The sequence below is a fragment of the Macaca nemestrina genome, chromosome 5 (genome assembly GCF_043159975.1).
Source record: "Macaca nemestrina isolate mMacNem1 chromosome 5, mMacNem.hap1, whole genome shotgun sequence".
NCBI lineage: Eukaryota > Metazoa > Chordata > Mammalia > Primates > Cercopithecidae > Macaca > Macaca nemestrina.
The window spans coordinates 72301213-72589570 of NC_092129.1; the positions used below are offsets into that span (position 1 = coordinate 72301213).

A 288358-nucleotide genomic window follows, 5' to 3' on the forward strand; every position below is an offset into this window, starting at 1 on the left:
TCGGGACCAGCCTGACCAACATGGAGAAACCCCGTCTCTACTAAAAATACAAAATTAGCCAGGTATGGTGGTGCATGCCTGTAATCCCAGCTACTCGGGAGGCTGAGGCAGGAGAATCGCTTGAGCCTGGGAGGGGGAGCGAGATCGCGCCACTGCACTCCTGTCTGGGTGATAGAGTGAAAACCTGTCTCAAAAAAAAAAAAAAAAAAAAAAAAAAAATTGAGTAGGAACTAGGTACTTGAAGCTTTTCACCATGTCGTCCTTACTTCTCTTTTTCGGACTTTTTTCTTGACTAAAAATTTACTCTCTGGCAACACCAAAATGTTTGTATACCAGCCCTCCCCCATCCTGCTGACATCACAATGCTTCTTTCTCTTGCTTTGTTTCTTTGCTTATGTTGTTCTCACTGCCTGAAATGTTCCCTTCCACTCCATCACCAATACCACAATTCCCCCATCACTAGCATCCCTTTCTCTCTGCTGTTACTCACACTTTAGCCCAAGACTCACCAACTCCACGAGTCTTTCCAAGTTCCATTACTCCCAGCCAGTCATTAAACTTCACATTCAATAAGAGCTCACATGTGTCAAGCCTCCTGGTGAGTACTTTGTATCCATAATCGATGTAATCCTCACAACAATCCCATAAAAAGGTACTATTATTATCATTTTTCAAGTTGCAAACTTAAAAACTTACTTTAAGAAATTATTCTACATTTTATACATGAGTAAACTGAAGTGTAGATAAGTTATCTACGGTGAAAAAGTGGCTAAACTATAGCCCTTGGTACAGGAGCTACAATCCCCTTTGAGTTTTAGCATTACATTCTGCTGCTTAGATGAGATCATGTGACCCTGCCCTGTGACCCCCATAAACATCTATGTAACATTGTTTTTAGCAGTCTCGGTTGGGTAGAATATTAAGTTGACAGTCTTCATTTTTCCAAATACAGTTTTAAACTTTTCTGTGTGAAATTCCTTTTCCCATTCCTTTATGATATCTTGGGCAGATTTCATAATTATCTGGTCACTTTCCATTATTAAACTAACTCCAGTACAGTTTAAAATTTTAATTTATCTGTTCTACAACTTTTTTTTCTTATTACAGGACAGGCTTTTGGCTGAAGGGACTTGGAATGCAGACCGGGTACAGTCTACTCCGTCATTCCCTTCCCCACCTCCTAGTGCTAGGGTCCAGTTCCACAGGGTGGGAGGGATCAGGGAGGAAAGATGTAGAGAAAAGGGCAAGCATGTCTTTACTTAACTGGTCTTGGCCACAATTCTCTCCTTGTTGGCTGTTTGTGCTTTGGAGACACACACTAATAGGCTGGCATATTCATGGGTGTGGTGAGGACCAGACACTGGGAATATCAGGGACTACAGGTGCGCCACTGGGTTCTTTGGAGGGCAGTGCATGGACTCCTCCTGAACAGTTCGCTGATATTTCAGATTCAGCTGCTGCTCCAGTACTTCTACAAGCCCCTTTCACACCAGTTTATGCCATGGGGGGTCTCCCAACAGACTTTTATTGCTGAGGCCTCCTCAATGAGTAGATGGCCTTCGTGACTGGGGCTCCAGTAAGTTGACTCACAGGTAAGTTTCCTGATGTTTTCACAATCATGAGACCTTCACATAGCCTTGCTATCCCAAAGGGTAGAGAATACAGGAAGCTCTCTTGCCATCTCCACTCTCTGCCCTGTTATCCATCTAGTCATGGGGTATTGAGATAATTCCCACTTAGGAGATGTCCATTCAGTGTACTCAAGGTGATGCCTCTGTAGCAGACACTCTAGCCTATAGCTTTTGTCTTTAAACATAGTTTTTTAAAATATGAAATATATCATTTAGATTGGGCATGAGGGCTCATGCCTGTAATCCCAGAGCTTTGGGACACCAGGGTAGGAGAAGCACTTGAGATCAGGGGTTTCAGGCCAACCTGGGCAACATAGCAAGATCGCATCTCTAAAAAAAAAAAATTACCTGGGCATGGTTGTGTGCACCTGTAGTCCCAGCTAGTTGGGAGGCTTATATACACTTTATTATAAAATATATCTCATAATATATAAATTTTATAACAAATATCTATAGATATTTCATAAGTATATATTTCATTATTGAGGTACTATTCTATTTATTGTGTTGCTGCCTGAACACTTTGGTTTTTTTTTTTTTCATTGTGTTATTGTTATTTAGGTCCTGTGAGAGTTATGCTATAAAGAGATTCCATTTTGGTGTATTTCAAGGATTTGTTTCAAAATTTAGAGATCCTTTTAGCAATTCTTGTGGTTCTGGCTTGCTAGTGACAAATTCTCTCAGCATTTGTTTGTCTGGAAAAGACTGTATATTTCCTTCATTTATGAAGCTTAGTTTCACTGGATACAAAATTATTGGCTGATAATTGTTTGGTTGAAGGAGACTAAAAATAGGACTCCAATCTCATCTAGCTTTTAAGGTTTCTGCTGAGAAATCTGCTGTTAATCTGATAGGTTTTCTTTATAGGTTACCTGACGCGTTTGACTCACAGCTTTTAAGATTCTTTCATTCGTCTTTACTTTAGATAACCTGATGACTATGTGCCCAGTTGATGATCTTTTTGCAATGAATTTCCCAGGTGTTCTTTTAGCTTCTTGTGTTTGGACGTCTGGATCTCTAGCAGGCCAGGGAAGCTTTCCTCGATTATTCCCTCAAATATGTTTTCCAAACCTTTAGATTTCTCTTCTTCCTTAGGAACACTAATTATTCTTAGGTTTGGATGTTTAACATAGTCCCAAACTTCTTGGAGGCTTTGTTCATTTTTTAAAATTCCTTTTTCTTTGTCTTTGATGGATTGTGTTAATTTGAAAGCCTTGTTCCGAAGTTCTTTCTTCTGTTTGTTCGGTTGTGTTGCTGAGAATTTCCAGTGCATTTTGCATTTCTCTAAGTGTGTCCTTGATTTCCAGAAATTGTGATTGTTTTTTATTTATGCTGTCTATTTCACTGAGCAATTTTCCTTTCATGTCCTGTATCATGTCTTTTATTTCTTTAAGTTGGACTTTACCTTTCTCTGGTGCCTTCTTGATTAGCTTTAATAATCGACCTTCTGAATTCCTTTTCTGACAATTCAGAGATTTCATCTTGATTTGGATCCACTGCTGGTGAGCTAGTATGATCTTTCAGGGGTGTGAAAGAACCCTATTTTGTCGTATTACCATGATTGTTTTTCTGGTTCCTTCTTATTTGGGTAGACTGTGTGAAAGGGAAGATCTGAGATTCAAGGGCTGCTGTTCAGATTTTTTTCGTCCCATGGTGTGCTCCCTTGAAGTGGCGTTCTTCCCTTCCGCTAGGAATGGGGCTTCCTGAGAGCCAAACTTTAGTAATTGGTTTTGCTCTTCTGGGTCTAGTCACCCAGCAGAGCTACTGGGCTCTGGGCTGGTACTGAGGAGTGTCTGCAAAGAGTCCTGTGATGTGATCCATCATCAGGCCTTGCAGTCGTGGATACCAGCACCTGCTCTGGCAGAGGTAGCAGGGGTGTCAAGTGAACTCTCTGAGGGTCCTTGGTTGTGTTTTTGTTTAGTGCACTGGTTTTGTGTTAGTTGGCCTCTAGCCAGGAGGTGATGCTTTCAAGAGCGCATCAGCTGTGGTCCTGTAGGGAGCATGCAAACTTGCCTTAGGGACACCTGGCTACGTATTCAAGTTTCTCAGGCAGTGGGTAGGGCCATAGAGCTTCCAAGAAATTATGACCTTTGTCTTTGATCACCAGGGTGGATAGAGAAAGACCACCAGGTGGGTCAGGGATAGATGCGTCTGAGCTCAGATTCTCCTTGGAGGGGGCTTGCTGCAGCTGCTGAAAGGGATGGGGATATGGTTCCTAGTCCAGTGGAGTTATATTCCCAGAGGGATTATGGCTGCCTCTGCTGAGTCATACAGGTTGCCAGGGAAGTCCGGGGAAAGCCAGCAGTCACTGGCCTCACCCTGCTGCCACGCAGCCGACAGTCCTAAAGGCCAGTCTCACTCCCACTGTGCCCCCCTAATGGCACAAAGTCTATTTCCAGGCAGCTGGTGACCAGGGCTGAGAACTTTCCCCAGATAATGAACTTCCCCTTTGAGAAAGCAAGCCCATTAACAGTTTTTTCAGCAACTCAGGGAGCCTGCAACAGTAATTCAGTTCCTTCAAAGTGTCTGCGGAGTCTCTTGGCTTTCCTGGTAATTTCCTGTGGTAGTTCTTAGAGCAAAAGTTCACAATGTGAGTCTCCACATGCTGCTCTGTGCATCCAAACAGGAGCTGCAAGCTAGTCCTGCTTCCTGTCTGCCATCTTAATCCCCAATTCCTCCAAAATATTTTTTGAAAATATATACATGTGGTAGGTAGAACAATGCATCCCCCCACCAGATATCTACACCTATTCCCTGGAATCTGTGAATATGGTTTTACCTTACACAGCAAAAAGTACCTTACATAGCAAAAAATACCTTGTAGTTATGATGACATCAAAGACCTGAGATGAGGAGATTGTCCAGGTGAACCCAATCTAATGACATGGAACTTTAAAGGCATAAAATCTTTTCCATCTGTGGTTAGAGGGAACCATGACTAAGAAAGAGGAGTCAGAGAAAGACAATGTTGCTGGTTTCAAAGGTGGAAAATGACCATGAACCAAGGAATGTGGGTGGCCTCTGGAAACTGGAAAAGGCAAGGAAATAGATTCTCCCTGAGAGCCTCTAGAAGGGAATGCAGCCCTATGAACACCTTGATTTTAGCCCAGCAAGACCCACATTAGACTCCAAACCTATAGAACTATAAGATCATGTATTTGTATTGCTTTAGGCCACCAAGTTTGTGGTAATTTATTACAAAAGCAGTAGAAAACAAATACAATATATGTGTAGCAAAGTTATTTTTTAAGATACAAGAGTGAATCAACACAGAATCCAGAATTAGAGAGTGTGCTCAGGGACTTCTGAGGTATTGGCAAATGTTTTAATTCTCCAAAGTGTAAATACATGTTATTTTGTATTAATATGTTTTAAACTGCTTATATACTCTTTATTATGAAATATATATGCACCTGTAGTACCAATACTACATTGGGACTACATCCCAATGCTAACATGGACTATAAATGGCCTAAATGCTCCACTTAAAAGATACATAATAGCAGAATGGATAAGAATTCACAAACCAAATTTCTGCTGTTTTCAGGAGACTCACCTAAAACATAAGGACTCACAAAAACTTAAAGGGTAGAAAAAGATATTCAATGCAAACGGACACCAAAAGCAAGCAAGAGTAGCTATTATTATATGAAACAACCTTTAAAGCAATAGCTGTTAAAAAACACAAAGAGGGACATTATATAATGATAAAAGGACTAGTCCAACAGGAAAATGTCACAATTCTACATAAATATGCACCTAACATTGGAGCTCCCAGATTTATAAAACAACAACTACTTGACCTAAGAAATGAGACAGATGGCAACACAATAATAGTGGGAGACTTTAATAGACCACTGACAGCACTAGACATTTCATTAAGACAGAAAGTCAACAAAGAAACAATGGACTTAAACTATACCTTTGAAAAAATGGATTTAACAGATATTTACAGAATATTCTACCCAATAACTTAGAATACATTCTATTGATCAACACATGGAATATTCTCCAAGATAGACCATGTGATAGGCCACAACACAAGCCTCAGTAAATTTAAGAAAATTGACATTATATCACGTACTCTCTCAGATCACAGTGGAATAAAATTGGAAATCAATTCCAAAAGCAACTCTCAAAACCATGGAAATACATGGAAATTAAATAACCAGCTCCTGAACGATCATTGGGTCAACAAAGAAATCAAGATGGAAATTAAAAAATTCTTTGAACTGAATGATAATAGCTCACAACATATCAAAACCTCTGGGATAGAGCAAAACCAGGGCTAAGATGAAAGTTCATAGCATTAAATGCCTACATCAAAAAGTTTGAAAGAGCACAAATAGGCAATCTAAGGTCACACCTCATGGAACTGGAGAAACAAGAACAATCTAAACCCAAACCCAGCAGAAAGAAAATAAATAACAAATATCAGAGCAGAACTAAATGAAATTGAAACAACAACATTGAAAACAATACAAAAGATAAATGAAGGAGGCCGGGCGCGGTGGCTCAAGCCTGTAATCCCAGCACTTTGGGAAGCCGAGACAGGCGGATCACGAAGTCAGGAGATCGAGACCATCCTGGCTAACACGGTGAAACCCCATCTCTACTAAAAAATACAAAAAAAACTAGCCGGGCGAGGTGGCGGGCGCCTGTAGTCCCAGCTACTCGGGAGGCTGAGGCAGGAGAATGGCGTAAACCCGGGAGGCGGAGCTTGCAGTGAGCTGAGATTCGGCCACTGCACTCCAGCCTGGGCGACAGAGCGAGACTCCGTCTCAAAAAAAAAAAAAAAAAAAAAAAAAAAAAAAAAAAAAAGATAAATGAAGGAAAAATCTGGTTCTTTGAAAAGATGATAGACTATTAGTGAGATTAACCAAGAAAAGAAGAGAGAAGACCCCCAAATAAAGTCGATTAGAAATGAAACGGGAGATATTACAACAGATGCCACAGAAAAACAAAAGATTATTCAAGGCTACTATGAATACCTTTATGTGCAAAACTTAGAAAACCTAGAGGAGATGGATAAATTCCTGGAAATATACAACCCTCCTAGATTAAACCAGTAAGATATAGAATCTCTGAACAGACCAATAACAAGCAGCAAGATTGAAATGGTAATAAAAAAGATTGCCAACAAAAAAAAAAGTCCAGGACTAGATGGATTCACAGCAGAATTCGATCAGACATCAAAGAAGAATTGGTACTAATCCTATTAATACTATTCCAAAAGATAGAGAAAGAGGGAATGCTCCCTAAAGTATTCTCTGAAGCCAGTATCACCCTAATACTATAACCAGTGAAGGGCATAACAGAAAAAAAAAAAAAAAAAGAAAGGAAACTATGGACCAATATCCCTGATAAACATAATGCAAAAGTCCTCAACAAAACTGAATCCAACTAGCATATCAAAAAGATAATACACCATGATCAAGTGGGTTTCATACCAGGGATGCAGGGATGGTTTAGCATAAGTGATACACCACATAAACAGAATTAAAAACAAAAATAACAGGATCATCTCAATAGATGCAAGAAAAGCATTTGACAAAATACAGCATCCCTTTATGATTAAAACCCTCAGCAAAATCAGCATAGAAGGGACATACATTAAGGTAATAAAAGCCATCTATGACAAACCCACGATCAACATTATACTGAATGGGGGAGCATTGAAAGCACTCCCCCTGAGAACTGGAACAAGACAAGGACGCCCACTTTCACCACTTCTATTCAACATAGTACTGGAGTCCTAGCCATAGCAATCAGACAAGAGAAGGAAATAAACGGCATCCAAATCGGTGAAGAGGAAGTCAAACTGTTGCTATTTGCTGATGATATGATTGTACACCTAGAAAATCCTAAAGACTCACTCAAAAAGCTCCTATAACTGGTAAATGAATTCAGCAAAGTTTCAGGATACAAAATTAATATACAAAAATTAGTCCAAACTGAGAATCAAATCACAAACTAAACCCCTTTCAAATAGCTGAAAAAAAAAAATACTTAGGAATATATCTAACCAAGGACATGAAAGACTTCTGGAAGGAAGACTACAAAACACTACTGAAAGAAATCATAGATGACACAAACAAATGGAAACACATCCCATGCTCATGGATGGGTAGATTCAATATTGTAAAAATGACCATACTGCCAAAAGCAATCTACCAATTCAATGTAATTCCCATCAAAATACTACCATCAGCCAGATGCAGTGGCTCACACCTGTAATCCCAGCACTTTGGGAGGCCGAAGTGGGCAGATCACGTGAGGTCAGGAGTTCGAGACCAGTCTAGCCAACATGGGAGGTGTTTGGGTTATGGGGGTGGATCCTTCATAAATGACTTGGTGCCCTTCCTGCAATAATGAGTGAATTCTCACTCTGTTAGTTCACCCGAGAGCTGGTTGTTTAAAAAGAGCTTGACACCTCCTCCTCTCTGTCTTGCCATATAACACATCTGCCTCTCCTTTGCCTTCTGCCATGAGTAAAAGCTTCCTGAGGCCTCACCAGAAGACAAGCAGATGCTGGTGCCATGCTTGTGTCTCCTGCAGAACCAAATGAGCCAAATAAACCTCTCTTCTTTATAAATTACCCAGTCTCAGGTATTCCTTTATAGCAATGCAAAACAGAGTAGTATAGTATGCTCTGCATACAATTCCAGAACAATCTGTTTCATCAACATTAAATATTTACTCTGGCAAACATTTCTCAGCCACATTATCCTGTGCAGCTTTTCCCTAAAAGCTTCAGTACCTTGGGTATTGGCACTTGTTGCTTCACCACTGACCTTCACATTATAAAAGTCATGATGCCTTTGAAAGTGTTGGAACTACCCAGGATTTGCTATAAACATTTGCACATAACATAGAATAATACTCATGCTTAATGAGAGGGGTTTGGGTCATGGGGCAAATCCTTCATGAATAGATTTATACCTTCCCTTGTTGGGAGTGAGTGAATTTTCATGCTATTACTTTCCATGAGAGCTGATTGTTAAAAAGAGTTGGGCACCTCCCCACCTCCTGCTTCCTCTCTTGCCATATGATTTCTGCCCATGCCGGCTCCCCTTCTCCTTCTGCCATGAGTGGAAGCAGCCTGAGGCCCTCACCAGAGGCAGATACTGGTGCCATGCTTTTTGTACAGTCTGCAGAACTGTGAGCCAAACAAATCTCTCTTCTTTATAAGTTCCCCAACCTCAGGTGTTCCTTTATAGCAACACTAAACACAGTAAGACAGATGGGCATTTTGTAGACACAATGGGTTGCAAAAACGCAAAACACAATATCAAAAATATGCTGGCAACACAGTGCATTGTAGAGTATCAGTTGTTTACCCTGGTGATGGAGTGGCTGACTGGGAACCACGGCTTGCTGCTGCTGCTCACTATTGCAAGAGAGTATCATGCCACATACTGCAGGTCTTGGAAAATATCAGAATTCAAATTTTGACATGTCGAAATTGTGATGATTTCACACCACCATAAAATAAAAAAGTTGTTAATTTGAACCATCTTAAGTCTGTATATATTATGTGCTTTGATGATGTAGAAATAATTGAGCTAACAGAAATTTAGGGGAAAATGAGAGAGGGTAGAAAAATGGAATAAGCTCACAAATGTCTTCCTATACAATAGCAGAAAGTCAAAAGATATTATTTAAAGTGGGAAATCGAGACATTATTAACTAGTAAATACTTAACAATATTTTAGTACGAAGGTAGACACTAAGAAGGCTAGTAATATTGAAGGGATTTAGGTGTTGAAGGACAAGAGGAAGGGAAAAAACTAGAAACAAATTTGTATTATTTCTAATTTTATTAAAGCTCACAAATTTAATTAGTAAACAATATAAATTATATGACAGAATTGAGACTTAAACAGGGCTCATATACTAATATGTAGGGCTATCACTCTTATCATAAAATAAATAGGCTTATTACTCTTATCACAAAAAGAGATTTTTCTGTTAGATTACAGTAAAACCAGTCCATATAATATACCAGAGACATGCTTGAAACAAATGATACAGAAAAGTTAAAAAGAAGAAGTTGAGAAATGTATAACAGGAAATTCATTAAAAAGAAAGGAGAGCCCTCAAACTTGGCATTACTTCAAACTAAAATGCATTTATTAAAACAAAAAAATGCATTTATAAAAACCTATAAAGAAGGTTACTTTATAAGGAACAAAATTCAAAATAATAAGTTTAAATAACACAGTGTAAATTTTAATATAGCAGAAATTACCAAAAAAATGCAGGAGAAATAGAAATACATTAACAATGGAAAATTTTAATAAATCTCTCTTAGCCCAGGATACATCAATCAAAAAGTAAAAAATAATAGCGAGGACGTGAACAATATAATTTTTCATGTTGAATGTTATAAATATTTGAGTTTATAAATTTTATACTGAGGATTGTTCAAATGCTTTCTCAAGGATTAAAGTACGTAGTATTTTTCCAGCAATTACAATTTTAATATATCTTTCCCTTGGAAAAAAGAATTTCTAGCTCGAAGAGACTTCTTTGTTTTTTAATTTGTTATTAATTATAAGTCTCACTGCTTTTTGGTAAAATAATGTTTTCTATATGATTTTTTTGGATATATTTTTTCAGTTCCATTACCAACACCTAAAAATACCATCTGTCAATCCCAGTACTTTGGGAGGCCAACGCAGGCGGATCATGAGGTTAAGAGATCGAGACCATCCTGGCCAACATGGTGAAACCCCATCTCTACTAAAAATACAAAAATTAGCTGCAGGTGGTGGCAAGAGCCTGTAGTCCCAGTTACTCGGGAGGCTGAGGCAGGAGAATTGCATTAACCCGGGAGGCGGAGGTTACAGTGAGCACAGAACATGCCACTGCACTCCGGCCTGGCAACAGATCGAGACTCCCTCTCTCAAAAAAAAAAAAAAAATCATCTATCTAACTTTTATTATCCAAGATACTGAATAACACATTTATCCACACAATTGGATTTATTGATTATAGCATTATGCAATTTTCCTTTATCTCTAGTGACATTTTTTGTATTAAAGTCTACTTTTCTAATATTACAACACCCAAGCAAAAAAAATTTTTAACTCTATTTGGAATAATTTATGTCATTCAACCTGTCTTTAAGTTTACTGCTATTTTTCCCTACAGTGTTCTTTAGTGTGTTAAACTTAATGTATGTTTTTATTTTAGATATTATATTTTTTAGTGATTTTGTAAGAGTCCAGAGTCAGTTGGGCTGCACTTTCGCCTTTGCTGCAGTGCCTGACATTTTAAACACTGTGAAAATGTCCAAAGTTGCAAGTTATTTCTGCTTTTCAGTCCTAACTTCTCTTCCCTTTTTCCAACAAAAGCAGGAAAAATTATCAGGCCAAGAAAATGATTAGAAATTAAAAATAATACAAAATAAATGAAATAAGCTTATACCTCAAAACACTAGAAAAAGAAGAGCAAAACAAACCAGAAGTAAGAAGGAAAGAAATAATAAAGTTTAGAAAGGGAACCTAGGAAAGAGAAAAAAACAATAGAGAAGACCAACAAAACCAAAAACAAGTTTTTAAAACTCATGAATAATATTGATAAACCTCTATCAAGACTTAATTTAAAAATGAGAGGAAACACAATTGCTGAAATTAAGAGGAAAATTAGGGATAGCATCTCAGATCTACAGCAATTAAAAGAATAATTAAGGAGTATAATAAATGTCTTTTTTTCAATAAATTTGACAGCTTATAAAATTGACAAAATGAAAGATACAAACTTAACTGATATGTTAGGAAAAGTAATAAACACCTGAATCTCCTGATATTTTATAAAAAATTTTATTTGTAATTAAAAATTTTTCACCAAGAAAACTCTGCTCAGATAGCATTACGATGAATTTTATAGACACTTAAGAAAGACATAATTCCAAACTTGTATGAGTGGTATCAGAAAATAAAAGGCAGAACACCTCCCAGCTCATGAGTCTAGAATACCCTGCTTTTTTTTTTTTTTTTTTTTTTTGAGATGGAGCCTTGCTCTGTTGCCCAGGCTGGAGTACAATGGCATGATCTAGGCTCACTGCAACCTCCCTCTTCCAGGTTCAAGCAATTCTCCTGCCTCAGTCTCCCAAGTAGCTGAGATTACAGGTGCATGCCACCACACCTGGCTAATTTTTGTATTTTTAGTAGAGACAGTTTCACCATGTTGACCAGGCTGGTCTCGAACTCCTGACCTCAAGTGATCCACCCGCCTTGGCCTCCCAAAGTGTTGTGATTACCAGGCATGACCCATCATGCCTGGCCTAGAATAACACTGCTTTCGACCCAAAGAGGACAATTACATTTTAAGAAAAGACAATTATAGGTCAATAGTACTCATTTAAATGTAGACAAAAAATTCTTAACCAAGTTATTAATATATATAATTTGTCAATAAATTAAAGGGATCATAAAAATCATAAAAGTTGGGTTTGTCTCAGGAATTCAAGGTTGAGTTAACATAAGGAAATCAATCAATGTCATTCTCCATATTATCAGAATGAAGAATAATAAAACAAATGATTGCCTAAATAAATTGGGGAAATGTGTTTGATGAAATTCAGCTCCTGTTCATGTTAAAAACTCTTAGCAAATAAGAACAAATAAAGAACTTCCTCAATTTGATTAGGAAACTTTACATCAAACTTACAGTAAATAGCATATTTAATGGTGAAGTAGTAAATGCTTTCCCTCTAAGATCAGGAAGGAGGCAAGGAAATGTACTCTTACCAGTTCTATTCACTATTGTACTAGATATCCTACTTAGTGCAATAAATGATGAAAAATTACAAGGCATAACAATTGGAAAGAAACAATGTGTTATTTGCAGATGATGTGATTATGAACATAGTACATTTTAAGAAAAAAACCCCAAACTACTAGAATCAGTAAGTTTCTTTGGTAAGGCCTAAGGATACAAAGTCAATTTTGGAAAAGAATCTGTATTTTATTTCTATTGCAATTTTTATAAACTTCAGTAAACATAAATACCTGTAGTAGACACATTCATCTTGGAAAAGAGGAAAAAGTTTGAAGACTTATATATAAAATCTGATTTAAAACTTCCTGATTTAAAAATTCCTGTAAAAGATATAATAATCAAGACATTATTATATTTGCTTAAGAATAATAAATAGTCAGTGACAGAGACTAGACAACCCAGAAGTAGATCCACACCTTACCAGTTAAATAAATTTCAACAGAGTGACCAATAGGAATCAATGGAGGAAAGGAATATCTTTTAAACATATGGCGCCAGACATTTATGTTGGTGAAAAAAACTCGCCTTGACTTCCATTTTAGTTCATATTTTAAAAAATAATATTTAAAGTAAATAATTATTCGTAATAAAATATGTACATGATTTTGAAACACACAACAATGTTGATAAATCTAGAAACATTATATTGAGAGAAAGAAATCAGACCCAAATGATTCTATTTATATGGATTTAAGAATAAGCAAATCAAATATATGATAATAAAAACTGGAAGAGAGGTTGCTTGTGGAGTGAATTAGGAGATTTGAACTGTTGTGTTTTTTGGCAGACATTATTATGTCACATGCTTTTTTGAAATATAGCTTGTAGCACTTTTAGTATGAAGAAAGAATTGTGTTTGGCTGTATTCGTAATCTGAATTTTTTAGTAGGTAATTTAAGCTAGGTTTTTGTTTGTTTTTTGAGACATGGTCTCACTCCGTTGTCCAGCCTGAAGGGCAGTGGCAAGATCAAGGCTCACTGCAGCCTCCATCTCCTAGGCTCAGGCGATCTTCCCACCTCAGCCTCCCAAGTAGCTAGGATCACAGGTGCATGCCACCACACTCAGCTAATATTTTTATATGTATAATATATATTTTATTGTATATTTTATATATAATATATATTTATATGTATAATATATATTTTATTATATTATATAAAATTATTATATATAATATATGTTTTATTTATTATATATAATATATATTTTATATATTATATTATATATTATATATATATATTTTTGTAGGATGGAGTTTCCCCATGTTGCTCTGGCTGGTCTCAAACCCTTGAGCTCAAGCAATCCACTTGCCTCAGCCTTCCCAAACTGCTGGGATTGCAGGTGTGAGCTACCAAGCCCAGCCAATTTTTAATCTAGTTTACATTTACTTAGTGATTTATATTTTTGGTCTCAGTTTGTTATTCTGTTTTACGATATATTTTCTATATGGCTCATTATTTCTACTTAAATTCTTTCAATTATGTGTTTGCCTTTGTTTCATCTTGCTATCAGTATTTCTTTTGGTGTTTAGGAAGTTTTGACTTTTAGATCTTGTAGTTTAATTTATACCGTTAAAAACGTTACTTAGCCGGGCGCGGTGGCTCACGCCTGTAATCCCAGCACTTTGGGAGGCCGAGGCGGGCGGATCACAAGGTCAGGAGATCGAGACCACAGTGAAACCCCGTCTCTACTAAAAATACAAAAAATTAGCCGGGCGCGGTGGCGGGCGCCTGTAGTCCCAGCTACTCAGGAGGCTGAGGCGGGAGAATGGCGTAAACCCAGGAGGCGGAGCTTGCAGTGAGCCGAGATCGCGCCACTGCACTCCAGCCTGGGCGACAGAGCGAGACTCCGTCTCAAAAAAAAAAAACAAAAACAAAAACAAAAACAAAAAAAAAACCAAAAACGTTACTTAATCACCTCTTTTTAACGTACTCTGTGTTGACTTTCTTATTACAAATAAGACTAAAGTTAGTCCCTCGCTTTTGCCCCTACCTTCCAAGTTTAATCACTAGCGTTATTTTAGTGTTCATCATTACATCACAAATTACTCATGCTTCTACCTCATTTATTAATTTGCTATATATTGTTAACTGTTAGATGTATTTTAAGTCTTAAATATGCTTAAGCATGTACTACTTCATTTGTTAGCTTCAAGTAATATTTACCTCCCGTTAATGCACATGAGAAAAGTTTATTTCACTATCCATTGTTCCTACCTTGTATTTTTGTTAGTGTTAATATTTGAACATATAAAAAGTACAGATTATTGTTTCACCAGTTTTCCATCTTATAACCTTAGTTCCACTAAGTTAAATGTTTCCTAAACCTTTAACAGACGTGTGTTTGGTAGATTTTGGTTTTTTGGTAGATTTGTCAGGAAGTAATTATGAGAATGACATCCCTTGACGTCTTGCATATTTATAGCTGTTTGTCTGTGGCTTTTATTTTGAAGAAGACTTTGGCTGGACATAAAATTCTCATCTCATATTTTCTTCCCATTAAATTATTTTTTAAAAGGCTACATTCTTTTTCTAACAAATGTCGCTATTGAGAATTCTTACATCAATCTGATAGTTGTTTCCTCGTAAGTGATTTTAACTTCTTGTCTGGATACCACAGGGATTTTCCAACTCATTTTAAGAATATAATAGTCATTGCTTAGAATATGACATGATGTTCATAATTTTGGTCAATTTTCTCAGATACACAGTGTAAGGTACATGGATGTGCTTTGGTCAAGGAATAGGCCGAGGCGGATATCCAGGCCTACATGACTCAGCGAGTTTGGCGCACAGGCGCACACCTCCACTTGTTATATAACCTGTTTGTGTAAGTTCATACTTGGCTCTGAGCCACTGTTATACCTTATAAAAGGTATAATTGCCCTGCTAATGCTGTACAGGGGCTCTTCGGGCTTGGCTCAGCTCAACATGGCTTAACATGATGGGTGTGCTGGCATCCAGAGAAAGGGAGAGAGAGAACCAGAGCTGTCTGTCTTAGGGACAGAGGTGAGCCACAGCATGGCTTGCGCTGGTGCCAAGAGAGAGAAAGAGTGAAGCTGCTGACCCTGAAGGCGAGGGAGAGCTGGTCATGCAGCTGCAGGCGTGGGGGCAGCAGGTGCCACAGAGCCCGAGCAAACAGCCGAGATAAAGGCGAATAGTGTTGAGAGCTAGTGTGAGAAAGCTGCTGATGAGAGCTGCTGCTGAATAAAATCATCTTTTACCTGCCTACGGCCCCCAGAGTGTTCTTTCTGCTCATCCACCCGCTCCCCTCGGACTTCAGCATGGGCTGGACCTCGACCCTAGGATCTGACAATTGGCCATGAGGATGGGATGAGGTGAGTGGGTCTTCAGCCCCTGAGAGCTCCCGGGTCGGCTATGTGGCTGCAGTAGCCGGTGGTAGCCGGTAGCAGCGGAGCTGCTTGGATGGGCCCCAGTGGAAACGTGGGAGGTGGTGGAGCGGTCTCTCGTGAGTGTGGAGAAGGAGCTGAAGCACCTGGAAGTGCCCAGCACCGAGAAGTATGCCTTTGCCGCAGAGTCAGATGGGCGTTTGTGACTGTGCTGCGGGAAGTGCATGCCCAGTCCCCGCGGGACCCAGCACAGGAGGAAGAACCTCCGTTGCAGGCTCGCCCAGTGACCCGTCAGAAAGTAGAGCATGAGCAGCTGTTGGGCCCCAAGGGTGGGCCCAGAGCCCGTCTACTGTGGTGGAGCACACTTCCTATGATCCCTGTGCCCCCACTGAGTTGTAGGAGTGAAGTAAGTAACATCTGTAGTCATGTACAAACTTAATGCAAGTCATTGGGGAGGACATTGCTGAGCAACCCGGTCCTGCCCAAGAGTTCCAGTTCAAAAAGTACCTGCTGCAGTTGGCGGAAGTGTAAAGCCTTTTCTGATTGATAAGAGAACTGGCCGAGATGCCCGGCTTGTGTGGGGAACCAGACAACCAGAGCCACATGCGGACTTGGCAATCTACTGGTCCCTGAATCTGGATAAGTTTTCAGGCGGAGCTGCGTTTATTAATGGCTATACAGGCTGGTCAGTGAAAGTGAAACCTACATCTCTGCATCTTGCCGTTGGCCGCTTGGCTCTCCGCTTACGCACTGTGTATGTCTCTCCCATAGCTGAGGACACTCTGGGGGCGGATGTTTTGCATGGCTTGGCAGCTGTGCTGTCTGTCAGGAACTTAATGGACCATTTGACAACTGAACTGAGACAATCCACCGAGTGCCTGAAACAGTTTGCCTTCATTTCAGGGCGTCTATGAACTTTTACAGTGTTGCTGCAGCAATGTGTAGCCCCATCATGTGTCATGATTTTGTTAATGACATTATGTTAACTTCTAATTCTCTTGCAGGTTGAGAAGTGGCAACACCTCTCTTGCCCGAGATTGGGATGATAAGGCTGAGACAGCCTTTCTAACCAAGGGTGCCCGTTTACACTAGAAGTACATGTAACCACAGATAGTTTGGGCTAGGGCCTACAGCAATGCATGGAACGCTTGGACGCTCCGGTGGGTTGTTAGTCCCCACTATGGAAGGGAGCTGAGCTCTGGTATTCCTTAAGAAAGAAACAGTTTAATAGCAGAATGGGTGTGTTCATGGATAACCATCCCCTGGGACTGGGAACACGGTTAGTAACTGTATATGGTGCCTGTCAGTCTCATAAGAGTGTGGCGGGATGGGCTACAGTCGTCGTGCAGATGACTTACCTGACAGCAAGGTGGTGTGTTCATGGGTTACAACCCCTCAAACTGGGACGGTACAGACATCCACTTTAGCGAAGTGGGGCGCCTACTTAGAGCGGTAATGTACACTGAGTACAACTCCCTTAGCAGCAGAGTTACAAGAGATTTTAGGGTCTATATCCTTAATGCAAGATAAGACCATGGGGCCTGAGGCACCCCTAGACCCTGAGCCTTTACTGTAAGGAAGGGCATACCCTCACTCCTGGTGGGGCATGGTATACAGATAGAACTAGCCAGAGTACTTACTGCTGCTGCTGCAGTATTGACAACAGCCTAGTACTGACACCATATGGTTTAAAACCAGGTGTCGGCAAAGTAGCTAATAAGCTAAACTCAGGGCAGTGTGAATGGTAATCACCAAGGAGGTGACACCTATGGTAATCTGCATCAATAGCCGGACAGTTTATCAAAGCCTATTTATATGTATTGGGCCTGTGTGCCCAAACCTGTATATCAGGCTTGCATGCCCAGAGCTTATATGTGAGGCTTATGTGTCAAGCCTATGTGTACGTATCAGGCCCAGAGTTTATATGTCAGGCCTTTGTGCCAAACCTGTGTATTAAACCTGTGTGTCCAAGGTCTATGTCTCCCTCGGCCTAGAGCGTGGAGTGTAAGGTACATGGATGTGCTTTGGTCAAGGAATAGGCCGAGGCGGATATCCAGGCTTGCCTGACTCAGTGAGTTTGGGGCACAGGTGCACACCTCCATTTGTTATATAACCTGTTTGTGTAAGTTCATACTTGGCTCTGAGCCACCATTGTCTGTAAAAGGTATAATTGCCTTGCTAACACCGTACAGGGGCTCTTGAGGCTCAGCTTGGCTCAACATGGCTTAACATGGCAGGCTCACTGGCACCCAGAGAAAGAGAGAAAGAGAACCAGAGTTGTCCTTCTTGCAGATGGACAGAGGTGAGCCACAGCATGGCTTGTGCTGGTGCCCAGAGAGAGAAAGAGTGAAGCTGCTGACTCTGAAGGCAAGGGAGAGCTGGCCATGCAGCTGCAGGTGTGGGGGTGGCAGAAGCCACAGAGCCCGAGCAAACAGCCAAGATAAAGGCAGTGTAGAGAGCTAGTGTGAGAAAGCTGCTGATGAGAGCTGCTGCTGAATAAAATCATCTTTTACCTGCCTACGGCCCCCTGAGTGTTCTTGCTGCTCATCCACCCACTCCCCTCGGACTTCAGCATAGGCTGGACCCAGACCCCAAAATCTGACACACAGTGTGCTGTGCTTTTTAATATTTTATTTCAGGAAATATTTTTCAATTATAATTTTAAATATTTCTTTTTCATTATTTTTATTTTCTTCTTTGAAGACATCAATTTTATGTATGTTGGCCCTTAGGTTTCCTATGTCCTATGTCTCTCACATTGTATTCATTTCCTATTGCTGATGTTCGTAATAAATTATCACAAGCTTAGTGGCTTAAAACAACGCAAATTTATTTTCTTACAGTTCTGGAAGTCAGAAATCTAAAATGGGTTGGCAGCGCTGTGTTCCTTCTGCAGGCTCCAGGGAGAAATCAGTTTCATGCCTTTTCCAGCCTCTAGAAGCTGTCTCTATGACCTGACTCAAGGGCCTGTATTCCTAGAACCTTTCCTTCCATCGTCACCTCTCCTCTGACTCTAAACCTGCTGCCTCTAAGTACCCTGGTAATGATATTGCACCCACCTGGATAATCAAGAATAATCACTTCATCGGGACATCCTCAGTTTAACCACATAAAGTCCTTTTGCCTTCCAAGCAACTCTCATAGGCCTCAGGATTTAGGATGTAGACATCTTTGTGGGGTCATTATTCTGCCTATCAGGCAAATAATTCTCAAAACCTTTGTTTGAATCATTAAAAAAATGCGTTTCATTTCCCCTCAATTTTCTTCCTTCTTTGTTCTTATTTCCTTTACTGTACCTTTTATGGTGTCATTTTGCTTTTGTGTTTTTCTAATTTAGTCCTCTTTTGTGAAATTATTTTATTTTTTTCTTAATTTTTTTTACTGATTATTCACTTGTTCTGAGCTTTTTCTATTGCTTGTTTGTGCTGTTTTTGTTAAAGCTCTCATTCTTCTCTAATACTTAAATGTTATATTACAGTTTTCATCTGTTTCATGACCTCATTTTACTGATGAATTCTTTCTTAATTTTATTAAGGCCTCATTTAACTTTTTATTGTAATAATTTGGTATGGTGCTAGAAAGTTTTTTTTTTTTTTTTTTTTTTTTTTTTTTTTTTTTTTTTTTTTTTTCCCACAATGTTTGAACGAGGAACAAAATAAGATGGAACTTTCTGGGTTAATAAGAGAAAGACAAGACAAGGTAGCTTTCTTTGTAGCACAGTTTAAGAATTTTTTTCTCTGTTTTTATCAGGGAAGGTTAAAAATATGTCCTCTCTCTACGAGTCGCTTTGTTTCTCTAAGCCGTATCTGGTTAAGAAAGGTTTCTCTGGCGGGGCGAGGTGGCTCATGCCTGTAATCCCAGCGCTTTGGGAGGCTGAGGTGGGCAAATCATGAGGTCAGGGGTTCGAGACCAGCCTGGCCAACATGGTGAAACCCTGTCTCTACTAAAAATACAAAAAATTAACTGGGCGTTGTGGCCGGAGACTGTAATCCCAGCTACTCAGGAGGCTGAGGCAGGAGAATTGCTTGAATCCGGGAGGCGGAGTTTGCAGTGAGCCGAGATCGCGCCATTGCTGCACTCTAGCCCAGGCGACAGAGTGAGGCTCTGTCTCAAAAAAAAAAAAAAGAAAAGAAAAAAAAGAAAAGAAGGAAAGAAAGGCTTCCCTGCCACTCATCTGTGAGGTCCACTGTCTTGTCATCCATGGCTGTGCTCTCAGCATCAGGTCTTGCATTTATTATTTTTGCTCTATTTTTATTTATCCATTAACAATGATAAATATTTTCCTATATGTTCTGAATTCTTTTTTAAAAAAATTGGATTGTGTATATTTGAAGATTACAGCATGATGTTATGTAGATAGTAAAATGGTTACTATAGTGAAGCAAATTAACATATCCATCATCTCACATAGCAACTTTTTTTTGTTGTTGTTGGCAAGAGCAGCTCAAAAGCATTTGCTCTTAAAGTACTTCCTGATACCTCCTTTCTCTGAGCTTCTCAAACATTCTCTCGTTCTGTCTCTCTCCTTTCATTGTCATGATTCTTTCCTTTTTCAGTTTTGCTATTTCCAGTGGAATGAGGCCTTGTCCTACTGGAGGGAAGTGTGTGAGATTTTATTGAAGGCCAGAACCACCATACCCATGTTAGTTTCCCCAACATCTGTGTCATTTTGGCGCTGATCTGCAATTCTGAGGCTGTGAGGACTTTTTCCAATATCATGAATTGTTTTTAGATATCTTTTTCTTCCCAGATTTCCTCTCAGGGCAAATTCTTTTTTTGTGTGTGTTTGGGGGGGGGCGGGGGAGGGGGTCACGTTTATTTCTTACCGACTTTTTGATTTTTATGACTTTTAAGCTATTTAGTGTCTTTCACTTCATGCTTTCTCACCACAACTGTTGATCGTGCATGTCCTGCGGCTGTAGCTACCTTGTCCCCAGGATATACCCACATTCTTGGGGCTGTTGTTCCCATCATCTCAGCTATACTAGCTTCTCTATTTGGTTTTCAAGACAAGTTTGGGACACTTAAAACAACTACACTGCTGACATAATCACGTTCCAGAAATTCCGCCATACATTACAAGAGAATCACTATGATTCCTGGGTTGAGATTAGACTATAGGAGAATGAGTAAGGAAGCAGGGAGAATAATTTTTAGACCATTGCAATAATCGAAGAGACAGATGATGACCACTTGGAAGATGTCTGTCAAAGTTAGATTCTGAATGTCTTCTGAAGGCAGAACCGTAAGATTCTCTGATGGATTGGATGTTGGATGTTAAAGAAAAAGAGGAGGTGGAAAGAGCATCAAGTGTTTTATTTTAATATTTCAAGCGATGGAGTTGTCATTAGCTGGGATGTGGCAAATGTGGCTAAACCAGGTTGAGTGTCGTATTAGGTTAGGGTTAGCCTATACTGAGGTAACAAACACTAAACAATTTCTTGCATAACAAGTAAGAAGCAGGTGGGGAAGGGGTGGCCATCCTTTATCATTTAGCTCTGCCATCATGAATACATTTTCTTCGCTTTTGTTTTAGCAGAGGGAAAGCTAGCGGGAGGATCAGAGAGCGGAGTTGACAGTTGCTTCTACTTCTCTTCCTTCTTTTCCTTTCTGTTTTCCTCCTTCTCTTTGTCTACCCTCTCTTCTTCCTCTTACATTTTTTCTTTCTCCTCCTCCATTTTATTTCCTTCTTTTCCCAGAACCGTAAGTGGCATTCATCACTTCTGCCCATATCCCATTTTCTAAAACTCATTTATATGCACCCAATCTAATGGCCAATGAGATGGAAAATTTATTTGCTGCCCATTTGAGTTTCATTTTCAGTGAATTGCTGTTCAAATGCTCTACTAATTTTTCAATTTTTCATGTATGGGAGTTTTTTATATACCCTGAAAAAATTACTTATTGCATGTTATATATGTTTCAAACATCTTTATTGCTTATTTCTTAGCCTTGTTTATAATTATGTCATCATGGGGAATATGTTAATTTTGTAGTGTTTTCTTTATGATTTGAGTTTCCTACATCTTCTTTAAGAAATTTCTCCCTGTCTTAATGTCACAAAATATTCTTCTATTTTTTTTCTGAGTTTTGAACTACTTGGCTTGTTTTATGTACTCGTTTATTTAATGCATGTAGGATTGTATTTTGTTTTATTTTTCCGTCTGACTTAATTCATGACGCTGTGCTTGTCATATATGGAGTTTTTGTTTATGTGCAAGTTTATTTTTGGTTCTTTGTTTCCATTGTTTCCAAAGTTGTCTCCATTGATATATTTGTTTCTCTCTGTGGAATAACAAAATGTTTTAGTTGCCATTATTATAAAATAAGTCCTGCTTCTTTATTTAGTATTTTGTCATTTAATTTATTGGTTATTTTTATACATGTACTTTTTCACATGCATTTTAGAATCAGCTTGTCAATGTTTAGCAAAAATGTTCTTGCTATGTTGATTTAGATTGCATTGAATTACATATATAAAGTTGGGGAGAAGTGAAATATGTATCATATTAAATTCTTTCTTCTAAGACATTGGCATATCTTGCCATTTGACCATTTATGTCTTTCAATGATATTTTCCAATTTTCTTCATATAGGCATTATCCATCATCTATTTGGTTATTCCTAGCTTTTTAATCCATTTATTTATTTTGGGAACTAGACTTTTTCTTTTAAAAAATATTTTATTATTTAAAGGAACATTATTTTATTGTGTATGTTATGCACACATCCAAATACTTGCCAGACTTTAAAAAATTTACAATATTTTATCTAAAGAATCTATCTTTTTGATAAAAATGTAGTTTATGTTAATTTATTTTCATTAAGTTATTTAATATAGATAAACAGCTTAGTAAAGTGTCTGACATAATAAGGGCCTAATAAATGTTAAATGGTATTATAATTGTTTTCATTACTATTATTTTCTTGGTATGCAAATGTGTCACTTGAAAATGATGACACATTTTTTATTTAAATATTTATATCTCATTTCTTTTTCTTGATTTATTGTGTTAGTTTGGAATAGCATATATGATAATAGGAATGCCTTTATATTTCAATGTGAGGTGTGATTTTTTGCTACTGTGGTTGGTTAATTCTTCTATTGGGTTAGGGAAGTTAAATTCTATTTCTTGTTGGCTAAGAGCTTTTGAACAATCATGAATACAAGTTGGTTTTCACACAATGATACTGTTTGCATTTATTAAAATAAGGTTTATGCTCCTTTGGTATGTTAGTGTGCAAATTCCATTTCCAGTCACTGCAATATAGGAAGGAAAGCCCAAGAAAGGGATAGAATTGGTGTTGGGTGAGTCAATGTATCATCTGTGCCCCACTACATCCTTTGGACTTTGCAACATTTCATCCCTCTCCATCTTCTGATATTTGAAGTTCCAAATAAACTCATCATAACTTCAAAGTGCTACTGCCTAACATAATGCATCTATTCCTTGTACAAACAAAAACAAACCATCTCTTTGAAAGTGATGACACAGTCTCATCAGTTCTTGCATTAATTTCTGCTTTATGTTTATCCTCTTTTTAGTTTATAACTCAGCAGTATTTTGGTATCCTGTAATCTGTGCACTGAGATATTACCTACACATCCTGTATAAAATCACAGGTAGAAGGGAGAGTGGAAAATAAAAGGAATTATATAAAAATGAGAACATAACAGGCCAACGAAAAAGATGGGGGTCCTCATGATAGTTTTCATTTTTACAGCTTTTCATGAGGTCATGTTTGATATACAATAATTTCTGTTTTAACTACTCATTTCATATTTCCTTTGTTTTCAGCCAACACCTTTATTGGAAAGTTTCTTGAGCTGATAGTTCATTTGAAATTTATCCCTGAGAAGTTTGCACTGTGGATCCTGCCTTTATAAGATGCTGACTTATTTCCTTCACTCCTTCAACTGCATGTGGGCGGACTAGGAAGGAACTAGCAGGATTTCCTGAATGATAGACATTCTCCTCCTTATCTCCAGTCATACGTCAGCAATCCTACCTCTCTCCTTGATAGTAAGAATCATTTACCCTAGATAACACAATAGATAAGGAATATGGTAATTGAAGTTCTTCCCACTTGAAGGTGTTTCCATTCCCACTGACCTTCCAGACCACTCAAAATGGTAAAAGCAGAGCCGTAACGATCCAGTTTTGTGTAGTGCCAGGATGCCATGAAGAACCATCTGTAAGCCAGACTTGAGGTTTGTTTTTCATTTTTTTTCCTCAACTAGTCAGAGGGAATTCTGAATGAGGCCCAGGTATGTCCTGAGGGCTAACTATTAACATGCAGCAGGATTAGGCATTGACATGGTTTGGTTGTGTCTCCCCCCAAATCTCATCTTGAATTGTAGCTTCCATAATTCCCAGATGTTGTGGGAGGGTCCCGGTGGGAGATAACTGAATCACAGGAGGAGGGAGGGTGATTACCCCCATACTGTTCTTGTGGTAGTGAATAAGTCTCATGAGAGCTGATGGTTTTATAAGGGGAAACCCTTTCGCTTGGTTCTCTCATTCTCTCTCTCGCCTGCTGCCATGTAAGACGTGCCTTTCACCTTCCACCATGATTGTGATGCCTTCCCAGCCATTTGGAACTGTGAGTCTATTAAACCTCTTTTTCTTTATATATAAATCACTCAGTCTCGGGTGTGTCTTTATTAGCAGCATGTAAATGGACTAATACAGACATTCTGGGAATGTGAAGATCCCACCCATGTTACTGTGAACACATTCAGGAGCTGCCAAAGCCTGATAAAGTACATATCTTTCCCACTTGGAAACAGAGGCTTATTTAGTCCTGCCTGTCTTCGGTAAGTCTATACTATATCAGATAACACCCACCTGATGTCATGCTCAGTTCACTTGATCACTTGGTGTCTGTATTCATGTGTTTCAACTGTATCGGGATTTTAACGACAAGCCAGGAGCTGTTTCTCCCATCCAAATACTAGCCAGGCCCCACCCTGCTTGGCTTCCAAGATCACATGAGTTCAGGTGTGTTCAGGGTGGTATGGCCATAGACAGGAACCATTTCTCAAAAAGAGAGCAGCTACTTGTTAAGGAGAGCCTGTAATCCCAGCACTTTGGGAGGCCAAGACCGGCTGATCATTTGAGCCCAGGAGTTCAAGACCAGCCTAGGCAACATGGTGGGACCCAATCTTCACAAAAAAATACAAAAATTAGCCGGGCCTGGTGACCCAGTACCTGTAGTCCCAGCTATTCCAGAAGCTGAGGTGGGAGGATGGTGTGAGCCTGGGAGTTAGAGGCTACAGTGAGCCGAGATTGTGCCACTGCACTCCTGGCTAGGCAACAGAGCAAGACCCTGTCTTAAAAAAAAAAAAAAAAAAAAAAAAAAAGGAGGCATGCCTTTGTCCACAGCTATGATTTTGAATTTAAGGCCTACCATAGGGTTGTTACAGAAACCTGTTCAGCCACAGCTAATTTGAGTGCTATTGGATCCATTGACTATCATAGATTAAAGATGGCTGCATAGTCTTTACAACACTCACTGAAAAGTTTCCTAATCCCTCTCTGCTTGAATCTGGTCTAGCTTATTAACTTGCTTAACCAATAAAGTATGGCAGAAGTGATGCATAGCCAGTTCTGAGGATAGCCTCTTAAAGGACCGGCAGATTCTACTTTTCCCGCTTAGAGCCCTGAGCATCCATATGGGAAATTCAAATATCCTAAAGGTGTCATGCTGTAGGGAAATGTAAGCAACATGGAAAGATCATAGGTAGAGACCACATGGAAAGATTCCAGTCCCCCAGTCATTTGAGTTAGCTCATCTGAGGCCCAGACATAGTAGAAGAGGAATGAGTCTTCTCCACAAAGCCCTGCCCAAATTTCAGATTTGTGAGTTAAAGACATGATTGTTGTGGTTTTAAATAATTATGATTTGGGGTTATTTGTTATGGCATAACAGATTACTGGACAATAGTTCATAGAGACTAGTTAACATGGCTTCTTACAATGGGGCCTGACCCAACTGAATCCAGTTTTAGTGTCTTTACTCGTACAGATTCCACTCAAAGCTGTCAGCCTCATGGGCTACCTGGTAAATAGAGCAGAATATCCAAATGCAGTATGGAGTGCCTCCAAAGTTCAAAGAGGCAACCAAGTGTTGTGACTTTCTCTTACAATGGGATGTACAAAATAAGGCAACATGCATTTCACTGTGGATCTGAGAGGAACAGTTCAAACATTAGATGCCTAAAATTTTGTTGTGGTTACAGCTCCCTGGATTTCCTGGTACTTTATCATCTGTACTCTGGAATGCACATTTCTTAACAAGGTATTGAGGATACATACATGCTACTTCCTACTCACTAGGTCCCATCAGTGAGATGTCATAAATATGGTGAGCCGTGGTGATTTTCATAGACACCACCCTGTTGTTCAGTGTTTAGTCAGCCTTCAACAAAGACAGAGGTCTAGGATAATTCCCTTTTCTGACCTAGACCCAGGGGGAAGACAATGTTTATTTTGGTTTTGGATGGTCGTTAGGCATTTGTTTTGTGTTCCCTGGGCCATTCTTTGGGTTTGGAGATCACTGATTTTGCTAGAAAATAAGAGTAATAAAATTTTTTTGTTGAACGCCGCAGCCTTATTTTAACCATGCACTGAAGAATTAATAGCGTTATTTATGCTCACTTGAGAAGTAAGAGTCTGGAAAAAGTTATTGTTAGACATTGGATGAAGACTTGAGAAAGGTGGAGCAGTGATTAAGTAGTCATTGTAGGTGAAAACTGGCTGCAAAGACAAATGTGAGATATCTCTTTTGAGTACCAGCAAGACTGTAGATTCCTAATGTGGAAAAAAATGGTCTTTGCATTTTTAATTTATATATTAAAAGGGAAGTTCTTTGCTCCTGAAACCTGGAGAAGATGGACTTAAGTAAATCCTTGAATATTAGGTCTAGGGGTATTTATATGACAATATGGTTTAGGTCTGTATGCACCCAAATCTCACGTTGAATTGTAATAATCCTCAGATGTCAAGGTTGGGGCCAGGTGGAGATAATTGAATCATGGGGGAAGTTTCCCCCATACTTTTCTTGTGGTATCGAGTAAGTCTCACAAGATCTGATGGTTTTATAAATGGAAGTTCCCCGGCACACGCTCTCTTGCCTGGCACCATGTAAGACGTCCTTTTGCTCCTCCTTCACCTTCCTTCATGATTGTGAGGCCTCCCCAGCCATGTGGAACTGTGAGTCTATTAAACCTCTTTCCTTTATAATTGCCCAGTCTCAGGTATGTCTTTATTGGCGGCATGAGAACAGACTAATACCTATGAAATATAAAATTACAAAACTAAGTGTGGTATAGTAAAAGATATAGCATAGCATGCTCATTATTACACATGTTGTACCTAAAACAACTGAAAATACATTCCTGTTTGAGATATCTATGCCAGTTTATCAAGAGAAGATGGAAGTATTTGTGTATGTTTGATGTTTAGAAGCACCATTATTTTCATTTTCCTAATTACTGCAAATGAGAACTCCAGGTGATGTACTATGACTGATGAAAATATCCAAGCATTTCTTTTGGTCAAGATATTTAGCAGAGAACTAGTTCCTTATCTCACTCTCAGATATGCCTTTGAATATAGAGAGATAGAGAGAGAGAACTCATATATTCCTTAGGATTTCTCAGGTGCTTAGCTAACAGCAGAACCCCTTTGATCACTTAAATGACCTCTTCTTTACGATTAAGAGAGAGTAAATTAGTGAAAAGCTCTTGCCTGAGAGTCTCCTGACTTCGCTCCTTAGGGCTTGTCCTGGAATTTGCAGTCATGTCTGAAAGAAAAACAAAGATGGAGCTCCCTCAGTGACACATCCTTTTTTAAGCATTAGGGGGAATTGGGTGTTACAGTTCTCTTGGGCAAGCTGAAGTGCACCTGGTCAGTACTTCGCTCACTATGACCTTACAGAAACTTTGGGGCATTGCTGCAAGATGATATTATGTTTTCTTATCCCACTTTGTAAGTTAAGTCCCTCAGAATCAGACATGATTTAGCAATTTCCTTTAGGAGCAAAGGCAAACATTCTAAGTTTATATTTTTGCCATTGGTTTTTTGTTTTATATATAATATATATTTATTTATTTTATTGTTGTTAAGATGACACATCCTAGCCAAGTGGTGAAGATGCTTACATACTGTCAAGATGTATTTTATCCTCTTTACTAGATGTAAGACTAGTTCAGACCAGTGTAAAACACTTGCCAGCTTTTTATTTTTAGGCCAGATCTTTCTATTTTCTGTCTTTTTGGTGAATATTCAGTCCATTGGTACACATTATTACTTAAAGAATTGCTAGTGAACGGCATTCATTAGGGGCTTCTGGACAATAGGTATTTTCAACTTACCAATAATCGTTTATGTTTTAAACTAGGATGATAGTAAGTAAAAGCCACCCTCCCCTTTTTAAAGTTAGGGCTGATAAAGGATCCTCCCCTGCTCACTACTACAATGATTTGTGTGTGAGCATATGTTTTGGGAAAGAAGCTTTTCTCTGTGTATTTTTCAGGATTAGTATCTGTTTAATCCTCCAGAAGGAGCGGGAAGTGAAGCAACCCACTCCTGTGTTCACATCATAGACCTACATCCTGCGCATTTGCAGCATGTCTATTTCAATGCTTTTGAGTGGGAGAGGTTTGTTGGTGAGTGTGGCTGTTGGAAACAGATAAAGAGGAAAACCTTAAAGATAAATTGGCAGTCCTTTTCCTAAGTGAGTTTCATTTTTAAAAAGAGAAGACAGAAAAGCTTCCATTACTCCTTGCTTTAAAACTTTTAATGGAATGCCATTAAGAAATGAGATGTGTGTATTTCATAGTCACTGGACTACTGAATATAATTTAATCATAGTATGTTCAATCATTACTCATTTCTTTCTCCACACTAGTACAAATTAGGAAATTAGGAAATATTAAATTAATATGTACTTTAATGGAGAATAAATTATGAAAACAAAAAGTTCTTTGGAGGGAGCTATATGTTAATATCAGGAACGGGTAATCTGCATGTCTCTACACAGAGTACATAGTTTAATGCATTTAAATTACTGGATATCTAAATTATAGGTTAATTATGAAGTTATCTACATATCATAATCGTTGACTCACTTTGCTTATTTTAAAGTATGATAATTAATTCCGGGTTGTCATGCACAACAGTGCCTAAAAAATAAATTCCAATTTTTACACTTCGAGAGAAATAAAATAATATGAACACAGGCATGAATTGGAAAGGGGATTAAGTTTAAAGACAGGCATTTTTTTTGTGTGTGTATTACAAAGTTTTAGGGACTAGATGACATTCTTAGGGTATTTTAAAATAAATTTACATTTTTAAATAATCAGGCATGTACTTTTAGTCAAGGAGGGAACAATAGAAGGAAAAAGTCCTTTATATAACCTTTGAAAGAGTCTCTCATAGAACTGTAACAGTGTTATATATTATTTAAATCAGGTGGATGAGAAGCTGTTATTAAAAAGTGTGACAGTATCTGGATTTGAAGGTGTTCTCTGCTGCTGTCAGTTTTGTTTGAAATGCCTCATGCGTATTTGTACTTTAAAAAGATTGCTTTTGCACCAACCTAATAAAACTATATTTTCATCACGATATTGCTGAATGTTGGCTCTAGAATATATTGCAAATTAAAAATGCCAATGAGTGTATTCTCTCTTATAAAACACATTTAAATATATTTATCTAAGGATATAAAGTTTTAAAGACAACTTAAGAAAATAAAATGTTAGTAATGAACATTTAGAAGCACAAAATATTAATTATTGTATTAAAGGTAGTTTTTGCAAATAAATTGGCATTAGTAATTATGGAAATGCAAATCAAAATCACAATGAACTATCACTTCACAGCTACTAGGATGGGTATAATTTAAAAAAAGCAAAATAAGAAGTGTTGGTAAGGATGTAGAGAGACTGAAACCTCCTTTACATTATGAACAGGAATATAAAATGGTGCAACCATTGCGAAAATGTTTGGTAGTTTCTGAAAAAGTTAAACACAGAATACGATCCAGCAACTCCCATCATAGGCTTATATTCAAAATAATTGGAAAAAAAGACTCAAACAGATAGTTGTATGACAATGTTCACTGCATCAATTTTCACAATAACCAAAAGGTAGAAACAAGTGAAGTGTCCATCAACAGGAGAATGGGTAAATAAAATGTGGTACACACATATAATGAACTATTATTCAGCCATAAAAAGTAATCAAATCTTGATGCGTGCTATGACATGGATGAACCTTGGAAACATTATGCTAAGTAAAACAAGCCAGATAAAAACTAATAAATATTGTATAACTTCCCTTTTATTAAATATCTAGATTAGACAACTAGACGCAGAAATTGGATTAGAGGTTACCAAGGGATAGGGAGAGGAGGGAATGGGGAGTTATTGTTTAATTGGTACTGTTATGGGTGCCAAGTTTTGAAAGAGATGGTGGTGATGATTGTGCAACATTGTAAATGTAATCAATGCAACTGAATGGTACACTTTAAAATGGCTAAAATGGCAAATACTATGATATATGTTTTGTCACAATAAAAATATTAAAAATAAATTGGCTACTTTTAAGATTAAATTATAATATTAAAACCTTTATATAAAAATCTGTATTTTATATTTATCTGTTTTTGTAATTTTTAGGGAAGGAAACAACATATGAGATGGTAGAAATAAAAAATAAGTGTTGATACCCGTTGAAGTTTAATTTCTGTAAAGCTCCTAGCCCCCTTTCTATGTGATAAGTGCTTTCCTTGACTATTCTATGTATGACACAAACTCCTTTGAAATGTTTAACTGGATTCTATCTAAATTTTAGTCTACACATGAAACTAAATGATGTACCTCTGAAGCTGTGCTCAAGACGTTCAAAATCCTTGCCATTTCCAAATTACTTTTAAAACAAAAAAGCAATCATAGTGAGAACTTGTATCAACTAAGTCTAGTTTTAGTAACTTTAAAAATAAACATTATGATATTTATTTGATAATGAAATCCTAAATATTTGATACATTGTGAGTACATGAAAGTCAATAAAATATGAAAATAGAAAAGAAATGAGAGAAAGGTTTAGTCTATTCCAAATTGTCTGCGCAATTGGAGTAGGTGATGAAACAATCCTAACTAGACAATAATACAGAAACCTATTATTTTGATATTAGTTGCATTTTTAAACTTCCCTGTGAATATGGTCTGGTGGTCTGGGATCATTCAACCTTTGGAGCCAAATAGAAGCATGGGAAAGGTGTCCAACTTCCCCCATTCCACACCTGCATGCAGAATCATTGTGGCACTGTGCTTTGTTCTCCAGTACATCAAGCACTCACATTTGTGGTTGCTTCTCCACCACATTTGTAATGGGTCTTTCAGCCCGCAAGAATGCTTGCCTGTACTATTGCTTTTCAAGTTGGCCTCATCTCTCCCTGAGAGCTTCTTTTCTACCAGCAGCTGACAGCAGGATCTCCCTACTGCCTCCATTAAAAAGTGTTCACTGCGAGAACACATGGACACAGGGAGGGGAACACCACATACCAATGCCTGTTGGGGAATGGGAGGGCAAGGGGAGAGATAGCATTAGGACAAATACCTAACGCATGTGGGGCTTAAAACCTAGATGACAGGTTGATGGGTGCAGCAAACCACCATGGCACATGTATACCTATGTAACAAACCTGCACGTTCTGCACATGTATCCCAGAACTTAGAGTAAAAATAACTGCTCATTGCTAAGTTCTGGCACTTCAGTCCTCTAACTCCTGCCTTTCTTTCCAAAATGTGATTTGGGGCTGGTCTTTTCTCTGCCCATCACCTTCCCTTGTTCCTGAGTTTTGACTCTAATTAGACACTTTGGATGACTACAATATTAGTCTGTTCTCATGATGCTAATAAAGACATACCCAAGTCTGGGTTATTTATAAAGGAAAGAAGTTTAATTGACTCACAGTTCCACATGGCTGGGGAGGCCTCACAATCATGGTTGAAGATGAATGAGCAGCAAAATTATATCTTACATAGCAGCAGGCAAGAGAGCATGCGCAAGGGGAACTCCCCGTTTTCAAACCATCAGGTCTCGTGAGACTTATTCCTTATCATGAGAACAGCATGGGAAAGACCCACCCTTATGATTCAATTACCTCCCACTAGCTCCCTCTCATGACATGTGGGAATTACGGGAGCTACAATTCAAGATGAGATTTGGGTGGGGACACAGTCAAACCATATCAGCTACCTTAGCTGCAATGAATATTTACTTGGCTTTCACTTCAACTTTTACCAACAGTGGTGGATGAGTAAGGGGTGGTGGTGGGCTGGGGCACAGATCAAACAGATAAGAGTCCAGTCTTAGGCTGTTGCTTTCCCGAGTCCATTGAAATAGACTTTTAATTGATTTTATGCTCTTCAAACTCTTCAAATTGCTTCAAAGCAATATAGATTGCCTTTCAAAAATATTTTTCAAAATGCAGATGTGATAATGTCCTCTGCTTAAAAATATTTTATGAATTTCTGTAACAACATATTTTCTTTACAAATTCTATTTCATATAATAATGGAAGGATAGGAATTATCTATCTATGACACATCTGCTTTTCTAAATAAAACCACTTTTCAAGTTAAGCTTCCTGGTTCTAAGTATTTATATTGAATAATCAAATAGATATACAGATTATTATAAACCCACTGCTAGTATTAACTATGCTGAGCATCTCATGATTTCTGTCTTGTACAACCTCTATTTATTGGGCAATCAATGTAAATAGAGCAGGACAAGAAAGAGGAAGGTCCTACAGTTTAGGAGGACTCCCTATTTTAACTCACTAAGACTTGGTTTTAACAAAAATCAAGTAAATTTGCACGTTCTAGCGTGACTTCTCTAGAAGAGGGTTTTTAATAGGGCCACTGAAGTTCATAGTAGTACTCCTGCCACATAGTACTTTCTGAAATATTCCAATTGTTTTTTCTATGTCTATTGTTGTTAATTTTCTCCTGTCAGAGTTTCAGCAGGTCTTGTCACTAAGTGTGAGATCTGCAGAGGGATTGGCTGGCTCTAGCACTTCCCCAGTGTGACTTTTCAGAAAAGTGGCAGCCATTTTTGGTTGTGACAGTTCTTCAATTATGTGACATGGCCTTGCCTAATATTTCAGATTCTCATACACAGACTGCACTGGCTATATTCTGTAATCTTAAGCATCAGTCCCCAAAAAGGACTCTATTGGCTCAGTTTATATTCCTTTGCACACCACCCTAATAAAGCAAGGTTGGTTTTTGTTCTCAAGCAATGTTTTAATTATATAGTTTGCATTTATAAGAGTAATTATGACTTAAGTTGATATGAATGATAATCATTGGTTTCATTTCCAAATTAATCTGTCATCTCTCAACTTCATTGATTAGAACATACTAACTTATGAAAAAGTCCCCATGATCATGACTTGATACTCAAACAAACTGCCTTGAAAAGACGACCATGCAGCCTAATGTGAATAGAATGATTTATCAGAATAGTCTATAATCTTGCTAAGCATGCAGCCAACTTGGAAAATCTTTTCTGCTTCCTATCTTGTGAAACAAAGGGTCAAAAATCTGTGTGGCCCTGAAGGATTTGGGAATCACAGTAAAATGACCCCAGTGGATGAATGGGATCATTTTACTGAATGAATAAAATGATGAGTAATACAAAATTGTCCTGTTAAGCTGCTGGTTACCTAGAGTCCCTGCTAAGCTGCTAGAAGTCAGCATGAGTCCTTAGCCACCAGTGCTAAAAAATACTGATGACCTAAATCATTTTGTGGAGTAAATCTATACATAATTATAGGAGATTATTTAGAAATTATAGTAATTTGATATCATGTTGATTTTCATAAACATTAAAAAATTAATATAAATATCTTGTGCTATATGTTTGTTTTCCTGGAATGTACTTGTTAAAAATTAAGCACTGACTCACAGAAACATCTGGGCAAGAGTGTGGATGACTCAAGACAAACTCATCACTGTTATTGAAACACAGAGAGCATGGCTTCCTGAAAATGAGTTGTGAACATTATATTCTCAAACAGTGGGCAGTGGTCTCAATTATTTCTCCACCCTCATGCATCTCAGCCCTCCCCACATGATTTGGATAGATGTTCAGCCTTCACTGGTGGAATATTGGCAATAGAATGAAAGCATGCTGCTTTTATCATAAGCTTTTTGCTTGCATTGTTTAATGACTTTACACAGTAGCAACCACAGAAACGTAATTTCTTTTTACAAATGATACTGATAAAGTTGTGAAATAGGAGAATCATGAATAACATGGAATACTAATTTTTTTGGTTATTGCTCACCATGGAAATTCAAGAAAAAAACACAGAGGCAGTTTGCCACTTTCATTTAAACTAATCCTAATGATTAACCTTGCTTTAGATTGAGTAAAGTACAGAACTGCATAAATATGTCTTTTAAAAATTCTTGCCTGAAGTGTGTTTCTAATTGTACGATACTCCTGTGCTTACGGTATTTAGACCACATGTTTAAATCAAAGAGTTTTTAGTAAGGGATTAGAGCACTTCTATTCCAAAGAGTGCTGGCTTTCTTCTTTCCTTTCTTTGTAAAGCTTGCCACTGCTTGACACAGGCTGAATCTTTGATGTACATATAAGGTTTGATTTTTACTTTAATGTTTTCGTTTATGATCTATTTTGTAGATTGAGGATGACATTCTGTGGTTGAAAAAAAGGGTGAAGTTATTTCCAGAAAGAAAAAAAACCTCTTTCACCCTGGAGCAGCCATTTGGAAATTATTTAATCACACTAAGAGGAACCTTGAACACATTAGGTTATTTTCAAACCTTCTTTCCAGAGGTAAGCAGCCAAATTCTCACTAAGAATAAGTCCATCTAGCATTGAGATTGCGTCAGTATCAGAAACACAAAATACTATTGAGCCATGACAGTCTCTCTTAACCAATGATTTTAGAGAAATCTGGGTGGTTTTCCATGTGCCGCCTGGTGCTGGGCAGGTTGGCTGTTGCATGTTTGTAAGGTTCAGCTGTGTCCAGAGAGAAATATAAAATAAATTAATTTAGCACTGTCTCTGAATTCTAATAACAGTGTACTATTTGTTCCTTGAAAATGTGAAAAAAAAGTTCCAGAAAGTTAGACCCTTGGACAAGTTTGCTATTAAGAGTATAAAAAAACAAATTAACTTGGTCAGAATTTTAAAAACAGTGATTTATTTAAAAATGAAACACAAAGAAAATTGCAGCTGAATTTTGCACATGGTCAGGATTTATTAGCAAATAAAACGTTATGCATATATACTAATTATGGGAATCCTCCTGCATTTGCTGGGGACTTACTATGTACCCACTGTTGCAGTACTTTGGCGGGTATACTTTCCTTTCCATTTTGTATTGGGAGCTTGGTCTTGTTAGTGGGTCTGTATTCTTCTACTCTTTACCTTTCATTCCCTAGTTGGTTTACCTAAATGCTTGCTGGGATCTAAGGATGTTGAAGGAGCAGCATCTCTGTGGCCTGGGGCACAGAGATTACAGGGTTAATACTTGATAACTTGTTTACATCTTGGATCTCAGGGTCAATTTTTCAAGTTTTTATGGACTATGACCAGCTGAACCAAAATACTGAGATCATTGGCATATTTAATAACAATAATTTTGTTTAAGAGAAAAGCTATGGATGGACTCTAGGGTTGTAACTTTAGTAGCAATTATTTTTATTTATCCTAATATATAAAGTTTGCAGTTCACTTATTCATTAAACATTGACTTATTATACCTATGTGCCAGATACTGTGTTGGACCATGGGGACACAAAAATGAGTCCTAATAGACGTCATTTTTGTCATCACAGAGCTCAATGTTGGGAGGTGGGAGAAGATAAACACACAGAGAAAGACATAACCAAATAACACACACACTAATACAAAATTGCATCTCTGATAAATACCTGAAGGAGTGATTCACGTGCTTTCAGAGTCCTAATTGCAGGATGTAGCAGACAGAGGAAAGGATGCTCTGAGGAAATGATTTCTGAGCTAAGATCCAAGGAATTATTCAGAGTTAAGTGTTAAAGATGTGGGATGAATCCAGGGAGAAGAACATGTGCAAAGGTCCCGTGGCATGAGAGACAGTGGCAAGAAGAAGGATTGAAAGAAGGCTGGAGTAAATAGCAAAGGCAGAGAGGTTGGAACAACATGACGCTGGGTTGTTAGGTGGAATCCAGATTGAGATCTTCATACTTTACATAAAAACATCTTTAAAATAATGGGTCTTAAAAATGGGAGGGCTTTAATTAGAGGTGGGAAGGTGACACAGTTAGATGTAATTTTTTTCATAATCACATTTGAGAGAGACCAGAGTGGATGCTGGTAGACCTGGAGCAATTTCACATAGTTGTCTGGTTGAAAGATATAGTAGGTTTTACATCTGGTTCCTTAAAAGGTCCACACTTCTTTAAGCACAAATGTGAAGTGAAATCGTTTTATTTTCTCCCCTTACTTCTTTCAAGTAAACCTTGTCAGATCTCATTTTCTCATCCCTTAGTGACATCTGAACAGATCCATACCGCTTGCACACGTTTAATCATTTAGTCCAGTTCACGTTGGGCCCATTCAAAACTTCAGTCTCATGTTCACATTGGAATACTTCTCTTTTCTCTCAACTGCATCCAGCTTTGCTAAAGAACTTCCAAAAATGACAAAGTGCTATGTGTGCTTCCGTACCTTCTCCCCATTCCACTAGCCATTTCTCCTTTCATATGTTGAGAACTTGGAGAAGAGATGAAGGGAGAAGGAGTCAGATGCTTTTTTCTCTTAGTGGTGATGATGATGCCATCCTCTCTTGACCATCATTGTTCTTCTGGTGAATTCCAATGGGCTTCAAGTGTCCCCTTTGGGACAGCTCCCCAGATGCCACCGTCTTCCATGGAGCACGTGTGGGTTCTTCCATAGCACATGGGGGGCTCCTTGCCGCCTTGTTGTGCCACTGCCCTTGCTCCCATCTCTCATGTCCTACTTGTGCCTTCTTACTGCTGGCTCTTCCTTGCCCAGCAGTCATCATCCTACATAAGTTGCTGGCAAGATGACTCCCACCCAAGGAACTTCCACAGTGTCTGCTGGACCCGTGGGACACTTACTCATCCTTGCCCAAGCAAAGGTAGGAAATCAGGCTGTTTCTGGGCTGCCTCTCTAAATTGACGTCTCTTTTTCAGTTCTTTCTTTTCTTCACTTAAATAGTCACAAGTGTATTGTGACTACTTAAGTATATGTAAACTATATAAACAGATGTACCAGAAAAAGAGAAGCCAATGAAAATCCATCTTCCAATCTCTATAAGAGATTTTCGTGGAGCCCACTTCACCTGAACTTATGGGAGTAGGGATGCTGTCAGTGGGGCTGATGGTGCATCACAAAGCTACAGACCGCTGCTGTAACCATAACTTCCACTATTGCCCTTGAGTCCCTTCCTTCCTCACAGTCATCTTCTTATGTAGGCTGGAGGAAGATGGTGGGATGATAGCTGCAGGTTGTAGCTGGTTTGGATATTTAATAAATCCCAAGGATGTATCTGGTCCCCAAATGCTTTCTGGGGTGTTTAGTATGTGAAGTAACTTTTACTTTATATTCTCAACTCTGGCTTCTGCTTTGATCTAGTGTGGCAAAAAGCAACTTCTTCAGAATCCTAAATGGTTTGGAACTGTAATGACATTAAAGGACATGGAAACGCTGGGCTAGGCCAGAAAAGTATCTGATAAAACACATATTACAGCTGGGTGTGGTGACTCATGCCTGTAATCCCAGCACTTTGGGAGGCCTAGGCCTGTGGATCTCCTGAGGTCGGGAGTTCGAGACCAGCCTGACCAATATGGTGAAACCCCGTCTCTACTAAAAATACGACAATTAGCTGGGCGTGGTGGCACACGCCTGTAGTCCCAGCTACTTGGGAGGCTGAGACAGGAGAATTGCTTGATCCTGGGAGATAGAGGTTGCAGTGAGCTGAGCTTGTGCCACTGCACTCCAGTCTGGGCAACAGAGTGAGACTCTGTCTCAAAACAAACAAACAAACAAACAAACAAAAAACCAAACCAAACCAAAACAAAACACATATTACATGGTGATCGATTGAATATCGAGGGTGAGGAAGAAGAAGGAAACAGGGTGACTCTTAAGTGTCTATGTTTTATACTCTACATAGCCAGTGGATGCTGGTACAATGAAAAACACTGAAAGAGGCCCAAGGTTTCCTGTAATCCCATCCTGCCCCATGGGAAGAGGGAGCAGCAGGATGGCATGATGTGTGTTCAGTGTGGACATTTTGAGAAGACATTGAATAGACAAGACTGGAGCTCAGAGGAATTATTTGGTCTGAAGATCTGTGAGTTCCTTTTTATTGGTGATAACTGAAGCTATGAGTATGGATGGCATTGCCAGAGATAGTTTTTAGTGAGAAGAGTACAGTGTATACACGCACATGAATGTGAATGTGTGTGTGGGTACACTGTGAATATAGACACTGTGTGTGCAGTGTCTGTGTGTGTGTACACTGTGAATATAGACACCTACAGACACGCACACAGAAATTAGATTAATTTTAAAGGTTTGTAGACTTACTGTCATTATGAGTAGTCACATACTCTAACTCTCTATTTCTATATGTCTATGAAATGTGATATGGTTTATCCTATAATCCTAAGAAACTAATTGGTGAGCCCACTTATTGCTTCTAGATCCAAAAAGTGTGTAACTTCCTTTGATAACAAACACAACTTAATTATTTTTGAATACAGCATTCAGACAGGAATGGAGGAGCAGGGAATAGAGACTAGTCCCTTACAATATATGGCTGGGTTATAAATCCATCTTTTCTGTGATTCTACACTCCGTATTTTGTGGGGAGGCATTCGCACCCACCTTAGGACGGAGGTCCCGATGGGAACAGCATTGTGCCAGGCTCTGGGTGTGGTTGCATCCAGGCACAATGATCCCTCTAGGAGGGAGGAGCCCCATGGCAGAGAGTGGCAAGCAGAGGCTGCAGCTGCAGCAGATAGGATTTTGAACAAGACTGTGGACTCTGTTGGTGAACTTGGAGTGGAAGATTCAGGGATTTTGATAGAAGTGTTTCAGAACTGAGAATGGTTTTGTTTTGTTTTGCCATTATTAGTACACTTTTTCCTCCTGAAATAATGATTTTAAAAATTAGGATGGGATCTCTAAAATCACCTATTAAAGCTGCAAGAAGAGATGTAACAATAAATAATAATGGCAGCAATGCACACGATTAACATTGTTCACATCTTCCCTCATACTAAGTGAAAGCTTCCCTTTTGGTGCTTGGAGAATTGAGGCTGAACCTGCCTCCCAGATGCCTCCCAGATGGCTGTGATTGTCACATGGCTCTGCACTGGTGAAATCTCCTGTGACAGCAGGTTAGAGACTCTGCCGTGCAGCTCCACCTGTGATCTATTCAGAGGCTGGAAGCTGTTCACACACTAAAATGTAAATCCAAAATGCTCCAAGCACAGTCAGGTAATGGGAACTTTACTTTGAAAACCTGGCCCATCCAGAGAATGTGTCCTGATGCATTATTAATAATCCTGTCTTACTTGGGGAAAGAAACATTTATGCTAATTTAATTGGTATTGTGCTATAGTCATTTGAGGCTGTAAGAAAGCAGTACGTTTTACTTAAGAGCACAGTTACATTTTAATTGGCATGTTTGGGGTGATTTTAGGACTTTTAGGACATGGCTAACTTTGCAATAAAAATAGCTATTTACTCTAGTGATTTTCACAGTTTTTCATGAAGAGAAGCTTTCGAAAGAGGTCAATTAAATATTTTACCTAAAATATCCCAACTTATGGAAGAGATTTATTGTTAAGCCTTTGAGCTTTTTAATTTAATTTGATTTTATTTTTTTTTTTTTGTCTTTTACATTGTTAATAAAATAATTTGATTTGGGCATGTAATAGTCTCATTAAGAGCAGTTTATGCTCTGAAAATTAGTTTTATTATGTGGCTTCATTTTCCTGGCTCCTAATTTATTCAGTCATGAGAAAGGCTCTGCTGTTACAAAGATCCTTAAATGTCCAGCGGGGAGATGTGGGGAAGACTGTGCCAGAGTCTCAGCGGGGTAGCTTCTCCTGTGTGACAGTTTTCCAGGTAGCTTTGGTTGCTTAGGTGGCCAAGAAAGTGTGAATTGCGAACGATCCTCCATTGTGTTTCAGGTTATGTTTCCTAGAATAGAAATGGGGTCCCTCTGGCTTTATGCATATGCAAAGGCCAGGGGTGAAGAAAGTAGGCTACCTTTGCAGAAATATAAATAGCTTTGTATAGAGGGGTGTAGAGATAGGGAGAGAAAGAGAAAAGATTATTTTATGTAAAGCAACATATTCCACACTGCATTCTGTGAACTATGGCATCCCTCCGCAAGCGTGAAGATGTCTCCCAGGAAGTAGAGGTAGACACTCAACAGAGAACAACAGCCCAGCACATCAACACTAATGAAGCAGTTTTTTTTTTTTAACCTCCATGTTTATATTTGAGAGCTATGACATAGCATCATTTAAAAATGCTGCTTGCATGAATTTGAAAATCTCTGCGTGTGAGACAAGTAGAAGGTTTGAGGATTTTGGTGAATCATCTTTCGGTGATTTTTTAAAAAGAAGAAATGGAATATTTTATTAAAGAAGAATCTAAAATATTAATTATTGATATTTGAGACGTTCTCTAAGGCAAATGGGTGCTGCATGTCACTCATACTGATTGGTCATGAACGAGTTGTAGGTGTCCAGAGACACTGATTCCTTCTCTTCTCACGAAAGGCCAGGTGGGGCCCACAGCAGCTCCAGCTGCCAATACTCTGGTTGGTTTCATTCTTATGCTGTATGAATATTGTCCTTTTCTCTGAATGTCATGATGGGAAATGGATGAGAAGCACTGTGCTGAGGTCCTTTTCTTGATTTTATCACCAGTGTGTTTCCCTACTGTCTGTGGAATTTTGATCTGCAGATGTCAATGTGTCTTCTACTAAAGAGAGATTGTACCCTCTCACACTACAAAAATTCAGTCAGCATTTTTGAAATATAAACACCATAGCAAACTGTTATGAAATATTTGATATTCAGTTATTTCTGTTTCATGAAGCCTTAGGGGAAAATAACATTATCATGTAATTACTGAGCAGACACGCTATGCCAGGCACCCTGATAATCTGTGAGACTGGTCTATTATTTGCCATTGGAAGACACATGAGTGTAATGAGCAGGTTAAAATTCTAGCACCACCATTCACCAGCTTCGGCAAGTGACTTAACATCTCTCTCCCTCAGTTTCCTAATCTATGTAACGAGGCTCATCATAGGATGTGCCTCATTAGTTAGTTGATCAAAATGAACAGCCCTATTAGTTACCTGATAAAAGTAAGTCATCCTTGTGTAATGTTGTGAGGATTATTATGTATGTGGGGTTTAGAATAGCGCCAGTCATGTGGCAATTGCTATAAAAATATTAACTATTGTATTTACTTTCAGAGATTCCCAAGGTAGGTGGCAGGTGTGGTCATCAAGGTGTCCCTGCCTGGGAAAGAATTCAAAGATTCAATGGGTATGTCTGAACTGATTCCCTGAATCTAAGATGCCTGTGGTGCAGGCTCCAGAGATGTTGTCTTAAGCAGACTGTTCCTGTGTGTTATCTCAATTCCCCTGATTTCTGAGCCTTTTATGATCCTATAATGGGGCTACTCTTCAGGTTTTGAGCAATCCAGTAGCCTTCCAATACATTGCTTTCTGTTTAATTTAGTCTGAGTTGGCCTCTGCTGTTTGTAAACAAAAACTCGGACTAGTACATCCCCATTTGGATATTTAAGAAGAAGAGGCTCAGAAGGATTACAAGTCTTACTCAAGTTCTTGAAGCTGGTGAAGAATAAAGAAGGAATTCAGCATGCATTATCCCTACTGCAATACCGTGAGCTCCTTTTACTAGAATAAATCCTTGGAAATGCTTCCTTTAAAGTAATGGCTGAGTTTTGTTAAGTTTTCTGTGAAAAGATCAATCAATATTTTAATTTAGTGAATAATTAAGTAGGGTTCTTTGATATTTGAAAGAAGGTTTTGTTTTGTTTTGAGCAATGTGAGGCAACTACCACTGGAATACTGAGACATTTACTGAAACTTCATTTTGTGACACTTTTGTTGGTAAATGCTCTGCCCAATATTATTATGATCTTGAAGTCTCTGTCTCTTGTTCTGGAGTACCCTCTGTTGTACAAAGCTTAGTGTAAAGTAAGTAAATTTTGAGATACATTATAATGTGTGCAATAAAGATTAAGTGATGAAGTGCGAATTACAGAATTTTACCATATTAATTTAGTTAATTGGTAAAAGCGAACTCTAACCTAAATAGTTAACATAGTTACTAGAGAAATTTTAGGATATAGTATGAATGGAAGTGAGCCCTAGAAAGACCCTTCAGAGAATGATGATGCTATGAATTTGAATTAACCAGGTTTCTGGCTGGGTGACATTTCCCTAATCTGAACTATCCTGTATATAACTACTAAGTTATGACATCAATTCATGAGCCTCAGGGGCTGTCACTGCAATCTCTTCAGAATTGTATGGTGTCTTGTAGAAATGATTTGGTCTATGGCAGTCTCATGCTGTGGTGTTTAGGTTTTGATGATTATGGGGTCACCAAAGTAGTTTAGGAAAAAAATGCTGAACCCGAACGATAAATCCGGGGTATAAGTAGGAATTGGAATTGGGTTATTAAACCAGAGATAGATCTTGAGACAAGTCCAGGTTGAATGTCGTTAAAATAAAGGAGGCCACAATCTATGTCAAGAAAGGATGACAAACATGGAGAATCAGAAACAGGAAGAATTGGGGAGATGAGTAGTGGACAGAGCCAAGAGAAGAGGCAGTGAGCCTTGTGTCTGGACTGTCTAAATGACTGCTGCCCAAGACAGTGATTCTCCACCTTGGGCCACACACAACTGCTCTGTGACGATACATGTGGATTTTGGCTGGGAGTTTCTGGGTAAATGGATCTGACCTTTTCATATCCTTAAGGACTGTGTGGTCAACCCAATGCTTGCACCAATGAAGAAACTAATTCAGTAAGTTATGGCTCATGACATCTAAACATTGGAAATCTAGCCACTAGTCAGAGAAAATAATTCTCTCTTCCACTAATCTCCTTTAATATTTTAATGTTACTATTTTCAATCAATTTGTTTACAAGATACAAATGAAATAAAACAGAAAGATTTTTCTTTTATTTATTTATTTTTTTTGAGACAGAGTCTCACTCTGTTGTCCAGGCTGGAGTGCAGTGGTGCCATCTTGGCTCACTGCAATTTCTACCTCCTGGGTTTGAGCGATTCTCCTGCCTTAGCCTCCCGAGTAGCTGGGATTGCAGGTGCATGCCATCAAGCCTGGCTAAGTTTTGTATTTTTAGTAGAGATGGGGTTTCACCATATTGGCCAGGTTAGTCTTGAACTCCTGACCTCAAGTGATCCACCCACCTCGGCCTCCCAAAGTGCTAGGATTACAGGTGTAAGCCACTGCACCCAGCCAGAAAGATTTATTAGAATAGAAAAACAATAGTCCCCTGTATAACTTCGACATTTCCAGTTCCATTTTCCAGAGAAAACTAATATGAATAATTCATGTATTTTTTTGTTCTGGTAATTTACTCTCTTCTATCATTTGATTTGCTGATTTGCCTATTTGCTTAGATTCAAAAGAATAGGATTTAGCTTACTGTATGCTCTCCCCTCCTCTTATTACACTTTTTGATAAGGCCCTTCTTTAGTTACTCTAAGTAACAGACTGTATTTCTTATTCCATCAGATTTAAGCAATATTTCTTATTCCATCAGATTTAAGCAATATCACTTGAGACCCTTGACCACCTTGAAGGATGATGCTACCAGTGACTCTACCATTGTCATTGCTTCTGCTTCTCCCACCTCTCCCACCTTATATCAACTCTGCCTTTACTTTCACATTCTCAGGATTACATTTGTACTAAATTCACAACCACAAGAAGTATTTCATCTGTGCTCATAGGCTGATTCCAAAAAAATTAAAACTATACTATTTAGTCTGTTCCATGTGTTCTCTTGGAGGTTTTTCTTTCTTTTATTTTTTAGGGCTATTGCTTTTCTTCATGTGCCTGGTGATCTTTAGTCGTTTGTTCATGTCTAAGATTCAGGACTTGGTTGAATTTGAAGGAAGCTAGTCTGGGTTGCTCTCCCAGTGTTGTGTGTGTAGGGTGTTTTCCCACTAGGTCTTAATGAATAGGAAATATGACTGTGATCTCTGTGTCTGGGAAAGGGCTTATCAATGGCAGGCTTCACTTGAGGATGAGCAGGAAAGGAGTTGGTTTTTGGACTGGGACCTCCAACCTACCAGAATGGGAAAGGTTTTCCTGGAGCTCCAGAAATCTTTCCATCAGCTCTTCATTTCCATAGTTATTTGGTAGATTTATTTGGAGTTCTCAGGAGTTTTCCAGGGTAAAACCTGGACTGCCTTGGGAGTGTGAAATGAAGGAGATTTCAAGCTTAAGTCACTAGTTCTGAAGGTTTCAATATCATGCTCCCTTTGTTCTCGTGTCGTCCTGTTTGCTTGCTACCTGTGTCTGGAGCCTCTCTGGACTCTGCCTTAAAGATAAAATCTCTCCATTGCTATCATATTCCTGTGCATATTTTTCAATGCTGTTTTAAATCTGTCAACAGGCTTTTACTCTGTTTCTGTCTTTCAGAAATGTGTTAAAAACCTCTTGTCTTAGGATGGACCATTCTCTCTGATGTAATAAGCTTGTCTATGTGTGATTATTTTATTGGGGTCATTGGAAGTAATGGAGACAAGCATCTACTCTAAAAGCATCTACTCTAAGTCTGCATTCTTGGTGAGACTTGCTCAAACTTCATCAGACTTGATCCGAAAACTAACAATGACTTTTTGACACCTCTTTGGAAGGATCTTACAAACTCTCCTGAAATTAAAAGAAATTAAGTTGCTATATTTATAATGCTTTGAAATATGCATGAAGCTACTTACATTTTTAATATTATTCATCAAGGACATAGAGCTAGATCCTAATCTGATAATAATTGAGGCATCAGTTTTCTCCGTCAAGTGAACCCCTGAAAGTTTCCTGGAAGATGACAGTAAGATAGACATCTAAATCTTATAGCAAATTCTGATATCTTCCATGGTGACCGAGGTTGTTTTTGTTTGCCTAATACCTGTTATCTAGAGTGACAAACGATAACTGAAAAAAACCTCAAGGCAACTTTTACTGGAAGTCTTTAAAACCCAGCTTCTTTTGTTTCATGTTTCTTTGCTGGTTGACTTTGAAATTTCAATATGCCTTAGAGAAGAGTCAGATGACCATGAATTGAGAATAGAGCTGAGGCATTTCAGTTTACATGGTGAGGATGAGAGACCCAGGCTTCATCAACAAAAGGATTAAAATAAGCATGAGATCAAAGATTTCTAACAAATGGAAATTAGGGAAGGACTCTTAGATGCAACACAAAATGGAAGCTTAGGAATGTAGCATTATTGAACAATCTAGCTGCAGATTTCATGTTTCCAGGCATGGGGTAGGTTTGGGTCAAAAACTAAAAATCATTCGTTAAGAGTTAGTTTGTTCATTTATGTATTTAATCATCCTTTTATTCATTCTACAAATATTTATTGAGCAGTTATTAAGCTCTTATAATGAGAATTCTGGGTATCCAGTGGGGAAAATGTAGACTTGGTTTCTATTCATTGAAAGATTAAGGTCTAATGTGGGCTGTAACAATTAAAGAGACAATAGTCTTTGCTAAAATCTAGCTGGAGCCAAAGCACATGAGGGTAAGTCAACAATTACTGCCATGACAGATGTGTTTTTGTATGCCGAGTATAGTTAAGTAATTTATTAGATGTTTTTTCAAATATAGATATTGGCATTAATAAAGTAAATACATTCGACAGTGTGGGCAGCCTTAACCATCAGCTGAAAATTACCTCGGTAACGTAGTATTCTCAGCAATATTCATTTACAAATGATGTGGGTTCCCAAAAGTTTGTAAAGAGAAGCTACAGGTATTTTCCGAAGCCTAATGGCACTGAGGGGTTTTGATGGACACTTGACCTTCCAGATGAGGAAATGAAAATGTAACCACTGGTTCACTCTGGCCAGATTCCAAAATCAATGTGTTGGGTTTTTTTTTTTTTTTCTTTTTTTTCTTTTTTAGATGGAGTTTCACTCTTGTTGCCCAGGCTGGAGTGCAATGGCGCAATTTTGGTTCACTGCAAGCTCCACCTCCCGGGTTCAAGCAATCCTCCTGCCTCAGCCTCCCGAGTAGCTGGGATTACAGGCATGTACTACCATGCCTGGCTAATTTTGTATTTTTAGTAGAGACGGGATTTCTCCATGTTGGTTAGGTGGTCTTGAACTCCCGACCTCAGGTGATCTACCCGCCTTGGCCTCCCAAAGTGCTGGGATGCCGGATGTGAGCCACCGTGCCCACCATGCATTGGGTTTTGATTGATGATTGCATTCCCCTTGTCCTTGCTGGTCCTTACCTGAATGTGTGCAATTCTGAGATTTGATAGGGCAAGTGGAAGAGTTAGAGTTGGATCTGGAAATGCTGTCTACCTTTAGGAATCAGGCTGAGAAAAAGTTCGATAGGAATGAACTGAGCATGCATTTAACAAGCTAAATCTACATCAAAGGGACAGAAAGGAGCCACTTGATAATAAAAATCTTGCTTTGATTGAAACTGGGCAAAAAGCCAAAGGTACCGGAAGGAGACTCTTAAACATACTGAATTGTTTTTGATCAAACACTCCATAAATCTATGGTAAAATGTGAAATTTTTCCAGTAAATTGTGAGGCTACATCAAAATGGTCCTCTTGCTGAGCTCCAGAGTTGAGCTCTTGTTCATAAAGTTCTTTTCTTTCTAATTAAATAACAGATATAGATACATGCATTAATTCAAAATAGATTTACTGAATATCAATCATGTACAAGAATTTCTTATCAGGAATTATGATGAGAAGTGACAGGTTTCTCCCTTCACACATTTCTTTGATTATAAAGAAGTAATTTAACAGATTTCACCAAAAATTCTTATTAAAACAATGAAGCATTCTTAAAGTATAACAGTACTCATTGGTAAAGCAACTTTATTTGGACATAATAAAATTAACAACCCACTATATTGTATTTCAGGCTATTTTATTCACCACTTTGTCAGTGTTTGGGAGTAACTGTTTAAGATTTGTTTCCTTTATTGTACTGTAAAATGCTGGAACAGGAACTATGATTATTTTTTTTTTCAGGACTAGCCCATAATAGGGAATCAATAAAATGTTACCAAATGAAGCTGTCATACATTGGGATATATTGAGAAAACTAATTTGTATGACTTGATGTCATCTTTATATATAATCATGGTTTGTGTCTAAGTGGGAGAGAATTGATAAGATTTAGAGAATTTTCATATGAATCTATCTAGCTCACGATCAGAGACATTAGAGATAAAATGATGAAAATCTAATAAGCCAAAATTAAGTGCAGATCCAGATAGTTAGTTGGTGTCCTAGAGGTATCACAGCCTATGAAGCAGAAAAAAACTTTCTCCTGGGGAGGCTGAGTGTCAGGTAGCCAGGCAATTCTCCACTGGAGACTGTGATAACCCTGATATCCATAGTCATCAAGCATTTAGGAGCTCCAAAGGCAGGCTTGGTGCAGGGCAGGGTTAGAGAAAAATTAGTTTTACCTAGAAATGTGTCTGCTTTCTGCAGCCCAAGTTACAATATCCAAGAAAACATACAAAATAAAGTTCTAGTGTAGCTGATGTCAATTTAAAGGGAACATGGTGAAACAAATTGCCCTTGCAAGGGTTTCTAAGAAAAAAAATAATCTTTTGTATTGGATGGATACCAGAGCCAGTTAGCAACAACAGGTAACATTTGTTGATACCTGGTAACAAATGTGTGATACAGGTAACATTATTTGAAAATGGTGCTTACTAATTGCAAACACACTATTAAATAGTGTACATGCATCATCTATTTCAATCCTCACAAACTCTGTACACTCTACATTCATTAGGTCCATTTTACGTCTAAGAAAACTGAAGATAAGACGAGTCAAATTGACCAGGAAGGGGCAGAGGGAGGACCCAGATTCAGGCTACTTGGCTCCAAATCTCACAACCTTGAGCTCTGTGTAACTTTGCCTCATCTTGTAGAAGAATGAGCATAAGGGCGAAAGAACAGAAACATACCCTGGGGAATGAGCCTGGCAGGTACTGTACAATGAGAATCAGAGTGGAACAGCTTTGAAGGAAGAGCCTGTAAACCAGTAAAGAAGGTTAAGAATAGTGGCTTAGTTAGGGAGACTGCCGCTTGATGTTCATGTGGATACCTCATAGGTTGTAGGTACAAGGTAGCAGAGAAGGCACTTCTGCTTAGTAAGGAAGGTGAGGTGGTTTCATTAGAATGCCAAATCCATTATTGTCCTAGGAAACTGATAATCCATTGCTGTGCCCAGAAAGGTGGTGTCCCTGTTGCTCTTCATTATATGATGCCAAATCAAATCTTTTTTTTCTTTCTATTTTATAAGTATGATACAAACAACACAGAGAGTTTGGGTTGAGGAAAGTTGGTATTGTTTGAAGATATTCAGTTTATTAATAGATTTAATAAATACCTATTTATTAAATAGATAGAGAGGTATGTAAACAAATATCTCTCATGTGCCAGACATTGATCTGGAGGCATAAAATATACTATCAAACAAATAGTCATATGTTTTTACATACTTGGACCAGACAATAAATAATGAATATAATACAGCCATAAACTGTATAGAATATTAGAAGGTATTGTGGAAAAATTAATCAGGGTACAGGTGGGCTTGGTATTGGAAGTGCATTGTTATTCTAACTAGTTTGGGCAGACTAGAACTCTCAGAGAAGGTGACACTTGAGCAATTATTTGAAGGAGGGGAATACATTGGTCTTGGGGATATCTCAAGGAAGAGTGCTTCAGCAATAGGAACAGCCAATGGAAAGGTTTCAGATGTCCTATATGTTCTATATTTGCTCCACATACATGCTGTATGTGTTCCTGGGTAGAAGTGGTGGTGGTGTCCATGGAGGTTCTTCTCTGATTGCTTTTATTTTCTCAGTGAAATAATAAGCAGGATTGTCAGCTGAGAGTGAGGATGGTGGAAGAGGGAAAGGGGGTTTGAAGGAAGATGAGAGTGGGTGATACGGTCCTCTATCAGTACGGGAGACAGAATGGATGTATTAGTCTACTAGGGCTGCCATAACAGAGTACCATACTGGTGCTTAAACAACAGAAATTTATTTTCTCACAGTCCGGGAGGCTGGAAGTGTGAGAGAGCTTAAGGCAAAGGTCTGTTCCAAGCCCCTCTCCTTCGTTTGTCAATGGCTGCCTTCTCCTTGAGTCTTCACGTTGTCTGTCCTCTGTACCCAACTGTGTTTACATTTCCTTTTATTCAAAGGACCTCAGTCATGTTTGATTAGGGCTCATTTTTATGATCTCATTTTAACTCAATTACCTCTTTAATAGACCTTGTCTCCAAAAACAGTGACATTTGAGGTACCAGGAGTTTGGACTCAATATATAAATTTTGGGAGGACACAATTCATTCCATAACAATGGACAATATACAGCTAGAAGAGTCAGGACTTAAGAATTAGTGAGAAAGAACTTCACTAGGGGTGAGAACTGAGGGTTTATGTTTAATTTTTAAATAACCTCCACTCAGAAGCTCTAGATGTAGCACTTTTAAATTTCTCACCAATATCTGAGAAGACACAGACAAATGTGAAAGCTCAAATGGCAACATAAAAATAAACAAAACGATAACTGACCTAACAATTAACAAGACATAGAGGACAAAAGAAAAAAAGACACACACACACACAAAAAAAACATGGAACAAGCCTGGCAAAAGTGGATTCTGTGTATAAGGTTTATTTATTTATTTTTAACTCAGAGAAATGAAATAATGAATAGAAGAAAAGAATCAACCCCAGTGAAGCAAAACTGCACCAGATAAATTATCATTGGAGACTAGATACTGACCTTGGGATCCTGCACAGTAACCTGTTCTCTAGCTGTAAACCCAAGAACACAACTGAACTGTCACTCACATAAGATTAGCAGTGTCATGGGCAAATCACATAACAGATCTGTTGGCAAACGCTTCATCTCTATACGTTCTGCTTTATTGGAAAAAGAGAAAAGTAATAAAATCCTGTGAAGAAACAGTGCAGGACCAGGTAAGAAACATCTTCATGAAGACGCAGAGGGAGAAGGTGAATTTAAAAATTATTAGTAAAGCATTGACTAGAACACATTAGGTAGATAACAAAAAATCCCAGTAGAATGCAGCAATACATCATTCCAGTGAAACAGAATCGAAAAACCCTAAAGGGAGATATAGGATGTGATGACCAAAAATATATCTGAGACAAAGAAGGACAGCAAGTAAAATAGAATAATAATCCACCCTGGATTGGGTAACTGTCAGAATTAAAAAGTGAGAAATGGGAAGAGTTGTTTGGAGGATAACATTTAGAAGTTTTTTGAGAATGCGGAGGTAAATGACAGCAATAAGAAAATAAAAAAACTGATCTTATTGCTGAAAAAATATTAAAAATGAATGAGAGAAATAATAGTTAAAGCTATAACCAATTAAAACTACCTTGCATGTGCAAATTGAAAGGCTCATTAATAATGAGAACAGATTCACACTATGACATAGCCTGAGTCTGTACAAAGAAAGCAAAATTAAAAAATCAAATGACCAACCCCTTTCAGTATAACAAGCTCCTTATAAACAACCATGGAGAAAAAAACATCATCTACTAAAATGTTTGATGCAATCTAAAATGCCAAAAATATAGAGCATATTTTGCAAAATTATAATTTGATCTAATAATTGTATAATTAGCCAACTTGTCTTTTGTTTGTTAAGGGAGATAAAAATATATTCAGATATAGAAATGGTACATAAAAGTGCCACCTCTATGATATTCTTTTAAAAAATCACTTAATAACACCAGTTCACAGAAGTGAAATGGAAATCAGAAGTTGAATGACAGGCTGAGGAGATAAAAAAAGGAATAACATTAACTGTAGTATATTGTGATTCAGTGGAATGATGAAGAATATTGAAATGCAATATTTTATTTTCTAAAATGTATAATTGACATATAATAATTCTGCACATTTACAGGAAACAAGATGATGTTTTCATACATGTATACATTATGTAATGACCAAGTCAGGATAATTAGCATATCCATCACTTTGAACATTTATCATTTCTTTGTGATGCAAATATTCAAAAATCTCTTTTCTAACTATTTTGAAATATACAGTATACATTATTGTTAACTCTAGCCATCCTACTATAGATGCAGTAGACCACCAGAACTTATTTCTCCTAACTGTAGCTTTGTACCCATTGACCAAACTCTCACAAAACCTCTTTTCCCCATTCTCTGGTTATCATTATTCTACTCTCTACCTCTATGAAAACAACTCTGTATATTTCACTTATGAGTGAGATCATGCAATATTTCTCTTTCTGGAGATTGAAGATAATCTCCAGATTCATCCAAAAAGATTGCATTCTGTTTTTGTGGCCAAATAATACTCCTTTGTATATATCTACCACTTTTTTTTCCATTCATCTGTTGATGGATGTTTAGGTTTATTCCATATCTTGGCTATTGGAATAATGCTGCAATAAACATAGAGTGCAGATAACTTCTTTGACATACTGATTTCATTTGTTTTGGATATATACCCAGTAGTGGCATTGCTGGATCACATAGTAGTTCTATTTTTAATATTTTGAGCAACATTTATAATGTTTTCCATAATAACTATATTAATTTGCATTCCCACAAGCAGTGTGTAAAGGGTATAAAGGCTCCAACACTTGTTATCTTTTGATTTTTTGATAGCCATTGTTCTAATTGGATAGTGCCTAATCTCCTTGTAGTTTTGATTTGCATGTCCTTGATAATTACAGTCACTGAGCATTTTTAAACTTATCTGTTGGCTATTTGTCTTCTTTTGATAAATATCTATTTAGGTCTTTTGCCCATTTTAAAATTGGGTTACTTGCTTTGTTGTTGTTGAGTTGTTTCAATTCCTTGTAATTTTGGATATTGGTTGCAAATAAATTCTTTCATTTTGTAGGTTGTTTCTTTGCTCTGTTGATTGTTTCCTTTGCTGTGCAGAAGCTTTTTAGCTTGACACAGTCCCATTTGCCTGTATTTGCTTTTGTTGCTCATGCTTTGAGGTTTTATCCAAAAAATCCTTGCTTAAACCAGTTTCAGGGAGCTTTTCTCCTATGTTTTCTTCTAGTAGCTTCACAGTTTCAGGTCTTATGTTTAAATTTTTAGTTGATATTGAGTAATTTTTTTATAGTGAGAGATAAGAGTCTAGTTTCATTCTTCTGTATGTGGATTTCTACTTTTCCCAGCACCATTTATTAAAGAGGCTGTTCTTTCTCCATGGTGTACTTAGCACCTTTGTTGAAAATCAATTGGCTGTAGTTGTGTGTGTTTATTTGTAGGCTTTCTGTTCAGTATCATTTTGCTATGTTGCTGTTTTTATGCCAGTTCCATGCTGTTTTGGTTACTATAGCTTTGTGGTATGTTTGGAAGTCAGGTGGAGTGATGCCATCCAAAAACAAACAAACCCAAAATAAGTGGAAGGGAAAAAAATAATAAATATTGAAGCAAAAATAAATAAAATACAGACAAAAAAACCCTAAAAAACAAAAAAGTTGGTTTTTGGGAAGATAAACAAAATTGGCAAACTTTTAGCTAGACTGAAAAAAAAAAGAGAAGACTCAAATAAATGAAGTCAGAGATGAAAAAGGAGTCTACTAATAACAATTAAATAAAAGTGCAATTGATATGTACCTATGCATAGAACTATTTGCTATAACTTGGGTACATTGTATGTTTCTAAAGAAACTAAAGAATCTACCAAACTCTAAAAAAAAAAAAAAAAAAAGAAAAAAGAAAAAGAAAAGAAAAGAAAATGGAGTCTGGCACCACAAGATACAAAAGATCATTAGATACTATTATGAACAATTGTATACCAACAAATGGGAAATCCTAGAAGAAATGGACAAACTCCTGGGCATATACAATTTATTCAGACTGAATAATGAAGTAATACAAAATCTTAGTATACCAATAAGTAACAAAATTAAATCAGTGATTAAAAAGTCTTTCATCAAAGAAAATCCCAGGATCAGGTGGCTTCACAGCTAAATTCTACAAAACACTTAAAGTGGAACTTAAACCAATTCTTCTTAAATTATTGCAAAAAAATCAAAGTGGAGTAAATTCTTCCAAATTCATTCTATGAGGCCAGCATCGGCCTGACACCAAAACCAGAAAATACAACACCATAACAGAAAAAGACAACTATAGGACAATATTTCCAGTGAAAATATATGCAAAAATTCTTAACAAAATACTAGCAAATCGAATCCAACAGTATATAAAAAAATTGTTCACCATGATCAAATGGATTTAATCCCAGGGATATGCGGATGGTTCAACATATGCAAATCAATAAACATGATACAATATATCAATACAATGAAGGACAAAAACCCTCTGATCATCTCAATGGAAGCAAAAACAACAAAAAAGGCATCTGATAACATTTAACATCACTTCCTGGTAAAAACTCTCGACAAAGTAAGTATAGAAGGAACATACCACAACATAATAAAGCACATACATAAACAATCCATAGCTATTTTCATACTACATGGGGGAAAGCTAAAAGCTTTCTTTCTAAGATCTGGAACAAGACAAGGATGCTCACTTTCACCACTTTCATTCAACATAGTACTGAAAGTTCTATCCAGAATAATCAGGCAAGAGAAAGAAAGGGCATCCAAATTAGTAAGGAGAAAGTCAAATTATCTCTGTTTGCAGACAACCCGATCTAATATACAGAAAACACCAAAGACTCTACCCCCACCCAAAATGAAACTAATAAATTTAATAAAGTTGTAGGATACAAAATCAACATACAAAAATTAGTAGCATTTCTATATGCCAATATAGAGTTACCTGAAAAAGAAATCACAAAGCAATCCCTTTTACAACAAGTACAAAAAAAACACTAGAAATAAATTTAACCAAAGAGGCAAAAGATCTTTACATCACGAACTATAAAACATTTATCAAATAAATTGAAGAAGACACACAAAAAATGGAAAGATATCCCCTGTTCATGGGATGAAATGGCCATTGTTAAAATATCCATACTAACCAAAGCAATCTATAAATTCAATGCATTCCCTATGAAAACACAAATGACATTTTTCACACCATTAGAAAAAAAAAGTTCCTAAAATCTGTGTGGAACCCCAAAAGACCCTGAACAGCTAAAGCAATCTTGAGCAAAAAGAACAAAATAAAAATATTTTCTAAATTAAAATTAAGATATTTAAAACATATAACATTAACAGCCATTGCTGTATAATTGCTGATGTAATATTACATTAACAAAGACCAGTATGGGAATTAGAAAAACTCAAAAAACTTAAAGGCTAACACAGTAGAATAGAATGTATGTCTTCTGAAACACTGTGGATCCTATAAGTAAAATAAAACTTCTAAAAATCCTATATAGCAAAGAAAACAAAAGAAGCAGCAAGACCCTGAAACAAGAAAACAGAAGCTAGAGCGGATATATGGGCTAAAACTGAGCTAAGAAAAAAAATATTTGTGTGTTCTGTTTGAGAGGAATGAGTTATTATAAGCAATAGCATTAAAAAGACACCCATTCTAAATATTTTGTGGCAATTTTTAAAATCACAAAGGTAAAGAAAAATATTCTAAAATCATATAAAATATTTCAGAAGGCTGTTTCAATTTAAAGATGGAGCTCTTTGGTAAGGTAAAAACAAAAATCTTATTTATTAAGAGTATCATAAAAAAGTACAAAATGATTTCCAAATAAAAGAATAGGCCAAGATTTATCAGGCAAATGAAAGGTTTACAATATTAGTGTTAGAGATTCAGAATTCCAGGTAAAAGTCATTTAATAGTTGGAAATCATTAAGTGGGGCAAAGAAAAATTAAAATAAATCAATGATAAAATTAAAAGGCAAAGGCAAATCTGGGAAATATTTGCAGTGTTTACTACAGTCAATAAGCTTTCAGCATTTTAAAAAAAGTCTTAAAGGCAACATAAATAGTTGAGGAAAAAAAATAAAAGAAGTGGAAGGAGTAAGTAAGTGTGAAAATGTTTAACCCAATTAGAGATCAAAGAAATGCAAAATGAAGTGACAATCTGTTTTTCACCTACTAATATGACAAGTGTGGGTTTTTTTGTTTTTTTGTTTTTTGTTTTTTTTTTGGTCATTTTGTTTTTAAAGTAATAATGGCAACTTTGAGTTTGTAGGTAATTGAAAATTCTAATACATTGTTGACAGACCCATAAATTACCAGTCTTTTTCAAAGGGAGTTTAGTTACTTGTATCAAAAGCCTTAAAATATTCATTTCCTTTGATTCAGTAATTTCACTTCTCAGCATTTATTTTAGGGGAAAAATGCATGTATTCACTCAATAATATGTTGTAAGAGAGTTCATCATAGTTGTGTTTGTGCTACTAAAAAACGAAAACAGGTTTTTCTTTCCTATTATATTTTACTAAAGACAAATTTTAAAGTAGATTATGTTGTAACCACTTAGAGTTGTGTTTCTGAAATATATGTGATGACAGAGACAATCCCCATAGTTAATAATGTTAAATAATAAAGAGCAGGTTAATAAATTTTCATTTCAAATTCTATTTTTAAAGTATCTTTATAGAAAAAAACCCAAAATATAAAAATAGAAGCAGATATTTAAGAATGCTAGAATTCTGAGTTATTTTTGTTTTACTTTTTATTTGGTGTATTTCCAAAATTAACTGTAATCATAAATCAATGTTATAATAAAATATGATTTAAAAATACTTGCCCAGTGCTGAAAATAAAATAATGTGAATTTTTTCCTTAGCTTGAATCATTTGACTATTTTTCAAACTCAAAAGTTATTTCTGATTCCTCAGGTGGAATTATCTTTTGTGTAAACTACAGTATCCTTTATGCATTTCTCTGAAGATACCTAAACTGTGGGGTTATTTGGACTCAGTTGATAATATATTTGTCTCTATCTTTAGGACTATGACTATATTAGTCTGTTCTCACACTGCTGTAAAGAACTACCTGAGACTGGGGGAATTTATAAAGAAAAGAGGTTTAATTGGGTCATGTTTCCACAGGCTGTACAGGAAGCATGGCAGCATCTGCTTCTGCGGGGGAAGAGGGGGGGCCTCAGGGAGCTTTTACTCCTGATGGAAGGCAAGGAGGGAGCAGGTGTCTTACGTGGCAGGAGCTGGAGGTGCCACAGGCTTTTAAACAACCAGATCTCACTCACTCACTATGATGAGAACAGCACCAGGAGATAGTACTAAACCATTCCTGAGAATTCTGCCCCCATCATCCAATCACCTCCCACCTAACTGCTTCTCCAACATTGAGGAGTACAGTGGGACATGAGATTTGGCTGGGGACACAGATCCAAACCATATCAGGGACTATAAGCCCCCTCAGTTTTAGGTATCCTATTCTATTAATATTTTAATACAAAATACCTCAACAATGGCCTGTTTCCCACATATGGATAATGCTTATTAAATATTGGCTGAATTGAATGAATTTATTCAACTTTGCTTATGGAGACAGAAACTTACAGGCAGAATAAACGGTTTATAAAATCAGTTAATAATACAAAGCACTTTGGATGTGGGTTTTCTAATGTTGTATTCTCCTAATTTACCAACTTAACCTATTTCCTGTTTACCCTGAGAAATGAGCTCTGGCAACAAGTTGCACTTTTCTGCCTTTCTTTCTTTCTTTCTTTTTTTTTCTAAATGGGAAACAGATGAAATATTTATGTGTTCAGGTAATTTGGTCCCATCAAATTTTCTTATTTATCTTCTCTATTTCATAGATACGATATAGTTCTAAGTAACCTACATAAAAATCCTTTTACTTACTTACACATTTTCAGTAAATACTGGGCTTGAAAAAATGTATAATTTAAAAATCTCATAGTTACATAATTAAAAAGCCATCATGCTTGAATTGAAGACTGTTCTACTAAAAAGTACAGTGATTTCCCACAAATTGAAATGCCTAGAGTCAGTACAATTTACTAATTTTCATATATATTACTTTTCTCCTTTACACAAAGAAGTAATATTTTTTCTTTCTTTGGAAATTTAAAAGAGGGAAAATAATCGGGTAGTGTGTATCAGGGAAACTAGCTGGATGACCTCACGGTATCATTGATGTGTAAGGGCACAAACGGCAAGTATGCCTCGGGAAGAGTGTAATAAATATGAACTGGAAAAAAGTTACCTGAAAGGATATCGCAGCTATAATTAGTGAATCCTCTGTATAAAGAGTCTTTTATATTTATCATTTTACTCCAGTCAATCAAGTGATATTTTTAAGGTCTCTTTGGTACTGGTTTGTGATACATGGAGACTTAGAATTTAATTGGGTAGAGTAAACAAACAGAAAAAAAAATGATAAAACTATCTGAATGTATGATTATGTGGTTCATGCCTATTTTCCCAGTGTAATTATTAATAGCATTTATTTTTACTCATATATGTGTCAAGGATAATTTTTATGGTCACCTTAGTTAGTGTGATGGTTAATATTAAGTGTCAACTTGATTGGACTGAAGAATGCAAAGTACTGTTCCTGGGTGTGTCTGTGAGAGTGTTGCTAAAGGAGATTAACATTTGAGTCAGTGGAGTGGGAGAAGCAGACACACCCTCAGTATGTGTGGGCACCACCCAATCAACTGCCAGCATGGCTAGGACAAAGCAGGCAGAAGAAGGTGGGGAAACAGACTTGCTGAGGCTTCTGACTTTCATCTGTCTCCTCTGCTGAATGCTTCCTGTCCTTGAACATCAGACGCCAAAGTTTTCGACTTTTGGACTCTCGGACTTACTCCAGTGGCTCTCGGGCCTTCTGAAGGCTACACGGTTGGCTTCCCTATTTTTGAGGTTTTGGGACTTGGACTAAGCCACTACTGGCTTCCTTGCTCCTCACCTCGCAGATGGCCTATTGTGGGACTTCGCCTTGTGAGCATATGAGTCAATTCTCCTTAATAAGCTCCCTTTCATATAGACATCTAGTCTATTGGTTCTGCCCCTCTAGAGAACCCTGACTGATAGGGTACATTTAAAAAAGACAAATGGTGGATAGATAAATGTAAAACTGAAGGACTTGAGACTGAGATTTTTCCACTATGGCCTTCACATGCCCGTCCCTGGCAGCTGTTCCAGCCTCTCTTGCATGTAACATAAACCCTAACTATTTCTCTTCACTCTTTTGATCAAATCCAGGCTACCCAAACAATGGCTGCTAATCCACATGAAAAATCCCTCTGGAAAGAAGAAGCATTTCCAGAAAGAGTTGAACTTTGACCAACCTCAAAACTTCCTAAAATATTCCACTCCCTTCCCCGATTTAGAGTGTTTCTACCCTCCTTCACAGTCTTGTCTTCTCCTGCCAGAGAGTTTTGAATAAAGTCCTGTGGGAATGGTGCTCTGGTGGATTTTCTTCTCCAAGCAGAAAATACTACAGGAACTCAGAGGTGAGGAGGGTGAGATTATTTTGAGCTTTTTTGATCAATGGAGATTGAGGGAGTGAGGAAATATTTGAATTTAGCTTAAATGAGTGAAGTATTTACAGATTAAACAATAGATTTTATATATTTAGAGTCTATTATTAGAGATAAGTTTTTACCCTGTGTTCCTACATATATCAAGGCTAAAAATATGTGTAAGACAAAATTAGAACCTGTAAAACTCCATGGGAAGGTAAGCATATGAAGATATGCACCAATTAAAATGTAAATAAAGCCAGGAACTGTCAGAGAGTACTTTAGTTTCTGCTATGTTTTTGAGTATTAATATGGATTTCTAAAACCCGCATACATTCTAATCCACAGAGTCTCAAAAATTTCACTGCAAAAGGAGCTTTTAAATGAAAAACCATTTACTTGGCATGGCAAAAGAGCCAGAGCTTTCAAAGAAATATTTTTTAAAACCCTTTGATTTATTATAATGTGACAAGAACATTATCACTAAAAACAAATATAAATGTGTTATTTAAGGTATGAATGCAGAAAAAATATAATCATCAAAATATTTATGTTAAGTTCTGAGCTACTCATAACAGCCAGGTTAAACATGTGTTCATTCCCACAAATTTCAATTGCCCCTAAATGTGTTCTTTTGTCCTAGTCATTATGCGTTTCAGTGCTGAGTACTGTTCTTTTCAGATATGGAAGAAATAAAGTGGGACCTTTTTCTCTGTCTTTCAAGTGGGATTTGAGTGGAGTTACTCTGTGTTTACCTCGTCTACCCTTTGGGTATCTATGGTCTGAATGTTCATGGTCCTCAATGCAATAGTATTAAAGTGTGGGGCCTTAGGAGATACTTAGGTCATGATGGCAGAACCCTCATGAATGGGATTAGCGACCTTAGAGAAAAGGCCCAGAGAGCTGCCTCTTCCTTCTACCAAGTGAGAAGGCACCATCTCTGAACTAGAGAGTGAGCCTTCAACAGACATCAAATCTGCTGGTGTTTTGACTATAGCTCCCCAGGCTTTAGAACTGCAAGGAATAAATTTGTTATTTATAAATTACCTACTTTATGGTATTTTTGTTATAGGAGTCAGAATGGACTAAGGTAATATTTTAGATTAAAGGACCGAGGCTCTGCTGATGGACCAGTGGTGTGCTGGCAAATGTTTTCACAACAGGCTGTTTGAAAAAAAAGTAGGGAACTGATTTGTAGTGTTTGCCAATTTTCGTGCTATAAATACTACCACTGTGGCCATTTCTGACTACCAATGCAATGTCACCGAAATACAGCTGGAAAGAGATGTACTGAGGGACACCATTACAAATATTTTCATCGCACAGGCATGATAGACGTGAATAACTTCAAGGGCATAGGTCAAAGTAAATGTAGGAAATTAATTAGGACATGATAAGTTTTGCATATTTATTTCCTTTGCTTTAGTATTATTTATTTAATTAGAAGTTCATATAATTTAACTTTAAATAACCACTATGTTTAACAACCAGCTTGCAAAATGCCTGAAAATTTAACAACAGGCTTCCATAAACTGATAAAAGCATGCTCCAGAAAAGCACATGTTTTGTGTGTTTACTCCTTTGTTTTCGAAATATGGTCCTACAGACTGGCATTTCATCATCAACACCACTTAGGAATTTGTTATAAATGCAGAATCTCAAGTTCCATGCCAGATATACCTAATCAGATTCTTCATTTTAATAATATGTTCAGATAATTTCTACTCAAATTACAGTTTTAGAAGTCCTGGAAATTTCACTCTAAGTCCATGCCAGGCTCAAGGATGGGACAGTTCTTGAGTAACTGAAAAGTGCACTGCTAACACAAGTTTTTAAATTTGGAGGGATATATTTTTAAAGGCTGTAACTGAAAAACTCAATCAGATTTTAAATCTTGAAAGCTAGGGGGAACATGGAATTGGGACACAGGTTAAAGTAGTGGTCTACATGTATAATCCACATGACTTTAGCTATAACCCGATTAAAAGTAAATACCCACTTAATTGTCACAGCCACAGGAAATGCCTAATGATATAGCAAAGAGTGTGTCACGGCACTATGTCTTCCATGATGAAAACATCTAATTTTAAGTTGGATGTCAACAATCACATTTTTCTTCCTAAAAATGAGTATTTAAAATTCTATTCATAATGAACAGAACTGCACATGAAAAAGAGAAACAATGGAAAAGACAAAAATGCAGAGATGGACTGAAAGTACTCCTGATTGTAGCATTCCAGAGACAGGCAAAATAGGAGTCCTGAATTTTGCAGAGGATTTTGGAGAAAGGTGTTCTTCTCTTTTCTCTCTCTCTCTCTTTTCTTTCTTTCTTTCTTTCTTTCTTTCTTTCTTTCTTTCTTTCTTTCTTTCTTTCTTTCTTTCTTTCTTTCCTTCCTTCCTTCTTTCTTTCTTTCCTTCCTTCCTTCTTTCTTTCTTTTCTTTCTTTCTCTTTCTTTCTCTTTCTTTCTTTTTCTTTCTTTCTTTCTTTCTCTTTCCTTCCTTCATTCCCTCCTTCCCTCCTTCCTTTCTTTTCTTTTTTCTTTCTTTCTTTCTTTCTTTCTTTCTTTCTTTCTTTCTTTCTTTCTTTCTTTCTTTCTTTCTTTCTTTCTTTCTTTCTTTCTTTCCTTCCTTCCTTCCTTCTTTCTTTCCTTCTTTCTTCCTTCCTTCCCTCCCTTCCTCCCTCCCTCCCTCCCTCCCTCCCTGCCTTCCTTCCTTCTCTCTTTCTTTTTCTTTCTTTCCTTCTCTTCTTCTCTTTTTTTTTTGTTTTTTTGAGATGGAATCTCGCTCTTATCACCCAGACTAGAGTGCAGTGACATGATGGCTCACTGCAACCTCTACCTCCCCCGGGTTCAAGCAATTCTCCTGCCTCAGCCTCCCAAGAAGCTGGGATTACAGGCACCTGCCACCACACCTGGCTAATTTTTTTGTATTTTTAGAAGAGACAGGGTTTCACCATGTTGGCCAGGTTGGTCTCAAACTCCTGACCTCAGGTGATCTGCCCACCTTGGCCTCTCAAAATGCTGGGATTACAGGTGTGAACCACCGCGCCCGGCCTGAAAGCTGTTCTTCTTAACAATCTCAATAATCAGATGGATAACTTTAGGTGGAGATCAATCTGCCTCTTCCTGCACCCCCTCAGTGCTTGATTTTCGATGACCTCAGAACAGAGAGACCGTGATGACAGAGATGAAGTGTCTCTATGAGCAGAACAACAGAGGCTTTCCCTTAAAATAGGCTGCTGTGGCTACTGATTATTGCTGAGTACTCAGCCTCCCCAAAAGAGAGAGTAAGGCTGGATCCTCAATGTAGCACTGAAGCCTGGGGGATCCAGTCCCAGGCATGGTGGCGAGAGGTTACACCAAACTGTTTCCATCACGGTGGGTGCACAGCCACCTTCACTGGATAAGGTGTGTATTCTGCATATAAATTTATCTTCCCTGACTGTGACATTTTCGCCAGTACCACTGTCCACAAACTCACAAAATACACTATCTACAGTCATGAGATCCTGCTCAGCATTGCTTCTCATTCTTCTTCTTTTATTTTGAGACAAAGTTTCACTCTTGTTGTCCAGGCTGGAGTGCAGTGGCACAATCTTGGCTCACTCCAGCCTCTGCCTCCTGGGTTCAAGCGATTCTCCTGCCTCAGCCTCCTGAGTAGCTGGGATTACAGGTGCCTGCCTCCACACCCGGCTAATTTTGTATTTTTAGTAGACACGGGATCTTACCATGTTGGCCAGGCTGGTCACCAGCTCCTGACCTCATGTGATCCGCCTCCTGCCTCGGCCTCCCAGAGTACTGGGATTACAGGCCTGAGCCACCACTCCTCTGATCAAGGAACTCATTCATAGTGAAGGAAGTGCAGCAGTGTCTCATGCCCAGGGAATTCCCTGGTCTTCAGACATCCACTATCAACTGGTCTACTGGAAAGGTGGAATGGCTTCCTGAGGTCTCAGTGACAATGCTACTTAGAAGACTACACCTTGAGAGGAGGGGCTTTTATCTTACAGGACACAGTATATTCTTTGAATCAGCACTACGGGATGTTTTCTCCCCCATAGTCATAAGACCTGGGTCTGGGAATCAAGAAGTAGAAGCGGGGGTGGCTGTAATATCATCGATGTCGATATAGATATGTAGATACGGCAGATATAAAGGAGGAGACTATGCCAGTTATTAATGTATTGCCTCTCAACTCCCAACTCACCCTTGTTTGCCTTGCTTTGTGATGTTGCAATTAGATCCTGAAGATTGCAGGTGCCTGCGCCAGCTGGCTTGAGGTTAGGCTCTCTTGAGAAGACATTGGAGTGCTGGAAGAGGAGGGAGAACATTTTGCCTTTTTAAAAATCCAATGTTTTAGACAACGTATTGGTGGCAATAAGTAGTGGTAGAATGGGAAAGGAAATTCTGGCTTGATTGCAGACTCAAGTATTCGAATCAGGCTCTGGGATAACTGATTGGGTTGTAGAGATGAACAATTGTCTAGAATTGTGGTAGGAGTTGGGGGAGTCAGGGCGAGATTTTTTCTTGTTCCACATGACTCAAAAATTAAGGACTGACACAAATACACAAATATGGGTGTGGCCAACTTGCTGTTGTCTGTGCTAAAATGGTCTCAGAGTGACCAAATTAAACCTAAAGGACTAGACACGAAGAAGTCTCTGCAATCTGTCTCTTGTAACTGATGTTAAACCATAAATAAAGTCTATGCACTTATGTCTCTCTCTTGCAGTATTTCCAGAAAAAAGTTATTTGAGGAGTTGTTCCAAAGTGATATGAGAGTCATGGCCAATGCAGGCATTTACTTTTTGATTTGTGGATTCTAAATCTCTGTGGCTTCTGATTTGAATTTCTATCCTTCTAAATGATTCCCTCTAAATAAAGGAAGGCTTAGTGAAGAGGTATTTTGGTTGTAAAGCAGGATAAAACACTACAACTCTCAGCATAAAAGTCAATGCAAATAATATTAATCCCCATATCTGGCATATTTGGCAAGAGTTCACTGGGAATTAACATAGGTAGTTTTCAGACATCAAAAAAAGGGCCCTTGGATAGTTTTTTAAAAATACTTCAGCATAAGGAAAGCATAGTTATGGAGTTTGGCTAAAGACTAAAATAAGTTGGGCAAGTAAATATCTGGGCTACTTCCCCAAATTTGCTTGGTGTGGTCCATATAGCGTCTGGATACTTTCTAGGGAAATTTCAGGGGACATTCCTTAACTGCTTTTGGTATTCCTTCATGAAGAGTTGAAGCTTAAGATGTCAGGAAATAAAGTAGTGAGTTAAAGTTGGTTTACCTAGATGGTATCTACCCAATTCATTTCTCTCTGGAGACTCAACTCTCTCACACACCACAGGTCACAGGTCAAGTCTTATCACTTAGTAGCCAGTTTAATGATATGTCACTTTGCTCCCTTGGCCAGAGACACTCGGACTAAGGTTAAATACTTGATCCAAATTGGGCATAGTCTCTTTGGCAGTCAATTTGGATTGCTCAGTAAGAGACTGTAGTCTTTGCTTTGCTGGTCTCTATCTACAAAACCTTGAGATCATTTCAGAAATGTTTGTCACTATGTAACAGTGTAAAAATGAGCAGAATTCCATGAAATTCATTCAAATACAATCAATTTATTTTAAATGGATTTCTTCAGGTAATTAATTAATTAAGTACAAAGAGGGTTACCAGAATTTTGTATACTTTCCTAGCGCCTTTATATTAAGTTGGTGCAAAAGTAACTGGTTTTGCCATTAAAAAGGGCAAAAAAATGCAGACTTTTATCATTCAGGGACTTCCAAAAACTTGTGCATTTCAGCTCCAGTCAAGTCGAAATGTCATCTCTTCTCTTCCCTGTGGTTGACCCAAACTTCATTGCAGGCCACATTGTTGTCTGCTATTCTCATCGTCCATCTGAGGTGTGCTTATTGAAACTTTCTCCATTGTCACCATCTCAGAATTGAATTTTTTTTTTTGCTGATGTTTTCCATTCTTCATTTAGCAAAAGTGTATTAAGTACCTGCTTTCTGCTGGAAGCTGGGTGTGGAACTGGCAAGTTGTAGTGACAAGAAAATCTTCTGTTCTCATTGAGCTCACATCATGGAGAATAGAAACATTAATAAAATATGTATTTATTTTTTCAAATTGAAAAACATAAACCCTATATATTTATAGTGGACAACAGGATGTTTTGAAGTAATTATACATTGGAGAATGGCTAAATTAAGCTAATTAACATATGCATTACTTCACGTATTTATTTTCGTGTGTATGGTGAGAACACTTAAAAGTCTACCCTCTTAGCAAATCTTGAAAATCAAGCATACAATACATTGTTATTAACTATGGCACCAAGAATCTAAATCAGTTTGTTTAACAAATTTAGTAAATACTTATTATTTCCTATGTATTCCTCACTGTTCTAGATGTTACTAATAAAGTGTGAAGAAAAATGATAAAATACCTGTTCTCAAGGAGGTTACCTTGTAGTTGATATAAAATTATAAACACTGATACAAATGTGAAGAAATATTACAGAGTTCAGTTATGAAATATGCCAGGGAGATATACATCTGAATGACAGTTTGAGAAACGATCTCCTGAGTTGTGATGTCTAAGCTGAGCCCTGAAAGCTAAAGAGTCAGCTAGGCAAAGAGGATGAGCAGTGGAAAATATTTCAAATAGGGAAAAAACATTAAGAATCTGAGCTAGTTACCAAAGAATCATGAGAAAAGTGCTGAAATATAGAAATTCAAAGGTAATTAAAAGTACTAGTAATTAGTCCTAAATCCCTGACCAATTAAAATTTATTAAGTGACCATGGAGCTAGTTTCTCTTGAGACTATTTCCAATATCCAGTTTATGTTAAAAAAAAACAAAACAAAACAATTGCTGTATTTGAAAATGAATATTCATTAGGGAATTCTTTTCAAGGATAGGAAATTATAGAAGATTAGATTTAGGATAAACTCAGTTATGTAGAAATATGTTAAAATTGGATTGCCAAGACACAAGCACAAATTCATCGACTAGTTTTGAACTTAGTGTACTTAAGATAGTTATTTGTGCACTATTGGCATATTTATTTATTTATTTTACAAAAGAAAATAGCAGCATTGAAAGATTTCTTTTTTCTATTGTTGGGCTTAAATGATTATTGCAGGTTAGGAAATCGGAAAGTTATATTCTAAGTCTGTAACTTTATTTTGTTGAATACATATTGATATGAATTTTCATGATGTAAACAATTATGAAGTGAAATAAATTTTCTAGTATTCTGATTATTCTTGAGGATAATACAAAATATAATAGTCTAATATAAAATATTCATAATGCTTTATAGGTATGGGATTTAATAGAATTAGCTAACGAGGATGGTAACAATTGTTAGATTAAAATGTGTTTGATTATCCTCTCTCTGTTTATGTATTCTAACTTCTTAGTTTTTCATATTACTTTTACTATAGTAATTTGTTCTTCCCTAATTACACAGGTTCATTTTTTTCTTCTAAAAAAATCCAATGGCCTAGGATAAAACAAGGAATATTTACAATACAGATATAATCATTGATAGGGTGGAAAGTAAAATTTTCACCAAGGACAGTGTAGAAGATGACTTATTAACAAGGTTTCACATGCACTAAATGTCCTATCCACAGGTGGGTTTGTGACTTGGGTGCATTCAATCCTATTTCTTCACCTCCTTTTCCAGGATGGCCCAGGTGATTGTTGTCATTCAAACAAGTTCAGCCAAGGTTATTACTACATGTATAGATGTGGAGTGGGAAAGGGTCATTTTTTTTTTTTTTTTTTCTCTGTAGGTATCAGAAGCCTGGAGCTTCTCTTGACCATGTTTTTTTCTACTATATGAAGTGCGTCTGCCTAAGAATAAGGTAATCGCAAAAGAATGCAGAGCTGAGTTAGTGAAGAATGGTATAGAGGCTGCAAGACTACATCTGAGCACTTGAAGCCAGAAGGGTTCAAAGTCAATTATGTCACTTTGGACTTGTCAATTCTGTAAGCCAACACAAATGTATGTATTATATGTTTGTGCTTTATCTAGTTTAGATTGGGCTTCTGATAATGAAAAGCAAGCTGAAGAGATGTGACAGGTGATATCCATCAAATTTTACAGAAACAGATAATTTATATATTATTTAAGATCCTTGGGGACATAGATGTCTTCCCAATCCAACTCGACAGCAAAACTGCTGTAGTTTTCTCCACACATACACCATATTACGGAGATATTTTGCTTATAAATATAGGCAAAAATATTAAAAATATTAAATATGAGTAAATAAAGCCAAATACCACAAAATAATTAAATAGTGCTAATGAATTTTTTCAGGAATTCATCAATAAGAATCTTATTAACATAGTTTTTCATATTCATATCCAAAGGAGACTTTTTGATCATCTTGATCAATATCAAGTTATATAAAATGCAACTTCATTCTAGATTATAAAATAGAATGAAAATATTTTCATTTTATAAGAAATATCTTTAATAGCTAACTTTATATTACATTTTAAAAAATTAGAAACATCTACAATCTATTTTGGAACAAGATATTATTATTATTTTTTTTTTTGAGACAGAGTCTCGCTATGTCGCCCAGGGTGGAGTGCAGTAAGATATTATTTTATAAGTTATAGCACACTGAATTAGACACAAAACCATAAGTAGTAGAAAACATGAGAATGGGTACTGTTATTTTCAGACCACATCATTACATAGATGAAAAGTATAAAATGGCCAAATCAAATAATATTTGTTTGATTGAAAAAGAAATACATAAATGAAAAGAGTCATCATTAAATAGTTGAAAAGTAGAATAAAAAAGATACAGCATTCACAATGAAATCTACTTCATGAATTTCTGAGGAATAAGATTTAAAAAAAATTTTCTGCTAGGTTGACTATTTCTACCTTACATTAAACTCCTTTATAGAACTTTCATCCCTGAACACAGATCATGGTAGACTAATTTTACTAATGACTTATGTTGATGGCCTCCCTCTATTCCATTGTATTTTGCACTATAACTTAGCAGTCACCTTCCATCCTGACTTGGCTCAGTCATGTGTCTTGCTTGGGCCAAGAAGAAGTGAGTCAGTATGATATAACGTAGACTTGAGGGATTCTTACACATTAGGACTTATCCTTTTGTATCCTTGCTCTCTTTCTTCTCTTTGGTTCCAACCAAAGCCATCCTAGGCAATTCTAGGGTCATCTGACCCCCGGTACATGAAAGAACTCACCCAAGATCCTAGAGTTTTCCACCCACTTTGAAGCTAGCTGTAGGTATGTGATTGAGCTCAGCAGTGAGCAGAAAGCACTCTGACTTTCAGGCTCCTAAGTATAAGACTGAATTCTCAGTGTTTGGGTCACTGGGCTTTGTGGTGTTTTCTTATGCAGCAAGGGTTAATTTAAACACAGATAAATAGATTAGAAAACACAAACCTTTGGGTCCTTAGAGGAAAAGAGTGATTCTTTAATACGTGATAACTGGGGAATGTTTTTGAAAATAAATTGGCATGCTAATCAATCAAGTTAGAAACACATCTCACATCTTAAGCCATACTGAACTTCAGAAGAATAAAAAACATTGTAAATAGAAAGAACATTCATTGTAAGCATGACCTTACATAGAAATTTTAATTAAAACTATTATATTTCATTAAGTAATGAAATAAAAAATCTTTTGCTTCATGAAATTCTCCTTAGGAAAAAACTTACCTGTGTTTTGGAGGATGCTCTGTGTAAAGCACTTTACCCACTAGACCTGAATATTCAGCCTGGCAAACACATTCCTAAGAATGAAGGAACTTGCCTTGCAGTAGTGTAGATAGCCTGAAAGATTACACAACACATGTTAATTGATTAGTTTTGGATGGTACAATTAAGATTTAATTTCTTTACATGGCTTTGTGCGTTTCTTGCTTTTTTTCTGTATTTTTTTCTTTCTATTTTTTGATAAATACCACTTTCATAATCATGCAGTTCTAAATATTTTGTACAGTACATTGTCATTTTCTCCTTAACCCACAGGTTATTTGTGAGTGAATTCTTTTTTTAGTTTCTTAACTTATGTTTTTTTGATAGGAAGAGCTTATTGACTTGTAAGTTTTTTAGAATGGGTTAGAGAACAATATGTATGATAATAACTTTGGGCCTCATTGAGACATGTAGTTGACTTAAAGCACATTATTACTATTTCTTTTTTTGGAAAGAGAGGTTATATAGGAGACTAGATCTCTATTAGCTCAAACTTATTAATCACACTCCTCAAAACTTCCTTACCTTCTCTATTTTTGTCTGCTTGGTCCAGGAGTTTCTGAGAGCCATGTGCCAATATATCCTGATAATGATTTTGGAGATGTCAAACTCCCATTAAAGTTTTATCTATTTTAGCTATGTTTTTAGGGACATATGGATAATTGTTATATAGTCAACTTTCTCAGAAACTATGCAACACGTCCTCCTCTTTCCTCAACTCTTCAATACCCACTTCCTTATTCTCAGCTAATAGCTTACTGAGAAAATAGAGACAACCAGAAGAGGCTTTCCACATTCTTTCTCCATCAAATCTGCCAAACTAGCTGCTACCTGATGTCCATATTGTCATGATGAGTGATTGCCCATCTCTTCAAGAGCATAGTCATCCTTCTAGAGAACACAAAGATTTGCCCCTGCAATTGTCTCTTTCTCTCATCATTAATTTCTTCTTATAGTTCTATTTTCTTTACAACCTTCCATCTCCTGTTATTCTTCACATAAATTGCCTTCATTCAAATGAAACCAGTATGGCAGCCCCTCCTTTCTTGACCACATTGTATGAGATATCATGGGATCTTCCTTGGATTAGCCTTTTGCTGATTCCAAGAGCTGGGGTAGTTTGGACAGGGGTGAAGAGTAAAAATGCATCTGGTTTTTCACTTTCAGTTATTCCATGGCAGCGATCTTTCCTAAAACACAAAAAGGTAAACATACTTTGTCAATACAGGAATTAATTTTGTTTCTGCTGAAGACTGCTGGTTTATGTGAGGGATGCACATTCTTTCTGCGAATATAACTTCCTTGCAAAAATGGTGTAGTTGACCCTGCTATGTAAATACACATTCTTTCTTGGCTTGATTTTTATTATAAAGGCTTATCATCTTAATTAACAAAGACACGACTGCCACGAAGGAAAGTTTTCTATTTCTATCTTAATAGAAGGATAGTCCCCATATGTATATGTGGGACTGGGAGCTGGGTGAAGAAAACGGGAGTTGAGGAATTTTCAGCTTACTTTGTCCTAACAGTAGGCTTATACATCTGTCTATTTCTAAAGGATTCAAGCTGCTTTTATAGTCTCATAGAAGCTGTTCTTCATCTCATCTGTTTTGAAGACCATGGTCACTGTTGATTTCTCCTCTCTGACTGATTATAAAGCAATGGGAGACTCATTAATCTGATGAGTTTTTGGGGTTCACCCAGTTCTCCTAGAAGTCCTGGTTGGATATAATGATGGAATTTCAGGTCATGCAGAATTGGGTACAAAATTTTATTTCCCCACTTACTGTCTGTGTGATTCGAGCAAAGTTATTTAGTCTCTGTCTCTGTTTATAAAAACAGGAAAATCTCATGGCTTGTAGGAGCATGATATTCCATAGGGTTTTTGTTAGGGATTACATGAAATAACAGACATAAAGTGCCTAGCACAGTGCTTGTCATGTACCCTATAGATGTTTCATTTTCTCCTGCTGAGTGTCTGTAGAGAGAAGAGCTGGAGCCCTCCCCCCACAGAATTATGTTAAGACCCCATTCGGGGGACTTGAAAAGCATCTTAGCTTTTTCTATTTTTATTGTCCCCACACCGCCCTTGATATTCATGTCCCCTTTCACAAGTGATACAGTCAAGCCACACTTTTGTACAGCATATATAAAGTCTGTAACTTTATCCCAGTCCTTAAGCTAGCGGGGTGGGAATTACACTGGACACCCCACTCAGCGCTTAGGGGATGTCTTTAAGACACTCACTTGAGTAGGACAACCTGCAAGACTGCACTAGGAGAGGAAGTTCTGTTTTGCATTTCCCTCACGCAGACTCTGCCACGGTCTCATTTGTACATGATCTATATCCAAATTGTAACAGAGTACCTTTCCAGAAAATCCTTTTTTTCCCCTTTCCTTTAGAAAGGCTCATTTATCCCAAATTCCATCCCACATGCTTAGGCAACACTTGACTTGACTCGCAAGCCTGAAGAGACACTTGCACATAGTCATTGCATGTTCTCAGTTGACAGCTGGAGAGCCTCTCCTGCACAGCTGTTCCTTCTGTCACAGCCAATCCAGCTGGCAGGGGACAGCATGGCCCTTTCCTCCATCAAGTGCAGCACAGGGGCTGTCTTTCCTAGTTGCTTGCCCTACATAGGACTGCTTGTCTGCTAACCAGAGACAAAGGATAAAGTGATTTCACTCCATCTTAGACACAGAAAGGATTTTACAGAGAAAATGAAGACAGCCAATATTCTTTCATGTCTGCTTTGGAAGTAGTCACTAATTTCAGCAGTTAATATTAACAGGAATATCTTAACAGCTAGTAACCATTATTGGTTACAGCACAGAATATTGTTAGGGTTATAATTGCTTTTTTAGAGCAGAGGTGTGGGTTGACTTCCAGTCTTAAGAATTAGCAATATACTTTTCTGACAATATCTGCGACTCCCAACCCAACAGAGATTCCAATTATTAATAGTTATGGTGTGCTCATTTTCACTAGACTTCTGGCATGTGATAACACTTATATTTTATGCCTGTTTGTGAAAGGATATTAACACTTTTTAATTATTTTTGTTGTATTAGTTTTCTGTGGCTATTATAACAAGTTATCACAGGCTTGGTGGGTTAAAATAACAAAAATTTATTCTCTCACAGTTTTGGAGGCCAGAAGTCTGAAGTGAAGGTGTTGGCAGGGCCATGCCCCTTCCAGAGGCTTTAGAGGAGGATCCTTCCTTGTCTCTTCCAGTTTCTGGGGGCTGCTGGCATTCCTTGGCTTCTGGCCACGTCACTGGAATCTGTGTTTCCATTTTCACAATGCTTGTGTGTGTGTGTGACAGAGATCCCCCTTTCTTTCCTATAAGAATGTGTGTAATAGCATTTAGGGATCTCCCAGGTAATCTAACACAGCATCTCAACATCTTTATGTTAACTGCATCTGCATAGTCCAAATTTCTAAATAAGGTGACATCATTTCCAGGTTTCAGGGATTAGGACTTAACATTTTGGAGACCACTGTTCAGTCAGTATACTTGGTAAGCAACACTGTCAATTGATGGTAAATATGATATGTATGATTTTAAATACGGTGGTATTTGAAGAAAAGGGATTTAAAAATTAATTTATTTACTTATTTTGGACACTTTTTAAATTTAATTTTTTCCTTGTCGCTGACACATAATAATTGTACATATTTATGGGGTACAAGGTAATGTTTCACTGCATATATACATAGGACAATTGTCAAATTATGATGGTTACCATACATAAATAAATTTAAAATATATCCTAAGGTAAATAGCAAAAATGTGTACAAGAGCAAGAGAAAAATAAATTTGTGAATGAGGTTGTGAGGAATGGCAAGGCGAACAGACAGAAGAGAAAGGAGAAGCCAAGAAACTGGCTTCTGAAAGCATTCGAATAATTCTCATTGCTAAGGAAACCACAATTTCCTGTCTCTATCTCAGCTCTGAACAGCTGCTTTACTTATAATTTGGCTCCACTGAAGGACTTTAATTGCTAGGTGAAGAAAAGCCAGAGTACCAAAGTTAGAATGGAAAGAAAAATTATGGTGATACAAAATGACATAAAAACAAATTATTTAAGATAATTCGTAAAGCTGGTGCTTTTAAAAAGGAGGTTATTGCTCCTCTCTTTCTTCCTACAAGTACCCTAAGGATGGTGACAAAGTTATTGAAAGTGATTGCTTAAAAGCAGTGCTTTTAACCTTTCTACAGATGAAAAAACATGAGGTGATAATGTTAACTCATTTTCATCAGCTGGAACTGTCTGTATCAAATGGATATTTTGCTTCTTCACCCTCTTTCCCTTCTGTTAAGTATTTTATTAAAGGAAGTCAAAATGAATGGATTGCTGAGGAACCTCAAAGTGCCTCCATGAATGAGAAGAAAGCCTCAAAGTTTGCTAGCGCTAGCTCTACGGGAATGTAGTTTTATCTTGGGCTTTTTCATGTAGAGTTCTATCAAGAGAATCTTCTCTTCCATTCTCCTTTTTCATTTTCCTCTTTGATTGCACAGAAGAGACCAACAGCTTTCCTCCTCCTCCGCTGCTCCAACACCAGTGGGAAGTTTGAGCCTCTCTTTTCCATTCTATTTTTCTGCCAAAAATTATTTTTTCTATTTAAATAATTGTTACAAAATAGAGGGTAGTTATGGAAATTAATAATTGCAAGTTATTTAAGTATGTTTTTGTGCATAGATAATACCAAACAAAAATTCAGAATTACTTTATCTTTTACTTAGTGAAAACGCAGGATGCTCTGGCAGAAATAATCATCAAGTAATACTTTCAGCATCAACTTAAAAATGTCTCTAGATCAATAGCATCCAATAGAATCTATAATAAGAGAAATGCTCACATTCTGTGTTGCCCTATATGGTAGCTACAAGCTGCCAGTTGCGATTAAGCACTTGAAATGTGGCTGATGTGACTGAGAAACGGAATTCTGAATTTCATTTAATTTTAGCACATTAAATTTAAATAGCCATGTGTAGCTAGTGGTTACTGTATTGGACTGTGAGGCTGTAGATGGCTTGCACTGGCATTATTTTCCTCATTCTTATTCCACAATATTTCTGGCTATGTTGCTGCTTTTCACCCAGTGAGGGTAAGCTACATCAAAAGATAGTTTTGCACTTAGAAAAAAAATGTTAAATCCTGAACAAACTCAAAATGCATTTGGAAAGAACACTAGGATAATTCTGTGCACATACTTGACTTGGTAGTAATTTAGGTGATACGTGTTGGGGAAAATGTTGTAACAATATTATAGACACAATGTTATCATTTTATTTCAGTTAATACCTGCCTACTCATATACAATTCATACATCCTGAAGATTAAAGTTGGCTTTTCAGTATCTCAAGTTTGTCCTTGACTGTGGGTTACCTAAATCGCAACCCTTAGGAAAAGGACAGATATAGGCTAAACACATAATCTTAAGTCATGCTCTTGCGTAAGAGGGTAGGATGGAAGTAAGTGCTAGAATATTTGGAAAATTACATGCCCTAGGAAAAACACGTCTCTATCTCATCATTTCAAGAGCTACTGAAATCTCATTCTGTTGCAAAATCTGCCCAGATCTGCTGGAAATCCAGACAAGAAGTGTGCCAATTTAACCTGTACTTGCCCTCAGCCCCCAGTCCCTATGTAGATATTCATCTGATTAGGAATCGTTCTCCTTCAAAGTTACTAAAAACTGCCTTTGATATTGAAATGTTATTGCCCTTCTGGTATTATGAAGAATAACAGTATAATACAAGAAGGGCAATAACATATGAATATATTCTTTATAAGTAAAACAAACTGATATATCATAGACTGCAAACTTCTAGGGGGCAGGGATTTTGTCTTCCTCATTATTGAAATTCATTATCAACTTTAGCATCACAAAGGTTTACACACTAAAAAAAAATCCTTTCTGCTCTTGCTGCCGTATGAATGAATAGAGCTCCAAGCTGCAGCAGAAGCATCATTTCTTCTTTTACAACTGATATCCATTCAATAATCGAGTCCAGCATGACTCGGAAAAATGTTAAATATTTTGGAAGTTGAGAGTGAGGAAAATAAAAGAAAGAATCTGGTGTATAGCAAGGAGCGCAGTTGCTTCTGGAAACTCGCAGAGCCTGGAAACGGGGTGTACTTTGCAGGGAGGTGAATGGGGAGAGGGGGACAACAGAGGAGAAAATGTGGCCCCTTCATGTTTTTCCTTTCAAATCATCTTGCTGTTAAGCAATAAAAAAAATCTAAATTTCCTAATCTGAGTTCAATGGCTTACCATGGTATATTCCTGCTTGGTTCATTTTCACTGTGTATTATAAAATGGACACTGCGTGTTGGTTATTTTAAATTGTGAATATGATGCTGGAGAGTGAAAAATAAGAACAACCGGCGTGCCTGGTTTTCCAAACCAAACAGAGCTCCTACCCCCTTTTTAATATCTGATAAGTCACTCCGGTGTCCCCTCGTCCCCATCCACTCTGTGATGGAATCCCTATGTCTGACTATGGAAATCCTAAGATTTGAGGTGCCATATATCAGGATGCTTGAGCTTTGGCAATTAGCTGTTGGTTCCCACGTGTTGATTATTAAAAGAAGTGAAAATGAGTGTTAATTGCCACTCCATTTAAGAGTTCTAAAAATAACTAATGAAAGTCTTTTCCATAAAGAATATAATGAGATTACCAATTAATTTTATGAAAGCCCTACAGAGGCTGCCATATGATTCCTTGAACTGTTTTGTCCTGGTAATGAGGGTGATTTCTCTTTAAAACTCAGCATTTGTGTCAGAAAAAAAAAAAAGACAATATCCTGAGTTTATTTAAAAAGTAAAGAATGCTAATATCCAAGTGAATTAATAGAAATCCTGAAGAAAAGGTTCATTTCCAATTAGTACAGCAGAGAAAAGCCACAAAGTCCAATTAAACTCAGCTTTCGATTTTTCATTACCGCATATATGTACGTTTATGTAAATATCTGTGTGTGTGTGTGTGTGTGTATGTGTGTGTGTAATACTAGTTTTCTAGGGCTGCCGTAACCAAATACCACAGAGTGAGTGACTCAAAAAACAGAAATTTGTTTTCTCACAATTCTGGCAGCTGAAAGTTCCAGATAAAAGTGTTGACTGGGTTGGTTTCTGAAGACTCTTGCCTTAGCTTGTAGATAGCTGTCTTCTCCCTTTGTTTCCAACATGGTCTTCTCTCTGTTCGCGTCTGTGTTCTAATCTCCTCCTGTTGTAATGACACCCAGTCACAATGGATTAGGATTCATCCTGAGGACCTCGTTTTAACTTAATCACCTTTATAAAGACCTTGTCTCCGAATATAGTCACACTCTGAGGTCCTGGGGATTAAGACTTCAAGGTATACATTTTAGGGAGATGCAGTGCAGCCCATAACATAAAGATCCTCAAAACTCACTTATCTTGAATTCTTTTTGCTTCCTTAAGAACTTGCTTATTATTTTGTAAGGTGCAATATAAGTAAATGGGACAAAATTGTAAAAGGCATAAAGTACCTGGAGTCTCTTTCAAAGACCACCAGCACCCATCCGCAGAAGCCGCCACTGTTATCAGTCACTTATTTAATATTCCAAGAGATGTCTGTGTGTGTCCATGTATTATTAGGTAGAAACAAGCAGGATGCAGAGGAGTGTGCACAGTGTTTCTGTTTGTATTTTAAAAATAAAACACCGACAAGTATATATGTATCTGTGTTTATGTATATGTTGAATTAAGTTGCCGTGGTTTTATAATTTAAAACAATTTAAATGTTCAGCGCATTTGGAATTTACTTATGTTTAGGCATAGTTTGGACCCCACTGACGTGTATATTTCCAAGTATTTATCTCACTGTCTCGAAACTGCTTGAGTAATCTATCTTTCCTCCATCATTTGGGATTCTACCTTTATCATGTACTGAGTCCCTGTATGTGTTTGGTTCTTTTTATGAACTTTTTCTTCCAATTTGTGGAGAGACATTTGTCCCCTGCTATCCCCGATAGCTCTCTCTGCATGGCCTGACGGCACAGTAGCGGAGACCTGTGGCTTCTCTTCCTCCTGATAAGAAGGGTTCACTTGGTTTCAACTTTCCACAAGGTCTTCGGGTGCTTCTAGCACAATTGTGCAGCTTCTTTGGCCAGGCAGCATCTACATTAACCTACAAGAATGAGAGCAGCAGGCTGGTAAGGTCTTACTGCCAGAGCACATTCCACGATAAAAGTGTGACTTGCCCAGCCCAAGTGTGTGTCTCCAGGGGATTGGGAGAGATGGGAAACATCTGTGTTCTCTTCCTGTGGTTCCCACTCACACTCTGTGACGTTTGTAGCAATAGCCCCAGACCTTCTCCCGACACCGTTGATTTCAAATAAGATTAGGAATTTTGTAGCTTTATATTTGAGTATGTTCTAAAGTTAGTCTTCCCCTTATTATTCTATTTTTCAGATTTTCCTATTTTCACTTATTTTCTTCTATAGTTCCAAGAATGTTAACTTCTAAAATAGTCTCTCTTTATAGAGTAGATGTTTATTCTCTCTGTTTATGAGACAGCTTAAGGGTTTGAGACTGACTCTCACTATGAGAAAAATAAAAACAAGAGGCTGGGACTACCTCTGCTTGATAATGGAGTAAAGACGCCTGCGTGGAGAGACATTGACTCTTCTGTAGATAACAGTGCAGTGATATGGATGTCTGGGGACCAGATGTGACTCCTGTGAAAGGGAGATAGCAGGAAGTTATCTTGAAAGGAATCTCACTGAACAGCACTGCTTGGAGGGAAGATGTGACCCTAAGATGGGGTGGGTCGCCAGGGCTCACCACCAGAGGAAGTGGTCATTAAGTTGACAGTCAGAGGCAAGGCACTGCCCTCACGAAGAGGATGTGCCTGCAATGAGGTTTTCTGTTTCCTCATTCCAAGTCCATTTGCAGCTCTTCACCCTCAGCGCCTATATGCTGTATTACTGTGCATTGCGAGAACCAGGGCAACAGTCTTAATTGCATTTGTAGAATTGCATTTAGGAGTTGGTGCCCTGTCAATTCGCTCTTACATGAGATATTCTCACACGTTCATAGATCATCCACTAGTGGAATCAGTTATCTGATGTTCCCTACTTTTACTCAAGATGCACACACCATCATTGACTGCCTTCTGTGAGTGTGGAGAGATACAGACAGAAGGATCAGGAAAGCGGACAAAGGTCCTTTAGCAAACAAATACTGTCGTAATCTAGGCATTTGTAGGCCTTAAGTTGTAAAATTTGAAACGGTGGTAATTATGTTGTTCAAATATTTTTTATTTTTAAAACTTGACTGACTTATCAATTACTAAGACCCATGTTAAAAACTACACTATGATAGTGAATTTGTCAATTTAGCTTTGCATTTTTGCAATACAAATGACCAAATTGCCCAAAGATATAGAAAGTATACAGAAACTGATATTTTAGAAAAATTATTTCTACAAAGGAACAATAGCCAATTATGGCAGTGTTTTAAAAATTATTCTGAGGCTGGGCACAGTGGCTCTTTCCTGTAATCCCAGCACTTTGGGAGGCTGAGCCAGGCGGATCACCTGAAGTCAGGAGTTTGAGACCAGCCTGGCTAACATGGTGAAACCCTGTTTCTACTAAAAATACAAAAAATTAGCCGGGTGTGGTGGTGGGCACCTGTAATCCCAGCTACTCGGGAGGCTGAGGCAGGACAATCGTTGGAACCTGGGAGGCGGAGGTTGCAGTGAGCTGAGATCGCACCATTGCACTCCAGTTTGGACAACAAGAGCGAAACTCTATCTCAAAAAAAAATTATTCTGGAAATGAAAAAAATAATGAACATTTAAAAATCTTTTTATGAAATTAGATAAGATTGATACCAAAGCATAAAGATAAGGTAATACAAACAAAAGAAAACACAGACAAAACTATAGTTCCATTTAATTATAAATATTAAGGTTAAAAAATTCTAAATTTAGCAAACAGTGCATCAACATATTAAAAGACGATTTCATCATAAATACATCCATTATAGAACTAATAAGATAGTTCAACATTAGGAAATAAATGAATAAAATTCATATTGACAGAAAAGATAGAAAAAACAGAGATAAGTTAACATTTACTAAAAAAGGAATGCATATGTACATGATACTTCACAGTTTAATATGTTAGTTGTATACCTGTCTATTCTCTATCTAAATTTATATTTGCTTTGCGTTTTACTGAATGGACTAAACTCAAAGAGATACGAGTAGCAGATGTGTTTGTCTTTTTGCCCTCAAACATTTTCTGCCTGTTTCTCCCTTCACCATTTCTTTAATAGTATTTGAGGCCAATCCATCCACTTAGAGGTATTAAGGTTTCCAATCAGGTTCAAGCCCACATCTGATGGAAACCTTCTCCTTCTCTCTAGCTCAAGCCCCCACTATCATTAGTGGGCCTGCAGCAGAGAAGGGTGGGAGAAAGTTGGTTTATTCTTCTATTCTTCCTTGCTTTTCACTTCCACTTTCTCATCATTTCGATGCTTCCAAGTTTCTCTTTCTTCCTTGGTTACCAAATCCAGGGCATCCAAGTTGAGCTCTCCCAGGAACTCTTTTACCAGTTGACTTCGGTGCACTGGTGTGGAAATATACTTCCCAGCAGCTCCGCTTCCCAGCAGCTCCGCTTCCCAGCAGTTCTGCAAACATCAAGCCAGGGAGGGAGGGGCCAACTTCTCCTTCTTACCGAAAACTGCCATCTCTTGAAGCAGATCTCTTGGAGAACCCTCTTTTGGTGCTCACCGTGAGCAGGGGGCAGCATCTCTCCTCTTTTCTTCATTCATAGGCCAAAAACCTACTTCCAGCACAGGTTCTTTCTTCTAGATATACTCCAATCTTCTGCTGATATGGGCTGGATGGTGTGACAACTGGTTGCCATTGCTGGACAATCCCTGGAAAGATAGGAGTGACAACTTCATGATCACTCCCTAAAATGCAGAATTCCTACCTACTCCTCTGCTTTGAGGTTTAGATAAAATTTTAAGAACAAGAAATTTATCATTATACAACTTATTAGGTATGTAGAGTCCTGGGTTTTCTAGAGTTTAAATCCTCATCTGTGGGCTGTTTTCTAGTTTCTGAACAAAATTTGGGGCATGCAACTTCATAATTTTTTTGTCATTTAAAGATGGTTTTGGCATAGTTTCATAATTACATAAATTTTATAGTATCACAATTTCAGCCTTGTCTCATTCAAAGCTTCCCTCAGGCCCAGCACAGTGGCTCATGCCTATAATCTCAGCACTTTGGGAAGCCAAGGTGAAAGGATCGCCTGAGACCAAGAGTTATAGACCAGTCTGGGCGACGTGGTGAAAACTTGTCTCTATAAAAATTTTAAAAATTAGCTGGACGTGGTGGTGCATACCTGTAATCTCAGCTACTTGGGAGGTTGAGGTGGGAGGATTACCTGAACCTGGAGTGGTCAAGGCTGCAGGAAGCCATAATTGAGTCACTGCACTCCAGCCTGGGAGACAGAGTAAGACCCTGTCTCGAAAAAATAAAAATCAAAAGATAAAATAAAGCTTCCCTCGTCTACAGTGTGAACACATTTAGAACTCATACTTCCATGCTATGCAAAATGGTGGGAAGTCAGTCTTCCCCAGTTGCTGACCTCTCTCCTCACTTTGCTAAAGCAGGCTGCTTTAATCAAGATGGTAAGTACATACCATAAAAGGTAACAATCTTTGAGTGGCCTCTCATAAGAGGCAGTCTCCTGAGACAAGAGGACTCCCAGTGCTAAGATCATGTGGGACGGACTCTAGAGCCTGGAGCCTGAGGGCAAGTCCCAAGAGGACAGCTGGAGCATGTCCTGCTCACATTATGGACAAATGCATAAAACAGAGAAATCTCTGGAGAGATCTACAAAGACTGAAATTTAGTTTGAAATAATTAACACAATATTACTTTTAACTGCTATGTGTTATGAAGTTGAAGAATTAAAACTAATCATAACTCAAAAATAGTTTTGAAATTTAGAAACTATTTTGAACTAAATGATAGCAAAAATATATATCAAATCGTATGGGCACAGCTAAAGTAGTACTTACAAAAAAATTGTGGAGCTTCCTTTCCCTCCCCTTCCCTCTCCTCCCCTTCCCTCCCTTCCCCTGACCTCCCCTCCTCTCCTGTCCCCTTCCCTTCCGTTCCCTTCCCTTCCCTTTCCTTTCCTTCCCTTCCCTTCCGTTCCCTTCCCTTCCCTTTCCTTTCCTTCCCTTCCCTTCCCTTCCCTTCCCTTCCCTTCCCTTCCCTTCCCTTCCCTTCCCTTCCCCTCCCCTCCCTCCCCCTTCCCTCCCCCTTCCCTCCCCTCCCCTCCCCTCCCCTCCCCTTTACTTCCCTTCCCTTCCCTTCCCTTTTTTGACAGGGTCTCACTCTGTCACCCAGGCTGGATTGGTGCAGTGGTGCGATCACAGCTCACTGCAGCCTCGACCTCCTGGGCTCAAGGGATCCTCTTGCCTCAGCCTCCTGAGCAGCTGGGACTACAGATGTGTGCCATCATACCCAGCAAAAACTTTTTAGTCTTAAATTCTTATTTTAGGAAAAGACTTCTTAAGGATAGAAGAATGCAAAAGAAATAATGATGATGAAGTCATAATTGAGAGGATCGAAAAGGCACAAGAATCTTTTAAAGAAAAATCTTTTCGACAAACTTTTGACAAAATTGATCAAGATAACAAGAAAACAGTCAGAAATACTTTGTTAAGAAATGATTAAGGGGGCACAATTTAGCTACAGTGCATATTAAAAAGAGAACGTAGAATATCATAATAATTTGGTTGGCTGAAATCTGAAAACTTAGGATAAGTGAACATATTTGTAGAAAAATTACTACCAAAACTGAATTTGGAGTAAATAGGAAGTTGAATCATCTTATATCATTAAAGAAGCTAAATTATTAGTAACAATCTTTGCATTTACATAAACACATATTCATATGAATAAGACGAAAACAACACATGGCAAGGACGATTTTATAGATAAGTTACTCCAAACTGTCAAAGAATAGGTAATTATGATTTTAAAATCCAAACATTGTATGTTCTCACTCATACGGAGGAGCTAAGTTAGGAGGATACAAAGGCATAAGAATGACACAATGGACTTTGGGAACTCAGGGGAAATGGTGAGGTGGGGTGAAGGATAAAAGACTCCACATTGAGTACAGTATACACTGCTTGGGTGATGGGTACACCAAAATCTCAGAAATCATCACTAAAGAACTTATTCATTTAATCAGACAATTCCTGTTCCCTAAAAACCTATTGAAATACAAAAAGAAAACTTGAAAAAAACAAAAACAAACCACCACGTTGTAAAAAAAAAAAAAAAAAAGTAGAAGTACAAATTGTGTGTCTCTCTTCCACATGCAAACAAAAGTGACATCACACTGGTACCCTTAAATCAGACATGATGGAATAATTATACCACAGAAATAGGCAAAGTTTATAAGTCAGAGTTTTGAAGACAGTCAGTTAATTATTTACCTGTATGCCATTGGGTGGGAGAACTTACCTTATTTTGGATTATATTCTAATCAAAACAATATGATGCTCACACAGAAATGAACAAGTATATAAATGGAACAGAATATAGGGACCAACAGTAGATATAAATATATATGAGAAATGAATGACAAGGTTGGTATTACAATTCAGTTGCAAAAGAATGGCTTATTAAGTAGATGATGTTAATGTAACTAGCAATTCTTCAACAAAATCAGAGATACATTCTCAGCTTACATTACATAGAAAATAAGTCCTAGTTAAACTAACCACTGATACAAAATGAAATGATAAATATTTTAAAAGAAAATTTGTGAGGTACTTGTTTATGATTTGATTGAAAGAGTAAAGAAATTAAGGAAGAAAAATTTTACCAACCCCTAATTTTAGAATGTGTATGGCAAAAGTCAGCTAAGAAATCTTAAAAAAAAGTAGAAAAAGTATTTGTAACAAACATTTATTATCCCTAGCATAAATTCTTCCTAGAAATGTATAATTAAAAAATGAAGGCCAGGGGCAGTGGCTCACCTTGTAATTCTATCACTTTGGGAGGTTGAGGCAGGAGGATCCCTTGAGGCCAGGGGTTCCAGACTAGCCTGGGCAACACAGCAAGATCCCATCTCTAAAAAATAAAACAAAACAGACAAACAAAAAACAATCCTAGAGTAAAAAGCAAACATAAATAGGCGTGACAAAAGAAAAACTACAAATACCTAATAAGATTATGAAGATGTACATAATTCTAATGTAGTCCGAGAAATGAAATGAAAGCAACTGTTCCATATTATTTTTACCATTCAACCAAAATAAAAGGAACACATAAGATCAAGGCCAGTGAGATGTAGGGAAACTAGCTTCTGCAAGTATTATAGCATTAAATTTCTCCAGCTTTTTTTAAAGAAAACATTTGGCAATAGTTACTAAAAGTAAGAAAACACAACAGCACACATGCATGTTTTTAGGAGGCAATTTTCTATGGGTCTCCCATATTTCTTTACTTCTTGAAAGCAGACACATTGATTGCCTTTGTTCTGAACTATATTTTCAAAAATACTCGTATCATGAAGAACCTTGGAAGACAGAGCTGGTATCTCCATCTGGAGCAAAAAGCAGGTGCGTTTACTGCTAATTATGAGAGACCCACGTTTCCTTTATTTTTTTTCTTTCTTATTTATTTATTTATTTATTTATTTAGACAGCGTCTAGCTGTTACCCAGGCTGGAATGCAATGACGCAATCTCTGCTCACTGCAACTACCACCACCCGGTTCAAGCGATTCTCCTCTCTCAGCCTCCTGAGTAGCTGGGATTACAGGTATGCGCCACCACGCCTGGCTAATCTTTGTATTTTTAGCACAGACGGGGTTTCACCATGTTGATCAGGCTGGTCTCAAACTTTTGACCTCATGATCCGCCCACCTTGGCCTCCCAAAGTGCTGGGATTACAGGCATGAGCCACTGTGCCTGGTCACAAGTTTCTTAAGTTTAGTTTCCTGTGTTGTAACCAAACCCACTGTGAGTGCCTGGCCCTTTCTGCAGCACACTATGGGAATTGCAACTTGAGGAACTGGTGGAAATGCGATTGCTACGAGTAATAAACCATTGTTTTTCTCTCACCCTTGAATCTCACGTCATCTGCCAACATTCATGAAATTGTCTCAGGCTACCTTGTTAGCTTGCAGGAAGGGAGAAAATCTGAATTTTCACAGTTCTTGACAGTTTTGGCCCAACAATCATGTTTTTGTAGAATCTATGCTATGGACATAAAAATAATAAGGCATACAAATATAATAAGAAGAAAAAGGGTCAAATCACTAGAAACAATCTGGACGTGCATCCATATTGAAATGAAACCATTTGTACTCTACTTATTAAATATTATGAAGCATAACAAATGAAGTTGAATTTATATCTTTTGAAATTTAGCGTAACTATTCACATAAGAAAAATTAATTGTAAAAGCAAGTTGGGATCAATGTGTTTGATTCCATTTTTTGCAAATTAAAACAAAATGGAACTTATCTAAGTGTTTGAACACAGAAAGAGGTCTAGAATTTCTTATCCCTGATTTATTGAAGGGAAAGCCCTTTCTAAATTCTACCAGTGATTTTCTATGAATGTTTCAATTTTCTGGCTGGAAGCAGCTTGCCCTGGGAGTTCCAACTGGAAATCTCCAAGCCAAGACCATGTCCATAAGGCTGTTTGCATTAGGTGGAGCCAGGCTGAAGCTTTGTACCAGCTGAGACAATAGGTCTGGCACCTTTGTAAGAAATTTGGTGTCCAATTAAGAGTCAAATTCCTGGCGTTTCCAAGGAAGCTTAAAACATTTTCTCAGTTGAGTTAACTGGGATAACATTGCACGAATTTGGTTTTCTGCCTGGAACATCCAGGACCAAACCAGGCATTCCCCTAAACTGAAATTCCAACTTTAGTGTGGTCTTCACACACTCCCCTTTTATTTTCTGGTGGTGGCCCAAAACCATCCCTGCTCATACAGGGCCCAGATTTTCCCTTTCTTCAGAATTTAGGAAGACTTGGTGCAAATACATAAGCAGCTCAGATTGAGGCTGGTAATTTAAATCTGAAATCTAGCTGGGTACGACACCTTGGCTTTAAATCTTGGCTTCAAACCTTGGCTTTAACTCCCATTACCACCCTCAAATGTAACACTTTGAAATGCTGACCTGGGTAACTCAACCCCGCTGTTGAAAGGGAAATGTCCTGAAAAGCAAGAGTAATTTCAAAATCATACAATAATGGGAACACTTGGTCCTCAACAGGGCTTAAAAGCTCCCTGAATTTCCTTTTCTGTCCACCTGACTCACCCTAAAGCTGCTCCCATGCCCGCCATTCTCCAGGCCACAATTTTTCTGTAATCTTTGTGAATCTCACATTTTCCTCATACCCTTTAGCCTTCCTCCAATTCTTTCTCACAAAAGCCAAAACACCAGGTCTAATAAGGAAGGTCCTCCATAAAGCAGAGGGGGTAGAAAAGAGACCCAAATGGGACAACTTAGAAGATCCTTTATGAGGGTAGGGCAAAGGAAGGCCAGGAGCACTTGTAAGTTAATGATTTTTATGCTGACAAAGGGACAATTAAATATTCATCTTTTTAATATTAAACAGAGAGTATAATTACATGATCAATCTTAAAGTCTGTGGATTTCAAACCACTGGCAGATTCCTAGGTCATCCAAATATCTGTGTCTATTGCTCACCTAGACTACAGACAAAGCTTGTATATTCCTGAGTAAGAGAAACCATTTCTCTTAAGCCGCCAGCCATAGGTATTCATTACCCTCATTCCTCCATTAATACTTGTTTGATGAACAGATTCTGGAACTTCAGTTTCCATTGACACAAGGTAGCTATTGACAGAAGTGCTTAGAATAAAGTACTTTACATTCAATATAAAATCAGTAGATATAAAGGGGTAACCTTAGAAAACTCACAGAAGTGGTGCATTCTGGGTTTTTTTCTTCCATATATACTTTTTTGGGAAGAAAGATAAGTGAACTATTTTTGACTTCAGAAATAAACTCCAATTATCATAATCAGATGACCAAGTAATGGAAACTACTAAATCCCTTCTCAGTCCTGCAGTTTCACACTCAATAGGAGATTGCAAAGCGCTGAAACATTCATTAGAGTCAGTCAATGCACATCAATGAGGCTTCCACCCAAAGAAAGAGAACTCTGAAAGCAACCGGGTGTACGGTGAAGGGAGCCATGGATAATTCACAGAACTTTAATTTTGTTTGTAAACAAAAACTAGAAATGGTGTCATAGTAGTTTTCTACTTACAGAAAGATAAATCAACAGACGAGAATAGCAGGAAAACCAACAGAGTGGGTCTGGTGGAGACATCCTGTAACATAAAAGACAAAGGTTATAGCAGAGAAAGGATATCCTGTAGAAAACATTTAGAAGATGGCCTCTTTTTCTATTAACTAAATTCAGAAAAACATAAACTATCTGGAATGAGAAATAAAAGACAAGATAAAACAAAAAGATGAAAGAGGAGCTAAGAGGCGTATACAAAATTAACAGAAAAGCGAGTGAAGTGAAAAAGGTGTGTTTAAATGAATACACTTACAGAGTTTCCATATACACCTTGTTATGCACCGAATTATGTGACCCTAAAGTTCTTATGCTGAGGCTCTAACCTCAAATGTGACTGTATTTGGGGACAGTGTCTTGAAGGAGGTAATAAAGGCCTCCCCCATAGGGTGGATCCTAATCCAAAAGGCTGGTGTCCTTGTAAGAATAGGAAGAGATACCAGGAGTGAGCACATGCAAAGAGGCCACAGGAGGACACAGGGAGAAGGTGATGTCTACAAGCCAAGGAGAGAGTCTGCACCAGAAACCAACCCTGCCAGCAGTTTGATCTTGGACTTCAGCCTCCAGAACTGTGAGAAAATAAACGTCTGTTGTTTAAGTCCTCCAGCATTTTGATATGATATAACCCTAGTAGACTAATACACACCTCAAGCAGTGACAGGCAGAACTGAAACTGGAGAAAGTTAAAAGACTAATATGGAGGCCAGTTGTGGTGGCTCACGCCCTGTAATCCCAGCATTTTGGGAGGCCCAGGCGGGCAGATCACCTGAGGTCAGGAGTTCAAGATCAGCCTGGCCAACATGGTGAAACCCCGTCTCTACTAAAAATACAAAAATTAGTTGGGCGTTGTGGTGCATGCCTGTAGTCCCAGCTACTTGGGAGGCTGAGACAGGAGAATCGCTTGAATCCAGGAGGTGGAGGTTGCAGTGAGCGGAGATCGCTCCAGTGCACTCCAGCCTGGGTGACAGAGCAAGACTCTGTCTAAAAAAAAAAAGAAAGAAAGAAAGACTATATGGAAGAATCATAACTTCAGAATCTTTTTCAGAATGAGGAGAAAAATAAAAACCAAGCAACAGAAGGGAGCAGGGAGATGTAAGACTTGGATGACAGAGAATATGGATTCAATTTATAGATATTGGGTATATTTTTTGATAGGAAAAATATAACAATAAAAATTTTAAAGGATTCATTTAAACCTCAAATATTACAAATAAAAATGGGTCCTTATAAGCAAGCATATTTAATTATAAGAGACCAATACTTCCATGTAGTATGACAGTATTATACAATTTCAAGATTAAGAAAAGAATCTTGCGGTTTCCAAAGTATGTGCCAAGATGTCTGGGGGTATTGCCATAAACTGACACAATGGGATGTTTGATGTGTTCAGTTATTGAGAGAAACAGAAGAATACAGGGCATCTTTTGTATATGTGCAATTACTAGCTTAAGGTAGTTCATAATTTTGATTGTACTTCATTTCTTTCTATGATGTCACATTTTTGCGAAACTGGATTTTTGATGGGTGTTTTGATAAAAAAGCACATCCTATATGAAAATCGATGTGTAACAAGAAATGAGGCTGGAGGTGTCCAATCTGCTTTTGAGGTTTGAGAAGTTATGGCTGTGATGAGTAGGCACACATGCTTCATTAATATGTAATTGTGGTTATTGAATAGTTTAAGAGTAGTTATTAGGTAATACTACATTATTTAAGGGTGCCATGAACCAAGGAAGTTTGGGAACCTCCAATTAAGCAGAAGGGCATTTGAGCAGGAAAAAAAAAGAGAATACAAAACTATTTATTATAAAAATAATAAAACTTAGCTTGTCTCAGTCTTATTCCACAAAAGTAAACCCCAGATGGCTAAAGAAGTTTTTATTAATATGTAGCCAAATTGATCTCATTCATTTTCAGTTTTTTTGGTGAGAGTATGTTCATGTATACATTTTCTTAGTTCTGAATGTCTGCTATTGCCTTTTAGATAAAAAGACTTACTAAAAGATATGAACAGAAGAGGTATTTAAACTAAAAAAGAAATAAATCAAAATTACTAAGCTGTAGGTGAGATCATAATACAAACTTATCTAGGCATTTATTTATATATATATGGTTTCAAATCCATTTAAAGGACAGATAGGATACTTAGAAAGAAGACAAAACATTTAAAATACCTTTTTCTTTTGAGACAGGGCGGAGTGTAGTTTTACGACTTCAGCTCACTGCAACCTCTGCTTCTGCCTCCTGGGCTTAAGCAATGGTCCTTCCACCTCAGCCTTCTGTGTAGCTGGGACTAGAGGCACATGCCATACACCACCATCCTGGGATAAATTGTGTAGTTTTTGTAGAGACGGGGTTTTGATATGTTGCCCAGGCTGGTCTCATACTCCTGAGCTCAAGTGATCCACTCCCCTTGGCCTCCCAAAGTGCTGCGATTACAGGCGTGAGTCACCGTGCCTAGACTTAAAATACATTTTAATAATAAAAATGTGCATCTACAACCCTACTTTTTCAGGTGATATATGCTAATATGATCAACACACATATTTTATCTGTTAAATTTCTATTAAAATCTCTTTTTTCATGCTTTCTTGAGAGAATACCATGTGCCAAGTACTTCTGAGGTATTGGACCAATTTCCTAATATGTAGAGATTACTTATGACATTTTATTTACTCTCTAGCTTATTTAGAGAATAAATGTTTAGAAGTTATGAAAGAGTAATTTTTAGTCCTGTTTATATATGATGATAAATTGAAAGGAAAGGAAACCAAGAGAATGTGATTTTATTTGATTTTTGAGATTTCAAAACATAATATGTAGGAAAATACATAGTAAAACACCTGACTTTCATACTTTTTTTTTTTTTTTTTTTTTGAGACGGAGTCTCGCTCTGTCGCCCAGGCTGGAGTGCAGTGGCCGGATCTCAGCTCACTGCAAGCTCCGCCTCCCGGGTTTACGCCATTCTCCTGCCTCAGCCTCCCGAGTAGCTGGGACTACAGGCGCCCGCCACCTCGCCCGGCTAGTTTTTTTGTATTTTTAGTAGAGACGGGGTTTCACCATGTTAGCCAGGATGGTCTCGATCTCCTGACCTTGTGATCCGCCCGTCTCGGCCTCCCAAAGTGCTGGGATTACAGGCTTGAGCCACCGCGCCCGGCCTGACTTTCATACTTTTTGCGTTGAGTTTAGTAATAGAAATTTATGAAATAAAAATATTAAGAAAAGTACAAGCAAAAATTAATATTCTTCCTAGCTAATTTAAAATGCTGGACATTTTTATAACATGCATTTTAATGATTTCATCAACAGCAAATTGTAACAAGTTAGGTATATGCACTTGGCCTGTATTTTTGTATTACTCACTTGTCAAACTATTTTTTTAGATTTCTAGGATATCATTGAGGTAGGAGAATGGGGTCTGGAGACAGGGAGCCTAAGGCCAAACTGCAGCTGACTTCTTGGAATTGGACTGAGAGGAAAACCCTACCTCTCCATGCCCAAGTGACAAGAGGTTAGAGGGCTTTCCCTCGAAAAAACCCCTTCCCCCCATGACACAAATGGGAAATGCCTCTGATTGGTCTGGGCCAAGCCTTCACTTCAGCCTCTGATTGGTCATGGACCAAGCCTTTATTTGCATAGGGTGTAACCAGTTGGAGGCCTCTAAAAGGTACCTAAGGGTGTTACCAAATTATTTTAGTCTAACGAAAACCCTAAGGAACAGTGCAATCAGGGCCCTTGAGCTGCTTGCTGTAGCCCACTCCCAGTCTGTGGAGTGTCCTTTTGCTTCAATAAATCTGTGCTTTCCTTGCTTCACTCTTTGTTGCTGTGTTTGTGCATTTTGTTCAATTCTTCGTTCAACAAGCCAAGAACCTGGACAACTCGCAGCCAGGACTTTCCATCTGCTAACGTTATCTTTCAACCAAAAAAGTACCATGAGCTAAAATAAATTCGTCCTAAATATACAGATTTGTTTTAAACTCAACAACATGTCAAAAATTATCCCCACAACCTATATAAGTAAAATATTAAGATAATAATAAAAATAGGGCTTTACTTAATTATTTTTTTGGAAACTGGCAGAAGTGAAATAATTTTGGCAAGTGTAGATTCTGTTTTCAGGTTTGAGACTAATGTGGTCTTGCTTATATTAGAAGAATGTTCATATCCTCCTCAGAGCCTTTCCCACCAATCCCTGATTGGTTTAAGAACAGTAGGAGTTTGCTTTTAGTAAGGTTTTGCAATGCGCTGGGGACGAGAGCCCTTGATACTGCCCCTCTTAAACTGCAGGCATGAGTGCAGTTCTGGCCCCTACTACGTGGTTCTTCGACAAAGCAAGATCCCTGGGAATATACATCTCAAATTTTTTCCCAAAAGATGACAGGTAACTGAAGTTCAGTTTCATGACCAATGTCTTGCTAATGTTTTGAGATTTTATGGACAAAGACAAATTTATAGATGTATATGTATTTTGCTGCAAGTAAATGAACCACTTTTAAAAGAGTACTCCTTTGAGTTTTTTATAGTTCTGAAATACATACAAATAGTTAATATATTAATATTTTATATACCGGTGCTTTTCAAACTTTAAGGTGCCTAAGAATGACTTAAGGATTTGTTAAAATGTAGATTCTAGTTCAGAGATCTAGATTCTGCTGTTCCCGGGACTTTGAATAGCAAGGATGAGGACGATGACCAAATTGGAGTGTAACTGAAAAATGAAGACATGGAAATGAAGAGCGTTATTAACCAATATGAGAGTTTTAACTCTATTTTTGAAAGCTAAAGGAATTTGATCTGTCATGACCATATTTTTATTTTAGAGAAATAACTCTGGAAGTTGTTTGAGTATTTTAGAGAAATCACTCTGGAAGTTGTTTGAATTGGAGGGGAATTGGACTAGAGCCAGAGAAACTACCTAGTAGACAAAAATTAATCTAGTTACCCAGGTAGAGCCTGATTAAAGGCTGCTGGTCCAAGGACCACAGACAGCCAATCTATAGACAACACTAAACTTGACAAAAATACAGTGCCAGTTAAGCCAGACTTTCACTTATGGCCTTAGGTAACTGATGAAAAGTAAAATGATCCTGCTTCTTGCAACATAGGCTATACATTTGAGCACAAAATAGGACATCATGTCTTGTTTCTCCTAACGTACGTCTTGCTGAGGTAGAGGTAGAGGTGCATACTATCAGGGGCAACTTAGACCTTATATTTGACCACAAGACCAGCCAACTGAAGCCTCTTGAGGTTTGAAGTTTCTTTTTACCATCTGTTTCCTTCTAAACTGGAATAATGCAGGAGGTACTATGGTAACATGGAAGTGAACTGTACTTAACCATCTAAATATGAACCTTTAAATATACCTCCTGAGATGCGGCATAGTTTATGAAATTGATGTAGTGAAAAAAGCCATTTTTAGTATATCCAAGTAAAGTATCTAGATGCCTAGTAAATACTAGTGACTAATGTTATCCGGTAACGAATGAAGAAGACTTTGAAGTAAAACAGAATTCCAAATAAGTAAAAATGCAATGTTCTATCACTAAACATAATCAGTCCTTTATTTTGTACATAAAGAATATGCTAGACATATTCTAGCTAGGTTCAGTATGCTGACAAAAATTGGAGGTTGAACCAACATTTAGAGAGTATTTGTTTGAAGAGGGTCTAAGTAATGACCTTGTATTTTCACTCATATGTATATAACTGTAGGTGTTTAATTTATAAGAAATTAAACAATAAAAGAAATCAGATAATGGAAAAGGGAAAGTGTTCCTTAAAACTCCCTTTATCTGGAGAGTCCTATCTAACACATATAAGTAGGGGTATCAAGGAAATACTTTTATTTGAATAGACATTTGTGAATTAACTCTGGATGTTTTTCTCTTCTTGGTGGTCTGATTCCTCCTCTTGCATTCTTTCCACTATTTTTAGTGCTAGTGAAGAATACAGTGGGGTGGGGTGTGTGTGTGTGTGTGTGTGTGCGCGCGCGCACGCAAGTGAATGATTCTGAGGTAGGAGAAGATTTTGATGTATGGGAAGTTGCTGTCCCTCAGGAACAGAATGTAGACATCTTTCATGGGAAAAACAGAAGATTGAAGGAAATCCATACAGCTGATATTAAAGGGCTATCCTTAGTTTCACATTTGGGGATTTGGGGCGAGATCACTTCGCCGTGTGCACTAGTGCAGCCATAGTAATTGAGAAGTGGTGATAGTGCATTCAGACAGAAAAAGAGCAGAAGTTGTGCTCCTCTGTGCATGTTCTTTCTAAGCTCCCATGTGGCCCAGAAGCCATTTAGGAATTCCCAGGGAGGTAGGGAAAGAAGATGAGTTTGGAAATTTCAGACCTATTATTGGGCTTCTGTAGAAAGGGGCGGTATGACCTTAGGACAGAAACAAAGGTTCAGGGCCTAGACAGAAGCCACACTGAGAATATGGCCAAGATCATGGTGGGCTGAGTCAGGAAGGGGACACTAGGCTCTGAGCTTACTGAAAAGAGCAGATCACTAGATTCACCAACTCCTGACTTCAGAAGTGGGTGTCAACAGGTGCCAGCAAGCAGGAAGGAAAATGCCATTGTGTTGCAAGGGCAAGCGGGGACTCAGAACATAGGACAGTATCTCGCACATGGCTCTAAGGGCCTTGCCCACTTCTGCCATGATTATGTATAAGCATTCCCATGTCCAGGTACCATCTGGAGTTGGAACTTAATATAAGGTTACTTATATTAAGAAAATGGTTACGTCTTAAAAGTAACCATGCCTTATATTCTTTTAAATAAATAAAGAATTGGTTATAATTTCTTGTGCTTTACTTGATTAAAAGCAAAACAAATGTTCCATTTTACCTTTCATTTTAAGCAGCTTTGGTTTTCTAACCTTTGAATTAAAAAAAGTTCAATTTAAATTCAAACTGCTCATTACAGAAAGCTAAGAATGATCTTCTCTAGCACAGTAGTCAGTATATTAACATTATTATGCCTATTTTACATGGTAATGAAAAGTTATTGAGCTTGTGAAATAGGATATAATGACTAGGGATATTAAAATTGATCATATTTCTCAAAGTCATTAACAATTAGATTCTGGACAACACCACTGCCTTTAATTATTTTCCTTCTGTGCATGTTGGCTTGGGTAGTTTTTACATTATGGAAGGCATAAAATGTTTTAACATATTTCAGGAGAAAGTGGTTTGCTTGTACTTTGTGTCTTCCTCCATGTGTACAACTTTAATTTTGACATGAATATGGTCCAAAAGATACATGAGAAGGGTGGATAAATGACTTGCCTTTAGGGGTTTATAAAGCTACTCCTTAGTTCACTGGAAAAAAATCATTTGCTAAACGAACCCTCACTGCTCTGGGAGATGTTTGCTTGGCTCTTATGCAAGTTCAGCTGCTTAGTTCTTCTAGCATTAACTTGGTTTTGGCTATTTCTTCTCATCCCTTTTCATAGTCTAAAAATGCATAGTCAGACACTTAGAATCATGTGAAAGACAAACCAAACTACTTTTATTTTAAAGTGAATTTTCTGAGAGTAGTTTTCTTATCTGTGAAATAAGAGTTGCAACATAGAAAAATAATTTTTTAAAAAATGAATGAAGCAATTCTGATCACTTTAATCTCTTTGTTGTTTAAGATTAACATTCCCCTAAACACCCTGAAATGTAAAATAAATTTTAAATACATTGAGGGCACTCTCTATATTTCCTTAATTAGTATATTTTTGGAAAGAGTATGTTGTATACTGTTTTTGTTCAAAATCTTTTCCTCGGATAAATAACAGGGACATTGAATAGAAATAAAATGATGCAGAGGTTAAAAGGCTATTGTGAGATTTTTCTTCCTTTCAACGATTAATACATATGTTTTCACATTCAGTTGTGTTTGTTGCTTACAACAGAGAATTCCTCGAAAATCGCAGAAAGATCAGTACCTGTCACATGCAAAATATGGTATAAATTATGCCAGCTGCTTTTCTAGGCACCAACACCAGACGGCGCTAAAACACTACAGTTAGTTGCCTGCCTGCCAGTCGAGGTGATGATGTTCACAGCTTGTTCTACGCACAACGCGTGTTCTGTACATATTGCTAAACTGAGGGATGGGCAGAGAAGGGCAAACTTTAACTATAGTTGATTTTAGCTCATGTTTAAATACAGGATATACTCTGTTTTCCTTCTGTACAGGAGAGGGAACTCTTCACAGGTGAGCTCAAGAATGCATTTAATTCCCCTTTGTCTCTTGTTCTTGATGGCAAAAATTAGTGGTTAGGTGTCTGAGATATAAGGAAAGCAATAACTGGCTATATCTGTCTAAATTAATTACTAGTAAGGAAAATTACGGAAGTGACAGGAAGTAAAGACCCTCAGGCAAAGGCTCAGGGATAATTTAGAAAGAACTAGAAGGGTGCATGCCTGGAGTGTAGTGAAGAAGCAAACTTCATTTTTGAAAACCTAGAAAAATATAAGAACTAGTTTTCTTCTTTTTCACTGATGCTATTGCCTTTCAAAACGATGAAATGGCAAATGGTAAATTTTGAGATTGCATGTTATAGTCAATGCAAAAGTTTTTAAGAAAAGCAGATATTCTTGCTGCTTCTTGAGTTAGAATATAGAATGAGAGATCACTGCTGTGTTATAGATAGAAAATGTGATGGAAAGCAGTTGCAAAGCTGGGCATAATTCCATAAAATTTTTCTTTTTTTTACAGATATATTTGCTAGTAAGGCAGCATACACACAACAGAGCACTTCAGTTTTAAATTATGTTAAAACATCTATGTAGTAGTCAGCAGTATCATAGATTTTTTGCTTCTGCCATTCAATGAGGCCCTGTCAGAGCTTGGTGATTACCGATTGTTGATGTTGATGGGCTATGCTGGGGCTCTCAGGGGAGCTGGGGTCTCTGTTCTCTGAAGTTTTCTAAAATTCTGAGATCATATGGTTTCATAACAATGAAAATCACTTGATAGCAATGGAGTTGTCCTTATGAATACTGATTTGTTTAACTGGTAAGTTGTGAACACCTAGGAAGGAATTTGCTTCTTAATGGCCATATTATATTGGACATTCTCAGAAAAAGTGTTTTTAATGAATAAAATAAAAACAAAATCTCAAAATGTACTACAATTATATTTTCTGTTCATTAGGCAAAATAAGAGAAAAACCATAAATTGATGACTTTAAAGCTAAAAAATAGATTATTTATTCTTAAACAAGAAGTCATTTCTTCTTTAAGAAATATAATAACTGAGAACTTCAGAAGAAACCTACCCCTAAGGAATAATGTGAAGTAATAGGTATCTATGTCTTCTAAGTTTATTGCATATGAATTTATTCACATCTATCACCATTTATACAAAAAAAAACACTTAAAATTTCACAATCTCTCCTGTTCCTATGATTTATAACAGAAAAAAAAATGAGGAAAACAATTAAGAATAGGAAAAATTACTGTTAATACAATACAATAAAATACAATACTTGCTTCTGCCAAATTTTGTAGAGAACATATGTGATGACAGCACAGCAGTTACTTTTGTTAAGATTAAAGCAGTCCTGGCGCTGTGACTCATACCTGTAATCCCCGCACTTTGGGAGGCTGAGGCAGGTAGATCACCTGACATCAGGAGTTCGAGACCAGCCTGGCCAACATGGTGAAACCCCGTCTCTACTCAAAATACAAAAATTAGCCGAGCGTGGTGGTGGGTGCCTGTAATCCCAGTTACTCGGGAGGCTGAGGCAGGAGAATTGCTTGAACCCGGGAGGCCGAGGTTGCAGTGAGTCGAGATCAGTGTAACTGCACTCCAGCCTGGGTGACAGAGAAAGACTGTCTCAGAAAAAAAAAAAAAAAAAAAAAAAAAAATTAAAACAACACAATTATGATTTTGTGATTTGATAGTGAAGAGAGATTTTCAAATTTATTCCTGTTTTTTTCTGAAAATGAAAATGTATAACCACTTAACAATTTACCAATTTTCAGGAAATAATATTCAGTAAAACATTATACCATCACCGACAGGGAGAAGAAAAAGCATTTTTAATTTGTTTTTTGTTAGTTGGCTTGTTTTGGGGGGACCAATTTCTTACGACAAGACTTTGAAAAGATCAAGATCTTCAAGATGGCTTCAACGAATAATGCAACCCACAATACAAATTTGAAAAACAACAAACATTTGTGATGAAATGCAAAGAAACTGGACTTCCTGGCTGGGTGCGGTGGCTCACGTCTGTAATCCCAGCACTTTGGGAGGCTGAAGCGGGGGGATCACCTGAGGTCAGGAGTTCGAGACCAGCCTGACCAATATGGAGAACCCCATCTCTACTAAAAATACAAAAAATTAGCCAGGCGTGGTGGTGCATGCTTGTAATCCCAGCTACTAGGGAGGCTGAGGTAGGAGAATCACTTGAACCTGGGAGGCAGAGGTTGCAGTGAGCCGAGATAGCGCCATTACACTCCAGCCTGGGCAACAAGAGCAAAACTGCATCTCAAAATTAAAAAACGAAACAAAAAAACCCCACAAAAAAACAAGAAAAGAAATGGGCCTGCCAGGTAGTCTGGAATTGTTCAGTCTGACATCCGATTTTTGTAACTCTGATCAGTCTGAAACAAATACATCTATTGATGAAAAGTTGACAATAAATAAAGCTAAAACTATCATCACATCTTCAATGATCTTTTATAAGAGATGATACAACTGCATTCCTTTTAACTTTAGTTAATTTAGTGAAGCCCTTCAGTGAGAGCTTGCACACAGAATCAAAAATGTTAGAACTATAACATCCCCAGAGCAGGGTCAGAATGAAGCCTACAGTTGGGATAGAGCACATGTTTTGCCTACCTGTTTAACACGGTTTTTTCTAAAAAATGGGGTCATGATATATACTACATAAGTTCATCTCAATCCATTATGGTTCCTTCCAGATACTTCCACAAGCAACTTAAAATTATAAAATGAGTACACATACTCATTTTACGATTATGAAAAGAGCACATGTACTCATCTTATGATTATAAAATAAGTACAGGTATTCATTTTTCATTTTATAATTTTAAGTTGCTTGTAGAAGTATCTGGAAGGCACTTCCAGTAGAAAGTAACAAGTCAGATTTTTGTAATTTACACAAATTAAGTAATATGCTGATAATAAGTCATATTTTGCATCTTTTACTCATCTATGTTAAAATGTACTTAATGTGTCCTTTATCAATTTTGATTAATTTGCAAACTTTAACATATTATATTCTAATTAAAATTCATTTAATTTAATATATTCTCCAGTTGTATTTTTTTTTTTTTTTTTTTGGTTAGCACACAACACTTAAAACCATTAATATTTAGGGTTTTGGTTAAATAATACTATCTTAATGATGAGTTATGAGTACTTATTAACAAGGAGAAAAAATAGTATCAGTCTTAGGATCTGAAGTCAGAAAAAATATAGTTAAAAAGGTTAAGATTTGTAATCTCTTTATTATTGGGTTTATCCCACAAGAAAATAATTTTGAATTTTCCTCTTTGGGAGGCCAAGGTGTGTGGATCACAAGTCCAGACACTGAAGACCAGCCTGGCCAACATAGTGAAACCCCATTTCTACTAAAAATACAAAAAATATATATATATATATTAGCCGGGCATGGTGGCGGACTCCTGTAATCCCAGCTACTCCAGAGGCTAAGGCATGAGAATCGCTTGAACCTGGGAGGCGGAGGTTGCAGTGAGCTGAGATTGCGCCACTGCACTCCAGCCCAGGCCACAGTGCGAGACTCTGTCGCAAAAAAAAAGAAAATTCCTGCATTTGCTCTTGTTGTCTTATATTCTAATCACCACATAACGCTCCTGTTTTTTTTTTTTTTTTTTTTTTTAACACCAAAATCAGGTCACACAGATCCTCAGCACGAAATTCTCAAAAGGCTTCTCATTTCCATCAGAATAAAATCCAAAGTTCTCACAGTCACCTACAAGATATGGCGAGATCTCTGAGCACGCCCTGACAATAGCTTCTCCTTTCTTCCTCATTCTCTCCACTTCACCAACACTGGTTTCCTTGCATGCTTCTATGTCCGGCACACTCCAGCCTCACGTCGCTGCTGGGGAGCTCCCCTTTTCTAAAACATGTCTTCCCCAGACATCCAGGCAGCTGATTACTTTGTGATCTTTGAGTCTTTGCTCAGACTTTCTTAGTGAGACCTTTCCTGATCATCTTACACAGGAAAGCTTCCTTCTGTATCCCCTCATCTGCTTTATTAATCTTCATAGAACTTACTTGTTTTCTTTGTCCTTTCCTTCTTCAGGTCATAGAACTTGTTGCCACCTGTATTTAACATGTTCACGTTTCATTGATTATCTCTTTCAGTAGCGTGTAAACTTCAAACATTTTTCCATATATTAAAGGTTATATCTTTAGTACCTAGAATAGTGCCAGAGACACAGTGAATACTGAAAACATATTTATTAAGCATGGGAAGCTCCTAATTCCTTGAAAAATCATTTTAGGTATTCTAGTTTCTTTGCCTTTCCATAGCAACATTTTAAATTATTGGGTGAATTGTGCTAATAATATTTTTGAGGGATCTTGTCTAAGATGTGAAATTTATGTGTGACTACTTGTTTGTAATATCTCCTTCCTATTCTTCTGATGTCTCCGTGATCTGTAGTGATGCACCCTGTTTCATTCCAGGTATTGATCATTTGTGTCTTCTTTTCCTTTTTTTGCCGGACTTGCTAGAGAGTTGCCAATTTTATTGATCTTTTCAAAGAACCAGTTCTTTGTCACATTGATTTCATTTGGATTTTCCCCACAGTGGGGGCTGCTCCTCATTACTATTAAATGGGGGAATGGATAGGAGTGGGTATTCCACCTTTGCATGTGGTCTCTGCTGACACGTGGTAGGGGTAGTCTAGTTACCACTGGACAATGGTTATAGCTCTTACTCTCCATGAGACCTCTTCTGATGCTACCCTAGCAAAGAGAAGCCTCAATATCCTCAGTGGGAATGGAAGTTTAGGCTTCCCACGTGGTCTGTAGTGATACCGTAGGGAGGGCCTTATCCCCGGCCGGCAGCGTAGAAAGTCCAGGTTCACTGCTTGGCTTTCCCTGGCACTGATCCGGCAAAGGTGTTGAGGCCTCTCTTCATAGCTTCTTAAGGGCAAACATCTCAGGTTTTTACATGGTCTTTGCCAGCATAGCGGGAAGGCACAGTTTTTTGTTATTGTCCAAAAGTTTTCTGTCTTGCTAGGCTGCCCTTTTTCTGGTCCTGTGGTTAGAGAAAGCAGAGATTGTTCCAGTGTGTTTTTTTCTTTGCACCTGTTGGTGTTTCCAGATCGCTCTTCATCAGCTCTACACCTGGGATGTGTAAAGCTGAAAGAAAACCTGCAGCGCTCACAGCTCTGTCATCTCTTGGATCCTGAGATTTTTGTGCTGTCTATCTTTCTCTCTACATCTTTGAGAGTCTTCTTGTGTTTGCTTTAAATATAATGTCCAGTTGAATTTAGCTGTACTTAGCACGAGGAGTAGTTGTACTATATAATTGCACTTAGCAGGAGGAGTAGAAGAAAATGTGTTTGTTCCGTGTTTCCCAAAGCACAAATCTGTCTCAACCACACATTTGTAACTGCTTTGTCAGGGGAATTTGATGGTCTTATAGCTCTACCTGACTGCTTCTGTGCCCCAGCAAAATTGCTGAGAGGTGAAATATGTCTTGTGTTTTATCAAAACAATCAAACCAACGAAAGCATGAAGAAACACAAATTCTTTTCCTGAAATTACCTCTCTTCATTTTCCCTGAACATGTAATTTTTAAGGGTACATCTCTTTTCAGAATGTCAAGTTTGTTTACTGAAAGAATTTTGTGCCTTTGTGTCTAGAGGCTGTGACTTCTCTCAAATCATGAATTTTGTTACCACTATTCTAGCCTAAATTAACCAGTCAGGATGTATAACCATACTGTAATACAACGGTTGTAAATTGGCGCCCATTTTGCCTCTGAGGGGGCGTTTAGCAATGCCTGGAGAAATTTTTGTTTTTCACAACTCAGAGAGTGCTACTAGCATCTGCTGGACAAAGGCCAGGGATGCTGAAAACATCCCAAATGCACAGTACGTACTCGAACAATGACAAATTATCCTGTCTGGATAGTCAATAGTGCTAAGATCAACAAACCCTGCTGTAAGAGGGTGTGTAACCCTTACTAGAGACACCAGCACCATTCTGCAAATAGTAGATGGAAAATGCTCTCTGAGAGGGCTACCTTAGGAGAGAGTGTAGCTTTCAATTTATAAGAGAGAATCAGTAGAGAAACTTTAGTGTAAGACAGTCGGAATTGAAAACATGATTCTATGAGAGAAAGTGATAGCCTAATCTCACAGATAGTAATAGGCACAGCCAGTCAGGTTGTGTAGCAAAGAGGATTCTCCCACACTGCTAGTGAGAATGTAAATTTGTACAAACTCTGAAAAGTTGCCAGAGAGTATCTAGTAAAGTTAACAATGCACTTATTCTATGACCGAGAATTCAAGGCTTAAGAATAGAGCCTAGAAATCCTTGCACATTGGTACCAGGAGACTCATAAATAATTTACAAAGCAGCATTTTTCAAAATAGTTAAAAATTGGGAATAACAAAATTTTCCTCCACAGTAGAATATATGCTAAATTATGGTCCATTCATACATGTGAATACTATAAAAAGATGAAAATAAATGAATTACAGTTACATGTATCAACACAGAAATTTTCAAAAACCTCAGCAAGTGAGATAAACCAGTATTCAAAAAAATACGTACAGTATGATTCTATTTATAAGAAGTTCAGGCCGGGTGTGGTGGCTCATGCCTGTAATCCCAACACTTTGGGAGACCAAGGCAGGTGAATCACCTCACCTGAGGTCAGGAGCTCAAGACCAGTCCAGCCAACATGATTAAACCCCGTTTCTACTAAAAATACAAAAATTAGCTGGGCATGGTGGTATGCAACTGTAATCCCAGCTACTCGGGAGGCTGAAGGAGGAGAATCACTTGAGCCTGGGAAGGGGAGGTTGCAGATTGCGCCATTGCACTCCAGCCTGGGAGACAAGAGCAAAACGCCATCTAAAATAAATACATAAATAAATAAATAAAGTTCCAACACTAAAACATACTGTATAGCAGTAAGGACAGATTTGTTAAAAATTTTAAAAAGTCAAATAAATAATTGTCTCATGTCAGGCTAGTAGTTTTCTAGGAGTTAAGGAGAGGGATGTGATAAGGAGAGAGGCATAGGTCTTTTGTGTGTGGTATGCGCAATGTTTGTTTCTTACTCTGCATGTTAGTTATAAGATTAACTATTATTTTACTGAGCACAAGCATATATTTAGTACACTCTTTATATATGCAAGGTATCTCACTATTTGGAGGTATTAACAACAAATAATGTGAGAAAATTGGTGTTAAGAAGTAGCAATTTTTCAGGACATATATTTTAAAAAGGAATGAAAACACAAATTGTCAATACACATTGGTAGTGTCCAAGGTAGAAAGAAGCTAATCATTTGGACAAGAGATAACAAAAAGAATCATACACATATTATTTTATCTTGGGCAAAATAAGTCTTGTCTGCTACCTACCCTGCAACCACCAAACCCAGCTAATCGCCTATATCTCTTTGTCCTGAGTTAGATTGAAAAGTTGAATTCTGATAATTAATTGAACTTATATTGCAAATTAATGGCAACCAGGAATATTCTGGTTATCAGGAAAACAATTTATGTGAATATATTTACATTATGGTTTGTAGATAAGTCATGCTAATCTCCCAAGACAAAATGAGCTTTCCATGGCTTTCTGCACCAGCAAAGCTCAAGGCCATTCTTGAGCATGGTGATCCCACATTTATTCTACTTTACATCCTGATATGATTTCACTCTGTGTCTCCACCCAAATCTCATCTTAAATTGTAATTCCCACATGTCAAGGGAGGGACCTGGTGGGAGATGATTGGATTATGGGGGTAGTTTCTCCTATGTTGTTCTTGTGATAGTAAGTGAGTTCTCATGAGATCTGATGGTTTTATGTGTTTGACAGTTCCTCCTTCACACTCGCTCTCTCTTGCCTGCTGCCATGTAAGGCGTGCCTGCCGCCATGTAAGGTGTGCCTGCTTCCCCTTCTGCCATGATTATAAGTTTTCTGAGGCCTCCCCAGCCATGGAGAACTGTGAGTCAACTAAACCTCTTTTCTTTATAAATTACATAAATTACCCAGTCTCAGGCAGTTCCTTATAGCAGTGTGAGAACAGACTAACGCACATCCCATCTAGTAAACTTCTGTGGTGATTTCTACTATTACAAGGTTCTGCAGAATATTACTGCTTTCTATCTACACAGAACTTTTGAATAGTTTTCAAATTTTTCATTTATATTTTCTTATTGGAACTTTGTAATCACATGGTGAAATAAGCAGAAGAGTTATCATTATCTACCATTTTAGCTAAATAATAAATAAGTTAAGTGGCAAAGATGGTGAACAATTTTGTGTACTAGCTGTGTACATGGCAGTACAGATAGATTTTTAAAATAGAGTGAAGTGAAAAAAATACAAAATAGAATGAGGCTTGTGAATATAGCACAATTTATGTAAGATAAAAATATGCCGCAAACAACATAACATGTTTAGAAAGCAGCACAAAAAAAATTATAAAAATGGACATTTTAAAAATGCTTTCTTATAGTGGTGAACAGGAATTGAGAATAGGAGAAAAATGGGAATAAATGAAGAAAACAAGAAGATTTGAGTGCAGAGAAAACTAAGATAATTTGGAATGAACTGAGAAGAGTCGGTTCTTTTTTTGTTGTTGTTGTTTTGTTTTTAACTCACTAGCTGCATTATTAAAATAGCCAGTGATAGAAACCAGATCTCTAGAATAAAATAAAACAAAAAAATCGTTTTTAGACTTTGCTTCTTACTATGTACAAAGCAACGCAGTAATAATTGTGGAAGGATTGAAATTGCAAAACACAACTTTACCCTTGAAGAACTTAGATCAAGTTTGAGACAAAACATTTGATTATAAGAAGTATTCAAAGAATATAATAGTAGATTGAAATAATAGTTTATGTTAACTATAGAATTGATGCCTCAATGATTAGGTATGTAACTGAGTTAATCTAGCAATAATTACTGCATATCACTCATGAAAATATCAGTTATGTGCCAGATTTAAGATACATCAGTTTACAAAATAGAAATTTCTTACCTCATGAAGCTTATATTTTATCCTATGGTGTGAGTCTATAAGTAGTGAACATAATGAATAAGCAAAGTGCTAGATAAAAAATATTAGGACATAGTAAATGCTTTAGGAAAAATAGAGCAGTGTAGGGGAGTTTAGAATACTGAATGTGGAGGTTTGAGGTACAAAACTTTAAATTAGATGATTAGAGTAGATCCAGCAAGAAAGTGACATTTGAACAAAGACTTGAAGAAAGTGAGGCAGGGAACCACGTGGATATCTGTGAAAAGAGTATCCCAGGCTATAAAATGAGATGCTGAAAACTGTAGGTAGAATTGTTTTGGGAAAAATCAGACATTTGGTTTTGCATAAGTTTAGTCTGAGATGACTGTTAGAAATCTGTATTAGTCCATTTTCACACTGCTATAAAGAATTGCCAAGGCTAGGTAACAAGAAACGAGGTTTAATTGACTCACAGTTCTGCATGACTGGGAAGGCATCAGGAAACTTACAATCATGGCGGAAGGTGAAGGGGAAGCAAGGGCCTTCTTCACATGGCAGCAGAAAAAAGAAGAGAAAGTCAAGGGGGAACTGTCAAACACGTATAAAACCATCAGCTCTCATGAGAACTCACTCACTATCATGAGAACAGCATGAGGGAAACCACCTACATGATCCAATCACCTCCCACTAGGTCCCTCCCGTGACACATGGGGATTAAAATCTGAGATGAAATTTCGGTGGGGACACAGAGCCAAACCACATCCACATCCAAATGGATATGTGGCTTAAGCGGTGAATATATAAATTGAGATTTAAGGAGAGATGTCTAGGATAGGGATACAACTTTGGAGTCTTTGACATTTATATTAATTTTCAAGCCATGCTCTTATGTGAACTATCTAATGGAGTGTGTGTAGCTAGAATGAAACAAAAGGAAATGTAGTGTTCTGGAGGCCAAATAAAGTGTTGGAAGAGGGAAGTGATTAATAGAGTCAAATGCCACTGGTCTAGAAATGACAGGATAATGGCATTAAGATGAGACCTTTTAAAAAAGTTATTATAAATATATTTACAGATTGAAAGTAAAACTTGTACATATGAGATGATAAAGAAAAGATATGATCAAACTTGCCAACTAGAATTTATAGAGATGAAAAATACAGTTTATTTTACAAAATTGACCGAGATTTCACAGCATACAAAATACTCTGCAAAATAAAAGAACATTGAACTTGAATACATAACAATAGGACTATTAAAAATGAAAAAAGAAGAAATTGATAGAAAAAAATGTATAGACCCTCAGTGACCCATAAGACAATATCACCTAGTCCAGCACACATGCAATTGGAGTCCTAGGTGGGGAGGGGAGATATTTCTACTAATTTCCCATCCTAGTGAGAGGCTATTGAAGGCTTTTTTGTGGAGTCATTTTCAGGAATGAGTTACACACCATTCTGTTATGCCCCCTAACTTCAAAGGATTTCTCTTAGGCTCCCTAAGTGTCTCCTTGGAACCCTCCTACCACGTTTCAGATGGTGTAAAGAAGACTTACACACAGAGAATTTTCTCCAAAGAATGTTTTCTACTGCCTTCTTCACCTCAGGAATTTTTATTGCCTGGAGGTGGCTTGAAGGTAGCATAATCTGTTTTTAACCACCTCAATTCCAAGTCTAGCACAGGCGGTTTAGCAGTGCATCTTGCAATGCAGGAGAATTTATACTCACTGTTTTGCTCTAAGCTTTTTGAGACAATTTCCACAATCTTAACATAATTTTAAGCTTAAGTATAATTTTGCTAAATCCTAAAGAATTACTTGTTCTCACATTAGGAAGATTTCTAGGATTAAACTAACTCTTTCAAGTTCCTGAGGTATCCTTATTAATGTTGTAAATGTTCTTTACAATTCTTACAAAATGTGATGTGATGTAAATACAAAGTCATAATAATAGTGAAGCATAATCTTATGGGATCTGCATGAATAACCTTGATGATTACTAAAAGTCAACATGAATTGATCAATTCTTGTGAATATAATGCTACTATTTCAGATATTTTCAAAGTTACAATTACCTATAATCTTTTGCTTCAACTTTTATCACAAGAATATGACCTTCCAGGCTCTACCTTCCATCATCTACTATTTCCTTTATCTTCAGACTTTTGTTCCTACACACTTCTTTGTCTTAAATAACTTTCCTCAAGTTTATTTTTCTATACAGTCAAATATTGCCCATTATTCAAGTTTAGGTTTCAGTTATATGTCTTACTATTTTTTTTCAGATTTCTCTATTTGTAGTTTTTCTCTTTCTTTGAATTGCTGTAAAGCTTCTACTTTGAACTATGGAACTTGGCCCTTACTATGAGTTATGATATATTGTTATGTTTATTTTTTTAATCCTATCAGTTTTTTTAATTTTTGAAAATTTTCATAGTTTTTGGAGCACAAGTGATTTGCAGTTACATTGGTGAATTATATAGAAGTGAATTATGAGATTTTCATGCACCCATCCCCTTAGTGGTGTACGTCATACCCAATATGTAATCTTTTATCCCACACTTTTCTCACACCCTCCCCCTTCTGAATCTCCAAAGTCTGTTATATCACTCTGTATGTCTTTGTGGACCCATAGCTTAGCTCCCACTTATAAGTGAGAACATACTGTACTTGAGTTTCCATTCCTGAGTTACTTCACTTAGAATAATGGCCTCAAGTTCCATCCAAGTTGCTGCAAAAGTCATGATTTCACTCCTTTTTATGGTTGAGTAGTATTCCATAGTGTATATATATTACATTTTTTTTTTTTGATCCACTCACCGGCCAATGGGCACTTAGGTTGATTCCATATCTTTGCAACTGTGAATTGTGCAGCAATAAACATATGTATGTATGTGTTATGTTTCTTGAGTTTAATTATATAGATGCTCCGGACCTGGGTGAGTGGACAACATAGAGTGGCAAATTGTTGTCAATAGAGATGGTGGGTTGGAAGCTCAGAGACCTTTCCACTGGATGACATCCTTATTTTGATGAATTCATCACTGTTTAGCTTTCTCTTTTTAAACACAGTCACACACAACACATCCTCCACTCTCATTTTACAGTATCAGAAATCTGATTTTTTTTATTATACAAAGAATGAATCCATCTCTCCAGAATGATTTCAAATTAAATGAACATTGATATGATTTGGTTCTGTGTCCCCACCCAAATCTCAAGTCGAATTGTAATCCCCATATGCTGGAGGAGAGGCCTGGTGGGGTGTGATTAAATCATGGAGGTGGATTTCTCCTTTGTTATTTTCATGATAGAGAGTGAATTCTCATGCAATCTGGTTGTTTGAAAGTGTGTAGCACTTCTCCCTTCTCTCTCACTCTCCCTCCTGCTGCCATTTGAAGATGTGCTTGCTTCCTCTTCCCTTTCTATGTGTATAGTATACATAAAAGTTTTGTGAGATTTGCAAATCACCAACAATAACTTTCCTGAGGCCTCCCAAGCCATGCCTCCTGTACAGCCTGTGGAACTGTTAGTCAAACCTCTTTCTTTAAAAATTACACAGTCTCAGGTAGTTCTTTATAGCAGTGTGAGAACGAACTAATACAAGCTTCCAAAGACTGTTGCATGAATCGATACTTATATACTACTTTATAAAGAATTATAAAAGCCAAGAGGATTGTGAGATTATGTTTTCTGACTACTTACAAATTCTTTCCCTGAAAAGATAGGCGAGGAACCAACTTATAATTAGAAGGAAGCTTGGTATATGCGATATCCCAATGAGATAGGTGAATCCACTTAATTTTTAATATTTTGTGGATTAGGCTAAGGAAGCCTGATGCATCCGTTTCTACAACTAAGGGCTGCTAACTGGGCCAGGCTATTCTTGTCTTTGAGTCAAAGTTATCTGTTTCCTGCACAGTTAGGATAATATTGTTGGTTTTTGCCTCAGTAATACTCATTTTTATATCATATCTGGGCAGAGAGAAACAATCTTACTTTAGATAATAGAGTCAGTTAGGTACCAATTAAGTTTTGCAGGCCTTGGAGATATTCATTGTTTTTAAGGTGAATGCTATAGCTCTAGTCCATTGTGTACTGATTTCAGAATTTAATGATTTCTTTATTCATCAAATTTTGAGTATATATCACTCTTTATCACAGCAGCTTTCTTCAGTGTAATTTTTCTTCCCAAATTATAAATGGCTAAATGTAGAACCATATCCTATAGAAGTTGGATCTCTCTTGAATACCTACCACAGTTTAAGGTCTTTGATAAATAATTAATACATCTATATTTGATTAACAATTAAAAATATTGACCCCCAATTTTTAAAATTTTAATTGAGTATCTTCTCTATACATGAAGTATTCTCTAGTCACATCCATGATTGAATCTTGAACCTTCCTAATTTATCACAAAATTTCCTTTCTAAACACCCTCAGTGGTATCTCTTACATAATGTAGAGAAGAGCTCTTTTTCTGTTACTCACTGTTTCTATAAACCTGGAATCAATTTTTACCCTTCCAACTCCATGCTATCCTTCATCCTCTACTTCCAGACAGCACTCTATTTTGTGGATCTACCTTCTTTTAAATCCCATTTTATAAAGGAAATCTACCGAGTATACATAGTGAACTTTATATATAATGACTTAGTTTCTCCTGTCTTTGTTGACTATATTCATTTTCATTACTAATGGGGAAAAGAGTAATGTTTAAAAAGTAAGAAAAATTGAAAACTGGAAACAACATAGTAAAATACTTGTAATGTTTCATTTCTCTTTTTGTCTGTTTTTCTCTTTCTCATTACCCATGTGGGCATAAGCTAAATTATACATGTCTGTGTACAAAACAATAAATTCAGTGTAAACTATACACATTATAATTAATTATTGTGCAAAAACAAATGTGTGTATATAGTATACATAAAAGTTTTGTGAGATTCGCAAATCACCATATACCTTAAGAGTAATTATTCTCTTATGATTAATATACACTATAATAGAACTTGTTAATGTAGATAAGTATAAAGTACTTAGAAAAGATGAATAGTACAAGAAAATATAAAACAAAAGCTATAAGATTTTCTACTTTTCCCTTCTATCTCTTCTCTATGATATCTACTCCAAGGAAAACCACTCTTAATAACTTCTTGCTATGTCTTCTGGAAAACTCTATGTACTGTTCTGAACCTTGTAGCTTAATTTGTGGCATTGTAATTGTATGAATGTTTTTCCTGTGGTAATTTGGAAGGTGTGTAATTTGCTTTTAGTTCTCCTAGTGGTTGCCTTTATGCAGCTATTTAATACATCTAACGTCTTTTATTGCTTTACCTACTGTAGATGGACTCTACTGCCTCCATTCCGGGAAAAAATGAGAGCCGTATTAAACTGTGTCTCCCTCAGTTTCCATTTCCACTTCTGGCTCACATTTTAACTTACTCTATCATGTCATCCCATTTACAGCTCTAAATAATGTATGCAGCCCTCTCTCTCTTGATTACCTTATTTTAATACTTCTTAGTGAGTCCCTAAAAACGAACATGAGGAAATAAACCAAGATGAAGAAATTAAGGCACTTTTAGGTATTTCCATTTTCATTCTTTCCTCATAGTAAAACTTGATTTTTAATAAATATTTTCAAGATGTATGTTAACTTGTATATCCATAGTTGACACTTTAGGCATAGTGCGTTCAAAAATAAAAGTCCAGTGTTTCCCATTAATCCTTGTAGCATGGTTTCTTCTTCATTTTTTTGGTTGGTTCAGTTCCATTGCAGATTTATCAAGGTCTGGGTCATGCTTGCTGTATTTCCTGAGATCTTTCATATTTGAGAATATTTGTCTGTTAGCATATTATTAAATGACTAGTTAATAATGGCTTGAGGTAAAATTTTCCTTATTTTGAGACTTACTGGATACTGTTTTGATTTCTTTTGATTCTGCCTGCTCTGAAGAAATTGTAAGTCTGTGATTTTCTCTCCCTTGTAAGAAATCTCCTCCCCTTCCTCCAAGATGCTCACAGAATTATCTCCTTTTATTTTAAGTTTAATAACAATCAGTAGATGTCTGGGTCGCAATCCTTCTGTGTCATTATCTTCTCAAACTTGAAGCCTGTTTTAATCTGCAGATCCAGTGCTTTCTTATTTTGAGAAAGGTTTCTTTTATTTTGGAATACATTTTGTTTCATTATGGAGCTCTTTAGGGTCACTTACAAATTTTATAAAATACAGCTGTAAAATATAATTAGGCTTATACTTTCATTTCTATCTGAACTTTACATCTATAAACTTCTCTATATTACTTTGTTTCTTTTTTATCTACATTCTCTATAATTACTTAATGCATTTGTATTATTCAATATTTTCTTTTTAGCTTTGTTTCTGTTTTTGCTAATTCTAATTTATTTATCATGTAGATAGTGATTTTGTTTTGATACTCTTTTTTAACTACTCCAAAAATCTTCTTTTTTGAAAATATCATTTTTTGTTTCATAATTTTATTTTGCTTATTTTAAGCTCTATTAACTGATGAAGCACAGATGATAATTTTTTGAGCAAGATTAATGATTTAATGTGAAAGACAAATAATTTTGTTTTAAATTATTTTAAAAGGAGAGCATTTGATACCAAGTTAGGTGAAAGATGACTGGAGAGTATATTGAAAGAAAAAATATATTTGTTAATGTTAGACAAGAACCTTTCAAAAATGGTGTCATGGTAATAATCCTCATCTAACATCTTAATTTCATTCACATGTCATAGGAGGTTTGTAAGTATTAGCTCCCTTTCGTTTTTTCCTTCTTTTCCTTTTCTAATTTTCGCTTCTCTTCAGTATTGTCATAATTTTGACTGGCTTTGGTTGAAGGAGGCGATAAAGCTCTATGCAAACTAAAATGCCCTAGTTTTGGAGATTTTCATGTCTTTCTAATAAAGCTACTGATTGAGAGCTGAACCCTGTGAATTCAACTGTCCAAGCTAGGAAAAATTGCATGTTCAAAATTTATTATGGTAAGAAATAAGTTTATTTGTTAAATGAATTTGATTGATGTATAACACCCCATATATGTATTATGTTACTTGAAATACAAATGGCTTCAACTTAACAATTTGTAATAGGTATTAGTGACTCTTATTAACCTTAGATGAAAAACATGTTAAAATTAGCAAAAATATTTATGTTTTTTGCGATCTGGGAAGTTATGGCACTAAATAGCCTTGTAATGACTGATAAGAGGTTAAGGGAGATATTAAGACCTTGATCGCTAGCTTATAGTTGAAACTGTGTTATAATGAATTATTCCCCATGATTGTCTTAAATTATGAGCCATATTGATGCTCTAGGGTTGTTTTACACGATTGGTTGATGTCCATGTAAAGCATATAAATAGTTCAATAATCCATTGTAAGTTCATTAGGTACCCTGAGGATCAATAATATTACTGTATTGCCAAATGAACTGTCCCACTTAGACTGAGCCATCCATTCCTCAAACCAGCAGACAGCCAGCCAAGACACATAAGATAAAGCTTGCTCTGGGTATTAAAATCAATGAAATTCTTTAAATAAAATACACTTTTCCTGAGTTTAAAAAAGTAATCTTGAAATAATGAAATTACCAAAACCCTTTATTGATTTCACTTGGAGTTGAAAACCAAGATATTAAGAAAATACAGAGTGCAAAAAACTGTGACATTATTTTATTGACTGACTTGTTTCTAAATTACTGTTTTTCTCAACCCAGCATAATGGATGTCTCAACAGATTACTTAGAAAAAATAAATATTCCTAGCTGAATGGCTGTTGGTACTAATCCAAGTTAAAAATGTGATTGAGCATCAACGGATACTTTATTTAGATCATAAAGATGGCCATTTCTATCTCTTGATTTAATACACTTATTGATATGAATGCTAAAACATCATCAATTATTGAAGTATTAAATAAATCAACTCTATTTCAACATATGTTGCTTAAATAATCTTATACTAACTGGCCTATTTAAATAGGTTGTGAAGTCATTCTCACCAAGAACGTGAGGGATTAATTAGAAGCACTAGAGACAGACAGACTATCTTAAAATGTTACAGTGTAAAAAGACAGTAGAGTATACCAGTATATTAACTGGTCTACTGGTTTATTCTAGAAAGTAGACACTACATGGTCCTAATTAAATCTATATTAGAGGCTGGTTGGGAAAAAGAAAGGGAAAGAGCAATTTATGTGAATTCAAGACTTATGGCAATGAGTAAGCAGGGTGAAAGCAAATGTACTAACCTATTCAGATGTGGAGATTCTTCTGTTAAAGTAAAAAATAATTTTCCACAGAGAGGAAACTAGTTAGTCATCAAAACACAACTTAAAAAAAATCGGTAGTTTATAGTCCATTATCATGGGAAAGTGAACTAATTTATGAATGGCTAAATGTTTATTTTCATAATTTATACTTCTCAGAGTGCCTGAAGTGGTTAATAATGTCTACTGTATGTCATACAGTCTGGGCAAAAATCTTGGTTGCATTATAATGAATAAAAATTATCCTATATTATTGAAACTTGAGACCAAATGCTGATTGTTTGAAACTTTGATACTATTCTAGAGCATTTTCTGTTTGCTCATTTGCATGAAAGAGACTTTTTCTACTCATAAATAATTCATCCTCAAAAGATATTAGGAAATAAAATTTGTAGCACAGCATTTTTGAATAATAATAAACAATAGAGACATTAATAATTTGCAGTCATTATGGTTAGGGATGAACATACAGAACAGTATAAAATGTTGTGATTTTGGAAACTGATAGAGAAAATCAAAGGTGTTAAAGGTTTTAAAGGTATAATTTCTTGCTCTGTAGAAATGTAGCCTGTTTTTACGCATAATCTAGTATCTTATTTAGGTATTCCTTTCCTGTTTGACTATGTCCCTGAAACATTCTTCTACTCAGATCTTTGGTCTTTCCTATGATTTCCTTTGCTAATGGGAGAAATAAAACTTTGGCATGATTGAAAAGCTTTTTAAAAACAAATGTATCAGAAGCCTTAAGAAATGTTTAAAAAGTAGTTGCCATTGACTTGTGACATACAGAGAAAGCAAAAGAGAACTGCCCTGAGAATCTCCCACCGCAAATACCATGGTTTCTGTTTCCTGGGGCTGCCAGTGACAAAGCACCACAAATATGGTGGCTTAAAAAGAATAGAAATGTGTTCTCTCACTGTCCTAGAGCCTAAAAGTCCAAAATCAAAGTGTCAATAGGGCCATGCTGTCTCTGAAGGCTGTAGCAGGGGCTCCTTTCTTGTCCCTTCCCAGCTTCTGGTATTGCTGGCAGTCCTTGGTGTTTCTGGGTTTGCTGAGCCATCACTCCAGACTCTGAGTCTGTTGTCACACAGTGTTCTCCCTGTGTGTCTGATGCCTTGGATTCTGATTTCCCTAGATTAGGACCAACTGTATTCTAGCACGAGCTCATATTAACTTGATTACATATGCCAAGACCCTATTTCCAAGTAAGGTAACATTCACAGGTTGTGGGGACTTAGAACTTTAACGTACCTTTTAAGGGGACATCATTCAATCCACAATGCCCAGCTATTTACCCTTGAGCTTATGCACTGTTTTTCCTTCCATTATTCTGGAAGAACTGTGCTTTGTTCCTAACTAAATCTAAGCACTCTACTTGTGTATTATATTAGATCCCACCCTCTGGCCTATTCAACAACACGTATATAAAATATTTCAATCTATGTCTTGTATCACAAATTTTTCTCTCTTAAGTGGATCAACACCACTGGCATACAAACCTGTGAAATCTTTCCCATTTTAAAGACAAACTAAAACAACCCCCTTGTATCCTTGTATTACTCCATATTTCCCTCTCTTTGTTCTCTTTTACAGTAAGACACTATAAATGAGTTTTCCGTACTTCCTTTATTTAATTCTTCTTTTATTCTTTCTCTCCACCATTGCTTCACTGAAATTGTTCTTGCCAAGGTTAAAAGTGACCTTTATATTGCAAAATTCAATGGATAATTCTTGGTCTTCATCTTACTTTGAAATGGTTGATCATTGCTTCCTCCTAGAAATGCTATTTTTCTGTGTCTTCAAGACACCACAGTTGTCCCTCTTCCTCCTGACATCTCTAATTACCTCTCTTAGTCTGCTCCTTCTCATCTCCCTAGCTGCTACATGTCTGAATGCCCTTGAGCTCAGTTTTGGTTCTTGTAACTTTTCTAATGACATGAATTCCCAAAGCAATCTCATCCAATTTCATGGCTCTAAATGTCTGAAATCTTAGAACCTTTAAATATTTGTGCAAATGCTTTCCAAGTTTATATCACCAACTGATCTGCTCTTCAGAGTTTTGGACTAGTGTATCTCAAAGACTGCATGACATCTTTGATGTTAATATTTTATATGTTAATATATTTACACTCTGTTTCCTTCTACTAGAATGTAAATCTAATGAGTGTAAAAATTTTGTCCATTGTTATATTATCTTGAAAGGTATCTGATGGGCATTGTGAATGCTCAAAAAACAGGAGTAACTTACTGAAGGAATGATTTTTTTTTAAATCTCACTTAAAAGCAGCAGCCAATAGCCATACTTAGAAAATGCCAATAAAGCAACAAAAAGAATGTGGAGTCTGTGGTTTTGAATAAAGAGAAATGCTGCTTTTTAGAAGAATCTTTTTGGTGAAAACTGTTCTTTTTATGCCAGAAAAAGAAGGATCTTCCTTATTTCTTCTCGTGTAGGGCCCATAGACTGTCTTCCTGGTTATATTCTTTGGAAGGATGATAGAATATTTGAAACATTATAAAAATGTTTAAGATATCATACAGTTGCTAGTTAATAATTATGATGACCAATTAAAAAATAGTGGCTTAAACAGATATTTCCTGTGATAATTTCTTGAATATCACTGAAACCTGAAATGAGTAAGAACACATAAAGTTTATAGGAATAACTGTCTTGTATTCATTTGCTCAGAAAAAATGTATTATTATCCTACAAATTTACATCGGGGATTTATTATCTGTAGCTTCAAAATTAACTTTTCAATGATAATAGTGCACTTTTGCATATCATGTTTAATAACTCTTTTAGCAAAGTAAAAAAAAAAAAAAAAAAAAATCCATTTCCCAGAAGCAAGGAGAATTAAAATGTCCACCAGGCTGGAAACTAGTTAATATTGAACCCGGCAGGATACGCCACAAAACATCTTAAAACTTACCGTCCTTTCTATTTATTTTACACACATTAAAGATTGAAACTAATTACTGTGGGGGCTTTTTTGATGCCTATATTTTGATTCTATAGTGGGTTTTCTGAGGGCAGTTTTATGTCAGCAATTTGTTGGGTCCTAAGTGAGTAATAGTTCTCAGGGACTACTGATGAGACTGATGTATTTACAATGATAACAAAGAGATTATCTCAAAACTGATTAAGTCATTTCCCAAATAAACATAACATGAACTCTTTTATTTGTGATGGTGATGAGAGAGATTGAGAGTACATATTTTAATGTTTGTCACGATATTAGTGATAGAATCTACCCGAGAAGCAGATGATTTGTGAAACTGATAGAAATGATTAGAAAAGAAATATATTTTTGAACAATCTTAATGGATAGAACAAAATCTTCAGAAACATGTGCTTGATGTTATACAAAAGCTTTAACTTTAAAGAAATGGTTGGTATTTAAGAAAGAAGTCTGGTATAAAAATTTAAGTTATTAGTAAAGACTAACAACCAGAAAGAAGAAATGTGTTTAAAATATTTTATTATTATCTAAAAGGAAGAGAATTTGGAAGACGGTGTTGAGTCGCAGAATAAATTATGCACAGTTTTAGCACTTCCTTAGTGAATCTTTTAGACAAAGACTTTGGTGCTTCAAAATAAAGAATTCTGTTCAAGCTATAAACTCACTCTGCCGTAATTGCTATGTAGCAGTTGTTCTAAAGAAGGCAAAAACAAGCAACCTCCTTTTCCCTAAAGTCTGAAGCCATGCAGTCATGTCCTGGAGAAAGTCATTATAAAAGAGCCTTTTCCATGTGTTGAATCTCTTTAAGGATGTATCTGTGGATTTTATTCATCATTTCATTTATCATAAGTTTCAAAGACAAGTAATGCATTAAGTGTATTTGGTAGAGGGAGTTGCAGATTCTTAGAATTGGTTGCAATGCCTCTCAGAGGCAGTAACGGGATAAAAACTGAGTACAAGGTATGTGATGTAAGGAGGGCTGGGATCAACTTTCCATATATCTGTTTACTTTAAAGTTGATGCCATTTGCCACTCAGTGCTAATTTAAACACTCTTACAGTTTCTAGCTTCTTTTTGTTCCTGTATTTTGAGATCTCTGTATTGGCAAAAGGTTAGTGAGACCTGCAAATCAGGGGTTTGAGCACCTGTAACTCTCTGTGCACACTTCTACCTTTTCACATAAACCAATATTTGATTTGAGGTTGTCTCTCCCAGGATAGTGTGAGCTACTTAAGGGCAAGGTCATGACTTACCCTCTTCTATGACTTACCCCCTTCTATGACCTCACCTCTCTGCTGTGTCTAGGTTGCAGCAACTACGCAAGGTGTCTGAAAAATAACACTGGTGTACTAGCTGGTTGAACTATGCTTTATTCCATATAATTTATTAAAATATCAACTATGATATTGAGAGCTCTGATCTCTGCATTTTTACTCATACTTTTCTGTTCCAAAGTGTTTTTTTTTAAATGTGAAAAGAGTCAATTTAGTAATTAAACTCAAGAATGTGGACATTAACTCCTTAACATGATAATCGAAATAAATTAGTTGTCTGGAGCTTAGTTAAACTCTTCAACTCTTCAATTCTAGCGCAAACAAATGTGTATTTGTTAACACTTGTCCTCTAAGAAAATTTGTTTTTGTTTTCCCTCCAATGATAGCTTAAGAATTTACTACTGTGCCATTTTAGTTACAAAGTCTTGACATATTTAGAGGACTTGGACATATATATCCAGGTATTTTTGGAATTCTTATGGAAAACTCACATTATCAATTTTTCACTTCCATCATTTCACTGCTGAGTAGCTAGATAGCATGCGATCTTTATAATTCTTTGCATTTAGTTTTTCAAATAACACACTTTGAGGACATCCTGAGCAATTACATTATTTCACAATTTGATACTACTTCAAAGACAATCTTATCATAAGAACTGTGCTGTTATCTTCTTCCATAAAATGCAAGGCAAATAATTAGGTTACCATTTGTTTTTGCCTCATTTTCTTTTGTAACATGTTAACTAAGGTCTTTCCTGATGGCCTAACTGATTTTCAGGCTCATATATAAAAGGAAAGCAAATCTTATTTTCTTTACTTTGAAACTCCTTTAGCATATTCAATTTCTTCTGCAATTTTGTTTTTACTTTTGATCTACTTGGATAGTCTCTTCATGGATATTCTCTAAAAATATAAGAAAGCAAATAATTTCTTTTTTATTTAGAGCTGTTGAATTTGCCAGTTTGCTGTGCTGAATTTTGATTGAGTTTATGAGCTTTTTGATGAGGCACATGTTAGTTTTTATATTTATAGTAAGTTTTAAAAACTATCTTCAGTTTTATTGAAAATTAGTGATTTAAACATGTGTATCCTAAAACTCCTTTCTGATATTGTTATCTTTTATTTAGTATTAGAAGGAAGTGTTTTTCTTTTAAATTTCTCTGCTAGAAAAATTAGACTTAATTGTGTAAAAATCACACCATCATTTTTGTATGTGTTACTGAAAACCTATCTCAGTATGCCTCTTTTCCTATATGCTCAAAATTTATTTTATCCAGAGATAGTTATTTGCTTTACTCTCCCTCCCTCTACTCTATTTATAAAGACTGGTGTTGGGTGCCCCACGCTGACATTCAGACCTTCGCCCAGCCAAATGGCCTTTATCTCTGAAGACCTGGGATTTCTCTCATGGAGTATTCACATCTGAGAACTATTCTGGAAACTTTATAATAAGAGCAGAGTAATAATTTCCATGTATTGAGCACATACCAAGCGCTACATGCTATGCTGGTTGCATCATACATTTTCCTTAATTCAATTCTCACAATAACCTTACAGTATTGGAAATATTATGTGTCTTTTATAATGAGGAAGCTTGAATTAGACAGTTTGAGTAACTTAATTTGGATCAATTATAAGTACAAGCGATGGGGATTTGAACTCAGGCTGGTGGTCTCTGGAACCTCTGCCCTTACTCTTTGTGCTTGGTACACCATAAATGTATTTCTGTAAGTGCAACAGATTAATTAATGTCTCCTGCATTCTCTAATTTTTGGTTACTGTTCGTAGGCTGGCTTCCTAGTCTTTTTCTCCTATAGCTGGTGACCATTTAAAAATTGTGGTAGTGCTTCCTAGTGCTTTAAATATGGGAAACTCTTTTTTTTTATAACCATCAATTTTGTGGACTTTTCAACGTGGTCGTAATGTTTTAGAATAATGATTGAATAAAGTATGTGAAGGCAAAAGCCACCAGAGAATTCCGTAATGCTGTGAGATGAAGTTGCATTTTATTTATTGCAATAGTATCTACATATTTTTAACTGCAAAACTACAGATACACAATTATTAATAAACTTACAGAACATTTCATTGGTAGTGTGACCTTCAGTTTTTAATATCAGAGCTTTATATTTGCTTGCTTCCTTATGTCCTTGCCCTGAAATAATATCTTCTACCTCAAAATTCTATACATACTTTATTTTCTCTAAATAATTGGAAAGTAGCCATATATATGTGTATATATATAAAATACACAGAATAGAATAGTACTCTACCAGGATGTCTTTCTCTTAATAGCTGTTACCTGAGAGTGGTACTTGGCGAGGGGTAATTTAGTTTGCAGATGGAATTAAGGCTACTAATCAGCTGACCTCAAAATAAGGAGATTATTTTGGATGACGTGGGTGGCCCAATGTAGTCCTAATGTTAATTAAAAGATAGGAAAGGAAGGCAGAAGAAGAAAATAATATGTGACAACAAAAACAGAGATCAAAGTGTTGCCATATTGGCTTGGAAGATGGAAGGAGTGGCCAAGAGCCAAGGATGCAGGTGTCCTCTAGAAGCCAGAAAAGTCGAAGAAAGGAATTCCCCACTAGAGTCTCCAAAAAGAATGCGGCTGTGTTGGTGACTTGATTTTTAGCTCAGTGAGACCACTTCATGCTTCTGGACTCCAGAACTGCAAGATAATAAATTTGTGTTGTTTTTTGCCATGAAATTTGTGGTGATAAAGTAGCAATAGCAAACTAATTATATATATTTTTATTTACATACATTTCCTTGTTTTGCAAATAGCTTTTATGCTAATAAAAGTGCTACTTTGTATTTCTTTACAATAAAAAATTCTACTTTTGAATTTTCTCTCTCTCTTTTCTCTTAGAACTGTGACCTGAAAAGATTAATCATATCATCATGTCAAGATTTAACATTAACATGATGTAAACCAAATTCACCCTTCTGTTACAGTTGGTTACACAGTAAGCTTCAAGAATTCATTTTCTTATAGAACATGTTCTTACAGGTCTTATAGAAGGGGGACCAGAATAGAATGATTTAATTGATTATTTCTTCTCATTAAATAGGAATACAGTTTTTCTCTAACTTTTTCATCAGTAGAGTGCTTTATTTATTTATTTTTTTGCTAAACTGTGGTTCTTTCAAAAAGAACGTCATGGCATCGCTTGCAAACCTCTGGCAGAACAGCTGTAGCAACAGTGTTAAGTCTCACACTGCTGCTGTCATTCTCCAAGGGGAATGACCAAGGTGATTTAAACAGGAGCAACTATGAGACCTTTGCTGGGACCTTAATCTTCTCCTAGAAAAATAAAGATCTTGCAAGCCTTACTAAAAGATATTATCTTTTATTCATTCAAAACACCATTATTGATATCCTACTGTGAATACATATAACCATCTGCCCTGGGGACATTCACAGCTTGTGAGGAATGAGACTGTGGGACTTTGGCAAGAAGCCCATTGCATATGTTTGGGAAACATCCAAGAAGAAAGTATTAATTCTACTTTGGGAAATCTGAGTAAGATGTTGTGGTAGGGAGAAGAAAGAGTATCACAGGAATAGGGAGCTCCATTTGCCAGGTGACAGAAATGTCAATGTGCATGCTGGAGTATTTGAGTGACAGTTAGAACCTGACAAGCGATGAAACTGTTTGGGTAGAGGGATAAGGTTTCAAAGGGTCTATAATGTCATATTAAAGAGGCTGGAATTTATCCTGTTTTCAATGGAGCGCCATTATAGATATGTAATTGGAAGTGTGCACAATAATATTTATGTTTCCAAGCAACACAAAGCAGCAATTGGAGAGAAGGGATATCTAAGAGGAGATATAGAAGAGTGAACCCAATGATGAGGTGATTTTAATTGAGCTTCCAGTTCCACTAGACCTCTGTGATTTACAAGCAGCTAAAACAGCATCTGACACATCGCAGTAGGTATTCACTAAATATGTATCAAGCATTATTGAATAAACCAATGAATACAGGCCTACATTGAAACTGGATGGATTTTTAAAAATTGTAGGAAATTATAAGTACCCCAACTAGAATGTAAGTTCTAGAAATAGAATGTAACAGGTTATATATAGATAAGTTGTTTTCTTCCTCTGAGTTATTTTAATTTTTTAAAATTTTGGATTTTCTGTAGTTTGAATATGATACGCTTTTTTTTGTTGTTGTTTGTTTGTTTCATAAAGAATTTATCCTGCTTGATATTCTCTGGGATTCCTGGCTCCGATGTTTGGAATCTGATATTAATTTGAGGAAATTATCAGTCATTAGTGCTTCAAATATTTCTTCTGTTTCTTTCTCTCTTTCTTTTCTTTACACAGGTTACCTTTTTTAGTTTTCCCAAACAGTTCTTGGACATTCTGTTATTTATTTATTTATTTATTTATTTATTTATTTATTTAAGTCCCTTTTTTCTTTCCATTTTCATTTTTGAAGTTTCTAGTTAGGTATCCTGGAGCTCAGGGTCATTCCTCAGTTGTGTCTTGTCTACCAATGAGCCCGTCAAAGGCATTCTTTATTTCTATTACAGTGTTTTTGATCTCTACTATTTCTTTTATTTTTCTTAAAATTTCCATTGTTCTGCTTCTATTGCCCATCTGCTCTTGAATGCTATCTACTTTATCTATTAGAGCTCTTAGCATACTAATTATAGTTGTTTTAAATTCTGGTTCTGATAATTCCGACATCCCTGGCATAGCTGGGTCTGGTTCTGTAGCTTGGTTTCTCTTTATATTGTGGGATTTGTTTTGTTTTGTTTTTTGCCTTTCAACATGGTTTGTAACTTTTTTCTTAGTAGCCAAACATTATGTACTGGGTGCAGGGAACAATAAGAAATGAGCCTTTACAAACGTGTTGGTAAGGTGTGGGGAAGGGGAAGTGGTCTATAGTCCTATGATTAGGTCTCGGTCTTTTAGTGAGCCTGTGCCTCTGAACTGTGAATTTCACAAGTGCTTCTCAGTCTACCTCCACCCTTCATAGGTGGGACAGGATGGCTGGACTAGGCTGGAGTTGAGAATTTCCCTTCTCCCATGTCAGTTAGGCACTGATAGAACCCCAATAGCTTAGACTCTGATATGGCAGTTTCTCTTGAGGGCAGCTGTTGTTAAGAAGGACAAAATGCTCTGGTGTATTTCAAAATGTTTCCTTTTCCTCCCTCTGCTATAAGCCCCAGAAAATTTTTCTCCAATATTCACTATGAGAATCTGGTTGAGCTCCTGAGGTAAAACTCACCAATGTAGGCATCTCTTATGACTGGGCCCCCTAGAGTTACTGACTCTCAGAGTTATCCGCTCTGAGCCTCTGGCAATTCATCAATTACAGTTCAGGGTTTTCAACCCCGGAAGGTTTTTGCTGGAAGTCTCTGGTCTTGTAAGCTGTGATTTTCTGTACTCACCTGTCTTCTATCCAATTTGGGGGCAGCAGTTTGTCCTGTGACCTCACTTCTCTGCATCTAACAAGAGTTGTTGATTTTTCAGTTTGTTCAGTTTTTTACTTGCTTTTTGCCCAAAGTGACAACTTCCAAGTTCCTTACTTGCTGAGCTGGAAGTTCTGAATGCTTGCTTTTTGCAGTGGTATGACATGTTAATTCTAAAACTACCAGATGTGCATTCTTGGTCTGAGAAAATAAATTACTATGAAAAATGAGAGCTACTTTTCTGTCTATTGAAGGTAAGCTTAAGAGAAGGTAAAGGAGAAGGTCAGAATAAGTCCTGTGGTATTGGATTTAGAATAGTAGGTCTCAGCCGGGCGCGGTGGCTCAAGCCTGTAATCCCAGCACTTTGGGAGGCCGAGACGGGTGGATCACCAGGTCAGGAGATCGAGACCATCCTGGCTAACACGGTGAAACCCCGTCTCTACTAAAAAATACAAAAAACTAGCCGGGCGAGGTGGCAGGCGCCTGTAGTCCCAGCTACTCCGGAAGCTGAGGCAGGAGAATGGCGTGAACCCGGGAGGCAGAGCTTGCAGTGAGCCGAGATCCGGCCACTGCACTCCAGCCTGGGCGACAGAGCGAGACTCCGTCTCAAAAAAAAAAAAAAAAAAAAAAAGAATAGTAGGTCTCAGCATGAACTCAGTATGTACAGGTATATATACATACATGTATCTAGATCTAGATATATATATACATACATGTATTTAGATCTAGATATATATACATGCATATATATATCTAGATACATACAAAAAATTTGTGTATATATGCAAACATATTTATGTCTTCATATGTATCTAGATCTAGATATATATACATACATATATACACATATACATACATGTATCTAGATCTAGATACATATGTAGACATAAATATGTTTGCATATATACATAAATTTTTTGTATGTATCTAGATATATATATGCAAGTATATATATATCTAGATACATATATATACACAAATTTTTTTTTATCTCTGTCCACTGACAGGTTGTAGAAGCTATACATCCTAAAATTAGTGAGCCCATCTAGCACCTAGAAGCTAGTTTCTAAATATCAATTTCTAATAAAAGGAGCCAGGCCTCCTTGGAGAAATGGCTGATTCCAATGGTGAGACAGTGCTATGAGTTGAACTCTGTCCTCCTTCAATTCATAGGTTGAAGTACAAAACCCCAGAATCTTACAATATGACCTTATTTGGAAATAGGATCATTACAGGTATATTTAGTTAAGATGAGGTCATTAAGGCAGGTCCTAATCCAAAATGACTGGTGTGTAAAGGGAGAATTCCACTCAAAGATACAGAGACATGTGAAGAGGGGTGACAATGTGAGGAGACACAGGAAGAGGTGGCCTTCTATATGCCAAGGAGAGAGGCCTGGAACCAATCTTTTTCTCATGGCCCTCAGAAGGAAACGACCATGCTGACACCTTGATTTTGAAGTTCTAACCTTCAAAACTGTGAGATGACACATTGCTGTTGTTTTCACCACTTGGTCTGTGGTGCCTTGTACAACAGTCATAGCAAACTAACAGATGGGGTAGCACAAGGTTAGTGTGGAGTATCTCTGATTACTGAAATCTCAAAAAATGATGTCGATGTGTAAAAAAGACATAGGGACCATCTTAAATATGAGGAAAATTTGAACAAAACACAATTAATGATACTAAAAATTGCAACCCATCACATAAAAAAATCAATGAGTTCATACTGACATGAAAAAATGACTAAATAAATTGAAAGGAATGTTCTTGTCTACAGGAGATTATAATTAAAAATGTAGAAAAAATGATTAGGAAATCACCTTTTGCCAATAATTACAATAAATCTTTTCAGGAAAGAATCATAAATGAACATTAAAATGAAGGGAAGATGACGTTATAGAAAATAGTATATTTACACAATCTTAAATTATCATCCTACAAGAAACATTAACTACAAGGGGAAAAATAGTAGCTTAACCATGAAGAAACCTAGAAGACGTTACCTTAATGGAGTGATCAAAATCAAGATCACAAACAATGGGACAGATTGATACAATGTGCCTCCTGATAGATTGCACCAAGAATGATGAAACATGCAAGAATGATAAAGTGTAAAAGATTAACATTTAGGGGGCGGAGCAAGATGGCCGAATAGGAACAGCTCCAGTCTCCAACTCCCAGCGCGAGCGACACAGAAGACCGGTGATTTCTGCATTTTCAACTGAGGTACTGGGTTCATCTCACTGGGGAGTGCCGGATGATCGGTGCTGGTCAGCTGCTGCAGCCCGACCAGCCAGAGCTGAAGCAGGGCGAGGCATTGCCTCACCTGGGAAGCGCGAGGGGGAAGGGAATCCCTTTTCCTAGCCAGGGGAACTGAGACACACAACACCTGGAAAATCGGGTAACTCCCACCCCAATACTGCGCTTTAAGCAAACAGGCACACCAGGAGATATATCCCACACCTGGCCGGGAGGGTCCCACACCCACGGAGCCTCCCTCATTGCTAGCACAGCAGTCTGTGATCTACCGGCAAGGCAGCAGCGAGGCTGGGGGAGGGGCGCCCGCCATTGCTGAGGCTTAAGTAGGTAAAGAAAGCTGCTGGGAAGCTCGAACTGGGTGGAGCTCACAGCAGCTCAAGGAAACCTGCCTGTCTCTGTAGACTCCACCTCTGGGGACAGGGCACAGTAAACAATAACAAACACAGCAGAAGCCTCTGCAGACACAAACGACTCTGTCTGACAGCTTTGAAGAGAGCAGTGGATCTCCCAACACAGAGGTTGAGATCTGAGAAGGGACAGACTCCCTGCTCAAGTGGGTCCCTGACCCCTGAGTAGCCTAACTGGGAGACATCCCCCACTAGGGGCAGTCTGACACCCCACACCTCACAGGGTGGAGTACACCCCTGAGAGGAAGCTTCCAAAGCAAGAATCAGACAGGTACACTCGCTGTTCAGAAATATTCTATCTTCTGCAGCCTCTGCTGCTGATACCCAGGCAAACAGGGTCTGGAGTGGACCTCAAGCAATCTCCAACAGACCTACAGCTGAGGGTCCTGACTGTTAGAAGGAAAACTATCAAACAGGAAGGACACCTACACCAAAACCCCATCAGTACATCACCATCATCAAAGACCAGAGGCAGATAAAATGACAAAGATGGGGAAAAAGCAGGGCAGAAAAGCTGGAAATTCAAAAAATAAGAGCGCATCTCCCCCGGCAAAGGAGCGCAGCTCATTGCCAGCAACGGATCAAAGCTGGACGGAGAATGACTTTGACGAGATGAGAGAAGAAGGCTTCAGTCCATCAAATTTCTCAGAGCTAAAGGAGGAATTACGTACCCAGCGTAAAGAAACTAAAAATCTTGAAAAAAAGGTGGAAGAATTGATGGCTAGAGTAATTAATGCAGAGAAGGTCATAAACAAAATGAAAGAGATGAAAACCATGACATGAGAAATACGTGACAAATGCACAAGCTTCAGTAACCGACTCGATCAACTGGAAGAAAGAGTATCAGCGATTGAGGATCAAGTGAATGAAATGAAGCGAGAAGAGAAACCAAAGGAAAAAGAAGAAAAAGAAATGAACAAAGCCTGCAAGAAGTATGGGATTATGTAAAAAGACCAAATCTACGTCTGATTGGGGAGCCTGAAAGTGAGGGGGAAAATGGAACCAAATTGGAAAACACTCTTCAGGATATCATCCAGGAGAACTTCCCCAACCTAGTAGGGCAGGCCAACATTCAAATCCAGGAAATACAGAGAACGCCACAAAGATACTCCTCGAGAAGAGCAACTCCAAGACACATAATTGCCAGATTCACCAAAGTTGAAATGAAGGAAAAAATCTTAAGGGCAGCCAGAGAGAAAGGTCGGGTTACCCACAAAGGGAAGCCCATCAGACTAACAGCAGATCTCTCGGCAGAAACTCTACAAGCCAGAAGAGAGTGGGGGCCAATATTCAACATTCTTAAAGAAAAGAATTTTAAACCCAGAATTTCATATCCAGCCAAACTAAGTTTCATAAGTGAAGGAGAAATAAAATCCTTTACAGATAAGCAAATGCTTAGAGATTTTGTCACCACTAGGCCTGCCTTACAAGAGACCCTGAAGGAAGCACTAAACATGGAAAGGAACAACCGGTACCAGCCATTGCAAAAACATGCCAAAATGTAAAGACCATCGAGGCTAGGAAGAAACTGCATCAACTAACGAGCAAAATAACCAGTTAATATCATAATGGCAGGATCAAGTTCACACATAACAATCTTAACCTTAAATGTAAATGGACTAAATGCTCCAATTAAAAGACACAGACTGGCAAACTGGATAAAGAGTCAAGACCCATCAGTCTGCTGTATTCAGGAGACCCATCTCACACGCAGAGACATACATAGGCTCAAAATAAAGGGATGGAGGAAGATTTACCAAGCAAATGGAGAACAAAAAAAAGCGGGGGTTGCAATTCTAGTCTGTGATAAAACAGACTTTAAACCATCAAAGATCAAAAGAGACAAAGAAGGCCATTACATAATGGTAAAGGGATCAATTCAACAGGAAGAGCTAACTATCCTAAATATATATGCAACCAATACAGGAGCACCCAGATTCATAAAGCAAGTCCTTAGAGACTTACAAAGAGACTTAGACTCCCATACAATAATAATGGGAGACTTCAACACTCCACTGTCAACATTAGACAGATCAACGAGACAGAAAGTTAACAAGGATATCCAGGAATTGAACTCATCTCTGCAGCAAGCAGACCTAATAGACATCTATAGAACTCTCCACCCCAAATCAACAGAATATACATTCTTCTCAGCACCACATCGTACTTACTCCAAAATTGACCACATAATTGGAAGTAAAGCACTCCTCAGCAAATGTACAAGAACAGAAATTATAACAAACTGTCTCTCAGACCACAGTGCAATCGAACTAGAACTCAGGACTACGAAACTCAATCAAAACCGCTCAACTACATGGAAACTGAACAACCTGCTCCTGAATGACTACTGGGTACATAACGAAATGAAGGCAGAAATAAAGATGTTCTTTGAAACCAATGAGAACAAAGATACAACATACCAGAATCTCTGGGACACATTTAAACAGTGTGTACAGGGAAATTTATAGCACTAAATGCCCACAAGAGAAAGCAGGAAAGATCTAAAATTGACACTCTAACATCGCAATTAAAAGAACTAGAGAAACAAGAGCAAACACATTCGAAAGCTAGCAGAAGGCAAGAAATAACTAAGATCAGAGCAGAACTGAAGGAGATAGAGACACAAAAAACCCTCCAAAAAATCAATGAATCCAGGAGTTGGTTTTTTGAAAAGATCAACAAAATTGACAGACCACTAGCAAGACTAATAAAGAAGAAAAGAGAGAAGAATCAAATCGACGCAATTAAAAATGATAAAGGGGATATCACCACCGATCCCACAGAAATACAAACTACCATCAGAGAATACTATAAACACCTCTACGCAAATAAACTGGAAAATCTAGAAGAAATGGATAATTTCCTGGACACTTACACTCTTCCAAGACTAAACCAGGAAGAAGTTGAATCCCTGAATACACCAATAGCAGGCTCTGAAATTGAGGCAATAATTAATAGCCTACCAACCAAAAAAAGTCCAGGACCAGATGGATTCACAGCTGAATTCTACCAGAGGTACAAGGAGGAGTTGGTACCATTCCTTCTGAAACTATTCCAATCAATAGAAAAAGAGGGAATCCTCCCTAACTCATTTTATGAGGCCAACATCATCCTGATACCAAAGCCTGGCAGAGACACAACAAAAAAAGAGAATTGTAGACCAATATCCCTGATGAACATCGATGCAAAAATCCTCAATAAAATACTGGCAAACCGGATTCAGCAACACATCAAAAAGCTTATCCACCATGATCAAGTGGGCTTCATCCCTGGGATGCAAGGCTGGTTCAACATTCGCAAATCAATAAACATAATCCAGCATATAAAAAGAACCAAAGACAAGAACCACATGATTATCTCAATAGATGCAGAAAAGGCTTTTGACAAAATTCAACAGCCCTTCATGCTAAAAACGCTCAATAAATTCGGTATTGATGGAATGTACCTCAAAATAATAAGAGCTATTTATGACAAACCCACAGCCAATATCATACTGAATGGGCAAAAACTGGAAAAATTCCCTTTGCAAACTGGCACAAGACAGGGATGCCCTCTCTCACCACTCCTATTCAACATAGTGTTGGAAGTTCTGGCTAGGGCAATCAGGCAAGAGAAAGAAATCAAGGGTATTCAGTTAGGAAAAGAAGAAGTCAAATTGTCCCTGTTTGCAGATGACATGATTGTATATTTAGAAAACCCCATTGTCTCAGCCCAAAATCTCCTTAAGCTGATAAGCAACTTCAGCAAAGTCTCAGGATACAAAATTAGTGTGCAAAAATCACAAGCATTCTTATACACCAGTAACAGACAAACAGAGAGCCAAATCAGGAATGAACTTCCATTCACAATTGCTTCAAAGAGAATAAAATACCTAGGAATCCAACTTACAAGGGATGTAAAGGACCTCTTCAAGGAGAACTACAAACCACTGCTCAGTGAAATAAAAGAGGACACAAACAAATGGAAGAACATACCATGCTCATGGATAGGAAGAATCAATATCGTGAAAATGGCCATACTGCCCAAGGTAATTTATAGATTCAATGCCATCCCCATCAAGCTACCAATGAGTTTCTTCACAGAATTGGAAAAAACTACTTTAAAGTTCATATGGAACCAAAAAAGAGCCCGCATCTCCAAGACAATCCTAAGTCAAAAGAACAAAGCTGGAGGCATCACGCTACCCGACTTCAAACTATACTACAAGGCTACAGTAACCAAAACAGCATGGTACTGGTACCAAAACAGAGATATAGACCAATGGAACAGAACAGAGTCCTCAGAAATAATACCACACATCTACAGCCATCTGATCTTTGACAAACCTGAGAGAAACAAGAAATGGGGAAAGGATTCCCTATTTAATAAATGGTGCTGGGAAAATTGGCTAGCCGTAAGTAGAAAGCTGAAACTGGATCCTTTCCTTACTCCTTATACGAAAATTAATTCAAGATGGATTAGAGACTTAAATGTTAGACCTAATACCATAAAAATCCTAGAGGAAAACCTAGGTAGTACCATTCAGGACATAGGCATGTGCAAAGACTTCATGTCTGAAACACCAAAAGCAACGGCAGCAAAAGCCAAAATTGACACATGGGATCTAATGAAACTAAAGAGCTTCTGCACAGCAAAAGAAACTACCATCAGAGTGAACAGGCAACCTACAGAATGGGAGAAAATTTTTGCAATCTACTCATCTGACAAAGGGCTAATATCCAGAACCTACAAAGAACTCAAACAAATTTACAAGAAAAAAACAAACAACCCCATCAAAAAGTGGGCAAAGGATATGAACAGACATTTCTCAAAAGAAGACATTCATACAGCCAACAGACACATGAAAAAATGCTCATCATCACTGGCCATCAGAGAAATGCAAATCAAAACCACAATGAGATACCATCTCACACCAGTTAGAATGGCGATCATTAAAAAGTCAGGAAACAACAGGTGCTGGAGAGGATGTGGAGAAATAGGAACGTTTGTACACTGTTGGTGGGATTGTAAACTAGTTCAACCATTATGGAAAACAGTATGGCGATTCCTCAAGGATCTAGAACTAGATGTACCATATGACCCAGCCATCCCATTACTGGGTATATACCCAAAGGATTATAAATTATGCTGCTATAAAGATACATGCACACGTATGTTTATTGTAGCACTCTTCACAATAGCAAAGACTTGGAATCAACCCAAATGTCCATCAGTGACAGATTGGATTAAGAAAATGTGGCACATATACACCATGGAATACTATGCAGCCATAAAAAAGGATGAGTTTGTGTCCTTTGTAGGGACATGGATGCAGCTGGAAACCATCATTGTTGGCAAAGTATCACAAGAACAGAAAACCAAACACCGCATGTTCTCACTCATCGGTGGGAACTGAACAATGAGATCACTTGGACTCAGGAAGGGGAACATCACACACTGGGGCCTATCATGGGGAGGGGGCAGGGGGGAGGGATTGCATTGGGAGTTATACCTGATGTAAATGACGAGTTGATGGGTGCAGCACACCAACATGGCACAAGTATACATATGTAACAAACCTGCACGTTATGCACATGTACCCTACAACTTAAAGTATAATAATAATAAATAAATTAAAAAAAAATAATAAAATAAAATAAAATAAAATAAAATGAAAGAAGTAGCAAGTGAAAAAAAAAAGATTAACATTTAGGAATTTGGGTAAAGTGTATAAGGGAATTTTTTATACTACTTTTATAATTTTTATGTAAGTGATTTTATTTCAAAATGAAAAGTGCTGCATTTGTTAAAAGACTAGGTAAAAAGGATGAGGAGAGGAGAAATGAGGATTCCTGCTGTGTGGTGTTTTGCTTGAGTCATGATACAGGTGGAGAATTACCTGGAAATGCTCGGCAAATCATTGTTGAGTAGATATTATGAATACAGAACAAAGTATAGTGTTAAGAAGCAAGGTAATAAATTATGTTTCATGCATGGTGATATGGTTTGGCTCTGTGTCCCCACCCAAATTTCATGTTGAATTTTAATCCCCAGTGTTAGAGGTGTGGCCTGGTGGGAGATGATTGAATCTAAAGGTTTAGCACCAGTCCTCTAGTGCTGTCTTGTGATAAAGTTGTCATGAGATCTTGTTGTTTGAAAGTGTGTAAAATTTCCCTCTTCACTCTCTCTTTCTCCTGCCACCATGTTAAGATGTGTTTGCTTCCCCTTTACCTTCCACCGTGATTGTAAGTTTCCTGAGGTCTCCCAAACCACGCCTCCTGTACAGCCCGAAGAACTGTGAGTTAATTAAACCTCTTTTCTTTGTAAATTACCCAGTCTCAGGTAGTTCTTTATAGCAGTGTGAGAACAGACTAATACACATGGGAAATTTGCTGTATTCAACTGGTGTAGTGATTCTTTTTAGCAAAATGAAAAAATAAAGGCAATGTCTTGAATACTACAAAAGCAGGTTTTCCCTGTTATCATGAAATTTTAATTAAAATAATTTTAGGATTTATTCTTTCTCAAGAATTAGCTTTTGGAAAAAATAATATGATAACAAAGATATTGTTTTAAAAGAGGACAAAAATAGGTAGCATAATATAGTAGATAAAGATCTACTAAGGTGGTTAGTTAGTCTGAAATTAGAAACCCACTTTCTTTTTTTTTTTTTTTTTTTTTTTGAGACGGAGTCTCACGCTGTTGCCCAGGCTGGAGTGCAGTGGTGCGATCTTGGCTCACTGCAAGCTCCGCCTCCTGGGTTCACGCCATTCTCCTGCCTCAGCCTCCTGAGTAGCTGGGACTACAGGCGCCCGCCACCGCGCCCGGCTAATTTTTTGTATTTTCAGTAGAGACGGGGTTTCACTGTGGTCTCGATCTCCTGACCTTGTGATCCGCCCGCCTCGGCCTCCCAAAGTGCTGGGATTACAGGCTTGAGCCACCGCGCCCGGCCTAGAAACCCAATTTCTAATTCCTAACATAGGTTGCAGCAGGAGAGATCTCTGAAATTATGGGTGACTGAGTTATTAAAGGTGTTTTAGCAGAAAGGCCTTCCTTAGGTGATTGCTATGTATTTAGGCTAAGTGAGCCATATTTGAAGGGCAACTAATCACGATTCACTTCTCAAGTGTCTTATTTACAACATTTTGATTAGTCATTTTGGTCTACTGGGACACATCAGATTCAACTCCAAATCCCGAGAAGAGGTCATCAGCAGGTTTTCAGCAGTGGAGCCGGGTGGATAGGACACCTGAATTTTGATCTGAAGGGAAACCTCTTAAGTCAGCACCCTAGGGAAATGTATTTCTCTGATGCTGTCAAAATCAATGGATCTTTCAGACGTAGTATTTTGTAAACAAGTGCCTGGATATCCACTCTTTCCATTTTTTGAAAAAAATTCCTACTACCCACTCTCCATGTGCACTTTCGAAAAAAAAAACAAAAAAACAGATATCTTTTCTCACTGAAGGCTATGTTAGTTACTATGGTTTATTAAATATAGCTTGGACTCAATCCCCCATTTGCCCTCCCAAAAAAAGCTTCTGTAATAAGTCATAATATAGTTATTTAATTATTTAATAGTCTTACTTTTATTATATTGATTATTCTTACAGGTTAGATGGTCATTTTAATGGATTTTATCACACTGTTGCCGACCGACAGCCTTGTGCTAAATGCATTGTAAACCTCAGGATGCTTTATCCTGTCTATCTGTGCCTTGCACACTAAATCCTATACTACTATACACACTGAATCCTTCAGGGACTGTTCAGGTATATACTGTGAACCTGGGAAGGTGTTAGGAGAGAAACATCCTCTTATTTCTGCAGTTTCTTGGGAAAATTAGCTAGATGATTTGTGAGACTGTTTTTCTTACTGTGTCATTTTGTGCCATAAAAAGCCTTCTGGTGTTAGTGAGCATATCCTCAAGAAAGGAAAAAAACATCGAATGAAGAGGTTTATTGGAGTCTCGCCTTCCTTTGGTATCTTATTTGTAAAGCCAGGCTGCATAGAAAGAGCTGAGATAGATTTTCTTCTTCCCTGCTGCCTCTTTCAGACCCGTGAATAAAGCATTTTGTTATTGATCTGCTGCCGGTACCTCCTGGAGCAATAGTTTTGATCTCTAATTCCTTTAAAACAGTTCTCAGCAACCCAACTCAGGCTGACTCCCTTTTTCTTTAGTTAACATTCTGACATGCGAATTTAGCAGAGGAATGTCTTTTAATAGACTCATGGTTTATTATTTAAGTGAAAACTAAACAACACTAACACACTGGGCAATGGAATGCACCACCGGCTCATGCTTAGATAGCCTTGTTGCTTAAATATAACTCCTTAGGTATCTGCTTCTAAGATCACTTATGCTTGTTTGTCACAATGTGTTTAGCATAGGTTACTCAGTGTGTAGTAACAAAATAGATCTGCATTCCACGGAGATACCATTCTTTACCCTTTTAAAAGTCCCAACTTACATTATTTTGATTGATTATTACATTATTTTGATCTCTGAGAAAGATAAAACTCAGAAACTGGTGAGCTTCTCTGTGGGACAGGGCCTACTATGAGCGTGGCATGGGCTTGCGGTGAGGATGAGGGCTCCCTTGGCCTAGGCCTCCTGAGGCTTCACGCCACTTGCCACTCGCCAGCACTCAGCAGCTCTTTGTAGTTCAAAGAGAGACTCTGCTCCAAGTGTCTTTGGAATTAATAGCTCAGTCAACCAGCAGACATGGTTTTCTCTTCCTAACATCATTAAATCAGTGCTCAAATGTTAAATTTTTGTGTCTTCATTTTTCAAGTGAAGAAAACATTTCTGTTTTTTGAGCATATGCTCAGCAATATGGATGGGAGATAGAAAGTATTAGATTCTATGTTCTAGTTCTCATGGAGTTTTTAATCTAGCAAGGAAAATGAGATACATGTCCTAACAGCAAACAATACAAGACGGGTGGTTATCAGTAGCATCACCAGTAGAAGACATTCTCCTTATAACAATTTTCTCTTTGACACCCTGGATCACATAAAGAAGGCAAAAGATAGTTTAATTCACCAGATAGTGACTCTTTTTTTTTTTTTTTTGACCTTTTAAGATTATCAGAAGAATCAAATCCAGTTGACCCCGTTTATATGTGTGAAAGAAAAGTAAACTATGCAATGATTCTTGTGTAGATGAGGGCTTTCCCATATTATATTTTTTGCAATCTTCTAATTAGCTTCCTTTTCCAACTACCATAACTATTTTTTTCATATAAGAAAGATTTTTATTGACAAGACAGTTTCTTTTTTCAGGAATTCTTTTCTTCCTCCTACTCTTTCATTGACACATAGCATTAGATACTGAGCCCATCCAACACCAGACTTCTCTAACCATTCTGTGCACACTATATTTTAATTTTTATGTGTTTCTTTTAATATTTAAAGTTACATAATTTTCAAACATAAAAATAGGGAAACTAGGTTCTTACCAAGAAGGAAAAAAAATCCAGTAGAGGATTTAGTGGGTTGAATTGTGGCTTCTTAAAGATATGTCCTCGTCCTAATCTTCAGAGCCTGTAAATGGAAAAAAGGGTCTTTGCAGATATGATTAGACTAAGCATCTCAGGATGAGATCAGCTTGTGGTAAGGTGGGGCCTAAATCCAACGACAAGGGTCCTTATACGAGAGAAGACGCAGACAGATGAGCAGAGACACAGAGGAGAAAGCCATGTGAAGACTGAGGCAGCGTTATGCTGTTACAAGCCAAGGGGCACCTGGAGTCACCAGAAGTTCCAAGAGACAAGCATGGATTCTCTCCAAGAGGCTTAGGAGAGAGCATGGCACTGCTGACACCTTGATTTCTGACGTCCAGACTCTAAAACTGAGATAGAATAAACTCTTGTTGTTATAAAGCTTTTAGTTCACAGTGATTTGCTATTGCAGCCGTGAGAAACAAATATAGAGAGCATTCCAGAAACAGAAGATGCAAGAGCTAGTCAGATTGGGAGAGTGGGTTTTTAACATGAAATCCTTGTTAAGATAGAGAAAACTGGGAGAAGAGTAGAATAAAAACTTTGCTCATCAGCATTTATGCCTGTCCTTTCTTCTTTTCTCCTGTTAGAGGAGATTTTAATCTGTAGCCATTGTTCTGATTCTGATATTTTCTCAGGGACCTGAAAGGTACTAAGATCCCTTCTCTGTTTCCTTTCTCTTTACCTGATTTAAGGTTTCATTCCTGCTAGCATTTAAATATATCCTTGTGAATTCCATTTAAAAAGACAAACAAACAGAAAATCTCAATAAGAGAAGAGGTCTTGGGAAACTACACATATCTGTATACACTGGTCAGTTTCATTCTTTTTATACTGCTGCCCAGTACTCCATAGCATGAATATTTCAGGCATTTGTTTATTCATTGTATCCATTTCCCTTGTGAAGCACATATGATGTTTCAACTTTTCCCTATTATAAATAGACCAATGTGCTTCCTTTTTGCACAGGTGGGAGTTTTTCATTAGGGTAGGACTAAATTAGATTATATGATATACACATTTTAAATGGTCATATGTATTTCCAAAATTCTTCTTGAGTCTGTATTGATTTAAACTCCCTCTAGTGTATGCTTATACTTTTCCCCATTCCTTCAATAAAATATAGCACTAGTCATATGAGAAAAAAGATAGCTATAAAAATCCGAAATAATAGTATTTAATGGAGAAAAGAAACAATAAACCAATTGCATGTTTTATCTTAATATTTGCAGGTGTATTTCAATGCATAGAAAAGGTATAAAAGATATATATATAAAAGATTTTTTTGTTAGCATGGGTAAGAGAAACTTTCTTAGAATGGTGGGGGAACTAAAAATCTGTATTTATTGGCATTTAAAAAATATATATATTCGTGTATTGTGATATCAAAAGGTATTTCAAATCTAATATCACAGTGATTGCCAGATGGTCCACTCTCTATGCATCTTTAGAAAATAAATGGTGTCAATAAAACCATAATACAATTCTGTCTTATTGGAATTTTCTATTTTATTCTGAATAAATGAATTCTTTAAGAATTATTGGACATGGATTTTTACCTTATATTATGCTACTGTTTTGGTGTTTTTCTGGGTACAAACTATCATTCTAATGCTTAATTATAATGTAATCCTTCTAAAGACATTAACCATCGTATACAGTGCTAATGATGTACATGTCTCAATTGAAGTGATATCAATATGGTCAGGTGAAGAAAAGTATGTCCCAACTGTCACCACAGCCTCACCTGACTGACCATGGCTCTAAGATTCATTTGTTTTAAATGGTCTCCTGATATTAGATATATTAAAGTGAAATAAACAAAGACATTCATGAAAAGATTTATTGATTCTGTAATACTATTTTTAAGAATCTTCCCATGACTCAATTCTGTCTTCTAGCACAAGTTCTTTCTGTCCTACATAGACGAGCATGTTGAAATGACTGCCTTTTCCTGCTTGCTCTATTTCCTGAACCCACTTATTCACCATTTGACTCCTGCACCTAATACTATATTAGGGTCACCAATGACCTCCTCATTACAAAACCCATAGCGAACATTTCAGTCCTCATCTTGCCTATCTTCACTGACATTTGACATGGTTGATCTCTGTTATGAGACTATACATTTCTGGTTCCCCTTCCCTTTCTCTGGCTGCTCCTTCACTATCTCTATTAAGATTGGAGTTTTTCTTTCCTCCCCTAAGTGCTGCTATTTGTGACATTCTTTTTAAAGCTGTGCACTCCTCACCACGCTGGGCACAGCAAACAAGATCCAAGCAAATATCATAAACGTGTGAAGTAGGACAGTGAAATAGTGTAGGTCATGATGTACTTTGTAGCCAGGTAGAAAGTGCATACAGTGCTTAAGTATATTCAAATTCAATAAATAATGAAAAGAAACAAGAAAAAGAAAGAAGAAAAAAGTCATCTGGGGCTAAACAGAATAAATGGGCTCTGCCAGATGGATTTGCTGTTGAGTTCCTTCTAGTCTTTTCTTTCTGGGCTATCACATCCATTCCCATGACATCAGTTACAGTCTATACTTGCCGTTATCATTGTCAAATCTGTATGTTAAATTCTCTTTTCTGATTGAAACTCTTATCCAACTGATAGGCTGGACACTGTCATTTTGGGCTCCACAGGGAGTTATTCCCTTTTCTAAGCCGCAGCCTCACCGATCCATCAGGCTCTCTCTAACCACTTCATCATACATCCTGACTGCCATTCCTGTAGTCCAAGTCACCATCTTCTCTCACCTTTTCCTTGATAACATGCCAATTGTTCTCCTAACCTAATCATATGCTTCTTTAATCTATCTTTGATGGAATTTGGTTTTATTTTTCTTTCATGAGGCCATGCTCTTTCACTGCTGTGTACTACCCATGTGGTTCCTTCTGCCTGAAATGCTCTCGTAATTTATTGTTCCTTCTCTTTATTTCCTGTATAAGATCTCATCTTAAATTTATTTCCTCTAGAAAATCTTAATGGATACTGACTCCCAGTTACCCCCAACCGTGTTTTGCTGTTCTATGGCAGATGACCCTGCCATGTGCTTTTTTTTTTTTTTTTTTTTTTAGCTCTTTTGCTGTCTCTGCCATGCACTTAATTCATCACCTTTCAATGACATGTTTGTTTGTTTCTCTTAAGTTCTTTGAAACTTTCAACCATGATTAGTTATCTTGATCTGAATGTAAATGCATACCACATAAAGTCTACTGTCTCTGCTGTCTCTATATTTGCTGAGTAAATAATGACACAGTAATATAATTTTATTCCCATTCCTTTTAAATATTAGTCCTGTGCATGCTTGTTGCTTCATCATTAAAACGAATGTTGACATGTTATAGATCAGTAATTCGTCATGGTAAAATTTCATGAAAAGGAAGGAAAATTTGGCCTGAATTTATGAGAAAGCTTTTTTTGGAGTAAATTTACTATAGACTTGTGTACTTCATAGGACTGCTGTGAAGATAACGTGGAATAAACTATTTGAAAACTTTTTAAAAATTTAAACATGTTATTTGAATGATAAAGGTTGTTATCACTATAGTATTCACAGTATACTAGAAAGAAGCCAAAGAAATAGAAGATAAAATCTCTAAATACAAAAACCCATTCTTCGGCCGGGCGCGGTGGCTCAAGCCTGTAATCCCAGCACTTTGGGAGGCCGAGACGGGCGGATCACGAGGTCAGGAGATCGAGACCATCCTGGCTAACACGGTGAAACCCCGTCTCTACTAAAAAATACAAAAAACTAGCCAGGTGAGGTGGCGGCACCTGTAGTCCCAGCTACTCGGGAGGCTGAGGCAGGAGAATGGCGTAAACCCGGGAGGCGGAGCTTGCAGTGAGCCGAGATCGCGCCACTGCACTCCAGCCTGGGCGACAGAGCCAGACTCCGTCTCAAAAAAAAAAAAAAAAAAAAAAAAAAAAAACAAAAAAAAACAAAAACCCATTCTTCTTATCAGTAGATGGGAAGCATTTCCTGGGAGCCTGTAATTGGTTAAGCTGGGAGTAAAGAGGGTAAGAGACGTGATCTTTGCCTTCGATGCTTTACATCTAGATATAATGGCTTGATCAGCTATAGTACAAGAAAATACATAAATTTAAAAGTTAGAATTTTCTATTTTATCTTCTAGGCCTTTTAAAAATTACTGTTTTATTGTATATGGTTCTACTACTGAGGTGGAATCACATACAATAAAATGTAACAATTTTTACACTTCAAGGTGGTGGGGGTCCTCAAGATGGTTGCCTGGATGCATTTAACACTCACCTTTTGGGAGAATCAAAATAGCAAGTGGATAATCATACTTTGAATAGATCATCTAAGAGAGAACGCTGGAATCAATGGAGAAGGGGCTGGAAACACCTGAAGCAAGGAAGGAAAGCAAAGCCAAGCCAGGCAGCCTGTTGGGTTAGGATTGGCTGGGATCCCAGAGAAGCTCTCCAATGCAGGGAATGGGTAAGTGAGAGATCCCCAGTGATCCACATTCCCAGCACAGACTCATGCAACCCTAGCCACGGGAGAGCCTTTGACCCTTGGCCCTGAGACTAACATAGGAAGCTACTTGCAAAGTGTACAATGGCATTGGTCCCTCCAGAGAGAGAGATCATACTGAGTCCCACACACCCCGTTAGTGCTGAGCAGCTACAGCCTGATGTCATTTTGAGAGTCCCTTTCAGACTACATTGTACCCTGGGGCCCAATAGCCCCTGCCTCCCCACATCTCTAGACCCCTGTTGACATCCCCCACCCACAGCTGCCGCCACTGCTGGCAGCAGATTCCAGGACTGAAGCTGGAGGCACTGGCAGTCATCACATTGCCCCCAGCAGCAGGGCCACTGCCCATTAACCAGTGTCTTGAGGACAACCTCCCGCACCTGCAGCCGCCACTTGGGCCAAAGCATACCCTCCCCGGTTGCCTGCCTACAGCTGCTGCCACTGAAAGCAACGTGGTGTTCCCCAGCAGTAAGGCCACAGTGCAGCCAACTGTTGCCTACATCCAAGCAGTCTGCCATGGGCCTGGAGATCACCTTGCCCCTGGCTACTGCAGCCAGTGCCAGCATGCACCACCAGGGGGCCTAAAGACAGGTCCTCACCCAGCCTGGCTTCACCACTGTCCCTGACCTCCCAGTGCCCAAGTGTGTGGTCGGGGGCCAATAAATCACCCTGTCCCATCCACGACTGTAGGTACCTGAGCATTCCTCTCACAGGCCTGAGGATGGGTCCAAACAGCCTGCCACTCCACCACAGCTGGCACCCACTCACAGGTGCCTCCCACAGGACTGGAGACTGGCCTACTCATCCCTTCACAGTCACCACAACCAGCACAGACTGCCTGGGAAACAGAGGCCTTCCTCCCATTGTTACTGCCTTTGCCCACACTATGCTTGCTGCCCAGGGGCTTGGAGACCTACCCACCAACCTGAGTCACAGCTGCCACTGCTGGCACCTGAGCAAGCTGCCTGGAGGCCCAAGAATGGTTTCACCTTGACCTGCTAACACTGATGTCAACATACACTTCCCTGGGGTTCAAGGCCTGGCTCACTTGGCCCCCTGCTGCCCTGATAAGGCCCCAAGAACTGGCTCAACTGGCACCCCCATCCCCAGCAAAACTTCACCACAGACCGCACTAACAAGCACACCCTAAGCCACCGAGTAAAACACAGACACCATTGATACTGCATACAGCCAAAGATATTATACAGAGACTACACTATTGTACACAACCAAAATCAAAGCCAAAGTGCCCTACAAACAACACCATAGATGCATCTTCAGGAAAAATTCTCCCCTCTGATAGCAAATCCAAAAAAATGGAAGAAGCCACTGTTACACCAGATGCACAGATAACAATTTAAGGACACAAGAAATATGAAAACACAAGGAAATATGACACCTTTAAAGGAGTACAATAATTCTCCAGCAATAGATTCCAATAAAAAAAAAGAAATTTATGACCTGCCAGAAAAAGATCAAAATAATGGTATTAAAGAAGCTCAGTGAGATACTAAAGAAAATAGATAAACGATAGAAAAAAATCCGAAAAACAATTCAGGATATGAATAATACATTTGCAAAAGACATAGATACCATAAAAAGAGCCAAAAAGAAATCCTGAAACTGAAGAATTCATTGAATAATAAAAAAAATACATTTGAGAGCTTTGACAATAAACTAGATCAAGCAGAAGAAAGAATTTCAGAGCTTGGAAATAACCCAGTCGGATAAAAAAGAAAAAAAGAATAAACAAAGCCTATATGATGTGTGAGACACCCTAAAGTGAACAAATATTTAGATTTTTGCTGTCACAGAAGGCAAAGAGAAAGCAAAAGGAGTAGAAAGTCTGATTAACAAAATAATAGCTGAAAAATTCCCAAGTCTAGCAAGAGATTTAGACATCCAAATACACAAAGCTCAAAAATTCCTAAGTAGATACAACTTACAAAGGTCTGCTACATGGTACATTATAGTCAAACTGTTACAATCAAAGAGAGAGAGAGAATTCTAAAAGAGCAATAGAAAAGTGTCTAGTCGCCATCAGATGACTAATAGCAGATGTCTTAGCAGAAACCTTACAGGCCAGGAGAGAATGGAATATATTCAAAATGCTGGAAGGAAACAAAACAAATCTGTTAGTCAATTATACTATACCCAGCAAAGTTATACTCAATAAATGAAGAATAGGCATTTATGAGACATAGCCTTTCTCAACACACAAAAGTTGAGGGGATTAATCACCACTACATTAGTCCTAAAAGAAATGCTTAAGGAAATAATACATCTGGTAGCAATAGTTAGTATCTACCATCATGAAAACACATGAAAGTATAAAACCCTCTGTTAGAGAAAACACACAAATAAGGAGGAAAAAGAACTCAAACATTTCCAATATAGAAAACCACCAAACCACAATGAAATAATAAGGAAGAAAGAAAGAAACAAAGAATGTACAAAACTACCAAAGAGCAATTAATAAAATGATAGGAATAAACCATCACATATAAAAAATAATCTTGATGAAAGAAATTGAAGAGGACGGGGGGCGGAGCAAGATGGCCGAATAGGAACAGCTCCAGTCTCCAACTCCCAGTGCGAGCGACACAGAAGACCGGTGATTTCTGCATTTTCAACTGAGGTACTGGGTTCATCTCACTGGGGAGTGCCGGACGATCGGTGCTGGTCAGCTGCTGCAGCCCGACCAGCGAGAGCTGAAGCAGGGCGAGGCACTGCCTCACCTGGGAAGCGCAAGGGGGAAGGGAATCCCTTTTCCTAGCCAGGGGAACTGAGACACACAACACCTGGAAAATCGGGTAACTCCCACCCCAATACTGCGCTTTAAGCAAACAGGCACACCAGGAGATCATATCCCACACCTGGCCGGGAGGGTCCCACACCCACGGAGCCTCCCTCATTGCTAGCACAGCAGTCTGTGATCTACCGGCAAGGCAGCAGCGAGGCTGGGGGAGGGGCGCCCGCCATTGCTGAGGCTTAAGTAGGTAAACAAAGCTGCTGGGAAGCTCGAACTGGGTGGAGCTCACAAGAGCTCAAGGAAACCTGCCTGTCTCTGTAGACTCCACCTCTGGGGACAGGGCACAGTAAACAATAACAAACTCAGCAGAAACCTCTGCAGACGCAAACGACTCTGTCTGACAGCTTTGAAGAGAGCAGTGGATCTCCCAACACGGAGGTTGAGATCTGAGAAGGGACAGACTCCCTGCTCAAGTGGGTCCCTGACCCCTGAGTAGCCTAACTGGGAGACATCCCCCACTAGGGGCAGTCTGACACCCCACACCTCACAGGGTGGAGTACACCCCTGAGAGGAAGCTTCCAAAGCAAGAATCAGACAGGTACACTCGCTGTTCAGAAATATTCTATCTTCTGCAGCCTCTGCTGCTGATACCCAGGCAAACAGGGTCTGGAGTGGACCTCAAGCAATCTCCAACAGACCTACAGCTGAGGGTCCTGACTGTTAGAAGGAAAACTATCAAACAGGAAGGACACCTACACCAAAACCCCATCAGTACATCACCATCATCAAAGACCAGAGGCAGATAAAACCACAAAGATGGGGAAAAAGCAGGGCAGAAAAGCTGGAAATTCAAAAAATAAGAGCGCATCTCCCCCGGCAAAGGAGCGCAGCTCATCGCCAGCAACGGATCAAAGCTGGATGGAGAATGACTTTGACGAGATGAGAGAAGAAGGCTTCAGTCCATCAAATTTCTCAGAGCTAAAGGAGGAATTACGTACCCAGTGCAAAGAAACTAAAAATCTTGAAAAAAAAGTGGAAGAATTGATGGCTAGAGTAATTAATGCAGAGAAGGTCATAAACGAAATGAAAGAGATGAAAACCATGACACGAGAAATACGTGACAAATGCACAAGCTTCAGTAACCGACTCGATCAACTGGAAGAAAGAGTATCAGCGATTGAGGATCAAATGAATGAAATGAAGCGAGAAGAGAAACCAAAAGAAAAAAGAAGAAAAAGAAATGAACAAAGCCTGCAAGAAGTATGGGATTATGTAAAAAGACCAAATCTACGTCTGATTGGGGTGCCTGAAAGTGAGGGGGAAAATGGAACCAAGTTGGAAAACACTCTTCAGGATATCATCCAGGAGAACTTCCCCAACCTAGTAGGGCAAGCCAACATTCAAATCCAGGAAATACAGAGAATGCCACAAAGATACTCCTCGAGAAGAGCAACTCCAAGTCACATAATTGCCAGATTCACCAAAGTTGAAATGAAGGAAAAAATCTTAAGGGCAGCCAGAGAGAAAGGTCGGGTTACCCACAAAGGGAAGCCCATCAGACTAACAGCAGAACTCTCGGCAGAAACTCTCCAAGCCAGAAGAGAGTGTGGGCCAATATTCAACATTCTTAAAGAAAAGAATTTTAAACCCAGAATTTCATATCCAGCCAAACTAAGTTTCATAAGTGAAGGAGAAATAAAATCCTTTACAGATAAGCAAATGCTTAGAGATTTTGTCACCACCAGGCCTGCCTTACAAGAGACCCTGAAGGAAGCACTAAACATGGAAAGGAACAACCGGTACCAGCCATTGCAAAAACATGCCAAAATGTAAAGACCATCGAGGCTAGGAAGAAACTGCATCAACTAACGAGCAAAATAACCAGTTAATATCATAATGGCAGGATCAAGTTCACACATAACAATCTTAACCTTAAATGTAAATGGACTAAATGCTCCAATTAAAAGACACAGACTGGCAAACTGGATAAAGAGTCAAGACCCATCAGTCTGCTGTATTCAGGAGACCCATCTCACACGCAGAGACATACATAGGCTCAAAATAAAGGGATGGAGGAAGATTTACCAAGCAAATGGAGAACAAAAAAAAAGCGGGGGTTGCAATTCTAGTCTGTGATAAAACAGACTTTAAACCATCAAAGATCAAAAGAGACAAAGAAGGCCATTACATAATGGTAAAGGGATCAATTCAACAGGAAGAGCTAACTATCCTAAATATATATGCACCCAATACAGGAGCACCCAGATTCATAAAGCAAGTCCTTAGAGACTTACAAAGAGACTTAGACTCCCATACAATAATAATGGGAGACTTCAACACTCCACTGTCAACATTAGACAGATCAACGAGACAGAAAGTTAACAAGGATATCCAGGAATTGAACTCATCTCTGCAGCAAGCAGACCTAATAGACATCTATAGAACTCTCCACCCCAAATCAACAGAATATACATTCTTCTCAGCACCACATCGTACTTACTCCAAAATTGACCACGTAATTGGAAGTAAAGCACTCCTCAGCAAATGTACAAGAACAGAAATTATAACAAACTGTCTCTCAGACCACAGTGCAATCGAACTAGAACTCAGGCTACGAAACTCAATCAAAACCACTCAACTACATGGAAACTGAACAACCTGCTCCTGAATGACTACTGGGTACATAACGAAATGAAGGCAGAAATAAAGATGTTCTTTGAAACCAATGAGAACAAAGATACAACACACCAGAATCTCTGGGACACATTTAAAGCAGTGTGTACAGGGAAATTTATAGCACTAAATGCCCACAAGAGAAAGCAGGAAAGATCTAAAATTGACACTCTAACATGGCAATTAAAAGAACTAGAGAAACAAGAGCAAACACATTTGAAAGCTAGCAGAAGGCAAGAAATAACTAAGATCAGAGCAGAACTGAAGGAGATAGAGACACAAAAAACCCTCCAAAAAATCAATGAATCCAGGAGTTGGTTTTTTGAAAAGATCAACAAAATTGACAGACCACTAGCAAGACTAATAAAGAAGAAAAGAGAGAAGAATCAAATCGACGCAATTAAAAATGATAAAGGGGATATCACCACCGATCCCACAGAAATACAAACTACCATCAGAGAATACTATAAACACCTCTACGCAAATAAACTGGAAAATCTAGAAGAAATGGATAATTTCCTGGACACTTACACTCTTCCAAGACTAAACCAGGAAGAAGTTGAATCCCTGAATACACCAATAGCAGGCTCTGAAATTGAGGCAATAATTAATAGCCTACCAACCAAAAAAAGTCCAGGACCAGATGGATTCACAGCTGAATTCTACCAGAGGTACAAGGAGGAGTTGGTACCATTCCTTCTGAAACTATTCCAATCAATAGAAAAAGAGGGAATCCTCCCTAACTCATTTTATGAGGCCAACATCATCCTGATACCAAAGCCTGGCAGAGACACAACTAAAAAAGAGAATTGTAGACCAATATCCCTGATGAACATCGATGCAAAATCCTCAATAAAATACTGGCAAACTGGATTCAGCAACACATCAAAAAGCTTATCCACCATGATCAAGTGGGCTTCATCCCTGGGATGCAAGGCTGGTTCAACATTCGCAAATCAATAAACATAATCCAGCATATAAAAAGAACCAAAGACAAGAACCACATGATTATCTCAATAGATGCAGAAAAGGCTTTTGACAAAATTCAACAGCCCTTCATGCTAAAAACGTTCAATAAATTCAGTATTGATGGAACGTACCTCAAAATAATAAGAGCTATTTATGACAAACTCACAGCCAATATCATACTGAATGGGCAAAAACTGGAAACATTCCCTTTGAAAACTGGCACAAGACAGGGATGCCCTCTCTCACCACTCCTATTCAACATAGTGTTGGAAGTTCTGGCTAGGGCAATCAGGCAAGAGAAAGAAATCAAGGGTATTCAGTTAGGAAAAGAAGTCAAATTGTCCCTGTTTGCAGATGACATGATTGTATATTTAGAAAACCCCATTGTCTCAGCCCAAAATCTCCTTAAGCTGATAAGCAACTTCAGCAAAGTCTCAGGATACAAAATTAATGTGCAAAAATCACAAACATTCTTATACACCAGTAACAGACAAACAGAGAGCCAAATCAGGAATGAACTTCCATTCACAATTGCTTCAAAGAGAATAAAATACCTAGGAATCCAACTTACAAGGGATGTAAAGGACCTCTTCAAGGAGAACTACAAACCACTGCTCAGTGAAATAAAAGAGGACACAAACAAATGGAAGAACATACCATGCTCATGGATAGGAAGAATCAATATCTTGAAAATGGCCATACTGCCCAAGGTAATTTATAGATTCAATGCCATCCCCATCAAGCTACCAATGAGTTTCTTCACAGAATTGGAAAAAACTACTTTAAAGTTCATATGGAACCAAAAAAGAGCCCGCATCTCCAAGACAATCCTAAGTCAAAAGAACAAAGCTGGAGGCATCACGCTACCTGACTTCAAACTATACTACAAGGCTACAGTAACCAAAAGAGCATGGTACTGGTACCAAAACAGAGATATAGACCAATGGAACAGAACAGAGTCCTCAGAAATAATACCACACATCTACAGCCATCTGATCTTTGACAAACCTGAGAGAAACAAGAAATGGGGAAAGGATTCCCTATTTAATAAATGGTGCTGGGAAAATTGGCTAGCCATAAGTAGAATGCTGAAACTGGATCCTTTCCTTACTCCTTATACGAAAATTAATTCAAGATGGATTAGAGACTTAAATGTTAGACCTAATACCATAAAAATCCTAGAGGAAAACCTAGGTAGTACCATTCAGGACATAGGCATAGGCAAAGTCTTCATGTCTAAAACACCAAAAGCAACAGCAGCAAAAGCCAAAATTGACAAATGGGATCTAATGAAACTAAAGAGCTTCTGCACAGCAAAAGAAACTACTATCAGAGTGAACAGGCAACCTACAGAATGGGAGAAAATTTTTGCAATCTACCCATCTGACAAAGGGCCAATATCCAGAACCTACAAAGAACTCAAACAAATTTACAAGAAAAAAACAAACAACCCCATCAAAAAGTGGGCAAAGGATATGAACAGACATTTCTCAAAAGACGACATTCATGCAGCCAACAGACACATGAAAAAATGCTCATCATCACTGGCCATCAGAGAAATGCAAATCAAAACCACAATGAGATACCATCTCACACCAGTTAGAATGGCGATCATTAAAAAGTCAGGAAACAACAGGTGCTGGAGAGGCTGTGGAGAAATAGGAACACTTTTACACTGTTGGTGGGATTGTAAACTAGTTCAACCATTATGGAAAACAGTATGGCGATTCCTCAAGGATCTAGAACTAGAAGTACCATATGACCCAGCCATCACATTACTGGGTATATACCCAAAGGATTACAAATTATGCTGCTATAAAGATACATGCACACGTATGTTTATTGCAGCACTATTCACAATAGCAAAGACTTGGAATCATCCCAAATGTCCATCAGTGACAGATTGGATTAAGAAAATGTGGCACATATACACCATGGAATACTATGCAGCCATCAAAAAGGATGAGTTTGTGTCCTTTGTAGGGACATGGATGCAGCTGGAAACCATCATTCTTAGCAAACTATCACAAGAACAGAAAACCAAACACCGCATGTTCTCACTCATAGGTGGGAACTGAACAATGAGATCACTTGGACTCAGGAAGGGGAACATCACACACTGGGGCCTATCATGGGGAGGGGGGAGGGGGGAGGGATTGCACTGGGAGTTATACCTGATGTAAATGACGAGTTGATGGGTGCAGCACACCAACATGGCACAAGTATACATATGTAACAAACCTGCACGTTATGCACATGTACCCTACAACTTAAAGTATAATAATAATAAATAAATTTAAAAAACAATTGAAGAGGACACAAACAAATGAGAAGACATCCTATGCTTATGGACTGAAAAAACCAGTGTGGTAAAAATGACCACACTGTCCAAAGCAATTACAGATTCAGTGCAATCTCTATCAAAATACCAACATCCCAACATCATTTTTCACAGAATTTGAATATAATAATACAATTCATATGGAACCAAAAATGAGCCTGAATAGCCAAAGTAATCCTGAGCAAAAAGAACAAAGCTGGGGTCATCACGCTACCTGACTTCAAAATGTATTACCAGGCTATTGTAACAAAACCAGTAAAAGTCTCTGGGAGGGCCTATGTTTTCATTTCGATTGGATAGGTACCTCAGAACCAAGATTCCTGGATCATGATTAAGTATATTTAACTTTGGAAAAACTTCCAGATATTTATATAAATTTTTGTATAATTTAACATAGGAATTTTTGAGAATTCTATTTGCTCCACATCCTCTTGAGGAGCTGGTATTGTCAGTCTTTAAATTTAGCCATTCTTGCATGTGTTTAGTGGTAACTCCTTACAGTTTACATTTTTATTTTCCTTGTACCTAATGTTATTTTCACACATTCATTGTCTATTCTTGTATCTCTTTTAGTAAAATACATTTGCAAGCTTTCTACTCACTGTCATTTAAAAAATTGTATTGTTTGCCTTCTCCCCCTCTTATTTCTATGACTCTTATATGTTCTAGTTTCCATTCCCTGTGAGGCATATGAATTGCAAACATTTTCTGGCAATGTGCTTTGCCTTTTCATTTCCTTAATGATGTATTTGGAAGAGAAAATGTTTATTTTATTGAAATTGAACTTATCAATTTCTTTTCCCAGAAACCTTTACTGCTTCAAGATGGTGAAGATTTTTTACTACATTTCTTTTAGAAGTTAAAGTTTTAACTTTTACATTTTGGCCAATTATCCAATTAGAATTTTTTTTTTTTTTTTTTTTTTTTTGGTATGATTGGAGTAAGTCTGAGGTTCGTTTTTTCCCCATATGATTACTCTTTCATTGCTTCTTATTTTTTTTCCTATTCAATTATTTCTTCCTGGAATCTGTTATCTGTTCTCTTTATCAATCTGAATAATCATTCCCCTAAGACTATATTCTCTTGATTATCTAGCATTTTAGATAATCCCAAAGTTCGGTAATATAAATCTTCTAAGTCTTCTAATATTGTTCTCTTTTCCAAAATTGTTTTGGCTAAATAATTCTCTCCCCCTCCCCCCTCCCCTCCCCTCTTCTCCCCTTCCTTTCCCTTCCTTCCCTTCCCTTCTTTCTTCTTTTTTTCCAGTGTCTCACTCTGTTACCCAGGCTGGAGTGCAGTGACGTGAACATGGCTCACTGCAACCCCAATCTCCCTGGCCTACGGTGATCCTCCCACCTCAGCCTTCCAAGTAGCTGGAACCACAGGTGTATGCCTCCATATCCAGCTAGATTTTGTGCTTTTTGTAGAGATAAAGTTTTGCTATGTTGCCCAAACTGGTGTTGAATTGATCTCAAGCAATCCACCTGCCTCAGCCTCCCAAAGTGCTGGGATTACAGGCATGAGCCACCACTCCCGGCCTGCTTTCACTTTTATACAAATTAGAGTATCAACTTTTCAATTTCTCCAAAAAAATAAAAAAACTGAGATAGTGATTGGAATTATATTGCATCTGTAGATCAATTAAGGGGAAGACTATTGAGCCTTCCAATTAATACAAATGAAATGTATTTTCATTTATTTCAACTTTCTTTACTTTCTCTTAGCAATGTTCTGTAGTTTTCAGAATAGAAGTCTCATATATATGTATGTATACACATATATGTGTAAGTATACATATAAGATATATATGATATATACGATTTTATATATATATACATACTTTTTTGTAGAGATGGGGGTCTTACTATGTTCCCCAGGCTAGTTTCGAACTCCTGACATCAACCAATTCTCCTGCCTTGGCCTCCCAAATTGTTGGTATTACAGGCATGAGCCATCATGCCTGGCCTATTTTGTTAAGTTCATCTGACAGTACGTCATATTTTTGCAGGTATGACATTGTTTTATTAATTTTAATTTTTAATTTATCATTGCTGTTATAAAGACAATTGATCCTTAAATATTGATTTATATCCTGAAAGTTTGTTGAAGTCACTTAGTTCTAGCTTGTTAGTAGACTTTGGGGGATTTTCTACATCAGAGAAGTTCATGAACTCTGATGTCCCTGATGCTTCTCTGAACTTATGAGATATTTTATCTATTAACCATCTCTGCACCCTAGGAAGGCCTAGAAATTATAATCACTCAAGTAGAAGTATATACCCATAGTATTTATACTTTGGCCTCCATTTCTCACTAAATAGAACCAGTTATTTTTTTAGAAATGGCTGATTTAATATCTAAGGCTGGAAATAAACCAGGTACAACAGGAACATGCTGTCACCAGACATCGCGAAAGCTACTAAAGACTTCTTGGGCAATGTCAGAAAATCTTGGGGGAAAACTTGAAGAGATTCTAGTAATTAAAGATGATGCAATTTAAGCATCAAGAGGGAGAATATATAAATAAATAGAAATCTTTGAAGTATATTTAAATCAATGAGTTCATAGTGATTATTTTAAAAAATCAGATTAGCCATCACTAGATGATGCTAGGGAATCATTTCATTATTATGGACACTGGTAAATAAAGGGAAAGGATCAAGCATTCATGTGAGCTGCAGATAGTCAATGAAAAAAAGTTGATAGAGTACAAATTTTATCTTAAAGTACTAATATGTCTGGTCATTAATGTCTGTTAACAAGACTAGAGATGACAAACTCACTCTGTAACCTGATGGAAATACATATATTATTATAGAGTGAGAGTGGATCTGATCAAATCTCTGTAACTATTATTTGACAAGAAATAGAGAAATATGTTAAATTACAAAGATTCAATGAGGAATATAGAGAATATAAGACCCTGGATGGGACAAATAATTTTTATTTTTAACAAATAAATTGCAAGAAAAAAATAGATTAAGAATAAACCTATATATTAAAAAAGTATTAGAAACTTATTAATAAATCTCAGTGCATGAATTTATTTGTGCCTTGATTAAAAAAACTGTATAAAATAAGCAAAAAAACCACTTACAACACTTATAAATTGATTGAAAAATTTTAACATCGATTGAATAACATGATATTATGAATTAATTACTGTTAATTTTGATATGATAATGATATGGTTTTAATTTTCTAAGTCTTTACATTTATATATTCACACTCAATGTTTATGGATGAAATATTACTGCAACCTAGGTTTGTCTCCAAATAACATATGGGAAAATGAGGCTAAGCATCCATGAACTCTAATGTCAAATGTGATTCACTCAAATTTTCTGGGAAAGCAGATTGTACTCCATGCTCACCCATTTTTGAAAATTATGTATTTACTATAACTTTACAACAGCTTATTTTTCTATAGTGTTAGAGAAATTTGTCACTATTGCTTATCTTAAATAATTATTGAAAGAGAATTTAATTTAGAGAGTTAATTATTGGGCAGTGATACTTTAAGACATTAGTGTTTGCATTAAATATTCTATTGTTTGAACTTTAAAGTGACAGCGAGGGTTAATGACAGGAGAAGTCATACAATTCTTTTGGAATTTTCTTAATAGCATAATGAAGACAAGTTTGCTATGTACTATTATCAATCAAGCAATAACAGCTTTATCTTTTAAATAACACAGACTAAAATGAACAACACCATGTAAACAGAATGGCAATGCTCATTATTACATCCTAAATGATATTAAGTGTTTTATTTTTCCTAAAAACGGTTGACTTAAAATTGATTGTGATGTGGAACATTTTGAAATGACTTGGTTTTATTGATTTTCTCTATTAATTTCCTGTTTCCAATTTCATTGATTTCTGATCCAATTTTTGTTATTTATTTTCTTCTGCTTATTTTGAATACAATTTGTTTCTCTTTTGTAGTTTTTTTTTTTTTTTGAGACGGAGTCTTGTTCTGTCGCCCACACTGGAGTACAGTGGCTCCATCTCGGCTCACTGCAAGCTCCGCCTCCCGGGTTCACGCCATTCTCCTGTCTCAGCCTCCCAAGTAGCTGGGACTACAGGCGCCCGCTACCACACCCGGCTAATATTTTGTATTTTTTAGTAGAGACAGAGTTTCACCGTGTTAGCCAGGGTGGTCTTGATCTCCTGACCTTGTGATCTGCCCACCTCGGCCTCCCAAAGTGCTGGGATTACAGGCGTGAGCCGCCGTGCCCAGCCCCATTTTTGTAGTTCTTAAGGTGGAAACTTAGATGATTGATATTAGATCTAGCTTTTTTCCTAATATATGCATTCAAAGCTGTACATTTCCCGCTAAGCACTGCTTTCACTGCATCCCACAAATTTTATGCATTGTGTTTTCATTTTCACTTAGTCAAAATATTTTTAAATTTATCTTGAGATTTCTTCTTTGGCCCATGTGTTATTTTAAAGAGTATAATTTAATCTCCAAATATTTGGAATTTTTCAGCTACCTCTTTGTTATTAATTTCTAGTTTAATTCCATTGTGGTTTGAGAGCAGACATTGTATAATTTCTGTCATTTAAAATTTGTTAAGCTATGTTTTATGACCCAGAATGTGGTCCATCTTGGTGAATATTCCCTGTGAGTTTGAGGAGATTGTACATTCTTCTCTTGCTGGATGAAGTAGTTTATAGTTGTCTTTTATGTCCTGTTGATTATGGTTGTTTTTAACCAACGATATTCTTACTGATTTTCTACCTACTGGATCTGTTCATTTCTGATGGAACAACATTGAAGTCTTCAACTGTAATAGTGGATCTATTTTTCCTTGTACTTTTATCAGTTTTTGCTTTACATAGTTGTTGCTCTGTTGTTAGATGCACACACATTAAGGTTTGTTAAGTCTTCTTGGAGAATTGACCCTTTTAACATCATGTAACACCCTCCTTTATCTCTGATAACTTTCCTTGCTCTGCAGTCTACTCTGTCCAAAATTTATGTAGTAACTGCACTTTCTATTGCTTTTCAATGTTTTGACTAAGATCAAATGTTGTAACTGTACTTTATTTTGAATAGTGTTAGCATGGTATATCTTTCTCCATTTATTTACTTTTAATCTATATGCATCTTTATGGTATAAAGTGGGCTTATGGTAGACAAACATATAGTTGGGTCTTGTTTATTTGATCCACTCTGACAATCTCTGTCTTTTAAGTGGTGCATTTAGATCAGTGACACTCAAAGTGAATATTGATATGGTTGGATTAATATCTACTATATTTGTTACTGTTTTCTGTTATTGCACTTATTTTTTGTTTCTATTTTTGTCCTCCATTTTTTAAAACCTGCCTTTTGTAGTTTTATTTTCACTTTTATTTTAATTTCAGGGGTATAAATGCAGGTTTGTTACATGCGTAAATTTGTGTCATGGGGGTTTGTTGTACAGATTATTTCATCACCCAGGCATTAAGCCTAGTATCCATTTGTTGTTAATTTGTTGTTTTTCCTGATCCTCTGCCTCCTGCCATCCTCCACCTTCCAATAGAATCTAGTGTGTGTTGTTCCCCTCTATATGTGTCCATATACTCTCATCATTTGGCTCCCACTTATAAATGAGAATATGCAGTATTTGGTTTTCTGTTTCTGTGTTAGTTTGCTGAGGATAATGACCTCCAACTCCATCCATGATTCCTGAAAAGGACATGATCTTGTTCTTTCTTGTGGGTACACAGTATTTCCAGTATTTCCATGGCGTGTATGTGCCACATTTTCTTTATCCAGTCTATCATTGATAGGCATTTAGGTTGATTCCATGTCTTTGCTATTGTGAATAGTGCTGCAATAAACATACACATGCATAAGTCTTTATAATAGACGGATCTGTATTCCTTTTATTTTAATTGACATTTTACATTATTTCATTTTTTGTTTTCCTTCTTAGCATATTAAGTTGTATGCCTTTTTTTAAAAAAAAATTTAGTGGTTGCTCTAGAGTTTGCAATATACATTTATAGCTAATTCAAGTCCACTTTCAGATAAGAATATATCACTTCATCAGTAGTATGAGTAGCTTAAAATATAATAATCCTTATTTCTCCCTTTCATTGGTTTGGCTTATACATAAACATAAATAAGCACATATACACACATATGCATATATAATTAAATACATTGTTGCTATTATTTTGATAAATTATTTTCTGTTAAATCAATTAAAAATAAGAAAACTAAAAGTTTTAACTTTACCTTCATTCATTCCTATTCTGATGCTCTTTTTTTCTGTATATATATTCAAATTTCTGACCTATATTATTTTTCTTCTCACTGAAGAATTTAACATTTCTTGCAAGGTAGGTCTAGTGGCACGAAATTCTCTTAATCTTTGTTTTAGAAAGCTTTTATTTCTCCTTCACTTTTGAAGAATAATTTCTCAGGGTATGGAATTCTATGTTAGTGGGGTTTTTTTTCTCTTCAGACTTTTAATATTTAATTCCATACTCTTCTTGTTTGGAGTGTTTCTAATGAAAGGTTAGATGTAATTCTTATCTTTACTCCTCTGTAGGTAAGGTATAGGTAAATTGTTTTCCCACTCTGCTTCCAGCTTCTTTCAGAATTTATTCTTCATCTTTGATTTTCTGTAGTTAAAAATGGTAGGCCTGTATCTAGGAGGGTTTTTTTTTTTTTTTTTTTTGTATTTATCCTGGCTTGTGTTTTCTAAATTTCCTGGATCTGTGGTTTAATGTCTGACATTAATTTCAAGAAATTCTCAGTTACATTGCTGCAAAAATTTTTCTTTCTTTCTTTTCTTTCTTTCTTTCTTTCTTTTCTTTCTTTCTTTCTCTTTCTTTCTTTCTTCTCTTTCTTCCTTCCTTCCTTCCTTCCTTCCTTCCTTCCTTCCTTCCTTCCTTCCTTCCTTCCTTCCTTCCTTCCTTCCTTCCTTCCTTTTTCCTTTCTTTCTCTCTCTCCTCTTCTTCATCCCTTTCCTTTCCTTTCCTTTCCTTTCCTTTCCTTTCCTTTCCTTTCCTTTCCTTTCCTTTCCTTTCCTTTCCTTTCCTTTCCTTTCCTTTCCTTTCCTTTCCTTTCCTTTGCTTTGCTTTGCTTTGCTTTGCTTTGCTTTGCTTTGCTTTCCTTTGTCCTTTGCTTTCCTTTCTCCTTTGCTTTCCTTTCTCTTTTTTATATTCCCTTCACGCACATTTTACACCTACTGTAGCTTGCCCACAGTTTCTGGATATTCTGTCCTTATTTTCTTTTTCTTTTGATCTGTTTTTTCTTTCTTTTTTTTTTTTTCTATTTGCTTTTTAGTTTGGGACTTCATTTTGACATATCTTTCATTTTGGAGCTCTTTTCGTAGCTATGTACGGTTTTAAAAGCCCACCAAAGAAGTTCTTATTTTTGTAACAATGTTATTGATCTCTAGCATTTTTTGGCTCTTTCTTAGAATTATTTTTCACCTCTGCGTGTATTGCACATCTGCTGTTATGTGCTGTCTGTTTCGTCTGTTACAGCTGTTAGCATATTAATTATAGTTATTTTAAAATCTGGATCTGATAATATTCGAGTCTGGTTTTGATGAGTGCTTTCTGCCTTTAAACTGTATTTTATTTTATTTTATTTATTTTATTTTTGCCTTCTAACATGTCTCATAATTTTTTCTGGGTAGCCAGACATAATACACTGGGTTAGTCAGGCATGGTACAATGGGTAAAAGGAATTGCTGGAACTAGGCCTTTCTTAATGTGGTAGTAAGGTTTTTGAGGAGGGGGAAGCATTAAGTCCTGTGATTCAGTCTCAGTCTTTTAGTAAGCCAGTGACCCTAGACTGAACTTCACATGTGCTCTCAGTCTCCTCCTCCTTAGGTGGGACTGATGGCTAACATGGTCCCTTTCCCCAGGTCAGTTAGACCCCCAGCGGGTTAGGCTCTGGTTAAATTGTATCTCCTGAAAGCAGACTTTGTTTGAAGAACACAATGCTCTGGTGTATTTCAAAATACTTTCTTTTGCCCTCCTGCTGCTAGAAGCACCAGGGGATTTTTCCCTGGTATTTATTAGGAGGACCAGTTAAAGTTCCTGGAGGTAAAACTCACAAAGTGTGGGTGGCCCCTACGACTGGGTCCCCCTGGAGTTTTTAACTCTCACAGTTGTTCACCCTGAGACTCTAGAAATTCACCCATTTCAGTACAGGTTTTCCTACCAGGGAACTGGTCCCATGGAGATTGCCGTTGTGATTCTCTGTGTTCCCCTGCTGGTCTCCCCAATTTTGGGCTCAGTGGGTTGTGCTCTGACCTCAGTTCTCCTAGGGATCTAAGAGGAAGTTGCCTTTTTTGGTTTGTTCAGCTTTATACTTGTCAGAACAAAGTGGCAACTTCTAAGGTTTTACATGCCAGCCTGGAAACTGTAAGTCTGCTTATAATTTTAAAAACCATTAGCATTGGGGTGCATTTTCTTTATTTTTTTTCCTTGCATGTTACCTAATTTTAAAAAATCTAATTTAGAATTGGACAGCAGTCATATTTTGGCATAGTTTAGTAAAACAAATTTGATTCCTTCCTTCCTTCCTTCCTTCCTTCCTTCCTTCCTTCCTTCCTTCCTTCCTTCCTTCCTTCCTTCCTTCCTTCCCTCTCTCTCTTCCTGTGCTTTTGAGATTTTAAAGAAGTTATTCCCCTGGTGGTTTGGTAACTCAAGTTACCTCAAAGCCTTCTGAAATAGAGATCAATAAAGGCAAACTCTTATGTTTAAGAATAATTTTTTCAGTGCTTGCATTCCATTTTATAACATTTGTTTATAGTTGCCTCATCTAGTTAACTGATTTATGTGTGTACCAAAGTTACTTTTGAATAATTCATCTTATTGAGTCTGATTTTCTTTTCAGTCTGTGGAAACGGTAGATGAATAACCTAATTTATTTATTTATTTTTTTTGAGATGAAATTTCACTCTTGTTGTCCAGGCTGGACTGCAATGGCACTATCTCGGCTCACTGCAACCTCTGCCTCCCAGGTTCAAGCGATTCTCTTGCCTCAGCCTCCCAAGTACCTGGGATTACAGGCATGGGCCACCACTGCCAGCTAATTTTGTATTTTTGGTAGAGATGGGGTTTCTCCATGTTGGTCAGGCTGGTCTCGAACTCCCGACCTCAGGTGATTCACCTGTCTCTGCCTGCCAAAGTGCTGGGATTACAAGCGTGAACCACCACGCCTGGCCACTTGTGGGTTTCCTGCCTATTTGAGCCTTAGTGCCATAGCTAAGAGTAACGTGTGGTGGATAAGCCTTGGAGTCTGGCCGGTGGCCTTGAAACCATGGTTCTACCATTTATTAAATAGCTGGGTCAATGGGAAAGATTTTGAATCTGTCTGTGTTCTAGTATTCCTAACTATTATTTGAGAATGATAATTATTTATCTAGTGCTTGTCACTAATGCAACACACAATTCTAGATGTTCAATGCATACTATGGATAGGACACTTGGTTTACAATATTCTTTTTCTCATCTTTTTTTTTTTTTTTTTGTCATTCAGCACTGCAAAGGAAATCTGACCAAATTTTAATTTTTTTATTCCTTTGTAAATATTTTATATTTTTCTTCACTGGAACTCATGAAATTATTTTTAACCCTGTAAATACAAATACATTGAACTTTTGATGGACTAAAGATGAATTTTTCACTGATTTTTGCCTAGAAATCATAGCATGTTTTTGATTTATAGACTTGTCTTGGCTCAGATTTTTAAATATTATACACTTGACTATTTCTTCTCTTCCAGCTTGTGTGACTTCTTCCAGTGTACAGCCATAATTCTGAGCTCTTTTGGTTTAGCTTTTGCTTTTTATCTATCACTTTCTTTCTACATTTCTTTTGTATTTGTCATTTGTTCATTCTTTTTATTCATTCATTCATTTGGAGAGAGTATAGAAAAATGCTGAAAATACAGACAGTGGAATCAAATAAACATGAATTTGAATTCTGGTATCATCATTTTCAAACTGTGTGATCTAAGACAAATCATTTAATCTCTCTAATCTTACTTTCTTCATGTGTAAAATGCAGAGAATCATGGAAATAGAAAAGAGTTATAAGTTATTTTTAGTTACTAAAATATTTAGTAATTAAAATATTCTCTATATTTTAAAGTTATTTTCTGAATGGATATTATTGGATATTCCCATTGCAATTATCATTTTTAAGATCTTCATTACCTTCATTGCCTACACATGCATTTGGCAACAGTACAACAACTGGCATCCATCTTTCCAACTCTTACTTCTAAAATCCATACTTTGTTTACTACTTCAGACTGATTTGCCCAAATATTGTTTATTGGATGTCCTTTGTGCAATTAAAATGGATTTCAGAGTAATGTGAATTCTTCTTCCTGCTTCTTTTCTATCCTTATTTGTTTTAATTACCTAACATTAATTTTATGTTCATTTTATCTATGATGTTTCTTTACATACATCTATATTTCTGTCAGTATTTCTCCTTTTTCTAACTGAATGCAACTAGCTTCTCTTCAGGAAACCATCCCAGCTCTTTCTCAGAATGTGGTTTATATTTGTGTAACAATTAGACCTTAATGATAGTTAATTATCTTCATATCTTTTATATTATCAGATTGAGTTTTTGAAGATGAACAACCAAAATTGATGCATTTTTGGAATCTCTGCAGTCATTAAAATAATTCTTTTAACAAATGATCCTTGAAATGAATGAAAGAATAGAGAGTATAGCTTGATATATTTTCACTAGAGGCATTTTTGTGCATGCTGACTGTATATGTTATCCCAACTACCCCTACCCTCTCAGAGATGATAGAGTTTATTTTGTTTCATGGAGCACATTGCTGAAAAGACCACTTGAATAAAAGTCAAGACAGCAGGTTCTTGTGGCATGGTTTACTTGTGGCTTTACCTTCTTTCAATTCAGTGTAATAGCACACAAGATATCTATGTTCCATTGCTGCATCAAAATTCAGATATATCTTATGGTACAGCACTAACAATATGTAGAAACATACCTTGAAAACAGGTGCCCGTAAATATTTATGGAAATGGAATGTTAGTATATGTGTGAATATTTTTTAAAGAAAGACAAGAATTTAGTGATACCTGGACATTTGGTGAGGTTTTGTTCTTTTGTATGGAAATAGTTGCTGGAGGAGTTTTAGGGTATGTAAATGTCAACAACCTAATTTTAGAGATGAGGTAGAAGAAAGTGGGCTTGAGGTTGTGACTTGGTTAAGATTATACAGTTCACCAGTAGAAAGCAGGAACCAAAAGCCAGGCCTCACACCATTTGGTCTAAAGCATTTTTTATTCCATAATGCTCTGAGTTCCAAGAGGCAAACCAACAGGCGCAATGTTTTCAGCAGATAGCTATATTTATATATGTAAACATCTTTTTTTGTGGTTCCACACCTCACCTAGAGAAAACATCTTTTATTTCTCCTTAATTTTTTCAGTCTGTCATTAAGGAGATATAAAAATATAACTTTTTTTTTTCTTTAACTTTTATTTTAAGTTCCAGAGTACATGTGTAGAATGTGCAGGTTTTTTATATAGGTAAATATCTGCCATGGTGGTTTGCTCTACAAATCATCCCATCACCTAAGTATTAAGCCCAGCATTCATTAGCTAGTCTTCCTAATCCTCTCCCTCTCCCCAACACCCTCCTCTACAGGCCCCGGTGTGTGTATGTGTGTTGTTCCCTTCCATATGCCCATGTGTTATTATTCAGCTCTCACTTATAAGTGAGAACATGCAGTGTTTGGTTTTCTGTTCCTGTGTTAGTTTGCTGAGGATAATGGCTTCCAACTACATCCATGCTCCTGCAAAGAACATGACCTTGTTCCTTTTTATGGCTGCATAGTATTCTATGGTCTATATGTACCACATTTTCTTTATCCAGTCTATCATTGATGGACATTTAGGTTGATCCCATGTCTATGCTATTGTGAATAGAACTGCAATGAACATACACAGTCATGTGTCTTTATAATAGAAGGATTTATATTTCTTTGGGTATATACGCAGTAATGAGATTGATGGGCCAAATGGTATTTCTACCTCTAGGTCTTTGAGGAATTGCCGAACTGTCTTCCACATTGGTTGAACTAATTTGTGTTCCCACCAACAGGGTAAAAGCATTCCTTTTTCTCCGCAACCTCACTAGCATCTGGTTTTTTTTTTTTTTTTTTTTTTTTTGACATTTTAATAATGGCCATTCTGACTGGTATGAGATGGTATCTCATTGTGGTTTTGATTTGCATGTCTCTAATGCTCAGTGATGTTGAGTTTTTTCATAGGTTTGTTGGCTGTATGTATGTCTTCTTTTGAGAGGTATCTATTCATGTCCTTTGCCTACTTTTTAATGGGATTGTTTGTTTTTTTCTTGGAAATTTGTTTAAGTTCCTTGTAGACTCTGGATATTAGACCTTTGTCAGGTGGATGGATTGCAAAAATTGTCTCCCATTTTGTAGGTTGTCTGTTCACTCTGGTGATAGTTTCTTTTGCTGTACAGAAGCTCTTTAGTTTTAATTAGACCCCATTTGTCAATTTTTCTTTTGTTGCCATTGCTTTTGTTGTTTTCATCATGAAATCTTTGCCCATGCCTATGACCTGAATGGCATTGCCTCAATTGTCTTCTAGGGTTTTTATAGTTTTGGGTTTTACATTTAAGTCTTTAATCCATCTTGAGTGAATTTTTGTATATAGTGTAAGGAAGGGGCCCAGTTTCAATTTTCTGCCTCTGGCTAGCCAGCACTCCAAGCACCATTTATTAAATAGGGAATCCTTTCCCCATTACTTGTTTTTGTCAAGTTTGTCAAAGATCAGAAGGTTGTAGGTCTATAGTCTTTTTTCTGAGTTCTCTAATATATTCCATTGCTCTAGGTTTCTCTTCTTGTACCAGTACCATGCTGTTTTGGTTATTGTAGCCTTGTAGTATAGTTTGAAGTTGGGTAGTGTGATGCCTCCAGCTTTGTTCTTTTTGCTTAGGATTGTCTTGGATATTCAGGCTCTTTTTTGGTTCCATAGAAATTTTAAAATAGTTTTTTTCTAATTCTGTGAGTAGAACTTTTTATTTTTTCAATCCAGTATGTTTTCTCAATGTCTCCAGTTTGACTCAGCCATATATTATTATTATGGAATGAATAATTAGTGTGTCAGTATAGATTTCTTGTTGTGGCAAAGGTTCTTTTACAATTAGAATGAAAAAAGTAGCCTCCTATTAATCTTGGTGGGGAGAAGGTTAAACAGGTGTATACAGGTAGGTTTAGATACTGCAGAAGGGGGCAACTCACTCTTTCTTGCTCAGCTACTGAGAGATCATGGTAAGGAGACATTTCAGAGGTAAGCTGCTTCTAGCTATGTAAGAGCAGAACTAGAGGCAGGAAAGACTTCTGATTTTTTTTTTTTTTTTTAACATGACTGCAGTGACACTGATTATACTAGAGAGATCATTTGAAGTTCACCAGATGGAACAGAATGAAACTTGCTTCTGGCAGAGAAAGGTTCTTCCTACACTACTTGCCTGGAACCACAATCACAACAAAACCAAGCCATAAAGAATGGTGGAGATTCTTGGTTGTAACAGGCTTTTGCCAGAAGACTATAGCCGTGGTATTTTGCAGGGATGTGTATGGTGCTGGGAGCGCAATAACAGAAAAAAAAAAAAAAGATACAGAAACCTTTAAAACACACAGACAAGACATTCTAGGTTTCTTTCCATAATCAAGCCTGAACTCTTGGAATGACTAAGATATTGAAGTAACCATAGGAAGGGGATAAAGACATTCTTATGATGAGGGAGAAGTAGATCTATTATTGAAATAAGAAATAAGACAAGTGGTATTATTCTGTTCACCAAATTGGTAAAGATGTACTTCTTTTGCATTTTGTGGGGAGGTTCATATTAATGAGTTCTATTGTAAATTGAAGTCAAGATATTCTGTATATTTTACTGTTAGCTTTGAACTATTTTGAAGTAATATCCTGAGAGAAAATAGAACAAGGTAGGATTTATTTATTCATCATAATTACAAATATCACCTTTATCCATTTGTTTTGATATTTTTAAAATGTGAGTGCATTACTTTCTGTGTAACAAGTACTGCTTATAACAGATTTGGGAATTCTGAATTCTTCTGCAGTTAAGGATTCTTTACATCAACATTATTGTTTATGTCCATTATTGTGATAGCTTCATGAACTTTAAGTAATGTTTTTTAAAAAATCACCTCTTTTCCAAAACATTCATTTAGCTTTTCACATAAACTTAGAGTTGATGGTTCCATAAATGGAGCCAAATCTCGATAGTCATCTGTACTGAACATATAACAGATATGTTATATGTCTGGGTTGTGTGCTGGGGATTTCCTCCAGGGAAGAATTGGAAATGTATTACATACCCCATCCAAAAATTATTGAGGAAAGTAAATACAGGTTTTTGAGAGACTGGGAAGAGAATGAACAGGAAGACATTGACTATTGAATGAGAATTGTTCATTAGTGAGTCATTGTCAGTAACATGAAAAAAGATAAGGAAATTAAAAAAGACAGGAAGTATTCAGGAGAAGATGGACAGAAATACTTGCTAAATCAGAAATGGAGACAACAAAAATGGCATGACCTCAACTTGAAGGTGACAAATAGCCCTGACTTCCCCCTAAAAATACTGTTGTATCCAAGAAGCAAAATCTTATAACTCGATCTTTAGATTAAAAATGTTGCTATTTTTCCATGAATAGAGACCATATAAATGGTCTTGCAACTTTCATTTTTTGAGATTTCTTTGGCTTGATATTTTCCAAACTCACATACAGTTTCTTAATACAGGGTTAGTACAATATTGAGATATAGAGCAATGTGCCCAGGTTTAGAGGTTTTCTTTAAATAGTCATTTTTAATTAAGATTGTTCATTTTATAAATTCATACTTTTTTTTATCAAACCAACTGAAGTATTTTCAATGGCATACTAATGTCTTTTTGATGCTATTTAATCTTCATGTCTCTTCTCACATAATACATATCTGAAGTTGATATGATAAGTCTGACATTTTCATGAGATAACTTTGTTTTATTATTTGGAAATCTTTCCTGACAACTTAATTAAAAATGCTTACTAACTTGGGTTCTTTTAATGGTTTTAGATTTTTTGCATACAATGTTCCATGTCAAAATATGCTTTCAAATCTGCTGCTTTGATAGTGAGAAGATTATTTTTGATCATCATAACACACCTTCACATAAGTCTTTGATAAAAAGTCAGAGTTTTACCTGGAGGCTGTCTCATTTCTCTAAAATTATTCTTGCACTCAGTTTCTTTCCAGTTGGCAAAGAAAATTTTAAAAAATCACTATATCCCTAAGGATTGATTACCTGACTAAAATTTGGTCAGTATCTAAGCTATAAGATATGAATAGCTAAATTTAAAATGACATTTTGCATCTAAAGCTTCATTTTTACATTAAAAAAGTGCGTATGAGATTCAAATGGGATTTTTGATATTTATTTTTGCTGTATATTTTTCTTGGGAAACTATAAACTCCTCTTGAGATTGACTTAATTACATGCCCCTTGTGGTCTGTGAAAAATAATTTGAGTTTTTGTGTATATGTGAATTTAAATGTTAGTAGGAATAAATAATTGGCCTTAAAATAGTGATGCTCTGAACAGATATTTGGAGAAAATATAACTCACATTGTACTGGATGGATTTGACTCTGTAAATGGAAGATAAATAGAAGAGAGAGCCATAAATTTTCCACTCTTGAAATCCATAGAAGCCGGCTGGGTGCAGTGGCTCACACCTGTAATCCCAGAACTTTGGGAGGCTGAGGCGTGCAGATCACTTGAGGTAAGGAGTTCAAGACCAGCCTGGCCAAGATGGTGAAACCCCATCTTTACTAAAAATATGAAAATCAGTCGGGTGTGGTAGCATGCACCTGTAGTCCCAGCTACTCAGGAGGCCGAGGCACAAGAATAGCTTGAACCCAGGAGGCAGAGGTTGCAGTGAGCCAAGATTGTGCCACTGTACTCCTGCTTCAGTGACAGAGCAAGACTTTCTCAGAAAAAAAAAAAAGAAAAGAAGAAAAAGAAAATAAAAACATAGAAACTATAAGTCTGTTCTTATAGAGAAGCTATTCTTTAACTAAAATTCTACACATCATACAAATATTTATATATAAGAATTAACAAGGAATCCTTCCAAGGGTAACTTCTAGGAGCTTAAAGACTCAATGGTTCAAGGAGAGACTACTAGTCTTCTGTCTTACCTGCAGATGCAGCAGCTACTACTTCCAAGATTAGGACACGCACATCTAAAGAGATCATCAGCATGTTGGGAGACATAGAGTATTAGTAAGATTCTTGGACTTGGAGCCAGAGAATGAGATTTGGGAGGGCAGGACTTGAAATGCTTTATGTTTTCTACAGAAAAAACCAGCAGCATTAACTTCACTTAGAAATTTGTTAGAAGTTTAGTTTCTCAGGTGCCATCCTAGATCTACTGAATCAACATCTTTGGGATTGAGGCTCAGAAATGTGTTTTAATAAACACTCCAGGTGATTATAACACATTATAAACTTTGGGAACCACTGTTTCAGAGAAGATAAGTTGTCTTTTTAAAATTTATTTGTATTTTTATGAATGTAGTTTTATTAGAGACAGGGGCTCACTCTGTCACTCAGGCTAGAGTGCAGTGGTGTTATTAGACTCACTGCAGCCTTGAACTCCTGGGCTCAAGTGATCTTCCCACCTCAGCCTTCCAAGTAGCTGGGACTGCAGGTGGGTGCCAACATTGTCAGGCTAATTTTTTTATTTCTGTAGAGACAGGATCTCGCTATGTTGGCCAGGCTGGTCTTGAACTCCTGGCCTCAAGTGATTCTCCTGTCAAGGCCTCCCAGAGCGCTTGTGTTACAGGCATAAGCCACTGCACCCAGCCAGAGAAGGTAAATTGTACTAGACATGAGTCCTATTCTACTGCCTCTTAACCAGCTTACCTTGGACCAGTCACTCAACCTGACTGTTTCTGCTACCTTTCTGAAAACTATGAATAAGATTTTTATATTAACTGTCTCAGCACCCATGCAAATGACTAATAAAGTAGAAGTCAACATAACACCTAAGATCATGAAGAGCAAACATTAACTTATGGGAACAATTGAACAGATTCAGGAAAGCAGATGCTGAGTTGAAGGTGCCACAGAGCAACCAATAGATACAGCAGCAAGGAATTTGGAAAATTCTTGTTTTAAAGGACATGGAATTCCTCCCCCTCCACTTGCTGGGACTAGAAGAAATACAGATTTGCAGGTATTCAATGTGAGAAGAAGCAGCTGAAAAATGAGTCCTAGAGAACCCTTCTCATTCAACAACCTGGCTTTACTCCTGATTACCCTCCATCCCCAAGGTATGAGGATCTTAAGTGGAGAAATTGATCTGCTTTCTTTGTTCATCTATTTATATAAAGAGGATAGAGGATGTTATACTAAAGATCTGCATAGTGCAGGGATGGCATCTAGATGGGGAGATAGAAGGAATGACATCTCAGAAAATCTGAGAGAAGCTAAAGCCAGTCAGAAAAGATTCTGAACTTTAATCTGGCCCTGAGATTTCTGGTTAAGAGTCTGGAACAATAATGAAACAATATGCACCATTTTGTGAACATCTACTGTATTTTAGGCTCATTTCCTGCTTTTATAATAATCAATTAATCTATTTTCACTTTAAATTAATGGCCAGAAATCTCCAACAAGCAACTATCGTTGTCATGAAATTCGAGTAAATTGGTAGACCATTTTGTGTCTTCTAATTTTTTGAAAACTTCCATACTTTCTCATTCTGCCATTCCCCATTAGCTGATGAGCTAGTCTCAAATGTCATTTTGGAAATACAGACTATCAGAATTGAAATTCTTCATCTTCCACTACAGGATCTATCCACTTAACTACATCAAAACTTACATATCCCACCTTTACTCCTCTAGAAATGGATGAGATGAAATATCCGTGCTCCTGGGAAAGAGCTGTTCTTGATATCCTATTGTCTCTTTCCTCCACAAAGACTTCACCCAACAATTACCTCCTCTCTCTCCTTCATCTACTTTCCCTGTCTGCTGGGTCATCATCATCACCACATCAGTATGCTCTGGGACTTCTCATTTTGGTCTCACATTTCCAGTATTCCATTTATCTTCTTCTTGTTGAGCAATATTTCTAGAAAGGCTTGAATAGGAGTTAAAAGACTTTTTTCAACTCCTACTCACACTTTAAAAATATAAATCAATATTCTTTTAGTAACACAATGAATAGAAGTCAATTTAAAGAAAATCAGAATACAGAGGAACAAGAGAAAAACTATCAATAATTTCACCACTGCAACAAGTTCAAAATCTGCTATATGTTCTTCCCTTTTAAACAATTTAATTTATAATTTCATCAGGTAATGTATATGCATAAAAATAAAAAAAATTAGAGATGAGGTCTTGCTGTGTCACCCACTCTGCAGTGCAGTGACACGATCATAGCTCACTGCAGCCTCCGACTCCTGGGCTCAAGTGATCTTTCCACCTCAGCCTCCCGAGAAGCTGGGACCGCAGGCATGTACCACCACCTGTGGCTTATTTATTTATTTTGAGACACAGTGTCTCTCTATTGCCCATGCTGGAGTGTTGTGGCAGTCTTTGCTCACTGCAACCTCCGCCTACCAGGGTCAAGCGATTTCCGGCTAATTTTTGTATTTTTAGTAGAGACGGAGTTTCACTATGTTGGCCAGGCTGGTCTCGAACTCCTGACCTCAAGATACCCACCCGCCTCGGCCTCCCGAAGTGCTAGGATTACAGTTGTGAGTCACCGCGCCCAGCGTAGCTCAATTTTTCAAATGTTTTTCAGAGACAGGGGTCTCGCTATGTTGCCTAGCCTGAATTTGAACTCCTTCTGGGCTCAAGGGGTGCTCCAGCCTCAGCCTCCTCAGTAGCTAGAATTTAATACATGTTCATATGTTTAAAATACAAAGACACTGGGATGAGAAAATACTTTCCACCCCACTTTCCTCAGCCCTGTTTAAGAATGAATGAGTGAAGTGCTGCAAAATGGCAGCCACGGCATAAAACTTCTCTTTATTTAGAGTCTTTATATTTTTACTCAGAATTCTTAATCACAAAATTTCTTTCAAGACTCAAATAAATAAATCTTTCAAAGTGGAATTGTTGATTTACCAGGATTTGTGGGAAACACAGTTGCCGTGGTATCATAAGAATGTGTATATAAATAAATGACTGCTCTGTTTAATTTTGTGCAACCTCAAGATTAGGTAGTACAGAGATGTGAACAATTTAATAGTTAAAACCAAGGCATATTCCATTTAGAACATTTAGTTTCTTCACCTGTTTATGCACACTGTCTACCTAAATATATGGTTTGCTTTTCAAAACATAGTGACTATTTCTGAATTGATTTAGTAAAAATAATATTAGGAATGTGAATCTCATCTAGCAGAGAATATATTGTAAGATGCAATTTTCTAGTAAGCCTTCCATCATATAACCCTTTAATAAGAAAACACTAAAGCAATTGTATTTCAAGATGGTGTAATCGATAGCAATAAAAGTCTACTTGTAAGTCATGCCTTCTTTTGTTTATTACTTGGGCCATTTTCCTGCTTTTGGAATAAAAGCATTCCCTTCATAAATAGAATGTTAATTGGAAAACCCAATAACTGACATCTATATTGGAAAGGACAGCAATAGATAATATAAATAGGATATCAAATATGTGTTTCAGATGTTAGATTTTTAATGTCAGTTTTAATACATTCTAGCATTCCATGAGAATAAATCTATGGTCCTTAATGGTCTAGTTTGCATACACTGCAGTCTCCAGAGACTTTTCAGACCAAAAACACAAAGCATATTCAAAAATGAGAAATGTGCTTTTACCTCCTCTATCATAAGACTTTTTCTACACAATTATAACATGTATTAAAATAGACATTTTAAAGGAAGTATGTTAAATGAGTGTATGTTTTCAAAATAAATATTTAAAAAGTTAAAAATTGTATTTATTAAAAAATCCAACATCACGTCTTTAAGCAGTGTTAATAATGATTATTGTTATACCTAAATGTCACATCAACTATTCGACTTTACATCTTTGCTTTTTAAAATCCAGAATGTCATCTTCATATCATACATAATATAGGAAAGTTCCAATTCTGCATGGTGATGTTTCAACAGAAATGTCTGAAATTATTAAAAGATCTGAATTACAGGTAACACAACATTGATATGTTTGTTAACCCTTTATTCCCCTCCTCCTTTTTTTGGTTTGGGGGTCTATCATCATATGGCAGTGTTTATCCGTATTCCTGCATTAATAAATTACCATTCACAAGTGTTGCTATTAATGTTTGTGTTCTCACTTACATTCATATTTTGAAATCCTGGGATTAGCACCTTTATAAAAGTGACCCCATAGAGCTAGCTCTTCCCTTCCACCATGTAAAGACACAGCAACAAGATACCATGTGTGAGTTAGTGGCTCTTACCAGACACAAATCTGCCAGTACCTTCTTCTTGGACTTCCCAGTCTCCAGAATTGTAATATACAAATTTCTCTTGTACAAAGGATACCCAGTTTATGGTATTTTATTATAGAATCCCAAATGGGCTAGAAGAAATATATGAGCCAGAATAGTAAGTACTACATAGTTGTTATTGTAACACCTTCTATAAGAATTTTCTGCTCTATTTGAAAATTACTCTAAGTCCTTGGTTATGAAGAAAAATGCTTTGCTAATGAAGATGAACATTTCCAATGTGTTAAGTGCAGTTACTTTTGTTCCCTAAGTATTTTTCTTCACATTAATTAGGCTGGATGATTTAATGAAATCCAGATTAGTGTCCATGGATAATGAAGTGAATCCCCTCAAGATCCTTCCTTAGTGGCTTTATTTCTAGGAACATTATTTTAAATAGGCCATATCTATACAAGAAAAGTAAAGAACAGTATAGAATTAATTTTATTTTTGGATCAAGGGTGTACAAGGGGAATAAAATTAGGTAATGAGCTAATGGGAAATATACAAATTTGGGACTTGTGGCCTCAGAGTGGTTGGAAACTGAATAAATCCATGAAACAACTGCCCAAGTCCATTTCTTTTTCAAAATGTTTATTTTTAATATTTTGGTCTGTTTGGGTTTTATTAGGTTTCTTAGATTTGATAGGAAAATGGGTGGTTTATAAATTTGAAATTCTAGTTGACGTGTAATTCCTTATGATTATATCTTCTAATTCTTTTTTATTATACAGTCAACATTTTTAAGATTCTGTGACATTTTATTACATTTTAGCCCAAGATTATTTATATTTGTATCTATTCATCTATGCTTTTACATAAACTCCATGTTGTTACAAATTAACTTAAAACAGCTCATATACTTAAAGCAAGATAACACATGTTCTGATAACGTGCATCAAGAATATATGAGAAATATGACAGAAAAAAATTCAAGGGCATGGTATAAAATCAGCCAGAAATTATTTTACTTTACAAAATGCATGTACTGATAGATTGTACAGTTACTAACTATGAGTTTCTGGTTCATAATAAGAATATAACAAACATAATGGTGATGATATGAGTCATTAAGAACTTTGGCTTAATCTGTGATAGACATTGAATTACGCTGTTTACGTAGTTCACTTAAGAATTACCTCAACCCTGAAATTATAATCATTTTCTATATAACGAAATGACCTCTAACTCCAAAATCTTATCAAAAATTGCAGAGACAGTAATTGTAGAAACTGGAAACTCAAACTGGCTAATATAAATATAAAGTTGATTCTATCAACTCTAGGCATCACTGCCTCTTAATTAGTTTTTGTCAGCTTTCTCTTCATTACACACTATGGCCAAAAATCATTTGAATGCTAAGCAGTTTTATGTTGTCTGAATGACATTGACCCATCTAACTTACACTTGCAACTCATCACCCAGGAGACAGTAGTTCCTCATACAATAGGATGAGGATACCAGATAGAGGTTATTGTAGGGAACTTTAGATTTGCAGAAATTTTTGTAATATATTATTTTACCAACCTTCTAACTGGTTTCAGCAAAAATCACATGAGTGTTTGGTAGTCCAACAGTAAACTGGATTTTTTTTGAAGTCCTTGGAGTTTTCTACATAAACCACCAAGTCATCTGCAAATAGTAACAGGGTTTATTTATTCACTTCTAATAAGTATCCCTTTTATTTGCTTTCCCCCCTCCCATTTATTGGGCTGGTTAAGACTTCCAGAATCCTGACTATGGAAGAAACAACACTGCATATTGATCACTGCATAAGAGCACGTCCTGTGTAAGCCATGTGAGGATACACACAAGGTGTTATCATAGTTTGTGCCATAATTCACTCTTCAAAATGCTATCCCATTATTCTAAAAGGTTAGTCACTTTATAAAGATGGTGAACATGATGACAGTCATGAATTCCACAAGACATGAGCCCACTTCCACTCTTTATGAGGTGTAAAATGAGCTTGCCTTCCTTCAGTGAACTCTAGTTCTATGAAGTGGCATAATTTTTGAAAATGATTGATATGCCACATCCTCTATTATGCTGATTCAAGTTAGCCTTACATTTACTGCATTTGAAACCTTTCCACTTACACAAGTCAAATAAGACTTTAGTGGGCTGCCCATCAACTTCAGTCCTACAGACATATGATTAATTATAGAACATCAAAGTTCTCTGTGTATCAAGCCATCCCTATAACAGCTTGCAGTCTGCCAACCATTGTGATTCCTACTCTTAGCAGTTAAGTGCTGCCACCTGGCCCCTGGCACACCTGGATCTCATCATCCTCATTGGATTCAGGGAGCCTACTTAGACAGTGAAAGCTTCCACTGTTGTTCCTGGACTGCAAAGAAGAACCAACATGGAGCTCTTCAGTTGCTGGGACACCTTTCACCAATGTGTTTCTCAAAGACTTGAAGGAAATGTCTTTGGGACTCTGCTAGTTAGGGTGTAAGCAGATCTTACATAAAAAAAATCTACCCTAGCATTTCAATCTCCCCAAGTCTTTGATTATTGTCCTCTAGATTACACCAAGGAAGTTCTGGGATCTCAAGTGCATTCTCTGTGGGCCACTTTTGGGTTTGTGTCTCAATACACCAATTAAACAAATGGTAGAGCCATTCCCAGACACTCAGGCAAACACATTGAATACAGAATCTCTTCTTAGTGTACCCATATTAATATATTCGACCTGATCCAACACATTTCTTCCACTCAGATCCTACTTGTTAGGCTATGTTCCCATATATTTTCCCCAGGTTTGTGTTATAAATTGGCGAAATTATGCAATTCTTTTGGTGTGTAGGGTAACCGCTCATGGATTGTACTTTGCCAGATTTTCTAAGCCTGTGGGGACTGATTCTGGTTACAAGTCTAGGAGCGATGAGAGGTGGTGGGAATGGGACCTCAAGAGGATTAACAATGCCTTGCAAAACACCTGTATCATCTGAGGCAAGTATGGGTTTGCAGGCAAGGGCAGGCTAACCTCTTCAGAGAGGGAAATAAGGGCTGCTTCCACAGGCCAGTGAGGCTCAGTAGAATTTAGGGGTTCAAAGTCTTCAACTTCATCACAATCTGCTCAGAAATCTTCATCCCAATTTTCAGGACTCACACGTTTTCAATTTATGGTCTAACTTTAACATAAGAAAGGCTTGTGAATATGGGAATTTAGTTTGCATAGTAATTCAGGTATCTGTAGATAAGATTTAGGGTTTAATCTTCAGAAATCTTGTTTCTGAAGCTCCTGGAAATAAAGATTTATTTTAGAGTGTTCATAAAAGTTTTCTGGTCCCCTACTTAAAACTTGAGCTTAGAATTTAAATGTCTGTGCTTATGATTTTTCTTCTCCATGTCCTCCATGCATTAGAGTCAAGCAATCAACTCTATATATGAGTTGTTCTCCTTAGTTTCCACTAAAATACTTGCTGGTGGCAAATACTTGTTCACGCAAGGCCTTGCCTTTGGTAATCATTTGATTGCAGGCGATAATAAAAGTTACTCTTTTTGCCACTGTATTTTGTGGAATGTAAGTATCTGGTTAACACAGGAAAACAGAACCATTAATGTTCTAAATGTAACTAAATCAGAGAACTAATTACACATTCTCATCCTTAAGGTTCTGTTCCCCTGGACTGACTTCTGATACCAACACTGGTATCAGTCAGTGTGTGTCAGTAGTAGAATCTCCATGAGTATTGTAGAACAAGGGATTCTTTATGAGCATGACACCTTACACAGCTGTGGAAGAAGCTGGAAGGGTTGTTTTTATTTTTGTTCATTTGTTTGTTTTTCTTAATTTTCAGGGAAATTAGAGATTTGGAGAAAAGTCACTAACCAGCTCTTCCGTAGTCAGAGTTGGAACATAAAGGAAGCATGAAGAAGATCTGGCAAAGAGCCTGGGCCACTGTGAATTATCAGGCCCTGCTCAGCAGGCCCTGGGAGAAGAGCTGGACATAGAATGAGGAAAACAGGGAGAGCTTAGAATCTCCTTTTCATCTTTTTCCCTGATCTCAGATGAGTTCCACAGAGTTGTCAATCTTGCCTTCCAAATCTCAAATAATTTTTAAATTTTGGCCAACTCCAATACAGACCATACATGAACAGGGACTCTGGGAAACGTAGTTTCAGCTTGTCTAAATGACAGACCAGCAAAACATCTTAGGTGGTAACATATTCTCTTTATAGACATCTAATCTACAAGCTGAAACCAAATAAAAAGCTAGCCAGAATGTGAATGCATCTGAATAGATACATTACCACTTCAACACAAAAGATTGGCATCAATCAAATATAAATTCTTCTCACATGGGTCTTTTGACATATTTAAGAGCTCTCAGTCAATCAGAAATAAACAATTTGGGCTACGTAGTACTAGCTATTAAATATAAAAATCTACTTATATATCTAACTAAACATTTTATCTTCCAGTTAAAATCATAGGAAGTTAAACTCTAGTTGGATGGTTAAATTTGAGATTTACCTGGATGTTTGCATTATAATAATAAGCAAATCCAGCAAAGGCTATGAAAGTTCATATACAAAGAAATACTGTTAAGAGGGTTAATTAGTTGTTTGCCAAAGCCTAATAATTTCTTTTGTAACTTCTATAGAACTTTATAATGGGAAAACACAATATATATATTACATTAAATCCTATTGTAAAATAGAATAGTAAAATGGAAAATAATAGTTTAAAGTTAAAGCACTGAAAACAACATATAAGCAATTCATAGAGGTCTAAGTAATTGAGTTTAATTGCAGCTCTGACTAAAGGTATTGACATTTTTCTGTTGCTCACATATGTAAACTTCTTGATATGTCATCATCCATCCATTTTGGTAGAAGAAAAAGTGTGTTTTGTAGAAAATATTTTCCAATTCTAATGTGGGCAGAAAATCGTATAAATATTTATTTAAAAGGAAAGGAGTAACCACAGACCCATAGGTTCATTTTATTTTGCACTGATATTTATTTCATTTTTTTCTTGCTGAGCTTAATTAGAAAAATCTTGTGTAGAGAAGTCCAGTGCAATTTAATCAGCAGGAAAATGCATTTATTCTGGAGAAAGTATTTAAAAACAAAGAAAAGGGACTGCTGGAAGGATTTATTTTGGTAATACCACCTAGAGAGGTAAGGTTAAAGATTCAGTTTATGCCCAACAGGAATGAAGCAGTGAATAGAGGAGGCAGAGTGACTTAGTTAGCAAGACATTTCGTGGTACAAACGGTCCATGCAAAATAGTCACATTGGCTTCCAACTGGGATTGGAAAATACCAGCAGAAAATAGAACAATGGAAAGAAATCAACTGAGTCCATTTTTGCAGACAGGAAAAGATAAACAAGTATTTTCAAGACAGTGTTCTTATAGGTAAGCAAGATGCCATGGGAACACAGAGGAGTTAGCTTCTTTGCCTATGGTAGATTATGGAGTCTATCCAATAAATAACATTAATTGGAACTTGGAGAATTAGTTGGCCATCCTCTGATGTTAATTAAAGAGCAAATGGTGATATTGTAGCTAAGAAGACCAACAGGTCCCACATCATGGGGGACATGAGAGTCTCAGAAATTTGCTGGGGAGGGCAATGTAAAATTGAGAAACACGGTCAGGTGTGCAAGAAGTGGTGAACATCTGGGAGTTGGGCTGATGGTGTTAGGAGGGGAGAGGGAATGAGAAGGGCTGACTCCATAGTGAATGCTTAGGGCTAAGTTGTAAATGACTTTTGTAGACTAAATTAAGAAGACTGGGTGATGGAGATTTAATAAATATATCCAAATTAGTAAAATAATAAAAAGGTATAATATTTTAGAGAACTATATCAATAAAGCAGAGACTAGACTAGTGTTGCAAGAGAAAAAATTTGCTGCAGAAGGTATAGCTGTATCTGAAGTTTATGGAAGAAGAGTGAAAAATTGTGAGGAAACATTAGAGAGGGCTGGGAGATAAGCATTTAGAGATATTAATAATAAAACACAAAGGACCAAAGAAATATTATGGCTTCTGAAGTTATAGGAAAAATAGGGATTAAATCAAAGGATATGCAGAGTTTTCATAAGTGGGAAGAAGCAGCAGCACAATTACATAAGATAAATCAATCAGAGTCTAAACCAAGGCTGTATGTAAACAGTTGACAGAACTATAATCCTTAGGATACTGGCTCTGAAAAGAAAGAAAGAAAGAAACAAGAATCAAATCACTAACCACTGGAGACCTTTTGGAAATACAAAAATGTCTTAAGTATTAAAGAGCAATCATTGCCTCTGAAGGAACTGGGAAAAGAGCATAGATATTTTGTTATAATATGCATAAATAGAAGCATATCTCAAATGAAGTGTGAAAAGAAATTAGTGGAAGGTATGATGCCTCTTTCACTTTTATTTAAAATAAAAGGGTAGGATCGAAGTGAATTCAACCATACCTTGAAAAAAGCTTCACTCCTCTGAACCTGGGCTTTAAATCTGACAAACTTGATGATCTTTATATGTTTCTTCATCATAGGACCAAATTACGTCAAACTTTCCAGTATTTTCACTTAGTATCATATGGTTTATTCTTACCCAAGTCATAAAATATTCTTCAAAGTAACATTTTATCATGTGAATATTTGCTTTCATATATGTGTTATAGTTTATTTAGCCTCTTCTCATTGTTAAGCCTTTGTACAGTCTCCAATCTTTGGTATTATAAAAAAATTTGATGAACATCCAACTAATCCCAGCAATCTAATACAGTTTTCTCATGGTAATTCTGAAAGTGGATTACTAAATCAAGGGATTCAATATTTTTTAGATTCTTGGAAACATAATGCTGAGTCATACTCCAGAAAGAATGTAACAGATGCCCACATATCATTATATACATGCTTCCATTTAATATTAACATTTAAAAAGTATTTACCAATGTAAGAAGCAAAAATTGTAATTATTTTGATTTGTTTGCTACTAATGCTGGTCGTTTTTAAATATTTTATCATTTGTGTTGATTTTGTCCATTTTGTCCTATTTTCTGTGAAAATTCAACTTCTAAAGTTGTTTTTATTATAGCACCAGAGATGAACACGTCGTTTTATGTACTTCAGTTGCGTAATGGTTTTGAAATATATTGAAGAGTGTCTCACAGGGAGGAGAGTATATTTGGGTTTGAAATGTTTCATTCTTGAAAGAATTGCTTAAATTTAAATAGCAAATGAAATAAATTAAGAAATAATGACATATATTTGGAATAAAATATTGTTTATTATTAAACTAAATATATGTGGCATATACAGTATATGGGAATTGTTGAATAGTTGTTATTGCTATATATTTTAATATATACTGTTAATCTTCTTATAAGATGCCTTGCAAATACAAAATACATTTTAGTGACAATTAAAATTTTAGAAATACAATGTATTTCAATACTGTTTTAAAAATCCTAAGTTCTATTAGCAATAAAAAGAGATTGAACTGAAGGAAATAGAGTACATGCATCATAAGTTCTCAATGTAATACAAATGTAATAGATAAATATAATTCCATTCTTGATATTGATAACTAAAGTATAAAATATTCATAAAAATTGATAAAAGTGGTGGAAGATTTTCTTCCAAAGAAAAATACAAATAAGACAAATTATAAAATATATATAGCAAAAACATATATGTCAAATGTACAGCATTAAAAGCTTAAAAGCAAATAGCATGAAACAAGATAGAAAAATTTAACTTAAAATAAGCTTACATGCTTTAAGTTCTCCAATTACTAGAGCAATGTTCATTGCTTAGATTATTTTAACTTTTATTTTAAGTTCAGGGGTGCATGTGTAGGTTTGTTACATAGATGAACAAGTGTCACAGGGGTTTGGTGTACAGATTATTTTCTCACCTGGGTACTAAGTTTAGTGCCCAATAGTTATTTTTTCTGATCCTCTAATTAAAAATTAAATATAATGCTTCTCAAACATGTTGCGTACATTTCTGAAAGACACTGAAACGAGTAGGGCTTATGAAAAAAAGGGTTGGAACTAGACCTCTGAAAATTTATGCAACCTTGTAAACAGGCAGTATCAAACAAAAACAATAACAAGCCTCAACAATATCCTATAACAGATGAAATGACATCTTAAGATATGAGGAAGAGAAATACATAGTAATTTTTAATTCTGCTGTGTCATAGTAAATTTAAAAGTTTATCATTGAGAGAGAGAGAGAGAGAGAATCAGACATTATGCATACACCATTCAAGATTATTATAGACTCTAGATCTACTGAATAACTTATAGAAAATACAGGAGACCGAGAACACGTTAACTTCTTGAGGCTACAATCAGCAAAGTCCAGATTTGGGAACATGCTTAGAACAAATGACCTGGTGTCTTTGACTAAAATGTATAAGGATTAAGTAAAAAGAGAAGGGAAGGATTAAGTAAAAAGAAAATGGAAACTGTAGACTAAAATACCTTGTATAATATCAAGAAATATTAGCCAAACACACTGTATGATCCTTGTGTGGATCTTGATTAATTATGTTAATTAAAATAATTGTGAAATAATTGGGGAAATGTGATCTTTTATTGGGTATTTGATGATGAAATTGTCATTTTTATGTGAATAATAATATTAAATTTGTTTAAAATATGCATTTTTCTTTCAGAGATTAAACTTAAAATAATTAGGGAAGTAATTACATGATACTTGGGGTTGGTTTTATGATAATTGGTGGTCAAGGGAAATTGGTGAGGTCATAAATGAAGCAAAATTGGCCATGCTTTGATAACTATTGAAGTGAGGTGATGGGTACATGGAATTTCATTAAAGTGCACTATATACTTTCACATGTATTTGAAATTTTTCATAAGAAAATATTTAAGGGAAAATGAAGACAAAACGAAAAGAAGCAGCACAGTAGAAGTGATGGAAGGAACATTCAAGCTATGGAGTTTTGGGACAAGGGAATACTTTGGAAAGTCTGTAGAGAATAGCTCAAAGCACACTTTACTTCCAAAACAGAGCAAATGTCCTCATTGAGCCAGGGTAAAAAGACATTGTGCACGAAATTCATATACAGCTGATTGCATTCAGTAATATTGATGTACTGAATTTGGTTGCCACTAATGAATAAATTCATGTTGCAGAAATATTCATTTTAGCAGAATAGATAGTAAATAAGAAAGCAATGATAATAACTATTAAGTCCATGTATAATTAAAATGAATTAAAGTAGACAAGGGAGTTTATCTATTCGACCTTGGTAAAATGTACAATCTTAACTCAGTATAGAAACATAAACATTTATAGCTGTCTCTTACCATACCAATATACAAATGCATATTATTTTCAACCATATTTATATTTTTCAAGTATGCTAAATATTTTTTGATATTTTTGATTTTTGATTTTGATGCTTTTTGTTCAACATCTCAATTTCGAGTGATAATTTGGTGTGATAATTTGATTGAAAATTTTCCACGATGTGAACAATGCCTTCTTATTTTTCCCAAATAAAGCTGATGGATGATACAATGTCTGAGATTTTGTATGTAAGAGAAGGTCTTTCTGTTATTTTCGCATAAGCATTATAACTAGACTGTGTCTAAATTCTTGGATGATTATATTTCTCTCTCAGTTTTGCAATATTCCCTTATTGTTTTCTGAAGTGGAATGTTTAAGAAACTTTGGGGTTTTTGTTGTTTTTGTTTGTTTATTTGTTTGTATCAGTGAGGGTAGCTTTCCTAATCTTTGTAGAATTCAAAGAGCTCAGCAGTATATATTGAACATGTTTCCTTTATCAGTTTGCTTGTTGCAAGAAAAAACGATAAAATTTTCTTACCAATTTCATGATGATTGATCTTACTCGATTTTTTTATTAACTGCAAGTTGAACTTTCATGGTTAGTAATAAGTATGTTCTTTGCCTTTGCCTTTGGGAATGTTTTTCGGTTTTGTTTTCTACAGCATTTATTTGAATTTTTTAAAGCATCAGTTGTGTTATTTATTTTCTGCAAGAGGAGTCAACAAATAATTGGATACTAGTTTAGTCTCAATTCACAATACACATTTGATTAAAGCAGTGTGGCATTGGCACAGAGATTGACTATTTCTATATTAGGAAAGCTTTAGCAGGATGTGATACTAATATTGTGAATAAAATTTCATTGACTGTAACAAGGTAGAGGGAAATGGAATCCCAGAGAGGAACCAGTAAACATAGGTATAGAAGCATGATGTGCATAAGAAACTACAAGTAGTTTACATTTTCTAGTGTGTACAGTCTAAATAAGATGAGAGGTGGGTAACAGCAATGTGTTAATTTGCTAGGGCTGCCAAAACAAGCTGCCATAGCCTGGGTGGCTTACACACAGACAATTATTTCTCAAAGTTCTGGGGCCTACAATTCCAAATCAATGTGGCTGCAGGTTTGGTTTTTCCTAAAGCCTCTCTCCTTGACTTCTAGATGGCTGCCTTCTTGTTGTGCCCTCACTCAGCCTTTTCTCTGTACATATCCCTGGTGTCTCTTCCTCTTCTTATAAGGACACCCATCTTACTGGATTTGGGCCTCACTCTCATGGACTCATTTTAAATTAATCAACTCTTTAAAGACCGTATCTCCAAATACAGTTGTATTCAGACTTATTGAGGCTTGGGACTTTGACATATGAATTTTTGGAGGAGGCACAATTGAGCCCATAACAAGAAATATTTTAAAGTATTTTAGATTAAATGACATGGAGTTCGATCTTTATTTATTTTTAATTATTTTGTGGAGGGAAAACACTGTAAGATTTCATGTATCAGAGTGATACAGTGTCTAGAAGTTTATAATATATTTTGGAAACAATATTGTAGGACTCTCATATTTATTATTAACAAAACAGTACTGTAGAGGAAATAATGTAAATTAATATTTACATATACACATCCAAATGTCTTATCAGAGAACATTCTTACCACAACTGTGATAGGAAAAGTAATGAAATAGCCAAGATAGGGTTGTCACTAGCTTCATGTCCCATTACTTAACTACAATTATTTAATATAAATGAATAAAGTATTTCAGCTTATTCCAAAATAATAATTTTTTACTAGTTCTTCAGATGGAAGTAGGTATTACATGTGTGTGTGTTTGTATGTTGTGTGTGCAGGTGCATGTTCATGATGGGTTATTTGCTGTGGTTTGAATATGTCCCCCAAATTGCATGGGGTTAGGGACTCATGAAGGTACTGGCGACTTTATAAGAAAATGAAGAGAGATTTGAGCTGACACATATGCTCTTACCCTCTGAACATGTAATGCCTTCTGTCATTTTATGACGTAGCAAGAAGGCCCTCATCAGATGCCAACACCATGCTTTTAGACTTCCCAGCCTCCAGAACTATAAGAAATAAATTTCACTTTCAAAAAATTTACCCAGTCTCTGGTATTCTGTTTTAGCAACAGAAAATGGACTAAGACCATGTTCTATAAAATTATAATGAGGTTATTCCCTAATTGGCCATATAAAACAGACATATATTTAACTGATTCTTAATGACCTCAGATTTTATAGATTAAAATTTATAGTTCTAGTTTTATTCCAGAATAAAAATGTAGTGTTAACATCATCGTTGTGTGATCATTTCCATATTACACTTTATAGTCTCTCTTGAGTGTTGCTTGGACATAGGACAGCTTACTTTTTAAATTATTGTCTACATCTTTAAGTGTCTTCTTTCATTGCTTCATTCAGCAACATTTAATCAAGCACCAATAAGTGCTAGAAACCTTCTATCCATTAAAGATATGGCAGTGAGCAAAACACATAAGGACACTGATTTCATGGAGCTTATATTATAAATATGTAATAAATAAATAAATAAAATGAATATTATCAGGTTGCGGTTTAAGTGATGAGCTTTTCTGTGTTTGGTCTGTTGATAGACTCATCAAGTAAATTTTCCATAACGGATATTTTACCTTTTTAAAATTCTATAATATCTATTCTGTTCTTTCTTTAGAGTTTACATTTCTATTCTATAGTTTCCATCATGTTCACCCATATAGTCTATATTTTCTTCTAATATTAGTCTTTAAATTTTATAGTTATTTAAAAGTCCTTGTTTAGTAATTCCAATATCTGATACACTTCTATTAACAGATTTTTCTTTTAATCTTGTCATATTTTTAAACTTTTCCATGAGTAGTATTTTTAAAAATTGTATCCTGAACACAGTGAATGATATAATGCAGAGATGCTGTATTATGTTATTTTCCTGAGTTGAGTGTTGAGTTTTATTTAAGTAGATGGTCAAATTCCTAGCAAATTACTAAGAGCCTATTGGAGCTAGTTTTCTTTTTTAATTTTTATTATACTTTAAGTTCTAGGATACAAGTGCAGAACGTGCAGGTTTGTTACACAGATATACATGTGCCATGGTGGTTTGCTGCACCATCAACCCATCATCTACATTAGGTACTTCTCCTAATGGTATCCCTTTCCTTTCCCCTCATCCCATGACAGGCCCCAGTGTGTGATATTCCCCTCCCTGTGTCCATATGTTCTCGTTCAACTTCCACTTATAAGTGAGAATATGCGGTGTTTGTTTTTCTGTTCCTGTGTTATTTTGCTAAGAATGATGGTTTCCAGCTTCATCCATGTCCCTGAAAAGGACATGAACTCATTCTTTTTTATGGCTGAGTAGTATTCCATGGTGTATATGTACCACATTTTCTTTATCCAGTCTATCATTGATGGGCATTTGGGTTGGTTCCAAGTTTTTGCTGCTGTGAATAGTGCTGGATCATGCCAGTTAGACTGGTGATCATTAAAAAGTCAGGAAACAACAGATGCTGGAGAGTATGTGGACAAATAGGAATGCTTTTACACTGTTGGTGGGAGTGTAAATTAGTTCAACCATTGTGGAAGACAGTGTGGCGATTCCTCAAGGATCTAGAACCAGAAATACCATTTGACCCAGCAATCCCATTACTGGGTATATACACAAAGGATTATAAATCATTCTACCATGAAGCTTAGTTTTAAGCAGTATAGAGTGAACACATTTCACTTTTACTCTTAAATTTAAGGCATTGTTCATACTACTACAGCAAGGTTCTTACTTCCTTCTGGTAACTAGAATGAATGTTTGGGGTGGTCACCAAGGTCCTTCCTTTCTGGTTGAATTAGAATATCAATGTGTGACCCTTGAGATCTTTGTTCAGGTCTCAGCTGAGCAACAGTTGACCTATGTTGGGCCTCATGAAGTGTCTCTGACAATGAGCAATGTGGCATTGACCCTAGGACATCTGAGTAGCCCTTAGGCAGATTTCTGGGACATCTGTGCATTTTCCACTTCTCTGGAGTTCTGTCTGTCAAGTTCTAACTGCTTCAGTATCAGAAGATCAGGAATGGAGCTCACTGCTTCAGCTCCCCCTTCCCTGCATCGCATTTGGAAATGCTCCCAGGCTGAAAGCCAGGGTGCACATGGTACTCACTTGTAAACATGCTTCTGTCCAGGATCGCAGCTCTATGATGCTTGCTTTCTAATGCCTGAAAACAGGTTTTTTTTTTTTTTTCATATATTTTGCCAAACTTTATTGTTATTTACAGTGGGGAATAAAAAAGATAACCAGCTTCTTCATTATCTCTTGTATACAATTGACTATTTTTTAAATATAATACAATTTTAAAGTTCCACATGGCAAGGAAGAAACTATATACACTGCTTCAGTGTTTCATTATCATAAAATGGAAGTTAAAAGTCTTCTCTTTCAACTTATTTCAGACAGCACACATTTATTTTTAGTGTCAATTTCTCTACTGCCTAACTATTTTATATTTTATCCGTGAAAAAATACTTCTAAGGCAGTGTTGTTATTATTTTTACTGGTATCCTTTGGTCTGGTTAACCTGATTAACTTAAAGGAAATAACATTGGGTCCAGTATTTGGAACTGTAGAGACATAGAATGAAATTTTCAAGTACAGATCTATCTAACACACAGTAGAGACCGCCAGATAGCTAAAGCTTATCTGGAAATCCTGCTCTATAACGAACATATTTTTGTTTTATTGGACACAGAATGTAATTTGAGTCACAATTATCTCTCATACGAGCCTATATTGTTATTCAGATGAGTTATGAATCTGTGATTACTATTTCCATTGGTGAAGTATTGATGCTATCTTTTTGACCTGTTGATATAAGGTATGTAGGTGACAAGGGTAGGCCCATTAAAGTGGTAAAATTTGGTAGATTCTTGAGTAGGAATTTCAAATCAATAGGTCTTCTTTGGAAACTGTGATCTATGGAGCTGGAATGAGCTAATTTGAATGCTGTTTAATCCTTTTTCTTTTTCAGTTATAGTGACTAAAGAAATTGTATTCTGAAATCTTTTTTTTTTTAGTTATGGTAGCTAAAGAAATTTTATTCTGAAATAAAACAGATCTTCATAAAGTGGGACATGTAAATAGTACATAACAAGTTATAATTTTGTATCGATCATGAAATAGAAATTATAACTTGTATGATTTGATTTCTAGTATCGAGTCACATTGCTAATGACATGGGAAAGGTTCCCTTGTCCCCCTCGCAGGGCGTGCGACGCGGGTGTAGCTTGCTTCTTCACTGCCCAGCTGCTCAGCCTTCTAGGGGAGCATACAGACTGGCAGACTGGGGCCTCCGATGCCCCGGCAGTGTCTAGGGGTGGCTAGTTTACAGATCTTGCAGACCCATGGCTGTGTTACAGGTGCTCTCTTAGTTGCGTTTATAGGTGGCTTGTGTTAACCAGCTCAATTAGACCCCGTTCCTTATCACAAGGACAGAGGGATTTCTGTATCCCGGGGTTTCTTGCCTTGGTGTACCAGAAGAATTGAATCACAGGTGGGCTTGGAGTGCAAAGTTTTATTGAGTGGAAGTAGCGCTCAGCCTCAGCCAATGGGGGTGCCAAAAGGGAAACGATTTTCCGCTGGAGCTGGGCGGCTCTGCGGCCCCAACTCTCGTCTGACTGCCGCAGCCAAACTCCATCGCGTCCCACAGGTTGATGGCCTGCCAGCCTGCTGGTGCCAGTTGGTGTGCTCTTCTGCCGGCAAGCTCTCCACTCACAGCCGCTTGTGTGTTATCCACGGATGTGCTCCTCACGACATCCAGCCACTTCTGTGTCTCCCTGCTAGGAATCTCTGGGCTTTTTTAGGCACAGGATGGCGCCGTGGCAGGCCAGGGAGGTCTTGGGAAATGGAACATTTGGGCAGGAAATGCCTGTCCTCACCTAGGTCCGTGGGGGTGGAGCCCTAGCCAGGAACCCGCCTTTCTCTACCCAGCACTTCCCTTCCCCCTTCCATATCATTTGAAGGGAACACACTCTTCCCTTCCCAGCACTCCGATATCACAAATGATGGAACTAATTCTTTAATTTTCCTATATGGAGAATAGATATACATAGTACAAAATAGTTGAATGGGGGCACTGGGACAGCAATTATTTCACCTTAACATCTTTGAAAAAACAGCTCATGTTACCGATGAGTTGATCCTAGAGGTTTAACTAGTATGAATTAATTAACACACAAGGAAGACAATATCAGAATACTTTTAAAATTCTAAAGACTCAGTGTGTCTTCTAAATAATTTAACTGAATAATGGAAACAGTTTAAAATAAATAACATGACTATTATGAAGACGTAAATCTAAAACGCTACTTTTAAAATAATTTTACTTTTAAAAATTATTTTTAATTGATACGTAGTGATTATACATATTTATGCGGTACCATCTGATGTTTCAATGATATGTATGCATTGTGTAATGATCAAATTAGGGTAATTGACCTGTCTGTCACCTGAAACATTTATCATTTGTTTGTGTGTGGTGGGAATCAGGTGCATCTTAAAATAGTTGTCTACAGTTAATGTGACATATTTTCATTTTATCCAAAAGTTATTATTGAAATATTTTTCCTCAAAAATGATAAGTAATAAAATAAAGGTACAATGCTATTTTCTTTTGAAAAGAAAACATATAAGATAGAAAATTTGGGAAGTTACATGGAGATCATTAATTTGTATTTGTTTTAAAAGTAAACCAGATATAAAAAATTAACACACTAATTAATATATTTAAACATTTCTTGATACCTCCAGGTATCAATTTTTTACTAGGCACCTAATGCCAGATCCTTCTATTTGTTGTTGGCGTTAGAGATTTCCTAACACAGAATTTTTACTAGGCACCTAATGCCAAGATCCTTCTATTTCTTGTTGGCGTTAGAGATTTCCCATGAATAGAAAATAATTAACAATGTTTTCTCTTTGTTTAAGATGATAGCCAACTTAGTTTCTCTTTTCACAAAATGTACTTCTTAAAATATAATCTTTTTACCCAAGTGAATTAACCTCAGTTCAATAGGAATTTACATTTTCCTCCTTTCAGAACTTCACACTTCACACAGATTCCAATCAATGATTCTGTGAGTGTTTTAGGCAATTTGAATTGATACTTAACATGCAGAAAACTCTTAGGATTTCTTCTTGTCTGCTTTGGGAGATGAAGAAAATGCGGTTCTATTGAAATGGATGCCAAATAGGAGTACCTGTTTTCAAAGGTTATACCTCTAGTTCTGCTGTAAACTTGGGGACTGCAGACTTTATTTTTTTAAACTATGCTTAATGGTTAAAAACCTGAACCCTGGAGATAGACAGATCTGAATTTGAATTTGGCCCCAGCACATTTTTGGCTGCATGAGTCAAGAAAAATTAATTAAATTCTTAGACTTATTTTCCTGTCTTGAAAAATGTTTATAATAATCGTGTATCACAATAAATAGAAGGACTTGATTGGCAAATAAGCATTTAATGGACATATTAATATATTTATTATTTCTGCTGTTATAGCTGTTTGTCAGTAAACTTATACTCGACGTATTCACTTCTGAAACAGTTTTACCCTTCTCCTGCAACCACCCACTAGTCCATGGTATTATAATTTGAAAAACATTATTATTTCACTGCGCTACGTAAAAAAAATTCTCCTTTTTTTCAATCTATCCTATTTTTTCTCTGAATCATTCGTTACTCTCTATAAACCTGAGCAGAAAGACTCTCTTTTGTTTCCAGTGTTTTTCATATTGCTTTTGTACAGTATGTTTGATAAACCATTGATAAACAATTTTAAATGATGCTATAGATCTACACAGTAAATGTTGAATAAGATAAAATGCAGCAACAATTAAAGACAAGATGAATTCAGGCCCTTTCATCACCTGATGCATAGTTCATTAAAATTATATTGAACAAAGACGATAAACGCAGTCATGGTAACATACACTGTTCCAATCTTTTTAACATTTAAATTAGGAGAAAATGCATCTTGATCAGGCAACACTATCTAATTGGTGGGGATCCTAGCATGTCATTGCCTGGATTTTTGATGCAAAAAAAGACAGACTGCAAGGACTGAGAATTAGACTAGGGACTGCAACGTGGTCATTTATTTGATTTGTGGTGATTTTGTTATGGATATAGAGCATATTCTTCCTACATTGAACACTTTATTGAAGCTAAGGGGGTGCTGCACATTCTTGAAAAGGTCAGCCTATCTCAATGGGCAAATAGGCATGTGCTATGTCAAGAGGAGGACTTGAACTTTCCGACAGCTTTTCCAGCACGAGAGGAAAGAGCTTCAAGATGTCACACCTAGAAATCCAGACACACACCATATTATTTATGCAGCACATTTTATGGAGGTAGTCTGAAACTGGCCTGAAACTGGCTTTAAATACTTAAAAGGACAATTGTATTGTATTGTCCAGAGGGTTAATACTTGATGATGTAGGTGAAATGGTTTAAATGTGTGTTCCTTCCAAATTTTATGTTGAAATGTGATCCCTGATGTTTGAGATGGGGCCTACTGGGAGGTGTTGGATCATGGGGAGGGACCACTCATGAATGGCTTAGCACCATCCTCTTGGTGATAAGTGAGTTCTTGCACAGTTAGTTCACTGGAAAGCTGGTTGTTTAAAAGAGCCTGGCTCTTTCTTTTCTCCTCCTCTTTCTTTTCTCCTTCTCCTTCTCCTTCTCCTCCTCCTCCTTCTCTTCTTTCTTTTCTCCTCCTCCTCCCCCTCCTCCTCCCCCTCCTCCTCCCCCTCCTCCTCCCCCTCCTCCTCCTCCTCCTCCTCCTCCTCCTCCTCCTCCTCCTCCTCCTCCTCCTCCTTCTTCTTCTTCTTCTTCTTCTTCTTCTTCTTCTTCTTCTTCTTCTTCTTCTTCTTCTTCTTCTTCTTCTTCTTCTTCTTCTTCTTCCTCTTCCTCTTCTCCTTCTTCTTCTTCTTCTTCCTCTTCCTCTTCTTCTCCTTCTCCTTCTCCTTCTCCTTCTCCTTCTCCTTCTCCTTCTCCTTCTCCTTCTCCTTCTCCTTCTCCTTCTCCTTCTCCTTCTCCTTCTCCTTCTCCTTCTCCTTCTCCTTCTCCTTCTCCTTCTCCTTCTTCTTCTTCTTCTTCTTCTTCTTCTTCTTCTTCTTCTTCTTCTTCTTCTTCTTCTTCTTTCTTTCTCTCTCTCTCTCTACCCCCCTCCCTCTCCCTCTGCTTCTCTCCCCCTCTCACTTTCCCTCTCTTCATGTGACAGGCTATCTGCCCTCTGCCTTCCACCGTTACTACAAACTTCCTGAGGCCTCCCCAGAAGCAGTGGCAACGCTGGTGCTATGCTTGTATAGTCTGCAGAACCATGAACAAAATAAACCTCTTTTCTTTACAAATTACCCAATCCAAGGTGTTCCTTTATAGCAACACGAATAAACAGTAACTCATAGATTTACCAGGAGTCAAACACTTGATAAGAGGAAGTATAACAGAGTCATCAAGAAGACAGGTTTTGGGCTCAGATAGCTAAGATCAGTATCAGGGCCCATCACTTACTAGTTGTTTGACCTTGGGCAAAATAGTTGATCTTTTAAGCTCTCATTTTTCTCACCTATAAAATGAAGCACTAACTCCTGCCTTGTTAGGTGATGATCAAAATAAAATGAAATAGTATAGATAAAATTCTCACAATGCATGGCCATTAGTAAGTGCTCCCAAATGAGAGCCTCTATTATTTATAGATGTTTTGAATATTTAAATGGCAAATAATACAACATATTTGTTATCCTTACAAAACAGCAATCTATGTATTATGTGGTTTCATTTGCTTGCAGGAGTTGAGAACTTCCTTACTTCCAAATCGCATTACAAACAATGAAGATAAAAGACGTTTATTAGTACTCATGGTGTTTAATATTTCTTGATTGTTTTTCTTTTGTGAAGCATCTTGCTGGAGACATGACATGACTCTAATCAACGCTTGGTCTTTTAGGCATTTATTTTTGTGCCTGTTCTGGAACAGGAGTAATAAAGACAGGCAAAATAATATTCCTAATTAGGTTAATTATGCTTAGTCAGTTAATCACAAGGTACATAAATGTATCTCTGAACTGCATGAGCCTAGAAGCTCCCTACTGAAAACCACATATTTTTCATTCAAAACTGGAGAAAGCGAGGGCACAATATATTTAAGGGTTTTTGCCTAGATGCATTTTGCTCTGATTTGATTTTAATAGAACAAGTCTGGCAAGAATAAGGCCATGGTATTCTGTCAGTTAATGTAATGGTTCCTAGCAGTGAATAGGATCAATCTGATATATTTCATTATCCTTGTAAATTAGAAGGTGCTGTTTGGACCTGCATGGAGATGTGAATGGCAGGGAGCCACACCCATTCTGCCTGCCCTATTGCACTTCACAGTTCAGCTGTGGGGACCACCCTTTGTGGCCATCTCAGTATCTTTATGCCAGATTTTCATTTAAATTGGCACATTTAATTATAGACAGACATAGTAAGCCTTCCCTAAAACTTGTCATTTATCCTGTTTGTATCTTAACCTTCTCCATAGTATAAGGGGAGAGTGCTCTCTACGTCCCCAAATAATGTATCAATCCTACAGATAAATGTTTGTAACAGTTTTCAAGAGGGTGAAAATAAAATTAAATTATCTGAATAAAGCTCTCATAGTGCATGGCATACAATAAGTGTTCCCGGAGCAGCCACTATTATTTGTAGATGTTTTGAATATTTAAGTGGTAAGCAATACAATATATTAAATTGACCATTGCAGTTTCCTTAGGCCTATTTGATTAAGGGATATTGACTTTTAAAATTTGTTTTGCTTATTTTCTTTGTTTGTCTCATTAACTAAAACTATATTAAAGGAATCAGTTTTTGGTGTGCTTCTCTCTGCCCCCACTGAAGTCTAGTCTTCCTTAAAATAAGATCAATTCAGAAAGGAATGCCTAAGAACAGATGTAACATTTTCTGCTGAATTTAAAAACCATTTTTCTCTATATAAAAACATTGGGAATAAATTCACTATTATTAACCGCTTACAGCATGTTTATCTGTGCCTTCGGCAATATAAGTAATGCCAATCCATCTATATGCTGCTGAGACATATGCGAACAAAGAGAAATATAAATTTGGGTCAGGAGAAACAGTTTAGTCTTCTGGACACAGAGTTCTGCAGACTCTGCAGATGTGAACTGGGCAATGTTGCGTATTTTCTGGAAGGCCCAATTTTGAGGTATTGCTGACTTTCTTCAGGCTATCACGTGGGTCTTTCCTGAAAGAAACAATTTATTCTAAGTGTGACTAATTTATTCCTAATTAAGCTCATTACATTATGGACATTTTAAATAGAGTTTGATGGATTCTTGAACTGGCATTTTGTAAAGTTCACGATTAGTGAATTTTAAGTTAATGGACTCTCCTAAACAATTCTAGTGTTGTTGATCCCACTTAGCAATTAATATTCAGACTGACTTACCTAACACACTTCTCAGTGGTGTGACCTTGAGTACGTTGTTTTACTTTTCGTGACTCACATTTCTCAAAAGTAAACTGGAGGTGATAACAATAATCCTAAAGTAAATAATTTTGACTATTAAATCCAGTCAAATAACTAATGTAAAGTTCTTTGCAGTGTCAAAATATTCACTCAATATGTTATTCGATGACGGTGAAATGTATTAATACTCTTAGATAAGTCTTCGAGATCAAACATACATTGTTGTGAAAATAAGAAAGCAAAGCAAAGAAGCCAATGAACATTATAGAAGCAAATAAGAGCTTCTAGTCAAGCACCTCCATGGTCTTTCTTGCTTTCTAGATTAAGGATAAACAGGGTAGGTGGAGTAGCACTGTGGGCTGAGGGCTGAGAGGCAGGGTAGACGGTTCCACCATGAGCCTGATCCTGTATGGAGTGAACTGCCTCTACACATTCTTCACACATTGAAAATAAAAGCTAAAACAACGATGACAAAAATAAATTACTATCTAGATTCTAGTTGTTATAGTGAAAGGAATTATTGATGTCACTGGCTTGCAATATGAAAGTTTTCATCAGTAAATCATCCCACTTTTTGCTTTGGTGAGGATTAATCTTGCAATTTTAACTTATTGGTGCCAATTTTTCTTTTTCTGATACTTCTTATAGAGTTAAACCTTCAAGCTCCAGTGAAGTTGGCTGACATTTCATTATTTTTATGTCTCATCAAATTATTTACCTTGCCAGGCATTTACCACCCACTCTTCTTCTGTAATTTCAATTCAAATTTATTTTAAAGAACAAATGTCTTGCCCTTGCTGATGAGAAAAGAACATTAGTGGGGAAACAGAGGAGAAAAACGTAAGAAAAAGAGACACAATTTTTGTCACACCATTTGGGATGTGATAGATTTGATGGGGAGGCACTGATGGAATGTCCAAGCAAGTAAATCGAATTTTTAGAAGGCGCAATGGTCAGTTCTCCAAGGATTCTTAACTCTCATCTGCTGAATTATGGCACCACATTAGTTTTGCCTCTGCTAAGAAATTCACTTGCAAATATTTCTTTTCTTTTCTTTTCTTTTTTTGAGACGAAGTCTCACTCTGTGCCCAGGCTGGAGTGCAGTGGCCGGATCTCAGCTCACTGCAAGCTCCGCCTCCCGGGTTTACGCCATTGTCTTGGCTCAGCCTCCTGAGTAGCTGGGACTACAGGCACCCGCCAGCTCGCCCGGCTAGTTTTTTTGTATTTTTTAGTAGAGACGGGGTTTCACCGGGTTAGCCAGGATGGTCTCCATCTCCCCACCTTGTGATCCGCCCGTCTTGGCCTCCCAAAGTGCTGGGATTACAGGCTTGAGCCACTGCACCCGGCCAAATATTTCTAATATATACATACCTTTTAGGATACTTCAATGTTTTGAGGCTCGAGAATGTCCTCTATTTTATTATGTTTATTTTTGGTCTCTCATGATGAAGTGAGTTGAAACTGGCGTGCCTGGATATGCTGCACAGGCATAGATTAAATGTACATGCACATTCTCACACTTCCTACTCCACTTTCCTTCTTCCTTCTGCCCCTCCACACCTGGCTGCCACCACCACATGCCCAAAGAACACAAGAAAACAGTCTAAAGATGACTAATCTACAAGTTTTTATATTAAAAGTGCATGGAAACTTTTGAAATTATTAGTGCGATGTCACCTAATACTTTAATATATCATGGCAATTATATTTTCATGCACATTTATTAAATTACAACATATTCCAGACAACCTCTCCAAACTAGGTAACTAAGGTTAGTTTGAGGTCCTTAAGGGGGATGTGTGATGCAGTGTCAGAATGGTCTCTGGGTTCAAAGAGACCTGGGACAAAGTTTGCTTCCCTACTTAGCAACCTCGTTAAGTTATCTTATGCAAAGTTTAGCTGGCACATCTTTAACATGTCGATAGTGACATTTATCAAATAGGATTAAAGGGGACAAGTGTATAAGTCTCTTTCCTTTAAGAAAATGGCAAAACCAAAATTGCTTCCTAGTTTTTTGTGTGGTTTTTACAGCGGTGACAATAGAATCTTCGTTGGCTATGTGAACATTAACTCCTGGTCACACTGCTCCAGCAGGAGGCTTAGCAGGGGTCTTTCCGTTCCACTGGCAGAAGGGAATGATGGATAACAGGGGAAATAAAATACATGTGTAGATCTCTGCTTCATCCAAATACCCTGCTGAAATACCAGCACGGGGGGAATAGAAAGAAATGAGCCACCAGGCAAAGAGCTCAGGAAAGGAGGCAACAGTAAATGAAAAACATCAGTAAGTTTTTAGAGGCTGAGAAACAGATGCATTAGCAGTCAGAGGCTTAGTAGAGCTGAGAAAGCTGAAATCCAGGGCAGCAGAAGTGAACACCATTTAGAAACAAGCTAATTTACAGAGCAGAACCCCTTAAAGGCTAAGGAATTAGAAGCCCTATAAGCCTCAGGATGTGGAGGCAAAAGCTGGGGTGAACACTGGGAGGTTAATTGTGTGTCTCCATAAGAAGCCCTTGGACCCCTTAGAAGAAATTCTTCTTCATCTGTACTTAATAAAACTACCCTTGTGACATTTATTCAATGCATAACTAGAACTAGAGGGAATAATGACAGAAGGAAGGGTAGGAACTAAGATATCTTATTAGAAACAGAAATTAGATAGAAGTTGATGTATTTTATACCCCCTTCCACTGTTTCACTTTCTAAGGATATTGAAAATTCTTCTTTGTAAAAGTTTAGTGGCTCAAAGAAAATACCTACAGACATTGCTTTTTGGAAGAAGCCAAGTGTGGCATCTGGTTCTTGCCCTGTTTCCTTTGGTTAAGCCCACTAGTTAGCAACCTCTTACTCCAGTACACAGAGATTTTTAACTGGCTTTTTAGTGCCTAATGAAAAAAGAAAGTAACTCTTAAGAAAAAGAAGGTAATTCTTGGAAAAGAAAGCACCAAAGAAATGATAATATCTTCTGAGAGAAGAAAAAATATAGCACCCACAAAACAACCACTAGATGCTTTTTCTTGGAAAACAGACAAAGAAAGATCTCATAAGTGTCACCCCCTCCCCCTTATTCCTATGAATGTAGAAAAAAATCAAGTTGGTGAAATTTTTTAGAAAGAATAGGCAAATATATAAAAACAGCAGAAGAAAAGACAAGAAAATTAGAAGATCATTGCAGGAGAGTCTAACATCCAAATAATAGAAGTTCCAGGAAAAGAAAACAGAAATTTTCTCGGAAAAATTCAGAACCTTCTATACCTATCAGAACCTTCATCAGAACCTTCTATACCCATCACCATTGAAGAGTAGGCCCCTACTATGCCAAGAGTAACAAATGACCTCCTGAGGAGTTTAAATTCCATCATCAGCCTTCAATACAGAACCTGTGCACTGATGTTTCAGCTCACCCTTCAAGCAACCCACAGGTAAAAGTGAGGATCTTATACTCTCATCCACAGAGCTCAGCAAGCTGTCATAGAGTGGGAGTGACCACAGCTTCCACAGATCTCTTTACTTCCATTAATAAGTGTCAACAAAGGAATCCAGACACCTGTTCTTTCCTTTACCCCAACATCCAAAGCTTCACTACTATCATCTTCCTTGAATCCACAGTGACTTATAAATATTATTACACCTTTTTCTCCTGTTAATGTTAATCACCTCTCATCTTTTACACTAATTTTCACAAAGGTCAACTATCCTCTGTTCTACTCCTTTTCTCCATTCTTTCATAAATTCTGAAAGCTTTTTCATGATTTCCTCTAGATATTATGGCTCACTGTTATCAAATGTTATGTATGCTCTTGCCTGATTACAATATGCTCTTCCTCTGTGATTATTTCACCTTCTTGCTCCAAGAATTCAGGGTCTTCTGACCGTTCTGCTTTCTTTGCAGCCCTCTTAAGTGGTGACTTTTATATCCAAGAGCATGTGTTGAGGAAATGTCTTTATTATTTCTCCTGGTTGTTTTCAAACCATTCTCCCTCCTTCCTCCCTAAAATCCCCTGTCTTTGAATATCAACTCATTAGATTGTATCCTCAACATGATTATCATCTAAGAGGGCCCTTGTCCCATTCTCACTGATTCCTTGATGATCTACATTTTTATTCACTGTCACTCTCTGACATTACTTCTGACTTTCTTCCTGTTGATTTTAAGATACACATGGATAATATTTCTAACACATCGGCCTCTTACTTTCTAAGATTCCTCTCCTTCAGTAATGTTACCCTTCACCCTCTCTCAGTCATAACTCTGGTGGTCATATTCTAGGATTTGTCATTGCCAATAACTGCAACCACTCCATAATTTCAGTTTTATACATTTCTTGCTGACTGCCACCACTAACATTTCACCTGACTTCATCTAACACTTTAACAGTCTTTCAACACTACCAGGACCTCCAATTCATAGGTCCTCCCTCATTTTCATTCCCTAACATTCTATTTTTCTCTTTATTCATCTTAAATTCCATGGCCAATTACTGCAGTTACCCTTGACTCTCTCGATCCCATTCTTCTCCCTGGTTCTTGTCAGGTAAAATCTCAAAAATGACTATGTCAAACTTTCTGCCTATACCATGCCTGTCCCTAGAATGTAGCTGAAGTTAAATTCACGGCTTCATTCTTCTCATTTTAAATCAGAACCAAAAACTTCAGCCTGTTTTTCAAACTGACCAGTCATCATACCATATGCTCAGGAATCATACTGTATTACTCTAATCTATTTTGTACATTCTCCCACTCTCCTAAAAGATATTTCACATTTTTTTTCTCTGCCTTTGAACTTCTAATGCCTCTTCCTCTATCTTCCTTCTCAGCTGATCACTGCACCTCCTACTTTTCTTTAAAATTTGAAGTACTGGAAGAAAATTGCTACACATTATCATCTCCACATCTATCCACACCCTATGTCAGTAATCCTATATTCTGTTTTTAACCCATTCCATGGCTTTATTAAGCACCTCCGAATAAGCTAGGGCATAGAGATACAAACATGAATCCAGCATGTTTCTTGCCTTCACAGAGTGCATGGTCTCAGTGTCTGGTCCAGCAGCCTTCGGGGAAGGTAGGATTCGATTATCCTTCCTCTGGGGAAAAGACAACTTCATTGCCTCTGCCCTGTTATTTAGTGACGGTTTAGAACTAGCAAACTCCTCTTTCAACTTTTATCCACCTGACAGCACAGTGGAGAATTAAACAGCACATAATTATTCAAATTAGCAAGTATTAAATTCAGCTTATAATAATAAAGAAAAAGAGCATGGCGCTACTGATTACTGCAGATGATTAAGACTTCTGAGTAAGCGATGAGTGCTTGTACTTAAGGGCTGGCTGGTCCCGTGGTGACGGCACAGTGCCATCTGCTGGAGTGCCAGTCTTGGCCCAAAATGTGATCGAACCAGAGAACGTGCTTCAAGAGCTCTGTAATTGGACGACAATTTTGTTTCTGAAATCATGTCTAATTACAAAACTACTCAAAGATATAACCTTCCTCAAGTCAGAAAAGAGGTTCAATCTGAGAGGAGAGACACAGTGTCCTGATATGAATCATAATGAATATATAATTTTGAGAGCTAAAAGGAATTTTTGAGATCATCTGGACCAAACTATTCAATCATTTTATAGATGACAAGACTGGGATCCACATGTCACATAGGACTTCAAAGGCGATACTATATGAGCATGGGATGGTGCTGGATCTAGAACCCTAAAATCAGTTATCCTTCTTCCACATCTATATTTTGTTCCTTATTTTCTACATTCAGCCGGCTGTTTTCTGTTAGGTGCTATATTATGTATTATCTAAACTCTATTTATATTTCATAAGTATTTATTTATTTATAATTTTTATTTTACTTGAAGTTCCGCGATACAGGTACAGAACATGCAGGTTTGTTACGTTGGTATATGTGTGCCATGGTGGTTTGCTGCATCTATCAACCCGTTATCTAGGTTTTAAGCCCACATGCATTAACTATTTGTTCTGATGTGCGCCCTCCCCTCTCCACCACTGACAGATTCCAGCATGGGTTGCTCCCCTCCCTGTGTTCATGTATTCTCAAATAAGTATGTATATTATAAAAAACCTCTTTATAAATGGATATGAGAGGTGTTCTAATTCAATTTTATTTTTCATTTTACTGATGACAGTTACCTAAGGAAACATTCACATTTCCTGACTCCCAGCCAGTGCCCTTTCTCCTGTTTCAATGTGGTTGTCAAAGACTATCTCAAACACAAACATGGTTGGTTAGTTACAAAATAAAATAAAATGAACAAAAAGACAGCCAACTAAATTGCATACCTTGAATTTCTGACAGCTTATAATAGCATTATTTTTAGTTTTAAAATAAAAATTATTATAGTTCTGAAAAGCTGTGCTCTTTCACAAAAGCCAGAATATTATAAATTTAGTTCTCCATTAATGCCTGGAAAAAATTACTTCTTGCTGAAGCCAAAACCATGCGATAGTGACATTACACGACAAACATGTTTCTGTATTGTGTTGTTTAAGAACCAAGTTAATGAGATGACTATACTTGGAAATTTGGAGATATGCAATCAGATATTTTTCTATCTTACTAGATCTTACTTGTAAATGGGTTTGTGGAAATAAATTCGGATACTATTTGAAAAGATGTGCCTCATGAGGCAATAAATATTTCTCTATTAGAAAAGAAATATGGCCGGGCGCCGTGGCTCAAGCCTGTAATCCCAGCGCTTTGGGAGGCCGAGACGGGTGGATCACGAGGTCAGGAGATGGAGACCATCCTGGCTAACACGGTAGAAACCCCGTCTCTACTAAAAACTACAAAAAACTAGCCGGGCGAGGTGGCGGGTGCCTGTAGTCCCAGCTACTCGGGAGGCTGAGGCAGGAGAATGGCGTGAACCCGGGAGGCGGAGCTTGCAGTGAGCTGAGATCCGGTCACTGCACTCCAGCCTGGGTGACAGAGCGAGACTCCATCTCAAAAAAAAAAAAAAAAAAAAAAGAAATATGGAAGGAGAAAAAATACATTAAAGTAATGTTTTACCCAGCCAATAACTTGTAAAACATATATTCTTATTATTATATACCTTTCATAGGCAAACAAATCTAATTTTAAAACTAGTGATGTGAATTTGTTTATTGGACAATTTTGGTTTAATTCTTATCACATGTTGGACACCTGCCCACAATGCTGGGTGCTGCCATCACACAAATGAAAGTGCCCAAGAACTCACGGTGTAGGGATATAACACTGTGTCCACCAAAAGAAATCGTTTGATGTTTTAAGACAATAGAAAAATCCTTCCTGATCCTGGATAAGAATCTTCTCCTGGTTTTCCTTCTGCGTATCTCCGTTTTACTAAAGCTATCTTTTATGAAATAGGCTGGCTCTAAACCTCCAGGACATGTTTGAGACACAAAAGGAACATAAAAAGACTTTCCATTTTTCATTCAATATTTGCATATCTTCATCTATCATTTATTTTTACAATTATCAGGGATTTATGACGGTTGCTTTCTCTAGATCAATCTGGATGTAAGTAATATTTGTAACGGTTAACTTTTCTTCCACTATTACAGCTATTTCTATCTCTTGTAACATCCTCTCAAGAATCAAAGTGGTGCAGTATGCTACTCATTTTTTTTAAACAAATTAGAGGCTCTATGAATACTTTATGATGCCAGTGTCATAAATCTATCCATAACTAGATGTGTCCCCAACCAACCTTTTGGTTAAAGTCTCTTATTAACATTTGAACAATTCTTTAAATCTGGTCCTCATCTTGTCACCTGTCAGCTGTTCCACTGGAAGCATTACAGTCATAAATCTTACTTTAAAAGGTAGGCAGAGTCAGGTGCGGTGGCTCACGTCTGTAATCCCAGCACTTTGGGAGGCTGAGCCGAGTGGATTACCTGAGGTCAGGAGTTTGAGACCAGCCTGGCCAACATGGTGAAACCTTGTCTCTAGTAAAAATACAAAAAAATTAGCCGAGTGTGTTGGCGCATGCCTGTAATCTCAGCTACTCGGGAGGCTAAGGCAAGAGAATCGCTTGAACCCAGGAGGTGGAGGTTGCAGTGAGCTGAGATGACACCAGTGCACTCCGGCCTGGGCAACAGAATAAGACTCCATCTCCAAAAAAAAAAAAAAAAAAAAAAAAAAAAAAAAAAAAAAAAAAAAGGTAGGCAGCATCAAAATGAAGACTTAAGTTAAACCATAGTGCTTAAATACACACAGGACCATTTTTTAACCAAGAAAATGCTGAAATAATAATTTTCTAGGTAGACTTCTATATTTTGTTTTTATTGCTAAGTCAGTTTAAGATTCCAATAGAATGCCTCTTGACTGGTAATGGAGATCAATATTCAAACCTAATACTTAAATCCCAAGTGACAAGAAGATGACTAAAAATAAGAGGCTGCAAAAGTCTGAGTCATATAATGTCACTGAAGAGACCAATCAGAGGTTTGGTGAAATAGTATTTTTGTGAAGCAGCCTGTTTAAAATGACCTGATGGTATTTATAATACTGCATCGATCATTTCAAAAAATGATTCTTTAGATTGAATACAGAGAATTTCTTCAGTGTAAGAGCCAGTGGAGTATAGATGTTAAAAACAGAGATTCTGGAAGAAATTCCCTAGATTTGGGTGTGGGCTTTTACAACTACTGACTGGGTGATCTGGATCAAATTATTCTGTACTGAAGTGTTTCCATCAATAAAATCTCAATCACAATAATCCATACTTCATAACTTTCTTGTGAAGGCCAAATGAGTTAGTATGTAGTAATCACTTACACTAATGCCTAAAATGCCCAACAGGATTATTTAATTGTATTCACCCTCAAAACTTTGCAGCAATACGGACCTCAGCAGTAGTTAATGTTTTATGAATTCATATGATTTTTAAACATAAATAACAAACACACACACAAACATGAAACCACACAAGTAAGCCTCAGTGATCCTTAAATAGGAAAACACAGAATCTTATTCCTGCCCATGTGTGTGAGCTATCTAACCTGCCTTAGTGAAATAAGTTAGACAGTTTTCAGTAAGCTATCTAATCTACCTTAGCAAAATAAGACGAAAATGTCCTTGTATTAGGGATGCTCTAAGGAGAAAGTTCAGTCATAAGCATAAAATGTTAGAAAAAGGATTCGTCACTATAGAACATGTAAATATTATTATCAACGCCATTGTTGCCTTGGTGGAAAAATGTAGAAATCTCTCACTCAAATAACAAGAAATCACTCATTTAAAAGATTACTTGTAATGCTATTTAAAAACCATGTATCTTTCAGTTGAAAATACAGCACTGAGTCTGTCCTTACTGTATTCCTCCAACAAATCCAATGGAAACGTGTGGGGAAAGTGTATTTGAGGAAATGCATTCATAGCGATTCTTAAAATGAGACAAAGTCATTGGTAGCTCAGGGATTTCGAAAATTTTCAGGAAGGTAACAGATGAGGTCAGAGTGACAATCTAAACGTGAAACAAACACAGAGAGTGGTTAGATGGCATGCGAAAGTGCTTCTCCCTGCTCAGCTATGGAAGGGATCCAAACTCTGGATAAGAAGGCACTAAGCATTTGGAGTGGAAAATGGGGATATAATCATGATTATTTATCAAAGAATTAACTATAGAAATACTGCCAAAGTCCTTGCCCTCCCCACCGTATGCAAGTGCTGAGTCATTTTTACCCAAGTTAAAAAAAACTCACCATAAAGCAAGTTTCTCAAACTATGGTTTGTTAACCTCTTGTATCAGAGTCACATGATGGTCTTATTAACAATTCAGATACCTGATTTCGTTTCAGATCTATTGAGTGGAAATTCTGGGAGCAGAACATTAGATTCTGTATTTCAAACACATTTCTCCAGTTTTCCCACTACATTTGGAGAACCATTATGCCAGAGAAATGGAACCAACGGATTTGGATGGCAAGGTTTCCACTAGAATGTGGTAAAAGCCTAGAACAAAATTTTAATTCTGACCTAGGTGAAGTAATGGGAACCAGAGTGACCATCCCACCTGAAAAATAAAACATTTGACAGTATTTTCAGAAATCGGACATCAGGCAGTGCAGCACAGTAATCACCAAGAGAAGGGAAACAGATGAGGGGAAGCCCACAGGTGCCTCAGCTTCTGCCCAGCTTATTTGCTGCAGAACAGGGATGCGGGTGGACCAAGATGGGGCCAGTGATCATCCTGAGAAGAGAAGAAAGTAGGGGGCTGGGGAGGTGAAAGTGACTGGAATTGACAGGCCAGATTTCAAGAGAGGGGAGAAAAAGAGACAGAGAAAGAGATAGAGATGATAGAGATTGCAAGAGAGGGGAGAAAAAGAGAAAGAGATAGAGATGATAGAGATAGAGATAGAGATGAGAGAGAGAAAGATTTGCTCCAAGGGTTTCCCTCAATTATTTAGCTGACTACTCATCGGCAAATGGGTGCAAAGAAATTACCTGAGGTCAGAGAAAGAAGCACCTAAAAAGAGCAAAAGGAATGATTCCCGGAGCTCACATAGGAAGGAAAACGTAATTTATAGGGTGCTGGGGAGAGGATTCAGAAGTTTCTTGCCTCTGCAGCAAGAAAAATTAGCCCTAGACTAAAGGTTGCTCTGGTCCCACCTAGTAAGTAAGGTTTATTAGTAAGCCTCAAAAGGATTAAATAATTTTCAAGTAGGTTAAGTGCATTCTAGAACAAAGTCAACATTTTTGTAATAATTAGCAATATTTATCACCCAGCAAATTAAAATTCAAAATGCCTGGCTTGCAGTCACAACTTCCCGTGCATGTGAAGACAAAGGAAAGTTACAGAGGCAGTTCAATGAGGGAAGGGAGTATTTTTTCAATAGATGGTGCTGAACAATTTTACAAGCCATATGTTAAAATATGAACCCCAACCCTTGCCTCAAACCACGTATAAAAATTAACCCTAAATGGATCATTGTCCTAAAAATAGTGACAAAAGGCTACCTGATTTTCGGAAGAAAACAGGAGGAAATTTTAGTGACCTTAAGTTTGGCAAAGATTTCTTAAACATGATGCAAACTGTTTAAAGAGTCAATGTATTGGACTTCATCAAAATTAAATAATTTTGTTCTTCATAGGGACCTGTTTTGAAAATTCAAAAAGCAAAGCCATCACCTAAGATAATATATTTTGCTAATATATAGTCAAAAGGGAACTGTATCTAGAAAATATAAAAAACTATCATTATTCAACAAGAATATACACATTACATACATATACACATTACATACATTACATATTACATACATATTACATATTACCTGTATATACATATTACAATACATATACATATTACCTGAAAAGGTGTTTAGCATCATTAGTTATTAGAGAAATGCAAATTCAAACCACAATAACATGCCACTGCACTCCCAGTAAATGGGTAAAATCAAGAGGTTTATCAACATTAAGTCTTGGGAAAGGTGTGGAGCAACTGGTTCTCATACACTGCTGGTGACAATGCACAATGATAAATCACTTTGGAATATGATTTGGAAGTTCCTCAAAAAGTTAGATATTCACCTAGCATATGACCCAGCCATTCCTTTCATACACATTTATTTTAGGGAAGAAAGCGTACATCCATATAAAAACTTGCATTTGAATGTCCATGGTAGTTTTATTCGTAATAACCAACAATGGAAAACAACTAAAATATCCATTGGTGAGAGAATGGATAAACAAATTATGATGTATCCACACAATGGAATACTACTCAGCAAAAAAGGATGGATTATCGATCAATGCAACAACATGGATGAATCTCACCATAATTATTTTGAGTAAAAGGAGCAAGACAAAAAAACTACAAACTGTATGATTCCACTTACATAAAATGATAGAAAATGTAACTAATTTGTAGTGTCAGAAATCATACCAATAATTGTCTGGGACTGGGGTAGGCACAAGATGGAGAATTCCATAGGGGCATGAGAAAACTCTTGAAATTAATACGGATATCTTCATTACCTTGATTGTGGGAATAGTTTCTCCAGTGTATTCATATGTTAAAGCTCATCAAATCTTCACTTACATAATTTTCATTCATGTTGAATGGAAAATATTACATATTTATGGCTTTTTCCTGAGTCCCCCATCCTCTATCACAATATGGTATAAATGGATCTTCACTATATACATTGCTAAGCTCACCAGCTCATCAGTATAGGTGATCAAGAAGTAGCATGTGTGTTGGTAAAACATGTGTGCTCCTGGAAGTGTGGAATAAACCCTACGAATATACAAGAGTCTACCACATCAGTAAGGTTTTTAGGGATTCAGTTGTCTGGGACATGCCAAGATTATCTTCTTCAGTTATGGAAAAATAGCTCTCACTCCTTTCACCATTAACAAAGAAATATAGCACTAGGCAAGCCTCTTAAGTTGTGGAGGCAGCATATTTCACCCTTTGCATGACCACTCCAATCCATTTGCCAATGATATCACAGAGATGACTTCCATCTTGGATGGATCCTAGAGCAAGAAAGGGCTTGTCAGCAGATCCAGGTTGTTGTGCAAAGTGCCCTGCTGTTTGGCTAATTCAATGCAGTCAGGTTGATGTTATTACATGTAACTTAGATGGGGAAAAATGCCATTTGGGTTTATGGCAAGCTCCAATAGAATTACAGTGTAACAATGTAGATCCCTTTGTTCTGCAGGAAAAAAAAAATCTTGTTATCAGGAGCAGAGAACTATATATATATATATATTTTTTAAATCAGCTTCTGTGTGATACTGGGCCCTGGGATCAATTGAGTTTCTGACCGTGGGATATCAAATACCCACAAAATCAGAGCTATTCTCCAGTTTACTAAATCACAAGGGGCAGCACACCCAGCAGCAATCCATTTTAAGACAGAGCACATCCGGGATCGGGCAGAAGTAGAATCAGAGTAAACAGCATAGGCAGGTGGTGCAGATGTCCCGTGACTGCAGACTGCAGTGGCCTCTGCCTCAGCTCACACCTAAGGGTACGTAGAGAACCTTTGCTTGACTCCTGGATAGGTCATCTTATAGTGCTTACATTAGGGCGCACTGGAAGAGTCCTGCCAAACTTCAAGCTATGACTGCTCTCTGGTCACTTCAACCTCCTCATACTAAAAGACCATCAGATGAAGAAAAGGGTTACTATACTCACAGAGATAATTGACACTGATTGTCAGGAAAAGACAGGACTTTTATTTCACAATAAGAACAGGGTCAGATGCTGCATTGAGTCTCCATTGATACTTCATTTTAATATTGAATGAAAACATTCAATAACTACAGACTGAGATTGGCATAATAAAAAGGGGCCCAAACCTTCTATACCAACAGTGGTACCAGGAAAGAGTGAGCAAAATGCAGAATGGGTGGTGAAGGAAGAGGGTGATTCTCCCTTATGACCTTAAGGAAGATCAACAGAAATAGTGGAGGCTGCAGTTGTCTCAACAACATTTCTCTTGTAAAATCTGGGGATATGAGACTCATCTGTATCCTGTGGAATCCGTCCTCTGATGTAAGGAACTCACTATGAAAAGCAAGGATAGTTGAGAGACACAAGTGGTTGACCTAGTGGATACTGTGGTGTCATAACTAGATCTCTTCTTCAGCGAGGACATACCTATCCCCCAAACACTGATAATATCGGGGGCTGATGGCTCACTACCGAGTGTCCACTGGAAAATTTCCAAGGAAACCATCTTGCCCAAGATAACGCCCACTCCTGGGGGCAGTCATTGGCTAATGAATGATTATTTCATATAAACAAGGTCCTCTCCTCTTGCAGCAGTTTGGAACAACTCTGAAGAGCCATAGCTCTAGACTTCCCGTAGAATCAGCCAAAGTCTCATTTGCCACTGGGTTGTGACTCATGCTCAGTTTCTCCCAGCTGTATCCCCTGAGATGATTCCCCAAAGAACTGTCTGCATCTAACATTCCATGGAGTTGGAAAAGTCTTTTTCCAAGGATCCCAATTCAAGGCCTGCTTGTGCCTTTTAAAATTAGTTTGTCTCCTTTCCACATACACACAGTTCACCAACTATCAGTTTCCCAAAACAGGAAGCAGTGGTACTGGAAAAACAGGAAATTGGCTCATATAACAGAAGCAAAACTGGCCCCAGCTACCAATATTCATTCTCAATATTCAACCAAGGACTTCATTCGCAAACATTATTGATACTCAAAGATTACTAGACTTTTGAAGGAATGCATCAGCACAATAAAAGGACCAAATGAATAAACAGAATAATTACTCCTCCAGGAAAGAGAACTAATTGGGCAAGAGAAGAGAAGGCTAAACATTTTAATTGCTATTCTTGATCTAACTGTCTTTCCCCCAGTTACTACTGATGTTGAGCAGCTTTTTATATTCTTATAGGCAATTTGTGTGTTGTCTGCAACTTCCTTATATATACTGCTTAATAACATGTTGGCTATGCCATCCATATCTAATTAAGCCAGAGAAGAAGGTTTTGTTTGTTTTTGTCCTTGTTTTTTTTTTTTTCTCTTATGTTAAATAAGAAAATAGCTCACTTGATTTCTCTCTCTTTCTGCTGTCTTGAACCAAAGTTCATTTTTCTAAGGACTGAGTTCTTTGTGTCATCATAATGTAAGAGTCATTTTTGACTAGTTTTGATGGGAAGAGTGGTTTCTGTGTTTGAGCATGAACTAAGAACAGTTTCCCAATGTGCAGAAGCACTAATTCAGGATTCTCTCGGTGTACTTCTATTAAATGTCCTCTCCTGCCTGTTGTATTTGAGGGCCTTAGTACATAACCATTATCAATATTAGTGCATATGCTTCCCATGCCCTAATACATTCCTCACTAGATACACTTGAGCCCGTAAGTGGTGTTGAGTGTGTGTGTGTGAGAGAGGAGAGGCATTTGTGTATAGTACATAGGCCCTGGATTGTTAGGCAATTTAGGAGTAGTCATTTGGGTACAAACAATTCATGAAATAATGGTAACTATGAGATATTTTACATCAGTTCTGAACTAGGTAATAAGGAAAAAATTTAGTATCTCTAGAAAAGATGGTGTCTTACAATGCACCTAATCTATATTTTTTATTCAATATCACCATAGAGGCCATTTATAAAATGCAGTGTTGAAGAATGCAGTCTCTGCAGCCTGTTTGAATCCCAGCTTTGTCCTGTTAGGAAAATCACTTCCCTTACCAGAATGTCAGTTCCTCAGTCTATGAGTAGCTACCTACTTCCTGGGGTAGAAGTTTGGATTAAATTTATAACTACCCAGAACATAGAAGCCACTGTGTAAGGGTACATGATTGCTATTTGCTTTCAGATTGCTAGCAAAGACTCAGAGAGACTAATATTAATAAATCAGTTTTAAAAGCTTTTTAGAATAATGTTTAATTTTGTTGTAAATTAAAGGGGGTGATTTAAAATTACTAATGGTAAACTTCATGGAAATATCATTTGATTTTATTTATTCTGTGAATATAAAAAAAATGTTTTAAAAGTCTAACAATGTGGCCAGGTGCCGTGGCTCACGCCTATAATCCCAGCACTTTGGGAGGTTGAGGTAGGTGGATCACCTGAGGTCGGAGATCGACACCAGCCTGACCAACATGGTGAAATCCCGTTTCTACTAAAAATACAAAAATTAGCCAGGCGTAGTGGCGTGCGCCTATAGTCCCAGATACTCGGGAGGCTGAAGCAGGAGAATCACTTGAACCCAGGAGGCAGAGGTTGCAGTGAAATGAGATTCTGCCACTGCACTCCAGCCTGGGCCACAGAGTGAGACTCTTATCTCAAAAAAAAAAAAAAAGTATATGTATATATATAATTATATTTGCAAACTGCATCATTCCAATTGTTGTAGATAGTTAAACACATTTAAGAAATATGTTTTCTACTTCTTTTTCTTTTTTTTTTAGACGTGGTCCTGTTCTGTTGCCTAGGCTGGAGTGCAGTGGTGTGATCTCTGCTCACTGCAACCTCCACCTCCTGGACTCAGGTGATTCTCCCACCTCCACCTCCCAAGTAGCTGGGACTACAGGTGTGCACTACTGTGCTCAGCTTATTTTTTAAAACAAAAATTTTCTAGAGACAGGGCTTCACTATGTCTGTCAGGCTGCTCTCGAACTCCTGGACTCATGTGATCCACCCACCTCGGCCTCCCAAAGTGCTAGGATTGCAGCCGTGAGTCAGTGTACCCAACCCCGGAAATGTGTTTCCTAATAAGATTCTTGTAGGTGGACATTATATTAAACTGGTTAATATTGTCTTAATCCTTTAGGGTTTACTGTGGAATAGCACAACAGAGATATGTTTTTTTTCTATGTTTAATAGACCATTTTTAAACAAATATTAAATATAACTCAATGCTTCTGTTAGGGTAGTTTTAAAACCAAGTCTAGATTTCAAGTTGTAACTGTACTATTTTACCTAGTGAATTATTCCATGCTTTTTGTTTCACTTGTGAGAATTGTTTGAAGTGTTGCTTTCAATGTATATATGTATCCTTTTCTATACTAACACACTATACAAAGTGGTTCCTTATGAGAATGGTTTGCAGTGCTGTTTTGAATGCACATGTGTACCCTCTTCTAGACTAACACACTATAAAATAGTTTCTTGGGACATCCATCTCCATTCACTTCTCATGAAGCCTTGTTGAAGCAAAATTCAAAGGTGGTAAATTGGCTACTATAGACAACTGCATTCATAAAAATTTGAAATAATTGGAGGAAAACAACCTTTTCAACAAACCTGACCCTTTTCTCTTCTGGTTTCTGTTTTCTCTTCACTTTTCAATAAGCCCTTCTTACCAAGAGCTGCTCTTGCAAATGAAATTTCCCAAACTTCTACACATTGAGTTATTTTAATATTTACCTCAAAGACCACCTTGGCCACATGTCCTTTCCTTGCTCATTACTACCTCTTGAGTCTTACATCAAGCTCACCATTAGCTGGTGAATAAAGGAGGAAAATTTTGGTTGAACCTGAGGGGTGAGTCAGGAACTCATTATTAGCATTTATGTTGAAAAAAGAAAAAGGTGACATTAATGTAGGCTTATTTATATTGATGAAGCCTTGAATAAGAGTAAAATCATGGTGCCTTTGCTGTGATAGCCAACTGAGCCTAGGGGCTAATGGAAAAAACAGGTGAAGCTAGAGGAATGATGATAATTGTTTTCCTTGACAGTTTTGTATTAAGACATTTTCCTATACGGGATAGTGTCTCTATCTGCCACTAGCACCATCTACTTGATTGCTCTCCCTCTGCTCTCTGATTCCAAAGGGATTACGGTCGCTGACAATATTGCTTATGTTGTCTATTCCAAAGTTTGTGTGTATTACAATATAAGTACAGATAATGCCTATAGTTCTTTTTTTACCCCACCTAACTAGCAGGTCAGCTAAGATGGCCTGGTCTTGTGATAGCCTGGCCAGTAGATTGACTCTCTGTCTCTCTCCCTTGATTTCTTTATTACTTGTGGCCAATCAGAGGCTTTTAATAATATCCCAAGAATCATATGTGGGTTTTAGTGGGAAGTGAAGACTCCACTTAGGCTTCTGGTTCAGAGTGCATACAAAAATTATAGTTCCAGACATTATTCCAGCTAATGATATCTTTGTGTTCTGATTTCTACTTATATTGCTTGACTAATATATTCTTCAGGAAACCCACTGAGATGGCTGTTAATAAGAGAATTGGGCATTCTCCAAACCTCCTTTGCTTCTGGGTGCTGCCCAATTTGTGAATTGTTCTTTGCTCAAATAAATGTGTTTATGCTCTTTCAGATAATAAAAATAATTAACCTTATATTTCTAAGACTTTATACAAGTTTTTAAATATGAAAATGTCTAGAATTGTATCAAAAACCTTTGGTTAATATATGTCAAATTTTATGTTTCTGTTTAAATATATGTGTGGTTGGTGATTGTGTTATTCCTTGAGGCCAGAAATGTTCATCAGTGTCTTTGTAGGAGTAAAAGCAACCCTGCCATATATATATATATTTAGTTTCAGTAGGAGAAGGAAATAACAAGTCTCGGTAGATTAAAATTATATTCCATGTCTTTCAGATAACCTGTAAGGCTAATTATGAAAAGATACTCTATTATGCAAGCCACTAACTGCATTTTCAAAATAACAGAAAAGTTATTACTTATTTATTTAAATATTATTATTAATCTATAAATTAAATATATACAAAGGGAAAGTGTGTTACCTGTAGTAGGGCAGTAGAGTACACATGCAATAGTAATGGTTGAAAGTACGGATTCTGAAGCTAGATTGCCTGTGTTCTAATTCCAGAGTTTTCACATATTAGATGACTAACCCTGGGCACCTTTTTAAAAAATTTTTTTATTTTTACTCATTTGTCTTTCAATTCTGTCACTTGTACAGTGGGGATAATAAAACTACCTATATTACAGTGTAATTTTTAGGAATCAGTGATTTAACATATCAAAGTGCTTAGAACAATACCAGGGTTATATTAACTTTGTTAAATTAAATTTGGCATAAGACTGTCTCTGTACTTTGAGTTTCCATTTAATAAACTGCAACCTAGCCTAGCATGCCAACAAACCAAAACCTAGATAAGGAGTATATTTTTTGTTAGAGATAGCCAGATCTCAGCCAATCACAAGCAGCTGAGCTTCAGCCAATTATAGGCAACCAATTGATCAGATGATGTCCAAATAAGGCAAATGCCTCACTGTAACCAGTCAAGCTATTCTGTACTTTAGTTCTGTGTTGTGTCTATAAACATTCTCCATGATGCAGACTGAAGCTCTCCAAACCTCCTTTGCTTCTGGGTGCTGCCCAATTTGTGAATTGTTCTTTGCTCAAATAAACTCTGTTAAATATATTTTGTCTAAAGTTTTTCTTTTAACAACTTAAAATGAACTTAAGAAAATATTCTTCTTATTATTGTTATTAATTCCATACCTAAAAGAGACTCTTTTGTTGATGACTACCCTGTTTTTTCATAAAAATATAGTAGAACAAATGAAAGTTTAGAATTATAATTCTGGAACTAGACTGAGCAGAAAATGACTCTCATTTGGCTATTGTAAAAAGAAAAAATAAATTATAGGCTGATCACACAGCAAGACTTTTTCAAAAATTAAACCACTTATTTTTTAAAATTTCAAATTACTTTTAAAATACACAATCATGTAATGTTCGTTATAACTTTTAACAGAAAGTGAGAAAGTGATACAGCAACAATGAAAATTTATTCTTAATGCCAATGTACAGTTGACCACAGCTTATTCTCCCCTGGGCATTCTAATATGTTTTGTTATAAGTATGGTATCACACAATAAGCAGACTCTGTGAAAAACTATTTTCATCATTTAGCAACATACTTTTCTCGTCTGTATTAATAAGCACTGACCCTCACTGAAATCTGCAGTAGCCACATGCTATTATATCACATCTCTTTACTATATTTCAAATAATAGCAAGTAAAATATCTTCCTTTTGTTTTTGTTATTAGAAAGAGTCTTTTTATGAACATACTTAACCTATGCTTTGCATTCTCATTAGATGATTTCTTTAGGGTACATTTCTAGAAATAGACATGCAGAGTATATCTATTTTAGAGCACTGAATACAAGTTGCCAAATTGTTGTCTACTTAAATTTGCATATTTCCATCAGCAGTATTTGAGAATGTATGTCCAATGTGTACCTGTGACAGCTTTGGATATTATTATTCTTTTTTGTATTTGCTCAATAAAATTTCATTGTCTCTTTGATGACAAATAGGTGTATTTTAGTTTTGCTGTCTTTAATTTCTTATATTGTAAATTTCTAATATATTGTGGATTTTCCCCTTAAAATGTTTAAAATTTTCTGTGGCTTTTAGGAGTTCTTCTAAGAGAAACAGCAGCATCTTTTCATTTGTTGTTTATATTGCAATTTTTTTCATTCCTGTTACTTAAATATTTTAGTTTTAAGGACATTTTAAATATTCCAGTTGATTTATTACTTTTACTTTACAATTATAGGCTTTGTTCTCATGTTAAAATATGTGTCCACTCAGCAAATGTTGCCACAATTTATTGCATATACCTAGATGCACACACACACTCACACACACATTCACTGTATTATATGCTAAACCTGGTTACAAATCTGGAAAAAAATGCTACTTAGTTTGATAAAACACCTTTTTAATATACCGCTCGATTTTGTGTATTATTATTTCTCTATTATTATTGTGTCAATGGTTTGTGCATCTCTGATTTGTGCAATAATTGTGCATCTTAGATTGGCATAAAATTTACTTATGGTACTTTCAGCACCTTTAGGCTGAAGGTGGGTTGAAAGTCACTGCAGAGTGGTGCAAGTGAACTTTGTGGAGTGATGTAGATATTCTGCATATTGAGGAGATAATCATCCCATGGTGTATTAATTTGTCAAAAATGATTGACCTGTACATTTTAAATTAGTACATTTTACTATATATAATTCTTCAATATAATTAATTTTTAAAAATCCAAATAGAAAACATACCACTGTTTGTGACAGTAGGCAAGCAATATTGAAAATTCAGAAATCTTTAAATGATTATCTAGTTTCGGTATCAATGTAATACTGATCTTTTATAATGAGTTGGGGATTTTTTCCAATTTTATCACATTTTATTTTATTTTATTTATTTTTATTTTATTTTTTATTTTTATTTATTTATTTATTTATTATTATTATACTTTAAGTTCTAGGGTACATGTGCATAACGTGCAGGTTTGTTACATATGTATACTTGTGCCATGTTGGTGTGCTGCACCCATCAACTCGTCAGCACCCATCAACTCATCATTTACATCAGGTATAACTCCCAATGCAATCCCTCCCCTCTCCCCCCTCCCCGTGATAGGCCCCGGTGTGTGTTTATCACATTTTAAATGCTGATTAGAGGACTTCAGATATTCAAAAGTTGATATTGAAAGGACAATTGATAAAGTGATACACTGTTTATTGAAGTTATTTACATAATAGCAAAATTATCCTTTTTTTGGAATAAGAAGAAAAGACTGAGATGGAAAAGAATATTTTGTGTATAAAACTAAGAATATTTTAATACAGTGGTTTCTGCATGACTTCCTCTGTGCAGGGGCAATATTACTGCAGAGTACTGCAGGTGTGCTGAGATTGTTGTATTAGATTAAATATTTGAAATTGGTCCACTGAACATTCAGAAATAGTTTTCTAGGGATAGAAAAGAGTTTGATTGCGTACTATTGAGGCCTAATTGACATTGGACACTTTGGGCTTCTTCTGTTATAATAAGACTTTAAAGTTCTTTTCCTTCCCTGCACTTTATAACTGGATAGATTGAGATAATCTTGGCTATTAAAAGTGATAATCTTGGCTGGGCGAGGTGGCTCATGCCTGTAATCACAGCACTTTGGGAGGCTGAAGCGGGCGGATCTCTTGAGGTCAGAAATTTGAGGCCAGCCTGGCCAACATGGTGAAACCTGTCTGTACTAAAAATATGAAAATTAATTGGGCATGGTGGTGCATGCTTTTAATCTCAGCTACTTCGGAGGCTGAGGTGGGAGAATCGCTTGAACCAGAAAGCAGAGGTTTCAGTTAGCCAAGATTGCACCACTGCACTCCAGCCTGGGTGACAGAATGAGATTCCATCTGAAAAATTAAAAATAAAAAGTGATATTACTTTGTCATCGTTCAATCATCATGGTTTATTAAGTGTTTACTGTGTGCCATTTACAGCTCTAATACACTTTGCGTGTACTAAATAGTTTGATCCTTACAAACCACTCTGGTTTAGTTGGGAGCTCAATAACATTACTAATTTTGTTTCTGTATACTCTGAAATAAAATATAGTGCATATTTCTTATAAGATTTATATTAGTATTAGACAAGTTTTACAGCAATATTCAATATAATTACTAGACTTTAGGTTGCTTTTACTGATTTCACTAGCTACCTCTATTTTTTAATTTCTAACATTTAATTAATCTTTGAATAAGTTATTTCATCAGTTTGAAAAAATATTTAGAGCTCTCAAATGGTATTAGGGGTCTAAAAAGTCATCAATGGACTGAACTCAAAAGGCTACTTCACAAGTTAACCTCTCTTGTGAAATGTACAAAGGCTAAGAGTCTTTTCTGTTAGAAATGTTTAAGTCAATAGGTTATAACATCAATAGTGAAAGCTTTAATAGACATCAATCAACAGGTTATTACATTATCAGATGCTACTAGGATTCTGCAATCATGCTTGTATTTAAAATATTTTGAACATTTTCTTAGAACTTTTCTTTAGACAAATGGTATTACAGCTACAAAAGTCTAAACCACCTTTTGCCTACCCGCAGATGCAGATTTTCATGAATGATATGGAAATGCAAAAAATACAAATTGAAAGATATTACTATCTTGTTAGTGAATAATGGAAAAGAATGTGCTAGTTACACAAAGAGCCTGAAGGTATTTCTAGTGCTGTCAGATGACAAAATTGACAACTGGGTGCTTTGGTAGGACCTTTGTGTTAGCGATGGCTTGCTTGCATATTTTGTAGTGACACATTTTTCACTGTTCTACGTGGCTGTATAATTAACCTACATTAAATAAACGTATGTTTTTTGCTCGTAAGAGTTGACATTGTTTATTTTGTTATCCAGTCATCCTGGTTCTTATTATAGCTGCTCAGATGGGAAGAGAAAAATGATCAATGAGTCTAAGTGGAAAAGGAAAGGAGAGAGAAAAAGAATGCATAAAAGAAAATCTTTGTGGAGTTTTGAGGCACAAAAAGTTGAGAATACAAATGAATGAATAAATAGCCAAAGAGATGATTAATGTGTTTATATTGTATGGTACACACTCCAAGAGAAAAGGTGCTTTGAAAGAAAAAGAAATCTTCCAGTGATTACAAAGTTGGTTTAACAAAACACTGCTCTTATTGTCAAAATAAAAAACATACCTTCTCAGCTATGCACACCATTTGGGGTATAATAAATAGGTTCTTGGCAGAAAGAACTATTGATTTATCTTATTTTCCCCGTGACTTTCATATTACACAGGGGGAAGCAATCACACAGTGCATTTCTTGTGGGCAGGTTCAGTCAATCATCAAGCTTTCTCAAACCTCCACCTTGCAAGTAAAATGATAATGTATGAAGAAAAATAACACATATCAGGAAGGCAGCATGCAGGGATTGAGCCAATGACATTTTGATTGGTTTTATTTCCTTTTAAATAAGTCTATTTTATATATGGATGCCATGTGAAATCACTCCCAGGGTTGGCATGAGGAAGGGAGATTTTCAGAATCAGAATATTATTGCTATTATTAAAATTCAAATGAAAGGGAGGATTGGAAAAATCAATTCATCTTCATAATCAGGAAGATTTGTAAATTTTTAAACATAATATTTTAAATCTGGTCTTAAATATTTTTCAGATAATTTTATATATATGTTTGTTACATCATTCCCATATATTAATAGCACTATTAATTTTGTGAATGAAATGTACTTTAGTGTCTAGGAAGGAGCATATGAGAATATTAAGACAATACATACTATAATATAGTCCTGGAATTCCTAGAATTTAGGGAACAGTTACAAAGTCCTAAAAACTCTGGGACCCGGAGATATATAAAAATTAGGACACAGGGGTAGGTCTAACAGCATAGTCACAGAGCATAGAAGAGTGGGGGAGGTGTTGCTCGTATTAACCTGTGTTGAAAGAGATAAAGAGAACTGCAACAACTGTATGTTCAGATGGAAGATGGTCAGATTGAGGAGGGAAGTAAGTGGATGTGGAGGAATAGCAACACAACACCACGCTGTTGACTGTGCCTAGCTAACATAACTGGAATCGCAATATTCCTGGAACAGGCCAAGTGTGGATAGTTTACTGAAGTGAGAAAGGCTGGTGCAAATTGTTGGTGGTATGGAGATCAAGAGTCAATTTTGGATATGTTAGGTTTTTGAGATGTGTATTAGACAGTCAAGTGGAGACCTCAATAGAATAATTAAATATAAAAAATCTGGCCAGGTGTGGTAGCTCATGCCTGTAATCCCAGCACTTTGGAAGGCTGAGGTGGGCAGATTGCTTGAGGCCAGGAGTTTGACACCAGCATGGACAACGTGATGAAACCTGTCTTTACAAAAAATATGAAAGATAGTCAAGCGTGATGGTGTGTGTCTGGAGTCCCAGCTACTTGGGAGGCTGTAGGGGATGATTGCTTGAGCCTGGGAGGCAGATGTTGCAGTGAGCTGAGATCACACCATTGCACTCCAGCCTGGGGGATAGACATGAAGTCCTGTCTCAAAAAACAAACAAAAGGAGTGGGGAGCAAGATGGCTGAATAGGAACAGCTCCAGCCCCCAGCTCCCAGCATGAGCAACACAGAAGACGGGTGATTTCTGCATTTTCAACTGAGGTACCAGGTTCATCTCACTGGGGAGTGCTGGACAATCAGTGCTGGTCAGCTGGTGCAGCCTGACGAGCAAGAGCTGAGGCAAGGCGAGGCATCGCCTCACCTGGGAAGCTCCCTTTTCCTAGCCAAGGGAAACTGAGACACACAACACCTGGAAAATTGGGTAACTCCCACCCTAATACTGCGCTTTACCAAGGGTCTTAGCAAGCGGCACACCAGGAGATTATATCCTACACCTGGCCCGGAGGGTCCCATGCCCACAGAGCCTCCCTCTTTGCTAGCACAGCAGTCTGAGATCTAACTGCAAGGTGGCAGTGAGGCTGGGGCAGGGGCGCCTGCCATTGCTGAGGCTTAAGTAGTAGGTAAACAAAGCCCCCGGGAAGCTCGAACTGGGTGGAGCCCACCTCAGCTCAAGGAGGCCTGCCTGTCTCTGTAGACTCCACCTCTGAGTGGAGTCTGACAGCTGTCTGACAGCTTTGAAGAGGGCAGTGGATCTCCCAGTGCAGAGGTTGAGATCTGAGAATAGACAGACTGCCTGCTCAAGTGGGCCCCTGACCCCTGAGTAGCCTAACTGGGAGACATCCCCCACTAGGTGCAGACTGACACCTCACACCTCACATGGCAGGGTATACCCTTGAGATGAAGCTTCCAGAGCAAGAATCAGACAGCAGCACTCACTGTTCAGCAATATTCTATATTCTTCAGCCTCTGCTGCTGATACCCAGGCAAACAGGGTCTGGAGTGGACTTCAAGCAATCTCCAACAGACCTACAGCTGAGGGTCCTGACTGTTAGAAGGAAAACTAGCAAACAGAAAGGACACCCACACCAAAACCCCATCAGTACATCACCAGCATCAAAGACCAAAGGCAGATAAAACCACAAATATGGGGAAAAAGCAGGGCAGAAAATCTGGAAATTCAAAAAATCAGAGCACATATCCCCCTCCAAAGGAACACAGCTCATCACCAGCAATGGATCAAAGTTGGACGGAGAATGACTTTGACGAGTTGAAAGGAGAAGGCTTCAGTCGATCAAACTTCTCAGAGCTAAAGGAGGTACTACATACCCAGGACAAAAAAACTAAAAATGTTGAAAAAAGAATGGAAGAATGGATAACTAGAATAATCAATGCAGAGAAGGCCATAAACGAACTGACAGATAAAAACCATGACACGAGAAATATGTGACAAATGTACAAACTTCAGTAACCGACTCGATCAACTGGAAGAAAGAGTATCAATGATTGAAGATCAAATGAATGAAATGAAGTGAGAAGTCTAGAGAAAGAAAAGGAAAAAGAAATGAACAAAGCCCCCAAGAAATATGGGATTATGTGAAAAGACCAAATCTACGTCTGATTGGTGTGCCTGAAAGTGAGGGGAAAAATGGAACCAAGTTGGAAAGCACTCTTCAGGATATCATCCAGGAGAACTTCCCCAACCTAGTAAGGCAGGCCAACATTCAAATTCAAGAAATACGAAGAATGCCACAAAGATACTCTTCGAGAAGAGCAACTCCAAGACACATAATTGTCAGATTCACCAAAGTTGAATTGATGGAAAAAATGTTAAGGGCAGCCAGAGAGAAAGGTCGGGTTACCCACAAAGGGAAGCCCATCAGACTAATGCAGATCTCTTGGCAGAAACTCTCCAAGCCAGAAGAGAGTGGGGGCCAATATTCAACATTCTTAAAGAAGAGAATTTTCAACCCAGGATTTCATATCCAGCCAAACTAAGTTTCATAAGTGAAGGAGAAATAAAATCCTTTACAGACAAGCAAATGCTTAAAGATTTTGTCACCACCAGGCCTGCCCTACAAGAGATCCTGAAGGAAGCACTAAACATGGAAAGGAACAACCGGTACCAGCCATTGCAAAAACATGCCAAAGTGTAAAGACCATCGATGCTAGGAAGAAAGTGCATCAGCTAACGAGCAAAATAACCAGCTAATATCACAATGACAGGATCAAGTTCACACATAACGATATTAACCTTAAATGTAAATGGACTAAATTGTCCAATTAAAACACACAGACTGGCAAATTGGATAGAGTTAAGACCCATCAGTTTGCTGTATTCAGGAGACCCATCTCACATGCAGAGACATAGATAGGCTCAAAATAAAGGGATGGAGGAAGATCTACCAAGCAAATGGAGAACAAAAAAGAGCAGGGGTTGCAATCCTAGTCTCTGATAAAACAGACTTTAAACCATCAAAGATCAAAAGAGACAAAGAAGGCCATTACATAATGGTAAAGGGATCAATTCAATAGGAAGAGCTAAGTATCCTAAATATATATGCACCCAATACAGGAGCATCCAGATTCATAAAGCAAGTCCTTAGAGACTTACAAAGAGACTTAGACTCCCATACAATAATAATGGGAGACTTCAACACCCCACTGTCAACATTAGACAGATCAATGGGACAGAAAGTTAACAAGGATATCTAGGAATTGAACTCAACTCTGTACCAAGCAGACCTAAGAGACATCTACAGAACTCTCCACCCCAAATCAACAGAATATACATTCTTCTCAGCACCACATCGCACCTATTCCAAAATTGACCACACAGTTGGAAGTAAAGCACACCTCAGAAAATGTAAAAGAGCAGAAATTGTAACAAACTGTCTCTCAGACCACAGTGCAATCAAACTAGAACTCAGGACTAAGAAAATCAATCAAAACTGCTCAACTACATGGAAACTGAACAACCTGCTCCTGAATGACTACTGGGTACATAATGAAATGAAGGCAGAAATAAAGATGTTCTTTGAAACCAATGAGAACAAAGATACAACGTACCAGAATCTCTGGGACACATTTAAAGCAGTGTGTACAGGGAAATTTATAGCACTAAATGCCCACAGGAGAAAGCTGAAAAGATCTAAAATTAACACCCTAACATCACAATTAAAAGAACTAGAAAAGCAAGAGCAAACACATTCAAAAGCTAGCAGAAGGCAAGAAATAACTAAGATCAGAGCAGAACTGAAGGAAATAGAGACACAAAAACCCTCCAAAAAATCAATGACTCCAGGAGCTGGTTTTTTGAAAAGATCAACAAAATTGATAGACCGCTAGCAAGACTAATAAAGAAGAAAAGAGAGAAGAATCAAATCGACGCAATAAAAAATGATAAAGGGGATATCACCACCGACCCCACAGAAATACAAACTACCATCAGAGAATAGTATAAACACCTCTACGCAAATAAACTAGAAATCCTAGAAGAAATGGATAATTTCCTGGACACTTACACTGTCCCAAGACTAAACCAGGAAGAAGCTGAATTCCTGAATAGACCAATAGCAGGCTCTGAAATTGAGGCAATAATTAATAGCCTACCAACCAAAAAAAGTCCAGGACCAGTCGGATTCACAGCCAAATTCTACCGGAGGTACAAGGAGGAGCTGGTACCATTCCTTCTGAAACTATTCCAATCAATAGAAAAAGGGAATCCTCCCTAACTCATTTTATGAGGCCAACATCATCCTGATACCAAAGCCTGGCAGAGACACAACAAAAAAAGAGAATTTTAGACCAATATCCCTGATGAACATCGATGCAAAAATCCTCAATAAAATACCGGCAAACCGAATTCAGCAGCACATCAAAAAGCTTACCCACCATGATCAAGTGGGCTTCATCCCTGGGATGCAAGGCTGGTTCAACATATGCAAATCAATAAACGTAGTCCAGCATATAAACAGAACCAAAGACAAAAATCACATGATTATCTCAATAGATGGAGAAAAGCCTTTGACAAAATTCAACAGTCCTTCATGCTACCTGACTTCAAACTATACTACAAGGCTACAGTAACCAAAACAGCATGGTACTGGTACCAAAACAGAGATATAGATCAATAGAACAGAACAGAGCCCTCAGAAATAATACCACACATCTACAGCCATCTGATTTTTGACAAACCTGAGAAAAACAAGAAAAGGGGGAAGGATTCCCTATTTAATAAATGATGCTGGGAAAATTGGCTAGCCATAAGTGGAAAGCTGAAACTGGATCCTATCCTTACTCCTTATATGAAAATTAATTCAAGATGGATTAGAGACTTAAATGTTAGACCTAAAACCATAAAAACCCTAGAAGAAAACCTAGGAAATATCATTCAGGGCATAGGCATGGGCAAGGACTTCATATCTAAAACACCAAAAGCAACGGCAACAAAAGCCAAAAGTGACAAATGGGATCTAATTAAACTAAAGAGCTTCTGCACAACAAAAGAAGCTACCATCAGAGTGAACAGGCAACCTACAGAATGGGAGAAAATTTTTGCAATCTACTCATCTGACAAAAGGCTAATATCCAGAACCTACAAAGAACTCAAACAAATTTACAAGAAAAAAACAAACAACCCCATCAAAAAGTGGGCAAAGGATATGAACAGACATTTCTCAAAAGAAGACATGCATACAGATACATGCAATGGATACATGAAAAAATGCTCATCATCACTGGCCATCAGAGAAGTGCAAATCAAAACCACAATGAGATACCATCTCACATCAGTTAGAATGGCAATCATTAAAAAGTCAGAAAACAACAGGTGCTGGAGGGGATATGTGGAGAAATAGGAACACTTTTACACTGTTGGTGGGATCGTAAACTGGTTCAACCATTGTGGAAAACAGTATGGCGATTCCTCAAGGATCTAGAACTAGAAATACCGTATGACCCAGCCATCCCATTACTGGGTATATACCCAAAGGATTATAAATCATGCTCCTATAAAGACACATGCACACATATGTTTATTGTGGCACTATTCACAATAGCAAAGATTTGGAATCAACCCAAATGTCCATCAGTGACAGACTGGATTAAGAAACTGTGGCACATATACACCATAGAATACTATGCAGCCATAAAAAAGGATGAGTTCGTGTCCTTTGTAGGGACATAGATGCAGCTGGAAACCATCATTCTCAGCAAACTATCACAAGAACAGAAAACTAAACACCACATGTTCTCACTCATAGGTGGGAATTGAACAATGAGATCACTCGGACTCTGGAAGGGGAACATCACACACCGTGGCCTATTATGGGGAGGGGGTGGGGAGGGATGGCATTGGGAGTTATACCTGATGTAAATGATGAGTTGATGGGTGCTGACGAGTTGATGGGTGCAGCACACCAACATGGCACAAGTATACATATGTAACAAACCTGTACATTGTGCACATGTACCCTAGAACCTAAAGTATAATTAAACAAACAAACAAACAAAACAAAACAAAAACCTGGCATTCGGGGAGGTAGAACAGAAATATATGAAATGGAATATAAGTGGAATTTAATGTCTGGCACTAGCATAAAGTAAGAGATACATACCCACTGATATGGTTTGGCTGTGTCCCCATCCAAATCTCATCTTGAGTTGTAGCTTCCATAATCCCACGTGTTGTGGGAAAGACCTGTTGTGAAATAATTGAATCATGGGGGCAGGTTTTTCCCATGCTGTCTCATGATAGTGAATAAGTCTCATGAGATCTGACGGTTTTATAAAAGGCAGTTCCCCTGCGCACACTCTCTTGCCTGCCACCATATAAGATGTGCCTTTGCTCCTCCTTTGCCTTCCACCATGATCGTGAGTCCTCCCCAGCTATGTGGACCTGTAAGTCCATTAAACCTCTTTTTCTTTATGAATTACCCATTCTTTTGTATTTCTTCATAGCAGTATGAAAATGGACTAGCACACCCACCTCAAGTGCAGATTTTAAGATGTGGACACCAAAACCTCAGTAATTACAATAAATGATATTTTAACTCAATAATTTAAAAATAAAAATTATTATGAAATCAATAATTTTGAAACAAAAATTAATGTAAAAATCTATGATGAAACTATACAAAATTTTAAATTTCTCAATTGGACTGGTTTTGATTACTTAAACAATGTGTCTAGACAGAGAAAAGAGTAAATTCTGACTACACTCTGGGTCATCTAAATGGTTATTGTAAGGAAGATGAGGATAAAACAATGCTTGGTATTGTCACTGGTTTAATGTTGCCTATTTGATGGGAGAAATTATGTTTCTTGTTATTTGAATTTGCATTTCTTTCATAAGTAATGTGATAGAGCATTGTTTTCTCTTCTATTAACTGACTATATATTAGTTATGAGAAAGTTTTCATTGACACACTATAAAATTAATTTTTAAATTTATAATCTGTGACCTTTAACACATGACTAGATTCATGTAACCACTGCTACAATCAGGATATAGAACAATTCCATCACGTTTTGCTACTCTCTGCCAGTGTAATTCTGTCACTTCCACCTCACTGTATGTGGGCAATCACTTTTGCTTACTTCTGGAACCCTCCTGGTAGCTTGAGCAGCAGGTCCTTGCAACAGTATTAAATCCTATATTCTGCAAAAATGTCCTATAGTGATAGCCTTTCCTTTACCTAAACTTTTGTTCTGTTCCTTTTGGTCTAGCACACTCAGAATCCAGTCTCTCCTACATTTTCCTGGCTCCTAAACATACATGTTAGCTGAATCCTGAATTTTCTTCTCCTCAGAGGTCCATTTCTCCCTTAGCTTGTACAACAAATAACGTGACATTATTTATTTATTTCAAGAGGGGATGTGAGGGCATAACCTTGGGGTGGGGGTGCATGGTTTCATTTAGTAGGCGAGGATCTCCGTTATCTTCAAGCTATGGGGCAGCACTAAACTTCAACAGGTAGCAGTTGCCTATTTCTGCTGGAACAGAGTATTAAGAGGAATTTTGGACTCCAAGGTTTTTGAGTGCATCAACCCACACGCTCCTGTGTGCCAGAGTCCTGTTTTTCCAGCCAGGGCTTTGATCGTGGCATACAGACATGACGTGTTTGGGAGCTTAACCTTTGTTGGCACTCTTCTACTCTTAAGTGCTATACCTTTTTCTAAGCTTCCTCTGCCTGCCTGGTAAAGAAAGTGAAAAAAATTATGGGCTAGAAGAAGGACTTCTGACTGTCTTAGTTTTTAATTCCATCCTAGTTGTTCTCAGTCTTTAGTTATTGTTTTCCCCCTGAAAGTATCACTTGCACTTGTCAACAAGTATCCAATTCCATTGCTTTATGGTTACAATGCACCTAAAGTGTGTAACTTGCCAGATATATTGCACCTGCTAATGCAGTACCTTGACCTGGAATACTAATTCCAGTTCACTACCTGTGAAACTTTTAACACACGCGTCACTGCTTGATGCCAAGGTTAATATGTATTCAGTTACATCCACTATCAGTGATGGCTTTTCTAGAAAATAGTGTCACCTAAGCAGGATAGGAGCTGCACTGGGCAGAATATTATCCCGTTTCTAGGGCTGTCAGCCAAAGAAAATTGTGATGGTGATGGGAAGTATTCATTGCCTTCTGGATGACAAGGGATCCAAACCAAAATTTTACATATGCCATCTACTTTCTGAATCACTTCTGGAACCAGCTTCTACAAGTTGATTTCTCTGGAAAATATGCAGGACTTACACTAGGAATACCTTTGAGATCATCTCTTGTGGGAGGGAAGGAAGTAAGGAAAGGACAAATTTCAATTACAGTGCAGTTCCAATGAAGACCCCAGTTGTTCCCAGCTGTAGTTAGAACAGCCGTCCAGGATTGAGTGAGGGGCAGGGCCTCTGTATCTCAATGTCAATGTGTCATACGTAAAATACCCTGGGAAGGCGATATGCTCTTGGACTTGACAGCTTTCTTCTGCTGAGGCTATTCTCAAAGCAATGTGGGAATTGAGGGTTGTCTGTCTCAGTGCTCCCAGTAGGTACATCCACATCTTGATCATTCAGGAAGGAGGCTCTGAATGACACCACATGGTGTCCACAACCATAGCCCTCAGCTTTTTCTGTTCTGCTAAGTCCGTATGCCACTTTTCTATTCACCCTATTGCTTTACTCTTAGTTTCTAAAGTTTGGTCTATACACACCTCTTTTACTATTCTTTTTGTTTTTATGGGGTTTATATCTTAAAATAACAATAGCAACAACTTTTAAGGTGTCATTTTAGAGGGGTGTGAATAGTAAAGAGAACATGTGTTCAATCTGCTTGATGAAACTGAACTCTGAAGTAGCCTTCTGATAAGGACAGTGTGAAATATACTGTTCCCATTTCTGGCACATGTGGTCTCAACTTCCATTTCACTCGTTCCGTATCTATCTACTTGTCCAGAAGGCTTTTCTAGAAAATAGTGTCACCTGAGCAGGATAGGAGCTGCACTGGGCAGAATATTGTCCAGTTTCTAGGGCTGTTGGCCAAAGAAAATTACAATGATGATGGAAAAAATATGGCAGGCTGAGACATGAGGAATGAATCAGACCTTAGCACAAACACAATACTCTAGAAACTTCTTCCTCATTAACTTACTGCTCACTTCACACACACACACACACACACACACACACACACACACACACACACACACTTCTTAGGTAGAGGAATGGATTTGAACTGACACATGCAGAGAAACATTGTTCTGCTGTTTAATGATATCCTGATTGTTCATTTATTCTGGTAGCCTTGGGAAATATTTATGATATAATTGAATATAATTGAATATGGATATACATATTCAACTAAAAAATGAAAAAGCCAAAATAATTACCACACTGATATTTAGAAAGCATGTCCTTACCATTGCTAATTTGCCCCAAAAGTAATACAGTTATGAGCTACATTATTTAGAGTTTGACCTGAAGCCTATTATTAAAAAATTCCACTTGGATTTCGGTTGTGGTGTATCATTTTGTCAAAAATGTAGGTCTTCTCTTGCTGCCTTCATTTAGGTGAGAGCTCTTATGTAGTTTCCAAATTGGGCTAGCCTATTTCTCTATACAGATGACACACTCACTGGGGTTGATTCTCTTAGGGTTTTTTGTCAGTCAAAAGATCATCCAGCAATGAAGATTCCCTTAACTCTGGGAGGTTGGAGTTCATTACAGAATGAAGCTATTTGATTTTCTTCTGAAGGGAAAGAACAGATAATGATGAACATTTTCACTCAAAAATATACTATTTCAAAATTTCAACACCTTTCACTCTACCGCAGAGATAATTGACGTTAGTAGTAAATTGGCTATTTCAACAGTACGAATTTTCTGGTGAATAAACTAAAATCAATAGGAGCCAAGCCATGTGCCTAAGTTCACAAAATAATAGAGACTGGTGTCTTATTGTTTGCTAAGTTAGATTGGATGGTTGCTCACATCCTATTCATGGTTCTTGTATCACTACAGCCTTTTCTCAGCATTTTCCCCCTCTATGTCTATCACATTGACTTGCCTATTTTGAGTTTCCATTAAGTGTTGAAGTAGGGTGTCTTGTTTTCTTCCTAGTATTCCTGATATTATGGCCCATGTAGTCTGTCATGATCTCTTGGAATTTTTGTGAACTATTTTTTTCTTTTTCAACTTTTATATTAGAATCAGGGAGTGTATGTGCAGGTTTGCTACAAAGGTATATTGCATGATACTGATATTTGGGACATGACTGAACTCAGAACCCAGATACTGAGCACAGTACCCAATAAGTAGTTGTTTTCAAACCTTACCTTCTTCCTTCCTCCCTCTTGTATTCCCCAGTGTTTACTGTTCCCATCTTTATGTCCATGTATCCCCAGTGTTTTGCCCCCCTCTATAAGTGAGGACTTGCAGTGTTTGGTTTTCTGTTTCTGTGATATTTTGCTTAGGATAATGATTTCCAGCTGTATTCATGCTACTGCAAAGGATATAATCTCATTCTTATTTTATGTCTGCATAGTATTGCATGGTGCATATGTACCACGTTTTCTTTTTCCAATCCAGAGTTAATGGGTGCCTAGGTTGATCCTATGTCTTTCCTATTGTGAATAGTGCTGCAGTGAACATGTGGGTGCATGTGTCTTTTTGGTAGAATGACTTATTTTCCTTCGGGTATACACCCATAGGGAACTGCTGTGTTGAATGACATTTCAACTCAGTTCTTTGAGAAATTTCCAAACTACACTCCACAGTGGCTGAGTTAGTTTACATTCCCACCAATAGTGTATGTGTTCCCTTTCTCTTCAGTCTTGCTATACCCTGCAAAGCCACAGGGACAGAGCTGCCCAAGGCTGTGGGAGCCCACCTCTTGTATCAGTGTGATCTGGATGTGAGACATGGAGTCAAAGGAGATCATTTTGGAGTTTTAAGATTTGACTGCTTTGCTGGGTTTCAGACTTGCATGGGGCCTGTAGCCCCTTCTGGCTGTATTTACCCAATGCCTGTATCCCCATGGTATCTAGGAAGTAACTAACTTGCTTTTGATTTTACAGGCTCATAGGTGGAGGGGACTTGCCTTGTCTCAGATGAGACTTGGGACTGTGGACTTTTGAGTTAATGACAAAATGAATTGAGACTTTGGGGGACTGTTTGGTTTTGAAATGTGAAGACATGAGATTTGGGAGGTGCCAGGAGCAGAATGATATGGTTTGGCTCTGTGTCCCCACCCAAATCTCATCTTGTAGCTCCCAGAATTCCCACATATTGTGGGAGATGATTGAATTATGGGGACGGGTCTTTCCTGTGCTGTTCTCACGATAGTGAATGGGTCTAATGAGATCTGAGAGTTTTAAAAGAAGGAGTTGCCCTGAACAAGATCTTTTTTTTGCCAGCTGCTATCCATGTAAGACATGACTTGCTCCTCCTTGCCTTCCATCATGATTGTGAGGCCTCCCCAGCCATGTGGAACTGTGAGTCCAATTAAGCCTCTTTCTTTTGTAAATTGCCCAGTCTTGGGTATGTCTTTATCAGCAACATGAAAACACTTGCCAACATTTGTTATTTTTTTACTTTTCAACGAAAGTCATTCTGACTGATGTGAGATGGTATCTCATTGTAGTTCTGATTTGCATTTTTCCGATGATGAACATTTTTTCATACGTGTGTTTGTCACTTACATGTCAACTTTTGAGAGGTGTCCATGTTTCTTGCTCACTTTTTCATGGAGTTATTTGTTTTTTGTTCGTTAAGTTCCTTATAGATTCAGGATGTTAGACCTTTGTCGGATCCATAGGGTGAGAATATTTTCTCCCATGCTATATAGGTTGCCTGTTTACTTCCTTGACAGTTTCTCTTGGTGTGCAGAGATTCTTTAATTAGGTCCCACTTGTCAATTTTTCTTTCAATTGCTTTTGAGGACTTAGCCATAAATTCTTTGCCAAGGTCAACTTTGAGAAGGACATTTCCCATTTTTTGTTTTGTTCTGTTTTGTTTCTAAAATTTTTATGGTTTCGGGTCTTAAGTCTTTAATTCATCTTGAGTTTATTTTTGTACATAGTAATAGGTATGGAACTAGTTTCCCTCTTCTGCATGTGAATAGCCGGTTATCCCAGCACCATTTATTAAAAGGGAGTCTTTTCCCCATTGCTTATTTTTGTGGACCCTGTTAAAGAGCAAATGTTGTAGGTGTGTAACTTTATTTCTGGGTTCTTTATTCTGTTCCATGGGTTTATGTGTCTGTTTTTGTACCAGTATCATGCTGTTTTGGTTACTGTAGCCTTGTAGTATAGTTTGAAGTCAAGTAATGTAATGCCTCTGGCTTTGTTCTTTTTGCTTAGGATTGCTTTGGCCATTTCAGCTTTTTTTGGTTCCATATGAATTTTAGAATAGTTACCTAAGGATAGCATTGAATCTGTAAATTTATTTGGGCAGTATGGCCATTTCAATGATATTGATTTTTCCAATTTATAAGCATGAAATGTTTTTCCATTTCTTTGTGCTGTCTTTGATTTATTTCAGCAGTGTTTTGTAGTTCTTGTTGTAGAGATCTTTCACTGTCTCGGTTAGCTGTATTCCTAGGTATTTTACTCATTTTGTGCCTATTGTAAATGGGATTTCATTCTTGATTTAGCTCTCAGTTTGAAAGTTATTGTCATATAGAAATGCTGTTGATTTTTGTACATTGATTTTGTATCCTGAAACTTGACTGAAGTCATTTATCAGCTCTAGTAGCCTTTTGGTGGACTCTTTAGGATTTTCTAGGTATAGAATCATATCATCAATGAAGATAAATAGCCTAACTTCTTCTTTTGCTATTTGGATACCTTTTATTTCTTTTGTTGCCTGATTATTCTGTCTGGGACTTGAGTATTACGTTGAATAGGAGTGATAAGAGTGAGCATTCTTGTCTTGTTCCATTTCTCAAGAGGAATGCTTCAAGCTTTTGCCCATTGACTATGATGTTTACTGTGTTTGCCATATTATTTTCAATAATACATATTATTTTGACATATTGAACATATTTTTAGTTTCATTGACACTCATTCTTTACTCTCACACAATTCATCAGTAATGAAATACACAACTTCTAGTTTTTAACACCTATAACACTAGTTCAGGTCCCCATATTATGAGTTCATTGTATTCTGTGCTTTATATGACTTTTGGAGCCCTTTTCTAAAATTCAACAGCACTTATCTCAATTAATAATTATGTTTCATAACACAATTGATTTTGATTATTTGATTAGTTTTATTCTTTGCATATCTAAACTGCAAATTACATGAAGGCAGGTTTATATCTGTTTTTAAAACTGCAATACTTCCTGTGCCTAGCATAATTTAGAGTATACAGAAGGTGTGCAGTATACTTCTCTTGTATAAATGAAGGATCTATTTTGCTTTGTTTTCTTTCATATAGGTTTTGGTAACACCACTTACACTTTTAGACTTTAGACTCCAAGATTTTTTATATTCTTCATTGTTTATTATTTCTTCAGCACTTATAACTATAATTATAGCTTTATTTTTTTACTACATTTAACATTCTGTATCCTCAAATTCTTCGAGAATGTGGTTCAATGATCAGAAGAGACAATATTCCCTTAGAAACAGAACCTAGATTCAGTTAACATTGCCACTTTTTTGTATGGTCTGGGGTTGGAGTAGGCAAGGAAAGCAGGAACAAACTCTCTGTGGTTTTGCAAGCCTGTCATCTTTTTGTATCCATATCAAAACACTAATAAGAACAATAATTTTTTAGTATGACTTCTGTGCCAAGAACTGTGCTAGTTACATTGCATATTAAGTTTTATCTAACTCAACAATAACCCATTGAGTTTGATGCTTTCACTCACATTTTACAAATGACACAATTTGTCTAAGTCCACACATCTAAGAAGTGAAATTCAGTCATGGTCTATATACCACAGTAATTCAACAATTCATTACATACCATGAAACAATTTTCCAAAGTTATATTTACATAAAAACTACAAAAATCTCTGTGATAAAAATCAGTACAGTCAGTAGGATGGTAAGTGACATCTATTTCGCCAGTATACACAAATCAAATATTTTCCTTCTCTAGGTTTTATTGTATTTCTCCTTGCTGCTATTTCTTTTAGCTCTCTGAGGACTGTGGTATATAAAGCCCAATTAAAAAAAAAAAACAAAACACAAGGTTTACTATGTCAGTTTACTTACACATTTCTTCATGTCTTGGCTTTATAAGTCACTTACTGTAAAAGCTCCTTCTCAAGGGAGCATGAGGATTTATAGATTTATTTTTCAGCATTTCTACTAAAAAATGTTTATTGCACAGCTACATAAGAAAGTGAACTTTTACTTTGGCAGGGGCTTGATTGCCACTGCGAAGAAAGCTTTTACAGAGGAAGTATATTGTATTTGTGTGGATCACATGTACTTAATATCTTTTGTTAAAGTTTTAAGAGTCTATTCAGAAAAGAGATGAAAAATATCAAAGACAATAGAAATAAAATTATGAGACTATACCCTTACACTGAAATTCTGGACTCAGTATTTATATGTGTGTGTGTGTGTGTGTATATATATATATATATATATATATATATATATATAACTGAAATTATTAAATCTTTCAATCATTCATTCAACAAGTATTTATTGTCCACCATGTGGTAGAAACTGTCCAAGGTGATGGACATAAGATGGTGACCCACATGGCTCCTGTCTTCATGAAGCATCTGTTCAATCAGGAGAATGAAACAATGAAAATGTGTGTACATAAATGCATATATATACACACATACATAGTAACTAAAACCATAAAAATTAAGTATTTGGTGATAAAGAATTATAGAAATACACCAGGTGCAGCAGCTCACTTCCCAGCTACTTGGGAAGCTAGGTGAGGACATCGTTTGAGCCTAGGAGTTCAATGCCAGCCTGGGCAATATAGTGAAATTCCATCTCTAAAAAACATTAAAAAAAGGAATTACAGATAGAGTCCACTTGATTTAGAGTAGAAAGAGAATGCAGTTTCAGTTAAACCTGATGAAAGATGAAAAACTAATCAGGGGAGGATCTCAAAAAAATCATGGGTATTATTAAAACAAAATAAAAAAAACAAACAACAGGCACAAATGATGTATTGGAGACTGTCACCTCATAGGAAGAGAGAGTGTGACTGGTATCTGCTGAGAAAGAGGAACAGTGGCCCATGCTGGGGTTGTGAAGGTTGATGTGGTTCAAGTTGTGAGGTCTAGAATAGCAAAATAAGAATTCAGTTTTTATTCAAGTACACTGTGAAGTTACTGAAGTGTTTTAAGCAAAGTAATTACATGATCGGATTCATATTTTATAAAAATTGTTCTTATTGCTAAAATGAAATGGAGAGAAAGGAGAGGAAAGCAAATACATAAGGGGCAGAACTTTCCAGAGGAATGTTGAAGGATAGTGCCAGTCAAGGAGATAATTGGATGAAATGGAGTCAGGAGGAGCACAGTTTTATAAAAACAATGGACTAGATCTAAAATTATAGAATTCTAGGCAATGTAGCCCCTGAGTAAGTGGCATTAACATGAAGAGATGTTATTAGTGCCTTTTAGAAAGCATTAAGTAGGCTATTACTCAAGTTCTCAGTGTGTAAAATGTGACCTAATGGCCACTTTTGTTATTCTAGTGCTAATTACCCCATTAATGGTTGATACAGACAGCCTCCCCTCCCCCCCCTTTCTCTCTCTCTATCTCTCTGTTTCTTCTTTTAACACTTTTGGTTTTGTGCCCTGTGACAATTGACATTTTGAACTAAGAAGAAATAATAATTTCTGTCATTCATTTTTGTAACTGTGTTTTATAGATGACTTCAGACAATGACATGTAGACAAATAAAGCTTTAATTAATATCAATTATCTTCTTATTTCTAATTTTCATATTTAAAGAATAAAGAAAGAAAGAAAAAGGCAAAAACTAACGGTTTGCATTTTAGCTATAGTGGAAGATAATGAGATAATAAGGTATTTTAGGTTGCTATTATAGAAATAGGATACATATGCACCTAAGCCTTTCTTGTTCATTTAGTATACTTTAGAATTAAAGGAAATTTGCTGCATTTAGTTGAATATCATGTACCTTTGAATTTCACTTTGACCTAGGTAGAGATATTTTAAAATAAAATATAAGCAATTCACATATTTTTTTCCTAAAATCTGTACTTGTTTTCATAAATCTCAGTTCTGCTACAGATGCTTAGTTGGTGCTTCTGGAGACTCTTTTCATGTGGGATACATTTAGTGTTCAATTTCTGTAACACTATTGGCATGGCATTGTGTGAAATCCAAAAAGAGTGTGGTTATAAACACATTTGGCTTTTCCATCAAAAGGTAATACTTTCCCTACAAGAGTATGTTTTGCACTTTTTATCTGGGCCTGATTTATCTGTGGTTAAATATTGTGAGATTACCTCTCCCACTTAAAAAAAAAAAACAACGACAAAAACTCAATAGGATATGATACTTTTTTCAATTATCTGCCTTATAATGCATTTTAAAAACTGGAAAGATGGGAAATTTATGAAACATTCATAATTCATTTTGTTGTGTTACTTAGAGAAAGTAGTAACATATGCCAGATCTGAATTCTAATGCAACAGTGGAAGTTTATTGGCCCTGACTGATACAAAGCCATGGTCATTATTTTGGACCTATCAGCCATCATTGCAAAATGATGTTTAAGAATTCCTGGTTTGTTATATGTAACTTTTGAGTCATAGTGAATTCATAAAATAGTGTTTTATAAACACTCCTAAATGACTATCTTGCTATAGATGATTACACTGGTAGAATATGAAATGTGACTTTAATCTTTTTGATTCCCTGTTAAAAGATCAAATCTGACCTTGTTGGTCAGGCATGGTGGCTCACACCTGTCATCCCAGCACTTTGGGAGGCCAAGGCAGGCAGATCACTGGAGCCCAGGAGTTCAAGACTGTCTTGGGTAACATAGTTCAGACCTCGTCTCTACAAAAAATACAAAAAATTATCTGGGCGTGGTGGCACACATCTGTAATCACAGCCACTACGGAGGCTGACATAGGAGGATCACCTGAGCCTGAGATGTTGAGGCCTCATTGAGCTGTGACCGCACCACTGCACTCCGGCCTGGCTAACAGAGTGAGACCCTGTCTCAAAACAACAGAACAAAACAAAACACGTATAACCTTGCCTAGAAATTGAATGAATAAAACATTTTGTACCTTATGGGCTTAGTTTATTATCTATGTTGAGTGATAAAACTAAGTACTTTAAACTTTTTGTAATCAACCATCCTAACATGAATTAGATGTTATTATCTGTTCACTATGTTCTATTTGGCCAGTTGATTTGCATGTGTTAATCTATCATTCAGATTTTCAGGAAACTTTGAGTTTTTTTTCAGTTAATATCGTGTGGCATACATATAATAGTCTACATATAACACATTTGTTTACATTAAATAACAGAGCTACAAGTGAACTCACCACTTAGATTAAGAATTCCACTAGGGTTTTAAATAGAATACAACAAGTTTAATGAAAAACAAGAGGCCAAAAACAATAATAAATTGCCTAAAAAGGAAAATAGACGGAGAGGTATTAGCCATCATAGACAACAATATATTTTGTAAAAGTATAATGATTAAGACAAAGTGGTATGGAAACAATAAAACACCATGTTATCTTCTACTCTTAGTTTAAAAGTTTAATACATTTAGAATTTTATCAAATGTTTTGTATAATGAAATGATTGCATACATATGAATATACAATTAGTAATAATATGGAGAATTGTATTAATACACTTCCAAATGCTGAATCAATTTTGCATTACTGGAATAATTTGAATTTGATAGTGATTCATTAACTTGAAAATATTGTTGGATTTTATTTGTTAATATTATAGATTTCTCATTATTTTGCATTTGTGTTTTTGAATGACAATAAATATCAATTACCTTTTCTAACACCATTGGCCTGGTTGTGGTATAAATGTTACATTAACCTTGTGATTGGAAAGTCCTTTCTATTTTCTGTTCCCTGAAAGATTTGCGTGAGATTTATTTATTTATTTTTTTCCCTGAATGTTTGGTAGAAATTACCTATAAAACTCTTGGTACCCACGTTCGCATGCTCCAGGATCTCTGGGACCTTGAACATCATTTGGGTTCTTCTTGGTTCCTCGGTGACACTTTCCTGCCACACACTCAGCCTCCCAAACGTCCATCATGGAAAAGTTTATGAAGGCAGGTACGCATCAAAAGGCTCCTCCTCCAGAGAACACAGGAGATACCAAAGACCAGGAAATGCTACAAGAGGAAACAGATGTCAGTGGAAAAGTGAGTCATCTCTCAGAAGAAAGACAGGACGGCTGCTGGGATTCCAAGAGACAAAGTGCTGTTTTCTAATACAAAGCAATCTCTGTCACTCCTCCACAGAATGTAGCTGTTGCTCCTGGCAAAAAGGCAGAATCCTCATTTGCAATGAGGCCATTCTAGCCCAAATCACTTTCTCTCTAATCCCTTTTTATCTTTTTTGTTTGTTTGTTTCATTTTCTTCATTTCTACCTTTTATGTCTCTTACTATGGTTTCTTAGATAACTACTCCCACAAGAGCACCTTGTCATTTAGCTTTCATTTGGAGATATGTTGTCTTTTTCTTTAGTTTTTCATGAGTTCTGCTAGTTTCCATTGTATACTATCTTACTGTTGAGTTATAGCTCCAAATGTTTTAGCCATATTTTCGAAGTGCTTTCTTATTTTTGTTTTGTGATGTCTCCTCATAGATGCCATGGCTCTGCTAGAATTCTTTTTGACAGCTTCATTGAGGTATAAGTGATATACAAACAAACTGCACCTGTTTAATATATACAATTGGATGAGTTTGGAAATATGCATAAACCCATAATACCATCACCACAATCAAGATGATAAACATATTAATCACCTCAAACAGTTTATATCTATTCGCGTCTTGTGTGTGTGCGCATGTCTGTGTAAGAACACTTTACATGAAATGTACCCACTTAAATTGTAAAGTGTGCAATACCATATTGTTAACTAGAGGCACTGTATTGTACAGTAGATCTCTTTTAAATTCAGACTGAACTGTCACACTAAAATCTTCTGTTTGCGATGACATTTTTAGGGTGAGTTTTCTTTGGCTCCTAAGAAGTTTGCTGTATTTTTTTTTCTTTTTCAGTAAAGTGTCTTTGAACAATTGGTATAGTTTTATTTACTTATGTTTTGTTATCAATATTTTAGTGAATTGGATTTTCTAGACTAGCTGTTAGCAGAAGGATCTCTGTAAGGCAGGGAGGAGTTAAAGCACTGTACTAGTCTCCAAGGGCTGTGGTAACAGAGTACCCCAAACTTGGTGGCCTCAAACAGCAGAAATGTGTTGTCTCACAGTTCCAGAGGCTAGAAATTGAAAGTCAAGGTGTCAGCAGTGCCATCTTCTCTCTGAGTGTTCTAGGGGACGACTCCTTCCTTGCCTTTTCTATTCTGATAGTTGCCATTAATCTGTGGCATTCCTTGGCCAGTGTATGTATCACTCCTATCTCTGCCTCCATCTTCACATGGCTTTCCTACTGCTTGACTCCGTCTCTATTTTCGAAATTCCCTCTTTATATGGAGACTAGTCAGATTGGATTTCAGGACCATTCTAATTCAGTATGACCTCATCTTAACTTGATGACGTGTACAAGACTCTTTTTTAAAATAAGGTCACATTCAAATTTCTGGGCAGTTAGGACTTCGGAATAGTTAGGTGAGGATTGGGGAGAGTGTGGTACAGTTTAACCCACAGCAAGTTCTTTCCTAGGTCCTCTGCTCAAGGGATACCTCTTCCATTGATAAAGTGATCAACAATTTCTTTAATATTTGTGGCCTTTTGTGGGCAAATTTCCTCTGATTCTACAGTCTTATGTTGCTTCAGGGGGTGCTTCTACCAATTGTTTTTATCTTTGACTACTGCACCTTACCGATACTGCATGTGTATTCCAAGATAAGTTCTTCTCTGTTAGAACAGATGGTATTTTATCTGTTACCTTGTCCTCTGTGTACTTTCCACGTTTTGTTTTCCCCAATATCCTAAGGCTTCTTCCCTATCCTCATTGTTTTCAGATCTCAAATGGTACTGGGAGGCAGAGACTTTATTTTTGGCGGGGGCAGGTTGGGGGGCATTTTTGCTTATGTTTTGTGATTTTCTCAATAGGATAGCTCAGAATTCCTAGTTCTTTTGTTGTTGTGATTATGTCTACTCCCTTGCTACCCCTTTGAGCTTTCCCATCACATTTCTGCTGCTCTTTGTTGTTTTTTGTTAATTTGCACATACAGTATTTTTTTCTAGCTAGTTTCATTGAATTTATTATATATAGTTAGATATTTATTAAGTTCCCATAGTTTTCTGTACAGATTTGCTTTCTCCCCCACCCCCACCCTCTGGCTAGTTTTTGCTTTGGGAAATCATCTATTGGCCTAATCATTGTCCTACTTCCTTTTTGTTTTGGTCACATTTAAGTACATTCTAGTGATCTATATTTTTACCAAATGCATGTAGGTGTTTATCTATCAATCATTTTAATTTGGGGAGAGACTTACTGAATTTTGTATCTAAGAACTCATGTCTTTTATCAGTTCTCAAAAGTTCTTAGCCACTATTCCTTTAGACACTAAGGGATCAGAAGAAAGAACCTGGGGTAATCACAAAGTACAACTTACACCCATTTTATTCATGCTCTTTTACTGTTCCTTTGATTGAGTATTAGACTTTCTTACTCTCTCCTCCGTGTTTCTTAGCTTCCCCTTTTTTCATAATTTCTATTTGTGACACATTCTGGGTTATTCCTTCAGCTTGATCTTCTACTTTACTAATTCTCTCCTTGGCCTCTTTGAATCTACTACTAAATATCTTCATTCAGTATCAAATTGCAACTGTTTTATATCTTATTCACAAAATTAGATAGGTTTTATTCAAATATTTATGGTCTAATTTTACAGTTTTCTGTTCTTTTCTTATTCATTAAATTTTCCAATGTAATGTTTTAACATCATAAACGTTATTTTATATTATTTGTGTGATTACAAAATTATTAATTACAAAATCAGCTATATTTTGAGGGTTAAGTTATACTGTTTGTTATTTTTCCTAATCTTTTGAGGTGTATTTTCTGTTTAGTGTTTTGTGGTTTCTCATTATGAGCTAATGTGCCTTTAAATATTATAAAACTCTGGATGGTTATTGGAAATAGCTATGTTTAAATTACAGTTTTATCAAAGAGTAATTTTATTTGCTTTTTCCAGATGCCCAGGTACACATTTTTGGCTAGGTTTTTGCTGGTGGTGATCATGGTGGTGGCTTTTGTTTTTTTCAGCCATAAGGCTAGTGAGAATTTTTTCTCCTAATTTAAATAAAGTTGGGCTTGTGTTTAGGGATTCTTGGGGAAAAGTTTTTTTTTTTAATTCTTTCTCTAGAGCCATTGCTGATGGTTGGCAATATCCTCATAATCTTCTGCCAAAAAGTGGATTTTTCCTAGTTTATCCACTAAGTTTGTCACCTTTAGTTATCCTGCTTTATATATTGGTTCACGGATCAAAGATTTAAATTTGCACTTACCCTAGGCTTTTTCTTCTGATCCCCTTTAATGACCCATGGAAGGCTGTTATGGACTGAATTGGGTCCCCCTCAAACTCGTGTGTTGAAATCACCAATGTGACTGTATTTGGAGATCAGTGGGCCTTCAAAGAGGTAATTAAGGTTAAATGAGATCATAAGTCCTAATGCAATAGGACTGATATCCTTTCAAAAAGGAAGAGATACCAGAGATCCTAATCTGTCTCTTTGCACATGTGCACAAAGGGAAGACCATTGGATGACATTGCAAGAAGACACTGTCTATAAGCCAGTAAGGGAAGCCTCATCAGAAACCAACCCCACCAGGACCTTGATCTTGGACTTCTGCCTTCCAAAACTGTGAGAAATAAAATTCTCTTATTTAGGCCACCCAGTCTGTGGTATTTTGTTAAGGCAGCCCAAGCAGGCTAATACAAAGCTCAAGCTCCAGGCAATTATGACTGTTTAGATGTTCCAGGGAAACATCAGAAATCTAGGATGGTGAATAAAATCTTCTCTAGATTTATTCTTCTATTTTTTCCATGTTGCAGAAGATTTATTTGACTATGGCACTAATCTAACCTTAACATTTTGAAATATTTAAAAAATATTTTGTTTAGCAGTTTTGTTCAATAAGTGTTCTATACTCTAATGGTTTCTTTGAATAGAAATGTCCCCCTACTGCTGGAAACTAAATTCCATTTCATTTATTTTTATTTACATATTATCACTTTAATTTTGGTACTTCAACAAACATTATTATTATTTTGGTGAGATGAAGGCAGTGTAAAATGTATAAAACGTCATGTTCAAGCCGCGTTTCTTCACTTACATTTTATATGTTCTCTTTAAGAAACTTTAAATACATCATGGCAAAAGATGGGATACATTATGGGAGGCAAAGGTGGGCGGATCACCTGAGGTCAGGAGTTCAAGACCAGCCAGCCAACCTGGTGAAATCCTGTCTCCACTAAAAATACACAAATTTTGTATTGTATTGCATGCTTGTAAACCAAGCTACTCATGAGGTTGAGGCAGGAGAATAGTTTGAACCCCGGAAGTGGAGTTTGCGGTGAGCCAAGGTTGTGCCACTGCACACTCCAGCCTGGGCAATAAAGCAAGACACTGTCTCAAAAAAAAAAAATAAATAAATAAATAAATAAAAAAGGGATAGGTGTTATACCCATATTGTAAGTAAGAATATGGGAGAGTAAGAAAGAAAGCAACTAGAACAAAGATTCATAGCAAATCACTTGGTGGTGGTCACATTATAAATTTCTGCTCTTCCCACTGCTATATGAGTGGCTTGTCATCTCACTATGGACAATTTTAAGGCTGATTCATTCTGTATGGACTTTGTATCTGACATTTTTTTCTGTATCAGATATTGCAGCAAAACTTTTCTGTTATCCAAAACCATCTACAAAACCTACTCTGTGCTTCTAGGAGTTCCGTTATTTCAGAGACCTAGCGTTGAGGTGAGAGTCTTCTAACGTCTGGGGGAAAAGCAAGAAGTTTGATAAATGCTGTCAGCTTTCTTATTTCCCGTCTTAGAAATTGAGAGTACTGATTTGTCTGGGATTTTTGCCTGCATAAAGTTTGTAGCATCCTTTTCCTTCTTGTTCTCATTTTTTATATAATTTTGCTCAAGATGAATCTGTTGTAAAAAGTACTAATTTTTTAACCATGAGTTCAGAGGTTTTATTTAAACTATTTTAATAATGTATTATACATAATTTCACATATAAAGTGACATAAAACACTGATCTATTAAATAGTCATCTAAAGAAATTAAACATCAAAATACAAAAGAGAAGTAGAAAAGAACTGAATTCTGCTCTAATTGGCACTAAAATAAAGATAACTAAATAAAAAATTCACAATGACCTTTGAGAGTATGGCAGACAGACAGTGAGAAATAAGTTGCTTTAGTTTCCAAGCCCAAATTAAAGGGTCACAGAACACTGGAATTCACTGTGGTCATTAAACCGCTGCAAATTATGGCTCTTCAAGGAAAGCACACATCAAAGTCATCTTCTCATGCTTTTAAAAAAATGCTGGTTTATGAGCTATTATTAACATTAAATGGCAAGTCCGTGTAGGTCACAGCAAGGTACAGAGCTATAAAACCTCAAACAGCGGTTTTCTATTTTGTGTTTTTAAAGTATTTGACAGTTGCTTTATGGATTGGTGCTTTAAGCAGCTTTTATGCTTACATTGATTTAAAAAGGAGGTTATGGAAAGAGCATATGTGACTGTGACATTCAAAGTAAATGTATATCAGAGACATAGCGACGCCTGAAGCTCTTGTCATAGGGCATATAGAGAACATGCATCAAAGGGCCTTACTTACATCCATGCAAAAGGCCAAGTTAATTTTTACACTTAAAGGCAGGCTCTAAGGCTAATAGCACTTCAAAAGATACTAACATTTTGTCTTTCTATTGCATTTTCCTTTGCCTTGGAAAATGGAAAGATAACTTCAAATTAATTTATTTCTTCACTTTGTTTATTTATGATACATTTCCTTAAATTTTGAAGGTCTTTTGTCTGTAATATCAGTCCTAGCATGATTCCCAGCACTGTCTTTACGCAACTATGTTTCTGGTTGGTTTTAGTTGCTGTACTTTAAAAAATCCAGGAATTTTAGAGGAAATCTTTGGTGCTTAATTAAAAAAAACAAAGGGGGCTCTTTTTGTCGAAATTTTCCTAATTTATCTCTCTGCCATTACTCTCAATCCTGTTGAAACCATTCTCCATGTCACCATAACTATGGATTTGATTATATTATCCATTAAAAAAAACTATTATTTACTGTCATAAGATAAAGTGTCAATTTATTTCTTCTTCCTTAAACCACTTCCTTGAGATATGATTGACATACACAAAGTTGTACATTTTTAATCTGTAGACCTCAATGAGTTTGGAGATAAGTGTACACCCATGGAACTACTACCACAATCTATATTATAAACCTATCCATCACCTCCAAAAGTTGCTTCTCACTCTCTTATTTATTATTATTATTATTATTTAATGATAAGGACAGTTGATATAAAGAACTACCCTCATAGTAAGTTTTTAAGTATGCAAAACAGTATTATTAACTATAGCCATTATGCTGTACTGGAGATCTTATTCATCTTGTATAATAAGAAACTGCATCATCTAGCTAATATTTCTTCATGTCCCTCTCTCCTGTGCCACTGGCAACCACCATTTCACTCTATTTCTATGAGATTGACTATTTTAGATTCATCATGTAAGTGGTATCATGTAGTATTTATCCTTTTGTGTCTCCCTTATTTCATTTGGCACAATGTCCTCCAGGTTCATCTATGTTGTCACAAATGGCAGAATATGCTTATTTTTCAAGGCTGAATAATTTCCATTGCATGTATATGCCATATTTTCTTTATATATTCATGCAACGGTGAGCACTTAGGTTGCTTACATTCATTTCTTTGGTGACCAAAGCTTCACATGATCAGATTCTAACATTTAGCTCCCCTTCTGTTTCCATGGGTTCTGCATCTATGGATTCAACCAAGAGTGGATAAAAAGTATCTGGGAAAAAGAAAATAGTTGCATCTATACTGAACATGCACAGACTATTTTTCTTAACATTATTTCCTAAACAATACTGTAAAATAACTATTTATATAGCATTAATGTTGTATTAGGTATTATAAGTAATCTAGAAATGATTTAAAGTATACAAGAGGATATGCATAGGTTACATGCAAGGACTACACCATTTTATGTAAGAGACTTGAGCATCTGTGGATTTTAGTATCAGTATCTCAGAGGGGAAGTAATTTCATGGTGTGTCCTGGAAACAATGTCCCATGGATACTGAGGAATCAGTGCTTACAGGAGGGGTCTTCAAAAAGTATATGGAAGATGCTTATTATGAAATATCCATGCATAAATTTCAACTTTTTTGCACCAAACTTTGCACTAATTTGTTATAACATGTATGAACAGGATCTAGTTTGAGGCATTAAGAAAGACAAGACATCAGTTTGAAAAGAGAGCTTATCAGAACAGCATGAATTTTGCTAAAATTGAAGCAAAAAAAAAATCAAATTTGTGGTGAAGCTTGGGTGGAGGAATGGTGAAATCATTGATGTTTTATGAAAAGTTAATAGGGACGAAGCCCCAAGGAAATCAGCAGCTTACAAATAGAGAACTCATTTTAAGAAGAGATGAAATGATGTTGAAGATGAAGCCCATAGCAGCAGACTATCCGCATCAATTTTCAAGGACAAAAATTAACCTCATTAGTGTCCTAAATGAAGAGAACAAATGATTAACAGCAGAAACAATAGCCAACACCATCAACATCTCAATTTGTTCAGCTTACACAATTTTTATGGAAAAATTAAACGTGAGGAAACTTTCCACTCAATGGGTGCCAAAACCATTCTGCCCAGATCAGCTATGGACAAAAGCAAAGCTTTCAATGGAAATTTTAAACAAGTGAGATCAAGATTTTGAAGCATTTTTTCAGAGAATTGTAACAGGAGATGAAACACATACTGGCTTTACCAGTACGATCCTGAAGACAAAGCACCCTCAAAGCAATGGTAACTAATGAGACAGCCAGGTGGGAGGAGATCCTTGACAAAAGTCCAGCTGACTTGTGCACTGGAAGGAGTGCACACTGGGGTGCCGCCACAGAAGTTCATGCCATTTGTGGCAGGGAGGAGCTTGGCCTTCCTCTTCCTGTGTGAAACCTGAGATTCAAACTGCAAGGCAGGAAGCACTACAGCAGGGACTCTGTCCTTTTGGAGAGTCCCAGTTTCCCCCTTGTATTCCTTGTAACCTAATAAAACTCTGCTTTACTCATCCTTCAAATTGTCTGTAAGTCTAAACTTTCATTGCTGTGGGACAAGGACTCCGTCTTTACCTGAACTAAGGAAAAGTCCTGCAACATTTTTTGGCACCAAACATGGGGCTCAAGAAGTATTGAGTAAAATGGGAACTCAAAACGCCTCACTGTGGTTTCTAACCCTTTTCATCCTCAGACTTCTGATCTTATAGGAAATCGCACTCAAATCCCCAATCACTCCAAGAAGTTGGGGGCCTTTTCATGCCCTTTTCTTTCCTTTTTTGACATGGACTGGTGAGCAACCGCTCACCTCACCACTGCTTCCCCATCCCTGGTGGGGTTGGGATGCATTACCGAAGGGTCCTGCACAGCTGGCTGACTGGTTCCCAGCTGTGCACCACTGCATCCTCCCTCTTTCCCTGCCAAGGGTTTCAGCTCCATCGGATAGTATTTAAACTTTTCTCCCTGGTGTTGGAACCAGTCGTATAAGAATAGTAGGTTCTTCCCTCCGGCATCCTTTTCCTTACTGCATCAGCAGATAACTTTTGAAGGTTTTTCCTTTCAGAAAATGCTTTACTGGAACAGGCACCCTTAACTATCACTGTTTATATTCTCTGCAAAGTTTTGGTTGTGAAATCAAGCCATCTTGTTAACATGCTGGGGGTAAGGCTTGTAATTCTGGTAACAAGGTTTTATTTAGCAATCCTGCCTTAGGGAATAAGTTCCTTTCTGGTTTGATATCTGCATGTTTTCCTAACCCTGTCTCCTAAAGAACCCCACCAGGAGACTGGGTTTTCTCCTGCCTATCTGTTTAGTTTGTGTGTGTGTGTGATGTTGTAAAAAGGACTCTAATTAATTCAGCCTAAAGAAAAACAACTACCTGGATTAAATATTTTTAAGGGAAAAAAAGTTTTTATACCTTTCAGTTCACATCACTTTAATAATTGAGAAATAAAAGCAACCTTAAAAACTATTGGTAAAAGGCAGGTGTCATTAAAATGTAAATAGGTGGGATGAATAATGCAGGTCAGATGCAAGGTTTGCTAAAGGTTTTAAGGTTACAAACTGCTTTTTGGGTTTTGAAAACTATTTGGCTTGCCGGCTTCACAATTGGTAAGATTGTGTAAGACTTGGGGACATATGGAACTAAACACACCCTTATTTAAGAAGGTAAATTTTGGCTGCAGTTAGCACATAATTAAAGGAACTTACCAGATTTTACCTTAAAGTTAACAATTGCTAGGAGTTACCATTAAAATGTGTAATTAAAACTACTGAAATTAGATTTACATGCAAGGTGTGTAAGAACAGTAAAATGTGTTTTCTGTGGTTTTTTTTTTTTTGTAAAAGATTATAAGAAGGCATGGAAATGTAAATTTTTGCCTAGGGTTAAAAGATTATTTTAAACTAGATAAGATAAATCTGAAGGTTCAAACTAGTGGTAGGAGGATTGTGGAGATTAATCTTGCAGAAGAGTTGCTCTGTGTGAACATATTGACTAAATTCAAAAAGATATTATGTAGTTTTTCTGTAAATTGAGCATTAAAATAAAAACACAACAAGGTTTTCTTAAGGTTGTTATGTTAAGTTATTGTAAACCATGGAGATAACCAAACTTCTTTGTCAGTTGTGTTTCTAAGTGTAAATATGCTGGACATTTTACTATGTATTGTTATCTTGTTTTAATCCTTTGCAAAAGATGGTTTATAATGAGCTATCGGATTCTGACAGGTGTTCTTAAATACAATTTCTGATTGTATATGGAACAATCAGATTTCTGATAACCTTAGAGATTGTAACATTGGAATAAAGGAAAATGTACAGGACTCATGAGGAGCTAAAATGCTCATGAATTTTAAGCCAAACAAGAGTTAACTCAATGGACCTAACCCAGAAAGCTGAAGCAACCTTTTTGACTTTTGCTCAGAATATTGCTGATCCTTGTTTTGTTAAGGAAACTTTAAGTCAAGGAAACTTATTTTGAGCTATTCACAGTTTTTAATAAGTAAGTTATACTCTTGTAATAAAAATTTGGAGCATGTTTGTTTCTCTCTGCCTGATTCCTCTAGAATTTGGAAACTATTTGTGAGTATTCTTAACTTATGGCAATATAGTTGTTTGCATAATTGCAACAAGAATCCATTTTTCTTTTGCAACAGGACACAATTGGAAAAAATGGTTATTTTAGCAAAGCTTTGACTGGAAAGGTATGCTTCCCTTTAAGAAGTCAAGCTCAACTTACAGAGCCAATAAAAGCCCAGTGGGGAGACTGGCCTCATACCCTTGCCTACACAGTCCCTGTACAGGGTTTCTGACCTGTGGTCTGTAAAGAATGTCACTTTATAACAGGTCCAGGATCTTAAAGTTTTTCTTTGGACTTTAAGAGGAAAGGATCACCCACCTCACAGGTATTTGAGAATACAAACCCATGGCTGGGCTCAGCTTTGAAAGGTCTTATCTAAGACTCCTTATGGAAAAAAACCTCCATAAAAGCCAATCCAAAAGGCCTATGTAGAAATAATTATTCTTGCTATACTTTATGCAAATAATCAGGCCAAGCATAAGACTAAAGTCTTTTTTACAGACAATTCAGTCCTATCATTTTCTTTTTTTTTCCACAAAAATGAGGACTGGAGAGAGAGAAATGATGTTTCAAAACTTCATCAGTTGTTTTTATTTTTGTGTTTTTGCCTGCATCTTAGACTAACCCTGCTTGTTCCTGTGAACCAACCAGCAATTTCAAGTTGCAGTCCGGAAAAACAAGAGGGGTGGGTAATGTAAAAAATCTTGATCAATAGTCTAGTTCTGAGTAATTATCCTGCAAATCCTGCCAGATAATAGGAATAAATAGGATGCCCATCATTCAGAGGTTTCCTTTTGGGAAAGTAAGACCAAGGGAGCTAACCAAAGCCAAGCACCATGCACCCAAATCCTAGCAAGCATGACTATAGCCACCAGTTATCGGGGTGTGTCAGAAGACATCCTCCCTTTTCGGAGGAGGACTCAATTCAACAGTTTCACCTCAGCATTTGGCTTATGATAAGGAGTTCATGCAACCCCCCTGAGACATATTTTTGTCCCAAACTCAATTCCAAGCTTTGGGTCAAAGCCCTAGGAAGAAAAATTGGATCAAAGGGATCCAGAGGCAGACAGCAAAAGTTAAAAGACACAGCACAGGTGAACATGGCTAATTCCTGCCGATTAAGCCAAGCCCAAGCTTCCTGTTTCAGGGATAAAGGCCATGCTGGGATCCATGGCATAAATGAGTTCCAGGGAATTCAAGGCTACTGGCAACAGGGGAGATAGGGCATACATGGGTAAGCGCAGATGACTCCCACCCCCAGACCTCCCTGCTTCATGGGTGTAAGCCACTTTGACACTCAAGGGGAGACATGCCAAGGTCACCAGAACTCGAGGATGCAAGGATGGAAGAGGGAAAGAGGACACGCTTCATTCTCTCCCTCACATTCCCAGGGTATCTGCTAGGAAGAGATGAGAACCAGGGATGCCTGCTCTCTGCTTTCTAGATGGGTAGCCATTCATCTTCAGTCTCAACCCCTTTCAAATGCATCCTGAACCCCTGGAGCTCCTTTGAAAACCATCTTCTTTTTTCCTCTCTCCTCTTATCCTCTCTTCTCTGATAGGTAATTGTGTCTCCATACTATGGGACACTCCCCTCAGATGTATCCTTCAAACTGGAAAGAACTAATTTCCCAAACCTTAAACTGGTTGTTGGTTTAAGATTCAGCTTGGGGTGGCTGGGCGTGGTGGCTCACGCCTGTAATCCCAGCACTTCGGGAGGCTGAGGCTGGTGGATCACGAGGTCAGGAGTTTGAGACCAGCCTGGCCAAGATGGTGAAACCCCGTGTCTACTAAAGATACAAAAATGAACTGACCATGATGGCACATGCTTGTAATCCCAGTTACTTGGGAGGCTGAGGCAGGAGAATCGCTTGAACCCAGGAGTTGGAGGTATCAGTGAGCCAAGATCACGCCATTGCACTCCAACCTGGGCAACAGGGTGAGACTCCATCTCAAAAAAATAAAATTAAAATAAAATAAAATAAAAAAAGATTGGGTTCAGGGTAAGGGAATCCAGAAGCAAAACATGTAAGCAGGTTTTGGCCTCCCTTTCCCTGTGCAAACTGGTAAAAGACCTCAGGATATTTGAGCTGCCATTACCCTTTCCCGTTTGACACATGTTTTGACACACGTTTTCTAATAACGTGGTTTGTCTGCTCTTGTCTTCAGGCCATCAAACGCCAATGGTCATGCAACTGGAGACTCTCACAATGGCCTCTTCTGCTGGGAACCCTTAGATAGACCTCTGAGGGAGCGCTGGCTGCCGTTTCTCCAAAACACTGTATAGCGTCAGCAGGAAGCAGTTAAGATCAGTCTGCATCCTTATTCTTATTCTAGCAGCCAACTATATGTACTTCTTTAGAGCGGGGAATGAGACAGCCGGTGGGAAGGATCCCTGGCAAAACTCCAACTGACTTCCACACTGGGAGGAGTGTGCACACTGGGGTGGAATCACAGAAGTTCCCGCCCATTGCGCAGAAAGGAGCTGCAATCGTGTGTGGAATGTGGGATTCCAACTGTGAGACAGGAAGCACTCTAGCACGGACTCTGTCCTTTTGTGGAGTCCCCATTTCCCCCTTTTCTTCCTTTTCACCCAATGAAACCCTGCTTTTCATGCTCTTCACACTGCCTGCGAGCCTAAACTTTCGTGGCCGTGGGACAAGGAGTCCGTCTTTAGCTGAACTCAGGAAAAGTCCTGCAACACTAACAGGTGAAAGTGGTCCCGTGAAAGCAAAAGTGGACCAGTCAAGAGCAAAGACCAAGGCAAGCTTTTTGAGGGTTTTTTTGAGGGTTGCTCAAGACATTTTGCTTGTCTACTTTCTGAAGGACAAAGAATGATAACATCTGCTTGTTATGAGAGTGTTTTGAGAAAGTTAGCCAAACCTTTAGCAGAAAAATTGGGAAAGCTCCAGGGAAGCTTCACCAGAGAGTTTGTTTTTTTGTTTTCTATTTTTTTTGTTTTTGTTTTTTGGAGTTAGAGTCTCACTCTGTCACCCAGGCTGGAGTGCAGGGGCAATATCTTGGCTCACTGCAACCTCTGCCTCTTGGGTTCAAGCCATTCTCCTGCCTCAGCCTCCTGAATAGCTGGGATTACAGACATGTGCCACCACGCCTGGCTAATTTCTGTATTTTTGTAGAGACAGGTTCCACCGTGTTAGCCAGGTTGGTCTTGAACTCCTGACTTCAGGTGATTCACCCACCTCAGCCTCCCAAAGTGCTGAGATTACAGGTATGAGCCACCATGTCCGGCCAAAAGAGTCCTTCTTTACTGCAACAATGCTCCTGCTCATTCCTCTCATCAAACAAGGGCAATTTTGAGAGCATTTTGATGGGAAACTGTTAGGCATTTACCTTACAGTTGTGATGTGGCTCCTTGTGACTTCTTTTTGTTTCCTAATCTTAAAATAGCCTATAAATGGCATCAATTTTACTTCAGTTAAAAATGTAAAAGGACTGCATTGACATGGTTAAATTCCCAGGACCCTCAGTTCCTTAGGTAAGGACTACATGGCTGTTATCATCACTTACAAATTCACACATGTCTTGAACTCGATGAAGCTTACGTTGAGAAGTAAAGCTTATATTTTTATGTTTTAATTCAATTTTTCCACAAACTTTTTGAAGTCCTCTTGTATTTCTAGTAGTGCCCCCTTTCCCTTCTCATGTCTTTCTCTCCTGTATTATAGCAACTTTGAGCTTCCTATCATCTCTGAATTAAGAATTCTTATTAGGAAGCTATACTGTTTTTGTTATTTGGAGGACTTTTCCTTAATCCCTCTTTGCTTGGAAAACTCTTACTCATCCATTTATATAGCTTTACTGTGAAAACTTTTCTGATTCTCCAATATGGGGAATTAGAGAACACTGCACACTTTGCTTCCTTACAATACTTTCTTCAAAACATCATAACTGGTCTTTCCCTGCTTTTATATTACATATTACCTGTCACTTTGCCTCTCTCATTTACCATCTTGTAAACGCCCTTAAGACAGGACTCACATCTTACTTACATTTTCTAACATACTCTTCAGCACACACTAGCAACACAGTGCATGCTTGATGACTGAATTATAATCATTGATTACTTCATCCCATAAAATAACAGATGAAGAAATATAGAGAGGCAGCTGTACACATATAGAGCAATCAAATACATTATGTATTTATTCATTAGAAGATTCTGTTGTTAACTAATAATGATTTTCACCAGTCAGTTGGAAAGTCTATGTCAGCAGAACTAACGGAAATGTTACTTTTCAATTCTCATCTATCTTTCGCCTAGTTGATTTAGTCATTTAGCAAATGTCAAGACCTTGTTTTAAATATTCATCATTTTTAGGGTTAAGTAATTTGGCAATTATGCAGTCCTTTTTCCTATAACCTTGTTACCAGTTGATAAATTATAATGAGAGAGAGCCCTCAATCTACTTCTGCCATACCAACAATGTGTTACTATAATATGTGTTAATAAGTGGGCACAGTCAGAAACTGAATTATAGGGAAATTCCATCCTGTGCCTCAGGCATTCCAACTAATCCCTTGCACAGAAAGTGCAGGAAGGTAGGCACAACTACTGTCTAGTGGCCAGAGAGGCCATACTTATAAATGAATCTGACGATTGGACCTCCATCCACTGGAGGGATGCAGGGACTCTGAATGTAGAAGGCTACAAATGATGGTCTTAAAACCTCCATGCTTGCTGGATTTTTATTTCATTCCATGGGTGAAAAGTAATCATGCCTCATAATGTTATTTTTTGCTGAAAGCAAATTTCATGCTATTTAACACTCCTCCTCTCTGGAGTTTCTGATTGGGCTTCTCCAAATATTAACTAACACTTGCAGCCAAACACCACGCCATTTATTGAGAAGTGTTATTAAAATAAAATATTTCACAAACAAAATAAGGACTTTTTTATTATCACTATTTTAACCTCGTGTATTCTCCTATCGATCTGCACCTCATGTTCATTCGTGAACAAAAAGAATCTTTGGGATCAAGGGTAATATTAAAATTAGAAAGAAAGCCCCTTGGTCTTTGCCCTGAGGTTGTTTACAGAACGCTCCAAGCTCAAGTACTGTTTTGAAAATCTGGCATTTTCTAATTACTTGTAATCTGACTTGTTGAGGATCCGGAGTGCAGGAACATTTTATGTGTGTAAATGGTGAAAGGAAGAGGTTTTTGTCTCCTTGGCGATTCATCCCCATTAACAGTCTACCTAAAAATTGCCTCTCGCCATTACCTAGAAGCACTTTGTACTTTGTAAAATAAACTATTGCAGATGTTATTAAAATACACTGTTATGCAGACCATATGACGATATTATTTGCTGCATTATCAAGTTCTGAACTTGGAATTAAATCATTAAAGTTGTTTATTCCATCTCTTGCTGGCATTGCTATTATTATTATTTGCATTTATTGGTCATTTATATAAATATTATGAAAACAGAATATGTTTATTTGTAAAACAAAGTATTTATTCTTCATGTATTTGGTAAATATTTATAAACATAGGATATGTGAAAAGAATATCCTGAAAGTTAAATGCTTTTTAAAAGAGAAAACATTTTCTACTTCACATTTGCTGGAGAAAATGAAATATTGTGTTTTAAACTCATCAGTATTTTTGAGCATGGAAATCACTCTATAAATCTGTCTTTGAAAAAGGAAAATATGAAATCAGAAATGTTAGTCAGCTTTAAAGCAAATAAACAGATTTAATTAAGAGGAAATTTTGAAACAAATCTCACAAACCTAAAATATCTTTGTTTATTCAGATGTGCGGCACATAACTTCTCTTAACAAAACAAACAGATTAAATGTCCGTGTTGCTAGGCAAAGTACGTCTGTTAAATAAAGGTGCTGAAGTAATCTGTTAAATGTTAAATTTAACTCTGAAAGATTAAATAGTAGGTTGCTGAGGTTGGAAATTCAATAAAAAATTCTTTAAGCATTCTCTTCCTATCAAATTGCTTTATTTATGCCATGGAGGTTTAATCTTTAGAGTTATGAGATTTCCAAAAAATATATACTTTGCTTTGTTTGAGAAAAAAAAAATTGCATTGTGCCATGATGTGATTTTCATAAAAGTTTAAACAATGTCTTGAAAAAGTAAAGCTAAAAGTTTATTAAGCCCAAATATAACCATGAATTGTATTTATACTTTGACAGGTGCCTACAGTATTCAAAGTCCAGATATATAATAGGTAGGTAGAGCAGGACTTTGAAAAACATTGTTTCATCCAATGTGTTTTCACTAGAACATGAATTAGATAAAAAAAATAAAAGTAATAATAAAAATAAAACATCCCTTTCCAGCCAGGGACACTGTCTGTGTGGGGTCTGCATGCTTTCCCCAGGCCTGCCTGGGTTTTCTCCAGGTCCTCTGATTACCTCCCACATCCAGAAGATGTCCCTGTTGGGTTCATCAGCACATCTCCATGGTCCCACCATGAGTGAGAGTGATGTGGGTGTGAGTGCACCTTATGATGGGATGGCATCCTGTCCGGGGCGTTTTCCTGCCTGGCATCCTGAGCTGCAGGGATGGGCTCTGGCCACCTGCAACCCTGAACTGGAAGAATTGGGTAAATCATGATCTTACTTGTTTTTATTAATCTTTCTTAAATGTATGTATAGTTCACATTTTTTTCAATGTTAGAAGTGTTTTGGTCTTTATTTAGGAGTTTGGTGATGTTTTTGCGGCCAGAAATATGCCATAGGAATTTCACTTTTGTTTGGATCAATTAGTCTGTAGTCAGATTGGTTTCCTTATAGTTATTTTGCTTAAAGTAACAGTTTCTAAGAACCTGTAGACAACATTCAGTGAGGACTTCCTGTAGTTGGTACAGTGTATCAGATGCTTTCAAGGGAAACCATGGTTGGACACACAGATTTTGGAGTTATCTGAACTGAGTAAATAAATGACTGAATTTGTCAAATCAAAAAGTGTAGCAGAGAAAAGTCCATGGCCAAGGACGAAATTTTATTGCTATTTCTTCCTTTCTAGATAGTATATGGTTGCACTATATTATAAATTTAAACATACTCAATTAATCAAGTAGTTTCTTTAAGAGGAATTTGGAGCTACTGGAAACCAATTTGGATTATATAGATTCTGTAGTCATACAACAGTGCTACAAATACTTTAAACTGAAAGGCAGTTCCAAGTTCGATAATGATGTGGGTTAAAATATTATTACTTGGGGCTGTATCTTTGCTTTGTGAAGTTAATTTAAAATGAAAATCACTTATATACCCATTTTTATTGACTTAAGAAAAGCATGCATAATTGAGGTATAATTTCAGATGAGTTTTAAAGAAAAAATTATGTTTAATATACATATTTTAAATAATAGTCACAATGATACAATGACATACAGAAAAGTTGCAAGCCTATTAAGAATCAGAGGAGAAGTTGTGAAAGCACGTAAGTGATATGTGTATTTAAGTTAACAGCAAAGGGGTGGATTTTGATTATGAAGGCGAGGTTATCCTGAAACCTCTCATCCTGCAGGGAGGGCTCCAGGAGAGTCAAAGTGCCCAGGTTCTTTTAAGGCCTAAGCTTGAAACTGGCCTACTGCCACTTCCACAGCATTTGATTGGCCAAAGCAAGTCTGATTTAAGAGGTTGGGAAACGGATTCTATCTGTTGATGGGAGGAGGTGCAAAGTCACATTTCAAAGAATGTTTATATATACAGGGATGAAAATTTTGGCCAATTTCATGTACATCTACAACATGAAGATCCTATTAAAGAAAAAAAAATAAAAAGAGATGAAAAACACATTGATTAGTGTCTCCCAAACTTTAATATGAAAAAAAACTATTTTGGATATTTATTAAAATTCAAATCCCTGGGCCGTATCCCATAATATAGTAGTAGGTCTAGTTTTCTAGAATCTTAAACAAAGCTATTCATCTCCCTAGTGATTTTGATAGAGCTGGACTAATGACTTTCCAGTGATGGAGAGAAAGAATTTTTATACTGGAGAAATGAAGAGTGAGTTATTACAGGAAAAAATAGTTAAGCAGGTGAAAACTGTTCAAAATATCCCCTCCATTCATTACTACAGATTGAGTATTCCTTATCCAAAATGCTTACCACCAGAAATGTTTCTGGACTCCAGATGTTTTTGGATTTTGGCATATAAAAATATTTGTGAAGCCATCCTACCATCAAGATAATGGAAGCATTGTCACCTAAAGAGTTCCTTCTCACACTTTTCTAACTGCTTCCTTCTGGCTCTTCTTGGATCCACTGATCTACTTTCTATCACAACAGATTAGTCTGCATTTTTTAGAAGTTTACATATGTATGCAATCAATGGTATGTATTCTTTACTCTCTGGCTTCTTTAATGTATGATTATATTGAGGCTTACACATGTTGTTGTATGTATCAATAGTTCATTCCTCTTTATTACTGTGTAGTATCTCATTGTGTGGATATACCACAATTGATGTATTCATTCACCTTTTGATGGATATTTGTTTTATTTAAAGTTTTTTGCTTCTATAAATAATCACATATAGGTTTTTGTGTAAAGAAGTTCTCATTTACCTTGGTTTGACACCTAAGAGTAAGATTGCTGGGCCATCGGTATGCATACCTTTCTAAGAAACCACCAAACTGTTTTCCAAAGTGGTTGCACCATTCTACATTTTCATCATCTGGAAGTGAGAGTCCCAGGTGCTGCACATCCTTGTCAACATTTGGTATGGTCAGTCTTTTTAATTTTAGACATTCTGCTCAGTGTATCTTCTTATTGTGACTTTAGTATACGTTTCCCTGATAATTAATGATGATGAGCACTTTTTAAGGTCCAGAATTTCTAGATATATATTTTATTTGGCTAAGTACTTATTCAGATCTTTTGCCCATTTTTTAAAATTAGGCATGCTTTTAAATTGTGTTTTGTTTCCTAGATTTTTAAGTATTCTTTATATATTCCAGATATAAGGCTTTTTTCAGATATGTGGGGTTTTTTTGTTTGTTTGTTTGAGACAATGTCTTGTGCTGTTACCAAGGCTGGAGTGCAGTGGTGTGATTTTGGCTCTTTCTGTTATTGCAAAATAACAAATATTAATTTTGATGAAGTTCAATTTATCATTTTTAAAATTTTATGGCTCATGATTTTGATATCTCAGAAATATTTGCTTAATCTGAGAACATGAAGTTTCTATCTTTGCTTCCAATAGTTTTATATTTTCGAGTAGTATGTTTTAAGTCTATATTTCATTTTAAGTTAATATTTGTGTATGGTGTGAGGTATGTATCAAAGTTTTTGTTATTCCATTGTTTTGTTTTGTTTTGTGCTATGGTTTGACTGTGTCCCTCGAATTTCATGTTTTGGAAACGTAATCCCCAAATTTGTGTGTTGATTGAGGGTGAGGCCATTGGGAGGCAATTAGGATTGCATAAGGTCATGGAGGTGGGGCCCACATGATGGGACCGGTGGCTTTGCAAAAAGAAGGAGACCTGAGCTGATACACACACTCTCACTATCATGCCTTGTGTGATGCCCTCCGCCATGTTATCATGCACTAAGAAGGCCCTCACCAGTTGCCAGAGACACACTCTTACACCTCACAGATCCCATAAATGTAAAAATAGTATTTTGAAATAGATACTCACTATGGTATTCTGTTGGAGCAACAGAAAACAAAGTAAGATATTTTACTTTGTTTTTTATTTTCTTTTGGCATAATTTTATTAACTCATTTAGTATTATTTGTTGAAAGATTATCCTTTATCCACTAAATTGCCTTTGTACTTTTGTTGAAAATCACTTGGCATATGTGAAGACGTGTTTTTGAGCTCTGTACCATTAACTAATTTGTGTATCTTTATGCCAATATCTCATTATTTTGATTAATACAGTTTCTAGTTTGCTGAGAGTTTAAATTGGAAATGACAATGAGATTTCATCCAATGCTTTTTATGAATATTTTCAGGGTATATACATATTCTTTAAAATTTAAACTCTTGTTGTGGTGCAATGCATTAATTAATTTTCAAATTTTGAACCATTGTACTCTGGAGAAAAAAATGCAAATGATACTCTTCCATTAGCAAAGAATTACTTTAGTGAAATATGGTTAATTGTGTTCGTATAACTGAAGCTCAGCAGGGTGTGTGCCTACCTCATACTATTTAAAGTAAATTTGAGAGCGTTTTGAATACTTTTGACTTTGCTTTATTATTTATAGCAACTAAGTACTAAAAATGCAGATAAACATGGTTAAGAAGTTTGCTATCTGAAACAATAATTTTGAATAGATGTATATGTACGTATTTATAAATATATTTTCTATTCAATCTAGTTAAAATTACAGTTGTTGTTTGATACCCTACAAAGAATTTCATTAATTATCCCTAAAATTTTTGTAACACAGATTCAATTTGGGCAATATGTTTCATAGTTCGGCTAAAGACAAATACAGAAATTATAATTAGGAGGCTTAATCAACTGTGGCAAAGTACAAATGAGGCAAAACCATAGTACATTTATTTCATTATCTAAATTTGCAAACTTTGCCTCAATGTTTAAAGAAAAACAACCCAATTAAATCAGACAAAGGATAAACAGACTTCTCAGCAGAGATACTTCAGCTGAGCTAGTATAATATGCTGTCCATTATAGTCTCTTACAGATATTGATTTCATTATTCTGTTCTACTGTGTGTAACTGAGTTAGAAAAATATAATTCAGCATGTTATACTCTCTATAAAGAAATATTTTTTCATTCCATTTGTGTCCTCTAGATAATGCAATAGTATGTCTATTATAAGAGTCTTTTATTATTTTTGTAACTTCTTTTTAAAAAAGACGTCATCAATTAATAGTTAATCATAATTGATTTATACATCTGAGAAAACAGAAGTGGTTAATTGGAATGTTGGCATATGGCACAACAAAGTTTCACTATCATTTATCTAGCCATTATAAAATGATGTTTTGATTGTTAGACTTACAAACTTAAAAAATGCAATTGATGTGTGTGAGAATGGTAAAATGAGGGTTTCATTAAAAAATTAATGTGAATTATTTTAATAAATTATCCTTTTCTTCAGAAAGATTTTCATACACCTTATTAAGTAGTTTAATCAGGAAATATGATTACGGAGCAACTACAATTCAGAAAATTAGGTGAGTGCTCAGGTTCTTGATGGGTTAGGGTAGATGATTTGAAACCTTCTCAGAATCAGGGTCCTGACTCAGGAGAGGGGGCAAGCAGGAAGCAGAAAGAAGGGGCAGGCCCTGAGCATCCTATACCCTTGGCTGAGACACGTTTTCTTCTCATTCCTTCCAGGTCTGCTAAAATGTTAACCTATCGCCCAACAGAGCTCTTTTGTAGACTAGTAATTCTATCTAAGCTCTCACTGGTAATTGAATGCAGAATTAGAATAGAAGAAAAAGTCAATATTTGCAAAGAATAGCAGTGATATGCTAATTAATATTGGGTCATATCTGAGGATATTTATGGGAATGAGTTTTGGGGTGGCTCAACTAAGGAAATGTGAACATATTTTAGATGAGAATAGGTGCTTTCATAAGTGTTCTAATCACAAAGGCTACATTCAATGTGTTAGTTCTAATGAGTGTGAATCATAACAATGGTCTAAGTTGTTATGTAAACTTAAACCTATTATTGAACCATGTGAAAGCAGATTATCCATCAGAAATCTACTGCTCCGATATAGAAGCAGGAATTCAAAGGCTTCAGGGCATGGAAAGACAGAACAGGTCCCATTTTGAGTATGGCATGCATCTCCTAATGATGACCATTGAGAGGACCCCAAAGAACTTCCTCTTACCAAAAATTTAAGAAATCATTTGTTATTTGTTAAAAGAAATCCATCCTCTTTCCCATGGAAATGCAGACAGGAGACAACGTTAATTAAAGAAAGCTCTCTGGTCTCCAAAAGAGCAGGACCCTTCTGAGCATTCTGCTAAATGCCCTGTGAGTTGTAAGGTGTTCCCTCTGGCTGATGGGAATGGGAACTAATCTGGATACTGTTGGCTCAAATCTTTTTGGCTGTTTCCTTCCCCACTCTCAGGTAGCTTCCTCATATACCTGTGCTGAACAGTGCTGTCCTAAATACTCCTGAGATCCCTTCTGCAGGTCTGGAGAGCTGTTTCTCCGTGCAGCTCTCCCCTCTCCCATCCGCTGCCCTGGGAACTCTAGTGGATCTGGTCTCCCTGGACTCTCCAGAAAGTCTCCATCCCTTCCACTTGTGCTCTCCGTTCCTGCCCTGTGGTCTGGAAACTCTCAAAGCAATAAACTAGAGCACTCAAAGGACACACCTCATTTGCTTCTCATTTGTAAGAGCTCACATTCCTTCATTGCCTGATGTGCAGTGTCTTGAAACCTGTTTCATATATTTTATCAAGTGTTTTTTTAGTTGTTTCAGATGGGAGTGTCAGTTGGTCCCTATTACTCTATCTCAGAAGCCGAAGTCTCCATGGTTTACTTAAAAGTGTGTTAACTTCCAACTATATGGAATTGTCCAGATACCTTTCTGTTATTGGTTCCTAGTTTAATTACCTTTTTTGTCTCTGAACACCTTCTATGATTTCCCTTATTTTAAATTGCTAAGGTTTAAAAGTTTGTTTTGTGGCCCAGTTTATGGAATATTGTCTATCTTGGTGAACTTTCCATGTACATTGCAAAGAATGTGTATTCTGCTGTTGTTGGCTGGACTGTTCTGTGAATCTCAGTATATTAGTCAGGGTTCTCCAGAGAAACAGAACCAATAGGAGATAGTTATATACATAGTTGGATCACATAATTGTGGAGCTGACATGTCTGAAATTCACAGGGCCGGCTGCAGGCTGGAAGTTCTGGCAAGAGCTAATATTGTAGTTTGGGAGGCACAATTCCTACCAGTTCCAGGGGCTTTCAACTAATTGGATAGGGCCCATCTACGTTATGGAAGATAATTTGCTTTACCCGAAGTCTACTGGTTTAAATGTTAATCAATCTAAGATCTGCCTTCATAGCAATATCTACACTGGTATTTGACCAACATCTGGGTATCATCACCTAGCCGAATAGACACATAAAATTAACCATCACTGTTAGCAGTGGAAGAGATCCAAGTTACCCAAAGTTAACTGTGGTGTATCTGTGCCAGCTGGCAACAACTCCAGTCCTTGACTCCTCAGAAGAAAGAATTCAACTGAGGGGCATAAAGCAGAAGAAGAGACTGTGGCAAGTTTCAGGGCAGGAATGAAAATGTACTAAAAGGCTTTAGAACAGTCAGGAAAGGAAAGAAAAGAAGCAAAGTAACAACTTGAAAGTACAAGAGGGCAAGCTGTGCTCTTGGTTGCTCAAGGGCCAGGCAGGCAACTTGAGAAGTCAGTGCGTAGCCTGATCTCTTGACTTGGGCTTCTATAGGTTGGCATAATTCCAGGATCTTATTGGGAAGCTGCTGATCAGTTTTGGCTGTTTTCTATCTATTAGGAGACTGCCCTTCTCTTGTGCCAGCCATGACCAATTATTACTTTAGAGAAACAGTTAACAATTGTCTGACCATCACCTGATGGTCGCCCAACACTCCTGGTGTGCGTGTTGTGGGGAGCCCTCTCCTGCCCTGCTCCAGGCTACCTACTGTAACATCACAATCAGGTCCAGTTGGCCTATGATGTTCATGACTGCTAAATGCTTGCTAATTTTCTGTCTTTTTGTTCTATCAATTACTGATAGAGAAAAGTCTCCAAATACAATTGTAGCTTTGAATATTTCTTCTTCAGTTTTATTATTTTTACTTCATGTGTTTTGAACTTCTGTTTTAGGGACATACACTGAGGACATTTATGGTTTTTGGTGAACTTATTTTTTTATCATTTTAAAATGCTCCTCCCTCGTAATTTTCCTTATTCTGAAATTTACTTTGATGTTAAAATTATGGTAGCAGTTTTCTTACGATTTGTGTTTGTATCACTATCTTTTTATATCCTTTTATTTTTAATCTATTCGAACCATTGTATTTAAAGTGATTGTATTGGAGATAGCATATAATTAATTTTGCCCCATCTCATAATTCCTGTATTTTAATAGGTGTAATTTTTGATGATGTTAGATTTATGCCTACCATTTTATTGTTGGTTTTATGTTTGTCTGCTCTGTTTTTTTTGGTTTTGTTTTGCCTTTCTGTTGAATTATTTAATATAGTCATTATGCCATTATAATTTATATATTGCTTTTGCCTATTTCTCTTCATACTATTTTTAAGGCTGTCTTTGTGATGATCATCCCCTTTAACAGTTGAATAAAAGCTAATATTTTACCACCTTTAAGAAAAGCCGTAGGACATCCCAATTGGGGTCTCCACCTACCCTTGCTGGTATTCTCCCTGACGGAGGCTTCAAACCTCCCTGGGACAGGGCTCCCACAAGGAGAGACAAACCACCATCTTTGCTATGTTCCAGAAACTTAGCCATCTGGCCTTTGGGCTTTGGAGTGTTCGAGGTGACCTATGGGCTGAAGAGGACCCTCAGCACAGACAGTTTTTCTACAAAAACATGGCCAGACTGCTTTTTTAAATGGGTCCCCGATCCCATTCCTCCTCACTGGGTGGGACCTCCCAACCAGAGTCTCTAGGTACCTCCTACAGGTGCATTCAGCCTGGCAACAGGTCTGTACTTCCCTGGGACAGAGCTTCCAGAGGGAGGGGCAGGCTGCCATCTTTGTTGTTTCACAGCCTTCACCATTGATACTTCCAGGTACTGGAAAACTTGAGGTGATTAGGGACTGGAGTGGGGCCCCAGCATACCACAGCAGCCCTGCAGAAAAGTGAACAGACTGTTAAATGGATGCCCTTTCCCATATCTCCTTACTAGGCAGGTTCTCCAGCCCTGGGCCTGTAGCCATCCCCCTCCCAGAGCTATTGAGCCAGTAGCAGCTCAACAACTCCCTAGACAGAGCCCCCAGGGTCAGCTGAAAGCTTGTCTATCACCGTCTCTGTAGTGGCATTGCCCTTGCCACCCTCAGACTAATGAAGAAGCAAAGACTCTAAGGGTCTTATCCACACTGCCAACAAGCTGCAGTCTACCTGAGGAGAGGAGGCCAGTTCATCTCCCATGGGGATCCCACATACCTCACTGCTTGTCATTAGACAGGACGCCCTCGGTTTGAGCTCATATTCAAGGCCCTCCATTCTGGGCTGATTGCACTGAATAATTGTGGACCTGCATCTCTCTGGGGTGGAGCCTCCAGGAGGCAGACAAAAGACCCTTGGCCACAACTACTACTAAGGTACCTTCCTCTGTGCCTGCTTCTGTTCCTTGGGGAAGAAATATAAACACGGAGATTTCCCCAGAGCTGCAGTGGGCAGCCCGGGAGTGCCAAGCCATGATCTAAAGCCAGCACTCAAGGGGGAGAGGAACCCATATTTTCAGAACATTGAGAGGGAACACAGCTGCAACTGTGAGAACACAGTACAGGAGATGAGGATGAAATAGCCAGAATAAAAAAGAATCCGACAGATCTGACAGAGCTAAATAACACGAGAATTTCACAATGCCATAACAAGCATTAACAGCAGAATAAACCAAGCTGAGGAAAGAATCTCAGAACTTGAAGACTGGCTCTCTGAAATAAGACAGTCAGAAAAAAGTAAAGAAAAAAGAATAAAAAGGAATGAACAAAATCTCCAAGAAGTATGGGATTATGAGAAGAGAGCTTTCCATTATTGGTATCTCTGAAAGGGATGGGAAGAAAGCAAATAACTTGGAAAACATATTTTAGGATATCTTCCATGAAAACTTTCCCAACCTTTCTAGGGAGGCCCACAGTCAAATTCAGGGAGTACAGAGAACCCCCGCAAATTATCCCCAAGATACATAATCATCAGATTTTGCAAGGTCAAAATGAAAGAAAGAATGTTAAAGGCAGCTAGAGAGAAAGAGTAGGTCACCTACAAAGGGAACCCAATCAGGCTAACAGAGGACCTCTCAGCTGAAACCCTACAAGCCAGAAGATATTAGGGGCCTATATTCAACACTCCTAAAGCAAAAAATATTCAACCCAAAATTTCATATCTAGTGGGCCAGGCATGGGGGTTCACACTTGTAATCCCAGTACTTCGGGATTGTGGTGTACCACTTGAGATCAGGAGTTTGAGACCAGCCTGGCCAACATGGTGAAACCTTGTCTCTACTAAAAATACAGAAAATAGCCAGGCATGGTGGTGGGTATCTGTAATCCCAGCAACTCTGGAGGCTGAGGCAGGAGAATTCCTTGAACCCAGGAGACAAAGGTTGAAGTGAGCTGAGATCATACCACTGCATTCCAGCCTGGGTTACAGAGTGACACTCCATCTCAAAAAAAAAAAAAAAAAAAAAAAAAAATCATATCCAGCCAAACCAAGTGAAGGAGAAAATAAGATTCATTTCAGATATGCATTTGTTGAAGGAGTTTATTACCACCAGACCTACCTTACAAGAGATCTTGAAAGGAGCACTCAATATAGAAAGGAAAGCCTGCTACCAGTTAATACAAAAACACACTTAAACACACAGTGCCACTATAAAGCAACCACACAAAAAGCAACCCCACAAACAAGCCAATATAATAACCAGCTAACAACAAAATGACAGGATCAAATCTACACATATCAATACTAACCTTGAATATAAATGACATAAATGTCCCACATAAAAGTCATGGAATGGCAAGCTGGATAAAAAAAAAAAACAAGACCCAGGCCAGGCCGTGGCTCACGCCTGTAATCCCAGCACTTTGGGAGGCCGAGGTGGGTGGATCACCTGAGGTCGGGAGTTCAAGACCAGCCTGGCCAACAAGGCAAAACCCCATCTCTACTAAAAACACAAAAATTAGCTGAGTGTGGTGGCTGACACTTGTAATCCCAACTACGTAGGAGGCTGATGCAAGAGAATTGCTTGAACTGGGGAGGCAGAGGTTGCAGCGAGCTGAGATTGTGCCACTGCACTCCAGCCTGGGCAAGAGTGAGACTCTGTCTCAAAAAAGAAGAGAGAGAAAAAAAAAAGAAAGAAAAGAATTATCTAGAAGCATCAATTGTAAGAAGAGACTAGAGGTGAGTGGAGCAACAAGACTCCCGTAATAGTGAAAATGGGAATTATGACAATTAAAGAGTAGTTGCAGCATCACTACAAACAGGAAGGAAAGACCCGCTTGATAATTGCATTCAGGAAGAATCAAAGACAACTGCAAAACAGCGAATCTAGGTGACTTACAGGATAAAGAAGCCATTAATCGCTTTGAAAGATGAAGGAGACATGAGAGGTTCACTTTGAATATATTGTTTGACGGTTGGCAGGTTATGTCACTCTGCATATTCCACAGACATTAGAGAAAGCGTACCTTATCTGGAGACAAGATTTGACTGGATAAATAGGACGGGCCCATCTATGTAACAAAACTATTTTAGAATGTAGGAAAAGATAAAATATCAAAGGAATATATGGAGATAAAAAAATGGCTCCTGGAATCAGTAATGTGCTGGTTTTCAGGAGATAAAAAATTATTAACTGGGGTATATCCTAGTGAACTGACAAAGATACGTTGTTTTAAATATATAAAAACTATTAAGAAACTATATTTTTAATACCAAAAGCAGTAAAGCAGATACTAATTAGCTTTGTATTTAGGAAAACTACTGATGCATTTGAGACTAAAATTCTAATCTGTTACATCAACATACATGACTTTCTAACGTTTTCCTGTTTTTTTTTCTCCCCAGGGGAATCTTTCCGTGTAGGCCATATTAAATCCTCAGTTGTGTCCAGGATTCCTGTGTCAGAAAAAAACAACAGCTCACCATCTTCAGCTCACTTAGGAAGGGTCTGCCCTTCTCAGCTATGTTATTTTGTCTAGTTATTGATTCCAAAATTTTCTGATTCCTTAAATATATGTGTGTATATATGTGTGTGTGTGTGTATGTATATGTGTGTATATATATATATATCCCACCCAGTTGTCTTAGAAGTGATTAGATCATCTGTACTCCGCCTGGAAGGTGCCTTAAGTTTTGAAAACTGTTTTCCATAGATCAGGGTGACTGATGAAATGCTTTTCTGCCACAGGTTAGGCTTCAGTTTATATCATACACAAAAATAAAGCAAAAATATATATATGAAGTAACTGTTTCGAGGCACATTGTGATGTTTCAGATAGGTGAAACACAGCCAGCTGCATAATCACCCCAGGTCTTGACTGGGAACCCTTTTCAGAGAACAGCATAGGAAGAGTCACTGAACAGGACAAAACAATCGCATTGAGCCAACGAAGGAAAGATCAGAATTCCTGGCTGCTTACTTGACTAGAATTTTCCAGAAACAAGGCCGTGTAGAAATGTGGCATCCAGAAGTCTGCATATGGATCCCTCGCGATTCACCTGCCGCAGCTCTGAGACTGCACATGTGCAGTGTGTGACTCTGCGAGGCCTACGATAGAGTGCTGTGGAGACGAAAGTTCTGCAGAGGCAGCAGAGGTCTTCAGAGCCAGGAAACAAGGAGGTTCCGGCTTACCGCAAGCGAAGAGTCCTCATTGATCACCTTGGACTTGCCACTAAGATTGCAGAATACTCCCACATTAGGAGTCAAGACCATGACCTAGAGTAAAAGACAGACCTTAGGACAAAAGACTAAACTTAAGTAAACTAGACCTAAAAGAAGTAACTCCAAACCTGACAGAATGGAATGGATCAATACATAATTTAAATTAAAGGAAAAAAAATTAACAAATCTTTACAAAGAAGTAAACATCATCCAGAACTGATACAACATATCATTCACAGTATCTAGAAAGCAATCATACAACTGCCAGACTTGTAAGAAAGAGTGAAAATATGACGCATCATCAAGAAATACAGTAGCCAATAGCGGCCACAAGATAACCCACATAGTAAAATTGTCAGTGACAGAATTTACACATATATGTAAATTCTCTATATATTCTCTCTCTATATAAATTTTATATGTATACATTATATATGTAAATTATCTATATTATGTATATGTAAGTATATAAATATTACATATGTATATGTATAATATCTGAAACGAAAAGCTCATAATGGACTTAAGCAGAATTTGAAGGCTGCTAAATAAAGAGTGAATTATTTCTATGATAGGTAAACATAAATCATTCAATCTGAAGAAAGAAAACTGTTGAAAAAACACACATTTCAACATTAGCTTTTGGAACAGTGTCAAGCATTCCATATAAGAAGTAATTGGAGTCCTTATAAGAGAGTAGAGAAAAAGTACTGAAGTAACAATAGTTGAAGAAATACGGATGAGAATATTCTAATTTGGTTAAAAAAACCCATCAACATGCAGACCCAAGAGCTCAGCAAAACTCAAGCAGGTTAAATACAAAGCAAGTCGTGCCTACATCCAAATCAAACTGCTGAAAATCAGACAACAAGAGCAAATCTTAAAAGCAGACAGAAAAAGACACTTTACACTGGACAACACTGATAATAATTTCCCTGGTGTGGCTTTGGAAATAAAGGCCTCCAGAAGGAGTGGAGGAATATGGTTAAAGTGTTAGAAGGAAAGAAAATGTAAATCCCATGTTCTACATCCAGCAGAAGAATCTTTTAAAAATCATTAAAGAAACAACAGCAGAGAGTTTTCATTCCCAATTTACCTGCACTATAGAAAATGTTAATAGGAGCTCTTCTTGAGATGAAATGACACCAGGTAGCAACTCGGATGCATAGGAAGGAATAAGAAACAGCATATAAAATAAGTACGTGGATAAATGTGAAAGACACCTTTTTTCTTTTTAATTTCTTTAATTGCCAATTAACTGTAAAAAGATGATGTAATTTTGTTGTGGAATTTATAATACTTCTAGATGTAAAACATATGACAATAACATAAAGGGCACGATACATGTGAAAGAAATTTTGCTATTACATACTTATCATATAATATTAATTCCAAGTAGTTTACAAGAAGTGATAATGAATTGTTTAATCCTTAGATTGAGAATTAGAGACTAGTTCAAAAGCTCAGAAGCAATTAGGAAATAAATTGAAACATAAAAATATATTCAATTAGCCAAAGGGACTACCGAAAACAGATGAGATATGCAGGAAACAAATAGCAAGGTAGTAGATTTAAACCCAACTATATATAATTTATTACATCAAATGTAAACCTACTAAAAATTACATATGAAAGAAGATTGGCTGGGTAAATATTAAAACTCAGTTATATACAATCTAGCAGAATACAGTAAATGTAAAGACATGTTGCAAGTAAAGGGATAAATATGAATATATACAGGTTAAACTCATAATTATAATGTGCATTCTAATATCAGACAAAGTAGTCTATAAGATGAGGAATAATACCATAGATAAAAATGAGAAAATAAGGCCAGGTGTGGTGGCTCACACCTGTAATCACAGCACTTTGGGAGCCCAAAGTGGACCACTTGAGCCTGGGAGTTTAAGATCAACCTGGGCAACATGGTGAGACACCATCTCTACAAGAAATAAAAATTAGCCAGGCATGTTGGCACAAACCTACGGGTCCCGCTACTCCAAAGGCTGAGCTGGGAGGATGGCTTGACTCCGGAGGATCAAGCCTGCAGTGAGCCATGATCGTGCCACTGTACTCCAGCCTGGGTGACAGAGGGAGACCCCATCTCAAATAAATAAATGAAAATCAGATGTTTTATAAAGATAAAGGGGTCATCAGGATATCATAAGAATTTTTAGTGTGTATGAAGACGGTTCTTCAGAATGTAAATCAAAACAAAAACAAAAGTTTTAAAAAAGAATAAAAGGGAGAAACATATGAAATGAAACCTTTCCTGGATATTTTAAATTTCTATATCTATAATTGCTGGAATACATAGATGAAATAAATCAGCAGAAATATAAAAGATCTGAGCAATACTACTAAGCAAATTGATCTAACTTTCAAATATAAAAGATGATTCAAAATGACTGAAGTATACATATTCTCTTGCTGTACACATAAAAAACACTGAAATAGATTGTATGGTGATCTATAAAATAAGTTTCAATACATTTTAAAATGATATTGTATGCAAAACGTTCTTTGATCACAATTTACTTGTTAAAAATCAATAGCAATAAGATATGTAGAAAATCTACAAATATTTGATCAATTTAAACAATACACTTCTGAATGACAAATGCCTAGTTTGCTCTCTGATATCTTCAAATTGTTTTTTTCTGCCAAATTTTATTTAGCTTTTATAGTTGTTTTCAGATAGAAATCTCATCTAATAGAAAATATTTCACCATATGAATATGTTCATTGGCTTGATTTAATTATTCTACATTGTATACATGTATCAAAACATCACGTGATACCCCATATTGTTATTATTTTAAAAAATTTATTTATTTTTTTGAGATGGAGTTTCACTCTTGTTGCCCAGGCTGCAGTGCAATGGCGCAATCTCGGCTCATCGCAACCTCTACCTCCTGGGTTCAAGCGATTCTCCTGCTTTGACTTCCCTAGTAGCTGGGATTGCAGGCATGCACCACCACACTCAGCTAATTTTTTGTATTTTAGTAGTGGTTGGGTTTCTCCATGTTGGTCAAGCTGGTCTCGAACTCTCGACCTCAGGTGAGCCGCCTGCCTAGGCCTCCCAAAGAGCTGGTATTACAAGCATAAGCCACCGTGCCCAGCCTATTATTTTTAATTAGCAAACTATAATTTGCTATTTAAAATAAATAAAATAAAACACTAATTGTCTACCCTAAATTAAACCACACATGTAAAACACTATTTTGCCTGCGATTTATCATAGACCCTCACTCATACTTCATAGACGGTAAATTATTCCTATTTATCTAAATCATTTGGAGTGGTGGCTTGGCCATTACCAAAGGAAACATAAGGCACAGAAAGAACAAACTTGTAGGACACAATGATTTTCACAAAAGTCACCACAAAGGGATACTGATTTTGACTACAACCTGTCCTTAGTGTGTTCCCATGCATTGATGCCCATCCTCGGAAAATGTGGATTCAGAAGAATGTTTAGGTTATCATACCAGCTGCAATCATCTAAGAAAGAGTTTGTAGTACTCATGAAATTTCAACTTCATAGACTTAATAAAATATTCTTTACAATCCAGTTCCATTCCCTTTGGATCTCATCCCTGACCCACTATTAAAATCTATTCCAAATCTCTCTCTAGAAATTTGTCCAAGGAGGAGAAAGAGATCTTTTACTTCACTGCTAATTATAGATTATCTTTGGTAAATCATTGATTTTCTATTATCATTAGCATGAGAAGGAGGCCTAAAAGAGGCAATTGGCAATGTGGCTTTATGCAGTTCAGTCTCAGACCCTCTACGCTGATTCTTGAATGCATGAAATGCAAGCCCACTGCAGTCTCCCCACCTTATCTTATTTGATTGTCGTAGTGTTGCCCTTGACTTGATGGGTGCAGCATACTTGATCTTTATTAACTAAATCTAATATCTTTCCCTTCTTCAGTACATAGAGTTTCCTTCTCATCAATAGCACCAAAGAGGAAGCATACTTTGTAAGTCTTTGGATCCCACACAGAGACCTAGCACATAGTAGATGGTCTCACATAAAATCACTTTTGAACATTTACTATATACTGGGTTTTTGAACAGAAATTTTCACCAAAGCTCAGAATACCTACATACATATAAAATAAAATGATTGATGCAAACACAAAAATACTCCATCAAAAGCAAAATCAGGAAGTCCAGCATATTTTCCAAAATCCTGAAATTGTAAAACCATAGAATGATTTAGATGCTTAAACCATATAAAGAATGATGACTATATTTAATTGTATATTTGATTCTCCTACGTTTTCCTTTGTGAAATCATTAGGTTCTAAAAACTCTGTAGAAAAGTGATTTCAGCTTTATATTTACATTGGTAACTCAAGGTTAAAAATGCATTTCCACATTTGTAATATCTACAGAACCTGTGACTATAGAGAGCTACTGCCTCCTCTAATAATAAATAAAACAGTGATATGTTGAGTAGTATCTGTCAGATTGCAATTGTAAGACAGCCTCCTTGAAATTAACTTACTCTCATGGACATCTGATTAATTTATTTGCTCCTATTTCTTCTGCAATACTATTAAATACTATCTTTAGTGTTTAATAATTCATTACCAGCTGCTCAGAAGCTATTGATTAAAAATTGGATTTGGGCGTTACCCCATGAAAACCAAAGGTATGTTCAGATACCTTAATATGTAAAATAACATATGTTCATAAATTCTAGACTCTTCAAATTGGCTATCCTGTTTCTTGAAGCAAAAGTATACTGAGATAATGTTAATTATGATTATTATAATTATGACTAAATGTGAGAAAAAGATGAGCTAAATTGTTGTTATATCTATACAACAGACCCAAGAGAATCAATTAATTAATGTATTTCAAAATAAATTGGAGAAATTATTATAACTTGTAGAAGCATATTGCAAAGTTTTACATATTCTCATGTAATGTTATTCACTGCATGTGTATGTGTAATTATGAGGACAGAAATCATATGTTTTTTTTCATCATTAACTACCCAGCCACCCTGGACAACCAAGCTGGAAAATACTTAGAAATATTTGTTGGATGAATGAATGAATGAGCAGAAAAGCTTCAGAGTTGTTTGAATGCCCAGCCAGAGAAGGTCTGGACACTGAGACCCTGCACCTTTATGCTTGCAGAGGGGCCCACATTTTCCTAGAAAGTGATAGGACTTCAGTTGTGCTGTGAGACTGCAAAGCTCCCCAGTCCTGCACCAGGCAACAGATGCCCCCATAAGAGCTGTCTCTACCTCTGCTTCTCACTGCCAGGCCAATTACAAGAGTTCAATCCCAGCATAACTGAGGAAGGTTCTGAGCCTGATAAAAAGGGTGGAGATTATACATCTCAAGGGCTGCAAGATTATCTAGCATGAACTGGCAGAAGCCAAACTCCTGTGATTGGAATTTGAGTGCACCTGACCAGAGGTCAGACTATAAGACAGATAAGCAATAATACACTGACACAGAGATACTGTTTTCAGAGTGCATGCTTTAATACACTGGTAAGAAGCCCAGGAAATGAAGCAAACGCACTGTTGGAGTTACCTGTACAAGTTTGGAATAAATGGCGGCCAACTCTCAGTGAAGTACAAATGCTTGAGTTGCCCCAACAGACAGTAGAGGATGAGTAAAGAGGCAGAGGGAAATGTGCATGCTGGAATGGATATATATATACATATATAGTACACAAGGCCAGAAGGTCCTTCAGAGGTTTATGTTCTAAGGAAAGGTCCAAAAGACACACCATTCAACAAGGCCATAGGGAAGGCACTGGAAACAGAGGAATCAGGTGCATTAAATTCAGAGGGACCTCACCTGTGCAAGCTGAAGGTAAGAGAGATGAGGCAATCACAGAGCTGGGCTCATTAATATCCAGAGGCAGGTGGTGATGGTACTTACCTACCGGAAGCTAAGAGTTCTCATTACCACAGTGACTGGCAAGTTCTGGAGGTGCAGCCAAGGGGCTTGGCCCACAAAGAGCCGTGGTGGTTCATAGAGAATGGTGTTCCTTGGGGAAGAATAGATCAGCAGCTAACAAGGAAGAACAGAACAGCAACAGGCTGAGGGTGGTCACTTCATCAACTCTGCTTCTTAGACCCCCCAGATACTTCACGGATGGGCTTCAGTACATCCCTAACCTAGTCTTTAATGTTATTCAAGTATTATATGTCAACATACACTTAGAAGGGTTAAGGCATGAGGGCCCTTCATGAGGTTGTATCAAAGAAGTACATAACCACAAAAATGAGCAGTAGTTAATGAATATTTCACTAACAAACCTAATACTGAAAGTGATACTAATGCTATTAAGCTAATACTGAAAAACTGGAATTTTTCGAATTCTGTGCCTTATACCAAAAAATAACATAAGGTTATGTTTGGCTATTATTATTGATTAATGCTTTTCAGGAGGTGCTAGTCAAGAAATTGAAAATACATCTTAAAGAGGAATAACTATCCTTTATAAATAAGAGACAAATGTAATACAGGTGACAGAAGAAGTATAATTATTATTTGAAGATGATGTGAAACTATCGGAAATATTCACGAGAATTAACTGGTAAAAACAATGAGAAGGTTTAGTAAGTCAGCCAGATAATATACACTTGCCTTTTATAGACTTTATATTTTTATCGTGGCTACTTTTCTAATTCAGATAATCTTAACTCAAATAAACATATTTGTTAGAATTATTATGAGTCTTTCACCTGTTATCACCTTCTAACTTGCTATTTAACTTTTTATTCTGGGTAAACATTAAACATTAATAAATACTACTTTGGTATGTATTAAGCTAATCAAATGTAATAGTATATTTGTTCTCCTTTGAATTCTTATTATTATAAATACCACATGATGATTAATTTGTGACTTCCTAGAATAAATTAATTGGATTAATCTAGAATAAATTAATTATTCAATTTATTGCTGGTTCTACTTATTTTAAGTAAGAGTGAGTTGAAATATTCTTTATCTTAACAATATTTTTCCAATTTCAGTATCATTATTATGATGGCTATATAAAACAATTTGCTATTTTCAATTTTTGCTCTTGGCCAATTTTTTTTTTTTTTTTTTTACGACTGAGTCTCACTCGGTCACCCAGGCTGGAGTGCAGGGTGCCACCCAGGCTGGAGTGCAGGGGTGTGATCTCGGCTTACTGCAAGCTCTGCCCCCACTGGGCTCAAGTGATTCTCTTGCTTCATCCTCCCATGTAGCTGGGATTACATAGGCGCCCACCACCACGACCAGCTCATTTTTATATTTGTAGTGGAGACAGGGTTTTGTCATGCTGGTCAGGCTGGTTTCGAACTCCTGACCTCAGGTGATCCGCCCACTTTGGCCTCCCAAAGTGCTGGGATTGCAGGTGTGAGCCACTGCACCTGGCCCTCTTGGCTGAATTTTAACGTGCATCAGATTCACATAAAATGCTTGTCAAGAATGTAGATTTCAGTACCCAGACACTTTATGTTAGTAGGTCTTAACTGAGCAATAGGACTCTCCACTTTTAGTCAACAAACTTGCAAATTTGATGTAGGTAAGTCAGAGACCACATTTAGAGAGACAGCGAATGATGTGATATGGTTTAAGGAATGTTTTAAATTTAAATTGGAGAGTTTTCTTTGAGACTGTTTAGGTATGAGAGTTCTCTAAAGGGTGTCGGAACAATAACTCCATATCTCTCTTATTCATATGTGTGTCTTCACAAGGCAATTTTGGTAATTTTTACTAATAATTCTTTAATTCATTCAGGCCTTCAATTATACTAACATAGAGGTACACAGTATTCTCTCATGCTTCTACTTATGTCTCTGACTAGCTTTCCCCTGATGGTCCTAAGTTTGTGCGTATGTACTTTTTCTCTCTTTTACCATAGGCTAGTTAGTGGTTTAATAAAGTCCATGGTTCTTTTTATTAAAAAAAAAAAAAGAAACTACTACATATATTTATCCTTTCTTCAGTTACTTCAGATAATGCTAGGATCCGGTTAAAAATCATGCTGTATTTTTCCTTTACCTGGTGTATAATAAGAAAAGCTAAAAGAGGAACATTTTGAATTACATTTAGTGTATATCCCTATTCATCTCTAACATATGTGACCTATACCAGAAAAGCATATTAAAATATTGTCAAAACATTTCAACGTTAGAGTCTAAACAAATAGCTGAAAAAAATCCAGAAACAATGATTTCTCTAATCCTGGACTCCAATTTAAACAAACAGGGTTATATTTAATTTTTCCTCTGTGACAATAGAAGCATAATCTCTAAGGTGCTAAATTCCATTACCTTTATTTATATATTTCAGACTATTATTCAATATCTCACTTTGAAATTATACAAATGGATTTACCTTTAGCAAACTATTTTTCATCTTACCCTACTTTGTCAGTAAACAATAGTTCGAAATTTTTTAATTTGCTATACTTGTGTATAACTTGTTAGGATTTGGAGTTACATGAAATGTCTAATTTGATATAGGTATTTGACAAAGAAAACTTTCTACAGAACATTCAGGTCGAAAAGTGCTCGCAGGAGACAGTGACCCAGAATGTAACCGCTTACAACCTGCAATAAAAATCACGACCTCGCATTACGTAATCAGGAGTCAGTGAATAGCTTTCGACATTTAGAGAGTGCCCGAACTGATTACCACATGTTAGGAAAACCGGTAAATAAACAAGGAGCCTGGGGACAGAGGTTCAAGTTTTCTTCTCTTCTGTGAACTAAGCTACACTAAGGCACTTCTGTTACATTATCAATGAATTTTATAAAATAGTACTTACTTCAATTACAGTGAAGAATTTTTAAAGGATGCATAAGAAAATAATTTAGCATATGGGTTAAATACCCTTAATTCAAATACTACTTACTGAGTACCTATTATGAACAAGACACTTCTGAAATGTGAGAGGAATACACCAGTAAACAAAACAGAAAGAAAAAAAAAAACAAAAAACAAGGGCCGGGCGCGGTGGCTCACGCCTGTAATCCTAGCACTTTGGGAGGCCAAGGCAGGCAGATCACGAGGTCAGGAGATCAAGACCATCCTGGCCAACATGGTGAAACCCCACCTCTACTAAAAATACAAAAATTAGCTGGGCGTGGTGGTGCATGCCTGTAATCCCAGCTATTTGGGAGGCTGAGGCAGGAGAATCGCTTGAATTCGGGAGGCGGAGGTTGCAGTGAGCTGAGATCGTGCCACTGCACTCCAGCCAGGCGACAGAGCGTGACCCCATCTCAAAAAAAACAAAGAAACAACAACAACAACAACAAAAGTATGGAGAATGTATTCTAATGGAACTGAAAAATTTATTATGCACACTAATATATTTGGATTGTATTTCTGCATCATATATTGTGCTATCTATTTACTGTGGGTTTTCTTTGCTTCTTTTGGTCTTTTCATTCTTTCTGCTGGATTATCAGGTTTCCTTTTCTTCCTTTATCTTCTCTCCACTGATGGAAAGTTTCCTGTTCTTTTAATGGTTCTCTGCACCTGATTGGAACACTCTATGTGCTGTATAACTTGACTTCCTCTTTACTACAGTGATTTTGTTTTTGTTTCTTGTCATGTCATGGACAATTTCTTTTTCTTGTTTTTGAGCAAATGTGTGTGTGTGTGCACGTGCATGTGTGTGTATGCGTGCGTGTGTGTGTCTGTGTGTGTGAAATAAACTCTTGTTTGCACATGTATTCAATCATGTGTCTTCACCCAGAAGTCTGAAAATGAGTCAGCATAAAATGGTCTCATTAAATACTGCTTAAATAATGTAACTCTCCTACTTAGAATATTTCAGTTGCTCTCTTTCTTGTATAAAATTACTTCTAAATTCCATAGTTTGGTCCCAGAGGCATTTCATATCATGACCTCTCTTTTAAACCTATCTCCCCTTTTTCTCAGTCTGTGATTACTTTACCTGAGCTACACAGCATCATCCTCCAATAACCTTCCAGCTTTTCCCCTCTACTCTTCTGCTTATGCCATTTTCTTTACTGACTATGCTCCTATACTGAAATTATTTCTTGGACTTGCTTAAATGCCATTTCCCTCCCATTTTCATGATTGCTCTGTATAGTTAAAGGATAAGTTAGATTCTCCTCTTTCTGAAATACTACCTAATAGTTTTCAGATACTTTCTGGAATTAATCAATCCTTGGCTAGTGTTGCAATTATTTGTATGTGTTGTTTATTAGGTTGTATTACATAAGACAACTGTACGAGCTTGTTCTCGTACATACAGTTGCATGCTCCTTCCTCATTTCTATAGAGCTTCCTTGTTTCCCCAGTTGCTTTATGTAAAGATGTTCAGTATAGTTAGAATGCAGAGTGTAAGTATCATAGCACTAGGGGAGGTCAAACAGATAAGTAGTGAAATGGTTGGCAAGAAGTTTATAATTTTTGTTAAGAAAATTGCAAACTCTTTGAAAGGTTAATACAGGAGTCATTCTCATATTTTAAAAAATTGCTGTGTCAAAAATTTGAGTAATGCAATGTTAGAGAAGCAGAAACTAGTTAAGTTGCAGTAATTTCTTGTCCACTGGAGTTATACAAGCACAGGGCTGAGATGCCACCCGGGATGATTGCTCTTATGTCCCCAGTACCCAGAACAATGCATAAAACATTCAAGATGTTAATATTTTTGAATGACTACTATAAATAAAAATCATGTTTGCTTTTTCCACAATTCCAGCAATGAAGATGGGCAAAAAGATGATATTGATAGGCAATTAAATGTAAAAATTGATAGAACTTTGCAATTGATTGGGTGTATAAGTTTGCAAGAGGAAAAGTTTAAAGGTGAGGTCTTAATTTTTGATTTGGGCAACTTGTTATATATGCTGTGAAGTGACAGAAAATACTCATAGATAGAATCAAGAAGTCAGTTTTATACAGTTCGATGTAGTGCCTGAGAGACAATCCACTCAAGTGAACAGAGATAGCTGACATTGAATAAAATTAACAAGAAAGGTAGGATAACTCTGAGGAACATGTGGTGTTATGGAAACCAAGGGATAACTGTGGCTTGAGAAGGAAGGAATAATCAACTATTATGTATTTCAAATTCTGTTAAGGGAACAAATAATAAATTTTAAAAGATATTCTTTAGATTTTTCTAATTCATATAGAATTCCTGACTGGGTGAGAGAATTTTAATGCTGGTAGCATTTTGGAGATTAAAAGCCAAATTTATGGTAGATTGAGGAGCTAATGGAAGGTGAAAGACTGAAGATTTTGTGCATTGTGTGTGTGTGTTTGTGTGTGGGTGCATATGTGACAATTTGGATGTGAATAGAGGGATAAGATGGGAAAAGCCTCAAGTCACCTGGTGGTTTGCTGGAAAGCAAACAGTAAAGAGAAAAGGCTTATGAGTGATAGAACATAGATTGAATAAAAAATGAAAATGAGAGAAAATGAAATACAGAATGTAAATGGAAAAAATAAGCCTTCAACAATAGAAAAGTCTAGATTACTTAGAACAGATTTATGGACTGAATTGTGTTCCCCCAAAATTTATATGTTGGAAGTCCTAAACCCCCAATACCGCCAAATGTGGCTGTATTTGGAGACAGGGCTTTTAAGGATGTGATTAAGTTACAATGAGACCTTTCAGGTTGGCCCTGATCCAATGTGACTAGTAGCCTTATGAGAAGACATACAGAGACCAGTACAGTGGCTGGTGCCTGTGATCCCAGTACTTTGGGAGGCCAGCATGGGAGGATCCCTTGAGTCTAGGAGTTCATGACCAGCCTGGGCAATGTAGCAATACCCCATCTCTACAAATAATGTAGTAAAAAAATAAGCCAAGCATGGTGGTGCATACCTGTGGTCCTACCTAGTTGGTAGACTGAGGTGGGAGGATCACTTGAGACTGGGAGGTTGAGGCAGCAGTAAGCCATGATCACACGACAGTACTCCAACCTGGGCAACAGAGTGAGACCCCATCTCAAAAAACAAAGAAGAAAACAAAACAAAAGAGAAGACATAAAAGAAAAGAAAGAAAAAGAAAAAAAGGAAAAGAGAGAAAAAGAAAAGAAAGAAAAAAGAAAAGAAAAAAAGAAAAGAAAAAAGAAACAAAAAGAAAAGAAACGAAAAGAAAAAATATAGGGCTAGTGTGCACAAAGGGACAAGCATAGGCAGAGGCAGCAGCAACAGGGCAGCCACAGGGCAGCCATCTGCAAGTCAAAGAGAGAGGCCTCAGGAGAAACCCACTCAGCTGGCACCTTGATCTCAGGCTTGCAGACTCCAGAACTGTGAGAAAATAAATTTCTGTTGTTTAAGCTACCCACTCTGTGGTATTTTATAATGGAAGCCACCAAAACAGGAAAGAGGAATGGATGGATGTAAACAGAAGTGAGGGAATTTCCTTCTGATGCCTTCTTTGTTTCCAGTGAAGCAGAGTAAAACTTCTGTGGTTATTTACTGGTTAAGCTTTTTACATCCTGTATTCCCTACCTGTTAGAATTCATGAGGGTGGAATCATCTATGTTTATTTCATTTTTTTTTTCTCCACAGCATCTCTAGTGCTAGGAATTCTATCTGGCATATAGTAGAAACCAAATAAATGGTTTTGTGAATGAATATTTGTGAGTAAATTGGGATGTGGTGAGTCAGAAGTTTGAGAAGAGTAGAGGAGTAGTTTCTGATAAATAGAAGAATAAAGCTACCCAGAAGATACAGCGCATTTCTGACTGTAGTTGAAGACTCAAGAAACATGAATTTATAGTGGGACCAGATTACAGAGTTCTGTATTGTTTTCCATACACTCTAAATTGCCTTAAGTGTAAATAATACCTTAATAGAAAAACTGATTGCTCTTCAAGAATTTCTGCTCCCATTACATTTTCCAAAATTAAAGGATATGATTACAATAAAAATTTTGGATTCAATATTATAACAAAATGATACTTCATTAGGTTTCGATTTATGCAGGTAAAGTTCAACTCTTCCCTACTCCTTAAGAAAAACTTTTTATATAACACAATTTTATAAGACTCCCCTTGCAAAACATGAATAATGAAGATTTAAAGTAATTTTTATAGTTATTATTCATGGAGCAACCATGAATTTTTAGTAGTGTCTATAATTCACAAGGGTTAGCATATTTAAGCTGAAATGCCTTTTAAACATGACAGAAGTGATAAAAGGTTTTCTTAACAGATATTGGGTCCTATATAAGAGCTACATTTTAAAAAGCTGAAGATACTGATTTGATATGTATACAACTCTAATGCACTAATAGTATCATCACTGTTTTATAGATGAGACTATTATTTTTAGGTAAGACATAAAGACAAAAGAATTTGCACAGGTTCACATTGTTAATAATATGACTGAAGCCAAATGTGAATGTAGCCATCTAGCTACAGAATCTGTTCTTTAAATTACTTTGCTCTTCCATGGGCTCTGATTTTGGGTTCTATAATGTGGATACGATCTTTAAAATTAAAAACAATATTCTTTGGGTTCTTAAATTACCATCTGCATAGGAAAAATAAGGGAAAGTTGCTTACATTTTGAGAAAGTTGCTTACGTTTTGAGAAAGTTAAGGTGGTAATAAAATCATATCAATAATTACATTAGAATAAATACATAATTATATATTACATATATTTTCCTTATTAGGTTAATTCATAAATAGGCAACTTCTCTTTTTTTTCCTTTTTTTGAGATATGGTCTGGCTTTGCCCCCCAGGCTAAAGTGCAGTGGTACAAACATGGCTCACTGTAGCCTCAACTGCCCAGGTTCAAACAATCCTCCTGCCCCTGCCTCCCAAGTAGGTGGAGCTACAGGCACACACTACCACACCCAGCTAATTTTTGTACTTTTTGTAGATATGGGGTTTTGCCATGTTGCCCAGGCTTGACTGGAACTCCTAAGCTCAGGAAATCTGCCCACCCTGGCCTCCCAAAGTGCTGGGAGTACAGGCTTGAGCCACTGCCCCCAGCATCATATTGAAATACACTGATTCAGCTTGCAGCAAGATGGCAGACGCAGTAGCATAGTTTGAAATCGCCCTAAATATATGTTTTAAGAAACAGAGTAATTAAAACAGCAGACAAACAAACAAACACAAGCTCCACATGTATAACACAATGAAGTGATAATATGTCCTTAAAAACTCAGAAAATTAAAACGTCATAATAAAAAAGAAAACATGAAGATTGTAGCTTTTAATCCAACTTTATAATCATTTTAAATGTGAATGATACAAACACACAAATTAAAAGACAGAAATTATCAGATCATTTATAAAAGTAAAATCCAACTGTATGCTCCTATAAGAAACATTTTTTTCAGCAACATGGATGTGGCTGAAAGTCATTATCCTAAAAAAATTAACACAGGAACAGAAAACCAAATACTGTATGTTCTCATTTACAAGTGGGAACCGAGCATCGGGTACACATGGAATTGAAGATGGAAACAATCAACACTGGGGACTACTGGGAGTGGAGAAAGAGGAGGCGAGGGCTGAAAAACTACATATTGGATACTATGCTCATTACTTGGGTGATGTGATCATTCCTATCCCAAACCTCAGCATCAAGCAATACACCAATGTAACAAACATGCACATGTACCCCCGAATCTAAAATAAAAGTTGTAATTATAAAAAAGAAACCTGTGTTTAAACAAAGATTTAGATACATTTGAAGTAAAGAGATTGAGAAATATAAATCATGTAAACATTTAACCCAAAGAAAAATGAAGTGGATGTATTAATTTCAATAAGCTAGACTTTAAAACATTCCTGTCTCAGATAAATAAGCTTCTTCCCTATATCATAATCATTCTGCCTAACGAACTTTCTTAACCTAATAAAGGATAACTGAAAAATCTACAGCTAACCTCATACTTAATGGTAAGAGGCTTAATACTGTCCTAAGATATGAACAAAGCAAGGGGGAATTTCTCATCTCTTCAGTTTAATAATGCATTGGAAATCCTAACTGTGCAATAAGACAAGAGAAACAAAAAGTATACAGTTCAAAAATAATAAATTTAAACTATTTTTATTCACACACAGAATATTTGTGTATGTAGAAAATCTAAAAGAATCCATTAAAAGTGAAAAATCCTAAATTAACAAGTGAGTCCCAGCATGCAAAGTCAATATTTAAAAAGCCAATTATTTGTATTCCTATATATTAGCAATGAACAATCAGCATTCAAAATTTAAAAATCAATGCAATTTATAATAATATAAAATGAAGTAGCTAACTATAAACTGTGAAAGATTTGTATACATAAAACGACTAAGCATTGGTGAAAGACATCAAAGAAAATATAAACAAAAAGGGCAATATATCAGGTTATAGGTCAGAAGACTACATATTATTGAGACATAATTTTTCACAAATTTTATCTATAAATTCAAAGCAATCTCCAAATCTAAGCAATCTTTATTGTAGATATTGATAAGGTGATTCTAAAATACATCGGAAAGGCAAAAAAATAGAATAACCCAAACAACTATAAACTCAATAATTGATTTTAGAATTCATACAGAGCTCACATTACCAATTTAAACACTTGTAAAGCTGCACAAATCAAAACAGTGTGGTACTGAGGAAATTGGAGTTAATAAATACCTAATCAGTAGATCAGAATAGAGATATTAGGAATAGACTCACACCAAAATAGTCAAATGAAATTAACAAATATGCAAAGGCAATTCCATGGAGACAGGATAGTTTTATTAGCAAGTAATCCTATAACAATTAGACATCCTTAAGCAAAACAAATCAAAATCTTGACACATAACTAATGCCAAATACAAAAATTAAAACAATATGGATTATAGACCTACATGTAAAACGTAAAACCTTAAAGGGTCTAAAGGAAAATACAGAAGAAAATCTTTGTGATCTTTGGGTTTTGTGTTTAGTTTCTGATACAACATGAAATGCATGATTCATTTTAAATTAGGAACAAGCTGCAAATTATAAGAAAGTAAGAGAAGAGTAACTAATATAGTTGTTATTTAAATCAAGATAGAGAAATCTTTTGCCTGAGGAAGTAACACTGTCAATGGCAAGACCTGGTCATTCCCAGTGTGATATTGAAGAAAAAGAGAAAAACAACCACCACTAGTAATAACAGCAAAACTACAACAGAAAACAATGTTTTTTTCTATATACTCTGTTCAAAGAAATGAAGTAGCTCAATTCAGTATGATTTTCAATAAAATATGGTTAAAATAAGGAAATCAGCATGAAAAGGCTTTAGCCTGCCAAGAATAGTTACTGGTAATTAATCTTCAGCTCTACAGACAATTTTGTATAATATGCAAGTTTCTCATTCCTTAGTAATATGCAGATCACAAAATTATACTGATAGTGGGAATTAGAATACTTTTTGAAAGATACTTAGAGTCGACTTCCTGTTCAATTTACTCAATCTAATGCCTCCTATAGGACTTTAACTTAGTAGAAAAGCAGAAGCCATTTGATGAATTTCATCTTATTACTCAGAGAGGCTACTGTCATCATCATGGCAAATTGAATGCTTCCTCAAAGATCCATCTGCTGTGTTTCTAAGCAATACTTTTATTTCCATCTAATTCCTCATTACAATATACCTGATCTTTGGAATTTTGAGTGTAAAATGGACATGTTAACTTGCAAAAATGTCAATAAGAGTAAAAGAAGTTCATTCTTGTGACTATGAACCAAAAATAAAGAGAAAAATGTTTTTTCTTTATTCCTAGTTATTGCCATTGATATACCTTAGTTTTATGGTATATCTTTTATGTTGCTGCCACTATAGCAGGATGATTATTTTTCTTACTTTTGAGTTTAATTTAATTGGTTCTAAAGTCATCGTCAGGAATTGCGTTTGATTCAAAAGGTGGGAGTATACAGTACACTGAAAAAAATATTTTTAGAAGTTATCAAACAAGAAAAATGAGAAAGATCAATGATTATTTCTGAGAACAGCTGAAAATATATGCAAAATAGATCAGAAGGACATACTATCTGCCCAGGTTAATCCAACTGGAGAAAACCATGCTAGATCTTGGAAATAAGACTTTCAGGACATTCATAAATTTCATAAATAAGGTTGAACAATCACTTGTTTATTTAGCTCTATGCTAAAATCAAAGAAATAGATGAAAATCTAAGAATTATATAACTCAGTGATGCTTAAAGATTGGTGAAAGTAGAATTTTAAGTCAAATCATTTGTATTTAAGTAGTAGTAAAGACTCTTTCTAGGCATGTGATTTGAGGAAGTATTTAAGCTTACCAAGGTTAGTTTTATCATCTGTAAATCAGCAATAATAATTTGTAGTTCATAACACTTAGTGGAGTTTAAAAAAGATAAATTATCTAAGGTTTTTACAAGTAAGATAGTCATGTAAATTACTGTCCAAGCACTGTGGAAAGTGAAAGGGGGTGCTATTAATTATTTCTCTAGGGAGCTGGACATAAGCCAGAAGTAACATAATTACTTTAAAGCACTGGGGTCATTTCTAGGTCTGGTTCTACATACTAGATTTTTATCTTGATAATGGATTATTTCCTTACTTTATTCTTACTTTTCTTGTGTGTCTCATATATTTGGATTAAGGTTGAGTCTTGTGCGTACAAGAACAGTAGACACTGAAGTCATTCATATTCATGCCTAAAAACAGACATGCCTCTTCTTCTGCAAGGTCTTTCATGGGTGGGGTTGAGCCAGTCTGGTCAGGCATTGATCCAGGTTTGGGTTTTGTTCTGGGGGTAACTGTTTTCAGTGCACTGTGGACTACAAATCCCTTCAGCATTGGATTGCTGCTGCATTATGGTTGGTTTGAGACCTGATATGGTTTGGCAGTGTCCCCACCCAAATCTTATCTTCAACTGTAGCTCCCATAATTCCCATGTGTTATGGGAGGGACCTAGTGAGAGGTAATTGAATCATGGGGGTAGTTTCCCCCAAGCTGTTCTCGTGATAGGGAATAAGTCTCGTGAGATCTGATGGTTTTATTAGGGGTTTCCCCTTCTACTTGGCTTTCATTCTCTCTTGCCTCCTTCCATGTAAGAGGTAAGAGGTTCCTTTCACCTTCAGCCATAATTGTGAGGCCTCCCCAACCACGTGGAACTGTGAGTCCATTAAACCTCTTTTTCTTTATAAATTACCCAGTCTCAGGTATGTCTTTTTCAGCAGCCTGAGAACAGAATAATACAGGGCCTGTAATAATTTTTTTTTATTCTTCTTATTTTAGAAGCAGTTTTACTCTTTGCCGCCCAGGCTGGAGTGCAATGGCACAATTTTGGCTCACTACAACCTCCATCTCCCAGGTTCAAGTGGTTCTCCTGCCTCCCGAGTAGCTGGTATTACAGTGCGCACCACCATGCCCAGCTAATTTTTGTATTTTTTAGTAGATATGGGGTTTCACCATGTTGGCCAGACTGGTCTCGAACTCCTGGCCTCAGGTGATCTGCCCACCTCAGCCTCCCAAAGTGCTGGGATTACCGGCTTGAGCCACCATGCCTGGTCATAATTTTTTTTCAATGGTCCTGCTCCACTCTCAACTTTCAGCAGCCCTGACATGCCTGCACCCACTGAGGAGATTTCTGTCCATGTCCCTTCCCCTCGACCACTCAATAGACTGCTGTTGTTACTTAGTTCAAGAGTTGCAGGGTGTGGCCGGGCGCGGTGGCTCAAGCCTGTAATCCCAGCACTTTGGGAGGCCGAGACGGGCGGATCACGAGGTCAGGAGATCGAGACCATCCTGGCTAACACGGTGAAACCCCGTCTCTACTAAAAATACAAAAAACTAGCTGGGCGAGGTGGCAGGCGCCTGTAGTCCCAGCTACTCGGGAGGCTGAGGCCGGAGAATGGCGTGAACCCGGGAGGCGGAGCTTGCAGTGAGCTGAGATCCGGCCACTGCACTCCAGCCTGGGCTACAGAGCGAGACTCCGTCTCAAAAAAAAAAAAAAAAAAAAAAAAAAAAAGAGTTGCAGGGTGGACAAGGGGTCCCTAGGCAGTCCCTATGCCTATGGACATCTGCATTGGGGCTTTCTCAGCATTCTTTCCTCTGCCAATAAAACTGAGCTTTGTATCAATGAGGGGGTCTCAGGTAGGAATATGTTTCCTGGCACTCCTCCTGTGATAGTAGAGCCCTGTGTGGTATCAATGCCAGGTCATAAACTCAAGCTGTTTTCATTCTTCCTGCCTCATCTACTATCATCTGAATATTTGTGTCCCCCCAAAATTCATAGGTTGAAACTTAATCACCAATATGATGATGTTAGGAGGTGGAGCCTTAGAGAGGTATTAGATCATGAGGGTGGAGCCCTTTTGAAAGGGATTAGTGCCTTTATAAAAGAGGCCCTAGAGAGCTGCCTTGTCCCTGCCACCACATCAGGACACAGTGAGAAGGCATCATATACGAACTAGAAAGTAGCACTCACTAGAATTTGCCGGTGGCTTAATCTTGAATTTCCCAGCCTCTAGAACCATGATAAATAAATTTCTGTTTGTCATAAGCCACCTAGTTTACGGTATTTTGTTATAGCAGTCAAAATTAACTAAGACACCACCAATGGCAGATGTATTTTGGGTTTAAACCTTTTTCAGAACCACTGAATACTTGCTTTGTGCCAGTTAGTCAGAGTTTCTTTGCCTTTCATTAGTGGCTTACAGCTCTGCTTCAAACAAAAAACGAAGGAAGCCTCTGGGAACCAAGCAAGGTTTCTTGCCTGTGTGTCACTGAGTGGGGTTTCTTAGATCTCCTTTTATACCCCCAGTTTTTCTCGTAATGACTCATGAGAGGCACATGGAAAAGAGCTGGTGAGTGAGTTTGGGTTGTCTTTGAGTCACAGAACTCCAGCGACACTAACCCTTGCTAGTTCATATTTGACCTTTAAGTGTTCAAGTAAGTTTCAGCTGTTTTCTTCCTGCTGACTTTGACAGTGGCTCATTTTTCTTCTGTTCTCTGATAAAAGTGAAACAGTCTGTGTGCCCCATTTCTCTCCTGGAAGCCTAGAATCCTTTAGAATTGAGTATACCTGCTTGTCTAACCTCAGTTTTCTAACAGGATAAAGAAAATTTATGATTGGAGGTTATCCAGTTTTTTTCTAAACAGCAGCAACAGAACCTATCTACTGGCTTATTAGCTTTAGAAGTTTTGCATTATTTTCGTGATTTCTCTAGGAATTACAATATAGTTACTGATCTTTTCACAGTCTAATTAGAGTTAACATATTTGCAGCCACAACATTTTAATACTGTTATTATCAATATAGAGTTCAACTACATATATTGAAAACCCCCAAAATTGTGGTATAATATTTTTAAACATTTATGTATTTTAAAGACATTTAAACAGCAAAGTAGACTTATATTTTCCCAGATTCCTATCATTCCCAGTGGTCTTCATTAATTCACCAAGATTCCAAGTTTTATCCGACATCATTTCTCTCAGCCTGAAGGACATCCTTTAGGATTCCTTGCCGTGTGCATTTACCCATGATGAATTCTTTTACATTTCTTTGAAATCTGAAAATGTGTTTATTTGTGATTCTGCAATAACATTTTCCTGACTATAGAATTCTGTGTAATTTTTTCTTCAGTACTACAAAGATGTTATTCTACTATCTTTTCATTTTCATAGTTTCTGAGAAGACATCCATAATCATTTGAACCTCTGTACCCTTTATGTACTATGTCATTTTTTCTGTGCATTTCTTCAAGATTTTTTCTTTATCTGTATGAGCAACATATGGTTAAGTTTGAGATTTGCTTGTTGAGACTGTAAATTTATAATTGTCCACAAATTTAAGAATGTTTCTGTCATTATTTCTTCAAATGGCTTTTCTGCCCCCTTCTCTCTGTTATCTCTCGCAGTCTAGAATGGCCCAAACTTAAATTTTTTCGTCTTACTCACAAGCTCTGTTCTTTTGTTTTCAAACTTTTAACTTTTTCTTCTGTATATTGAATTTCTATTGATCTACTTCACATTAATTTACTCTTTGATTTGTTATCTCTATTTCATGAATAACCTCGGGTAAGTTTTTAAAATTTCAATGTATTTTTTAAATTCTAAAATTTACATTTGTTGTGCTTATCTTTTCACTCATTATAAGAAATTTTTCCTTATCTCTTCGAGCATAATTAGAGTAGCTTCTTTTAAAGTTCTTGAGTGATAAATCCAATGTCTGCGCCATCTTAGGCTTGTCATTTGATGATCATCTTTTCCTTGAGAATTGATCACATGTTCTTTCTTCTTGTCATATGAAATAATTTTGGATTATAATCCTGAATATTGTGAATGCCATGGTTTGGAGATTTTGAGCTCTGCTATATTGCTATACAAAAGTGCTGATGACTTTGTTTTAATAGACAATTAACTGAGTTAGACTCACACTGAAATCATTTTTGTCTCTTCTTTATGGCAAGCCCGATTTTGATTCAGGATTCTTTCACTCAGTCTCGTGCATCATGATTGGGGAATTAGCCAGATAATTGGTCAGAATTTACATACAGAATTTGGAAATAGGCAAGGAAGAGAAAGGCCAGCTTTTATCCATCGTGTTTAAGATTTGGTTACATATTAACATGAAAATTCCATCTACTGCACATAAGTCTCACATACCACTAGACAAAACTATGTCTGAACCTGGATGTAAAAGTGGAAGGATACCAAATCCATTTGGGTTAATTTGGGGAAGGGAACACAATGTGCTTTCATAGTTTCTTATTTTAAAGAAAGTCACAAAACTGTCACAATAAAAATCCCTATACCTTTTACCTATATTCTATCATAGTTAATATTTTTAATTTTATTCTCTAAATAATAAATATCATCAATATGAATTTTGCTGAAATATTTGAGAATAAGCTGCTGACATCATGACTTAAATACTTCAACACATACCTTCTAAAAACAAAAAATTCTTTTGTGTAGCTATCATGCAAATATAAAATTTGGTAAATTTTATATAGATATAATATTACATTTTGATTTGCTGTCTATATTCAGAGTTTATCAGTCCTCACAATTACATCATTTACGGCTGTCTCCTATGTCTTGATTCCCTGTTTACTTGAGTGCAACTGTTAATAATAGTACTTTGCTAAGAAATAAAAATAAATTCTGGACAAATGCTAAACTAGATTCAACCCCAAGAACCAGGATTATGCTCTAATAAAATCGAAATAGCTCTTTACTTGATTTATTTACCCCTCAGTTATTCTGCCATCCCCTACTGCATCCTGTTTACTTCAAGTAATTTACTTTATCTAATCTTCAGACCTTGATCTAACAATTCATTTCACGGTCACAGATTATGCTCTTCTTCCTAGATCGCCAAGATTAGACTTTCAAATCAGTACTTCACTCTACTGGTTTAGATCTACAAATCTTCTAAGAAAGTTTGGCTGTGAATTTTAGCTTCTCTAGAAGTTCAGAGATCTATTTTTTAGTAAGAATTATTTCACTGTTATGAAATGCTTTTTTATTTCTTCAAAGGGACATATCCATCAATACCTTAATTATTTAATTTCATGTTTTCATTTTTATTTTAATTGACAAATACTTGTCGATTTCATGTTTTAAATTTTATTTTAAGAAAATTAAAATTAAAACATAAAGTTAAATAAAATTAAAATACTTCTACATATTTATGGGCACATAGTGATGTTTCAATACATATAATGGATGGGGATCTAATCTGAAGAGTTTTGTATCCCCTTAAGAGGTTGTTGATCATAAACAGGAGTTTCTCACAGAGTAAATTTATAATGTAGTATTTATTAACATCTTTTTCTCATTTCCAAGTTTATAGTCCAAGGGTGAGTTCTTCATTGTAACAAATGTAACTTGTGTTAAAAATTGTTATCTATTCTGCCTATGTGTGGGTATTATATCCTCCCACAGTCTAGCAAACCAAAACTACCAGAATGTTATGGACCCCAAATGTATTGTCTAATATTATTTAGGAAAGTTGATTTAACCTATGTCTTCATTCAGGCAAATCAAATATATATTTTAAGAGGCAAAATTAGTTCTTCTGAAACCTCACTAAACATGGGGGTCTTCAGGTGATCAAAGTATAATTTTACAACAAAGAATTTTCAGGAAAATCCTCCAATGTGCCTTGGTATTATCCATTATGCTACTATACATTCTTACTATGTTACTATGCATTACATTGCTACTTATATTTCTTACACATTACGTCTTAGTTTACCATTTCTTAATTTTAAGAACACAAGCAGTTATATAGTACATTACATGAAGTATGAATAAGGCCCATATTTAATGATATATCTAAGGGACATAGTTTTTTTGTTGGGATCACAAATATTAGAATCCAGATTCCCTGATTCCTAGTCTGTTTTAATCTCCTATCAGCTTAAACATCACAATGGTGACTGTATAGTATCACTGACTGAAAATGATGAAGATGTTTCATTTCATTATTTCATTTGCCGGATTTTTTCTATGACTTTTTCTGACACTTGTTTCTTGCAGAACTTCCTTCCCTTCCTTCCTTCCTTCCTTCCTTCCTTCCTTTCTTTCTTTCTTTCTTTCTTTCTTTCTTTCTTTCTTTCTTTCTTTCTTTCTTTCTTTCTTTCTTTCTTTCTTTCTTTCTTTCTTTCCTCTCTTTCTTTCTTCTTCTTTCTCTCTTTTTATTTTTCCATCAGCCAGTCTTGCTTTGATGGAATTACCAAAACAAAGTTCTTTTAAAAGAATTATTCCAGATGAGGAGCCAGAGTACAATGTGTATCTTCCAGGATACTTGCCCATTGGTTTATATATGTTCTTATGTTTGTGGAGAATGTCTTTCTTGTGAGTTCTTTTTAAGATGAGCAGTAAGTAGAATAAACTGTGATTAAGAAATTTGTTTTGGCCAGGAGTGGTGGCTCAAGGCCTGTAATCCTGGCACTTTGGGAGAGCGAAGCAAGTGGATTGCTTGAGTTTAGGAGCTCGAGACTGGCCTGGGCAACATGGTGGAACCCCATCTCTACAAAAAATTAGCTGGTTGTGGTGGTTCTCATTTGTAGTCCCAGCTACTTTGAAGGCTGAGGTGGGAGGATGGTTTGAGCCCGGGAGGTGGAGGTTGCTGTGAGCTGAGATTGTACCACTGCATTCCAGCAAGAGCAACAAAGCCAGACCCTCTCTCAAAATAAATAAATAAATAATAAAATGAAATTATACTAATAACATAAATTAGGATCTAAATCTATAAAATTGGAATCACAGAGTTATGCTGTTACAGAGTCCACATGATGCAGATCACCCAAATAAAAAACAAAAAACTTTTCCAATGTTTCTTAGCCTCATCCATACATCCTTTATCCTAGAAATTTGCCTCATGCTCGTTTCAGTTTTAGCCCAGTGTCCTCTTTCGTTCACTCATTCATTTAGTGAGTTAATCAGTCAAAGGGTCAAACACTAAAATAAAATAACATTTATTTTACAAATGCTGATAAATCTTCTACTGTATGTCAGAATCCATGTTAGATACTAGGGATACGGAGAGAAATCAAACAGGTTCCCATCCCCAGAAAGGAGACAGACAAAGAAACTGATGGTTGAAACAGCAAATGTGGAGAGTTGTTCAGGGTGCCATAGGAGCACATATAGGTAAACTTAACCCAGGGATATTGCAGGCGGGATTGGAAGTGAGAAGTAACACTTGAGTGGTCTTGATAGATGAGTAAAAAATTAGTTTGGTGAGGAAAGTCAGATCTCTTATGGAGAAAACAGCTTGTTTTTCAGGAGCATGAAAACCCAGAGAAAAGGGTGTACTTCAGGAATACAAAGTAGTCCCATGGAGGGGCGTGGGTGTTGACAAAAAATGTAATGAATGTAATAAACCAGGGTCAAACATGAATGGTATTCAAAGAAACTGGACTTCATCTTAAGCAATAGAATGTCAAAATAATGGATAAGGAGATTATTCTTTATTATCAGCCAGTTATCAAGTTTTAGGTAGGAAAGAGTCAGCATTGACTCACAGATTTCTGATGTAGACAACAGATACGGTTTGGAAGACAAGATGTTGGATTCAAGGTTGTTTATATTAACTTGAGGTGAAAAGGATTGTTCTGAGCCTTTTTCTGGATGGAACAGAAAGTTTTCTGAAATATTTTTTATTTTGTAGTAGTGGTGACCTTATGATTGTCTTCTCATATCTTTCCCAACTCATTGGAGTTTTAGGTCATGCTATATTATTCTTTAATAGAATAAAGGTTGTTTGAGGGATTTGAGTCAAAACACGAACTACTTGAATTTTCAATGGAGGGGGAATGAAAACCAAATGAAAGATTTTCAGGATGGGAAGCACTGTTTTGATAGTGATATCTAGGACTGCTTTATTAATGAAAATATGTATCAAGTGTTTGTGTGTGTGTGTGTGTGTGTGTGTCTATATGTGTCATTCAGGTGTTGGGAATACAGTGGTGGGAAATTATTTTTGCTTTCATGGAGCTTACAGTAGAGTGGAGAAATAGACCTTAACCATATGCTTATGTAAATACAGTCCATCCTCATTATTTGCAGATTCTGTATTTGCAAATTTGTCTGAGTGCTAAAATTTATTTATAATCCCAAGATCAATACTCACTGAACTTTTACAGTTATTCATGGGCATGTACAATGGGGCAAAAAATTTTGGTGGCTGCCGTGCACACTCCAGGCTGATGTCAAACAAGGTGACACTCTGAGTAAGCATTTTGTTTCAGCTCTGTGTAAACCAATGTTCTTTTTGTGGCCTATTTTGTGCTACATTTGTTTTGCATTTTGTGCTTTTGTTTTTGGTGATTTTGTTGTTTAAAACAGTGCCCAACCCTAAGGCTGAAGTGCTGTCTAGTGTTTCTAAGCACAAGAAGGCCATATTGTACCTTAGGGAGAAAATGCACGTCTTAGGTAAGCTTTGTTCAGGCATGAGTTGTAAGTACCAATGTGAGCTCAAGGTCAGTGAATCACCAGTACATATTAAATAAGGTGGTGTTATCCAGAAACACACACAAAACAAGGTTATATATTGATCAATTGACAAAAATGTGACCTGAGGCTCCCAGGAACCTAACCCTGTATTTCCCCTAGGAACAATTATTCAGTATTCACTAACTCAGTGTTGGTGGCAACTTCATAGACCATATCTACCATGGATAATGAGAACTGACTATACATATAAAGTTACAATTAAGGTAAGTGCTTTTCAGAATAAGCAGTTGGTATTAGGTAAGAATATGTTTTTGTTTATGGAGAAGGCAGATATAACATTGAGTTAGGTTGTCCGGGAACATATTCCTGAGGACACGGTGTGGTGTTAAAATATAAAAGTAGAATAGGTTTTAATAAGATTAAAACAGAGTGGATGTGTCATCCCAGACCTGTGGAACGGACTCCTTGATGAGAAAGCATGATTTTTATGAAGGACTTGAAAGAAGCCAGTGTCACTAGAGCTTAGCATTGAGCCATAATCATCAAGAGAGGTCTAGATTATACAAAACCTTATAAATCTTTAGTCTAAATGAGAGGGGCAACTGGTGGCAATGATAAAAATAAAATTAGTTTTTATTTTTGAAAAACATTTATCTAGCAAAGAATAACTCAGAGATGACAGCTTAGACAACTGTGATGGCAGAAGAGAGAAAGAGAGGCGATTAAACCTATATTTAAGGCCATCTAAGGAAATTAAAAGGTGTTTTTGTGACTGGACAGACAGTAGCTAAAGATAAAATATGGTCAGTTACTAAATTTAACAGTTTGACTCAAGGTGACAGAGTGGCAGGCTATTCTAACACGAATGAGAAGACCGAAGATAAATCACTTGTCATATTTTAATCTCATTTGGTGAAAAATCCACTTTATATTCAGAAAGTGGGAACCCATTTTTCCTTTTTCAGGAGTGAAATGAGGGTTAATCCACAGGAGAATAAACAATTGTGGCCTCATAGCATATGAGATTACTTTTCTTTCATGGATAGAATATAATTAAATGCAAGCAGTTTTTAATGGTGGAAAGAGTGGAGAACTTGTATTTGTCTAATCAGTGGAGGTAGCAATTATTGTTGGTTTAATCCTATTTTAGGATACTATATGCATATTATCTCTTCTTTTTTATTTTTATTTTTTCAGAAAGACAAATGCCTTCTTCAATACCTTATTATTATTTTTGCTTTCTGAGATTCTTGGTTATATATTATGGCTTTCAAATAAATATTTGCATGATTCAAAACAGGTCAATTTTTTGACTCAGAGACTAATCATCTGAGAATGATTTTTGAAAATCATGGATTTATATAGTCAGAAAGTTCTTTAAAGATTACCAAAGGCGTATCTTCAGTTTTAGAGAGGAGTAAGTGAAGCCCAGAGGGATGAAGTGACTTTGAATCATTGATTTGTAGTATTCCTTTAATCAGACCACGTACCTCCATATTGCACAACACCTGCAGGGTACAGCCTCTGAGCTCCTGCAAAGCTGCCCTGTGGGACTGCAGGTTCCTGCTTCTGAGACCAGGGCACTTCTATAATAGGTGGTTTTCAGGAGCCACCTTATTAAGTTAAAGCACCCAACTGACTCATCATCCTCACAAAAATCCATAATGTAATATTTGCTTTACTCTTTGTAGGATCAGCACTTAGATATATACACTCTGATGATTCTCAGTATGTATACAAAGGCAGTTTTCTGAGAACTACTACATTTCTAAGGTATAAAATAAACAAGCAGAGTAAGTGTCGGTGGCTATTAATATTAATTATCTGAAGTCCTGTGAAACTTTGACATGTTTTAAATCTCTGCTTTCAGAAATTTTCTTCAGCCATTTTCTTCAGGCATGCTTCAGCCATGCCGGTGGTGAGAAAAGGAGGCTCTGTTTTTTGTCATGGTGTGATGGATGCTGATTTCCTAGAGTGCAGAAAGTGATATTTTTCAGAGAAGAAGCAATTATTTGCATAATAGTCTTTGCCAAGCACTTTGCCTTTGTTTGAGATGAAGAACATTTCAAATATTGTACAATTAACTGTTATCAGCTACTGGGTTGTGATTCATTCTCTCTGAAAGAATACATAACAAGGACATGGGAATAATTCCTGAAACAATTCACAGGTTTGAGATGCAATAAAGAATTCAAATATCAATCCCAAAGTGGGAAGCAGAACTTTAGACTTCATTAACTGAAAAAGTAAGTGATTCATAGAGTGGGGGGAAAGTTATTTTAGAAAAAAAAATGAAAGCAAGAGAAAGGAGGGAAGTATACTATTTTCTTCACCTTTACAGATGACACAGTTGGATATCAGTTATACCAGTTTTGTTTTTGCTTTGCCTCAGAAATCTTCAATATCAACATTTTTAAAAAGCCTAAGAGTCAACTTGAGAGGAGCTATTTAAATAGAGCTCCTAAGTCCAGAAGCAAGTCAGATTTCATGTGAAGTTTATAGTTCTTCTTTGCTGGTTGGATTTTCCATTCACGTGCTATGTTTATAATAGCCTTTAAACTGCTGTATTTCAGGTTCCTTCAGCTCTGCTACTTCAGATCTTCTATGCTTGTCCCTGAAACTTAGTTCTCACATGTGATTGGAGTATTTGGCCACTTCTGTGGTATTATTTGAAAATATTGGAAAAATACATGAAATTTTGATTTATCCCAATTAGGCCTGGAGTTTAGATGCCATAAGATTCACTCTTAGAGAGTGTATTTAAATTAAAAGCATTTTCTACATGTCCCATGTAGAAAAAGCGTTTTCTACAAGTACTCCCAAGAGGGAATTATCTTAACCATGGATAATCAATAATGCCTAAATAAGCACGAATTTATCAACTACCCTTTAAAGGGACATTCAGTGAAAAAAGAAACGAAATCATCCAGAAATCACCTCTTTACCTCTAATTTATCCATCTTAATGGCAATAATGCTGCCATGTCTTTTAGTCTCTGTTCCTCCCACAGTATAATTGTAGGTTTTTCTCCAGATTAATGTATCATAATGTGTTTTCAAATAACATAAATCTTGTCTTTAGTAGTGAATATAATTAAGTAGAATTACTTTCCGTAAGCCAATATCACTGAATGTAAAGACAATGACATAATACTTTCTATGTTGAACTAACTATGTGTGGATCTTATAATGAACTTTTCTATGGATACTCTGTGGTATCTTTTGGCCCTAAATAAATGAAAAAGGGACTTTTGATCTTCTCCTTTAGCCTATAAACTTTCTACAGGTAGAGACTCTGCAGATTACTGAATTAACTCATTTACACTTAATATTTAAAATTTTAATAAAATACTGGATGCACATGACTAAAAGATCAAATAGTAGAGAAAGGCATATCTGATAGTAATGTTTACAAATATGAGTAACTATACTCATACAAATATGAGTAACAAAACCAACTAACTACAAGAGATTTAAACCATGGAGATGTTCTTTTATTTTCTTCTCATGTTGAAGACTCAAGACAGATAACTGTGAGGATGGACTGGTGACTATACACAGCCATCAGGCCCAGATTCTCTTTTTGCTGTGACATGTCCATTATGTCATCATTTGTCATCAAGGACATGATGGACATCCTTCACTTATTGTAAAAAGTGACCTTTAGGCCAGGCACGGTGGCTCATGCCTATAATCCCAACACTTTGGGAGGCTGAGGCAGGCAGATCACGAGGTTAGGAGATCGAGACCGTCTTGGACAACATGGTGAAACCCCGTCTCTATTAAAAGTACAAAAAATTAGCTGGGCATGGTGGCACGTGCCTGTAATCCCAGCTACTTGGGAGGCTGAGGCTGAGTTCAAGTGATTCCCTTGAACTCGGGAGGCGGAGGTTGCAGTGAGCTGAGATCATGCCACTGCACTCCAGCCTGAAGGCAGAGCAAGACTCTGTCTCAAAAAAAAAAAAAAAAAAAAAAAAAAAGTAAACTTTAATGCCTACAGCTAAAATTCCTAGGTCATTTAGGGTCAGCTATTCTTTCTTTGGATTCTATATT

General features: G+C 37.0%; 1 long non-coding RNA gene across 5 annotated transcripts; it reads left to right on the forward strand.

Moving 5' to 3' along the window:
* Positions 1–245: 245 nt before the first annotated feature.
* On the forward strand, positions 246–160089 carry LOC105489048 (uncharacterized). 5 transcript variants are annotated; one of them, XR_011623470.1, is made up of 7 exons: positions 246–598; positions 23568–23792; positions 34500–34655; positions 58310–58560; positions 66384–66455; positions 118330–118426; positions 159693–160089. It is a non-coding gene; the product is annotated as an uncharacterized lncRNA (long non-coding RNA). The 5 variants fall into 5 exon arrangements; XR_011623472.1 differs by lacking the exon at positions 23568–23792 and adding an exon at positions 41338–41410; XR_011623469.1 differs by lacking the exon at positions 23568–23792.
* The last annotated feature ends 128269 nt before the right edge of the window (positions 160090–288358 follow it).